The sequence below is a fragment of the Ischnura elegans genome, chromosome X (genome assembly GCF_921293095.1).
Source record: "Ischnura elegans chromosome X, ioIscEleg1.1, whole genome shotgun sequence".
Taxonomy (NCBI): domain Eukaryota; kingdom Metazoa; phylum Arthropoda; class Insecta; order Odonata; family Coenagrionidae; genus Ischnura; species Ischnura elegans.
In genome coordinates, this window is record NC_060259.1 from 113458166 (window position 1) to 113746523 (window position 288358).

Here is a 288358-nt window from a genome sequence, read left to right on the forward strand (position 1 = left end):
GTTAAGGGGCTCCGCCCCTTAAAACCCCGGTTCCGGCTTCGCCGTCTACATTTGTGGTCGTTCGAAGACTTTTGAAGTTCGAATAATCTCAACACGGCTAGGGGCCGGCTTCGCCGGCCAGGGGGTAGGGAGGTGCCCCACTCATTCCTCGGAACGGCTCCGCCGTTCCTCGCTGAAGGGCGGCTTCGCCGCCTGGGGGTTTAGTGTGCCAGAGGGCGAGGGCTTTTCGGAACTGTTTCACCGTTATTCGTTTAAGGGGCGGCTTCGCCGCCCAGAGGTGGGGGGAGTCCACAGCGGTTGCGCCGCTTGAACATCGGGGTGGCTACGCCGCCCGGGGGTTGCTGAAGCTCCCCCTCGCCTACGCCCGTTTCTCGTTGTGAGGCGGCTTCGCCGCCTTGGGGTTGAGGAGCCCCCCCGCGGCTGCTCCGCCTAGTCCTTATAAATGGTCTTCCCCATCGAGAGGGGTGCCCAGGGGGATTCGGGTATTTTAATGGGTTATGCTTGCGGTCACCAAAAGTCCACAGTGATCATGTAGCGATGATTGTAAAAGGTAGTGCAATGGGGATTAATAGTGGCGACAAATACCCTAAAAAGGAAGACTTAATGGCAAGTTTTTCATTTTTTTTTCGGGGGGTTCCTACGGAATACCGGGGGTTTTATACTTGTGTTAAACCAGTGGTCACTAATAGTTCTCATAAATTCCGAGCCGATAAGTCCTAGGGGACCGGAAGAGTGGTCTTACGATTCTTTTACCTGGAGAGGCTATTTATTAGAAATTTTTTGGGAGGTTTCACGGGGTTATCGGGGGTTTTAATAAGTGGTAGGGGCACCGGTTAAATTGTGTCGAAAACTATTCGGAAAGGCGAGTTTTAATTTGTTTTATTTTTTTTTCGGCGATGTTCCGGGAGGTAATCGGGGGTTTTCTGGTATTTTTTCCCGTATGGTTTACGGTGGCTCGCCCTCACCAAATATTCCGGATCTAGAGCTCAGAGGGGACGGGTAGTGCGGCGTAATGTTTGCGAGAAGTTCCCAAATAGGAGACTAAACGACACATTTTACATTTGGGGGGGATTTCACGGGGATATCGGGGGTTTAAATGTGTGTACTCCTGGCGGTCACCATCCATTCGCATAAATTTCGGGGGGATGAGTCGTTGGGGGCGGTGGAATAGTCACGAAAAGTACCGAAAAAGTAGACTTTTTTGAAAATTTTATTTTTGGGGGGGGGGGGGTTTATGTGGGTTTACCGGGGGTTTATAGGTTTTTACTGCCAGTGGTCATCAATCGTCCACATCAATTCCGTAGCGATGAGTGGTAAGGATTGGAAAAGCGGCGGAATTGTGACGAAAGGTACCCGACAAAGCTACTTATATGCTAATTTTAATTTTTTAGGGGGTTTCGGGGGGTTAAAAGATGACGGTAATATATGGTCACATTCATTTACTGTCATGTCTAAAAGAATTGTGCCCTATGACATCCATATTTCGAAAGTAATACAATAAAAAGCAAACCAGTCCCTGAAAAATGTTAGTAGTGCCCGCCATTTTTATTTTTTCGCGGTTAAATCCATTAAATAATTATTAAAATGTTTATGTTTTCTGAAAGACATTGCAAAGCTGTATGTAACTACAAAGTTTGAAAGAAATCGGTTGAGTTAAAATTGACAAAACCTTGTGTTAATCTTTTGAAAACCGTAATTTTCGGTGATTTTCGGAATATTTTAATTTTATTCTCAGTAACCAAGGACGATGAAAGAAAAACGTTACCTAAATTTCGTAGACTATGTTATGAGCATATATAATAATCATTTTCGTTTACCTATACCTTAAATTAAGTCGAAGGGAGCGGAAGTAATGAAATTTAAATAGAAAAACGAATTTTTGGACGCCATTTTGGCTGCAATATTCTTGAAAAAAAATTAACAACATTACGTAATTACGTGCCCACGTTTATCAGCTTTTGAAAACTGCATTAAACATCCATGTGGCACGAAAAATTCGCGCGCAGTAAAATAAAAACCGAAAGACGGTCCCCGGAAAAAGCCCGATTTCGGCCATTTTGTCGTCCTGGCGACGACACGTGGCGGAAACTTCCGGTTTTCGGATTTTTCCTCCGGATCATTTCGGGTTCCCCGCACGCGTGCCAAATTTCAGCTCTCCAGCACTTCTGGAAGTGGTCGGGAATTTGTATCCATGAGTGAGTCAGTTACCTCAAGGGCTGTATATAATAGAGACTCGCACGCTCCGCGCGCTCGTTAAGGGGCTCCGCCCCTTAAAACCCCGGTTCCGGCTTCGCCGTCTACATTTGTGGTCGTTCGAAGACTTTTGAAGTTCGAATAATCTCAACACGGCTAGGGGCCGGCTTCGCCGGCCAGGGGGTAGGGAGGTGCCCCACTCATTCCTCGGAACGGCTCCGCCGTTCCTCGCTGAAGGGCGGCTTCGCCGCCTGGGGGTTTAGTGTGCCAGAGGGCGAGGGCTTTTCGGAACTGTTTCACCGTTATTCGTTTAAGGGGCGGCTTCGCCGCCCAGAGGTGGGGGGAGTCCACAGCGGTTGCGCCGCTTGAACATCGGGGTGGCTACGCCGCCCGGGGGTTGCTGAAGCTCCCCCTCGCCTACGCCCGTTTCTCGTTGTGAGGCGGCTTCGCCGCCTTGGGGTTGAGGAGCCCCCCCGCGGCTGCTCCGCCTAGTCCTTATAAATGGTCTTCCCCATCGAGAGGGGTGCCCAGGGGGATTCGGGTATTTTAATGGGTTATGCTTGCGGTCACCAAAAGTCCACAGTGATCATGTAGCGATGATTGTAAAAGGTAGTGCAATGGGGATTAATAGTGGCGACAAATACCCTAAAAAGGAAGACTTAATGGCAAGTTTTTCATTTTTTTTTCGGGGGGTTCCTACGGAATACCGGGGGTTTTATACTTGTGTTAAACCAGTGGTCACTAATAGTTCTCATAAATTCCGAGCCGATAAGTCCTAGGGGACCGGAAGAGTGGTCTTACGATTCTTTTACCTGGAGAGGCTATTTATTAGAAATTTTTTGGGAGGTTTCACGGGGTTATCGGGGGTTTTAATAAGTGGTAGGGGCACCGGTTAAATTGTGTCGAAAACTATTCGGAAAGGCGAGTTTTAATTTGTTTTATTTTTTTTTCGGCGATGTTCCGGGAGGTAATCGGGGGTTTTCTGGTATTTTTTCCCGTATGGTTTACGGTGGCTCGCCCTCACCAAATATTCCGGATCTAGAGCTCAGAGGGGACGGGTAGTGCGGCGTAATGTTTGCGAGAAGTTCCCAAATAGGAGACTAAACGACACATTTTACATTTGGGGGGGATTTCACGGGGATATCGGGGGTTTAAATGTGTGTACTCCTGGCGGTCACCATCCATTCGCATAAATTTCGGGGGGATGAGTCGTTGGGGGCGGTGGAATAGTCACGAAAAGTACCGAAAAAGTAGACTTTTTTGAAAATTTTATTTTTGGGGGGGGGGGGGTTTATGTGGGTTTACCGGGGGTTTATAGGTTTTTACTGCCAGTGGTCATCAATCGTCCACATCAATTCCGTAGCGATGAGTGGTAAGGATTGGAAAAGCGGCGGAATTGTGACGAAAGGTACCCGACAAAGCTACTTATATGCTAATTTTAATTTTTTAGGGGGTTTCGGGGGGTTAAAAGATGACGGTAATATATGGTCACATTCATTTACTGTCATGTCTAAAAGAATTGTGCCCTATGACATCCATATTTCGAAAGTAATACAATAAAAAGCAAACCAGTCCCTGAAAAATGTTAGTAGTGCCCGCCATTTTTATTTTTTCGCGGTTAAATCCATTAAATAATTATTAAAATGTTTATGTTTTCTGAAAGACATTGCAAAGCTGTATGTAACTACAAAGTTTGAAAGAAATCGGTTGAGTTAAAATTGACAAAACCTTGTGTTAATCTTTTGAAAACCGTAATTTTCGGTGATTTTCGGAATATTTTAATTTTATTCTCAGTAACCAAGGACGATGAAAGAAAAACGTTACCTAAATTTCGTAGACTATGTTATGAGCATATATAATAATCATTTTCGTTTACCTATACCTTAAATTAAGTCGAAGGGAGCGGAAGTAATGAAATTTAAATAGAAAAACGAATTTTTGGACGCCATTTTGGCTGCAATATTCTTGAAAAAAAATTAACAACATTACGTAATTACGTGCCCACGTTTATCAGCTTTTGAAAACTGCATTAAACATCCATGTGGCACGAAAAATTCGCGCGCAGTAAAATAAAAACCGAAAGAGGGTCCCCGGAAAAAGCCCGATTTCGGCCATTTTGTCGTCCTGGCGACGACACGTGGCGGAAACTTCCGGTTTTCGGATTTTTCCTCCGGATCATTTCGGGTTCCCCGCACGCGTGCCAAATTTCAGCTCTCCAGCACTTCTGGAAGTGGTCGGGAATTTGTATCCATGAGTGAGTCAGTTACCTCAAGGGCTGTATATAATAGAGACTCGCCGCGCTGTGCGCGCTCGTTAGGGGGCTACGCCCCCTAAAACCCCCCGGCATCCGGCTTCGCCGGCTGCCCCCACCGGACGGCTTCGCCGTCCCATCCGCGGCGTCTCGGAACGGCTTCGCCGTTCCTCGTCAGGGGTCGGCTTCGTCGTCCAGATATCGAGGAAGCCCTGTGACGGAGACCCGCTAGTTCCTCGGAACGGCTTCGCCGTTCATCGTGCGAGGGCGGCTTCGCCACCCAAGGGTTACCCGAGTCCCCCCGAGGTGTCGACTCCTGGGAACGGCATCGCCCTTCTTCGTGGTGGGGCGGCTTCGCCGCCCAAGGTTTACCTGGGTCCCTCCGAGCCAACGACTTCTCGGAACGGCTTCGCCGTTCCTCGCCCGTGGTCGGCTTCGCCGCCCAAAGTTTACCTGTTTCCCCCCGAGCCGTAGCCACCTCGGAACGGCTTCGCCGTTCCTCGCCTGTGGGCGGCTTCGCCGCCCGAGGGTTATCGGCGACCCGCATCCGGCTTCGCCGGCTGCCCCCACCGGACGGCTTCGCCGTCCCACCCCCGGCGTCTCGGAACGGCTTCGCCGTTCCTCGTCAGGGGTCGGCTTCGCCGCCCAGATATCGAGGTAGCCCTGTGACGGAGTCCCGCTAATTCCTCGGAACGGCTTCGCCGTTCATCGTGGGAGGGCGGCTTCGCCGCACAAGTGTTGCCCGAGTCCCCCCGAGGCGTCGGCTCCTGGGAACGGCATCGCCCTTCCTCGTGATGGGGCGGCTTCGCCGCCCAAGGTTTACCTGGGTCCCCCCGCGCCATCGACTTCTCGGAACGGCTGCGCCGTTCCTCGCCTGTGGGTGGTATCACCGCCCAAGGGTTATCTCGTCGTAATGGGGTGGGTTCGCATCCCAAGGTTTACCTATTTCCCCGAGCCATCTCCTCCTCGGAACGGGGTCGCTGTTCCTCGCGTGAGGGCGGCTTAGCCGCCCAGGGGTTATCGGCGCCCCCCTCGTAAGCTTCCTCGTAATGGGGCGGGTTCGCCGCCCAGGGTTTACCCCTGTTCCCCCGAGGCGTCAAATCCTGGGAACGGCGTCGCCCTTCCGCGTGATAGGGCGGCTTCGCCGCCCAAGGTTTACTGTTTCCCCCGAGCCGTCGACTCCTCGGAACGGCATCGCCGTTCCTCGTCTGTGGGCGGCTTCACCGCCCAAGGGTTATCGGCGCCCTCCCCCCGTAACCTTCCTGGTGATGGGGCGCCTTCGCCGCCCAAGGTTTACCCGTGTCCACCCGAACCGTCGACTCCTCGGAACGGCTTCGCCGTTCCTAGTCTTTGGGCGGCTTCGCCGCCCAAGCGTTATCGGCGCCCTCCCCCCTCGTAAGACACGCTTTCGGCTGCTCCACGTGTTGGAGCGGATTTTCCGCCCCAGGGTTCTCGGAGGTTTTCCGCGCATCTGACTCCTTGGAATGTCTCCGTCGTTCCTGGGGCGGGGTCAGCTTTGCCGCCAGAGTTTTCACTCCTCACAGAGCAATGCGTACTACCAGCCTTCCCCTATCGTTTACAAAGGCTGCCGTGGGATAATGTGGCTGAATGTAGACGCATGCTAGCCGTGATTGTGGCATTTTAGCTTATGACGATGTTTTTAAGGGGGTCCGGGGGGTTTCCAGGGTTTTTTTTATGAATATACTGACAACGGTCGCAATCATCCAAATAAATTCCTTAGCGATGAGTCATAGGAGAAGGGAATTACTGCTAAAATATGCGAAAACACCGAAGAACATGCTATTCACAGAAAAAAAATAATTTTTTCCCTGGTCTTCTTGGAAGCCACGTGAAACATCGAGGGGTTTTCTTGCATAAAATGTCTTTGTCTACCTACAGTAAAAATTCCAGCGAACTTACTGTAGGGGAACAATGAATTCTCCCGTATTACTCACATTTAGATTACCAATTCTGTGTTCTCCACATAGCGGTGCATAGGCGCTGTAATAAGGCATAACTATTGTGAATTTCGTAGCCGTACCTTATGGGGAAGTGTTTAAAAAAAATCGGTTTTAGGTGTCCTTGTCCTGGAACCCCTTTTTTACTCTACTATTTTGTTAAGAAATGTACATTTAAAAATTTGAAGTTTTATTGCGGGTGTGTAATTGGGGCAGGATAATTGAACATGACGGGTGAATTTAGCCGACACAATTCCCATTCGGAATCAATAAAAACGATACAACTGGGATGAATGGTACACGAAATATACGACTTATTAAGTAATTTTTATTTTTTTGGGGGGGTCACAGGGGGTTTTCGGGGGACTTAAAGTGCTTGTTCTGTATAACGCGGCATCGTTTACCTTGGATAAAAATTTCGGCTCTGTAGCTGTAGTGTAAGCATGCTTTTTCGACGGTGTCACCCGTTAAAATTAATTATTCTGCGTTCTCCTGATAGCGGCGCGTAGGGGCACGAGAAAGACGTCAATCACCTGAATTTGGTGTCCGTACCACGTCGGGAAGTGGTAAAAAAAAATTCCGAAAAATTTAAAATCGTGTGTTGAGGGAATGCAAACTTCACGGCGGATGTGTTGTAAGTTACCAAACGTTGTAGGAGTCGCAAATTCAATGAAAATACATAATCGTTAATTACTCGAAGTTCGATTAACATGTGGATATCAAAGGATAGCCAAAAAATTAAGAAAAAAATCTAGTATCCTGCATGAAATTGAATTGGTCCTACGATTATTGCAAATAGGTCAAAAAAATTCCCAAAGTGAGCCCATAAGAAAAGCATTGGAAATTTTAAATTGTTAAAAAAAATACTTTTAAACAAAAAATTGCAAAGGCAACCACACCAAAAAATCAACCAAAAAATCTAGTATCTCATAAGTTAAGGACTTATTCCTACAACGATTAAAAGTTGGTTTTAAAAAAATCCAAAGATAGGCCCATAAGAAAAGCATTGGAAATTTAAAAAAATTATAAAAAATACTTATAAAGTAAATATGGCAAAATGTTTCACATCAAAAAATCGGCCAAAAAATCTAGTTTCCGTCAGTGACATTTCATGTTCCCGTGACATTTTTATGTAGGCAAAAAATGGAATATGTTTTAGTCCCATAAGGCTCCAATGTTAATTCGGATCGATATATCTCGAAAACCGATCGACTTTTTCGAGTTTTCGGACTTTTCCCCCCGATGAATATTTTTTCTCCACGACCCGTAAAACTTTCGTCTTCCCACCACGTCCGGAAGTGGTCGGGAATTTGTATACGTGAATGAGTGATAAGTGAGGTATCTGTCACACATCGGGTTGTATATAATATAGACTCGCCGCGCTGCGCGCGCTCGTTAGGGGGCTACGCCCCCTAAAACCCCCCACATCCGGCTTCGCCGGCTGCACACGCCGGACGGCTTCGCCGTCCACCCCGCGACTACTCGGAACGGCTTCGCCGTTCCTCGCCGAGGGGTCGTCTTCGCAGCCCATATATTTAGGCAGCCCTCCGACAGACAGCAGCTGGTTCCTCGGAACGGCTTCGCCGTTCATCGTGTGAGGGCGGCTTCGCCGCACAAGGGTTACCCGAGTCCCCCCTAGGCGTGGACTCCTGGGAACGGCATCGCCCTTCCTCGTGCCGGGGCGGCTTCACCGCCAAAGGTTTACCGGTGTTCCCCCGAGACTGCGACAACTCGGAACGGCTGCGCCGTTCCTCGCCGTCCCACCCGGGACTCCTCGCAACGGCTTCGCCGTTTCTCGTTGTGGGTCGGCTCCGCCGCCCATATTCTGAGGCAGCCCTCCAACAGACACCAGCAAGTACCTCGGAACGGCTTCGCCGTTCATCGTGTTAGGGCGGCTTCGCCGCCCAAGGGTTTCCCGAGTCCCCCCGAGGCGTGGACTCCTGGGAACGGCATCGCCCTTCCTCGTGGCGGGGCGGCTTCGCCGCCCAAGGTTTACCGGTGTTCCCCCGCGCCTTCGACAACTCGGAACGGCTGCGCCGTTCCTCACCTGTGGGCGGCTTCACCGCCCAAGGGTTATCTCGTCGTAATGGGGCGACTTTCATCCCAGGGTTTACCTATTTCCCCGAGCCATCGCCTCCTCGGAACGGCTGCGCCGTTCCTCGCGTGAGGGCGGCTTCGCCGCCCAAGGGTTATCGGCGCCCTCCCTCGTAAGCTTCCTCGTAATGGGGTGGGTTCGCCGCCCTAGGTTTACTGTGTCCCCTCGAGCCGTCGACTCCTCGGAACGGCTTCGCCGATCATCGTCTGTGGGCGGCTTCGCCGCCCAAGGGTTATCGGCGCCCTCCCCCCGTAAGCTTCCTGGTGATTGGGCGCCTTCGCCGCCCAAGGTTTACTCGTGTCCCCCCGAGGCGTCGACTCCTGGGAACGGCATCGCCCTTCCGCGTGATGGGGCGGCTTCGCCGCCCAAGGTTTACTGTGTCCCCCCGAACCGTCGACTCCTCGGAACGCATTCGCCGTTCCTCGTCTTTGGGCAGCTTCGCCACCCAAGGGTTATCGGCGCCCTCCCCCGTCGTAAGACACCCATTCGGCTGCACCACGTGTTGGGGCGGATTTGCCGCCCGAGGGTTCTCGGAGGTTTTCCGCGCCTCTGATTCCTCGGAATGGCTCCGTCGTTCCTGGGGCGGGGGCAGCTTCGCCGCCAGGGTTTTCACTCCTTACAGAGCAATGCGTACTACCAGCTTTCCCCATCGTTTACAAAGGCTGCCGGGGGATAATATGGCAGAATGTAGATGCATGCTAGCCGTGATTGTGGCATTTTAGCTTATGACGATGTTTTGAAGGCGGTCCGGGGGTCTCCAGGGTTTTTTATGAGTGTACTGGCAACGGTCACAATCATCCAAATAAATTCTTTAGCGATGAGTCATAGGAGAACGGAATTACTGCTAAAATATGCGAAAATAACAAAGAAACATGCTATTTACGGAGAAAAATAATTTTTTCGCTGCTCTTCTAGGGAGCCTCGTGAAATTTCGAGGGGTTTTCCTGCATAACATTTGTTTGCCTACCTACAATAAAAATTCCATTTCTCTAGCTTTATGGGAGCAATGAATTTTTCCCTATTACTCACATATAGATTACAAATTCTGTTTTCTCCACATAGCGGTGCATAGGCGCTGTAATAAGGCATTACTCGTGTGAATTTCGTAGCCGTACTTTATGGGGAAGTGGTTTAAAAAAATCGCTTTTAGGTGTCCTTGTCCTGGAAGCCCTTTTTTACCTCTACTATTTTGTTAAGAAATGTACATTTAAAAATTTGAAGTTTTATTGTGGGTGTGTAAATGGGGCAGGATAATTTAACATGACGCGTAAATATAGCCGACACAATTCCCAGTCCGAATAAATAAAAACGATACAACTGGGATGAATGGTACACGAAATATACGACTTATTAAGTAATTTTTATTTTTTTGGGGGGGTCACAGGGAGTTTTCGGGGGACTTAAAGTGCTTGTTCTGTATAACGCGGCATCGTTTACCTTGGATAAAAATTTCGGCTCTGTAGCTGTAGTGTAAGCATGCTTTTTCGACGGTGTCACCCGTTAAAATTAAATATTCTGCGTTCTGCTGATAGCGGCGCGTAGGGGCACGAGAAAGACGTCTATCACCTGAATTTGGTGTCCGTACCACGTCGGGAAGTGGTAAAAAAAAATTCCGAAAAATTTAAAATCGTGTGTTGAGGGAATGCAAACTTCACGGCGGATGTGTTGTAAGTTACCAAACGTTGTAGGAGTCGCAAATTCAATGAAATTACATAATCGTTAATTACTCGAAGTTTGATTAACATGTGGATATCAAAGGATAGCCAAAAAATTAAGAAAAAAATCTAGTGTCTTGCATTAAATTGAAATGGTCCTACGATTATTGCAAATTGGTCAAAAAAATTCCCAAAGTGAGCCCATAAGAAAAGCATTGGAAATTTTAAATTGTTAAAAAAAATACTTTTAAATAAAAAATTGCAAAGGCGACCACACCAAAAAATCAACCAAAAAATCTAGTATCTCTTACGTTAAGGACTAATTCCTACAACGATTATAAATTGGTTTTAAAAAAATCCAAAATAGGCCCATAAGAAAAGCATTGGAAATTTAAAAAAATTATGAAAAATACTTATAAACGAAATATGGCAAAATGTTTCGCATCAAGAAATCGGCCAAAAAATCTTGTTTCCGTCAGTGAAATTTCACGTTCCCGTGACATTTTAATGTAGGCAAATAATGGAATGTGTTTTAGTCCCATAAGGCTCCAATGTTAATTCGGATCGATATATCTCGAAAACCGATAGACTTTTTAGAGTTTTCGGACTTTTCCCCCCGATGAATATTTATTCTCCACGACCTGTAAAAATTTCGTCTTCCCAGCACGTCCGGAAGTGGTCGGGAATTTGTATACGTGAATGAGTGAGTGAGTGTGCTATCTGTCACACATCGGGTTGTATATATTATAGACTCGCCGCGCTGCGCGCGCTCGTTAGGGGGCTTCGCCCCCTAAAACCCCCCCGCATCCGGCTTCGCCGGCTGCCCCCGCGACTCCTCGGAACGGCTTCGCCGTTCTTCGTCCGGGGTCGGCTTCGCCGTTCCTCGTCCGGGGTCGGCTTCGCCGTTCCTCGTCCGGGGTCGGCTTCGCCGCCCAGATATTGAGGTAGCCCTGTGACGGAGACCCGCTAGTGCCTCGGAACGGCTTCGCCCTTCATCTTGGTAGGGCGGCTTCGCCGCCCAAGGGTTACCCGAGTCCCCCCGAGGCGTCGACTCCTGGGAACGGAATCGCCATTCCTCGTGATGGGGCGGCTTCGCCGCCCGAGGTTTACTGTGTCCCCCCGAGCCGTCGACTCCTCGGAACGGCTTCGCCGTTCCTCGCCGCCCGGGGTTTACTGGTTATCCGTGTCCCCCCAAGGCGTCGACTCCTGGGAACGGCATCGCCATTCCTCGTGATGGGGCAGCTTCGCCGCCCGAGGTTTACTGTGTCCCCCCGAGCCGTCGACTCCTCGGAACGGCTTCGCCGTTCCTCCTCTGTGGGCGGCTTCGCCGCCCAAGGGTTATCCGTGTCCCCCCAAGGCGTCGACTCCTGGGAACGGCATCGCCATTCCTCGTGATGGGGCGGCTTCGCCGCCCGAGGTTTACTGTGTCCCCTCGAGCCGTCGACTCCTCGGAACGGCTTCGCCGTTCCTCGTCTGTGGGCGGCTTCGCCGCCCAAGGGTTATCCGTGTCCCCCCAAGGCGTCGACTCCTGGGAACGGCATCGCCATTCCTCGTGATGGGGCGGCTTCGCCGCCCGAGGTTTACTGTGTCCCCCCGAGCCGTCGACTCCTCGGAACGGCTTCGCCGTTCCTCGTCTGTTGGCGGCTTCGCCGCCCAAGGGTTATCCGAGTCCCCCCGAGGCGTCGACTCCTGGGAACGGCATCGCCCTTCCTTGTGATGGGGCGGCTTCGCCGCCCGAGGTTCACTGTCTCCCCCCGAGCCGTCGACTCCTCGGGACGGCTTCGCCGTTCCTCGTCTATGGGCGGCTTCGCCTCCCAAGGGTTATCGGCGCCCTCCCCACGTAAGCCTCCTCGTGATGGGGCGGCTTCGCAGTCCAAGGTTTACATGTGTCCCCCCGGGAAGTCGACTCCTCTTTACTTTACTGTGTTTCCCCCCGAGCCATCGACTCCTCGGAACGGCTTCGCCGTTCTTCGCCTGTGGGCGGCTTCGCCGCCCAAGGGTTATCGGCGCTCTCCCCCCGTAAGCTTCCTCGTGATGGGGCGGCTTCACCGCCCAAGACTTACCAGTGTCTCCCCGAGACGTCGTCTCCGGCGGCTTCGCCGCCCAAGGGTTATCCGAGTCCCCCCGAAACGTCGACTCCTGGGAACGGCATCGCCCTTCCTTGTGATGGGGCGGCTTCGCCGCCCGAGGTTTACTGTGTCCCCCCGAGCCGTCGACTCCTCGGGACGGCTTCGCCGTTCCTCGTCTATGGGCGGCTTTGCCGCCCAAGGGTTATCGGCGCCCTCCCCACATAAGCCTCCTCGTGATGGGGTGGCTTCGCCGCCCAAGGTTTACATGTGTCCCCCCGGGAAGTCGACTCCTCTTTACTTTACTGTGTTTCCCCCCGAGCCATCGTCTCCTCGGAACGGCTTCGCCGTTCCTCGCCTGTGGGCGGCTTCGCCGCCCAAGGGTTATCGGCGCTCTCCCCCCGTAAGCTTCCTCGTGATGGGGCGGCTTCACCGCCCAAGACTTACCAGTGTCTCCCCGAGACGTCGTCTCCTCGGAACGGCTTCGCCGTTCCTCGACTGTTGGCGGCTTCGGTTATCGGCGCCCTCCCCCCTCGTAAGACACCCATTTGTCTGCTCCACGTGTTGGAGCGGATTTGCCGCCCGAGGGTTCTCGGAGGTTTTCCGCGCCTCTGACTCCTCGGAATGGCTCCGTCGTTCCTGGGGCGGGGGCAGCTTCGCCGCCAGGGTTTTCACTCCTCACAGAGCAATGCGTACTACCAGCTGTCCCCCATCGTTTACAAAGGCTACCGGGGGGTTAATGTGGCATAATGTAGACGCATGCTAGCCGTGATTGTGGCATTTTAGCTTATGACGATGTTTTGAAGGTGGTCCGGGGGGTTTCCAGGTTTTTTTATGAGTGTACTGACAACGGACACAATCATCCAAAAAAATTCCTTAGCGATGAGTCATAGGAGAAGGGAAATACTGGTAAAATATGCGAAAACACCGAAGAACATGCTATTAACAGAAAAAAAAAGAATTTTTTTCCCCGGTCTTATAGGAAGCCACTTGAAATTTTTAGGGGTTTTCTTGCATAAAAGTCTTTGTTTACCTACAATAAAAATTCCAGCGATCTAGCTTTAGGGGAACAATGAATTTTCCCGTATTACTCACATTTATATTACCAATTCTGTGTTCTCCACATAGCGGTGCATAGGCGCTGTAATAAGGCATAAGTCGTGTGAATTTCGTAGCCGTACTTTATGGGGAAGCGGTTTAAAAAAATCGCTTTTAGGTGTCCTTGTCCTGGAAGCCATTTTATATCTGTACTATTTTGTTAAGAAATGTACATTTAAAAATTTGAAGTTTTATTGCGGGTGTGTAAATGGGGCAGGATAATTTAACATGACGCGTAAATATAGCCGACACAATTCCAAGTCCGAATAAATAAAAACGATACAACTGGGATGAATGGTACACGAAATATACGACTTATTAAGTAATTTTTATTTTTTTGGGGGGGTCACAGGGGGTTTTCGGGGGACTTAAAGTGCTTGTTCTGTATAACGCGGCATCATTTACCTTGGATAAAAATATCGGCTCTGTAGCTGTAGTGTAAGCATGCTTTTTCGACGGTGTCACCCGTTAAAATTAAATATTCTGCGTTCTCCTGGTAGCGGCACGTAGGGGCACGAGAAAGACGTCAATCACCTGAATTTGGTGTCCGTACCACGTCGGGAAGTGGTAAAAAAAAAATTCCGAAAAATTTAAAATCGTGTGTTGAGGAAATGCAAACTTCACGGCGGATGTGTTGTAAGTTACCAAACGTTGTAGGAGTCGCAAATTCAATGAAAATACATAATCGTTAATTACTCGAAGTTTGATTAACATGTGGATATCAAAGGATAGCCAAAAAATTAAGAAAAAAATCTAGTGTCTTGCATTAAATTGAATTGGTCCTACGATTATTGCAAATCGGTCAAAAAAATTCCCAAAGTGAGCCCATAAGAAAAGCATTGGAAATTTTAAATTGTTAAAAAAAATACTTTTAAACAAAAAATTGCAAAGGCAACCACACCAAAAAATCAACCTAAAAATCTAGTATCTCATAAGTTAAGGACTTATTCCTACAACGATTATAAATTGGTTTTAAAAAAATCCAAAGATAGGCCCATAAGAAAAGCATTGGAAATTTAAAAAAATTATAAAAAATACTTATAAACAAAATATGGCAAAATGTTTCACATCAAAAACTCGGCCAAAAAATCTAGTTTCCGTCAGTGACATTTCATGTTCCCGTGACATTTTTAAGTAGGCAAAAAATGGAATATGTTTTAGTCCCATAAGGCTCCAATGTTAATTCGGATCGATATATCTCGAAAACCGATCGACTTTTTCGAGTTTTCGGACTTTTCCCCCCGATGTATATTTTTTCTCCACGACCCGTAAAAATTTCGTCTTCCCAGCACGTCCGGAAGTGGTCGGGAATTTGTATACGTGAATCAGTGAGTGGTACGTGAGGTATCTGTCACACATCGGGTTGTATATAATATAGATAGATTAGTTCATTACAACCACTGGCACTGTAGATTACGTAGTTGTCACGTTGAAAATAACACTATTTTGGCACAAAAGATGTTCGTAGATATGTCGGATATCTCCAACAGCGAGCAAGTTGTATTCACCTCACATACATGCACAGGCAGTCCGACGAATTTTCCGGTACCTATGAAGAAATGGAAGAAGTTTTTGTATATAAAAATGTAGCGGACATTAAAAAAATCAAAAATTGTTCTAATTAAATAAATGACGGAGGTGCCGTCGATAAAATCAACTTACAATCAACGTATCTCCAACGGCTGTGGCTCAGACTGCTACAACGATGTTATATAGGTATTATAAATTTTTTGTTCAACTGCTCCAGTCGGCTCCAGTTTTATATTCTATACGCTTACTCAGACATTAATATTATAAATAACACAAAATATGATAGCTTCCGAGTCTCTATCGTCGGATATTTTGTTTTAAAAACGCCAGCTCGACCCGAAAAATGTCCGCCATTAGGGGTCGGTATCTCACCTCCGGGGTAGCTGGCCGTGGTATCACACCGACCCCTAAGCCGTGGTGTGACACCGACCGGCGACCACTCGTAATCGCTCGGGGGCGGTGAACGCGTTCCGGACGGTATGACACCGCCGGCGGAGTCTTACCGCATGCGGTGAGCCGTTCGTAATAGCCCTCAAAAATACAGTACCTACGAATGAATACAAATAACACAAATAACTTCAGTTGCGATGGCTGTGGGCGCTGTAAGTCACATGTTATATAAGATGGCCGCCGGTCGTTTTGGCGCAAGGGCGCAAGTTTCGAAATACGATTTTTAATCCGTTATTTTTAGATAAGTACGTAATAAAACGGTTTCAACGAAAAGGTTAATAATTGTCTCTGTGGTGGAAATTTGTAAATGCTATAATCACCAATTCCAAACTGTAGGTGCTTGTATTCGACAGGAAACCCATATTAATAATGAGCGAAAACCAAAACTTGCAGGAAAAACTTCCAATGCCAATTCGAATAATTTTTGCATTCAGAGTTGCTATTTGTATTCAGTTAGTTTACATCAATGGATATGGTTTATCTGCATTGGTATTGTGCAAATCTGAATGCAACAATTATAACATACTCACATATTTCTTAGCTGATATTTTAATTTCCTAAAGCTTAAATTATTTCAAAGTAAGCATTGCCACCTTATAACACTTTAATTTATACCAAGCTTCCAGTTTCATTGTTATCAAGAAACTTATTGGTTTTTCATACAGCTTGGACTCCGGGAGGAAATTATAAACTATTCAACGAGACAAAATTTTGGACATTTTTACCGCTTCTACAGTTTCAGAACAACAATTGAACGCTATTTTGAAGTTTTATAAAACAATTGTCTCTAACAATTAATTAAGTTTAAAAAAGTTTGCAACAATGCTAATAAAATTTACGAGCATTAACGATTTCTACATACCTTACGGGTTAAACAACAACAAATTAACAACAACTCTCTAAATTGTTCATTTAAAAAATTTAAAGTTTAAACAAAGTTAGCTACTTTTAAAAAATTAACAATTTCCGCATGTTGTACGGTTGAGAAGAGTTGGCTGAACAATATACCCTTACTCTTTGTGGATTATAACAATTACTAAAATTTAAACAAATTTAGCAACTTTTACAAAAACTATTATTATGTAATGAAGAATTCCCACATTTTATACGGTTGAAAAACGTGGAATGAATGATATAATCTTACTCTATTATGTTTATATAACGATTACTAATGTTTAAACAAAGTTAGCAACAATTTTACAAACATTTTCAAAATCTTACAATTTCTTTCATTTATTAGGTTAACCAACAACAAAAGAATGGTTTAGTGGATCTCTATATTTTTTATAACAATTTCTTAAGTTAAAAAATAATTAGCAACAATTTTAACACCGTTTTAAAAAGTAACAATGTGTTACAGTGTAAAGAATAGAATCTGAGCGTAGTTGTGGTGCTTTAACTCCCAAACCCTGATATATACACATTGATGCACACATACCTTTACATTGTATAAAAATGTATAAAATGTACAAATTTTATACAGCCTACACAACTATGTATAAATTTTCATAAAATGTATAAAATTTATACAATGTACACATTTTATACAGCTTTATACAAATTCATACAAAATGTGCACATTGTACACATTCTGTATAAAATTGTATACATTGTATACAATTTACACATTTTATACATTCTATACAACTGTATACAATTGTATACAAAATGTGTACATTGTATACATCCTGTATAGAAATTGTATACAAAATTTTCGTTGGGGATGTGATTGTCTATACACATCATTATACTTAATGACATATTTGCAAAAATGTCACTTAAGTATGACTGAGATTTTTCTTTGGGTAAATGGCATAGCTAGTATAATAGATGTTGCTTGGAATTTGTCTTTCAGAAACTGTAGATTTGAATCATAGAATTCTAATGTAGTAATATAACTTCCCTTTTTATGAGTGTAATTTTACTCATGTGTGAATAATTCTAGTAATCTGATACAAATTAACATTAAGTATGAATATCTTAAATGATGTTATATTTTATATTTTGTAGAGACTTAAGGAAATGGTCTTTATGAAACTATTGATGAAATTAATGGATCAAGTTGTTCAGCATATCCACAGTAACTTAAATGATGAATGCATTTCCCAATTTCAAAAAAAAATTCATGCATGTCATGAAGTGTTAAGGTTCCCAGCTTCCTTGAACTCCAAAATATAGCCTTTTAAGGTTAAAAATTAGAGGAAAATATTCAAAAACCAAATTTAATCAGTGGGCAGCTTCATTTTCAGCCTTAAAATATATAATAAAGTGGACTATCACTCGTCAATTGATTTTGTGTATTGTTTTAGGAACAAGCTATATATATGCTATTGCCATGCTGAAATTATAGAATAGGGACATGGGGGTACCCATTGTGGGACAGGGGGGATGGGCGGCTCCCCCCCTAGAAGCAAAAATTGGAAAAGTCTTTAAGCAAAATCAGTAGGTACTGAATTAAAACGAAAGCATTCAACAAATTTTCTTTAAACCCACAAAAAATGATATTTGGTAGTATAAGATATGTAACTAAAATAAAAATATTTTTTCAAGGAAATAATCTCATAAACTAATGTCACAACTTGGTTTGCCCCCCCCCCTATACACACACAGCACATCGCTGCCAGAGGACGTCCGCTGCGCGTCCGTCGCGTCCTCTCAGTGTCCGCGGATTTTCAGGACAGCCAGAGGACATCCGCCGGCTGTCCTGGCCATCCGTCCACACACTGTCCTATCTCGGATGTCCAGCGGACGTCCAGCTAGTGTCCCATTATGCAGGGTTTGGGAGTTTTGGTTTCCTCTTAAAATACTCACCTCCTCAAGGAGGAACTCCGAGAGAAAGTCTCGAGATCCTCCTCCGAGTAGGGAGTATAGGAGAAGGGAGAAAGAAAAAAACTCTCTCTCGTTTCTGAAGCCAGAATACTTCCTCCCGATCGAGGAAGAGGAAATTTTTCGTGGAGGAAGAGATATTTTGAGGATTATTTTAGGTAACCAAATGTAATCCTCTTGTTGGAGTGTGGACTCTGGGAGGAAATTATAAACTATTTAACGAAAATTTTTTTTTGACATTTTTACCGCTTCTATAGTTTAAGAACAACAAATGAACGCTATTTTTAATTTTATATTGTTTATAACAATTAATTAAGTTTAAACAAAGTTAGCAACAATTTTAGTAACATTTACGTGCGTTAAAAATTTCTACATGCCTTACGGGTTAAACAACAGCAATTGAACGAAATTATGTCTCTCTTCATTATTTATAACAATTTTTTAAGTTAAAACAAATTTAGCAACAATTTTAGCAACTTTCAAAAAATTAAAAATTTCCGCATGTTGTACGGTTGAGAAGCGTTGGATGAACAATAAACCCGTACTCTTTCACGATTATAAAAATTACTTAATTTCAAACAAATAAAGCAACTTTTACAAAAATTAACAACAGGAATAATGGAATTTATCGATTTTTATTAAATTTTATATTATGTATCAATGTCCTGCGGACGTCGCGTAGCCGTCTCGGGGACATTCCATTCCTACAGGTTAAATGAACTCTTTCAACTTATTGATTATTTAATATTTACTCTCTAGGGATTAAAAAATCTCAGAGGCGATTGATTGGAAAGTATTTTAATGAAACATAACGCTTTAAATTTATTTTAATTTTTAATGGTGAGAATTCTCCTAAAATTATCACGGCATCGATGGCCTCATTCCCAGATTAGACATTGTAATTGTCCAATCTAAGGATAGGCAATAGAAGGTAAGTACTGCCGTACCTTTAATTTATATTGAAATTCTAGATTTTTTGGTGGCGAACGAATTTTGAATCTACCGCTACTCCGCGATACAGGGTGTTCTCCCATGGCCAACTTTAAACAGGCCGGAACATGGAATTTTGGCAACGCTGTGCCGGGGTCCTATCGTGTTTGTTTGAGAGCATGGCGACTTATGCGTGAAGAGTATCCGTGTAACCGAAGAAGCAATTAATCTCTTGTTAAAAAGGCAGAACTGGACTTCTTTTGTGGATATCATATTGATTAAAGGTACGTACAATAGTTTTAAGATAATTTTTGGGAGCTGAAGGAGGAAAATCACGTTTATTACTTCAAAAGTGTCGCGGTCACATGCCGGCCGGCCATAAATGGTGGGGAATTGAGAGTGCAACAATACTGGTTTAAAAGGGGGAACAAGAATTATTTTTCTGTACTTTGTTTTGCCTTACGGTAAGTAAAATAGTTTAAAGATATTCTCAGTAAGTTGTGAGTGGATATTCAACAGTATTTCATCCAAAGCATAGCGTCTGTTGGCGGCCGGCCACGAAGTAACCTTGAGAGTACACAAATGAAACGAGGCGTATTTGTCGGGATATAAATGCTGCGTTGTTTTTACAATTTTATTATTCTCGGGTTAACAGTGATTGCTATATTTGGTGTGCCTTATGAATAACTATGTGTAGTTGTGTTTATAATTACGTCGTATATTATTGAACGACGAATGGCTTCTCGTTTACTCTGTTAATATATGTCTCCAGGTACTGATGTTATTCATATTTTCCAAACTTATCATGAATGCACTGCTTTTTTTCTGTGATCAGCGAAACTATCTTTATTAATGCAACTTTCCATTGTTTTCATTAAAGGGGCCCAAGCGTTGTTGTGTGCATATTGCAGAAGCAACTACCTATCCAACAAAAACAAGGGGTATGTGATTGTGTTCCAGTTCACCAAAGATTAACGCAGTAGACAGAAGTGGCTGAAGAATATCCCTCGGAAGGATTGGAATCTTTCTTCAAGCGCAACAGTTTGTGTCAAGCATTTTGCTGAGCGGGATATCCTACACCGAGTAACTTACATGAATAAGAACGGTGGAGTGAAAAGTTACGAGTTAGATCGCCTAAAGTTGTCCCCTGGTGCTACTCCCACAGTGTTTCAGGCCCTCTCCTCTTCTTAAAACTTCTTATTGTGATCAGTGAACCATGAAAATCTGTGAACATAAGTAGATGAGTTGTACTTCTAAGAAATGAAATCAGGAAATATTGTATGAATCAGTGGAACATGAAAAGACTGCTGATGAAATGACAATATATATCTTTATTTCCGAAAGACATGCTAGTTTGACATCTGGCCTCCTTCTAATACTGAAGGTACATTGGAAAATCAATTGCTACTAAGTGATATGGAATATATAAGTGGTATTTTGAACTAATTCATCTTTCCCTTCCAGGTAAAACTTCTTGTTGTGATCAGTGATCTATGAAAACCTGTGAACATAAGTAGATAAGATCTTGGAAATGAGATCAACAAATATTTTATGAATCAGTGGAACATGAAAGAACATTGATGAAATGTCAATATTTGTTCTCGTATCGATAAGGGTACCTTAATTGATATTTATCTGCCGTACTATACTCTAGGTATGTTGAAAATCCAAGGGTACTGAGTGATATCATATATGCGTGGTATTTTTGAACTAATCCATCTTTGTATTGCAGGTAAAACTCCTTATTGTGATCAGTGAAGCATGAAATTCTGTGGAAATAATTAAATATGAATTATTTCTTGGAGATGAAATGAACGAATATTGTATGAATTAGTGAGAACATGAAAGAACTACTGAGGAAATGACGATACAAGTTCTCATATTGAAAAGACTTAGTAAATTGACGTCTAGCCGCCTTCCAATACAGTAGGTATATTGGAAAATCCATGAGTGCTGAGTGAAATTATGTATATATGTGGTATTTAGAACAACATAATAATTTTCTCTGCAGCTAAAACTTCCTTTAGAGTGAACTTTGAAAATTTGGTCTTATAATCAATTATTAAGAACCTGGTGTGGCTACCATTATCTAGATTAATTCAATAATTTCCTTTCGTTTGTAAAATTTGATTTGATTTTAATCAGTATTGAGTTATACGGTAGTATAATGTTATTTGTTGAGACATTTCTCCAATTCGGAAGTCATTATTATTTCATTATACTGGTCTTGGTGTTTAGAAATATTAGATTGACAATATATTTATCTTCCTTATGGCTTCATATTTTTTAAACATTTTTGTCTAATACATAGAATGTTAAGACTATTTTTTTGTTATATCACATAAAGTTTTCTAATTAGCCCTTACATTTGTACTAATCATGTTTTTTTCATCAAATTTTTCCATCAGATAATGTGGTGCCTGTGAAACTGATAGCTGTTGCTGGTGACGGTTCATCGGTGAACTTCAAATGGCACGATCTATGGAGGTTGTTTCCGGCTGAAATTGAAATTAAGAACCTGTGGCAGCTTTTATTTATTCCACTTTCTGGAGTAATATTTATGCTTTGATGGCCATGCCTTGTGACATTGTGAGGTTGTTTGATATGTTGTTTGACCTCTTCAATATGAAATGTTTACCGGAAAATGTATATATCTGATTTTTATTTTGAATAAATGTTGTTAAACGTCATACATTTTTTTCTCTCCTGAAATACCGTGGCGAAAGGTGCTATAAAATAACGCATTACTTTTTAACATGTTAATTTATTAGGTTATTCAGGGAGGTGAAATGATGTTTATTTTAAAGCCGCTCTTTATTTCTAAGTCAATAAATTTTAAGGGTGCTATTCTATATAAACAACCAATGGGTTAAGCGGTATTTCCTTCTTGGTCTGAATTTCTGGGTCGTCGATCGCGGTACTTAAATATATTTCCGTGCATAATCTCGTATCCCTTGCCTTGTTATTAGTTCTCACGATTACTTTTAATAAACAGCTGTTATAATACGAAATACAACCACTCAAATAACTCAACCCTACCGTAGTTTTTATCTTAACTTTAGGGAGGGTGAACGGATGTCCATCCGTATTTACATCACACAACGTCAACAGCTGAGAGGCGTGAGAGGCCGATCCACCGGACCCCAGGCAGTAGGACCCCTGACGTCACGTAAAGCGCTGTCGCCAAATTGCATGTTCCGGCCTGTATTAGAGTTGGCCATGGTTCTCCACATTCCTCCGTTCCTCCTTTCCAACCTTTCCAACAGAGGAACCGGAACGGAACATTGTAGACAGCATGGTTTCATGGTGGTTTGGCTGGTTACAAAGATGCAGCTGAATTCCAAGTAAGTTTGATGTGACATCTATATAATTTTTTCTAGGCGTTCACTGGCGGCAGTATAGTGTTTCCGCATGCTCCTTATATTTCTTATAACCCAGCCTGTAATATCTCGAGGAAAAATATGGCTCTGCTTGGAACAACGTGACCGTCTTGGTAAAACCGTTACTTGGCAACAAAAGGCAGCGTCTTTTTCCGTTGTTCATGGTGAAATTTTCGCTTTTGTTCCTTGTTTACGTGATATAATTTAAAGTGGAAGTTCTTGTACTATAACCTCTGTACGCGAGTAAGCGGAAATAATGTAAGTGCTAGCGTGTAAAATAGAACCTGTTGTTTTGATAACGTAGGCTACGGCTGAATTTCACACGTTCCGTTTGGTTCCGTTCCTAAATCAGTGCACTAAAGTAGGGTTCTTAGCAATAAATATAACTAGGAATTGTACGTGTGACCGGGGGATTTTGCAACACGCATGTATGTTTAATAGTTTTCCCGTAAATTATTAATTTTTTGAAATCGGACTACACCGTGTAATTTCTTTCGATATGTATATTCACACACGCATCAAAAAAGAACATTAATGTTATGATAACCACCAATGTTTAGCCTTTTTACAAAAAGTTTTTATACTCTTTATCTGTTTAATGGAACTAGGTTAATAATTAAAAATTTTAGGTCCTAAATAAATAAATGATCTATTATGTCAGTAAAGATAAGGCTTAGGGATTAAAAAATTACAATTCCGACGTAACTTTATAGCGTTCAATATATTTTTTCTGCCAAACTTTGCTAACCTACTAAACTATAAACTAATTTAACTACAAACTAAGTAGCTGTGCCATTAGTCATCCATGCATTTAATTTAGTGGAAACTATAGGACGACTGTAAGAAACTCGGGATGAATCTAAACAAGGTCTAATTGTAAGTGATATATTTTGTAAACAAACCTTACGGCTATGTTTCATGGTTCATTTATTTGCTCAAACTGCTGCATGAAATCTTATACCCAGAAAATAGAACTTGTGCATCTTTTCGTACAGCTAACGGTACACATTTTGGTGTAGAGTATCTTGAACCTGATATATTTACCTAGAGGCATCTACTGACTATAGCTTTCATTTAGTGGAGTTGAATAAAAATAGCTTATCTGTATTTTTATATAGCTCCTATCTCTATTTATAAGTTTGTATGTCTCTCTTCTTATAATTGTCTGTATACTTATTTGTCTTCATTCTTTACAGATGTTGCACTGAACCAGGACGCTACAGCCACCAATTCTAGTGTGGAAGTTACAGTGAAGAGTTGGCTGGAATATGCTAAAGCAAGGCATGAGGGAGAGGTGTAAGTATTCGTTTGATTATTATATGGGTGTGGGCAAGGAGGAATAATTTTGGTCTGGATACTTTTTTGGCAAGTTGCTCCTGTTTAGGGAGCTCATATAAAGTAAATTTAAATAATTATTAAACATCTTGTAATACAACCCAGATAACACGGCATTTGTATTACATCAATAATACACAAAAAAAACGTGACCAAATACATATGTTTAAGATGGAATACGATCGTATTACATCGGTATATTTCACGTAGAAGTGGTTCAAAAGTCCCTATGGATGTATGTATTCGTGCGTATTACAAATTGGAAATCTGAATACCCATACATGAATTATACATATGTATACAATGGAATACAATCGTATTACGTCTGTATATTTCACGTAAAAGTGGCTCAAAAGTCCCTCAGGATGTATGTATACATGCGTATTACAAATTGGAAATCTGAATATCCTTACATGTAATATACATATGTATCAGCAGGCCCTCGTACACGAATTATACATATTGATTTTCTGACCCACATCCACTTAATATCAATATGGATCAAACGGATGAATAAATATAAGGAAACCAGAACGTACAGATAATAAAACATTTATTCAAAGAGAAAAATAAAATAATACACACAAATAACAAGTGTGGCCATGAATATTGCTAACAAGCATTAAGGGCCAGCAAACAGTAGGTGAAACTTAGTTTAAAAAAATTGCACAAAGATAAATCAAGTACAAACAATGGTTTGAGTTGGAAAATAGAAAAAAATGTTAGCACGGAACAAGCGTTGTAACCCATTGCACAAGAAGAAACCTGAATTCAGGAAACCAACTCTGCACAATTAGCCACTTTCTGAAAGGAGAAAAGAAGAAGTCAAGTTTAAAAGTCATGCAAAAATATATCTTTTTGTAAGATCTGAATAGGAGCTCAAGGCCTTTCAATTTTATTTTTATCAATTCATATAGGCAGTCAGTATTCTGTGAAGTCTGTAATTTTAGTACTAATTCTGTATTCTGAATGCAAATGAAAGTTTGGCTTCTCTGATAGATTCCAGACATAAGTTTTAAATTTCTTCATTTACCAATTATGTCGAGGTCCCAACTAGAGCAGATTTGACCTTGTCCTTTGAGAAATCATATATTTTGGGGATATGCTTTCATTTTACAAAATTAATAGCCTTTCTCTTAAGAAGAATGAGAAATATGAGAAAAGATCATATGACTACTTTTAAATATAAATTAACTAGGAAAACGTGAATCCATTGGAATGCTTATTTATTACATGATACTAATATATTACTACCATGATTTAGTAGCGGATGACTCACACAGAAAAAATATAAACTTGTGATATCAAATTTTCAAACAAATAAATTTCATACAACCGATAATTTCAGGCTTAACTTTGAGAAACCTCTCCATTATGGTAAAAAAAAATTTCCCTCAAAGCTTACCTCGGTATTAACAATTCCACCTGGTCTTCTGGCTTTGCTTCGTCGTCTTTTCCGTAATCCATTCTCCTCTTGTCCAGGCCAAGCTATTTACATCGTCGCCTGCTGGGTATGCGCGAAAGAGCATGAAAAGAAAATTATAATTAATTAATTTGGCCCGTACGCACCTTTTTCTTACATATAATGACAAACTTTCGCATGAAAATTACGTATTTATCTTGTGTAAATAATAATGACGAAATGCACCTTGATTGACTGCATTTCAAGATGAAAGAAATATTACATTTTGCTTTAAGGGAACCGATATTACACGACCAATACTTCTTGTTCGTTAAATAATTAGAAGTAGAGGGCAAAACCTCTCGGAACCTCGAGGAATCTATTAGTGACAAGGCTACGCTGATAAGTCTACGGTCAAAGATGTTATGACTAAAGCATAGGATAACTAGGAATGCAAGAACTACAATACAGTAGGTTGTGGTAATAAACAGCGATAAAACAACTTACACGTGAACGAAAACATTCCTTAAACAATTTTTTCTGCTCTTAATTAAGAGAAGAAAAAATGTAACTTCAGCCGCGAAGCACGGAATTACTATGCGACGCATAATCTATTAATTTATGCGTACAAGATTGTTTACTATGTTTTACCATATAACTTCAATGGAGACCAGTCTCCTCGATACATAACTCAACAAAAAAGGAAAACAATAGCCAAACATAAACAAAATAATTACCTATATTGGCGCAATGTGGTCAACACATTGCGCCAATAGTTGTATCCAAATATACTCAAATAACATAATTAATGTAGTCTATGTAGGCGTACAATACAATAAAAGATAAATCATACCTTACCTTAATAATCCAGTGACAGGAAACTGCTGGAGCTGGCTTGCACGAATCGCAATAACGTGTGGGATTGAAGCACATTTCCAGCAAAACATAGCTTTGGGTTGAGCACACCATCCACACGCACCGGTTATCGAGGATTAAAACACTATGTCAATTCTTCCAATAAGTATAATAATACAAACAAATATAAAATTAACTATACATCAGTAGCTAGTTAATAACGGATTTACTTTTGTTTATTAGCGTAGATGCCGGAGTTCCTCCTACAGCACGTTCTCGTAGTCTCGAACGAAATGCCGAGGTCAAGGTTTACTGTCAACGAGATTATAACTGTATCACTCCCACTCACTTCCCTAGCGACAGTGAGCCGCGGAATTGAGAATTTAATTTTTTGTCTAAACAGTTACATTAAAATATTGTTTAAAAAATCAAACTTCGCTTTTACTTTTGATCTGTGCAAGTACTATGTTTTGTATTTTTCATGTATTGTGAACCATTTTTCCATGTGTATATTTCGCGGATAGAAACTGAATTTTACATATGTAATACGTCTGTATTTCGCGTGCATTTACAAATTAACATAAATAGCCGCCATATTTACTACCCTTGCTCACATCGACCAGTATATGATTTATTTTTAAGCTTTCTGGGTATAAATTCGAATGGATGAATGATCATTAAAATAGGGAAATCTGGCGTTTGCTGTGAACATATTATTTCTGGAAAAAATGTTTATGAACGTTTCGCAAGACGCCACGAAAATCTACCTCCCAAGTATTACAGGAAATATACATAATGTATATTTTGTGTATTTTTGACCACATTTACATATGTATTTCCTCTGTATTCATACATATGTAAAAGTGGTACGTGTTACACGATAAATACATTTGTATTTTTGTGTATTTTTGACCACATTTACATAAGTATCCAAATTTCAAAATTCACAAAAAATACAAATGTATTTATCGTGTAACAAGTGCCTCTTTTACATATTTATGAATACAAAGGAAATACATTCAATAATACATATGTACTACAGATGTAATACATAACAAAAATATATATGTATGTGACCCATGAAAATACAATATATATACATATGTATATCCAAATGTGTGTTGTTGGGGAAGGTTCACCCTTCCATGCTAAAGGTAGAGAAAATAGTATTGTTATGTATTATTTTCAGATGCAGATTCCACTACCAAGTAATTCAAACATTTGAAAACAATTTTTGTTCTGCACATGGGAGGTATAATTTCAAAAAACATGGTTGAAAAGGATCTCATGCTCTATAAAAGTTCGATGTATAACACCTGTAGAACTTAAGAATGGAATAACTTATTCAACAGGGTTGGTAGTTGCACATTACTACAGAAGCTACTATTTCTAGTAGCTAACTAAGATGTTTTGAAGTAGCTGTTATTGTAGGAGCTATAGAAATTTCAGTAGCTCACAGCAGGCCTTAGCTGCTATTCCCGTGTTATGTCCCTGTCGAAATGTGAATATTGCCAGTGAGCTAGGTTGTCACTTTTGCCTCGATACCAGACTACATTAGAAGATCTATTTTAATTATGAAGATTGGAATAATTCGGAGATCTAAATCATGGAATGGCCTAAACTACAGCATGTTTTTGCTAGTTTTTCAAAGTTTCTATTTTTTAAGTTGCATCTGGGCCAATGCAGCTAAGTGGTTTGTGTGCCAAATCAGTGTGGCTGTTTTCACACTAATCCCAAGATATCTAGTCCACTTATACTTCCTCCTTTAAATTTTCTAGTTTCTTTTACTCCTATACCATATTCAGCTCTTCTGCATTAGTCTCCCTTAGCTCCAGCTTATGTAACACTTTTCTTTACCTCCACAATTCACTCTAGTGTAGTCATAATCTTCAAGCAGAGACCAATTGTTCAGAAATATTATCCTCCATTTGAATGCTTTTTCCAATATCTTTTTCGAGACCTCTACTTAGCTGTCTGGCAAGGATGGATCAAAGATTTTTTCTAGATGGTGCACCAGGGTCTAACAGGCAAACAGTCTTCTCAATATATACATTACTAACATATTAATATTTTTACTCAAAATCTTTTCTTATTTAAGAACAAGAAAAAGCCAAAGAAAAGTTTGTAAAATGTATTCAGCCTATAATGGACAGGTTTCCTAATTTTGAAACCTTAAGAATGTTAAACACGTGACTAATAAGACTGTAGCGTCCTGTCTTATGTAATCTGCTTGTTACCTACAAGATACAATTCTTGCTACAATGAAATGTTTATATACTTCATTATTACAGGAGCAGTGCAGGAGACCATGACAGCCCCTGAAAAAGATATGGTGGTTACCATCCAAAACTGGCTAAGGCACGCCAAGGAGCGGTTGCAGGGGAAGAAGAAAATTAAATAATTTGTATGTAGTTTCTTGCATTGTTTCTATTTTAAGAAACCAAATAAAAATTGTGCATGACATTGATGCCTTATTTATTTAAATTCTTGTCTGGACCTATTATTTATTAGTATCGAACAAAATGCAATCCTAACCTAAACGTGTCCTGAAGGTGTCCGGAGCGGACACTTTCAGGACGTCCGTAGGCCGCCTTTTTTACTGACATGCGGACTTGCAGCGGACATCCTTTGGCATAAATTCGAACGTCCGTAGGACGTCCGTAGGCCACTTGGCGGACAGTCACCGGATGTCCGAAAGGTGTCCGTGTGCTGTGTGGGTTGTTGGTCATTTCACATGCACAGAATTTGGCTGCTAAATTTATTAAATAAAATGGGCAACAAATAAATGCTGAAGAGTTTATTTTTCTCATTAATTATGTACATGTTGAGGCAGCGGTGGACATACCGGAGATAGATATCTATAGTCATCGATAGTTAATCATTATTAATGAAGTGACCCACACAGCAGAGGAATATCCCATGAATATGCTTAGAATATTCTTGAAGGTATATTGAAATATTCTTAGAATATTCTCAATGCTCTCAGGATATCCCAAGAATATTCCTGGTATATACTATACGTCCGCCCTATCGCATATCCTAGGAATATCCTGCGGGAATATTCTTGGGATATTTTAAGAATATTCCCAGCATAGTTCAGGAAAATTCCCGGGATATTCTCATAGGAATATTCCTGGGATATTTCAGGATTATGCTCAGCATAGTCCAGGAATATTCCCAGCCTAGTCCACGAATATTCCCAGGATATTCCTTCAGGAATATTCCCAGGTTATTCCTTCAGGAACATTCCCAGGATATTCCTCAGGAATATTCCTTGGATATCATTATAAGAATATATTGATATTTCTATTGGAATATTGCCATGAATATCTCAATGATGTTCCGGAAACATGGTGTTTATTCCAAGAAATACAAAAATCCCATAATTATGCCAGCCTTCTGTATGGATATTTCAGCATTGCTGAGGGTTGAATGAGGAGAATGCATTATCTTTGGATTTATAAATTAAATAATATTTCATTACTTAGTTGGATTTAAATTGCCATTTATTATAACCAAATTACAAAAGTTATGAACAAATGGAAGACCTCAATGTGAGGTAATATACCCCAAAACGTACTGTTAATTAGTGGTTATTTCTTTACCTGGAGCTGAATTTTCGACTGTGAGGGGCCCTAAGTAACAATAGATGAACAACTTTTCCCCAATAAAACCTGTTGGAAATTAAAATTCAACTATAATGAGGGGAGACCATGTACCTTGCTCTGCCTTTTTCGATGACGTATTTTTTATGGCATTTGAAATGGCGGATACATCTCTGAACTGACAGTGGTTACATTGAATGAGCCTTAGCTTGGTTGCAATTAATTAAGTTTCGAGCTGTATTTTTAACGAGCGATATTCCCAAAATAACATTGCACTGTACAGATGGGTCAGTTGGTGAAGTGGTGAGCGTCTCCAACTCTCATCCTGGGAGCCAGGGTTCGAGGCTTGGTCACGGTATAGTAATATTTGTATTCTTCATTTTGATCATGCGGTGACAAGTATTTCACTAATTTGAAAATTTTTTTATCATCATAATGGGGATTAGGTATTTAAGCAGAGTCATTACGGACGCGGAGATATGACGGTAGCACACACTACACTAGAAGGGTTAACCCTTTGGTGTGCGCTAAAATGTTAATTTTTTGTATTACTTCCAAATTAAAAAGAAAAACTTTTCTAGCGAAAGCACATTCCATTAAGGCTCAGGGCGAGCAGCAATGCGGGTCAGATGTAATAAATAAGAACACAAAACAAATATAAATTGCCATATCTCTCTAACACTTGTAATTCACATTACTCCAAAGTTTTATCAAGTACCTGTTCATACTGAAAGAGCCATTCCAAAATATTAGTTCAATTAAAAATAGGATCCCAGACGGCACAGGAAGTTTTCGTACCTGAATACGAGGGTGGACCATCAAGATACAAAAATCGCGCTTAGGAAGTTACTAAAAAGGTTTTGTTTCTTTATTTCCTTTAATGACGAAAAAAGATGCAAGATGACTGGCAAATTCATATGCATCGATAAAATTGTATCTCATCGATAAAACTGTATTCGGTCTGGGACTATTTTCTTTCGCGGGTGGTGCCATCGTGCCATATCATCCTAGAAAGATCACATGCCTTCACAAGCTGGCACAAGCCAGCACAAGCCGTTGGAGATCGCATCGTTTACGTCACGTCTAACCACATTTCAGGGATTTTTGTGGTTAAGTTTGTGAAAAATAGAGTGTCTGGTAATGGTGAAGTTTCCCTTATTCTTTAATTTCATTCACTGGGCTTCAGAAACGTGTTAGTGAGATATTTTTGTCAAAAATGCCTTTCGTGTGTGTATTGCCGGGATGTAAAGAAAACTCCGGGACATGGCTCAAGTTTTTAGCTTTCCAAAAGATCCTGAGTGGAAGAAGAAGTGCATTTGGGCGATAAGAAGAAAACATTTCACCCCTACGAAAAACAGTAAGGTATGTACTCTTTCTTGCTGTAACTATTTGGATGTAATTTTAAGTTAGAAGTGGCTTCGGGATGTTGATGCATCACTTCAGTACTGAAATGGTGATTCAAAATATTGTAGCAGCAACTCATTTGAAAATTCTTGCATTTTAGTAGTCTTTTTTCTATAAATTCATTCGTTAAACGTGTGGTTAAAGGAGAAACTAGGAATAAGCAGCCAAGTTTATAGAATCGAATACCTATTGTTTCTTAGCTTGCCCTATGGTGTGTTATATGTCGTCTTTCATCATTTCAAATTATCGTATGCTACAATTTAAAATAAAAAATATTCAGGTGTACAATTATTTACTATATTTATGAGCCCAGTAATTTGATTTATCATGCAGAAATTCCAAAAATTGGAAATGATACCATGTCACTTACTATAGTAAGTGACATGGTATTTTATTATTTATTAATTTTAGGTGTATGAGCTTCACATCACACCATTGTGATATCAGAAAATAATCTGTGGCCTTGGACGAGAAGACGGGGAGAAAATTCTTGTTGAATTGAAGGTGCCCAGATTGGAGGAAGTTACCATTGCTTCACTGTTACCTGTCGTCAAGAAGACAGACATTGTGGCAGAAGTGACATACAGATCTGTAGTGGATGTGGATTTGTTTTGTGCAAGTGGATGATGTGATAGTGAAAGTTCATCGGAGAAAGTAATGAAGATGGTATGTATCGGCCAGTCCTCTTTTAAATAATTTTCTATTCGAAAGAGAATAAGAGTAATTCTGGTAATGTCTGGTAATGGTGAAGTTTCCCTTATTCTTTAATTTCATTCTCTGGGCTTCAGAAACGTGTTTGTGAGATATTTTTGTTAAAAATGCCTTCCGTGTGTGTAATGCCGGGATGTAATGGAAACTCCGGGACATGGCTCAAGTTTTTAGCTTTCCAAAAGATCCTGAGTTGAAAAAGAAGTGCAATCGGGCGATAAGAAGAAAACATTTCACCCCTACGAAAAACTGTGAGGTATGTACTCTTTCTCGCTGTAATTATTAGGATGTAATTTTAAGTTAGAAGTGGCTTCGGGATGTTGATGCATCAACATCCCGAACTATTCAGTACTGAAGTACTATAGTACTATTCAGTACTAAAAATGGTGATTCAAAATATTGTAGCAGCAATTCTTTTGAAAATTCTTGTCTTTGTCTTTTTTGTATTAATTCATTCGGTAAACGTGTGGTTAAAGGAGAAACTAGGAATAAGCTGCCAAGTTTATAGGATCGAATATTGCTTCTTAGCTTGCCCTATGGTGTATTACACGTCGGCTTTCATCATTTCAAATTATCTTATGCTATAGTTTAAAACAATAAAAATATCAGGCATACAAATATTTACTATATTTACGAGCCTATAGTAATTTGATTTCTCATGCAGAAATACCAAAAATTGGAAATGATTTGACCTAATAAGTTACATGGTATTTTATTATTTATTAATTTTAGGTGTGTGAGCTTCACATCGCACCTTGTGATATCAGAAAATAATCTTTGGCCTTGGACGAGAAGACGAGGAGAAAATTCTTGCTGAATTGAAGGTGCCCAGATTGGAGGAAGGTACCATCCCATACAGCACGAACGGTCGCAAACTGGCATATAGGCCGTGATTTACCCGTGTTTTATCTCGTGTAAAAACCGTTATTACCCGAGTAGAACTGGAATAAATCTCGTGTATTTATGGTCTTATGTCCGCCACAAACCGGATAATACACGTGTATGCGCAAGGAAAGCAATTGGGGGACCGTTGTAGTTACTCAATCCGCCACCAGGGGAAAGCCTTCTTGAAATAGTGTACTGAATGACCAGAAGATGGCAGTAACCGCGCAATCGGCGGCAAATTCAAATGCGGAATCGAGCGCGCCTGGGATCGCCGCCTACTGTGGAGACTTGATGTCATTTAATAATGAGGCACCCGATATTTGCAATTCCAATTGATAAGAAACCCATATACGGAACCCACAAAACAACATCGCCTACAAATTGGCCCTTGTACCGTAACATTCAGTCAATTCGTCTTCCAGCCAAAAATTACTAAGTGACAGACATTTTCCTGGTATTCAAAAACTATTGCTATCAATTTACCCATGACCTACATTGCAATCATTAGTACAGCTGCCAATGGTAGATGAAAAAGGAAAACGCCCTAAAAAAAACCACCTTACTGTATTGGTAAGAATAATATTAACAAAAATGAATCCATCTTGCATGATCAATTCAATCCTAGTCAGTTAGCAACCAAATGATATAATAATGCATAATAATAACATTAACTATCCCTAACTTAACTATACCAAATAAACAGGTAAATAACGAAGCTTGCTAAAAGATCAAAATTAACAAACAAACTTCCACACCATTAAACATACCATAAGACTACTTATACTAAAGAGGTAATAAGGAAAGGCAACACATTAGTTCAAACATTTTCGTTTATTGACACAGAAGGTTCCTCGGCATAAAATAATTCGTCAGGAAATACATCCATTCGTCTACGACCGGCTTGCTTGAGCCACTTCTGGATCCTGTCCTTCACCGTCTCCTCAGTTATGCTGGCAAAGCCCACATTGCGAATAGCTCCCCCTAAAAACAAACAAAAAAATATTTCAAACATTTTCTCAAAAAGATCAAATAATCATTAAACAACATGATAAATGCCGAGTAGGTTGAGAAATGGGATAAAAGAAATCATTTCACTGTTACACACGTAGCTTTAACTAACAATTTAAATTCAAGGTGATTCAATGACCTCCCAAAAGGCAATGCAAGTAAAAAGGAAGTGGAAAATAATAAGTAAAAAATTAAGACAGAGTAAATGAGCTATGCTACCAATCTTGGTTTCACGCATGTACATTCATTTATGGTGATATGCAATATTAATTCATTAAATATGAAACCTTAATGGAAGAAAACTGTTCACCCTAGGAAGTAACCCATCCACAATCAGATTCACCTTTAATCATGCAGGGTCAACAGACATAAGTTGGAATAATTACCACAGAAAATGCATAAATTCTTATGAAACTGCAAATAGCTCATGAAATGTTCAGCATGTCACGTTTATTTTGTGCATTTAGAAATTTCTAGTTAAAAATGACTTCTCCTAGATACCAACATGTAGGCAATGGTTATGAATAATGAGTCAAAGACTTTAGTTTGCATAGGACAGACAAATAAGGAATGTTGCTGCTTAAGGGTTTAGTATCAACTAGCAGATCTTACCATGCACTATCATTAGCAACGGAGAAGATTCCAACATGTACTTCCCGCTCCTTTGCCCTTTCCAATTACATTGGGCTGCAAAACTGTTAGTCATTAATTTTGATAGAATTGCATTTACTATGGCAGTCTCGTCCTTCCCACCAACCCTGCTCATATCTTGATGCTATGAAAGGGCAAAAATAACAATTAGTGCAAGGGTTACAATGAAGAAAACAGACAGAATACATAAATATTTGATTTTAACTCACCAGTTTCTCCATTATATCAGGCTGCCTCACCACTGCCATTCCCTCGCAAAACTCAGCGTAATTACCAAATGGTAAATTAAATGGGAGGTCCACAGCCTCCTTGGAGGGTTTTTCCGCTAAAACCTCTGTGAATCCACTCTTCATTTTCTCCATTATTTCCTTCTGGGAAACCTCCAAGCTCATGACCTTGGAACAAAGCCTGCCAAGGTGCTTGTCAACCTCCTGAGAACATATTTTCGTCATTTTCTTATCTAATGTTTGCATGATGCTAAGCATCTTGTCAAATTTATCACTGAGCTCCTTAAGCTCGTTAGAATCACACTTTTCCAATGCCATGGTCTGACCTAGAGCAAGAGAATACTTAAATTAGTTTTATGAACCAAAAGGCAATTAGAAAAAGTGATATTCCAAAATTATCATCATTGAATCATTCAAAATTTAAACCTTGACACACTCACACTGAGCATCGCGGTAAGAGGTTTCTCTTGCTGACGTGTGACATGATGTACTTCTGCCACCTATCGGAAAATCAGTTAATACAATATGAATGAAAAATATGTGAAAATAAGTATTTGGACTGGTGCAAAAAGTAAAAGCATGTCATAATGAATTCTCCATACCATTTCCACACCTGGAACCACCATCATTCTCCCAACTTACACGTTGGGATAATTGTACTGCCATGTCTGCAAAGGAAGCAAAATATGAGCAACAAAGTTTTAATTTTGACTCATCTCAAACTTGAAAGTTCAATTAAAATTACCGTCTTCACTTGAATCATCCGGTATTGCGGGAAGCAGTGGCCTCGCTTGAGTGACCACATCATCTTCAAAGTCCCGAACTTTCTTCTTCCTCATCCGCTCCCCCTTACCATACTTCATTTCCTTCCTCTTCCCGATGAATTCATCCACATCTGTCACTTCAGATATGCCCTGCAGTACGTCCCTGGCAAAATCGTAGTCATCTAAATGGTGAAAAAGAAACATCAAAGGTTTTCATCATAATTTTGTACAACACGATAATTTCACATAAGAAAAGGAGCATGGCACAAAAAGATATTAAAATGGATGTCACTTACAAAGAGTCTCTGCAGATGCATGAGTCACACGCCAAACTTCCCAGTCCTTTTGAGGCTGGGTCATTTTTTTGACCAGGGTGCTGACTTGCTGGCAGAACTTGGGAGGCCAGTAGCAAAAAAATTTACCCTCGTTGGTGAACAGCCACTTCTCGGGTACAACAGTCGTCGCCTTTGTTCTCGGGTGGTCATTGGACTTCCCCTTGCAAACGCCACTCCCAACCATGCTCCCGAAGTCCACTATCTTCCAGGCCATTCTGTAACAAGATAGTATGTATATTAGTTATCATTAAGATTCCCAATGTCAACAGTTAATTATTACTGTACGACATAATCAACTTACTACAATCCTACAGAATGGATTATTTCTGAAACATAGAACTCCTGTTCTCCATCTTTAGTCCTTAGAGGAAGGATGATTCCCTTGCCTCTAATGGCAGTCAATGGCCACATGTCCGGACGAGCTAAATCAGATGCAATGAATATGCCAACATTGCTTGATTTTGAGGGGGATTCATAGAAATTGCTAACATTTTTGAATTTCTTTCCATAGATATGGATCACATTTTCCCTGGTTGCGATGCAATTGACAATTACAATAGAGCCATCCTGAAGGATGGCACAATTATTTGGTGCCTTTGACCCAATACTAACTTCATGGATGACACACTTAGAGTATGCTGGCAAACTCATTCCCGCAGGCAACCTTTCAGCATTTCCTAATATTGCATTTTTGGGGCAAATAGTTGACTTGGGAGGAACAAGGGCCAATTCAGACTCCCGCCTAACTATTTGCTGCAGAGGCTTCTCACATTTCCTCACTAACTTCTTCAGCGACTGGAACCTGTTTTCAAATTTGAATGCATTGACCTTCTCCAGAAAACCAAATGCATCCACATCACTGTGCAAATGGATAAGGGCATGGACATTATGGGAGACACTTTTCTTTCCATACAGTTTGGAAAAATTTTCAACAAAATAAGCCATTAGGTTTCTAGCTCTCTTCCTTTGCTGGCAATATGTGTCACTCACATAACATCTCATTGCATAATGGAAGCAGAGAAAATGGACAAAAACATCTGTAGCGACAATTTTGTGAAAGACATAGGGCCCAGTATAAAGCATTATTTGCCTGAGCTCTGTAGCCTTCCATCTACTGAGTTCCCTCAGTGTTCTTGGCTTCCTCGGAAATTCAGAAGGAATGCTACTTGCCAATGATTCCAGCAATTGACACATTTTCTCTATGGAAGAGCTAGGTAATCTTACCAGGAGAGACCCCATCATGAAATAGGTCAGAATTTTTCTCATGATACCCAGGCAAGTGAGGTGCATGTAATCATAAGGAAAATGCTTTATCATGTCCGTCCCTGGAATCTCTTCAAGTGGAGAGCCGCCTTTATGATGCCCTGCTTGAGTCCTCGTACGGAAGCTCTCATTAGTCCTCAGTGCTGCATCAAAATCATTGAAAACTACATGAGAAGTTTCAAACTCTCCCTTAGTGGTACACCTTCGGCAACTGTAATACCCCGTATGGCTTGCAGTTTGGGTAGCAAAGGAAAATGCAGGAGTATCTAAAATATAGGCACTTATGTCTATTGAGAACCTTCTACCATTATAACTGACTCCTGAAGGTATGATTTTGGTGAGCTCTCCTTTGAATTCCCTGAAATATTCTGAGGCTGAATTAGGTTTACTAGTTCCATGAAATAGTCCAACCAGAAAAGGTGGTATATTTGGAAAGTCTTCGAAGGATAAAGCAATGGGCCACAACTGACTATTGGTACTCTTTGTTAGCGGCACTCCATCAATGCAACAATGGAGCTTCAATATCTCCAACTCCTTCAGTTGAGGGTACCTCTCAAGGTGAGTCAACAGCTTGGATTCTACTCCAAAGTGATAATATTCACCTCCAGCAACCCTTTGAGTAGGCGTGTCTCTAGGAGTGTTCAAAAGAGTCCTGGCATCTGAAGGCCATCCATTAAAGCAGCTGTGTTCCCCTAAGATTTTAAGTACCTCAGTTACTTTGGTTTGGGTCACTCCAGAAGCAGCCCATTGCCTCAGCTTGTCAAGAATATCTACTGGATCCCATTCTGTTTCGCTATCCGACTCTGGATCACTCTCTGACTCAGATGGCATTTCATCAGAGGCCAGAAAAACTGAAACATCACTATCAGGTAGTTCCCGAACATCAGCCACCTCATGCTGAGATTCACTGCCATCCAATGAACCTTCATTCACCTCATACCTCTCCTGATGTTCCTGCTCCCCTAAGCACAAATTATCTGAACCCAGAAATTCATTTGACATTTCGTTTGCCCTTCTACGTTTGTGACGATCACTACAGGACATGAATTCCTTGCGATTTGGCATTATTGAAGGAACCACAGTAAGAAGGGATGAAGTAGCACCTGGAAATTTATACAAAAAATCTTTTAAAACTAATAAGCGTTCAGTGGAAGATAAAAAGTGAAATTGTACCATTAGAATTCTTTTTTTAGAAAAGAAGTCTTTTAGAAGAATTTAAAGAACTAGAGTGCTACACGAACGCTGAATGAATGAATGGACTAGAATGCAAGATTGCAGAAATAACCACATCTAATTCTGTTCAAGCATTCATGCAATGCCAGATTAAGAAAAAATACTGTTCTCACCACAATGCACACTCACATTTGCAACTTCCAACAACAATGAAAAACTGCCTGCATGATAGCACATTAATATTTCGTTCTTGGTTACATGCAGTTGCAAGCTAAATTGAGAAACTGATGCAGTTCTAACTATTTTCCACACGAGCTTCACAATGACTTGACATACCTCACACATTACAAACTGAACAGAATTGGTTCACACAGTTAAGTCACCTTGCAACACTTTTTGTCATTCAATAGGACAACATACCACATGTAGCAGACAATACACTTGTGACAGAAACGGAATTATTTTCTCACTGAAGATACTCTTTGAGTTACTTTGAAAGTAATAACCTATACTTCCACGTTTGATATATAGATCGCAGCTCATGACAGAAAATTTCATGTCAAAGCTACATCCTAGAGAAAATATTGCTACGCTGCAGATTATATTACTATGAAGGAAACTATGTTATACTTTTCTATTGCTGCCTTTCTTGATGCGATCCTAAATCGACCGTGTAAACATTCAATTTCATATTCGAAAAACTTAACAGAAAAACGACTAGAATAATCGAAAACTGCATAACGCGAAATGGAAAGAGAAAATTGAGAAATCGAATGAAATACTCATATAATACAATGCAATGTATGTATAGAAAATAACATTAGTCATGCGAAACCGACATTAAAATCAAGTATTAGCTAATAGACCATTTACGCCGTAATGAACAATTTTGCTACCAATTTCAACATCTATAGGGATGTTCTAGAAAATCAACATATGAGCATTACCTGTATATAAGCATATCATTAAGTCGTATTCAAAATACGAATACATATATATGCCGCCAACCTTTTCAACCAATTACTGCGCTGTTATCACAATCATTAAATTTCCTAGATAGTACACAGACATATAGTTCAATTCAAATAGAATTTACGGAATGGGTCATCTCCATCAACACTGGCTTGGTATATTTTCAGGTAAAATAAACATACTTATAACAGTTCCAGTTTCAACCCCTCTGTCCTCATTAATATATCGCCATTAATTTCGCCGTAACCCAAAATATCTCAAATAGTGTAATTTCCAACAATTATAGCCATATCCGGGACGATTTAGACCATTCAAATCAGAGTTCAATTTCAAAAGCAAGTCTGTGCAGCTATATTTATTTATTCTTAAATCAGGTAATGTAGCACTAAAGTGAGCTCCGTGACGGCACTTTACGGCAAGACGACGCTTCTGCCATTTTTTCATCCTGAAGTGGCATCCATGAAGCTGAGATAGCAGACTTTATCCCACTTAAAGCACACTTTAGCTTAAGTTCCGTTTAGGAATTCGACCATTTACTTTTACACCAATTCAACATCATTATCTCCAAACCTTCGACTTCACATCGACCCTGAAAACTTTACGGGAAATCAGATTTATCACGAAATATATTTTCATCATTAAGTATCCTATAGAACATTATTGCTCCAACTACTATTCGTACCTTCCGGCCAAAAACTTACTGCCGGATTGGATTAGATCCGGAGAAAATATAAACATTCCATTTCGTTAACAAAGTATCGCAATTGGTAATTAAAAATGTGAGAAAGTATTACAAAAGCAGCAATTCGTGAGCAATTGAGTGTGATACTCAGGCAAGGCAGAAAACATCTCTCTCTTTCGCACAAACACTCGCGGACATGTTTACACGCACAAATGGACTTAGACAAATTGGAGTAACTTCCATAACACTTTAAAATAAATAAAACACATAAAACACGCATTACATGTAGTTAACGCGATGCTGAGGGAAACAAAACCACTCATAATTTAATACCTCAATGGACAAGAGGATAAATTCTCTGAGCCACGGAAATGTAAATTTACAATAATAAACATATTAAAGAAATACTCTTACCTCAGAGAAGCCCAGGAAAGATGGATCGCCTCGAAGAACAGAAAAAACTTCTTGTTTGCTTGACGCAAAGATGCGGCGTCCGCTCACCAACCACGTGGTCGCACCGCGGTTTCCCACAGATTTCACGGTGAATTAAACCGTGGATGAATTAAATGGATGAATAGTATGAATGAAAATACTAAATATGAAGGATGAATAAAAGGATGGAATGGATTTGTCGGTACAGGACAAAACACGAGGGGTGATGATGCGACAAAAATGAAGTGGTGATGATGTGAAAAATGAATGATATTGTAATGAACAGGATGATAGCGAATATGATATGATAGATGAAGCTCTTAAAAGAACTGATGGATAGTTTAAAAAAACCACAAAATCTTCGGAAAACCGCAAGACGTTTCACTGAGCGCAAGTACACAAGGCAACGAGGCAAAAGAGAATGACCGATTGGTTGGGGTTTCCACGTCGAATCGCACGAGTTATATCGTTACGTGATTGTTTTCCCAGCGTTCAATTTCTGTTGTGCGAGGCTATGGCGTAGATAATTCGGAATTACTCAGAATTTTAAATTGATCGACACCAGCATTCTAGTTGCAATTGATGATTTATTCGTTCATAAAACATTAGGAACATATATATGTCGTCCTAAGAAAATATACACCTGTATAATATATGCCGCATGATGATTCGTTTCATGATTATCACCAGATTAAGCTGGGAGAATTCTGCTAGCATTAAGGTAGACGACTCAATTGAATCATCAATTAAAGTTTGCATCATGCTTAGATTACTGCTGGCCACAGCATATACAGTACTAAATTTTGCATCATATTTTTTTGTACATGATAAGGGTCAAGGGAGTCGGCCCAAATTTACACAGAAAGTACACGTGTAAAAATGGGCGAATTCTCGACTTATTCCTTACACCGAATTTCGACGTAGCATACACGAGTAAAATTCTCCCCGTGCTGTATGGGCATTGCTTCACTGTTACCTGTCGCCAAGAAGACAGACATTGTGGCAGAAGTGACATATTTGTGGATGTGGATTTGATTTGTGCAAGTTGGTGCAGTGATAGTGGACGTTCATCGGAGAAAGTATTGACGATAGTTTGTATGTATCGACCAGTCCTCTTTGAAATAATTTTCTATTCGAAAGAGAATAAGAGTAATTGTTTCGCTAAATTAGATGTGGGATAGAAGAGAAAATTGGAAATATTATTGTGGTTGACAATAGAAAATACATAATATATGTATTGTATTTCTGTGGGTTTTTTCTTTCCTGCCTCTTTAAAATTTCTTGCGGTGGTGACTTCATGCAAAGTAAGTATAAAATCGGAGGTGTGATCTAAGAGATAACATGTTTTATTTTACAAGTGTTTATGCTGGTGATTTGGCAGGACTTTCATATTTTTAATAGGTTGATACATTTACTGCAGTGACCTAGGGACTTTTACTCATACCAAATAATTTTTCAAATACTTTAGCGCCTGATATGGGTAAGTTTTAGTAGCTGAGACTGAACTATACGTTAATTTTTGCTTGCATTTTGATGAATTCGATCATACTAATAGCAGATGTGTCAGCAATCCTGTTTCATCGGCAATTTTTATTTAAAAATTTTATTTTGTCAGGCTTTAGGGTAAGCTTTTTAATGCTCGTGGGCTATGTGATGTCTTATTTAGTGTCAAAATTAATAAGAATTTACTCTCATTAACATTTCAAGGTTTCCAAGTAAGTACGAGCCACTTAACAATGCTGGATGCTGGGGGTGCGTGAATTAGCCGTGAGAATCTCATTTTTCGCAGAGTTATTTAAGTGGCCGAGTAAGTTTTGTAAGTTCTCAATGGGTAAATAATACTATATCATGAATTCTAATTACCATGAAAAACTCACAACCGACAAAAACTTTGTCGGTCGTGAGTCTTTCATGGTAATTAGAATTCATGATATGGTGTTATTTACCTATTGAGAACTTACAATTCATAATGATTCGTATCAAGGTTCTCGCTACGGTCGGTAGCTATCGATTGTGTTGCGTTCGATACATTTTTCGATCGTGCGAGTTACGATATATCTAATTTCGACCTAATCAATTGAGATTAGCCTGAGTGCCGTGTTCCTGCGCGCTTCGTATCCAATCGTACGTGCTTAGTAGCGGACATTCACATGCTGCGTACGCGCTTCGTCGACAGGCCGCGAACGGAAAATATCCATTGACGAAAAGCGACGGAGCGGCATAGTATCCCCTTAGTCAATGGGTACTATGTACATACGAATTAGATACTGAGGGTTCTGTGCCGTCTGGGTACTCTTCCCAAATAATTTTTCAAATGCTTAAACGCCTGGTACGGGTACGTTTTAGTAGCTGAGACTGAACTATTCGTTAATTTTTGCTTGCATTTTGATGAATTCAATTATAATAATAGCAGATGTGTCAGCAATCCTGTTTCATCGGCAATTTTTATTGAAAAAAATCTTATTTCGTCAGGCTTTAGGGTAAGCTTTTCAATGCTCATATGGGCTATGTGATGTCTTATTTAGTGTCAAAATTAATAAGAATTTACTCTTATTAACATCTCAAGGTTTCCAAGTAAGTACCAGCCACTTAAGAATGCTGGGGATGCGTGAATTAGCCATGAGAATCTCATTTTTCGCAGAGTTATTTTAGTGGCCGAGTAAGTTTTGTAAGTTCTCAATAGGTAAATAATACTATATCATGAATTCTTATTACAATTATTTGACAATTTTTGTCGGTCGTGAGTTTTTCATGGTAATTAGAATTCATGATATAGTACCATTTACCTATTGAGAACTTACAATTCATAATGTTCTCGCTACGGTCGGTAGCTATCAATTGTGTTGCGTTCCATACATTTTTCGATCGTGCCAGTTACGATATATCTAATGTTCGACGTAATCGATTGAGATTAGCCTGAGTGCGGTGTTACTGCGCTCTTCATATCCTTTCGTACGTGCTTCGTAGCGGACATTCACATGCGTCGTACGCGCTTCGTCGACAGGCCGTGAACGGAAATTATCCATTGACGAAAAGCGACGGAGCGGCATAGTATCCCCGTAGTCAATGGGTACTATGCACATACGAATTAAATACGGAGGTTTCTGTGCCGTCTGGGTTATGCCCTTGAGTGCAACATGTCTGTTAAAAATGTACTGGCAGAAATGTACGATATATACATGGGCATTTGTAAAAAAATGTACTAAAGCAAAAATCAATTCCTAAATTATAATGATCGGAGAGAGTTCAACTGATGGCTATGTTTATAACAGCTTATTAATTGCTATTATTCTTCGACATATTCCCAATAGTTATTCATTTTCAAGAAAAAGCATTCATAAACGAGTTAATTGAGGTTGAGACTAATACTTTAATGTCATAAAGAACTGCTAACAAAGTGGATTCTACTGCGAGAACCCTGATATTTCAACTTAAACCGTCTGAATGGATTCTTTTCACTATGCCAGCAAAAGGAAAGATCATGCTAAATTGTAATTACCCTGAGAATAAAATAATGAATAATCTTAAATAATTATTGGATAGTAATTGGTGGTTCATTAATCATAGATAGTATCGAATAGAAAAAATGTTACATTTACTTACATTTACATGGTCAGCACAGCAGAGATGGGTTGATACTGACAAAGGAAACTTCTTAAATCTCTTCGTGACGCTAAAAGCCACTGTTTCCGGAATTCAGTATACAAAAACTTATTCAGGCGTTGATTTAATAGGGTAATTGCATACTTTTTATAAACAGTATGCTGATATACTACAGTAAACACTTAGTACCGCAATATACTTTTTTCCGCTTAAAATTCAGTTTATACACTAGAAAATGACTCCCAAAAGTCTCCCGAGTTTCGCGGGCTAAAAAATACCGCCCCACTAATCTTACGCCGTGACGTCATAGTTCAGTAGGAGTCCAAGATCGAAGCCCAGTAACTGCAGGTTTGGAAGAGCCACGTTGCGTTTAAAGGAGAACATGGGTGAAATAAGGAAAAGTTACAAGTGGTTCCTCTGTGCAATAACACCCCAGAAAAAATTTTCGTCTGCATTCCCACGGAAGAAATTAGAAGAAAAGCCTCGATGCATGCCGTCTGTCGGGATGAGCGTTATGGAAAAATAAGAGTATAATAAACGGAATGATAAACCCGTGTGCTATGTGAGGGAAGATAACTTTAATATAAATAATATTTCCATATTTCATCGACTGAATAACTTGAAACTGAGATTTTTCGATAATTCGGCCGCCGTAGAATAAAACCTCAACTTCTCAACAAAAATCGAGATAGGTGTTTCTCGATGGTTACGATGGACTCAAATTATTTATGGCACTTGTTCAATTTCAGTTACAGAAGGACAAAGAAAATTCCATGATGTTTAAAATCAAGGGAGGAAATATGAAAATAGAGAGCAACGTTCATCCTCATGCATTCGAGTGCCAGCCAAGAAGACAGCGTTTTTTTCTACTGTCGGCGTCAAAATGATGTGCCGCTGTGCTTTGCAAATTTATATCCTGGCTTCACTGCATGCTATAATAATGAACTATATCATTTTAAAGGAAATTTTATCATAAATTCTGATTTATTTTATTACAAAAAAATTGAAAAATATAGACACGGCCAGTACTGCACGTGCAATAAATGACTCCGCGCACCGAAAAATTAGCATTTTTGTCAACTTCATGAACTTTGCAACTCAACCTAAGGAAAACTACTACGTCTACAGCATTCATCTTCCACATTAATTTACACTCATCAGTGCGGATTAATAAAATGGCTTTTGGGTATTTTTAGGACTTATATTTTGTTATAAATTAATGAAAATATTTAAACATTATCTTGTCCCATAATTTACCCCGAAAGATAAAGGAAGTTGTAGATGGGAAAAGAATGGAATCCAGAGGTGGTCACAAAAAATGAATCGCAGCACTCTTTGATTTTATTCTACGCCGTTGCTTGCTTTTCAGAAAAAGTTGAGTCACAAGAGGAATGTTCCGCGGCCCTTGATTTGGAAACTGTGGAGATAAGAAGAAGACAGGTGTGGATCAGCAATTTCCATTTAGTTGGTTGTCAGGATAAACCAAGGATCCATTTAAAGGTTGTCAGGCCATCGTATAAATATAGGACTGATGTGCACCACAGGGGAAATGGGGTGTTTGAGGGAAAGTCAAACCCAAAGTTGCCCAAAGAATGTGCAGTTAACTGTGGATCGAATTTGCAGTTCTCTCATATCGAATGTGTGGATCGAATTTGCAGTTCTCTCATATGTTGCTCTTTCCCCAGTTAAAACCAAATTGAAATTGGATTGGGATGATGTTTTCACCACGGGTTCCAGTGATAGTGAGAGTGCAGGTGATCACGGTCATCGTCGAAGGTCATCCCTCTAGGATTTCCGATACGGAAATTTTAAGTGACAACCGATCGCAATGACGAGGAGATCGCCTTTAGAGTAGGTTTAAGATATATCGTGAGAAAAGCTCCCAAAATGTATTAAAGACTCTGTTTGGAAATATTCACATTTTAATGCTACTTCAGGAAGGATTTCATTACAAATAAGTAATTTATTAACACCTGAAGACGTGTTTATTATATTGATCGAAGTGCGATTGACCGATTCTTTCTGCAGAATAGGAAGTGGCTTCGGGGTTTTTGAGTCACAAGATGGTAGATTGTGTTGGAAGTTCGTCTATATTATCGCTACTAAATTGAAACATTAATAGTCTGGCGTCCTCAGAGCTTACTGTCGCCCTCCAGGCAAGGTATTTTTAAGTTGAAAGTATCATCGACAGCTTCGAGGTGGAAATAAGTTCACCATAAGACTCTCTACCGGACTGCCAAAAGAATACACATTTCACATGAGTATACGCTTTCGCCAATATTATACGCAAGTCTCACTTTGTTATGAACTATAAAACATTTCAGATGCACATCAGCTACCTTTTCATTTCTCGACATCGACTTTCGGCGCCGACGAAGTCTACATGTAGTACTGCAGTTTCACTAAAATACCCTGTTACCATGATGGAATCAGTAACAGGAAGCTTACTAGGATCAGCATAACAATAACCATATTCCTTCATCTTTACGCAATCTATCACTTTCAATGGAGGAGAAATAGATCAAATAATAGCCCTGAAGTCACAATGAACAACCCCGATACGTCTGCACTTCAATAAATGAATCATAACCACGCCGTTGCTTGTATTCAGGTATGCAACCTCTACTATGGCCGTGCCTCCTCGTACTGAATTATGACGTCACTTTTCTACCAGCCAATCATCGGGCGTTTTCGCTTCTCACTTGCATTTGAAAATTCTCGTGAACTTTGATGCATTAAATATCGCAAACCACGTCATAAAATAATTAAAAAACTTTCACCGAGGTATGCAAACATATATTTTTATGTAATTTTGGGGCTATTGATTATATCTGAAATATATGCAAGTTCCCTATTGTGCATGAAACAGTATTCTTCCAATCCCTTTTTGCCAGTATTCACTACGAAGCACGGATTATTTCCTTCTCCCATAGCATACTTCAACGTGAATTTGCTCGTAAAACAAGATTTTACAGCACAGCTAAATTCGCAATCACAAAATAACAACCCATACAAAAAAATCTGTGCTGTGGCTGTACTAAAGCTGCACTGTAACTGTGCTAAAAGGGCTGTACTGTGACTCTACTTAGACTGCACTTGAATTGAAACATCACAGTACAGTTATAGCACGGTCAGAGTGCAGTTGCCATAGCACAGTCACAGTGGAGTTGTCATAGCACAGTCACAGTACAGTTGCCTTAGCACAGTTATAGTGCAGTTGCCATAGCACAGCCACAGTGCAGCTGCCATAGCAGAGTCACAGTGCAGTTGCCATAGCACAGCTTTTACTGTAATACTCTTTCCATGAATCAATAATTGACAGTCTTGATGCGGCTATTGCATTCCCTGTACATATATCTTATTGAAAACAAGAAGCAGAATTAAATCAAGATAGGCCAATTAGCAGAGATATATAGTTCCCTTTTTAGGTGTTTGAAGATTGGTTGCGTGATCCAATCAGAAAACCGCAAAGAGATAACAGTGGCTAAAATGACTACACTCATTCAAATGTTGACTAGTGTAAGGAAAGATAAACCATATTCCTAGCAGACACTCACTGAATTTGTTACGTTTCATTTCCTTAATATGAACAAAGTTTATGGTACTAAAAATATTGCTATCGAAGCACTTAGGTTCAATAAGAAAAATTGACAAATCCTATTCTGCACATCAACGGGCACTCAACATAAAAACCACCAAAATTTACTTCAGTGCTATTTGTCTAGTTGCCACAAATATGCCCACCTCGATAGTTTTTGTTGATGAAGTTTCAGTACTAACGCCGTGGAGCACAATAAATGGCAATAAGATATGAAAATAAAAGAAATTTATTAAATACAAATATACTCATGATTATAAACATAAAAATGAAAGTCTTGTTAAGGCATGGCCGCTCAATTCATTTGCCTCTTTGGCTTCCTTCCTGAAATTAAAAGGAAAACACAATACATTCTTGTATCTAATAAAATGTTATGTCAAAATTTTACTGTTTAAGTTTGTCTGAATTTAATTTTAGAGAAGTTGAGTACTTACCCCCAGCAGCAGAGTATAAATAAATATGTCTTTTTTCAACTCTCTCGTGCTTCGCAAGGAGTAGATTGCGAGTCGTCGGAATAAATAGTGGAAAGTTGATTCATCGCGAACCACACGGATTTCAGCAAAATCGACGATATCACTCCACCCGCAAGAAAAATTCCCGGCTAAGTAGCTAATTTTGATGTAATTGAAGTAAAGGTCACTTCTTCATGTTCTTAGCGTCGATCCTACATCGACGCATCCATCGCACAGCGTAGAATTCAGAGGATGAGAGCACGTAAACAAGTAATCTTACAACCGGTTCAACACCAATGCTGTCTAACAAAGATGGCTGGGTATCGGCGGAAGTTGTTCTTTTGACCATACTTTACCAAAATAATAAGCAAGCTGGAGCTATGCATTGCCGCGGCAATGTCAAGATAATATTTTTATATAATTTACGCATTCATTTTCTCATGGAAATGATAGTTGATCGTAATATGAAATAATATAGGAAATACTTTCTCCCGTCAATGACTAGTTTAGGTCCAGCCCTGTCATAGTGCAGTTTGAGCCATAGTACAGTTCCAGTCATGTTACCCAGCCCAGTCATAGTCCACTTTTAGCCACAGTACACTTTCAGTCATGTTTTCTTGCCCTGTCAGTCCAGTTTGAGCTATAGTACAGTTCCAGTCCAGTTACCCAGCCCTTTCATAGTGCAGTTTGAGCCATAGTACAGCTCCAGTCATGTTACCCAGCCCAGTCACAGTGCAGTCTGAGCTCTAGCACAGTTCAAGCACAGTGATCCAGCACTGTTACAGTACAGTTCTTCTCAAATTCTAGCTGCCATAGTACAGTCTAGTACAGAAAAGTATACTGTGACTGTGCTAAACACAGAGTTTAGTCCAGTTACAGTGCAGATTTGGTGCAGTCACAGCACAGATTTTTTTGTATGGGAAAGCAACAAAGACCGCAAAAACCGTTACGTCACGTGTCACAAAAGATGGCCGCCGGGCGTTTTGGCGCGAGTTCAAAATACGATTTTTAATCCAAAATATTAAAATAAGTTCGTCATATAATGGGAAATTTTTTTACTTGAGTTTTTTATGAGTATGAAGATAATTATTTCAAATAACATTATATTGCTATATTACTATAATTCTCATTAAGTACATATTATTAAAACCTTACAACCAAGCTTCCAGTTGTATCGTTATAATGGAAGTAATTGATGGTAATTGTTTTTAGCATAGATTTTAAATGGACCCTTTCGCATACATTTTTGTATGTACACACTATTCACTTGTGTAAATTATATACCGTGTGTACACTATATTGTGACCAATCCGGTGTTCGCCCCGGTACTGCTAGCGCCAGCGGCCGGGATCGGAACTAAGAGCAGTTCAGAAAACCAAGAGAGGGCGGACGGAGAGAACGGGCAGTCAGACGGAGGAGGTGCACGCCGGCGGACGGGGAAGGTGCACGCGGACAGACGGAGAAGAGGCTTTTTTCACGGAAGAGTCGGCCTCACCTGGGGAACCACATCCCGGGATTTTGTTCTTGTCTTTCGTTTTTTCAGGCTTATAAGTCTGGTTGCTTGTATTCAGTGTTCAATTTAATATATCCAAATTGAAAAGGAGTCTCTTTCATTCCACAATTTTCTCACCAACGACCGGCAGGCAACCCACGAACCCAACCCGAGAGAGAGAGAGAGGAGTCTGGTTACATTTGGCGCCCAACTCGCGGCCGAAACCGGTACGTTTCTAAATCTTTATTTTGTGAAATCTTCTTTAATTTACTGTGAAAACGGCACGAAATTTTGGCTCATCGGTGGTGTAGGCACCAATTAGCATAGGATTTGAATGTCCCATCCAAATTCTACCTTTTTCCACGGCCCAAACCCATAACCTGTAGTGAAGTCTTCCTGACGGGCCTCTGGGAGTGAAGTAATTGTTTTACCTATCCTTTTTATTTTGGTGGGGTAAATTAGATTAGGCTGAGATTCGTGCGTAGTCGTGCCGTTCCGTTAGTGTTATTCAGTGCTGGCAATGGCCACGTATCGGGGAAGAAGGGAGGAATCATCGGACGATGATACTTTTAGTTCACCGCACCAAATCAGTACGGCGTTAAAAAATATGTCACTTGAAGACCACGTGTCTACCCCCGTGGTCACGGGCACGCGCGTCGAGGCCGGGCAACAGGCCATCCACGCACAAGGCGTAGACCGCGAACTAAAAGATTTACTCGTAAGTGTATTGAATAATCAGACCGCATTAATCCGGGATATCAGGGATGAAGTGAAAAGAAGTTCTGATAGAGTCACGTCCGAAATGGTCTCGCAAAGTGAGAGGTTGCACGGTATTAGCATGCGATTGAATGAGACGGACCGTGGGAATGTAGTAGAGGGAGAGAATAGGAACGAGATAGGACGGAATTTGAATCAGCCCTTATTTGTGCCTCCACCGAACTGTCTCTCTAGACCCACGTTTCGAGCCCGGCATTTTGAGCATCCCGTAAGTTTTATTCGCAAAGTTGAGGAATATATATGTTTTTATTCCATTCCTACGCGGCAAAGTGTGATTCTGGCAACAAATATGCTTGAGGGAGCCGCGAAAGATTGGGTAGATACGCTATATCCTCCGCTAGAAGATTTTCATGATTTCAAAACGAGGTTTTTGGAACGATTTTGGAATCGGGAAGCTCAATTTCAGCATAAATTAAAGCTGTTGACTGGATCATTCGACATACATCGACATGGCCGAATGTCTGATTATTTTATGGAACAGGTTAGAGCTGCTAAACTTTGTGAACCGCCGATGGAGGACGACGAAATCATTTATTCTGTCGCAAGGCATTTCCACCCCACAATTCAAAATTTGATATACACGGCAGGAGAGTTGACCATTAATAAAATGAGGGATCTCTTAAGCTATTATGATACCACAAGTGCAATGCAACGCGAGGGGCCACGTGGGTCGGACGGCCATCAGCCATATCGTGGATCACTTCAAACGAGCGAGGCTCATTCAAATCCATCCCGCAATTGGTATAATACGCGAATGGGCGAGGGTGCGAGGGGAAACAACCGTTTCACCGCTCGCGAGGACGACCCAAACCGCCCGCGCGGTGAAATTGGGTGTGTTCCTCGGCAGAATGACATTTCAACACGGGGTAGGGGCGTGAGGGACCCTGTAGATTTAAACTTAACCCGTTTGGATTGCCCAGATCCCCAATGCCAAACGATGACTTAAAGGCGGATCTACCAACCGTGCTATCTTTTCAGCTGGAGGGAGACCCCTACGATGATTTAATATGGGAGAGAGAACGCGAACCTGAAGTGCTTAAATGTCCTACGATGGAAGTTGAGTGCTATGGAACGAACGTAGAAGCTTTGTTAGACACGGGTAGTTCGATCTCCGCAATATCAGAGGAGTTATGGGTGGAACTCTCGTCAAAAAGAAACGACATTCCTCTCTTTCCCATGTGTAAGTCGCACATAATTTGCGCGAACGGTAAAAAATCGATGCCGATTCGAAAACAGGTGTTACTCCCATTGCGGATTGAAAACCGAGAAATCGAAGTTGTTTGTTTAGTAATCAATCACTTGATACGACCTTTAATTTTGGGAGTAGATTTTTTGTCCAAGTTTCGCGTTGGAATTGATTTCCAGGATAATGGGGTAGACATTAAAATCCCGTCTGACGAGTTCGCAGAAGCATGCGCCGTAAAAACTGTCGAATCATTTAAGGAAAAGCTCAACGTCATCCAAGACGAAGGGATGCCGTTGAATACCAAAAATCCGAAGCCTAGCGGGGACGGCCGTGTTGAAGGAACGCTCAATGAACTCCTCGAGGAGTTCGAAAATCTATTTTCAGAAAAACCGGGGTTGGTTCCCAATGGTGAACGTGGAAATAAATTTGCATTTGTGGTAGTTGATGTTTTTTCGAAATATGTTCAGGTGTATCCCATCAACAAGCCCAATACCAACTCTTGTTTAAGGTGCCTTAAAGATAAGTACTTTGCATTATGTGGTCGGCCTAAGTGTGTTCTTAGCGACCATGGGACGCAGTTCACAAGTGCCAAATGGAAGGACGAGTTGAAGGTCGTGGGAGTAGATGTTGCCTTTTCGTCTATACGCCACCCGCAATCGAACCCGTGTGAGCGGATAATGAGGGAGCTGTCGAGAGTTTTTAGAACGTATTGCAGTGATAATCATGTGAATTGGCAAGCAGTGGTCCCGTTCATAAACAAATGGTTTAATGAAGTAACTCATGAGAGCACGGGTACAACCCCGTTTGCCTTGCATTTTGGCAGGCAACCGCGGCGCGATTTCAGCGAACTGTTAGTCATTCCAGAAACAAATGTTTTTACCCACGAGGCATTAGTCGCGTGTGCTTTCCGAAAATTGAAGGCCGCCGGTTCGAAAAGGAGAAACGCTCAAAGAGGGAGGACACACCGTTTTTGTGAGGGTGATCGCGTTTTATTGCGATTCCCAAGAGCCTCTGACACGAAGTTGAAGCTATTTCACAAGTTATTTCACCTATACACTGGGCTATACAGAATTGCGCGCATTGTTGGTGGGAATGCAAGTGAACTTACAAATGAAGAAGGGGATAAAATAGGGATTTTTAATTTTTACAATTTGAAACCGTACATCGTCGAGGAAAAATAAAACGAGAAGTTTATTTTTTTGCTATTACCCTCATGTTAAAGCATTTTTCTTTAATTCCAGTGGTCAACAAAAGAGTAAATTTATTTTGGTCTAGAAATTTCCCTTTTGTTGAGGGAGCCATGTGACCAATCCGGTGTTCGCCCCGGTACTGCTAGCGCCAGCGGCCGGGATCGGAACTAAGAGCAGTTCAGAAAACCAAGAGAGGGCGGACGGAGAGAACGGGCAGTCAGACGGAGGAGGTGCACGCCGGCGGACGGGGAAGGTGCACGCGGACAGACGGAGAAGAGGCTTTTTTCACGGAAGAGTCGGCCTCACCTGGGGAACCACATCCCGGGATTTTGTTCTTGTCTTTCGTTTTTTCAGGCTTATAAGTCTGGTTGCTTGTATTCAGTGTTCAATTTAATATATCCAAATTGAAAAGGAGTCTCTTTCATTCCACAATTTTCTCACCAACGACCGGCAGGCAACCCACGAACCCAACCCGAGAGAGAGAGAGAGGAGTCTGGTTACATTTGGCGCCCAACTCGCGGCCGAAACCGGTACGTTTCTAAATCTTTATTTTGTGAAATCTTCTTTAATTTACTGTGAAAACGGCACGAAATTTTGGCTCATCGGTGGTGTAGGCACCAATTAGCATAGGATTTGAATGTCCCATCCAAATTCTACCTTTTTCCACGGCCCAAACCCATAACCTGTAGTGAAGTCTTCCTGACGGGCCTCTGGGAGTGAAGTAATTGTTTTACCTATCCTTTTTATTTTGGTGGGGTAAATTAGATTAGGCTGAGATTCGTGCGTAGTCGTGCCGTTCCGTTAGTGTTATTCAGTGCTGGCAATGGCCACGTATCGGGGAAGAAGGGAGGAATCATCGGACGATGATACTTTTAGTTCACCGCACCAAATCAGTACGGCGTTAAAAAATATGTCACTTGAAGACCACGTGTCTACCCCCGTGGTCACGGGCACGCGCGTCGAGGCCGGGCAACAGGCCATCCACGCACAAGGCGTAGACCGCGAACTAAAAGATTTACTCGTAAGTGTATTGAATAATCAGACCGCATTAATCCGGGATATCAGGGATGAAGTGAAAAGAAGTTCTGATAGAGTCACGTCCGAAATGGTCTCGCAAAGTGAGAGGTTGCACGGTATTAGCATGCGATTGAATGAGACGGACCGTGGGAATGTAGTAGAGGGAGAGAATAGGAACGAGATAGGACGGAATTTGAATCAGCCCTTATTTGTGCCTCCACCGAACTGTCTCTCTAGACCCACGTTTCGAGCCCGGCATTTTGAGCATCCCGTAAGTTTTATTCGCAAAGTTGAGGAATATATATGTTTTTATTCCATTCCTACGCGGCAAAGTGTGATTCTGGCAACAAATATGCTTGAGGGAGCCGCGAAAGATTGGGTAGATACGCTATATCCTCCGCTAGAAGATTTTCATGATTTCAAAACGAGGTTTTTGGAACGATTTTGGAATCGGGAAGCTCAATTTCAGCATAAATTAAAGCTGTTGACTGGATCATTCGACATACATCGACATGGCCGAATGTCTGATTATTTTATGGAACAGGTTAGAGCTGCTAAACTTTGTGAACCGCCGATGGAGGACGACGAAATCATTTATTCTGTCGCAAGGCATTTCCACCCCACAATTCAAAATTTGATATACACGGCAGGAGAGTTGACCATTAATAAAATGAGGGATCTCTTAAGCTATTATGATACCACAAGTGCAATGCAACGCGAGGGGCCACGTGGGTCGGACGGCCATCAGCCATATCGTGGATCACTTCAAACGAGCGAGGCTCATTCAAATCCATCCCGCAATTGGTATAATACGCGAATGGGCGAGGGTGCGAGGGGAAACAACCGTTTCACCGCTCGCGAGGACGACCCAAACCGCCCGCGCGGTGAAATTGGGTGTGTTCCTCGGCAGAATGACATTTCAACACGGGGTAGGGGCGTGAGGGACCCTGTAGATTTAAACTTAACCCGTTTGGATTGCCCAGATCCCCAATGCCAAACGATGACTTAAAGGCGGATCTACCAACCGTGCTATCTTTTCAGCTGGAGGGAGACCCCTACGATGATTTAATATGGGAGAGAGAACGCGAACCTGAAGTGCTTAAATGTCCTACGATGGAAGTTGAGTGCTATGGAACGAACGTAGAAGCTTTGTTAGACACGGGTAGTTCGATCTCCGCAATATCAGAGGAGTTATGGGTGGAACTCTCGTCAAAAAGAAACGACATTCCTCTCTTTCCCATGTGTAAGTCGCACATAATTTGCGCGAACGGTAAAAAATCGATGCCGATTCGAAAACAGGTGTTACTCCCATTGCGGATTGAAAACCGAGAAATCGAAGTTGTTTGTTTAGTAATCAATCACTTGATACGACCTTTAATTTTGGGAGTAGATTTTTTGTCCAAGTTTCGCGTTGGAATTGATTTCCAGGATAATGGGGTAGACATTAAAATCCCGTCTGACGAGTTCGCAGAAGCATGCGCCGTAAAAACTGTCGAATCATTTAAGGAAAAGCTCAACGTCATCCAAGACGAAGGGATGCCGTTGAATACCAAAAATCCGAAGCCTAGCGGGGACGGCCGTGTTGAAGGAACGCTCAATGAACTCCTCGAGGAGTTCGAAAATCTATTTTCAGAAAAACCGGGGTTGGTTCCCAATGGTGAACGTGGAAATAAATTTGCATTTGTGGTAGTTGATGTTTTTTCGAAATATGTTCAGGTGTATCCCATCAACAAGCCCAATACCAACTCTTGTTTAAGGTGCCTTAAAGATAAGTACTTTGCATTATGTGGTCGGCCTAAGTGTGTTCTTAGCGACCATGGGACGCAGTTCACAAGTGCCAAATGGAAGGACGAGTTGAAGGTCGTGGGAGTAGATGTTGCCTTTTCGTCTATACGCCACCCGCAATCGAACCCGTGTGAGCGGATAATGAGGGAGCTGTCGAGAGTTTTTAGAACGTATTGCAGTGATAATCATGTGAATTGGCAAGCAGTGGTCCCGTTCATAAACAAATGGTTTAATGAAGTAACTCATGAGAGCACGGGTACAACCCCGTTTGCCTTGCATTTTGGCAGGCAACCGCGGCGCGATTTCAGCGAACTGTTAGTCATTCCAGAAACAAATGTTTTTACCCACGAGGCATTAGTCGCGTGTGCTTTCCGAAAATTGAAGGCCGCCGGTTCGAAAAGGAGAAACGCTCAAAGAGGGAGGACACACCGTTTTTGTGAGGGTGATCGCGTTTTATTGCGATTCCCAAGAGCCTCTGACACGAAGTTGAAGCTATTTCACAAGTTATTTCACCTATACACTGGGCTATACAGAATTGCGCGCATTGTTGGTGGGAATGCAAGTGAACTTACAAATGAAGAAGGGGATAAAATAGGGATTTTTAATTTTTACAATTTGAAACCGTACATCGTCGAGGAAAAATAAAACGAGAAGTTTATTTTTTTGCTATTACCCTCATGTTAAAGCATTTTTCTTTAATTCCAGTGGTCAACAAAAGAGTAAATTTATTTTGGTCTAGAAATTTCCCTTTTGTTGAGGGAGCCATGTGACCAATCCGGTGTTCGCCCCGGTACTGCTAGCGCCAGCGGCCGGGATCGGAACTAAGAGCAGTTCAGAAAACCAAGAGAGGGCGGACGGAGAGAACGGGCAGTCAGACGGAGGAGGTGCACGCCGGCGGACGGGGAAGGTGCACGCGGACAGACGGAGAAGAGGCTTTTTTCACGGAAGAGTCGGCCTCACCTGGGGAACCACATCCCGGGATTTTGTTCTTGTCTTTCGTTTTTTCAGGCTTATAAGTCTGGTTGCTTGTATTCAGTGTTCAATTTAATATATCCAAATTGAAAAGGAGTCTCTTTCATTCCACAATTTTCTCACCAACGACCGGCAGGCAACCCACGAACCCAACCCGAGAGAGAGAGAGAGGAGTCTGGTTACAATATAAAGTACTATATAGGCTCTAAAAATATATATAAAATGTGTAGTGCATTGTTCACATCCCGTATTGAAGTTGTGTAAAAAAAATCTGCTATGGGTGTAATATGGCATGTATTCTGCAGGTGTCCACTCAGTTCTCCTCTCAGATAATCTTTTCACACCTACGTATTTCTTCTCTTTCACATCTCTCTTTACTTGTTCCATATATTTTGTTCGAGGTCTTCCTTTTCCATTCTTGCCTTCCACCTGTCCTTCGACGATTGTTTTCATCAGGCCATCATGTCTCAAGATGTGGCCTATAAGGTTGTTCCGTCTTCTTATTAAGGTTTTCATGAGGCTTCTCTTCTCTCCTACCCTTCTTAGGACTTCCTCGTTACTATCTCGGTCGATCCATTTGATTTTCATCATTCTTCTGTAGCACCACATTTCAAAGGCCTCTATCCTTGCTTTCTCCGCTGCGGTCATTGTCCATGCCTCACTTCCGTATAGGAGCATACTCCAGATGTAGGTTCTTATAAATTGTTTCTTTACGTATGTGAGGTCGAGGGGTTATTAGGAGAGGTAGCATGGATTTTCACAGCACACACGGAAACACTTTCACTTAGATGCAACTAGAACTTTAATATCGGCTAGATACAGCAACTCGTGTGGTTCTTCCCTAGATAATCCTTGCACCGTCTCTCTACACTCCCGTCACCCACACACATTCTGCGCGACTGGCTGCGCGTTACTATCCCAACTGGCTCGTCCGTCCGAGTTCCTCGGCGTCCCGCCGAGGGGCAGCACCTTTCGGACCGTCTCGTACAGCCGTATGATGACAGTCGGCCTTCCCTGATTTCAGGGCCGTCCTCGGCCCGATCTTGCGGTTGGCTGACCTCTTCTTCTACAGCATCGGATTCCTCTTGAATCTGCTCGTTGGCTCCCTGGTCTCCGAGGCTGCATGGGGGTGGGTTGTCATCTTCTTCTACAGCAACGGGGTCCTCTTGAATCTGCTCGTGGGCTCCCTGGTCTCCGAGGCTGCATGGGGGTGGGTTGTCATCTTCTTCTACAGCATCGGGGTCGTAGTATTGCGGGGGTTGGCACCATGGTTTCATTCGATCTGCACAAAAGACCGAATGAAACCTCCTCTGGGTTCTGGCTGCTCCTGGGATGTCTGTCAGCAAATATCTATCCCTGGGGAATACCTTCTCCACCCTGTATGGTCCCTTAAATTTGGGTGCTAGCTTTCGAGACGTTCCCGTCGCCTGGGCTTCTCGCTCGACTAACACTAACTCTCCCCGCACGTATTTTCTTGGCTCCTTGTGAGCGTCGTCAAACCTTTTCTTCTGCCTCTCCTGACATGTTACCATCCTGCCTAAAGCTTCCTTCCTAACCTCCTCTATCACTTCTTTGCTCACTTCATGTTCATCTTCCTGCAATGTCACTACAACTCGGTTCCTTAACGCATTCCGCGGGCGGTACGCGAACAACAGTTCATGTGGACTGGCTCCCACCGTCTTGTTCTTCATCGAGTTCATGGCAAATTGAATGTCTTTCAAGCGCCCATCCCAATCACTTCCATCCTCCGTTGAATTCATCGTAGTGATAGCTCGAGTAATTATGGCGTTTGATCTCTCTACTTGTCCATTTGCCCTAGGCGTCGCAGTGGCGTTCTTGATGTGTTTTATCTGATGCCCCTCGCAAAATTCCTCAAATTCTCTCGACGTATATGCCGTTCCTCTATCCGAGATGATACGGTCCGGACAACCAAACAAGCTAACTATCTCACTCAAGGCCTCACAGACTGGTTTTGACCTCGTGTTTTTCACAGCTCGTAGTACTATGAGCTTCGTAAAATTGTCTTGGTACGCGAGGACGTATTCACTGCCTCTTTTGCTACGAGGGAACGGTCCTAGGTGATCTATATTAACGGTATGAAAAGGCGTACCCTCGCGCTTAGTTGGGTACAGTATTCCTTCCCTTTTTCCGCCTGGTCTCTTGTGGTACGCGCATTCGATACAGGCTGCGATATATCTCTTTATCCTTTGTCTCATCCTCGGGAACCAGAAATATCTCAGGTGTTCCAGAGTCTTTTCTTCTCCGTAATGTCCCATCATCATGGCTCCCCTTTATGATTCTCCAAATCGCATCTCTTGGGACCACCCAACGACTTCCCCCCTCCACTCTTCGACATATTCGATGGTCTCTTACTACATAATCAGTGTGCACTTGTTTATCCTCGTTTGTCTGTGCTGGCTTTTTCAATGTCGCATGTATTTTCTGGAGACTCGGATCTTGCAGCTGCATGGTCAACAGCCAATCCTCCTGCTGAATTCTGGTGGTGAATATTTTTGAGTCAACCATCTCAGGTTCTACCACCTTCCCCACCGGGTTTCTGCTGAGGGCGTCTACGTGACTTATGCTCCTGCCTGGTCGGTATTCGATTTCGAAGTCGTACTCCTGTAGTCTCAACCACCACCTGGCGATTCTTGGCAACAGCTCCCTCTTAGTCATCGCCGTCTTTAATGCATTACAATCCGTTACTACCTTGAACATTCGATCCAACAAGTACATCCTGAATTTGTCAACTGACTCTACTACCGCTAAGGCTTCGAGTTCGTAGCTGTGATAGGATTTTTCTGCATCCGTTGTTTGTCGGCTGTAGTACGCCACAGGTCTCAATGGTCCCTCATTTTGCGATTGCATAAGAATGCCTACTAATCCATGTTTGCTGGCGTCTGTGTGAACCTCATGCTTTGCACTCACATCAAAAAGCGTCAGCATAGGTCTTTCGACCAGTCTTGCCTTGAGTTCTTGGAATGCCACCTCTTGTTCCTCATTCCACTTGAACTCCACTCCATTCTTCGTCAATTTTGTCAACGGTTGGCTAATCGCTGCAAATTTTGGCACAAACCTTCTAAAGAACCCGGCCAATCCAATGAATTGCCTGATTTCGTGGACATTTTCCGGTTGCTTGAACTCTCTCACGGCTCGAATCTTTCGTTCGCCTGGTTTTATTCCATCTGCGTTTATCTCGAACCCCAAATAGTCTACGCGCTCCTTGAAGAATTCGCATTTCGCCAACTGCAATGTTAGTCCTGTCTCTTTGAGTGCTTCTAGAAATCTTTCAAGCTTCTCAAGTCCTTCCTTCACGGTTCTGCTCAGTATCAGAACATCATCCATATATATCAACACATCCCCTGGTTTTGTGTTCCTGATAACTTGTCTCATCGCCCGATTAAACACGGCTGGTGCGTTTACCAGACCATAGGGCATACTGTTGAACTCGAACAACCCTCCCGGCGTCACAAACGCTGTAAGATGCCTTGACTGAGGCGCCACTGGTATCTGATAGTAACCCGACGCGAAGTCTAAAGTGGAAAAATAACGGTTTCCCGCGAGGCTGTCCAACTGCTCATCAATCGCCGGCATGGGAAACTTCTCCTTCCGGGTCTTCTGGTTCAGCCCTCTGTAGTCGATGCATAATCTGTCCTCTCCATTTGCCTTTTTCACCAACAGAGCCGGGCTAGCATATTCTGATGTAGAAGCTTGGACTATTCCAATCCTCATCAGCTCCTCCACCGCTTTTTGCATGCTCTCTCTTTTTGCGTAAGGCAGACGATACGGACGTGACGTCACGGGTTTGTCGTCATTCAAGTCAATGCTGAAGCTGGTGAAGTTCGCCTTGCCTAACTCGCTTAAGTTTTTAGCAAAACATCCCCTGAATTTATTTACGAGGTCGCATAGTGCCCCTTCGTCTTGCGTCGTCAGGTTTTCGTTCATGTCTATCTCGTCTTTCTGGATCCGTGACTCCTCTTCGACCTTCCGCACTTGAGAATTCTTTCTTTTACTAAGGTCAGCGTTTTCTCTGGAAATGGTGAGTCTCCCAAACTCCTTTTCGACCCGAATTCCTGGTTGGTCTAAGGCACTCCGCCCTACAATGATAGCATCCTCCTGAGAATTTTCTGGGACAATTAAAACCTCTACTTCCACATTAACATCGTCTACTTTCAAGATAATTCGTTTCGTGCCAATAGCTTCACAACTCCCTGATCCAAACCCAACTAAACGCTTTTGGCTCGCCTCATATTTGACTCCTAGTTCTTGTGCAACGTCTCTTCTCAGGGTGACAACATCGCTTCCTAAATCAACGAAGTCAACCACCCTGTCGTCGTTTATCTCTATCCACTTGTGGTACTCGTCCTTTATGACGCAATTGGGTCGTGTGATTTTCCTAACGTTCCACTTTTTCTCATTCTGGGTCGTTCTCGGGGTTGCCTGCAAACAATCTTTCTGCATATGTCCCGTCTGCTTGCACCGGTAACAAACTCTCTCACGGGCAGCTACTCGGCACTCCCTAGCGAGGTGCCCCTCTTTTCCACAATTGAAACAAACACCCTGGGTATGCGTCCTTTCGCCCCTCACTTCCTTGACTTCAGCCCTCTTGTCAATGGTCACAGGAGGTCGATTGTGAAAGTTTGCCCTATCTCCCAATTTGGCCCTATCAGTGACACTCTCGTATCGTCTTATCTTGCGTAATAGTCCTTCTACATCTTCAAAGTCACACATAGTCAGCAGCTTCACTAGTTCCTTATCCCACATGCCATTTAGAATGTACTTGATAAGGGAGGCTTCATTTACTTCACCACGACTAGCGATAGTCTTCATCGCGTAAACATATGACTCATGCGTCTCGCCACGCTGCATTCTTCTCTTTGTAAGACTCAAGTGCACGTCGGCTTGGTCCTCCACTGATGGGAAACAATATAATAGTCCTTTTTTGAACGCCTCCCAAGAGTGTACTTCCTCGGCTACGCTATTCAGCCATAGTTTCGCCGCTCCGCGTAACTTACTAACGGATTGGGCTAACAACATCGACTCGTCCCATCCGTAGGCTGATGCAATGCTCTCTACTCGCCTGACCCACTGTACCGCCGTGAACCCCAGGGTTAGCGAAGGTTCAAACTCCGGCAATAATTGCTCTGCTATTTCTCGATAACCCACCATACTTTTCTCAAGAACTAACGATTGCCCATTTAAAAGCTCTCGTTCACGTTCTAGAAGTTTCCTTTCTCTCTCTAACAATTCTCTCTCGTGTTGCAAGAGCGCTTGTTCCCTCTCCGTTGCGCTTCTAAGGACGCCACTTTCTCCGACAGGATTCCGCCAATTTCCCAACGACAGTTCTCTGCCCTTCGTAGGCCACGCGACAGTAGCCTCGCGCGGTTGCCCACCGGGTCCTCTTGCCTGTATATCCTCCTTAGCCTTGTCTCTCGCGGCATACGGCGTCGACGCAGGCAGAACCCACTTAGCGGTAGCCTCTCGGTGCATCTCACTACGCTCCCTGGCCACGCCGGCCTCGCTCTCCTGCTCTCGACATGTTCCCGCCAATTCGGTCGCGTCCCTTCCTTCCGCATAATGGACCCCGTTGAAGCTACCTACGCGACACTCGCCGTCCCACGACGCATTCGTCGGACTGGTCATTGCTACAACTAGAACCACACTCTCTCACCTTACTCGGTCCGCACTGGGGTTTTTGATGTTCTATCTATTGATGGCTGGATGTGCACGAACAACTCCACCTCAGCTCGCTGGTCAATCCCACTTCTGAACTGTGAGGTCGAGGGGTTATTAGGAGAGGTAGCATGGATTTTCACAGCACACACGGAAACACTTTCACTTAGATGCAACTAGAACTTTAATATCGGCTAGATACAGCAACTCGTGTGGTTCTTCCCTAGATAATCCTTGCACCGTCTCTCTACACTCCCGTCACCCACACACATTCTGCGCGACTGGCTGCGCGTTACTATCCCAACTGGCTCGTCCGTCCGAGTTCCTCGGCGTCCCGCCGAGGGGCAGCACCTTTCGGACCGTCTCGTACAGCCGTATGATGACACTTATATATTTAAGTTTCCCGCTGTAAGCAGGTCTCTCTTTTGGTGGAATGCTCTCTTCGCCTGGGCTATTCTGCTGATAATTTCTTTCTTGCTTCTCCCGTCTTTAGTTATCTTGATTCCCAAATAACAGAATTCATCCACCTCTATCAGTTTTTGCCTCCCAATTTTAATGTTGGTCTTGAGTTCTTCTGTTCTGCTGCATACTAAGATCTTGGTTTTCTTCGTGCTTATTTTCAGTTGATATCTACTCATAACCCTACCCATATTAACCAGAATATTTTTCAAATCCTTCTCTGTTTCTGCTATAACGGCTATGTCATCGGCAAATCTTAGCATGTAAATTTTTTCTCCATGGATATTCACTCCCAATTCCTTTTCTTTGATTTCATTAATGGCTTTTTCAATGTAAACGTTGAAAATTACGGGTGACAATGTACAGCCTTGTCGCACTCCTTTCTTAATTCTTGCTTCTTCACAGCTGGGCTCTGATTTTATCACGGCTACTTGGTTTTTGTTTAAACTGTGGATGATTCTTCTGTCATTATAAAGAACCCCAATTTCCTTTAGGATGCCAAGCATTGTGCTCCAATCCACGTTGTCAAATGCTTTCTCTAAGTCCACAAACGCAACGAATGTTGGCTTGTTCTTTCAAATTCTCTTTTCTATGAGCAGTCTTAGGGCCAATATTGTTTCCCATGTGCCTTTGTTTTTTCTGAATCCAAATTGGTCCTCATCCAAGTACTCTTCTGCTTTTCGTTCTATTCTTCTATAGATGATCCTTGTCAGTATCTTTGATGCATGTGTAGTAAGGCTTATGGTCCTAAAATCTTCGCACTTCTCCGCTCTTTTCTTCTTAGGAATAGGGATTATAATGTTCCTCTCTCCTTTGGTATCTCACTTGTCGTATACATTTCACTAATGATTTTGTATAGCTGGTTCAACGTCTTCTCTCCTGAATTTTTGATTAGTTCTGCAGGAATGTCATCAATGCCAGACGCTTTATTTATCCTGAGATCTCTTACAGCCGCATCAAATTCCGATCTTAAAATTGGGGCTCCCATGTCATCGGCATCCACTTCCCTCTCGTTTTCGATAGCATTCGTTCTGAGGCGACTTCCTTTGTACAAATCTTCCAGATATTCCTTCCATCTCTTCCCTTTTTCTTCGTTTTCAATCAATAGTTCTCCGTTTTTGTCCCAAAGGGTATTACATCTTACGCCCCTTTCCTTAAAGTAGTTCCTCACTATCCTATAAGCGGCCTCTACTTTTCCATGTTTAAGATTGTTTTGCACGTCTTCGCAAATGCTTTTCATCCACGTTTCTCTAGCCTTCCGCGCTTTACGACATATTTCGTTCCTTATCCTCTTGTAACGATTCTGTCCTTCCTCTGTTTTCGCAGCCTTGTATTTTCTTCTTTCTTCAATGAGATCTAATACTTCCTGCGTGATCCATGGTTTTTTCATAACGACTCTTCTTTTACCAAGAACTTCCTCAGCTGCCGCCTGCCGACCACTTCTAATGTTTTTCCAACTCTCTTCCATTGGTTTGTTGGTCGTATCCTCCCCTATTTTATTTTCTACAGCCTCTTTAAAAGCCAGTTGATGCTGAACCTCCCTCAATTTTTCAACCTGCCATATGTTTTTCACGGCTTTCTTCAACTTTTTAAATGTAAGGTGGCATTTCATCATAACTAGGTTATGGTCACTATCGATATCTCTCCCTGGATAGCTTTTGCAGTCCTTCACCTGGTTCCTGAATCTTTGTTTCACTAGAATGTAGTCGATTTGGAATCTTCTACGGTCTCCTGGCATCTTCCACGTGTATCTTCTTCGCAGGGGATTTTTGAATAAAGTGTTGGCAACCACTAGCCTGTGCCCCGTGCAGAATTCAAGTAGCCTATCTCCTCTTTCATTTCGGTTACCCAACCCATATTTCCCAGTTATTATTCCGTCTTGACCTTCGCCGACGACAGCGTCCCAGTCACCTAAAATAATAAGATTTTCTTCTCCTCTTACCTGCTTGATAACTTCCGCTATATCTTGGTAGACATCTTCTACTTCTTCGTCTTCATAATCTGACGTAGGCATGTAAACCTGTGCCACTACAGTACTTGTAAGCTTTATACAAGCTTGTACATAACTTTTTGAAAGCTATGTACATAGCTTTCACGCCAGAATAGGTTTGTCACAGCAAGTTTGCTGCAAACTTGCCACGACAAGGTTTGTCGTGACAAGCCAATGACAAGCCTATGACAAGTTTGCTGCAAGCTTGCATGCTATCTGGGCTATAATTAACCGTTCACACACACCCGGGGAAAAGGGGAGGGCAGAAAAAAATATGTATAAAAAATGCACGGGTATGTTTCACAGTTCTTCTTGTCTTGAATGGTGGGGGGAATGGGGCTCTTCGGGGATCTTCAGGATTCAGGGGGGGATATAGGGTGACAAGAGTACTTATCGCTCTCTATGAGTTGCGGATGGAGATGGCTTCCTTGGCTGGCTTCGGTCAACGTTGCTGCGTCTCCTCTCGCTGTGGGATTAAAGAATCTCTTCACTGGGCGTCGTGGAGTGACGTTTCTCTATTATGCGTGCTGGAAATCTCCCGTTCGTCTCCTCTTCCCGTGTTACCGCCGTAATTAATTTCAAAGTCAACTTCCACGCCTCGCTGCGTCTGTCTCGCTCTCGTCCACAGGTTTACGAGAATGCCTTAGATGACCGCCAGAGCCTCCGGCTGCATCTCCATGGCGAATAGTCTTTTCGCTTGCTGTACTCAGCTTTTATAGCCCCGTGGGTCACTTTCTGGGGGTTGGGGTAAGGAGGGGAGATTCGGGATGGCAGGTTTTCTCCGACTCTTCAATAGGGGAGGGGGGGTTTTTGTCAAAGTTTGTGGAGGGTGGGGGTAGTGGGTTACATCACCTTCTGTTTGCTATGTGCAGGTGTTCTTCTCTCGAGGGGGGGGTGGGGTAAACTTGCTGCTAGTCACGTACACATAGGAAAATTCCGTTCTTGAACTAGGCGGAAGAATCGTGGGAGGGGGGGATGGAAAAACACAGCACCTGGGTCATTCACGCTTCACTTCACATACACACGCACATATTCAGTCACACAAAATCACATAAGCCTTCCCTACCTCGTAAACGCCGGTTCAGACGCCCATGAGCCGCGCCAAGCGGCATCGGTTGCAGTGTAGTAGTGTGGAGTGTATAGAAATGTGATGACTACCTGGTTAAATGCATGTCAGTGGTTAATTATTTTTCTTTAAAATCCAACTTGAATACATGAATCTACTATATGCAATCATTCGGAAAAGACATGTTGACTCCTAGTTCGTCTTTCCACCCTCAAGCCCTTTCATTTCCCCAATGCAGTGGTGCAGTGAGGGGGGTTTAGGGGGATAAAACCCTCCCCTAGAGCTCAGAGAAAATTTTAAGTTTAATCCATTTTACCTAATTTTATTAATATAACTTATAGAATAGTGTAAGGATTTATACAATAGGTATCCTTCAGAAAGCCTTAAAACTCACTATTTTGAACTACTTATCTTAGAATTATTCTGGGAGAGGGCCCCTGCGCCTCCCACTTACCCTGGTGGATATTTCATACCTCCCAGACCCTTCAGTATTAGTTAAACCCCCCTAACCTTGTTTCTTAGCTGCGCCCCTGCAATGAAGACCTCTGAAGATACCCGAATCCCCTTTAGGAAATTTCTTGTCATATGTAAGTTAATGTATAGCGTACCCCAAAACCCTATCACTCTTCATCTGGAATCATGTCTGCCGAACTTTTATGCCTAATCATCCCCTTAGGGCTTACATAAGCTTTGGGAATATTTCGGGGCGGGGGGGAGGGATTCATTTGGAAGGAAGGAAGATTTTGTGAGTATCCATCTTCGGGGGTTTTCTTACCACTGTAGAGACCTCTCAGAATTCTCCAGGAGTTTTTTTAAACTCATATGGTTGACTTTTGTCATGCTTCTCTCCAGATAACGACTGGGGAATGACCCCTGGTCAAATAAATGAGAACTTAGGAGCAAACCACGACGTGTACTCTACCGCCACCACTCACAATGCTGCTGGAAGATAAGGTGTATTTTGGTCTTAATGTAGCTTATTGGAGTTTTTATGTGATTCTTTCTAGTCTGTCATAACTGACACATTCATCAGACTTAAAAGCGGCTGATCAGTAATAAAGCCTTTGTTGAAGCTGATTGGGTGAGAACACTAGACTTCAGTTGTTATTCAGTATATGGAGACAGACGACCCTTTTCCCTGATATTTTTTGCATGGGTTTCACTCTTGTTATCTACATCTACATCTACATAATACCCTGCGAGCCCCCTCTAGGGTGTTTGGCAGGGGATGATCAATCACCAGCATGCAGCATGCATTTGGACTCCCACATGCACACCACACCGTCCAAAAAATGTCCCGTATAATAACAAACTATACTACTATATGCTGTTAGAAATACAATATAGAATAGAAATTCAGAAACATGCTTTAAGTTTTACATAGGTTAGTAGGCTACACTACAAGTCATGCAATCTATTTACGAGGTCTATTGCTGCCGTTATAATCTCTTATTGATCGAGGAAAAAATGACATTCGGAATCTGTCTGTTCTGCAATCTATCTCTATTATTTTATTTATATGATCTGATCTTCCGTAGTACGTTGGCGTCCGCAAGATGTGGTTAACTTCGTCAGAAAAGACACTACTCTTGAATTTATCTAAAAGGTTTAGTCTATTTTTCAATCTACGGTCCGACAGAGATTCCCATCCGAGATTATCTAAGAGGTCAGTTACACTAACAAGACTATCGTAACGACCTTTCACATACCTGGCAGCTCTTCTTTGCACGCGTTCTAACTCTGTTATTAAGCCTTTTTCATGAGGGTCCCAAACACTGGCAGCGTATTCCAAATGTGGTCTAACGAGGGAAAAGTAGCTAATTTATCTCACATTGTCGTCGCACTTTCCCAATGTTCTTTTAACAAAACCCATTTTACGATTAGCTTGACCGGTTATTTCTCGAATATGTTTATTCCACGATAGATCATTATTGAGTCTAACCCCTAGATATTTCACGGATTCAACTGCCTTTAACTGGGTGCCCCGAATGATATAGTTACTCTGTAGGGAGTTATTCTTCTTCCAGAAATTCATTACGACGTATTTTTCCAATTTTAATTCTAACTGCCAAGCATCGCACCAAGCTTGGATAGCAGCAAGGTCATTCGTTAGTTCATCTATTTCTTTGCTGGAACGAATTTCTCTGTAAACTACAGCGTCGTCTGCAAATAATCGTAACTTACTCTGCACTACTTCGCCAATGTCGTTTATATAAAGAAGGAATAGGAGTGGGCCAATGACACTACCCTGAGGAACGCCAGAAGTGACTCTAACCTCATTGGAGACTGCACCGTCTAATACTACTCTTTGGACGCGGTTGCTCAAAAATTCTCTAATCCAGGAAATGACATCTTCGTCTAGACCATAAGATTTCAGTTTTATCATTAACTTTCCGTGGGATACTTTATCAAATGCCATTTTGAAATCAAGAAAAATCGCGTCTACTGGAATGTTGTCTTCCCCGGAGATTAAAATATCGTGGGCGAAAAGCGCTAACTGAGTTTCGCACGATCTGCTTTTCCTGAATCCATGTTGAGTTCCCATTAATAAGTTTTGCGCGTCTAGGTGTTTCATTACCGAGCTGACTACGATGTGTTCAAGGACTTTGCAAGAGATGGACGTTAAAGATATCGGCCTGTAATTAGATGGCTGTTCCTTGTCTCCACTTTTAAATATAGGCGTTACATTAGCGATTTTCCAGTCATTAGGTACTTCGTGTTGCTTGATGGATTTACTGAATATTAACTGCAAGTAATGGGCAATTTCTGAGGCTAGTTCTTTATATACGCGAGAAGGGATTTCGTCTGGCCCAGGTGATTTATTTGGACTAAGCGATTTCAATATATTTTCTATTCCGAGCGTACTAATGTCAATAGGTGGCATCTTATGTGTACAGGGATTGTCATCGGTCTCGGGTGAGTTTTCGGAGGGCTCCGTGAACACGCTCTTAAAGTAGGAATTTAATAAATTGGCTTTATCGTAACTGCTTGTCAACACATCTCCATTGTCGTTTCTCAGCGAACATACGGTAGATCGTTTACCTTGAACTTCCCTAACATATGACCAAAATGCTTTTGGGTTATCCTGTAACTGCTCTACTAGTATTTTTCTTTTAAAATTCGTGAACGCATTCCTGAACGCTTCCTTCGTGGCGGCTTTAGTCATCCTATATTTCTTAATTATTAGCTCGCGTTCATTAGCGGATAAATCCGTGCTGACTTTTTTCATTTTAGCATGACACGCTCTCTGTCGCCTAAATGATTTTCTCACTTCCGCGTCGTACCATCTCGGTTCGCTGCCTTCTTTTACTATTTTACTAGGGATGTAGCTTTTTATTCCCGAAGTTACGAGCGAAAGAAAAGCTTTCCAAGTATTCTCTACATTTAACTTTAATACTGATTCTTGAAATTCGGGGAAAGCATTTTTCAGATGACTCTTAAACCCATCAAAATCAGCTCTTTTAAATATGAAAACTTTACGCTCTTTTTTAAAGTTTACAGCGGTATTTAGAGAAAACTTTGCAGTTACTACATTATGGTCACTTATTCCTTCGAAAGTGGCAACGTTTATTACCTGATGTGGTATATTTGTCGCTAATAAATCAAGAATATTTTCTCCTCTGTTTGGTGCGGATGCTATTTGAAACAATGAATTAGATGTAAAAGTGTGTAATAAGGCCTCGCAGATCACTTTATCCCTCCCACCAGGAATGAAGCTATAAGTCTCCCAATCTATAGAAGGTATGTTGAAATCTCCACCCACAATCAAGTTTCTTTCAGGATACTTGGATGCTACGCTGTTTATTTGATTTTGAAAGTCCAACATCGACGTTATATCTGAGTTAGGTGGTCTGTAATACGAACATAATAAAATAGTTTTGAATTTTGGACATTTAATTGAACACCACACAGATTCAACGCTGGTCTCAGTTACCGTTATCGCTTGGCTGACGATTGAATTCTTTACAGCTTTAAAAGCTCCACCCCCAACTCGATTAATTCTATCTTTCCGATAAACAGTGAACGATTTTGGGAAGATCTCATTGTCTGAATCATCATCTGTTAGCCAACTTTCTGTTCCAAAAATGACGTACACTTCGTACTATGAATTAAATGGTGGAATTCGGGAATCTTATTTCTTAAACTACGGCAATTAACCACAGCCACGATTAAAACTTCGGAAGTAGTATTATTGCGATTCGGGAATAATTCTGATTTACTTTTGTCGAATAGACTATTCACAGGCTCTATACCGCTGATAAATGGAAATGCATGTCTTATTGTATCACTATCAAAATGACTTGAGCCTTGACTGCCTTAGAACGTATTGCTCGACTGACGCTTCTCATGCTTAAATGTAATACCTGAAACGCTGATTTTTCTTTCTACTTCTCTATTCTCATTTCTGGAAGAATTTTTGTCAGTGAAAAGTTTTGAACTTACCCCTTTATTTTTCAACCCACTAATATATCTACACTCTGCCCTACTCTCTACTCTAAAAAAGACCTACAGTGCTCAAATATGATACTCGCTACACGACTAGCCAACTCGGCCGTGTAGTGGACTCCCGAACGGTTCAGAGGGATCCGACACGATCGGATTGCCGGCCTAAGGTCCACGAAGGAGGCTCCGATGTCCGTGCAGAAACGACGCAGCCTCTGGTTTATGCCTTCCACTCGGCTCCAAACCAGAGAACCACGATCGATCATCGGGACAAGACTACAAATCGAAAGCTCTATGCCGACCCCAATGGTCCCACCCACCCGCTTCACTTCGGCATTCAGATCCCGGAGGGAATCTAGAATTTCCTCAGATCCACGGAAGGTGGCATCATTGACGCCGACATGAGCCACAACCCGCAGTCTGGAGCACTTCGTGCCCCGTACCGCCGCACCAACCGCCAGCGTCACCTGAGGAACACCGCCACCAGGGATGCACCATGATGTTACCCGGTCGCTTACACCCTCGCGGTCTGCCCTCTCCCGTAACGGGACCATCACACGACGGACATTGCTACTCCCTAACACTATGATCCCCCCCTTCCCACTCTGACGCCCCTTCCTAGGTGCCGGTTTCGGGGTAGGAGTAGGCACGTCAGGCACCTCGGAGTTTCCATCCGACAGCAACTGGTACCTGTTCGAGACGGGGACGGGATTTGCCTCAGCATCCCCCAAACCCCGTCTTAGAGTGACACTACCACCGTCCCTCCGAGACACGACCCTCCAAAACTCAGATTTACGGGGTGACGTGACCCCCTCATCGAGAGATGGACCTCGAGGAAGGCCCTCGATCGACCAGCCGCTATTTGCAATCGGGCGAACCCGTGCAGCCCCTGTGGCACGGCGACCTTTCGAAGAACCACCCCTCGGACCATTCCCCTCAGCGGTATCAGCCACCCTTTCAAACTGGGCCCGAAGTTCCCGCACCATCGTCTCCAACGCGGTAATGCGGTCTCCGAGAGCCTCGCATTCACCGGCGTTTTCAACTCCGGCAACGGGTGACCTATTCGAAGGCATCCTATCACTATCGCAACTTTGGATTTCAGAAAAGCTTACCTGACGGGAGATACGCTTAATAGATATTTGAGAGAGAAAAACAAACCGAGAAACTTACTAGCTTGTCTCTTTTTAATAGATATTTACGCTTAATAGATATTTGAGAGAGAGTAAAACAAACCAATAAACTTACTAACTTGTCTCTTTTTAAACGTAAATAAGGGAATGTAGTTACCTGGATATGGATTAAATCGATTAATGGGTTTAAAACTGGAAAACTATATAGTTCCAAAGAAGACTAATTAACGAAATTAAGATATAACTTAACGTGGGGCAAATAGATTACCGATAATAATCAACAAGAGAGCAAAGACGAAACTAACTAGCTAAAATATAAATTCCCCGCAATATGATCCCCACGAAAGAGCAAAGCTATAAAAAGGGTGATAGACTAACAACAATGTATAAATAAGTGTAAATAACTAATAAGTGTAACTAACAACAATATATAAATAAGCGTAAATAGACTTTAAATAAATAAGTAAGTAGTTATGTTAATGTGTGCAGCACTATCCGGTTGATGTCGGTCATGCGTGAAAAAAACTTTTATCTACACCACATTTTGCTATCACCCTATGTTCCATCGCATTCTCCTCACCTGCCTCAGACTGCACCATTGCACTGGACCGATAAAGAATCAAGTTGAACAATATATTGCAGAATATAAGGCATAGCTATCCTGTCGAAGTTGAGGGCCGCAGATGATCACGTATTGATTAGCTAGTCAGCTAAAGCTTTCCAGGCGCTGGAGGATTTCTTAATTTAGTATATGAAATATTTCAAACGAGGGCGTACCCAGGATCATAACTGAGGGGGGGGGGCAAACCCCGTTGTGACATTTTAGCATGGAATAGGTGAATGAAACCAACATTTGAAGAAAATTACAGCAGCGCTTTATTAGTTTATGAGATTATTTCCTTGAAAAAATAGTTTTATTTTAGTTACATATCTTATACTAATTCGTATACATTTTCGTGGGTTTAAAGAAAATTTTTGCATACTTTTGTTTCAATTCAGTACTGATTTTGCTTAAAGACTTTTGCAATTTTCTTTCTAAGGGGGGGAAAACTTCTCCCCCACCCCTCGCTGTGTATGCCCATGATTTCAAGAATTATGGCTTTGAGGTTAATCACAAGCAGAGCAAGGTCTTATGTTATGGAAAGCTTCGAAGTGAGGTGTAACTGAAAATTTGATGGTCACAAAATTGAAAGTGCTTGGAAGTATTAAGTTACACATATGAGAGGAAAAACTGTAAAACATTTGTGCATATATTGTGGCGAAAATGCTCGCCAGCATGTTTGTTTTTTTGTTATAAATTAATTTCATAGCAAGATTTGTTTATTTTAAAAGGACCATGAGTTTATTTTTTTCCTAATGTATGTTTCAATTGAATATTTAAATGTATTTGGTAATTTTTGATGTGTATGAGTGTGTTGTTTTTTTAAAAAGTGATTCAAAAAGTGCGCGATAAAGAAAAGAAAAGGAAGAAACGATGGTGAAGTATTTAGAAAAGTCATAGATCTTTCATCTGCATAAGAGATCGATGAGAAAAGCACACTATGGCACTGATGTAATACACCACTTGTAGTTTCCCCTTCCCCCCTCCCTTGTCCCGAGAACACAGGCAGGAGCGATAGAGAAGCGGTCGGAGGGAGTCAGGAGAAGGAGTCAGAAGAAGCAGGCGACATCAGGCGAAGTATAGACGCCGCATGAGTCGTCATCGTCGAGGCGAGGCGAGACCGGAGCCAAGGACGAGCCGTGGCGATCTGCTCGCCAGCCAATGGCCAGATTATCCTTTTTCCTCGAGAGCCTGATATCTGGGTTTACGCGAGAATTGCTGAAGGAAGGGCAGGCCAAGCCATCCACTGCCAGGCAGCCCATTTCCGGATCCTGGAAGTTGTCTGCGCCGCACCTTTCGACGAGGCCCACGAGCAACCCCCACGCCCTCGCTTACCTGCGTCATCATCAACTCCTAAAGTAAGATCGGAGACGACACTCCCACTCAACGACCCCCCCTTTGATTTTCCCCTTTGTTTCCCATCAGCGCACACCAGTTCTTTTTCAAGAAGAAAGACATTACTTTCGTAGCGCCATGTGATTTTGTGAAAATAATTCTGTCTCCTATATTTTAAAAAGATTACGCGGGAGAGACTAAAAATTGCCAAAAATGTTACTTGTGTTGTGTAATTGATTGAAAATTGAACTTTCATTATTTTTTCTTCGATAAGTTGTTTTTTGTTGCTTTCTTTATGATCACATATTTCATTGATGCAGATATTTTGTTAATAGATTTAAGTCCCCTCACTAACCATTTCATGAATAAATCTTGCTTGCTAAGTTATTAATGTGTTTTGGGATTTAAAATTCGAGAACGGGGGTTTCCTGGTTCCCTATCAACCGCTTCATTATTCGTATGTACCCGCTTATTCTTACGTACATCGCCCAGCCTTGAGGTATCGTGCTCTAGCTTCCGACTGTCGCGTATTCGGCTCGCAACGCACGGCCCGAAGCCGACTGTCACAATATGTAGGCCATTGTTGAGCTATGAATTTCATGACTTCGCAAAGTAATTGAATGGCTGCATCCCTGCGTTCTGAAAATTTTCCCCAGGTCCTATGTAGGACCATGTGCCACAATACTTACAGGTCATATTGACATGAGATAGGGGATATGTCTTTTTAGCCTATCACATGAAAATTTCACATCTTATGGATGGGCCCAGTGATGTAGCTAGGGATTTCGTTTGGGGGTCCAAAACCAGGGGGAAAAGTTTTGAAAAACAAGGTACTGAGGAGAGGGTTTAGAACTAATTTTAACTATTTTCATAATCGAAAAAACTTGATATTTCAAAGAAATATTTTATTAATTCATGATGTTTCAATCATTTCTCTTTTATGATGATCTAAGTAATTGTTTTTATATTTCTGGGGATCCGAACCCTCCCCCTCGCTACGCCACCCGATGAGCCTGTATTGGTCAGTCTGTCTTCCACAGTTTGCAGTTAAATAAAATATCAATCGGGTATTTTTCATCAGAGCTGTGGTCTTTGGAGAATTACCCTCCTTATCCTCAGGAAAAGTTATTGCTACACCCCTGTGATTGAATCGCTTTCCGATCCTCATATATCGCCTCTATAAAATCGATGGCACTTCTGCTGATAGCCTCATCGAGGGGTGCCTAATGAGGCGCCATCAAAGTTAATCCATGTTTTATTGGTATTGGTGTTAGAAAATTTCCACAGTCGTCATCTTACAGCCTTGTTTTCGCCTCCGGCGCATTTCTTATTCATATTCACTCACTTTGGTAGCATCTGACGTGCACCTAGCAAAGGACAATTTCGTTTACCGACAGACACTATCGGATGTTGAGGGTGCCGCGCGCTTGTTTCCGAAGAGACAGCTGTCTATGCTTAGACAGAGTTAATCGACCATCATCATGCGAATGCATCATGAGCTTCTCTTCAGTGAAATAACCGACGGATGAAGAATGAAGATGATTTCAGCATCCCAGCCTTGTCATCCATCAACGCCAGCAAGGTGTATGCGGCCCTGAGGACTCCGAAGAGATCATGATTTATTATGTGCAATAGGGTTAGCAAATATCAATGTTTGTAGACTCGCAAGTGGCCCTTCAGATGCTTCAGCCAGGGGCGGATACCTATGGGGGGCACAGGGGGCGCGCGCCCCCCCTTGCGGGGCCACCTGAATTGCCTAACATTGCAGAACCACAATTGTAACTTGTTATATCATAAGATAGCATTATCTTGCATATGTGTGAAAAGCTTAAATGGAACTTTATCAAACTTAGCATGCGGCTTATTTTTCATTACGATAAAAGTAAAGGTAGCTCAAGAAATATTTTTTTCTGTATCCGCTCCGAGACTAAGGTTTGGTTATTCACCTTAACCCTATGTTTATAGAAATGTTTTCATTAAAGAAGTGAAGTCACACGGCTTGACCTGGTCTTGGGTTCCTTCGTTCCTCAATCTGGCCGACCTGCCCTCGCGGGCTGTGCCTTACTGATACGGACGGGTCGGCCATCTTGGCCGGCTTTGCATATACAGCAGGTTTTGTATAGCAGGCGCGCGCCCAAGAGCGCTAGTCACTTCACGGATTGAGATATGGCCGGGGGACCCCAGGATCAGCAGCAGCATTCGAATAGCAAACCTTAGCTTCTAATCTTTTCGGTGAGGGAGGTGATTTCACTGTCGTCAACCTCGATTGGAAATTTTGTGGAACTAATTTTGTCACATGCTGCTTTACGATGAACCGCAGGCTAAATAATGAAATCAAACATTCTTAAAATGACCTTCACGCAATCACTGGAAGTAAATAGTTTTTCCTTCTACATTTTCCGGATTTGTTTTTCAATTCTTGATTCTGCCCGCGTCATACCCCCTTCATTATTATAACGTCGTTTTTTTGGAATGAAACTCTTGCCTATATTTTCCCACTTAAAGACAAAATTGACTGTCAGGTCTAAAATATAAAGTCATTGAAAGGCCTGTCAAGTAATGATAAGCACCAAGGAATCAAACATATGCTCTTCAGGCCCTGACATCATTTTATTCTGGGAATTGCCTTATCGTTTGCCCTCTTTCATTCTAATCGACGACGTATGCATCGCTATGTTTGTATCGGAAATAAAATGGCAGAGCAACATGATGCATTGGGATTTTAATATTCAGTCAAAATTATCTGTTATTGAAAACCTTTTCAATGCTGAGCCGGACTGTGTTCATATACTGATGGAAACCTCACAATACCATCTCTGAGATCTCTAAGCACCGTAAAAACGACTTCAATGTCACCCTGATGCCACCTCTCTCTTTTTCGTCTGTATTTCCTCTCCAGTTTGAGGGACGCTTTTTTCCTCTCGCAGCCATTAATTATCTCCTGATCAAATTATTCCACCAGAGGCAGGTAATTTGTTTTTGCTCTCAATCGTCCTCCGTACATCAAATTAGCAATTTCTTCCCACTAGATAGAAAGATATAATTTCCTATGTAGCATTTCCGGACATTATATTTATATATTATGATGCTTTTGGCTTGAAGATTATGTTCTTAAATTATATTCCCAGGAAATTCCCTTGAACGTAAACTAAACCAAGCTGTCTTTTCTAACCAACTGATCTAACACAAGTCGTCCATCTGAGAACTCACCATTTATACGAATCTACGCTACGATTGCGCTTTATTCCGATTTTATGAGAGATAAATGCAGTACGTAGGATTTTTATTTTTTAACTTTTGCCATTAACTCAATACAAGGAAACTTAAGTTAAAATAATAATAATTATATTTTCCAAACTCCATAAGGGTGACTGTTATCAACAAAATTTTTAAACTTATTCAGCGTATCCTTCATATTTTGCTGCAAATTAAAAATATGTATGTGGATTACCTTGACCTCTGTTCATTATGTTTCTGAGGGCATTAAAAAAATTCGCTAGCACATGCACAATTCATGAATCTGGGGGTAGGAAAAAATTGCTGTCTTTTGGTCTGGGACTCGGGAAGAGAACTTTCGCTAAAAAATATACGCGTGCATTTTTTAGCGAAATGTACATTATGACCTCGGGTTATCGTTGTCTCTTTCTTGCTGATAAATGAGACCAGTGGCGCGGCGAGGGGGGTTTTGGGGGTTAAAACCCCCCCAGAGCTCAGAGAAATTTTTAAGTTTAATCCATTTTACTTAATTTGATCAGTAGAATAGTGTTAGGATTAATCAAATATCACTCAGAGCCGTAAAACTCGCCATTTTGAACCATTAGTCCTAAAATTTTTCTGAAGGAGGGCCCACGCAACTCCTGCTTACCCTGACGGGTATGCAATACCCCCATACACCTAGGTATTGGTTGCGCCTAAAACCCCCTAACCTTAATTTTTAGCTGCGCCCATGATGCAAACGTACGGATAGAGACCCCGATCGGGAAACCAATGGATCAGATGCGGATGAAACCATCGGGTGTGGATGTAGACTTTTAACTTTCTCCTTTTCCGCTGGGCCCGTGCTCTTTGACCGCCAGCCCTGCGTTATACACGTCTGTCATCGTCGGCTCTTGACGACGGAAGTACACCTCTTGTATCTTGTGAGCCAACCGTCCTGAGTTTTCCATATTTTGGCCCGTTCATTTCTCTGGTGACTGGAGCGTGGGACAGGATATATACTCTTGGAAATGACTGTAAATAGCAAAGTTACCACTACATTCACGGAATTCCAAGCTTTTTTCCGAGAATTTCTATGTGCCTACCCTTTCTTTCCGTTTAAACTTAGGGTTTAAAATCCGAATCTGACTGTGCATGCGCTGTCGTATCATTCAACCATGGAGTCGATGAAAGCAAGGCTAAACCCGCTTAGCTCTGCTTAGACCTCTGAGCTGTTCGTTATAAAAATGGCCTAAGGAAGAATGCGAGGTAAAGGCGTACCCAGGATCATAACTAGGGGGGAGAAGCCATGGTCTAGGGGAGGCAAGCCATGGCCTAGGGGGGGGGGGGCAAGCCATGGGATTTATGAGATTATTTCCTTGAAAAATTAGTTTTATTTTAGTTACATATCTTAGACTAATATGTATCATTTTTCGTGGGTTTAAAGAAAAATTGTTGAATACTTTCGTTTCAATTCAGTTCTGATTTTGCTCAAAGACATTTGCGATTTTTGTTTCTAGGCGGGGGGCATCTGCCCCCCTGCCCCTTGCTCGGTACACCCATGATGCGAGGCATCAATGCCAAATTCTATGCACGGTGTGACTCTCAGCGCCGGAAACGTTGGGCCCACCCAAGAATTGAAGCGGCTACATAGCCAAAAGGTTTTCATTCAACATGGAAGTTTCAAATCAATGGCTTGTTGACATTAGATTTCTAATTTTTCCAATTCATTGTTTATACGTTTCGAATTAACACCAATGGAAATCTAATGAAGTTTTTACAAGATGTTGAAATAGGCTGGCAACTGCAGATCTATCATAAATTTTCTGTTATGTGATATTTGGGTTCTGAATTCACTTCTATCCATGAGCAAAATTCCCCTGTGCGATACTGCGTCGTCTGTTAATGCAAAAAGTGCTTTTTAAATCTAATTGAAATACTTTTTGACACTTTGAATCTAATCTTTACGATTTCATTTTATTGGTCGTAAATGTGTAGTAAATTGTGATGGGACGCGTAGCCCTCACGAGGACATGATATCCAATGCAGATTCAAATCACGATCAGATGACTTGGACAAATGTTGGAGCCGTAGGTGTGTAGACGTGTTGTCGAATGCCGGCAGCTCGAAGGAAATGGTTCTGTTTGGATTACGTAACGGGTTTTTAAGAGCATTAATTCCTATGACGGTTCTTCTTGCCATCATATTCCCAGCAGAAGTTATGGCCGCATTGTTTATTTACCCGTAGGTATGCAAAACAATTGTAAGAAATATTGACGCCTCCGTCTTAGAAGTTCCCTTTGGAATTCTGTAGAGATACAGAGTTGTAATCATATTTAGTATTTTGCCATTCTTATTATTGTTTTCTAACTATTTATTATACACTACTAGACAGGTACAGTTATACGCTTTGGTGTAGTAATTAATTTAAATAATTTATATGAAAGTGCATGCTGAAATGTTGATATGAAATTGATATAAAGTCTCTTCTATTCCAAGAAAACTCTAAAATATAGCGAAATATCACATGGATTAGATTTTTTTGTTAAGGAACATCACAAAATACTGGTTTAGGTGCTTAACTTTTTCAATGGATGTTATTACATCTTTGATCGATATAATTGCCATAGGTACATTCTTATTCTCTGACAGCAATTACGACGCGTCACATGCAGCCGCAGGCATCGACAGCCATGTTTGGTAGTGTCTTTGTGGTAATGGTTTGTTTGTTGTCCATGTATAGCAGTTGGATCGGCGAAAGACGCGTTGCTGTGCAGCAAGGTACTAGCTCCTGCTTCTTATTGCTTCCTTGGTGATTCAACAGCCTCTGTAATGAAAAGGGCATTATTACCATCAGATCACATCGGAAAGGGAGGGGGTGGGTGAAAGGAAGGTGACATGGTAACATGACTACCCATATGAAGGTAACGATGAGAATTTTGGACGCTGGAAAGGATTTTGTTGGCACATAAGCAATCGATTCGATTTTTATGTTAGTTAATACTACAGAAATTTTCGTATTTTTAGCCTGCTCTGCGGGCATATGGGCCTCGTGTGATAGTCACTCCCTACTCACTAATTCTAGCTGCTCGCAAATGCAACTTTTCTGTATGTTTATGATGGGAGTGACATCGGCTTAGTAATTTTCCGAACAACGTTGATTCGCCCAACCGATTTCAATACTTACCATGTCACTATCAAGAGTACCACTCAGCTGGGTGATTGGAAGTTGTGTGGAAAATTACTAAGTAGTTCATTAATCATGAGAAGGTAAGCTTTTCTGGAAAATTTCAATCTTATCAGGATAAGTGATTACAACAGACACCATTTTCTATATAGAATCCACAAAATGATCACGAACCTGATAAGTACTAGGTGGAAAGGTTGAATTATTTTGAATGTGACCAACCTCGTTATGAGTGACTTCCCACATAGCCTAGCTCAGGGCCGGATTTACCCAAAGTTTCAAAGAATATAGGCACCTCTCCATTGAGCGCCCCTCATCACTTTGAGCCCCCCCTCCCTCCCAGATTTTTATGATGAGGCATAGCCACTCGCATGAGGTAAGGTAGGAAAAAAAGAATAAACACATATTTGTTTAACAGCATAAGTTTATATTAATTATATTATAATTAATTATAATATAATTAATATGTAATCAATTACATTATAAGAAATTCATTAAGTTTCCAGACATGATTAAAGGTCCATCATACACGCTCCACAGATCTAAATAAATAATAATTCAGCAGCGAAAGTACATGACATAAAGGAAACCAGAGAAATTTTTTTCTTGATAATCATACAAAACTCAACTGAATAATCATCATGATGTTTTATGACAAAATACGAAGATAAAGACCGAGATAACACATGTTGTTAATTACTGATGCTAGAGATATGAAGCTATATCGCATTTGGAATGATATCACTTTCAGAAACTTCGGCAAATATCCGCTTCCGTCTCACACCTTTAGAATTTGTTTTCGAGAACATTTTGCATTTCAGCCAAAATTAGGTGCCACAGTTTCACAATGCTATTTCTACAACTGTGTGAATTTTGCCTACAAAAAATTTAAAAAGGTAGACCATACATTTTGTGGCGATACATTGAAAAAAAGCATTGGAAAAAATTTTCATGCGGTGTGAGATGTAAGCGGAGATATTACTTAACGCAAACCATAATTTCCTTATATCTATTACTTGCGCGTGTAGAGACAAATTTTCACCCCCAGGAACTTTTTTTCTCGAAGAGTATTTAAAAGTACACCCATATACAACGCAATGGGTCACCATTATTCTTTTAAAAAGCGCCAAAAGCAGTAAAAGTAGCCTCTCTAATACACGGGTGCTATTGGCACACGAGTAGCGGTCGGGGAAGGCAAGATGGCTATATGCGCAAAATTTTTCTGACGGCCGGCTTCAGCGCCACCATAGAGCATGCTCTATGAGCGCCACCGTGAGGAAAACATGGCACTGCCAATCTAGTGTATATATATCTGTGGTCGCACCAATGCGCATCGTTTCTGCGCAGAAAATTGGCAGAAATCATTCATCGTGAAAAGGGGTCAAGGGGATGAATTAGTAAAAAAAACTCCAAGAAATGTGCCCCGTCTCGCTGGCTTTCATACGCGATGGCGTTGGAAATATGCGGAGACTCATCAGAACTTTGCCGGAATGGCTGAAAGCAGTCATATATACGGTAATTTAAAGGAATAGATTTTTCGATCACCCTCCCAATGTACTGCTCGCTAAAATAGCTGATGAGCGGGAAGAAGTGAGACGGGATGGGTGGAAAAAATATTAAAGGCACGCAAGAACATGCGTATGGCGACCAATCTGAGATTTTTTTAATTGCCAGATGTTAATTTCGACGTCGAGAACAGGACCCGCTGTTGATAAATTGGGGAGGGACCACGGTATCTCCGGTTATATCTGACCTTACCGCTGCTGAAATTAAAAAAATCATTTGAGCAACGTTCAACTTTGAAGTTAAATATTCCTTGTATTTTCCATGCGGTGGAAAGATTCGTGAAAGAGGTCAGCCAAAATTTGCTGACAGCAGCGAATGGCTCTAGCATAAGAAAAAAAGAAAATATTGTAAATCAGAGCGAAAATGCCGACCTTCGAAATCAAGTCTCAGTTCATACTGTTATATTGTAGGGTGAGTATGTTTGAAATTAATGCGCATGAATTAAATAATAAATAAATTGGAAATTACTTTCATATGATAATAGAAATCGTTCGTGAAGACGAGCGTATTTTATTTTCAACCAATTGCTACTGCAACATTGGCATTTGATTTTTTTCAGAAAATATTTCAACCTGGTAAAGGCAATGCTTTCCTAAATTTTATTTACCAATGGACGGGTGAGTGGGGCAGCTCAAACTGAAGGTACATCCGCGTGGTGATCTCTGGTAGGTATTTATGCATTCTTTCGCTTATTATAGAGACAAAATTGTAAAAATAGGCGAAATACAGCACGATGAGGGTTTTTTTTCTCTTATTCGGTATTGATAACGGTACCTTTTTTAACATCCATCTCAAATATGTAATTCCTGAGTTATTGTTCCTTCACTGACGATGCTGAAACACCAAATATTAATTAGACTGACAACGAAAGACGAACTACGCGTGAATTTTGGTACGTTCATGCCGTGGAAGGGATTAGAGGCGAGCGGGGAGGGGACGCTCTTCCACCCGCCGCGCCGTGCTGCGTGCGCCTAGCAGTGTGTTTTCTTCTTCGTGTGCGCGCACTCAAAGTTGGCATCGTGTTGCTTAGCAGTGGCAGATACGTTCTAGCGCTCAAAATGTTTGATCTAAAGCGTGGTAACTCGGCAAAATATTTTGGGAATTACGTTAAAATATTAAATTATTCGATTTATGACCCTCCCCCCTTAAATGGCCGAAGAGCAAAGGTCAGGGGTTCACCTAGAGGTCTCAAAATGTTTAGGCCTTACGGAGAATCTGGGTAGGCAAGGAGAGAGGCAAGGCTGTCCACTATCGCCGTTGCTTTTTACATTACGTTTACGCTGAGGAAATAGTTCGAGAGGCGTGGTATGAATTGGAAGCTCGAGTAAAAGTGGGGGGAATGATGTTTGAATCAATGAGGTTCGCGGATAATCAGGCGTTAATTATCCAGTCAGAGAGCCAGGGGCTGCAGGCTCTTGTAGATACGTTAGAAAAGCGCTGCGAGGAGTATGGCATGAAGATAAATAATAAGAAGACATAGGTTATACGGTTATGCAAAGCATCGGGAGCTAGGAAACTCATGGTAAAAGTTGGTGGGGAGACCTTGAGCAGATAAGTCAATTCAAGTATTTGGGCAGCGCAATAGAGCAAAACGGATACAGCAGTAAGGACATCAGGAAGACAATTGCGTCAGCACAGGAAACGTTTATGAACAGGAAGGAGCTCATGAGAGGATCATTATGTAAGAGTTTAAAGAAAAGGCTAGCGAAGGGTTTGATTTGGACTGTAGCACTCAACGGTGCAGAAACTTGGATACCAAGGAAGGAGGACGAGAGAAGATTGGAGGCATTCAAGATGTGGGTATGGAGAAGAATGGAGGAGGTAAAATGGACGGAGAGGAGGAGAAACGACTAAGGGCTGGACATGGTGGGTTAGGAGAGGCAGCTTTTAGATGAAATACGGAGGGGACAGAAGGTATGGATAACAGGAGTATTAACTAGCTGGGAGGGGATGTTGAAAACGGTGTTTAAGGGTAGAATGTTAGGTAAACGAGGGAAGGGAAGGAAGAGAATAGGATTTTTAGATATAGATTGAAAGGGAGTGGGCCTTACAGTGAATTGAAGAAGGCAGTGTGTATAGTTGCTGTGACATCAGTATGTTTACAAGATGTAACGTATTCAATAGTTGAATGAAGGCTTTCTTGATAACTCTTTTCCTTTTTTACGTCAATATATCTGAACTTGGCGTGATTTTCTGTCGTCCGCGTATCGGAGGTGGATACCTTGAAGCAGTTGGTATTTGAAACAGAAAAAAATGAAAGAAAGTCTTTTAATGTCATTTTAAAAGTTATCGGAACACTATACTTTTAATTCGCCTCATGCTATTTAGAACTACTCCCCTAGATTGAGCTGAAGTGCGGCTCGCAAGTTGCCCCCATAACCTTAGCCATACAATGCTGACTCAGTTTCGCTGCGAATGCTTATTGCGTTTCTGCGGAAAGATAATAATATTTGTTGGAACTGGGAGCGAACGACGCGTGTCGCCCTTTGTGGTCACTCACTGCTAGCGAGAGGCGTCGCTGACCGTTGGTGCATGCGTGATCAAGTGGAATTTTTGAAAGCAGCACGGTAAGCGACATTGGTCCGCGAAGATGCGCCATTGCCTAGCCATCTACATTCTCAACTTTTGCCTTTGACTCTCCACGCAATAGTCATGCTTTCATGCTATGTTTACACGCAATTGAGTCATGTATGGTGAAATACTGATGCATCTGGAGTATTTTGATTTGAATTCATTGTATAATCTATTACTTTCCCAATGTGTGTCGATCCATTTGAAGTCCCCTTGCATTAGATGTGAATAAGAGCGGATCAATCCGGATGAATGGAATCGCAGTTGGGGAAATCTGCTGCTTGGATGCTAATGACTGCGCACTCTGCTCTGCTGTTTCTTTCTCGGCCTCGAAATATTTACCGTTATAAATGCTTGCTGTGAAACGATTCTCATTTTAAATTTTAATTCAAAACTATCCGAAATCCGTGGTATCTGAGTGCTGAAGGTCAGGCACGTGAGCTTTCTTACGGCACACAGTGGTCCGAAATAGGAAAAAGCCGGACAAAAGTCCAAAATGGCTTTTTTGAGATAGAGACTTACAACTTGGCGTAGGTAAATACTCATATATGATTGGAAATTGGAAATTTTTATTCCATTTTACATAAGCTTGATCCGTTTCTAAGATACAGCAGCTCAAATATGACCAATTTTGCAAAAACGCGCGCGATCTCGTTTTTCCCCGAAAATCTTTTATCTTAAGCTGGTGGTGTTGCGGTGATATGATTTTTATGGCATTAAAAAATACAAAATTCCTTCGACTAGATTTTGTGACTGTATTTCCATGATTTTTGAAGATTTTTGTTCACATTTCCATGGTTTTACAGCAAGAAATGGCGTACCCATTTTCCGCGTGGAATTTGAAATAAAGTATACATTATCTTTCGTTAACGAAATATGTAACTCGGGAAATTTACATCGCAGTATGAACTAGAGGTTTCCTAAGAATACTACGAAGAAATCTTGGAAAAAGGTTTGCGACCAAGGAAATGAGAGCGATTTTTCCATCGCGCGCCAAGTCTGAGGTACGCGACGCGGGAGCCTGAGGCTCGATCACTACGGTCGATTTATCAAGTTTTTTTGAGAATTAATTCTTAAAAATCGTAATTTTATGCATGGAAAATAGTCAGTATTGATCTTAAATACTACCATCAGGATAATCGATCGATCGACTTGACCATTAAATGCATTACTCTAGTGAATATGGTAAGGGTTAGATTTTTGTCCGAACCATTCTACGGGTAAGAAGTATACTTCGGATATTGAAATATTGTTAAGAAATTATGTCGACATGCGAAAGAGGAAGAGAGAGGAATAGACAGTTTCTTGGAATGTCAACAACCTTTGCTCTTTGTCCTTACCCTTCCTTTTCAATCCTCGTCGAGGAGGGTCGCGCGGAAAGGAACGTTTTATTACGTCGCACAGCCTTGGACGATATTTGGATTCTTTCACAAGGGTTTTCCTTTCCCCGGAAGAAATGCGCATCATCTTGCAATTTTATTTCAATATCGTTGAAAGAGTGCCTTATTGATTGTCCCATTATCGTGTCTTGCTGTGGTAAAATGTAAAATTTCGTGTTATTAAGTGATTTGCTCAGCGTTTCATTGAGTTACGATTATTTATTCCCGTTGTAGAGTAGCAAAGTAATTTTCTAGGTTGAACTTTTACAAAGCGAGTTTATTATGATTCCCATTTCATAGGTAAGCGTGTTTTTGGTAGCACTTCAATCACAGCCTTATATAAATGATTGATTTTTATTGTTTTATCGCCTCTCATAAATCATGAAAACTGATTTTTCCGTGAGTGAAGTCCTCTCGGGATTTCCACCGGTTGATTTGATTTATAGGCACCAACGTTTCAATGAACGCCTCGTTCATCGTCCTCAGGGTGAATAATAAATTTTTACTGATTAAAGAATGTTTATAAGTAACTATAAACAAATTGCAACAATTAAGTTACCCCTGATCGGCCGGAAAAATCTGAATTTTTATGAAACGGTGGGGTTCTATGATTTTTAATTTTCTTTAAAATGGGATTCCACGCATTGCTAATTTTGTATCCAGTGTCCCTATTGAAATTATTTTTATTAAGCCTAATTTCAATGGCCTCCTTAGCGAGCCTGTCCCAGAAGTTGTTGGAACGGCAGATTAATTTGGCGCTATCCCATTTAATTTGGTGATCCCTATTAATGCTATGTTCAGCCACAGCAGACTTATCAGGCTGTCCAAGTCTGAAATGCCTCCGATGCTCCTTAATCCTGGTGGCTATCGTTCTACCAGTCTCCCCCACGTAGATTTGGCCACATTCACAGGAAATCTGGTAGACGCCAGGTGTCATTAGGCCAACGGGGTCTTTTGCCTTCACTAATTGGTCCCTCAGTTTACTAATAGGTTTATGTATTGTCTCTATATTGTATCTTTTGAGAATGTTCGAGATCTTAGTAGATACTGTCGACATATATGGCAGAACAGCCCTGGCTACAGGCTTAGACTCTTCTTTCCCACCCGACAAATTTTCGTTAAAAGTTCTTTTCATGGCCAAAGTGATCTGTCGGTCACTGTATCCATTTTGCCGGAATGTTCTCTTCAAATATCTCATCTCATCTGGAAGACTTTCCGTGTCCGCGATGGCTTTGGCACGATGTACTAAGGTAGAAAGTACCGCCGCTCTGTGAGAAGGGTGGTGATGGCTGCGAGCATTCAGATACAGATCCGTGTGCGTCGGCTTGCGATACACACTATGTCCCAGGCAACCATTACTCTTCCGGTGGATCAAGATATCGAGGAAAGGAATCTTGCCGTTAATTTCTTTTTCCATAATAAACTGAATGTTTTTATGTTGGTTATTCATATGTTCTAAAAACTTCATTTAAGCCTCAGACCCATGAGGCCAAACTAGGAAGGTATCATCCACATATCGGAAAAAATACCTTGGGCGTAGCGGAGCTGTGGAGAGTGCCTTTTCTTCAAAATGTTCCATATAAAAATTTGCAATGGCTGGAGATAGAGGGGATCCCATAGGAACTCCGTCCGTCTGCTCGAAAAATTCCTGGTCATATTTGAAATAAGTTGACGTCAGTACGTGATGGAATAGTTTCACCGTGTTGTCATCAAAAATATTCTGCAGCAACTCAATGGTGTCAACGAGTGGCACTCGAGTAAAAAGGGACACAACATCCAAGCTGACCAAAATGTCCGTATCTTTCACTTTAATATCATCCAGGATATTCACAAACTCGGCCGAGTTTTTGACATGGTGTTCACCAAGCCCAACATACGGAGAAAGGAGCCATGTTAAATATTTAGCCAAGTTATAGGTGGGCGAAGCGATAGAACTCACTATCGGTCTTAACGGCACTCCTTTTTTATGGATTTTGGGCAGTCCATAAAGCCTAGGGGGAGCCGGAGCATCAGGTTGTAGATTCTTTGCTTCTTCAGGTGCTAAACCGGACTTCTTGATGAGGGAAATCGTCTTTCTTGTTACCGCTTCTGTGGGGTCTCTATGCAGTTTCCGGTAAGCCTGGTCTTCTAGAATATCACGTATTTTATTACGATAATCTTCGGTTTTTAAGATTACGGTGGCGTTCCCCTTGTCTGCTGGCAAGATAGTAACCTCCTCGTTCCCACGAAGGGCTCTGATGGCAGATCGTTCCTCTCTGGATATATTAGGTTTTGGTAGGACGGCCCGACTTAAAACATAGGAAACTTCGACCCTCACTTCTTCGGCCAAATCATCCGGAAGTTTACGAACAGCATTTTCTATTCCACCTACATAATCTAAATATGGGATGGTCTTGGGTGCTGGAGCAAAGTTAAGTCCCTTGGACAATGCCGTAAAAGTTGCCTCGTTAAAACTTTCATTTGTCAAATTAATAACAACACGTTTTGGGTCCAATGGAGGAGCGACAGGCTTAGACTTTGGAAGGCGATCGTACTTACTCTTCTGTCTTATTTTCTCCTTTTCCAATAAAATTTCTCCCATGGCAGTAGTGACTCGGTCAATAAATTCCCGGTCCAGAGGAGAGAGAACCGATACAATTCGAAGATGTAGTGCCATAAGTTTCTTTGCGTTGCAGTCCAAAAGTCTTCGCTTATCGTGGATTCGTTCACGGACCAAAGCCAAGCTGGTTCTTCTTAGAATGCGGCTTACTGCTGGTGACTTAGTGGACGCACGAACCATGGCGAATTTAGGTATAGTTTCTTCATCGCGACATCTCAAAAGGAAAGCAAGAGAACTAAGAAGTCTTGCCTTTTCCTTTCGCAGTTTCTCCAACAGGCGTATGTTGCGGTGTATTTCCTCCCCGTAGAGGAATGTAAAATATGATGAGATTCTTTCCCGGCGTATTAATTGAGTGAAGTCCTCTCGGGATTTCCACCGGTTGATTTGATTTATAGGCACAAACGTTTCAATGAACGCCTCGTTCATCGTCCTCAGGGTGAATAATAAATTTTTACTGATTAAAGAATGTTTATAAGTAACTATAAACAAATTGCAACAATTAAGTTACCCCTGATCGGCCGGAAAAATCTGAATTTTTATGAAACGGTGGGGTTCTATGATTTTTAATTTTCTTTAAAATGGGATTCCACGCATTGCTAATTTTGTATCCAGTGTCCCTATTGAAATTATTTTTACGCTTACCTATGAAATGGGAATCATAATAAACTCGCTTTGTAAAAGTTCAACCTAGAAAATTACTTTGCTACTCTACAACGGGAATAAATAATCGTAACTCAATGAAACGCTGAGCAAATCACTTAATAACACGAAATTTTACATTTTACCACAGCAAGACACGATAATGGGACAATCAATAAGGCACTCTTTCAACGATATTGAAATAAAATTGCAAGATGATGCGCATTTCTTCCGGGGAAAGGAAAACCCTTGTGAAAGAATCCAAATATCGTCCAAGGCTGTGCGACGTAATAAAACGTTCCTTTCCGCGCGACCCTCCTCGACGAGGATTGAAAAGGAAGGGTAAGGACAAAGAGCAAAGGTTGTTGACATTCCAAGAAACTGTCTATTCCTCTCTCTTCCTCTTTCGCATGTCGACATAATTTCTTAACAATATTTCAATATCCGAAGTATACTTCTTACCCGTAGAATGGTTCGGACAAAAATCTAACCCTTACCATATTCACTAGAGTAATGCATTTAATGGTCAAGTCGATCGATCGATTATCCTGATGGTAGTATTTAAGATCAATACTGACTATTTTCCATGCATAAAATTACGATTTTTAAGAATTAATTCTCAAAAAAACTTGATAAATCGACCGTAGTGATCGAGCCTCAGGCTCCCGCGTCGCGTACCTCAGACTTGGCGCGCGATGGAAAAATCGCTCTCATTTCCTTGGTCGCAAACCTTTTTCCAAGATTTCTTCGTAGTATTCTTAGGAAACCTCTAGTTCATACTGCGATGTAAATTTCCCGAGTTACATATTTCGTTAACGAAAGATAATGTATACTTTATTTCAAATTCCACGCGGAAAATGGGTACGCCATTTCTTGCTGTAAAACCATGGAAATGTGAACAAAAATCTTCAAAAATCATGGAAATACAGTCACAAAATCTAGTCGAAGGAATTTTGTATTTTTTAATGCCATAAAAATCATATCACCGCAACACCACCAGCTTAAGATAAAAGATTTTCGGGGAAAAACGAGATCGCGCGCGTTTTTGCAAAATTGGTCATATTTGAGCTGCTGTATCTTAGAAACGGATCAAGCTTATGTAAAATGGAATAAAAATTTCCAATTTCCAATCATATATGAGTATTTACCTACGCCAAGTTGTAAGTCTCTATCTCAAAAAAGCCATTTTGGACTTTTGTCCGGCTTTTTCCTATTTCGGACCACTGTGTGCCGTAAGAAAGCTCACGTGCCTGACCTTCAGCACTCAGATACCACGGATTTCGGATAGTTTTGAATTAAAATTTAAAATGAGAATCGTTTCACAGCAAGCATTTATAACGGTAAATATTTCGAGGCCGAGAAAGAAACAGCAGAGCAGAGTGCGCAGTCATTAGCATCCAAGCAGCAGATTTCCCCAACTGCGATTCCATTCATCCGGATTGATCCGCTCTTATTCACATCTAATGCAAGGGGACTTCAAATGGATCGACACACATTGGGAAAGTAATAGATTATACAATGAATTCAAATCAAAATACTCCAGATGCATCAGTATTTCACCATACATGACTCAATTGCGTGTAAACATAGCATGAAAGCATGACTATTGCGTGGAGAGTCAAAGGCAAAAGTTGAGAATGTAGATGGCTAGGCAATGGCGCTAGGCAAAATCATACATGAGTATTTACGCCAAGTTTTAAGTCTCTATCTAAAAAAAGCCACTTTGGACTTTTGTCCGGCTTTTTCTGATTTTTTGACCACTGTGCGACGTGATGAAGATCTCGTAAGACTAAACTTTATATATGGTGCCGTACCATCCGCAATATCAGTAGCATTTTGTATCTTGTGAAACCATTACGGTGGCTGTTTATTTTTAACTTTCCTCTCGTGGAATATAATATATGAAGCTTGGGCCAACTTCTATATTGTCATTCCTGTTGTGAGTGCTTTCTCCAAAAATGGTCGACCTGTTAATCATTGTTCGCGTTTGGCCAATACTCTCTGTGAGTGTGTCGCGCTGACCGGTCACTGCAAGAATACTGGTCTTATATACCTGGTGTATAAAGTCACAGCATGTTGACTGACCGGTGAGAAACCATGGACGGTTCAAAAGAAAAATTGCTCCGGTTTGTCTCTCTTAAACGCTTTGCATTAGGCCGTCAGTGTGGAGCGGGTGCAGTACCTGCATGATGGTGGTGTAGTGGGAGCCGCTGGCGGTGAGTGCCGCGGCGCTGGAACACGACCCTCTGCAGAAGTAAGCGTTGTAGCCGGGCGGCTGCAGGATCCACTCGCTCCAGCCGATGTCCGCGAACGAAACGTATAGGCTCTCGCGACAGCATTCCGTAAGTCCAGGCACACAGTCCACGTTCCTCTTGGGTCGTTGATACTACCGGAAATAGGACAGGTCCATTCATTGTAAAGACTTTGGGCTGTAGTACAGTGGTGAAAGAACTACTAATGCACTCAAAACAAGTTCCAAATTGAGAAAGAAATATTTTAAATATAGGTACTTAGCGCTTGGGATTAATCAGCGTGAAATTAACGCTGGAGAAATAGGGAATACAAAAGTGCACATCTTTAATCCATGCTTTAAACTGATATCCTCCGAAATTAATGATGTTCTCCAAAATCTTACCGCACTGTCAGAGTTGGTGCTCATTACGAGGAATGGCCTGTTCTCGGGCAGCAAAGAGATTGGTGTCTTCGAGGTCCCGCAGGTTTTGCAAGCTACGTGGATGGTGTGGGGAAGCTCCGAATATTCGAGCCATTGCTTGACTGCCCAAAGTAAATTTATCTTCACCCAGCCCTCTGGAAGATTAAAGTGGAAATCATGAAATTAATACTTATGAACATTGTTGCTCTTATATCCGTCCTCATTATACGTGCCTGCTCAACTTCCAACTGTGGCATCAGGACGGAAGTTGCGCTCGCTACGTTCTTGCCAGGAATTTTTAATATTTTTTTCACGCATAATTAGTCGTTAACACGGTTTCAGGCCCTAGATTCGCCTTCTGTGTTTTCTGAACGGAATGCGTTAAACGGGTTTACGAACGCTTACCTCGAATCCACGCCACGCCGGAAGTCACACGTTTAGAAAGTTTGTTTTTGCGTTTTTCATCATGACGTAAGACAGGGTTCTTCAACCTTTTTTAATACAAGGGCTAAATACCGATTTCACATCGCCACAATGCTCAACGTCACTTTGCCACCACAATAAAATAAAAAAACATAATTTCAAAGTGCAATAATCTTTATTATTTCTTAAGTTCAATCAATCAATGCAATTTTCGACATTTTTTATTTTAGACGAGTGAGTCGACAAATATTTTATGTTGTGTGGCGCGAAAAAATATTTTATTTAGACTTTAGGAGCCGCTAGGGACCGTTTTACATGTTTTGGCAACGCAATTTATTGTTAGATTGTTTGTAAGCGAAAATATATTATCCTCCCCGACATTAACGGAAAATTGCTGATCTGTAAGAAATTATTTTACCTTCTCAATTATTTGGCACTCATTAAAAATGGCAATGAACGAAATGAGACGGCTAGAGCTAGTCTAGTGTGATCTTCTGTGAGCGACTTTGGTATAGACACCGGACTCGAGTACCGTGAACGCTAATCATATTGAAAATTTATTTTCCATTGCAATCTATTTGTTGAAGCTGAACGTACTTACCCTTGATCGAAGTGTTGTGGGTGACGAGGAGCTTCGACTTGGCCACCTTCGCCTCCCATTGCGCCGACACGACCAACGTATGGTTCTGGCTGCGCCGATCGCCCTCCTTGTACACCCACAGCTGCGCGGACGTCACGTCCTCGGCGGTGAGCTCCGCGGGGAAGCGCAGCGTGAGGCAGAGAGCGTCAGGACGCGGCGCGGCACCATGGCACGGCCCGCTCCCTGCAACACCCATCAGATACCCCGTGAAGATGCCTCTCATCTGAAGCCATGCCAGCACATGCATCTATTGCTTATTTCACCACGCCTCTGCGTTTCGAGTAGTACCTATGCTAAGTCCGGCAATGTGATGTGCTACTTTGGATGAGTCTGAAGACGTCGACCAATCTCAATCACAATCACGATCCAGTAGTTTAATTTAAAATGATGAACTCCGGGGAATATATTCATTTAAGAGTGTTTACGCCGCAAAGTGAGCTGAAATCAAAACACGCTGCCGAAGTGTTTTTTTTGTCCACTATGCTGGCGATTTGTTTGTAGTCCACGAGCTGAATCCTTACCTGAAAATTCTCAAACACCACACGGAACATACCTGAAAAGTGTTGTTACATGATAGGTATTACTTTAGAACGTTAGCACTCATGTTTAAATTTAAAGTAAAAGTATCTCCTCGCAGTCAGGGCGGCAAATTCGGGCGAGAATTATGTTTGGCGGGGAGAGGGAGTACATGCAATGTGGCTTCTAAGGCGTAAATGGCGGGTTTGGGGCATGGAAAACCACACTGTGACGCACTTCCGCAAGATAAAAAATCTTTTATTGATAATATCTTATCATTATCAATAATATCTCACAAATTTAGTCTCCTTTTACTGACTTTAAATTTTTGCTCAGAAAGCAAAGCATCTTCCCTCTGTCAGCATAAAGCCTGTTGCATTTTACTTCACATATTTTTCCTGCAGAACTAAATGTCCTTCACTGAACACAGGGGATGGCAGTATGGCAAGAAACCTCTTCGCTAATACTTTCAGCCTCGGGTAGGAGATACAAGTCTTCCGGTATTTCCCAGGGAAGGAATTTGGTGGTGCATTCATCTCTGATAGATAAGCTTCCACTTCAGCTTCAACAGTGTTTGCTATGGTGACTTCGGGTACTTTTCCAAATGCATCACTGTATCTTAACCATATACCTGTCACAGGCTCCTTAGTCTGCATTTGCTCCTTCGCAATATAATAGGGATTTCCAAGTAGCACTTTTTGATCTCGATTCGAGTTGAAAATTACCTACGAGTATCGAGTCGAGTCGAGTATGATAATTTCTGAACCAGGCATTAATACAGCAATGCATACTACAATATATTCTACTCCAATTTTCTATGATGAATGTCTAGCGTAGTGTAAGAAGGAAAATATAATGAGGATCGTTGATGGTTATTGCCAGAAGTAGGAGATGAATGAAAACTAATATCTCTTCAACAGAACCATAGGGACAATTGAAATTAATTAACCCCAAGTAATATGTCGACCATATATATGTATCCAAACTAAAAGGGAGAGCCCTGAGTATAGTAATTTTCACAGCTATAATAAAGATTACATACTACGTCTATGAATCATGTAATATTTGGCCCTTTCAAATTCTCAAGCAGAAAAACCAATTATTCTATATGCTCAGCCAGCAGGATTTGACGTCTCCATGTTACAGTATTGCTGCTACCGAAAATTGCCTTTTGCTACACACTTGTGTGACTGAGCAAGTACTTTCCTACCAAAATTGCAAGATTTCGGAGACTGGAATTTTTATTGAAAATTATATCAACGATTTTTTTGTATCTTGAATCTTCATGGAATTCAAGAGGACGAAGCGAACGAACTATGGAACTAAACGTGACTACGTAGATTTCCGCGGTGTTCAGGTTCCAATTTCTCCATATTTCCGGTGCAACCGCGTCGGTTTGTTGGTGATGACAACAGTTTCGCTGGCACTGCTGCCAGCGTCTTCAGGTCGAAGATGATGCCGGTCCACGATTTTGGTCCTCCTTATATAGGGGGTCAGTCCCGCCAGTTGTGGCTGCCGCTCTCCTATTGGTCCGCCTAATGAGCCTCCTCCAATGAGCATCCAGATGGTAGCCGTCGTCTCTGTTAAAATTGTCCGTCCGGGCTATCTCAATGGATTCGCGGATGAGTCTGGGAAAATATCTGCCTTCTTTCACTATTATCTTGGCGTCGTCAAACTTAATGTCATGTCCCGGGGTCCAGGCGTGCTCCGATATGGCAGACAGTTGGAATTGCCTGTTTTTCGTAGCCCTTCGGTGCTCTTGCATCCGTATCTTGAGTGAACGGCAAGTCTCACCGATGTATTCTTTTCCACACGAGCAAGGGACCTTGTAAACACCTTCATGAAGGTCGTGCTGTAGTTTGTCTTTGGCTGTGGGCAGCAAGTCACCAATTTTTGTCGTACAGTTAAACCTGGTGGTGATGCCGTGCTTTTTCAGGGCCCTGGCAATCCTTTCGGTGGTCCCTGCGACGTAGGGAATGACGGCCCAAGCTCTTTCGTCTTCCGTTTTTTCACTTGAAAGTGGTTTTCTTTTAATGGTCCTTTTCAGGGCCGAATCCGGGTAGCCATTCTTTTTCAATGCTGCAATTAGATGTTTCTCTTCTTCTGCCAGCGACTCAGCATCCGAAACGCGGTGGGCCCGGTGAAAAAGTGTATTTATCAAGGATGCCTTTTGCACAGGATGGTGGTGCGAGGCATAGTCTAGATACCGGTCCGTTGGTTCCCCCACTTACCTCTTATCAAAGTATATCTCTCAATCATTGCAACAGTTTGTGGGAAAGACTGAGTCCCTTGTGAAGAATTCTGTCCATTTCATTGAAATCCTAAATAGCACCACCATTACTAAGAACGACCTCTTAGTCAGTTTTGACGTCGTTTCGCTGTTCACCCGTGTCCCCGTTAAAGACTCAGTAGATATTATCAAAGAACTCACAAAAGTTGGATTGCCTAAAGATTTCCCGTCATTAGTGCAATATTGTCTTGAGAATTCGTATTTTCTGTGGAACAATAATTACTACGAGCAGATAAAAGGCGCAGCAATGGGTTCGCCTTTGTCACCAGTGATAGCGAACCTGTATATGGAGCAATTTGAGAGAAAGGCACTGGCCTCTGCGAAGCACAAACCATCCCTTTGGATTCGATATGTGGATGATACCTTTATCATCTGGCCCCACGGCAAGGAAAATCTACAGGAATTCCTACTGCACCTGAATTCCCAACACAAGGATATACAATTCACCATGGAGTTAGAGAAAGACGGCCAGCTACCTTTTTTGGACGTATTGGTAAAGAGAAGGAGTGACGGTCACCTCGGGCACTCTGTATATCGGAAAGCCACGCATACGGACCGGTATCTAGACTATGCCTCGCACCACCATCCTGTGCAAAAGGCATCCTTGATAAATACACTTTTTCACCGGGCCCACCGCGTTTCGGATGCTGAGTCGCTGGCAGAAGAAGAGAAACATCTAATTGCAGCATTGAAAAAGAATGGCTACCCGGATTCGGCCCTGAAAAGGACCATTAAAAGAAAACCACTTTCAAGTGAAAAAACGGAAGACGAAAGAGCTTGGGCCGTCATTCCCTACGTCGCAGGGACCACCGAAAGGATTGCCAGGGCCCTGAAAAAGCACGGCATCACCACCAGGTTTAACTGTACGACAAAAATTGGTGACTTGCTGCCCACAGCCAAAGACAAACTACAGCACGACCTTCATGAAGGTGTTTACAAGGTCCCTTGCTCGTGTGGAAAAGAATACATCGGTGAGACTTGCCGTTCACTCAAGATACGGATGCAAGAGCACCGAAGGGCTACGAAAAACAGGCAATTCCAACTGTCTGCCATATCGGAGCACGCCTGGACCCCGGGACATGACATTAAGTTTGACGACGCCAAGATAATAGTGAAAGAAGGCAGATATTTTCCCAGACTCATCCGCGAATCCATTGAGATAGCCCGGACGGACAATTTTAACAGAGACGACGGCTACCATCTGGATGCTCATTGGAGGAGGCTCATTAGGCGGACCAATAGGAGAGCGGCAGCCACAACTGGCGGGACTGACCCCCTATATAAGGAGGACCAAAATCGTGGACCGGCATCATCTTCGACCTGAAGACGCTGGCAGCAGTGCCAGCGAAACTGTTGTCATCACCAACAAACCGACGCGGTTGCACCGGAAATATGGAACTAAACTTTAGTTTTTTAGAGCCAAAAAAATTCTATACTTCTCACGTCATTTAATCAACCTTAAATTCTCTTGCTTTTTTTAAGTTCAAGAAAGAAACTAAACGCTGAAAATGAATATCACATCGGACGGACGCAGTAATAAAAAAGGCTAAAAGAGCCTTGTGGTGTCAAAACTCCCCCTTCCGCGCGACTCACCTCGGCGAAGGTGGAAAGGGAAAAAGGGTATCGGTCGTTGCCTTTCACGAAAACAGTTCATTTTTCTCTCTCTTAAGCTTGCTGACTTAATCTCTTCACTTTACTTCAATACCCGAGCCATATTCCTTATGCGTAGGATGGTTCCGAAAAATATCCAATCCTTAGTATTTTCACTCGAGTAATGCGCTAAATGGTTCAGTCGATCTATACATAATCCTTTTTAACATCCTCAGTTAAGTGCTTTAAGTCAATGAAGACGATTATTCATGCTTTAAATGACGATTTTCAAGGCTAATGTTTTTAAGAACTTGAAAAATCGGCCTCAGTTACCAAGCCTCAGAGTTCCGCGGCGTGTAGCTCATCCTTGACGAGCGATTGAAAAATCGCTCTTATTTCCTTCGTCGCAAACTTTTTTTTCCAAGATATCTAATTAGTACTCTTTATAAATTTCTCTTTTATAATGTGATTCAAATTTTCCGAGTTATATTTTTCGTAAACGAAAGATAATGTCTACTTTATGTCAAATTTCACGTGAAAAACGGGTCGGCCATTTTGCGTTGTAAAAGCAGACAGATGAGAGCCAAATCCTCAAAAGTCATTGAAAGTATAGGCAAAGCACCAGGTCAAAGGAATATTGCGTTTTTTATTCTATAAAACTCATACTAACGCAAAACCACCTGGATAAATTCAAATATTTTTGAGGAAAAACGATATCTCGCGTGGCATTGAAAAATAGGTCATGTTTGGGTCACTGTATCTCACCAAAGGGTCGTATTCATGTAAAATGGCATAAAAATCAATATCTGGTAATGATTTTTGAGTATTTACGCTGATTTTCATATCTCTATCCCCAAATAGGTCATTTTGGACTTTATTCCAGCCTTTTCCGATTTCGGACCAGTGTGCGCCGGGTAGGAAGACGATCGGCCGCCGCGGCTGGCGTAAAGGTATTCGGCGCCCACGTCGAAAAATATAGTGTATTCGGCAAGCTGAAACTACCAGGCCAAGGCATTAAAAAGACTTATCGGCTTTAAAAACTGCATTATTACATGAGTTTCATTATAGCGCTTCCTGTCGGCAGATTGCTGGACCTACTAGCCTCGAAAGCTCTGTAACCTTAACTACTCGACTCGACATTCGTAATGCTACTCGAAACGCTCGAGTCGGGTACCAACTACTTGAAACGCTCGAGTACCAACTACTCGACTCGATTCGAATTTTCGAGTACTCGCACATCCCAAGATGTGTTTAGTTATTACGATTACGTGGCGCGAACATTCGAATGACTGTTCGAAACGCGGTCGTATATGAATTTGTGGTTTGAAGTACTACTGGAATCGGAATCGATTTTTCACTTACGCAAGTACTCGTTTTCGATTCCGGTTCTTGGTCAAGTATCGAGGAATCGAAGAATCGAGGAATCGAACCGACCCATCACTAATATATATATAAACTCGCTGCGCTCCGCGCGCTCGTTAAGGGGCTCCGCCCCTTAAAAACCCCGGGTCCGGCTTCGCCGTCTACATTTGTGGTTCTTCGAAAAATTTTATTTCGAATAATCTCACCTCAGCTAGTGGCCGGCTTCGCCGGCCAGGGGGTAGGGAAGCGCCCCACTCATTCCTCGGAACGGCTGCGCCGTTCCTCGTTGAGAGGCGGCTTCGCCGCCCAGGGGTTGAGTGTGCCATCCCGGGGCTACCCCGCTTAATACTCGGAATGGCTTCGCCGTTCCTCGTCAGGGGTCGGCTTAGCCGCCCAGTGGGCAAGGGCATTTTGGAACTGTTTCACCGTTATTCGTTTAAGGGGCGGCTTCGCCGCCCAGGGGCGTAGGGAGCCCACAGCGGCTGCGCCGCTTTAACGTCGGGGCGGCTTCGCCGCCCAAGGGTTACCGAAGCTCCACCTCGCCTACGCCAGTTACTCCTCGGAACGGCTTCACCGTTCCTCGTTGTGGGGCGGCTTCGCCGCCTTGGGGATGATGAGCCCCCCGCGGCTGCTCCGCTTACTCCTCATAAATGTTCCTCTCCACCGAGAGGGGTGCCAAGGGGGATTAGGGGGTTTTCATGTGTTATACATGCGGTCATCAATCGTCCACAGTTATCATGTGGCGATGATTTTAAAGGGTAGTGCAATGCGGCGTAATAGTGGCGACAAGTACGCATAAAAGAAGAGTTAATGGCAAGTTTTCATTTTTTGCGGGGGGTTCCAACGGAATACCGGGGTCTTATGCGTGTGAAAACCAGTGGTCACAAATCGTTCTCATCGATTCCGTGCCGATAAGTCCTAGGGGTCCGGAACAGTGGCGGAATTCTGACGATTCTTTTACCCGGAGAGGCGATTTATTACAAAAATTTTCTGGGAGGTTTCACGGGGATATCAGGGGTTTTAATAAGTAGTAGAGGCACCGGCTAAATTGTGACGAAAACTACTCGGAAAAGCGACTTTAAAATTTTTTTATTTTTTTTTCGGCGAGGTTCCAGGAGTTGATCGGGGGTTTTCTGGTATATTTTCCCATATGGTTTACGGTGGCCCGCCCTCCACAAATATTCCGGATCTAGAGCTCAGAGGGGACGGCTAGTGCGGCGTAATGTTTGCGAGAAGGTCCCAAACAGGAGACTTAATGGCACATTTTACATTTGGGGGGATTTCAGGGGGATACCGGGGGTTTATATGTGTGTACTGTTGGCGGTCACCATCCGTTCACTTAAATTCCGTAGGGATGAGTCGTTGGGGTAAGAACCAGCGGTGGAATAGTCACGAAAAGTACCGAAAAAGTAGACTTATTGGCAAATCTTTATTTTTTGGGGGGCGTATGTGGGTTTACCGGGGGTTTATAGGTTTTATGACTACCAGGGGTCATCAATTGTCCACATCAATTCCGTAGCGATGAGTGGTAAGGCTTGGAAAAGCGGCGGAATTGTGATGAAAAGTACCCAAAAAGGCTACTTATATGCAAATTTTAATTTTTTAGGGGGTTTCAGGGGGTTTAAGGATGACCTTATCATATGGTCACATGCATTAACTATCATATCTAAGAGAAGTTGCCCCTATGACATCCATATTTCGATAGTAGTACAATAAAAAGTAAACTTCTCCCCGGAAAAAAATGGTAGTGTCCGCCATTTTTATTTTGTCGCTGTTATATCGACTGCAACATTTATTAAATTCTTATATTTTCGGAAACCATATGCATAGATGTATGTAATTGTTGAGTTTAAAAGACATCGGTCGGGAAAACATTGAAGAAATCTTGTGTCAATCTTTTAAAAATCGTAATTTTCGGTGATTTTGGGAACGTTTTTATTTTTTTCTGGAAAACCATGGACGACGAAAGGAAATTGTTACCTACATATCGTAGGCGATGTTACAAGCATATATAATAATCATTTTCAGTATCCTACAACAGCTACTTCGACGAGGGGAGAGGGAGTTATGAAATTTGTTTCGAAAAAAACATTTTCGGACGCCATTTGTGCGGCAATTTATTTTAAAATTATCTAAGACCATTACATATTTCCGTGACTACATTCATCAGCTTTCAAAACGTACATAAACAATCCGCGTGGCACACACCGTTCACGCGCAGTAAGATAAAAACCGAAATACCGTCCCCGGGAAAGGCGCGATTTCGGCCATTTTGTCGTCCTAGCCACGACACGTGGCGTAAACTTCCGGTTTTCGGATTTTTCCTTCGGAGGTTTCCTGGTATATTTTCCCGTATGGTTTACGGTGGCCCGCCCTCATCAAATATTCCGAATCTAAATCTCAGAGGGTACGGGTAGTGCGGCGTATTGTTTGCGAGAAGTTACCAAATAGGAAACATAATGGTACATCTTACACTTAGGGGGGATTTCAGGGGGATACCGGGGATTTATATGCGTGTACTCCTGGCGGTTACCAACCGTTCACATAAATTCCGTGGGGATGAGTCGTTGGGGGCGGTTGTTTAGTCACGAAAAGTACCCAAAAAGTAGACTTTTATGAATTTTTTTATTTTTTTGGGGGGTGTATGTGGGTTTACCGGGGGTTATAGGTTTGCACTACCAGGGGTCATCAATTGTCCACATCAATTCCGTAGCGATGAGTGGTAAGGCTTGGAAAAGCGGCGGAATTGTGACGTGAAGTACCCGAAAAAGCTACTTATGTGCAAATTTTTATTTTTTAGGGGGTTTCGGGGGGTTTAAAGATGACGGAATTATATGGTCACATTCATTTACTGTCATATCTAACAGAAGTGTGCCCTATGACATCCATATTTCGAGAGTAATACAATACAAAGCAAACCAGCACCCGAAAAAAGTGAGTAGTGCCCACCATTTTTATTTTTTCGCGGTAAAATCCATTGAATCATTTATTAAAACTTCACGTTTTCTGAAAGACAATGCACAGCAGCATGTTACAACAAAGTTTGAAAGAAATCGGTCAGGTGAAAATAGACAAAATATTGTGTTAAACTTTTGGAAATCGTAATTTTCGGTGATTTTCGGAATATTTTAATTTTTTTCTCAGTACCCAAGTACGACGAAAGAAAATTGTTACCAATATTTCGTAGAGCATGTTATAAGCATATAAATTAATCATTTTCGTTATCCTAAACCTTAAATGAAGTCGAAGGGAGCGGAAGTTATGAAATTTTATTCGAAAAACGACTTTTTGGACGCCATTTTGGCTGCAATTGTCTTAAAATAAAAATGACAACATTACGTAGTAACGTGCCCACGTTTATCAGCTTTCAGGAAATGCATTAGTGATCCGTGTGACAATAACCATTCGCGCGCAGTAAAATAAAAACCGAAAGACGGTCACCGGAAAAAGCCCGATTTCGGCCATTTTGTCGTCCTAGCGACGACACGTGGCGGAAACGTCCGGTTTTCGGATTTTTCCTCCGGATCATTTCGGGTTCCCCGCACGCGTGCCAAATTTCAGCTCTCCAGCACTTCTGGAAGTGGTCGGGAATTTGTATCCATGAGTCAGTCAGTCACCACAAGGGCTGTATATAGATAGGACTCGCTGCGCTGCGCGCGCTCGTTAGGGGGCTACGCCCCCTAAAACCCCCCCGCATTTGGCTTCGCCGGCTGCCCCCGCCGGACGGCTTCGCCGTCCCACCCGCGGCTCCTCGGAACGGCTTAGCCGTTCCTCGCCCGGGGAGGCTTCGCCGCCCAGATATCGAGGTAGCCCTGTGACGGAGACCCGCTAGTGCCTCGGAATGGCTTCGCCGTTCATCGTGAAAGGGCGGCTTCGCCGCCCAAGGGTTGCCCGAGTCCCCCCGAGGCGTCGACTCCTGGGAACGGCATCGCCCTTAACGTGATGGGGCGGCTTCGCCGCCCGAGGTTTACTGTGTCCCCCCGAGCCGTCGACTCCTCCTAACGGCTTCGCCGTTCCTCGTCTGTGGGAGGCTTCGCCGCCCATGGGTTATCCGAGTCCCCGCGAGGCGTCGACTCCTGGGAACGGCATCGCCCTTCCTTGTGATGGGGCGGCTTCGCCGCCCGAGGTTTACTGTGTCCCCCCGTGCCGTCGAATCCTCGGAACGGCTTCGCCGTTCCTCGTGTATGGGCGGCTTCGCCGCCCAAGGGTTATCGGCGTCTTCCCCCCTTAAGCCTCCTCGTGATGGGGCTTAGCCGCCCAAGGTTTACATGTGTCCCCCCGGGAAGTCGACTCCTCTTTACTTTACTCTGTTTCCCCCCGAGCCATCGACTCCTCGGAGCGGCTTTGCCGTTCCTTGCCTGTGGGCGGCTTCGCCGCCCAAGGGTTATCGGCGCCCTCCCCCCGTAAGCTTCCTAGTGATGGGGCGGCTTCGCCGCCCAAGGCTTACCAGTGTCCCCCCGAGACGTCGACTCCTCGGAACGGCTTCGCCGTTCCTCGACTGTGGGCGGCTTTGCCGCCCAAGGGGTATCGGCGCCCTCCCCCCTCGTAAGACACCCATTCGGCTGCTCCACGTGTTGGAGCGGAATTGCCGCCCGAGGGTTCTCGGAGGTTTTCCGCGCCTCTGACTCCTCGGACTGGTTCCGTCGTTCCTGGGGCGGGGGCAGCATCGCCGCCAAGGTTTTCACTCCTCACAGAGCAATGCGTACTACCAGCTATCCCCCATCGTTTACAAAGGCTACCGGGGGATAATGTGGCAGAATGTAGACGCATGCTAGCCGTGATTGTGGCATTTTAGCTTATGACGATGTTTTGAAGGTGGTCCGGGGGGATTCCAGGGTTTTTTTATGAGTGTAGTGACAACGGTCACAATCATCCAAAAAATTTCCTTAGCGATGAGTCATAGGAGAAGGGAATTACTGGTAAAATATGCGAAAACACCGAAGAACATGCTATTAACAGAAAAAAATAATTTTTTTCGCCGGTCTTATAGGAAGCCACGTGAAATTTCGAGGTGTTTATTTGCATAAAAGGTCTTTGTTTACCTACAATAAAAATTCCAGCGATCTAGCTTTAGGGGAACAATGAATTTTCCCGTATTACTCACATTTATATTACCAATTCTGTGTTCTCCACATGGCGGTGCGTAGGCGCTGTAATAAGGCATAACTCGTGTGAATTTAGTAGCCGTACCTTATGGGGAAGTGGTTTAAAAAAATCGCTTTTAGGTGTCCTTGTCCTGGAAGCCATTTTATACCTCTACTATTTTGTTAAGAAATGTACATTTAAAAATTTAAGTTTTATTGCGGGTGTGTAAATGGGGCAGGATAATTGAACATGACGCGTAAATATAGCCGACACAATTCCCAATCCGAATAAATAAAAACGATACAACTCGGATGAATGGTGCAAGAAATATACCACTTATTAAATAATTTTTATTTTTTTGGGGGGGTCCCAGGGGGTTATCGGGGGACATTTTGTGCTTGTCCCGTATAACACGGCATCGTTTACCTTCGATAAAAATTTCGGCCCTTTAGCTGTAGTGTAAGCATGCTTTTTCGACGGTGTCACCCGTTTAAATTCAATATTCTGCGTTCTCCGGGTAGCGGCACGTAGGGGCACCAAAAACACGTCACTCACGTTAATTTGGTGTCCGTGCGACGTCTGGAAGTGGCGAAAAAAAAATCCGAAAAAGTTAAAATCGTGTGTTGAGGGAATGCAAACTTCACGGCGGATGTGTTGTAAGTTACCAAACGTTGTAGGAGTCGCAAATTCAATGAAAATACATAATCGTTAATTACTCGAAGTTAGATTAACATGTGGATATCAAAGGATAGCCAAAAAATTAAGAAAAAAATCTAGTATCTTGCATTAAATTGAATTGGTCCTACGATTATTGCAAATTGGTCAAAAAAATTCCCAAAGTGAGCCCATAAGAAAAGCATTGGAAATTTTAAATTGTTAAAAAAAATACTTTTAAACAAAAAATTGCAAAGGCGACCACACCAAAAAATCAACCAAAAAATCTTGTGTCTCATACGTTAGGGACTTATTCCTACAACGATTATAAGTTGGTTTTAAAAAAATCCAAAGATAGGCCCATAAGAAAAGCATTGAAAATTTGAAAAAGTTAAAAAAAATACTTTAAATCAAAATATTGCAAAGAAAACGACACTCAAAAATCAACCGAAAAATCTTGTATCTCATACGTTAAGGAATTTTTCCTACAACGATTATAAGTTGGTTTTAAAAAAATCCAAAGATAGGCCCATAAGAAAAGCATTGGAAATTTAAAAAAATTATAAAAAATACTTTCAATCAAAATATGGCAAAATGTTTCGCATCAAAAAATCGGCCGAAAAATCTAGTTTCCGTCAGTGAAATTTCATGTTCCCGTGACATTTTAAAGTAGGCAAATAATGGAATATGTTTTAGTCCCGTAAGGCTCCAATGTTAATTCGGATCGATATATCTCGAAAACCGATCGACTTTTTCGAGTTTTCGGACTTTTCCCCCCGATGAATATTTTTTCTCCACGACCTGTAAAAATTTCGTCTTCCCAGCACGTCCGGAAGTGGTCGGGAATTTGTATACGTGAATCAGTGAGTGGTACGTGAGGTATCTGTCACACATCGGGTTGTATATAATATAGACTCGCCGCGCTGCGCGCGCTCGTTAGGGTGCTACGCCCCCTAAAACCCCCCCGCATCCGGCTTCGCCGGCTGCCCCCGCCGGACGGCTTCGCCGTCCCGCCCGCGACTCCTCGGAAGGGCTTCGCCGTTCCTCGTCCGGTGTCGGCTTCGCCGCCCAGATATCGAGGTATAAACAAAATATGGCAAAATGTTTCACATCAAAAAATCGGCCAAAAAATCTAGTTTCCGTCAGTGACATTTCATGTTCCCGTGACATTTTTATGTAGGCAAAAAATGGAATATGTTTTAGTCCCATAAGGCTCCAATGTTAATTCGGATCGATATATCTCGAAAACCGATCGACTTTTTCGAGTTTTCGGACTTTTCCCCCCGATGAATATTTTTTCTTCTCGACCTGTAAAAATTTCGCCTTCCCAGCACGTCCGGAAGTGGTCGGGAATTTGTATACGTGAATCAGTGAGGCAGTGAGCTATCTGTCACACATCGGGTTGTATATATTATAGACTCGCCCTAGGATAGGCTACGCCCCCTAAAACCCCCCCGCATCCGGCTTCGCCGGCTGCCCCCACCGCGTCCCACCCGCGACTCCTCGGAACGGCTTCGCCGTTCCTCGTCCGGGGTCGGCTTCGCCGCCCAGATATTGAGGTAGCCCTGTGACGGAGACCCGCTAGTGCCTCGGAACGGCTTCGCCGTTCATCGTGGTAGGGCGGCTTCGCCGCCCAAGGGTTACCCGAGTCCCCCCAAACGTCGACTCCTGGGAACGGCATCGCCATTCCTCGTGATGGGGCGGCTTCGCCGCCCGAGGTTAACCGTGTCCCCCCGAGCCGTCGACTCCTCGGAACGGCTTCGCCGTTCCTCGTCTATGGGCGGCTTCGCCGCCCAAGTGTTATCCGAGTCCCCCCGAGCCGTCGACTCCTGGGAACGCCTTCGCCGTTCCTCGTCTATGGGCGGCTTCGCCGTGAAGTTTGCATTCCCTCAACACACGATTTTAAATTTTTCTGAATTTTTTTTACCACTTCCCGACGTGTTACGGACACCAAATTCAGCTGTTTGACGTCTTTCTCGTGCCCCTACACGCCGCTACCAGGAGAACGCACAATATTTAATTTTAACGGGTGACACCGTCGAAAAAGCATGCTTACACTACAGCTACAGAGCCGAAATTTTTATCCAAGGTAAACGATGCCGTGTTTTACAGAACAAGCACTTAAATTCCCCCGAAAACCCCCTGTGACCCCCCCAAAAAATAAAACTTACTTAATAAGTCGTATATTTGGTGTACCATTCATCCCAGTTGTATCGTTTATATTGATTCCGAATGGGAATTGTGTCGGCTATATTTACGCGTCATGTTCAATTATCCTGCCCCAATTACACACCCGCAATAAAACTTCAAAATTTTAAATGTACATTTCTTAACAAAATAGTAGAGGTATTAAAGGGCTTCCAGGACATGGACACCTAAAAGCGATTTTTTAAACCACTTCCCCATAAATTACGGCTACGAAATTCACACGAGTTATGCCTTATTACATCGCCTATGCACCGCTATTTGCAGAACACAGAATTGGTAATGTAAAAGTGAGTTATACGGGGAAATTCATTGTTGCCCTAAAGCTAGATCGCTGGAATTTTTATTGTAGGTAAACACACATCTTTTATGCAAGAAAACACCTCGAAATTTCACGTGGCTTCCTATAAGACCGGGGAAAAAATTCTTATTTTTCTGTTAATAGCATGTTCTTCGGTGTTTTCGCATATTTTAGCAGTATTTCCCTTCTCCAATGACTCATCGCTAAGGAATTCATTTGGATGATTGTGACCGTTGTCAGTACACTCATAAAAAACCCTGGCAACCCCACGCACCGCCTTCGAAACATCGTCATAAGCTAAAATGCCACGATCACGGCTAGCATGCGTCTACATTCTGCCTCATTTTCCCCCGGTACCCTTTGTAAACGATGGGGGATAGCTGGTACGCATTGCTCTGTGAGGAGTGAAAACCCTGGCGACGAAGCTGCCCCCGCCCCAGGAACGACGGAGCCATTCCGAGGAGTCAGAGGCGCGGAAAACCTACGGGAACCCTCGGGCGGCAAATCCGCTCCAACACGTGGAGCAGCCGAATGGGTGTCTTACGAGGGGAGAGGGCGCCGATAACCCTTGGGCGGCGAAGCCGCCCAAAGACGAGGAACGGCGAATGCGTTCCGAGGAGTCGACGGTTCGGGGGGACACAGTAAACCTTGGGCGGCGAAGCCGCCCCATCACGCGGAAGGGCGATGCCGTTCCCAGGAGTCGACGCCTCGGGGGGACACGGGAAAACCTTGGGCGGCGAAGGCGCCCAATCACCAGGAAGCTTACGGGGGGAGGGCGCCGATAACCTTTGGGCGGCGAAGCTGCCCACAGACGAGGATCGGCGAAGCCGTTCCGAGGAGTCGACGGCTCGGGGGGACACAGTAAACCTAGGGCGGCAAAGCCGCCCTATCACGTAGAAGGGCGACGCCGTTCCCAGGAGTCGACGCCTCGGAGCACGAGTAAACCCTGGGCGGCGAACCCACCCCATTACGAGGAAGCTTACGAGGGAGGGCGCCGATAACCCTTGGGCGGCGAAGCCGCCCTCACGCGAGGAACAGCGCAGCCGTTCCGAGGAGGCGATGGCTCGGGGAAAAAGGTAAACCCTGGGATGAAAGCCGCCCCATTACGACGAGATAACCCTTGGGCGGTGAAGCCGCCCACAGGCGAGGAACGGCGCAGCCGTACGAGTTCGAAGGCGCGGGGGAACACCGGTAAACCTTGGGCGGCGAAGCTGCCCCGCCACGAGGAAGGGCGATGCCGTTCCCAGGAGTCCACGCCTCGGGGGGACTCGGGGAACCCTTGGGCGGCGAAGCCGCCTTAACACGATGAACGGCGAAGCCGTTCCGAGGTACTAGCTGGTGTCTATTGAGGGCTGCCTCAATATATGGGCGGCGGAGCCGACCAACAACGAGAAACGGCGAAGCCGTTGCGAGGAGTCCCGGGTGGGACTGCGAGGAACGGCGCAGCCGTTCCGAGTTGTCGCAGTCCCGGGGGAACACCGGTAAACCTTTGGCGGTGAAGCCGCCCCGGCACGAGGAAGGGCGATGCCGTTCCCAGGAGTCCACGCCTAGGGGGGACTCGGATACCCTTGTGCGGCGAAGCCGCCCTCACACGATGAACGGCAAAGCCGTTCCGAGGAACCAGCTGCTGTCTGTCGGAGGGCTGCCTAAATATATGGACTGCGAAGACGACCCCTCGGCGAGGAACGGCGAAGCCGTTCCGAGTAGTCGCGGGGTGGACAGCGAAGCCGCCCGGCGGGGGCAGCCGGCGAAGCCGGATGCGGGGGTTTTAGGGGGCGTAGCCCCCTAACGAGCGCGAAAAATTCTGCGTTCTCCGGGTAGCGGTACGTAGGGTTACGAAAAAGACGTCTTTCACGTTAATTTGGTGTCCGTACATCGTCGGGTAGTGGCGAAAAAAAATTCCGAAAAATTTAAAATCGTGTGTTGAGGGAATGCAAACTTCACGGCGGATGTGTTGTAAGTTACCAAACGTTGTAGGAGTCGCAATTTCAATGGAAATACGTAATCGTTAATAACTCGAAATTCTTTCGTCCTTTGGATACATGAAGATAGGCGAAAAATTGAATAAAAAATCTAGTATCTTGCTTTTAAGTGAATTTGTCCTACGATTATGGCAAATTGGTGAAAAAAATTCCGAAATTCGGCCCTTAAGAAAAGCATTGAAAATTTGAAAAAGTTAAAAAAAATACTTTAAATCAAAATATTGCAAAGAAAACGACACTAAAAAATCAACCAAAAAATCTAGTATCTCATACGTTAAGGAATTATTCCTACAACGATTGAAAGTTGGTTTTAAAAAAATCCAAAGATAGGCCCATAAGAAAAGTTTTGAAAATTTTAAAAAATTATAAAAAATACTTTAAATCAAAACATGGCATTATGTTTCACATCAAAAAATCGGCCAAAAAATCTAGTTTCTGTCAATGGAATTTCATGTTCCCGTGACATTTGCAAGTAGGCGATGAAAGGAAAAAGTTTTAGTCCCATAAGGCTCCAATGTTAATTCGGATCGATATATCTCGAAAACCGATCGACTTTTTCGAGTTTTCGGACTTTTCACCCGATGAATATTTTTTCTCCACGACCTGTAAAAATATCGTCTTCCCAGCACGTCCGGAAGTGGTCGGGAATTTGTATACGTGAATCAGTGAGGCAGTGAGCTATCTGTCACACATCGGGTTGTATATAATATGGACTCGCCGCGCTGCGCGCGCTCGTTAGGGGGCAACGCCCCCTAAAACCCCCCGCATCCGGCTTCGCCGGCTGCCCCCACCGGCTGTCCCATCCGCAGCGTCTCGGAACGGCTTCGCCGTTCATCGTGCGAGGGCGGCTTCGCCACCCAAGGGTTACCCGAGTCCCCCCGAGGTGTCGACTCCTGGGAACGGCATCGCCCTTCTTCGTAATGGGGCGGCTTCGCCGCCCAAGGTTTACCTGGGTCCCCCCGAGCCAACGACTTCTCGGAACGGCTTCGCCGTTCCTCGCCCGTGGTCGGCTTCGCCGCCCAAAGTTTACCTGTGTCCCCCCGAGCCGTAGCCACCTCGGAACGGCTTCGCCGTTCCTCGCCTGTGGGCGGCTTTGCCGCCCAAGGGTTATCGGCGCCCTCCCCCCGTAAGCTTCCTGGTGATGGGGCGGCTTCGCCGCCCAAGGTTTACATGTGTCCCCCCGGGACGTCGACTCCTCGGAACGGCTTCGCCGTTCCTTGCCTCTGGGCGGCTTCGCCGCCCAAGGTTTACTGTGTCCCCCGAGCCGTCGACTCCTCGGAACGGCTTCGCCGTTCCTCGTCTGTGGGCGGCTTTGCCACCCAAGGGTTATCGGCGCCCTCCCCCCGTAAGCTTCCTGGTGATGGGGCGGCTTCGCCGCCCAAGGTTTACATGTGTCCCCCCGGGACGTCGACTCCTCGGAACGGCTTCGCCGTTCCTTGCCTCTGGGCGGCTTCGCCGCCCAAGGTTTACATGTGTCCCCCCGTGACGTGGGCGGCTTTGCCGCCCAAGGGTTATCGGCGCCCTCCTCCCTTGTAAGACACCCATTCGGCTGCACCACGTGTTGGAGCGGATTTGCCGCCCGAGGGTTCTCGGAGGTTTTCCGCGCCTCTGACTCCTCGGAATGGCTCCGTCGTTCCTGGGGCGGGGGCAGCTTCGCCGCCAGGGTTTTCACTCCTCACAGAGCAATGCGTACTACCAGCTATCCCCCATCGTTTACAAATGCTACCGGGGGATAATGATGCAGAATCTTGACGCATGCTAGCCGTGATTGTGGCATTTTAGCTTATGACTATGTTTTGAAGGCGGTCCGGGGGTTAACAGGTTTTTTTGAGTGTACTGGCAACGGTCACAATCATCGAAATAAATTCCTTAGCGATGAGTCATAGGAGAAGGGAATTACTGCTAAAATATGCGAAAACACCGAAGAACATGCTATTTACAGAAGAAAAAAGAATTTTTTCCCCGGTCATATAGGAAGCCACTTGAAATTTCGAGGAGTTTTCTTGCATATAAGGCTTTGTTTACCTACAGTAGAAATTCCAGCGATCTAGCTTTAGGGGAAGAATTAATTTTCCCGTAGTGATCACATTTATATTACCAATTCTGTGTTCTCCACATAGCGGTGCATAGGCGATATAATAAGGCATAACTCGTGTGAATTTCGTAGCCGTAATTTATGGGGAAGTGGTTTAAAAAATCGCTTTTAGGTGTCCATGTCCTGGAAGCCCTTAAATACCTCTACTTTTTTGTTAAGAAATGTACATTTAAAATTTTGAAGTTTTATTGCGGGTGTGTAATTGGGGCAGGATAATTGAACATGACGCGTAAATATAGCCGACACAATTCCCATTCGGAATCAATATAAACGATACAACTGGGATGAATGGTACACCAAATATACGACTTATTAAGTAATTTTTATTTTTTTGGGGGGGTCACAGGGGGTTTTCGGGGGACCTTAAGTGCTTGTTCTGTATAACGCGGCATCGTTTACCTTGGATAAAAATTTCGGCTCTGCAGCTGTAGTGTAAGCATGCTTTTTCGACGGTGTCACCCGTTAAAATTTAATATTCTGCGTTCTCCTGGTTGCGGCGCGTAGAAGCACGAGAAAGACGTCAAATACCTGAATTTGGTGTCCGTACCACGTCGTGAAGTGGTAAAAAAAAATTCGGAAAAATTTGAAATCGTGTGTTGAGGGAATGCAAACTTCACGGCGGATGTGTTGTAAGTTACCAAACGTTGTAGGAGTCGCAATTTCAATGGAAATACGTAATCGTTAATAAGTCGAAATTCTTTCGTCTTTTGGATACATGAAGATAGCCGAAAAATTGAATAAAAAATCTAGTATCTTGCATTGAAGTGAATTTGTCCTACGATCATTGCAAATTGGTGAAAAAAATTCCGAAATTCGGCCCATAAGAAAAGCATTGAAAATTTGAAAAAGTTAAAAAAAATACTTTAAATCAAAATATTGCAAATAATACGACACTAAAAAATCAACCGAAAAATCTAGTATGTCATACGTTAAGGACTTATTCCTACAACGGTTAAAAGTTGGTTTAAAAAAATCCAAAGATAGGCCCATAAGAAAAGCATTGGAAATTTTAAAAAATTATAAAAAATACTTATAATCAAAATATGGCAAAAACTTTCAAATAAAAAAATCGGCCAAAAAATCTAGTTTTTGTCAGTGAAATTTCATGTTCCTAAGACATTTGCAAGTAGGCGATGAAAGGAAAAAGTTTTAGTCCCATAAGGCTCCAATGTTAATTCCGAAATTCGGCCCATAAGAAAAGCATTGAAAATTTGAAAAAGTTAAAAAAAATACTTTAAATCAAAATATTGCAAATAAAACGACACTAAAAAATCAACAGAAAAATTTAGTATGTCATACGTTAAGGACTTATTCCTACAACGGTTTAAAGTTGGTTTAAAAAAATCCAAAGATAGGCCCATAAGAAAAGCATTGGAAATTTTAAAAAATTATAAAAAATACTTTTAATCAAAATATGGCAAAAACTTTCAAATAAAAAAATCGGCCAAAAAATCTAGTTTTTGTCAGTGAAATTTCATGTTCCTAAGACATTTGCAAGTAGGCGATGAAAGGAAAAAGTTTTAGTCCCATAAGGCTCCAATGTTAATTCGAATCGATATATCTCGAAAATTGATCGACTTTTTCGAGTTTTCGGACTTTTCCCCCCGATGAATATTTTTTCTCAACGACCTGTAAAAATTTCGTCTTCCCAGCACGTCCGGAAGTGGTCGGGAATTTGTATACGTGAATCAGTGAGTGGTACGTGAGGTATCTGTCACACATCGGGTTGTATATAATATAGAAGACTCGCCGCGCTGCTCGCGCTCGATAGGGGGCTACGCCCCCAAAAACCCCCCGCATCCGGCTTCGCCGTCCACCCCGCGACTACTCGGAAAGGCTTCGCCGTTCCTCGCCGAGGGGTCGTCTTTGCCGCCCATATATTTAGGCAGCACTCCGACAGTCAGCAGCTGGTTCCTCGGAACGGCTTCGCCGTTCATCGTGTGAGGGCGGCTCCGCCGCAGAAGGGTTACCCGAGTCCTCCCTAGGCGTGGACTCCTGGGAACGGCATCGCCCTTCCCCGTGCCGGGGCGGCTTCGCCGCCAGAGGTTTACCGGTGTTCCCCCAGGACTGCGACAACTCGGAACGGCTGCGCTGTTCCTCGTCACCCCCACCGGACGGCTTCGCCGTCCCACCCGGGACTCCTCGGAACGGCTTCGCCGTTTCTCGTTGTGGGTCGGCTTCGCCGCCCATATATTGAGGCAGCCCTCTAACAGACACCAGCTAGTACCTCGAAACAGCTTCGCCGTTCATCGTGTTAGGGTGGCTTTGCCGCCCAAAGCTTACCCGAGTCCCCCTGAGGCGTGGACTCCTGGGAACGGCATCGCCCTTCCTCGTGGCGGGGCGGCTTTGCCTCCCAAGGTTAACCGGTGTTCCCCCGCGCCTTCGACAACTCGGAACGGCTGCGCCGTTCCTCGCCTGTGGGCGGCTTCACCGCCCAAGGGTTATATCGTCGTAATGGGGCGGCCTCGCCTCCCAAGGTTTACCTATTTCCCCGAGCCATCACCTCCTCGGAACGGCTGCGCCATTCCTTGCGTGAGGGCGGCTTCGCCGCCCAAGGGTTATCGGCGCCCTCCCTCGTAAGATTCCTCGTAATGGGGTGGGTTCGCCGCCCAGGGTTTACCCGTGTTCCCCCGAGGCGTCGACTCCTGGGAACGGCGTCGCCCTTCCACCTGATAGGGCGGCTTCGCCGCCCAAGATTTACTGTGTCCCCCCGAGCCGTCGACACCTCGGACCGGCTTCGCCGTTCCTCGTCTGTGGGCGGCTTCGCCGCAAAAGGGTTATCGGCGCCCTCTCCCCTCGTAAGACACCCATTCGGCTGCTCCACGTTTTGGAGCGGATTTGCCGCCCGAGGGTTCTCGGAGGTTTTCCGCGCCTCTGACTCCTTGGAATGTCTCCGTCGTTCCTGGGGCGACGGCAGCTTCGCCGCCAGGGTTTGCACTCCTCACAGAGCAATGCGTCTTACCAGCTTTCCCCGATCGTTTACAAAGGCTGCCGGGGGATAATGTGGCTGAATGTAGACGCATGCTAGCTTTGATTGTGGCATTTCAGCTTATGACGATGTTTTGAAGGGGGTCCGGGGGGTTTCCAGGGGTTTTTATGAGTATACTGACAACGGTCGCAATCATCCAAATAAATTCCTTAGCGATGAGTCATAGGAGAAGGGAATTACTGCTATAATATGCGAAAACACCGAAGAACATGCTATTCACAGAAAAAAAAATAATTTTTTCCCTGGTCTTCTTGGAAGCCACGTGAAATATGGAGGGGTTTTCTTGCATAAAAGATCTTTGTCTACCTACAGTAAAAATTTCAGCGATCTAACTGTAGGGGAACAATGAATTTTCCCGTATTACTCACATTTAGATTACCAATTCTGTGTTCTCCGCATAGCGGTGCATAGGCGCTGTAATAAGGCATAACTAATGTGAATTTAGTAGCCGTACCTTATGTGGAAGTGGTTAAAAAAAATTGGTTTTAGGTGTCCTTGTCCTGGAACCCCTTTTATTACTCTACTATTTTGTTAAGAAATGTACATTTAAAAATTTGAAGTTTTATCGCGGGTGTGTAATTGGGGCAGGATAATTGAACATGACGCGTAAATATAGCCGACACAATTCCCATTCGGAATCAATAAAAACGATACAACTGGGATGAATGGTACACGAAATATGCGACTTATTAAGTAATTTTTATTTTTTTGGGTGGGTCACAGGGGGTTTTCGGGGGACCTAAAGTGCTTGTTCTGTATAACGCGGCATCGTTTACGTTGGATAAAAATTTCGGCTCTGTAGCGGTATTGTAAGCATGCTTTTTCGACGGTGTCACCCGTTAAAATTAAATATTCTGCGTTCTCCTGGTAGCGGCGCGTAGGGGCACGAGAAAGACGTCAAACAGCTGAATTTGGTGTCCGTTCCACGTCGGGAAATGTTAAAAATAAATCGGAAAAATTTAAAATCGTGTGTTGAGGGAATGCAAACCTCACGGCGGATGTGTTGTAAGTTACCAAACGTTGTAGGAGTCGCAATTCCAATGGAAATACGTAATCGTTAATAAGTCGAAATTCTTTCGTCTTTTGGATACATGAAGATAGCCGAAAAATTGAATAAAAAATCTAGTATCTTGCATTGAAGTGAATTTGTCCTACGATCATTGCAAATTGGTGAAAAAAATTCCGAAATTCGGCCCATAAGAAAAGCATTGAAAATTTGAAAAAGTTAAAAAAAATACTTAAAATCAAAATATTGCAAATAAAACGACACTAAAAAATCAACAGAAAAATTTAGTATGTCATATTTTAAGGACTTATTCCTACAACGGTTTAAAGTTGGTTTTAAAAAATCCAAAGATAGGCCCATAAGAAAAGCATTGGAAATTTTAAAAAATTATAAAAAATACTTATAATCAAAATATGGCAAAAACTTTCAAATAAAAAAATCGGCCAAAAAATCTAGTTTTTGTCAGTGAAATTTCATGTTCCTAAGACATTTGCAAGTAGGCGATGAAAGGAAAAAGTTTTAGTCCCGTAAGGCTCCAATGTTAATTCGAATCGATATATCTCGAAAATTGATCGACTTTTTCGAGTTTTCGGACTTTTCCCCCCGATGAATATTTTTTCTCAACGACCTGTAAAAATTTCGTCTTCCCAGCACGTCCGGAAGTGGTCGGGAATTTGTATACGTGAATCAGTGAGTGGTACGTGAGGTATCTGTCACACATCGGGTTGTATATAATATAGAAGACTCGCCGCGCTGCTCGCGCTCGATAGGGGGCTACGCCCCCAAAAACCCCCCGCATCCGGCTTCGCCGGCTACCCCCACCGGACGGCTTCGCCGTCCACCCCACGACTACTCGGAAAGGCTTCGCCGTTCCTCGCCGAGGGGTCGTCTTCGCCGCCCATATATTTAGGCAGCACTCCGACAGTCAGCAGCTGGTTCCTCGGAACGGCTTCGCCGTTCATCGTGTGAGGGCGGCTCCGCCGCAGAAGGGTTACCCGAGTCCTCCCTATTATTAGTCCTCCCGTAATTATAAAAAATACTTATAATCAAAATATGGCAAAAACTTTCAAATAAAAAAATCGGCCAAAAAATCTAGTTTTTGTCAGTGAAATTTCATGTTCCTAAGACATTTGCAAGTAGGCGATGAAAGGAAAAAGTTTTAGTCCCATAAGGCTCCAATGTTAATTCGGATCGATATATCTTGAAAACCGATCGACTTTTTCGAGTTTTCGGACTTTTCCCCCCGATGAATATTTTTTCTCCACGACCTGTAAAAATATCGTCTTCCCAGCACGTCCGGAAGTGGTCGGGAATTTGTATACGTGAATGAGTGAGTGAATGAATGAGTGAGCTATCTGTCACACATCGGGTTGTGTATAATATAGACTCGCCGCGCTGCGCGCGCTCGTTAGGGGGCTACGCCCCCTAAAACCCCCCGCATCCGGCTTCGCCGGCTGCACACGCCGGACGGCTTCGCCGTCCACCCCGCGACTACTCGGAACGGCTTCGCCGTTCCTCGCCGAGGGGTCGTCTTCGCAGCCCATATATTTAGGCAGCCCTCCGACAGACAGCAGCTGGTTCCTCGGAACGGCTTCGCCGTTCATCGTTTGAGGGCGGCTTCGCCGCACAAGGGTTACCCGAGTCCCCCCGAGGCGTGGACTCCTGGGAACGGCATCGCCCTTCCTCGTGGCGGGGCGGCTTCGCCGCCCAAGGTTTACCGGTGTTCCCCCGCGCCTTCGACAACTCGGAACGGCTGCGCCGTTCCTCGCCTGTGGGCGGCTTCACCGCCCAAGGGTTATCTCGTCGTAATGGGGCGGCTTTCATCCCAGGGTTTACCTATTTCCCCGAGCCATCGCCTCCTCGGAACGGCTATGCCGTTCCTCGCGTGAGGGCGGCTTCGCCGCCCAAGGGTTATCGGCGCCCTCCCTCGTAAGCTTCCTCGTAATGGGGTGGGTTCGCCGCCCAGGGTTTACTCGTGTTCCCCCGAGGCGTCGACTCCTGGGAACGGCGTCGCCCTTCCACGTGATAGGGCGGCTTCGCCGCCCTAGGTTTACTGTGTCCCCCCGAGCCGTCGACTCCTCGGAACGGCTTCGCCGATCATCGTCTGTGGGCGGCTTCGCCGCCCAAGGGTTATCGGCGCCCTCCCCCCGTAAGCTTCCTGGTGATTGGGCGCCTTCGCCGCCCAAGGTTTACCCGTGTCCCACCGAGGCGTCGACTCCTGGGAACGGCATCGCCCTTCCGCGTGATGGGGCGGCTTCGCCGCCCAAGGTTTACTGTGTCCCCCCGAACCGTCGACTCCTCGGAACGCATTCGCCGTTCCTCGTCTTTGGGCGGCTTCGCCGCCCAAGGGTTATCGGCGCCCTCTCCCCTCGTAAGACACCCATTCGGCTGTTCACGTGTTGGAGCGGATTTGCCGCCCGAGGGTTCTCGTAGGTTTTCCGCGCCTCTGACTCCTCGGAATGGCTCCGTCGTTCCTGGGGCGGGGGCAGCTTCGCCGCCAGGGTTTTCACTCCTCACAGAGCAATGCGTACTACCACCAATCTCCCATCGTTTACAAAGGCTACCGGGGGATAATGAGGCAGAATGTAGACGCATGCTAGCCGTGATCGTGGCATTTTAGCTTATGACGATGTTTCGAAGGCGGTGCGTGGGGTTGCCAGGGTTTTTTATGAGTGTACTGACAACGGTCACAATCATCCAAATGAATTCCTTAGCGATGAGTCATAGGAGAAGGGAAATACTGCTAAAATATGCGAAAACACCGAAGAACATGCTATTAACAGAAAAAGAAGAATTTTTTCCCCGGTCTTATAGGAAGCCACGTGAAATTTCGAGGTGTTTTGTTGCATAAAAGGTGTGTGTTTACCTACAATAAAAATTCCAGCGATCTAGCTTTGGGGCAACAATGAATTTTCCCGTATAACTCACTTTTACATTACCAATTCTGTGTTCTGCAAATAGCGGTGCATAGGCGATATAATAAGGCATAACTCGTGTGAATTTCGTAGCCGTAATTTATGGGGAAGTGGTTTAAAAAATCGCTTTTAGGTGTCCATGTCCTGGAAGCCCTTTAATACCTCTACTATTTTGTTAAGAAATGTACATTTAAAATTTTGAAGTTTTATTGCGGGTGTGTAATTGGGGCAGGATAATTGAACATGACGCGTAAATATAGCCGACACAATTCCCATTCGGAATCAATATAAACGATACAACTGGGATGAATGGTACACCAAATATACGACTTATTAAGTAATTTTTATTTTTTTTGGGGGGGTCACAGGGGGTTTTCGGGGGACCTTAAGTGCTTGTTCTGTATAACGCGGCATCGTTTACCTTGGATAAAAATTTCGGCTCTGCAGCTGTAGTGTAAGCATGCTTTTTCGACGGTGTCACCCGTTAAAATTTAATATTCTGCGTTCTCCTGGTTGCGGCGCGTAGGGGCACGAGAAAGACGTCAAATACCTGAATTTGGTGTCCGTACCACGTCGTGAAGTGGTAAAAAAAAATTCGGAAAAATTTGAAATCGTGTGTTGAGGGAATGCAAACTTCACGGCGGATGTGTTGTAAGTTACCAAACGTTGTAGGAGTCGCAATTTCAATGGAAATACGTAATCGTTAATAAGTCGAAATTCTTTCGTCTTTTGGATACATGAAGATAGCCGAAAAATTGAATAAAAAATCTAGTATCTTGCATTGAAGTGAATTTGTCCTACGATCATTGCAAATTGGTGAAAAAAATTCCGAAATTCGGCCCATAAGAAAAGCATTGAAAATTTGAAAAAGTTAAAAAAAATACTTTAAATCAAAATATTGCAAATAATACGACACTAAAAAATCAACCGAAAAATCTAGTATGTCATACGTTAAGGACTTATTCCTACAACGGTTAAAAGTTGGTTTAAAAAAATCCAAAGATAGGCCCATAAGAAAAGCATTGGAAATTTTAAAAAATTATAAAAAATACTTATAATCAAAATATGGCAAAAACTTTCAAATAAAAAAATCGTTCAAAAAATCTAGTTTTTGTCAGTGAAATTTCATGTTCCTAAGACATTTGCAAGTAGGCGATGAAAGGAAAAAGTTTTAGTCCCATAAGGCTCCAATGTTAATTCGAATCGATATATCTCGAAAACCGATCGACTTTTTCGAGTTTTCGGACTTTTCCCCCCGATGAATATTTTTCTCAACGACCTGTAAAAATTTCGTCTTCCCAGCACGTCCGGAAGTGGTCGGGAATTTGTATACGTGAATCAGTGAGTGGTACGTGAGGTATCTGTCACACATCGGGTTGTATATAATATAGACTCGCCGCGCTGCGCGCGCTCGTTAGGGGGCTGCGCCCCCTAAAACCCCCCGCATCCGGCTTCGCCGGCTGCCCCCGCCGGTCGGCTACGCCGTCCACCCCGCGACTACTCGGAACGGCTTCGCCGTTCCTCGCCGAAGGGTCGTGTTCGCCGCCCATATATTTAGGCAGCCCTCCTACAGACAGCAGCTGGTTCCTCGGAACGGCTTCGCCGTTCATCGTGTGAGGGCGGCTTCGCCGCACAAGGGTTACCCGAGTCCTCCCTAGGCGTTGACTCCTGGGAACGGCATCGCCCTTCCCCGTGCCGGGGCGGCTTCGTCGCCCAAGGTTTACCGATGTTCCCCCGAGACTGCGACAACTCGGAACGGCTGCGCCGTCCCACCCGGGACTCCTCGGTACGGCTTCGCCGTTCCTCGTTGGGGGTCGGCTTCGCCGCCCATATGTTGAGGCAGCCCTCCAACAGACACCTGCTGCAACCTCGGAACGGCTTCGCCGTTCGTGTTGTTAGGGCGGCTTCGCCGCCCAAGGGGACTCCTGGGAACGGCATCGCCCTTCCTCGTGGCGGGGCGGCTTCGCCGCCCAAGGTTTACCGGTGCTCCCCAGCGCCTTCGGCAACTCGGAACGGCTGCGCCGTTCCTCGTCTGTGGGCGGCTTCACCGCCCAAGGGTTATCTCGTCGTAATGGGGCGGCTTCGCCTCCCAAGGTTTATCTATTTCCCCGAGCCATCGCCCCCTCGGAACGGCTGCGCCGTTCCTCGCGTGTGGGCGGCCTCGCCGCCCAAGGGTTATCGGCGCCCTGCCCCCGTAAGCTTCCTGGTGATGGGGCGCCTTCGCCGCCCAAGGTTTACCCGTGTCCCCCCGAGGCGTCGACTCCTGGGCCGCCCAAGGGGACTCCTGGGAACGGCATCGCCCTTCCTCGTGGCGGGGCGGCTTCGCCGCCCAAGGTTTACCGGTGCTCCCCCGCGCCTTCGGCAACTCGGAACGGCTGCGCCGTTCCTCGCCTGTGGGCGGCTTCACCGCCCAAGGGTTATCTCGTCGTAATGGGGCGGCTTCGCCTCCCAAGGTTTATCCATTTCCCCGAGCCATCGCCTCCTCGGAACGGCTGCGCCGTTCCTCGCGTGTGGGCGGCCTCGCCGCCCAAGGGTTATCGGTGCCCTGCCCCCGTAAGCTTCCTGGTGATGGGGCGCCTTCGCCGCCCAAGGTTTACCCGTGTCCCCCCGAGGCGTCGACTCCTGGGAACGGCATCGCCCTTCCGCGTGATGGGGCGGCTTCGCCGCCCAAGGTTATTTGTGTCCCCCCGAACCGTCGACTCCTCGGAACGGCTTCGCCGTTCCTCGTCTTTGGGCGGCTTCGCCGCCCAAGGGTTATCGGCGCCCTCCCCCCTCGTAAGACACCCATTCGGCTGCTCCACGTGTTGGAGCGGATTTGCCGTCCGAGGGTTCTCGGAGGTTTTCCGCGCCTCTGACTCCTTGGAATGTCTCCGTCGTTCCTGGGGCGGGGGCAGCTTCGCCGCCAGGGTTTTCACTCCTCACAGAGCAATGCGTACTACCAGCTTTCCCCGATCGTTTACAAAGGCTGCCGGGGGATAATGTGGCTGAATGTAGACGCATGCTAGCCGTGATTGTGTCATTTTAGCATATGACGATGTTTTTAAGGGGGTCCGGGGGGTTTTTAGGTGTTTTTATGAGTATACTGACAACGGTCGCAAACATTCAAGTTAATTCCTTAGCGTGAGTCGTAGGAGAAGGGAATTACTGCTAAAATATGCGAAAACACCGAAGAACATGCTATTCACAGAAAAAAAAATAATTTTTTCCCTGGTCTTCTTGGAAGCCACGTAAAATATCGAGGGGTTTTCTTGCATAAAAGGTCTTTGTCTACCTACAGTAAAAATTCCAGCGATCTAACTGTAGGGGAACAATGAATTTTCCCGTATTATTAATATTTAGATTTCCAATTCTGTGTTCTCCACATAGCGGTGCATAGGCGTTTTAATAAGGCATAACTCCTGTGAATTTCGTAGCCGTACCTTATGGGGAAGTGGTTTAAAAAATTCGCCTTTAGGTGTCCATGTCCATGAGCCCCTTTTATTACTCTACAATTTTGTTAAGAAATGTACATTTAAAAATTTGAAGTTTTATTGCGGGTGAGTAATTGGGGCAGGATAATTGAACATGACGCGTAAATATAGCCGACACAATTCCCATTCGGAATCAATAAAAACGATACACCTGGGATGAATGGTACACGAAATATACGACTTATTAGGTAATTTTTATTTTTTTGGGGGGTTCACAGGGGGTTTTCGGGGGACCTAAAGTGCTTGTTCTGTATAACGCGGCATCGTTTACCTTGGATAAAAATTTCGGCTCTGTAGCTGTAGTGTAAGCATGCTTTTTCGACGGTGTCATCCGTTTAAATTAAGTATTCTGCGTTCACCGGGTAGCGGCACGTAGGGGCAACAAAAAGACGTCACTCACGTTAATTTCGTGGCCGTATATCGTCGGGAAGTGGCAGAAAAAAATTCCGAAAAATTGAAAATCGTGTGTTGAGGGAATGCAAACTTCACGGCGGATGTATTGTAAGTTACCAAACGTTGTAGGAGTCGCAATTTCAATGGAAATACATAATCGTTAATAACTCGAAATTCGTTTGTCTTACGGATACATGAAGATAGCCGAAAAATTGAATAAAAAATCTAGTATCTTGCATTTAAGTGAATTTGTCCTACGATTATTGCAAATTGGTGAAAAAAATTCCGAAATTCGGCCCATAAGAAAAGCATTGAAAATTTGAAAAAGTTAAAAAAAATACTTTATATCAAAATATTGCAAAGAAAACGACACTTAAAAATCAACCGAAAAATCTAGTATCTCATACGTTAAGGAATTATTCCTACAACGGTTTAAAGTTGGTTTAAAAAAAATCCAAAGATAGGCCCATAAGAAAAGCATTGGAAATTTAAAAAAATTATAAAAAATACTTTAAATCAAAATACGGCTAAATGGTTCACATCAAAAAATCGGCCAAAAATTCTAGTTTCCGTCAGTGAAATTTCACGTTCCCGTAACGTTTGCAAGTAGGCGAAGAATGAAAAAAGTTTTAGTCCCATAAGGCTCCAATGTTAATTCGGATCGATATATCTCGAAAACCGATCGACTTTTTCGAGTTTTCGGATTTTTTCCGCCGATGAATATTTTTTCTCCACGACCTGTAAAAATTTCGTCTTCCCAGCACGTCCGGAAGCGGTCGGGAATTTGTATACGTGAATGAGTCAGTGAGCTATCTGTCACACATCGGGTTATATATAATGTAGACTCGCTGCGCTCCGCGCGCTCGTTAAGGGGCTCCGCCCCTTAAAAACCCCGGTTCCGGCTTCGCCGTCTACATTTGTGGTCGTTCGAAGACTTATGAAGTTCGAATAATCTCACCTCAGGTAGGGGCCGGCTTCGCCGACCAGGGGGTAGGGACGCGCCCCACTCGTTCCTCGGAACGGCTACGCCGTTCCTCGCTAAAGGGCGGCTTCGCCGCCCAGGAGTTGAGTGTGCCCCCCCCGGGGCTACCCCGCTTAATACTCGGAACGGCTTCGCCGTTCCTCGTCTGGGGTCGGCATAGCCACCCAGAGGGCGAGGGCAGTTCGGAACTGCTTCACCGTTATTCGATTGAGGGGCGGCTTCGCCGCCTAGGGGTGGATGTAGCCCACAGCGGCTGCGCCGCTTGAACATCGGGGTGGCTTCGCTCCCCAGGGGTTACTGAAGCTCCCCCTCGCCTACGCCAGTTACTCCTCGGAACGTCTTTTCCGCCTTGGGGATGAAGAGCCTCCCGCAGCTACTCCGCTTAGTCCTCATAAATGATCTTCCCCACCGAGAGGGGAGCCCAGGGGGATTCAGGGTTTCAATGTGTTATACATGCGGTCACTAATCTTCCACAGTGATTATGTAGCGATGATCGTAAAGGGTAGTACAATGTGGCATAATAGTTGCGACAAGTACGCATAAAAGAAGACTTAATGGAAAGTATTTCATTTTTTGCAGGGGGTTCCAACGGAATACCGGGGTATTATACTTGTGTTAAACCAGTGGTCACAAAACTTTCTCATAAATTCCGTGCTGATAAGTCCTAGGGGTCCGAAATTGAGGCGGAATTCTGACGATTCTTTTACCCGGAGAGGCGATTTATTAGAAATTTTTTGGGAGGTTTCACAGGGTTATCGGGGGTTTAAATAAGTAGTAGTGGCACCGGCTAAATGTGACGAAATTTACTCGGAAAAGCGAATTTAAATATTTTTTCGGCGAGGCTCTAGGAGGTGATCGGGGGTTTTCTGGTATTTTTTCCCGAATGGTTTACGGTGGCTCGCCTTCACCAAACATTCTGGATCAAGAGCTCAGAGGGGACGGGTAGTACGGCGTTATGTTTGCGAGAAGTTCATAAATAGGAGGCTTAATGGCATATTTTACGTTTGGGGGAGATTTCAGGGGGATTACGGGGGTTTATATGTGTGTACTCCCGCGGTCAACATCCTTTAACATAATTGCCGTAGGGATGAGACGTTGGGGTAAGAACCAGCGGTGGATTAGTCACGAAAAGTACCCAAAAAGTAGACTTTAATACAAAATTTTATTTTTTGGGGGAGGTATGTGGATTTCCCGGGGGTTTACAGGTTTGTACTGCCAGGGGTCATCAATCGTCCACATCAAATCCGTAGCGGTGAGTGGTAAGGCTTGGAAAAGCAGCGGCATTGTGACGAAAAGTACCCGAAAAGGCTACTTATATGCAAATTTTAATTTGTAGGGGGTTTCAGGGGGTTTGAAGATGACGATGTTATAAGGTCACATCCATTTCCTATCATATCTAAGAGAAGTTGCCTCTATGACATCCATATTTCGAGAGTAATACAATACAAAGTAAATGTCTCCCCGGAAAAATTGGTAGTGCCCGACATTTTTATTTTTTCGCGGTAATATCGATAAAATCATTTATTAAATATTTATTTTTTCTGAAGAATTATACATAGCTGTATGTAACTTCAAAGTTTGAATGAAATCGGTGAGGTTTTAAATTGAGAAATGCCTGTGTTAATCTTTTGGAAGTCGTAATTTTCGGTGATTTTCGGAATATTTTAATATTTTTCAGAGTAACCAAGGACGACGAAAGATAATTGTTGCCTTCATTTCGTAGACAATGTTATGAACATATATAATAATCATTTTCGATGTCCAACTCACAAATTTAGGCCGACGGCAGTGGAAAGTACGAAATATTTTCCGAGAAATCAATTTTTGGACGCCATTTTGAAAGCGTTGAACTTATAAACTAACTTAAAAAATTACATAACTAGATGGCAACATTTATTGGCTTTCATAATATTCAAGAACGGTCCGTGTGATGGAAATGCATCGCCTGTATAACGACAAATAGTAAACGGACTCCCGGGAAAAAATGGGAAGTGTCCGCCATTTTTTCATTTTTTGCTGGTTGATAGATAGCAATATTGTTAAACTGTTTTAATATTCTAAAACAAAATGCATAGCTTTATGTGTATACTAAGTCTAAACGAAATCGGTCGTGTAAAACTGGACGAAATCTCGTGTTAATCATTTGGATATTGTACTTTTTGGTGATTTTTGGCATATTTTAATTTTTTTCTCGGCAACCAATGGTGACAAAACAAATTGTTGCCAAAGTTAAATGGAAAATTATGTAAGCAGATATAGTAATCATTTTGGTTGTGCAACACCCAAAATTAGGTCGATAACAGCGGAAAATATGAAAATGTTTCGGAAAAATCATTTTTTGGACGCTTTTTTTGGCGACGTTAAACTTAACGATTAACTTAAAACAATACATAAGTACGTGGCAGCATTTATTGGCTTTCTAAATGTACAACAACAATTCGTGTAGCACGTACGGTTTGCGCGCAGTAAAATAAAATCGGAAACACGGTCCCTGGAAAAAGGGCGATTTCGGCCATTTTGTCGTCCTAGCGACGACACGTGGCGGAAACTTCCGGTTTTCGGATTTTTCCTCCGAATCATTTCGGGTTCACCGCACGCCTGCCAAATTTCAGCTCTCCAACATGTCTAGAAGTGGTCTAGAGTTTGTATCCATGAGTGAGTGAGTGAGGCACACATCCGGCTGTATATAGGTAAGACTCGCCGCGCTGCGCGCGCTCGTTAGGGGGCTACGCCCCCTAAAAGCCCCCGCATCCGGCTTCGCCGGCTGCCCCCACCGGACGGCTTCGCCGTCAACCCCGCGACTACTCGGAACGGCTTCGCCGTTCCTCGTCGAGGGGTCGTCTTCGCCGCCCATATATTTAGGCAGCCCTCCAACAGACAGCAGCTGGTTCCTCGGAACGGCTTCGCCGTTCATCGTGTGAGGGCGGCTTCGCCGCACAAGGGTTACCCGAGTCCCCCCTAGGCGTGGACTCCTGGGAACGGCATCGCCCTTCCTCGTGCCGGGGCGGCTTCGCCGCCCAAGGTTTACCGGTGTTCCCTCGAGACTGCGACAGCTCGGAACGGCTGCGCCGTTCCTCGCCACCCCCACCGGACGGCTTCGCCGTCCCACCCGGGACTCCTCGGAACGGCTTCGACGTTTCTCGTTGTGGGTCGGCTTCGCCGCCCATATATTGAGGCAGCCCACCAACAGACACCAGCTAGTACCTCGGAACGGCTTCGCCGTTCATCGTGTCAGGGCGGCTTAGCCGCCCAAGGGTTACCCGGGTCCCCCCGAGGCGTGGACTCCTGGGAACGGCGTCGCCCTTCCTCGTGGCGGGGCGGTTTCGCCGCCCAAGGTTTACCAGTGTTCCCCCGCGCCTTCGTCAACTCGGAACGGCTGCGCCGTTCCTCGCCTGTGGGCGGCTACACCGCCCAAGGGTTATCTCGTCGTAATGGGGCGGCTTCGCCTCCCAAGATTTACCTGTTTCCCCATGCCATCGCCTCCTCAGAACGAATGCGCCGTTCCTCGCGTGAGGGCGGCTTCGCCGCCCAAGGGTTATCGGCGCCCTCCCTCGTAAGCTTCCTCGTAATGGGGCGGGTTCGCCGCCCAGGGTTTACCCGTGTTCCCCCGAGGCGTCGACTCCTGGGAACGGCGTCGCCCTGCCGCGTGATGGGGCGGCTTCGCCGCCCAAGGTTTACTGTGTCCCCCCGAACCGTCGACTCCTCGGACACAATTCCCATTCGGAATCAATAAAAACGATACAACTGGGATGAATGGTACACGAAATATGCGACTTATTAAGTAATTTTTATTTTTTTGGGTGGATCACAGGGGGTTTTCGGGGGACCTAAAGTGCTTGTTCTGTATAACGCGGCATCGTTTACGTTGGATAAAAATTTCGGCTCTGTAGCGGTATAGTAAGCATGCTTTTTCGACGGTGTCACCCGTTAAAATTAAATATTCTGCGTTCTCCTGGTAGCGGCGCGTAGGGGCACGAGAAAGACGTCAAACAGCTGAATTTGGTGTCCGTTCCACGTCGGGAAATGTTAAAAATAAATCGGAAAAATTTAAAATCGTGTGTTGAGGGAATGCAAACCTCACGGTGGATGTGTTGTAAGTTACCAAACGTTGTAGGAGTCGCAATTCCAATGGAAATACGTAATCGTTAATAAGTCGAAATTCTTTCGTCTTTTGGATACATGAAGATAGCCGAAAAATTGAATAAAAAATCTAGTATCTTGCATTGAAGTGAATTTGTCCTACGATCATTGCAAATTGGTGAAAAAAATTCCGAAATTCGGCCCATAAGAAAAGCATTGAAAATTTGAAAAAGTTAAAAAAAATACTTAAAATCAAAATATTGCAAATAAAACGACACTAAAAAATCAACAGAAAAATTTAGTATGTCATACGTTAAGGACTTATTCCTACAACGGTTTAAAGTTGGTTTTAAAAAATCCAAAGATAGGCCCATAAGAAAAGCATTGGAAATTTTAAAAAATTATAAAAAATACTTATAATCAAAATATGGCAAAAACTTTCAAAAAAAAAATCGGCCAAAAAATCTAGTTTTTGTCAGTGAAATTTCATGTTCCTAAGACATTTGCAAGTAGGCGATGAAAGGAAAAAGTTTTAGTCCCATAAGGCTCCAATGTTAATTCGAATCGATATATCTCGAAAATTGATCGACTTTTTCGAGTTTTCGGACTTTTCCCCCCGATGAATATTTTTTCTCAACGACCTGTAAAAATTTCGTCTTCCCAGCACGTCCGGAAGTGGTCGGGAATTTGTATACGTGAATCAGTGAGTGGTACGTGAGGTATCTGGTCCACATCGGGTTGTATATAATATAGAAGACTCGCCGCGCTGCTCGCGCTCGATAGGGGGCTACGCCCCCAAAAACCCCCCGCATCCGGCTTCGCCGGCTACCCCCACCGGACGGCTTCGCCGTCCACCCCGCGACTACTCGGAAAGGCTTCGCCGTTCCTCGCCGAGGGGTCGTCTTCGCCGCCCATATATTTAGGCAGCACTCCGACAGTCAGCAGCTGGTTCCTCGGAACGGCTTCGCCGTTCATCGTGTGAGGGCGGCTCCGCCGCAGAAGGGTTACCCGAGTCCTCCCTATTATTAGTCCTCCCGTAATTATAAAAAATTTTTATAATCAAAATATGGCAAAAACTTTCAAATAAAAAAATCGGCCAAAAAATCTAGTTTTTGTCAGTGAAATTTCATGTTCCTAAGACATTTGCAAGTAGGCGATGAAAGGAAAAAGTTTTAGTCCCATAAGGCTCCAATGTTAATTCGGATCGATATATCTCGAAAACCGATCGACTTTTTCGAGTTTTCGGACTTTTCCCCCCGATGAATATTTTTTCTCCACGACCTGTAAAAATATCGTCTTCCCAGCACGTCCGGAAGTGGTCGGGAATTTGTATACGTGAATGAGTGAGTGAATGAATGAGTGAGCTATCTGTCACACATCGGGTTGTGTATAATATAGACTCGCCGCTCGCGCTCGTTAGGGGGCTACGCCCCCTAAAACCCCCCGCATCCGGCTTCGCCGGCTGCACATGCCGGACGGCTTCGCCGTCCACCCCGCGACTACTCGGAACGGCTTCGCCGTTCCTCGCCGAGGGGTCGTCTTCGCAGCCCATATATTTAGGCAGCCCTCCGACAGACAGCAGCTGGTTCCTCGGAACGGCTTCGCCGTTCATCGTGTGAGGGCGGCTTCGCCGCACAAGGGTTACCCGAGTCCCCCCTATGCGTGGACTCCTGGGAACGGCATCGCCCTTCCTCGTGCCGGGGCGGCTTCACCGCCAAAGGTTTACCGGTGTTCCCCCGAGACTGCGACAACTCGGAACGGCTGCGCCGTTCCTCGCCGTCCCACCCGGGACTCCTCGCAAGGGCTTCGCCGTTTCTCGTTGTGGGTCGGTTCCGCCGCCCATATTCTGAGGCAGCCCTCCAACAGACACCAGCAAGTACCTCGGAACGGCTTCGCCGTTCATCGTGTTAGGGCGGCTTCGCCGCCCAAGGGTTTCCCGTGTCCCCCCGAGGCGTGGACTCCTGGGAACGGCATCGCCCTTCCTCGTGGCGGGGCGGCTTCGCCGCCCAAGGTTTACCGGTGTTCCCCCGCGCCTTCGACAACTCGGAACGGCTGCGCCGTTCCTCGCCTGTGGGCGGCTTCACCGCCCAAGGGTTATCTCGTCGTAATGGGGCGGCTTTCATCCCAGGGTTTACCTATTTCCCCGAGCCATCGCCTCCTCGGAACGGCTATGCCGTTCCTCGCGTGAGGGCGGCTTCGCCGCCCAAGGGTTATCGGCGCCCTCCCTCGTAAGCTTCCTCGTAATGGGGTGGGTTCGCCGCCCAGGGTTTACTCGTGTTCCCCCGAGGCGTCGACTCCTGGGAACGGCGTCGCCCTTCCACGTGATAGGGCGGCTTCGCCGCCCTAGGTTTACTGTGTCCCCCCGAGCCGTCGACTCCTCGGAACGGCTTCGCCGATCATCGTCTGTGGGCGGCTTCGCCGCCCAAGGGTTATCGGCGCCCTCCCCCCGTAAGCTTCCTGGTGATTGGGCGCCTTCGCCGCCCAAGGTTTACCCGTGTCCCACCGAGGCGTCGACTCCTGGGAACGGCATCGCCCTTCCGCGTGATGGGGCGGCTTCGCCGCCCAAGGTTTACTGTGTCCCCCGAACCGTCGACTCCTCGGAACGCATTCGCCGTTCCTCGTCTTTGGGCGGCTTCGCCGCCCAAGGGTTATCGGCGCCCTCTCCCCTCGTAAGACACCCATTCGGCTGTTCACGTGTTGGAGCGGATTTGCCGCCCGAGGGTTCTCGTAGGTTTTCCGCGCCTCTGACTCCTCGGAATGGCTCCGTCGTTCCTGGGGCGGGGGCAGCTTCGCCGCCAGGGTTTTCACTCCTCACAGAGCAATGCGTACTACCACCAATCTCCCATCGTTTACAAAGGCTACCGGGGGATAATGAGGCAGAATGTAGACGCATGCTAGCCGTGATCGTGGCATTTTAGCTTATGACGATGTTTCGAAGGCGGTGCGTGGGGTTGCCAGGGTTTTTTATGAGTGTACTGACAACGGTCACAATCATCCAAATGAATTCCTTAGCGATGAGTCATAGGAGAAGGGAAATACTGCTAAAATATGCGAAAACACCGAAGAACATGCTATTAACAGAAAAAGAAGAATTTTTTCCCCGGTCTTATAGGAAGCCACGTGAAATTTCGAGGTGTTTTGTTGCATAAAAGGTGTGTGTTTACCTACAATAAAAATTCCAGCGATCTAGCTTTGGGGCAACAATGAATTTTCCCGTATAACTCACTTTTACATTACCAATTCTGTGTTCTGCAAATAGCGGTGCATAGGCGATATAATAAGGCATAACTCGTGTGAATTTCTTAGCCGTAATTTATGGGGAAGTGGTTTAAAAAATCGCTTTTAGGTGTCCATGTCCTGGAAGCCCTTTAATACCTCTACTATTTTGTTAAGAAATGTACATTTAAAATTTTGAAGTTTTATTGCGGGTGTGTAATTGGGGCAGGATAATTGAACATGACGCGTAAATATAGCCGACACAATTCCCATTCGGAATCAATATAAACGATACAACTGGGATGAATGGTACACCAAATATACGACTTATTAAGTAATTTTTATTTTTTTTGGGGGGGTCACAGGGGGTTTTCGGGGGACCTTAAGTGCTTGTTCTGTATAACGCGGCATCGTTTACCTTGGATAAAAATTTCGGCTCTGCAGCTGTAGTGTAAGCATGCTTTTTCGACGGTGTCACCCGTTAAAATTTAATATTCTGCGTTCTCCTGGTTGCGGCGCGTAGGGGCACGAGAAAGACGTCAAATACCTGAATTTGGTGTCCGTACCACGTCGTGAAGTGGTAAAAAAAAATTCGGTAAAAATTTGAAATCGTGTGTTGAGGGAATGCAAACTTCACGGCGGATGTGTTGTAAGTTACCAAACGTTGTAGGAGTCGCAATTTCAATGGAAATACGTAATCGTTAATAAGTCGAAATTCTTTCGTCTTTTGGATACATGAAGATAGCCGAAAAATTGAATAAAAAATCTAGTATCTTGCATTGAAGTGAATTTGTCCTACGATCATTGCAAATTGGTGAAAAAAATTCCGAAATTCGGCCCATAAGAAAGGCATTGAAAATTTGAAAAAGTTAAAAAAAATACTTTAAATCAAAATATTGCAAATAATACGACACTAAAAAATCAACCGAAAAATCTAGTATGTCATACGTAAAGGACTTATTCCTACAACGGTTAAAAGTTGGTTTAAAAAAATCCAAAGATAGGCCCATAAGAAAAGCATTGGAAATTTTAAAAAATTATAAAAAATACTTATAATCAAAATATGGCAAAAACTTTCAAATAAAAAAATCGTTCAAAAAATCTAGTTTTTGTCAGTGAAATTTCATGTTCCTAAGACATTTGCAAGTAGGCGATGAAAGGAAAAAGTTTTAGTCCCATAAGGCTCCAATGTTAATTCGAATCGATATATCTCGAAAACCGATCGACTTTTTCGAGTTTTCGGACTTTTCCCCCCGATGAATATTTTTCTCAACGACCTGTAAAAATTTCGTCTTCCCAGCACGTCCGGAAGTGGTCGGGAATTTGTATACGTGAATCAGTGAGTGGTACGTGAGGTATCAATCACACATCGGGTTGTATATAATATAGACTCGCCGCGCTGCGCGCGCTCGTTAGGGGGCTGCGCCCCCTAAAACCCCCCGCATCCGGCTTCGCCGGCTGCCCCCGCCGGTCGGCTGCGCCGTCCACCCCGCGACTACTCGGAACGGCTTCGCCGTTCCTCGCCGAAGGGTCGTGTTCGCCGCCCATATATTTAGGCAGCCCTCCTACAGACAGCAGCTGGTTCCTCGGAACGGCTTCGCCGTTCATCGTGTGAGGGCGGCTTCGCCGCACAAGGGTTACCCGAGTCCTCCCTAGGCGTTGACTCCTGGGAACGGCATCGCCCTTCCCCGTGCCGGGGCGGCTTCGTCGCCCAAGGTTTACCGATGTTCCCCCGAGACAGCGACAACTCGGAACGGCTGCGCCGTCCCACCCGGGACTCCTCGGTACGGCTTCGCCGTTCCTCGTTGGGGGTCGGCTTCGCCGCCCATATGTTGAGGCAGCCCTCCAACAGACACCTGCTGCAACCTCGGAACGGCTTCGCCGTTCGTGTTGTTAGGGCGGCTTCGCCGCCCAAGGGGACTCCTGGGAACGGCATCGCCCTTCCTCGTGGCGGGGCGGCTTCGCCGCCCAAGGTTTACCGGTGCTCCCCAGCGCCTTCGGCAACTCGGAACGGCTGCGCCGTTCCTCGCCTGTGGGCGGCTTCACCGCCCAAGGGTTATCTCGTCGTAATGGGGCGGCTTCGCCTCCCAAGGTTTATCTATTTCCCCGAGCCATCGCCCCCTCGGAACGGCTGCGCCGTTCCTCGCGTGTGGGCGGCCTCGCCGCCCAAGGGTTATCGGCGCCCTGCCCCCGTAAGCTTCCTGGTGATGGGGCGCCTTCGCCGCCCAAGGTTTACCCGTGTCACCCCGAGGCGTCGACTCCTGGGCCGCCCAAGGGGACTCCTGGGAACGGCATCGCCCTTCCTCGTGGCGGGGCGGCTTCGCCGCCCAAGGTTTACCGGTGCTCCCCCGCGCCTTCGGCAACTCGGAACGGCTGCGCCGTTCCTCGCCTGTGGGCGGCTTCACCGCCCAAGGGTTATCTCGTCGTAATGGGGCGGCTTCGCCTCCCAAGGTTTATCCATTTCCCCGAGCCATCGCCTCCTCGGAACGGCTGCGCCGTTCCTCGCGTGTGGGCGGCCTCGCCGCCCAAGGGTTATCGGCGCCCTGCCCCCGTAAGCTTCCTGGTGATGGGGCGCCTTCGCCGCCCAAGGTTTACCCGTGTCCCCCCGAGGCGTCGACTCCTGGGAACGGCATCGCCCTTCCGCGTGATGGGGCGGCTTCGCCGCCCAAGGTTATTTGTGTCCCCCCGAACCGTCGACTCCTCGGAACGGCTTCGCCGTTCCTCGTCTTTGGGCGGCTTCGCCGCCCAAGGGTTATCGGCGCCCTCCCCCCTCGTAAGACACCCATTCGGCTGCTCCACGTGTTGGAGCGGATTTGCCGTCCGAGGGTTCTCGGAGGTTTTCCGCGCCTCTGACTCCTTGGAATGTCTCCGTCGTTCCTGGGGCGGGGGCAGCTTCGCCGCCAGGGTTTTCACTCCTCACAGAGCAATGCGTACTACCAGCTTTCCCCGATCGTTTACAAAGGCTGCCGGGGGATAATGTGGCTGAATGTAGACGCATGCTAGCCGTGATTGTGTCATTTTAGCATATGACGATGTTTTTAAGGGGGTCCGGGGGGTTTTTAGGTGTTTTTATGAGTATACTGACAACGGTCGCAAACATTCAAGTAAATTCCTTAGCGTGAGTCGTAGGAGAAGGGAATTACTGCTAAAATATGCGAAAACACCGAAGAACATGCTATTCACAGAAAAAAAAATAATTTTTTCCCTGGTCTTCTTGGAAGCCACGTAAAATATCGAGGGGTTTTCTTGCATAAAAGGTCTTTGTCTACCTACAGTAAAAATTCCAGCGATCTAACTGTAGGGGAACAATGAATTTTCCCGTATTATTAATATTTAGATTTCCAATTCTGTGTTCTCCACATAGCGGTGCATAGGCGTTTTAATAAGGCATAACTCCTGTGAATTTCGTAGCCGTACCTTATGGGGAAGTGGTTTAAAAAATTCGCCTTTAGGTGTCCATGTCCATGAGCCCCTTTTATTACTCTACAATTTTGTTAAGAAATGTACATTTAAAAATTTGAAGTTTTATTGCGGGTGAGTAATTGGGGCAGGATAATTGAACATGACGCGTAAATATAGCCGACACAATTCCCATTCGGAATCAATAAAAACGATACACCTGGGATGAATGGTACACGAAATATACGACTTATTAGGTAATTTTTATTTTTTTGGGGGGTTCACAGGGGGTTTTCGGGGGACCTAAAGTGCTTGTTCTGTATAACGCGGCATCGTTTACCTTGGATAAAAATTTCGGCTCTGTAGCTGTAGTGTAAGCATGCTTTTTCGACGGTGTCATCCGTTTAAATTAAGTATTCTGCGTTCACCGGGTAGCGGCACGTAGGGGCAACAAAAAGACGTCACTCACGTTAATTTCGTGGCCGTATATCGTCGGGAAGTGGCAGAAAAAAATTCCGAAAAATTGAAAATCGTGTGTTGAGGGAATGCAAACTTCACGGCGGATGTATTGTAAGTTACCAAACGTTGTAGGAGTCGCAATTTCAATGGAAATACATAATCGTTAATAACTCGAAATTCGTTTGTCTTACGGATACATGAAGATAGCCGAAAAATTGAATAAAAAATCTAGTATCTTGCATTTAAGTGAATTTGTCCTACGATTATTGCAAATTGGTGAAAAAAATTCCGAAATTCGGCCCATAAGAAAAGCATTGAAAATTTGAAAAAGTTAAAAAAAATACTTTATATCAAAATATTGCAAAGAAAACGACACTTAAAAATCAACCGAAAAATCTAGTATCTCATACGTTAAGGAATTATTCCTACAACGGTTTAAAGTTGGTTTAAAAAAAATCCAAAGATAGGCCCATAAGAAAAGCATTGGAAATTTAAAAAAATTATAAAAAATACTTTAAATCAAAATACGGCTAAATGGTTCACATCAAAAAATCGGCCAAAAATTCTAGTTTCCGTCAGTGAAATTTCACGTTCCCGTAACGTTTGCAAGTAGGCGAAGAATGAAAAAAGTTTTAGTCCCATAAGGCTCCAATGTTAATTCGGATCGATATATCTCGAAAACCGATCGACTTTTTCGAGTTTTCGGATTTTTTCCGCCGATGAATATTTTTTCTCCACGACCTGTAAAAATTTCGTCTTCCCAGCACGTCCGGAAGCGGTCGGGAATTTGTATACGTGAATGAGTCAGTGAGCTATCTGTCACACATCGGGTTATATATAATGTAGACTCGCTGCGCTCCGCGCGCTCGTTAAGGGGCTCCGCCCCTTAAAAACCCCGGTTCCGGCTTCGCCGTCTACATTTGTGGTCGTTCGAAGACTTATGAAGTTCGAATAATCTCACCTCAGGTAGGGGCCGGCTTCGCCGACCAGGGGGTAGGGACGCGCCCCACTCGTTCCTCGGAACGGCTACGCCGTTCCTCGCTAAAGGGCGGCTTCGCCGCCCAGGAGTTGAGTGTGCCCCCCCCGGGGCTACCCCGCTTAATACTCGGAACGGCTTCGCCGTTCCTCGTCTGGGGTCGGCATAGCCACCCAGAGGGCGAGGGCAGTTCGGAACTGCTTCACCGTTATTCGATTGAGGGGCGGCTTCGCCGCCTAGGGGTGGATGTAGCCCACAGCGGCTGCGCCGCTTGAACATCGGGGTGGCTTCGCTCCCCAGGGGTTACTGAAGCTCCCCCTCGCCTACGCCAGTTACTCCTCGGAACGTCTTTTCCGCCTTGGGGATGAAGAGCCTCCCGCAGCTACTCCGCTTAGTCCTCATAAATGATCTTCCCCACCGAGAGGGGAGCCCAGGGGGATTCAGGGTTTCAATGTGTTATACATGCGGTCACTAATCTTCCACAGTGATTATGTAGCGATGATCGTAAAGGGTAGTACAATGTGGCATAATAGTTGCGACAAGTACGCATAAAAGAAGACTTAATGGAAAGTATTTCATTTTTTGCAGGGGGTTCCAACGGAATACCGGGGTATTATACTTGTGTTAAACCAGTGGTCACAAAACTTTCTCATAAATTCCGTGCTGATAAGTCCTAGGGGTCCGAAATTGAGGCGGAATTCTGACGATTCTTTTACCCGGAGAGGCGATTTATTAGAAATTTTTTGGGAGGTTTCACAGGGTTATCGGGGGTTTAAATAAGTAGTAGTGGCACCGGCTAAATGTGACGAAATTTACTCGGAAAAGCGAATTTAAATATTTTTTCGGCGAGGCTCTAGGAGGTGATCGGGGGTTTTCTGGTATTTTTTCCCGAATGGTTTACGGTGGCTCGCCTTCACCAAACATTCTGGATCAAGAGCTCAGAGGGGACGGGTAGTACGGCGTTATGTTTGCGAGAAGTTCATAAATAGGAGGCTTAATGGCATATTTTACGTTTGGGGGAGATTTCAGGGGGATTACGGGGGTTTATATGTGTGTACTCCCGCGGTCAACATCCTTTAACATAATTGCCGTAGGGATGAGACGTTGGGGTAAGAACCAGCGGTGGATTAGTCACGAAAAGTACCCAAAAAGTAGACTTTAATACAAAATTTTATTTTTTGGGGGAGGTATGTGGATTTCCCGGGGGTTTACAGGTTTGTACTGCCAGGGGTCATCAATCGTCCACATCAAATCCGTAGCGGTGAGTGGTAAGGCTTGGAAAAGCAGCGGCATTGTGACGAAAAGTACCCGAAAAGGCTACTTATATGCAAATTTTAATTTGTAGGGGGTTTCAGGGGGTTTGAAGATGACGATGTTATAAGGTCACATCCATTTCCTATCATATCTAAGAGAAGTTGCCTCTATGACATCCATATTTCGAGAGTAATACAATACAAAGTAAATGTCTCCCCGGAAAAATTGGTAGTGCCCGACATTTTTATTTTTTCGCGGTAATATCGATAAAATCATTTATTAAATATTTATTTTTTCTGAAGAATTATACATAGCTGTATGTAACTTCAAAGTTTGAATGAAATCGGTGAGGTTTTAAATTGAGAAATGCCTGTGTTAATCTTTTGGAAGTCGTAATTTTCGGTGATTTTCGGAATATTTTAATATTTTTCAGAGTAACCAAGGACGACGAAAGATAATTGTTGCCTTCATTTCGTAGACAATGTTATGAACATATATAATAATCATTTTCGATGTCCAACTCACAAATTTAGGCCGACGGCAGTGGAAAGTACGAAATATTTTCCGAGAAATCAATTTTTGGACGCCATTTTGAAAGCGTTGAACTTATAAACTAACTTAAAAAATTACATAACTAGATGGCAACATTTATTGGCTTTCATAATATTCAAGAACGGTCCGTGTGATGGAAATGCATCGCCTGTATAACGACAAATAGTAAACGGACTCCCGGGAAAAAATGGGAAGTGTCCGCCATTTTTTCATTTTTTGCTGGTTGATAGATAGCAATATTGTTAAACTGTTTTAATATTCTAAAACAAAATGCATAGCTTTATGTGTATACTAAGTCTAAACGAAATCGGTCGTGTAAAACTGGACGAAATCTCGTGTTAATCATTTGGATATTGTACTTTTTGGTGATTTTTGGCATATTTTAATTTTTTTCTCGGCAACCAATGGTGACAAAACAAATTGTTGCCAAAGTTAAATGTAAAATTATGTAAGCAGATATAGTAATCATTTTGGTTGTGCAACACCCAAAATTAGGTCGATAACAGCGGAAAATATGAAAATGTTTCGGAAAAATCATTTTTTGGACGCCATTTTGGCGACGTTAAACTTAACGATTAACTTAAAACAATACATAAGTACGTGGCAGCATTTATTGGCTTTCTAAATGTACAACAACAATTCGTGTAGCACGTACGGTTTGCGCGCAGTAAAATAAAAACGGAAACACGGTCCCTGGAAAAAGGGCGATTTCGGCCATTTTGTCGTCCTAGCGACGACACGTGGCGGAAACTTCCGGTTTTCGGATTTTTCCTCCGAATCATTTCGGGTTCACCGCACGCCTGCCAAATTTCAGCTCTCCAACATGTCTAGAAGTGGTCTAGAGTTTGTATCCATGAGTGAGTGAGTGAGGCACACATCCGGCTGTATATAGGTAAGACTCGCCGCGCTGCGCGCGCTCGTTAGGGGGCTACGCCCCCTAAAAGCCCCCGCATCCGGCTTCGCCGGCTGCCCCCACCGGACGGCTTCGCCGTCAACCCCGCGACTACTCGGAACGGCTTCGCCGTTCCTCGTCGAGGGGTCGTCTTCGCCGCCCATATATTTAGGCAGCCCTCCGACAGACAGCAGCTGGTTCCTCGGAACGGCTTCGCCGTTCATCGTGTGAGGGCGGCTTCGCCGCACAAGGGTTACCCGAGTCCCCCCTAGGCGTGGACTCCTGGGAACGGCATCGCCCTTCCTCGTGCCGGGGCGGCTTCGCCGCCCAAGGTTTACCGGTGTTCCCTCGAGACTGCGACAGCTCGGAACGGCTGCGCCGTTCCTCGCCACCCCCACCGGACGGCTTCGCCGTCCCACCCGGGACTCCTCGGAACGGCTTCGACGTTTCTCGTTGTGGGTCGGCTTCGCCGCCCATATATTGAGGCAGCCCACCAACAGACACCAGCTAGTACCTCGGAACGGCTTCGCCGTTCATCGTGTCAGGGCGGCTTAGCCGCCCAAGGGTTACCCGGGTCCCCCCGAGGCGTGGACTCCTGGGAATGGCGTCGCCCTTCCTCGTGGCGGGCCGGTTTCGCCGCCCAAGGTTTACCAGTGTTCCCCCGCGCCTTCGTCAACTCGGAACGGCTGCGCCGTTCCTCGCCTGTGGGCGGCTTCACCGCCCAAGGGTTATCTCGTCGTAATGGGGCGGCTTCGCCTCCCAAGATTTACCTATTTCCCCATGCCATCGCCTCCTCAGAACGAATGCGCCGTTCCTCGCGTGAGGGCGGCTTCGCCGCCCAAGGGTTATCGGCGCCCTCCCTCGTAAGCTTCCTCGTAATGGGGCGGGTTCGCCGCCCAGGGTTTACCCGTGTTCCCCCGAGGCGTCGACTCCTGGGAACGGCGTCGCCCTTCCGCGTGATGGGGCGGCTTCGCCGCCCAAGGTTTACTGTGTCCCCCCGAACCGTCGACTCCTCGGAACGGCTTCACCGTTCCTCGTCTTTGGGCGGCTTCGCCGCCCAAGGGTTATCGGCGCCCTCCCCCCTCGTAAGACACCCATTCGGCTGCTCCACGTGTTGGAGCGGATTTGCCGCCCGAGGGTTGTCGGAGGTTTTCCGCGCCTCTGACTCCTTGGAATGTCTCCGTCGTTCCTGGGGCGGGGGCAGCTTCGCCGCCAGGGTTTTCACTCCTCACAGAGCAATGCGTACTACCAGCTTTCCCCGATCGTTTACAAAGGCTGCCGGGGGATAATGTGGCTGAATGTAGACGCATGCTAGCCGTGATTGTGGCATTTTAGCTTATGACGATGTTTTGAAGGAGGTCCGGGGGGTTTCCAGGGGTTTTTTTTATGAGTATACTGACAACGGTCGCAATCATCCAAATAAATTCCTTAGCGATGAGTCATAGGAGAAGGGAACTACTGCTAAAATATGCGAAAACACCGAAGAACATGCTATTCACAGAAAAAAAAATAATTTTTTCCCTGGTCTTCTTGGAAGCCACGTTAAATATCGATAGGTTTTCTTGCATAAAAGGTCTTTGTTTACCTACAGTAAAAATTCCAGCGATCTAACTGTAGGGGAACAATGAATTTTCCCGTATTACTCACATTTAGATTACCAATTCTGTGTTCTACACGTAGCGGTGCATAGGCGCTGTAATAAGGCATAACTTATGTGAATTTCGTAGCCGTACCTTATGGGGAAGTGGTTAAAAAAAATCGGTTTTAGGTGTCCTTGTCCTGGAACCCCTTTTATTACTCTACTATTTTGTTAAGAAATGTACATTTAAAAATTTGAAGTTTTTTGCGGGTGTGTAATTGGGGCAGGATAATTGAACATGACGGGTAAATATAGCCGACACAATTCCCATTCGGAATCAATAAAAACGATACAACTGGGATGAATGGTACACGAAATATACGACTTATTAAGTAATTTTTATTTTTTTGGGGGGGTCACAGGGGGTTTTCGGGGGACCTAAAGTGCTTAATCTGTATAACGCGGCATCGTTAACCTTGGATAAAATTTTCGGCTCTGTAGCTGTAGTGTAAGCATGCTTTTTCGACGGTGTCACCCCTTAAAATTAAATATTCTGCGTTCTCCTGGTAGCGGCGCGTAGGGGCACGAGAAAGACGTCAATCACCTGAATTTGGTGTCCGTACCACGTCGGGAAGTGGTAAAAAAAAATTCGGAAAAATTTAAAATCGTGTGTTGAGGGAATGCAAACTTCACGGCGGATGTGTTGTAAGTTACCAAACGTTGTAGGAGTCGCAATTTCAATGGAAATACATAATCGTAAATAACTCGAAAGTCTTTCGTCGTTTGGATACATGAAGATGGCCGAAAAATTGAATAAAAAATCTAGTATCTTGCATTTAAGTGAATTTGTCCTACGATTATTGCAAATTGGTGAAAGAAATTCCGAAATTCGGCCCATAAGAAAAGCATTGGAAATTTTAAATTGTTAAAAAAAATACTTTTAATCAAAATATTGCAAAGGCAACCACATCAAAAAATCAACCGAAAAATCTAGTATCTCATACGTTAAGGAAATATTCCTACAACGATTTAAAGTTGGTTTAAAAAAATCCAAAGATAGGCCCGTAAGAAAAGCATTGGAAATTTAAAAAAATTATAAAAAATACTTTCAATCAAAATACGGCTAAATGGTTCACATCAAAAAATCGGCCAAAAAATCTAGTTTCCGTCAGTGAAATTTCACGTTCCCGTGACGTTTGCAAGTAGGCGAAGAATGGAAAAAGTTTTAGTCCCATAAGGCTCCAATGTTAATTCGGATCGATATATCTCGAAAACCGATCGACTTTTTCGAGTTTTCGGATTTTTCCCGCCGATGAATATTTTTTCTCCACGACCTGTAAAAATTTCGTCTTCCCAGCACGTCCGGAAGCGGTCGGGAATTTGTATACGTGAATGAGTCAGTGAGCTATCTGTCACACATCGGGTTGTATATAATATAGACTCGCACGCTCCGCGCGCTCGTTAAGGGGCTCCGCCCCTTAAAAACCCCGGTTCCGGCTTCGCCGTCTACATTTGTGGTCGCTCGAAGACTTTTAAAGTTCGAATAATCTCCCCTCAGCTAGGGGCCGGCTTCGCCGGCCAAGGGGTAGGGAGGTGCCCCACTCATTACTCGAAACGGCTTCGCCGTTCCTCGCTGAAGGGCGGCTTCGCCGCCCAGGGGTTGAATGTGGGTTGAGATGGGGGAGTCTACAGCGGCTGCGCCGCTTGAACACCGGGGCGGCTTAGCCGCCCGAGGGTTACTGAAGCTCCTCCTCGCCTACGCCAGTTATTCCTCGGAACGGCTCCGCCGTTCCTCGCTGTGGGGCGGCTTCGCCGCCTTGGGGTTGAGGAGCCCCCTCGCGGCTGCTCCGCTTAGTCCTCATTAATGCTCTGCCTAGTCCTTGTAAATGGTCTTCTCCACCGAGAGGGGTGCCCAGGGGGATTCGGGGGTTTTAATGTGTTATGCATGCGGTCACTAATCGTCCACAGTGATCACGTAGCGATGATTGTAAAGGGTAGTGCAATGCGGAGTGATAGTAGCGACAAGTACCCATAGAAGAAGACTTAATGGCAAGTTTTTCATTTTTTGCGGGGGTTCCAACGGAATACCGGGGGTTTTATACTTGTATTAAACCAGTGGTCACAAATCATTCTCATAAATTCCGTGCCGATATGTCCTAGGGGTCCGGAACAGTGGTCTAACGAGTCTTTTTCCAGGAGAGGCGATTTATTTTGGGAGGCTTCACGGGGTTATCGGGGGTTTTAATAGGTGGTAGGGGCACCGGTTAAATTGTGACGAAAACTATTCGGAAAGGCGACTTTAAAATTTTTTTATTTTTTTTCGGCGATGTTCCAGGAGGTGATCGGGGGTTTTCTGGTATTTTTTCCTATATGGTTTACGGTGGCTTGCCCACACCAAATATTCCAGATCTAGAGTTCAGAGGGGACGGGTAGTGCGGCGTAATGTTTTAGAGAAGTTCCGCAATAGGAGGCTAAATGACACATTTTACATTTGGGGGGGATTTCAGGGGGATACCGGGGGTTTTAAAGTGTGTACTCCTGGCGGTCACCATCCGTTCACATAAGTTCCGTGGGGATGAGTCGTTGGGGGCGGTGAAATAGTCACGAAAAGTACCCAAAAAGTAGACTTATATGCAAAATTTTATTTTTTGGGGGTGGGGGGTGTATGTGGGTTTACCGGGGGTTTATAGGTTTTTACTGCCAGCGGTCATCAATCGTCCACAACAATTCCGTAGCGATGAGTGGTAAGGATTGGAAAAGCGGCGGAATTGGGACGAAGAGTACCCGAAAAGGCTACTTATATGGAAATTTTAATTTTTTAGGGGGTTTTAGGGGCTTTAAAGATGACGATAGTATATGGTGACATCCATTTACTGTCATGTCTAAAAGAAGTGTTCCCTATGACAACCATATTTCGAGAGTAATACAATAAAAAGCAAACCAGTCCCTGAAAAAAGTGAGTAGTGCCCGCCATTTTTATTTTTTAGAGGTTAAATGAATTAAATTATTTATCAAATGTTTATGTTTTCTGAAAGACAATGCATAGTTGTATGTAACTACAAAGTTTGAAAGAAATCGGTTTGGTTGAAATAGACAAAATATTGTGTTGATCGTTTAGAAATCGTAATTTTCGGTGATTTTCGGAATATTTTAATTTTTTTTTCAGTAAGCAAGGACGATGAAAACAAATTGTTACCATCTTTTCGTAAACAATGTTCTGAGCATATATAATAAACATTTTCGTTATCTTAAACCTGAAATTAAGTCGAGGGGAGCGGAAGTTATGAAAATATTTTCGAAAAAACACTTTTTGGACGCCATTTTGGCTAAATTTTTCTTAAAATGAAACTTAGAGCATTACACAATCACATGACCACGTTTATCAGCTTTTAAAAAATGCATTAATGATTCGTGTGGCACGCACGGTTCTTGCGCAGTAAAATAAAAACCTAAAGACGGTCCCCGGAAAAGGCGCGATTTCGGCCATTTTGTCGACCTAGCGACGACACGTGGCGGAAACTTCCGGTTTTCGGATTTTTCCTCCGGATCATTTCAGGATCCCCGCACGCCTGCCAAATTTCAGCTCTCCAGCACTTCTAGAAGTGGTCGGGAATTTGTATCCATCAGTGAGTCAGTCACCACAAGGGCTGTATATAGATAGGACTCGCACGCTCCGCGCGCTCGTTAAGGGGCTCCGCCCCTTAAAAACCCCGGTTCCGGCTTCGCCGTCTACATTTGTGGTCGCTCGAAGACTTTTAAAGTTAGAATAATCTCACCTCAGCTAGGGGCCGGCTTCGCCGGCCAGGGGGTAGGGAGGCGCCCCACTCATTCCTCGAAACGGCTTCGCCGTTCCTCGCTGGAGGGCGGCTTCGCCGCCCAGGGGTTGTGTGTGAGTTGAGGTGGGTGGAGTCTACAGCGGCTGCGCCGCTTGAACGTCGGGGCGGCTTCGCCGCCCGAGGGTTACTGAAGCTCCCCCTCGCCTACGCCAGTCACTCCTCGGAACGGCTTCGCCGTTCCTCGTTGTGGGGCGGCTTCGCCGCCTTGGGGTCGAGGAGCCCCCCCGCGGCTGCTCCGCTTAGTCCTCATTAATGATCTTCTCCACCGAGAGGGGTGCCCAGGGGGATTCGGGGGTTTTAATGTGTTATGCATGCGGTCACTAATCGTCCACAGTGATCACGTAGCGATGATTGTAAAGGGTAGTGCCATGCGGAGTAATAGTGGCGACAAGTACCCATAAAAGAAGACTTAATGGCAAGTTTTTCACTTTTTGCGGGGGTTCCAACGGAATAGCGGGGGTTTATACTTGTGTTAAACCAGTGGTCACAAATCGTTCTCATAAATTCCGTGCCGATAAGTGCTAGGGGTCCGTCTGACGATTCTTTTATCTGGAGAGGCGATTTATTAGGCATTTTTGGGAGGTTTCACGGAGTTATCGGGGTTTTAATAAGTGGTAGGGGCACCGGTTAAATTGTGACGAGTACTATTCGGAAAGGCGACTTTAAAATTTATTTTTTTTTCGGCGATGTTCCAGGAGGTGATCGGGGGTTTTCTGGTATTTTTCCCCGTATGGTTTACGGTGGCTCGCCCTCACCAAATATTCCGGATCTAGATCTCAGAGGGGACGGGTAGTGCGGCGTAATGTTTGCGAGAAGTTCCCAAATAGGAGACTAAATGACACATTTTACAATTGGGGGGTGGGGAATTCAGGGGGATACCGGGGGTTTAAATGTGTGTACTCCTGGTGGTCACCATCCGTTCACATAAATTCCGCGGGGATGAGTCGTTGGGGGCGGTGGAATAGTCACGAAAAGTACCCAAAAATTAGACGTATGTGCAAAATTTTATTTTTTGGGGGGGTGTATGTGGGTTTACCGGGGGTTAATAGATTTTTACTGCCAGCGGTCATCAATCGTCCACATCAATTCCTTAGCGTTGAGTGGTAAGGATTGGAAAAGCGGCGGAATTGTGACGAAAGCACCCGAAAAGGCTAATTATATGCATATTTTAATTTTTTAGGGGGTTTCAGGGGGGTTAAAGATGACGATACTATATGGTCATATTCATTTACTGTCATATCTAAAAGAAGCATGCCCTGTGACATCCATCTTTCGAGAGTAATACAATAAAAAGCAATCCAGTCCCTGAAAAAAGTGAGTAGTGCCCGCCATTTTTATTTTTTCGCGGTTTAATCCATTGAATCATTTATAAAATGTTTATGTTTTATGAAAGACAATGCATATTTGTATGTAACTACAAAGTTTGAAAGAAATCAGTCAGGTAAAAATTGACAAAATCTTGTTTTAATCTTTTGGAAATCGTAATTTTCGGTGATTTTCGGAATATTTTAATATTTTTTCGAGTAACCAAGGACGACGAAAGAAAATTGTTACCTACATTTCGTAAAGGATGTTATGAACATATATAATAATCATTTTCGTTGTCCTACTCACAAAATTAGGCCAACGGCAGTGGAAAATATGAAATATTTTCCAAGAAATCGATTTTTGGACGTCATTTTGAAAGCGTTTTACTTAGAAATTAACTTCAAAAATTACATAAGTAGGTCGCGGCATTTATTGGCTTTCAATATATATGACAACGTTTCGTGTGACGGAAATGTTTCGCCTGTGTAACGATAAATAGTAAACAATATCCCGGGAGAAATTGGAAGTGTCCGCAATTTTTAATTTTTTGCTGATTTATCGATAGCAATTTTGTAAAAATGTTCACATTTTCTGAAAGGACATGCATAGCTTTATGTATATACTAAGTCCTAACAAAATCGGTCGTGAAAAACCGGACGAAATCTTGTGATAAACTTATGGAAATTTTACTTTTTGGTGATTTTTGGCATATTTTAATTTTTTTCTCGACAACCAATGGTCACAAAGACAAATTGTTGCTTAGGTTAAATGGAGAATTATGTAAGCATATATAATAATCATTTTTGTTATCATTCACCTGAAAATAAGTCGACGGGAGCAGAAGGAATGAAATTATTTTCAAAAAACCAATTTTTGGACGCCATTTTGGCAGTCATTTTTTTAAAAGATACTAATAACATTGTATCATTACATGCTCACGTTTATTAGCTTTCAAAACCTGCATCAACCATTCACATAGCACGTACCATTCGCGTGCAGTAAAATAAAAACCGAGAGACGGTCCCCGGAAAAGGCGCGATTTCGGCCATTTTGTCGTCCTAGCGACGACACGTGGCGGAAACTTCCGGTTTTCGGATTTTTCCTCCGAATCATTTCGGATTCCCCGCACGCGTGCCAAATTTCAGCTCTCCAGCACTTCTAGAAGTGGTCGGGAATTTGTATCCATCAGTGAGTCAGTCACCACAAGGGCTGTATATAGATAGGACTCGCCGCGCTGCGCGCGCTCGTTAGGGGGCTACGCCCCCTAAAACCCCCCGCATCCGGCTTCGCAGGCTGCCCCCGCCGGGCGGTTTCGCCGTCCACCCCGCGACTACTCGGAACGGCTTCGCCGTTCCTCGCCGAGGGGTCGTGTTCGCCGCCCATATATTTAGGCAGCCCTCCGACAGACAGCAGCTGGTTCCTCGGAACGGCTTCGCCGTTCATCGTGTGAGGGCGGCTTCACCGCACAAGGGTTACCCGAGTCCTCCCTAGGCGTGGACTCCTGGGAACGGCATCGCCCTTGCCCGTGCCGGGGCGGCTTCGCCGCCCAAGGTTTACCGATGTTCCCCCGAGACTGCGACAACTCGGAACGGCTGCGCCGTTCCTCGCCGCCCCCACCGGACGGCTTCGCCGTCCCACCCGGGGCTCCTCGGAACGGCTTCGCCGTTCCTCGTTGGGGGTCGGCTTTGCCGCCCATATGTTGAGGCAGCCCTCCAACAGACACCAGCTAGAGCCTCGGAACGGCTTCGCAGTTCATCGTGTTAGGGCGGCTTCACCGCCCAATGGTTATCTCGTCGTAATGGGGCGGCTTCGCCTCCCAAGGTTTATCTATTTCCCCGAGCCATCGCCTCCTCGGAACGGCTGCGCCGTTCCTCGCGTGTGGGCGGCCTCGCCGCCCCAGGGTTATCGGCGCCCTCCCCCCGTAAGCTTCCTGGTGATGGGGCGCCTTCGCCGCCCAAGGTTTACCCGTGTCCCCCCGAGGCGTCGACTCCTGGGAACGACATCGCCCTTCCGCGTGATGGGGCGGCTTCGCCGCCCAAGGTTTTTTGTGTCCCCCCGAACCGCCGACTCCTCGGAACGGCTTCGCCGTTCCTCGTCTTTGGGCGGCTTCGCCGCCCAAGGGTTATCGGCGCCCTCCCCCCTCGTAAGACACCCATTCGGCTGCTCCACGTGTTGGAGCGGATTTGCCGCCCGAGGGTTGTCGGAGGTTTTCCGCGCCTCTGACTCCTTGGAATGTCTCCGTCGTTCCTGGGGCGGGGGCAGCTTCGCCGCCAGGGTTTTCACTCCTTACAGAGCAATGCGTACTACCAGCTTTCCCCGATCGTTTACAAAGGCTGCCGGGGGATAATGTGGCTGAATGTAGGCACATGCTAGCCGTGATTGTGTCAGTTTAGCTTATGACGATGTTTTGAAGGGGGTCCGGGGGGTTTTTAGGTGTTTTTATGAGTATACTGACAACGGTCGCAATCATCCAAATAAATTCCTTAGCGTGAGTCGTAGGAGAAGGGAATTACTGCTAAAATATGCGAAAACACCGAAGAACATGCTATTCACAGAAATAAAATAATTTTTTCCCTGGTCTTCTTGGAAGCCACGTAAAATATCGAGGGGTTTTCTTGCATAAAAGGTCTTTGTCTACCTACAGTAAAAATTCCAGCGATCTAACTGTAGGGGAACAATGAATTTTCCCGTATTACTCACATTTAGATTACCAATTCTGTGTTCTCCACATAGCGGTGCATAGGCGCTGTAATAAGGCATAACTAATGTGAATTTCGTAGCCGCACCTTATGGGGAAGTGGTTAAAAAAATCGGTTTTAGGTGTCCTTGTCCTGGAACCCCTTTTATTACTCTACTATTTTGTTAAGAAATGTACATTTAAAAATTTGAAGTTTTATTGCGGGTGTGTAATTGGGGCAGGATAATTGAACATGACGCGTAAATATAGCCGACACAATTCCCATTCGGAATCAATAAAAACGATACAACTGGGATCAATGGTACACGAAATATACGACTTATTAAGTAATTTTTATTTTTATGGGGGGGTCACAAGGAGTTTTCGGGGGACCTAAAGTGCTTGTTCTGTATAACGCGGCATCGTTTACCTTGGATAAAAATTTCGGTTCTGTAGCTGTAGTGTAAGCATACTTTTTCGACGGTGTCCCCCGTTAAAATTAAATATTCTGCGTTCTCCTGGTAGCGGCGCGTAGGGGCACGAGAAAGACGTCAATCACCTGAATTTGGTGTCCGTACCACGTCGGCAAGTGGTAAAAAAAAATTCGGAAAAATTTAAAATCGTGTGTTGAGGGAATGCAAACTTCACGGCGGATGTGTTGTAAGTTACCAAACGTTGTAGGAGTCGCAATTTCAATGGAAATACATAATCGTTAATAACTCGAAATTCTTTCGTCTTTTGGATACATGAAGATAGCCGAAAAATTGCATAAAAAATCTAGTATCTTGCATTTAAGTGAATTTGTCCTACGATTATTGCAAATTGGTGAAAAAAATTCCGAAAATCGGCCCATAAGAAAAGCATTGAAAATTTGAAAAAGTAAAAAAAATCCTTTAAATCAAAATATTGCAAAGAAAACGACAATAAAAAATCAACCAAAAAATCTTGTATCTCATACGTTAAGGACTTATTCCTACAACGATTTTAAGTTGGTTTTAAAAAAATCCAAAGATAGGCCCATGAGAAAAGCATTGGAAATTTTAAAAAATTATAAAAAATACTTTAAATCAAAATATGGCAAAATGTTTCACATCAAAAAATCGGCCAAAAAATCTAGTTTCCGTCAATGAAATTTCATGTTCCCGTGACATTTGAAAATAGGCGAAGAATGGAAAAAGTTTTAGTCCCGTAAGGCTCCAATGTTAATTCGGATCGATATATCTCGAAAACCGATCGACTTTTTCGAGTTTTCGGACTTTTCCCCCCGATGAATATTTTTTCTCCACCCACGGCGAAAATGTCGTCTTCCCAGCACGTCCGGAAGTGGTCGGGAATTTGTATACGTGAATGAGTGAGTGAATCAGTGAGTGTGCTATCTGTCACACATCGGGTTGTATATAATATAGACTCGCACGCTCCGCGCGCTCGTTAAGGGGCTACGCCCCTTAAAAACCCCGGTTCCGGCTTCGCCGTCTACATTTGTGGTCGCTCGAAGACTTTTAAAGTTCGAATAATCTCACCTCAGATAGGGGCCGGCTTCGCCGGCCAGGGGGTAGGGAGGCGCCGCACTCATTCCTCGAAACGGCTTCGCCGTTCCTCGCTAGAGGGCGGCTTCGCCGCCCAGGGGTTGAGTGTGAGTTGAGATGGGTGGAGTCTACAGCGGCTGCGCCGCTTGAACATCGGGGCGGCTTCGCCGCCCGAGGGTTACTGAAGCTCCCCCTCGCCTACGGCAGTCACACCTCGGAACGCCTTCGCCGTTCCTCGTTGTGGGGTGGCTTCGCCGCCTTGGGGTCGAGGAACCCCCCGCGGCTGCTCCGCTTAGTCCTCAGTAATGCTCTTCTCCACCGAGAGGGGTGCCCAGGGGGATTCGGGGGTTTTAATGTGTTATGCATGCGGTCACTAATCGTCCACAGTGATCACGTAGCGATGATTGTAAAGGGTAGTGCAATGCGGAGTAATAGTGGCGACAAGTACCCATAAAAGAAGGCTTAATGGCAAGTTTTTCATTTTTTGCGGGGGTTACAACGGAATACCGGGGGGTTTATACTTGTCTTAAACCAGTGGTCACAAATCGTTCTCATAAATTCCGTGCCTATAAGTCCTAGGGGTCCGGAACAGTGGTCTGACGATTCTTTTACCTGGAGAGGCGATTAATTAGAAATTTTTTGGGAGGTTTCACGGGGTTATCGGGGGTTTTAATAAGTGGTAGGGGCACCGGTTTAATTGTGACGAAAACTACTCTGAAAGGCGACTTTAAAATTCATTAATTTTTTTTCAGCGATGTTCCAGGAGGTGATCGGGGGTTTCTGGTATTTTTTCCCGTATGGTTTACGGTTGCTCGCCCTCACCAAATATTCCGGATCTAGAGCTCAGAGGGGACGGGTAGTGTGGCGTAATGTTTGCGAGAAGTACCCAAATAGGAGACTAAATGACACATTTTACATTTGGGAGGGATTTCAGGGGGATACCGGGGGTTTAAATGTGTGTACTCCTGGCGGTCACCATCCATTTACATAAATTCCGTGGGGAAGAGTCGTTGGGGGCGGTGGAATAGTCACGAAAAGTACCCAAAAAGTATACTTATATGCAACATTTTATTTTTTGGGGGGTGTATGAGGGTTTACCGGGGGTTTATAGGTTTTTACTGCCAGCGGTCATCAATCTTCCACATCAATTCCGTAGCGATGAGTGGTAAGGATTGGAAAAGCGGCGGAATTGTGACGAAAAGTACCCGAAAAGGCTACTTATGTGCAAATTTTAATTTTTTAGGGGGTTTCGGGGGGTTTAAAGATGAGGATACTATATGGTCTCATTCATTTACTGTCATATCTAACAGAAGTGTGCCCTATGACATCCATATTTCGAGAGTAATACAATAGAAAGCAAACCAGTCCCCGAAAAAAGTGAGTAGTGCCCGCCATTTTTATTTTTTCGCTGTTAAATACATTGAACCATTTATTAAAAGTTCATGTTTTCTGAAAGACAATAAATAAGTGTATGTAACTACAAAGTTTCAAAGAAATCGGTCAGGTTAAAATTGACATAATCTTATGTTAATCTTTTGGAAATCGTAATTTTCGGTGATTTTAGGAATATTTTAATTTTTTTCTGCGTAACCAAGGACGACGAAAGAAAATTGTTACCTACATTTCGTAGACGATGTTATAAGCATATATAATAATCGTTTTCGTTATCCTATACCTTAAATTAAGTCGAAGGGAGCGGAAGTTATGAAATTTTAATAGAAAAACGAATATTTGGACGCCATTTTGGCTGCAATGTTCTTAAAAAGAAATTAATAACATTACGTTATTACGTGCCCACGTTCATCAGCTTTCAGGAAATGCATTAGCGATCCGTGTGGCACACACCATTCGCGCGCAGTAAAATAAAAACCGAAAGACTGTCCCCGAAAAAAGCCCGATTTCGGCCATTTTGTCGTCCTAGCGACGACACGTGGCGGAAACTTCCGGTTTTCGGATTTTTCCTCCGAATCATTTCGGGTTCCCCGCACGCGTGCCAAATTTCAGCTCTCCAGCACGTCTGGAAGTGGTCGGGAATTTGTATCCATCAGTCAGTCAGTTACCCGAAGCGCTGTATATAATAGAGACTCGCACGCTCCGCGCGCTCGTTAAGGGGCTCCGCCCCTTAAAAACCCCGGTTCCGGCTTCGCCGTCTACATTTGTGGTCGCTCGAAGACTTTTAAAGTTAGAATAATCTCACCTCAGCTAGGGGTCGGCTTCGCCGGCCAGGGGGTAGGGAGGCGCCCCACTCATTCCTCGAAACGGCTTCGCCGTTCCTCGCTGGAGGGCGGCTTCGCCGCCCAGGGGTTGTGTGTGAGTTGAGGTGGGTGGAGTCTACAGCGGCTGCGCCGCTTGAACGTCGGGGCGGCTTCGCCGCCCGAGGGTTACTGAAGCTCCCCCTCGCCTACGCCAGTCACTCCTCGGAACGGCTTCGCCGTTCCTCGTTGTGGGGCGGCTTCGCCGCCTTGGGGTCGAGGAGCCCCCCCGCGGCTGCTCCGCTTAGTCCTCATTAATGATCTTCTCCACCGAGAGGGGTGCCTAGGGGGATTCGGGGGTTTTAATGTGTTATGCATGCGGTCACTAATCGTCCACAGTGATCACGTAGCGATGATTGTAAAGGGTAGTGCCATGCGGAGTAATAGTGGCGACAAGTACCCATAAAAGAAGACTTAATGGCAAGTTTTTCACTTTTTGCGGGGGTTCCAACGGAATAGCGGGGGTTTATACTTGTGTTAAACCAGTGGTCACAAATCGTTCTCATAAATTCCGTGCCGATAAGTGCTAGGGGTCCGTCTGACGATTCTTTTATCTGGAGAGGCGATTTATTAGGCATTTTTGGGAGGTTTCACGGAGTTATCGGGGTTTTAATAAGTGGTAGGGGCACCGGTTAAATTGTGACGAGTACTATTCGGAAAGGCGACTTTAAAATTTATTTTTTTTTCGGCGATGTTCCAGGAGGTGATCGGGGGTTTTCTGGTATTTTTCCCCGTATGGTTTACGGTGGCTCGCCCTCACCAAATATTCCGGATCTAGATCTCAGAGGGGACGGGTAGTGCGGCGTAATGTTTGCGAGAAGTTCCCAAATAGGAGACTAAATGACACATTTTACAATTGGGGGGGGGGGGAATTCAGGGGGATACCGGGGGTTTAAATGTGTGTACTCCTGGTGGTCACCATCCGTTCACATAAATTCCGCGGGGATGAGTCGTTGGGGGCGGTGGAATAGTCACGAAAAGTACCCAAAAAAATTAGACGTATGTGCAAATTTTTATTTTTTGGGGGGGTGTATGTGGGTTTACCGGGGGTTAATAGATTTTTACTGCCAGCGGTCATCAATCGTCCACATCAATTCCTTAGCGTTGAGTGGTAAGGATTGGAAAAGCGGCGGAATTGTGACGAAAGCACCCGAAAAGGCTAATTATATGCATATTTTAATTTTTTAGGGGGTTTCAGGGGGGTTAAAGATGACGATACTATATGGTCATATTCATTTACTGTCATATCTAAAAGAAGCATGCCCTGTGACATCCATCTTTCGAGAGTAATACAATAAAAAGCAATCCAGTCCCTGAAAAAAGTGAGTAGTGCCCGCCATTTTTATTTTTTCGCGGTTTAATCCATTGAATCATTTATAAAATGTTTATGTTTTATGAAAGACAATGCATATTTGTATGTAACTACAAAGTTTGAAAGAAATCAGTCAGGTAAAAATTGACAAAATCTTGTTTTAATCTTTTGGAAATCGTAATTTTCGGTGATTTTCGGAATATTTTAATATTTTTTCGAGTAACCAAGGACGACGAAAGAAAATTGTTACCTACATTTCGTAAAGGATGTTATGAACATATATAATAATCATTTTCGTTGTCCTACTCACAAAATTAGGCCAACGGCAGTGGAAAATATGAAATATTTTCCAAGAAATCGATTTTTGGACGTCATTTTGAAAGCGTTTTACTTAGAAATTAACTTCAAAAATTACATAAGTAGGTCGCGGCATTTATTGGCTTTCAATATATATGACAACGTTTCGTGTGACGGAAATGTTTCGCCTGTGTAACGATAAATAGTAAACAATATCCCGGGAGAAATTGGAAGTGTCCGCAATTTTTAATTTTTTGCTGATTTATCGATAGCAATTTTGTAAAAATGTTCACATTTTCTGAAAGGACATGCATAGCTTTATGTATATACTAAGTCCTAACAAAATCGGTCGTGAAAAACCGGACGAAATCTTGTGATAAACTTATGGAAATTTTACTTTTTGGTGATTTTTGGCATATTTTAATTTTTTTCTCGACAACCAATGGTCACAAAGACAAATTGTTGCTTAGGTTAAATGGAGAATTATGTAAGCATATATAATAATCATTTTTGTTATCATTCACCTGAAAATAAGTCGACGGGAGCAGAAGGAATGAAATTATTTTCAAAAAACCAATTTTTGGACGCCATTTTGGCAGTCATTTTTTTAAAAGATACTAATAACATTGTATCATTACATGCTCACGTTTATTAGCTTTCAAAACCTGCATCAACCATTCACATAGCACGTACCATTCGCGTGCAGTAAAATAAAAACCGAGAGACGGTCCCCGGAAAAGGCGCGATTTCGGCCATTTTGTCGTCCTAGCGACGACACGTGGCGGAAACTTCCGGTTTTCGGATTTTTCCTCCGAATCATTTCGGATTCCCCGCACGCGTGCCAAATTTCAGCTCTCCAGCACTTCTAGAAGTGGTCGGGAATTTGTATCCATCAGTGAGTCAGTCACCACAAGGGCTGTATATAGATAGGACTCGCCGCGCTGCGCGCGCTCGTTAGGGGGCTACGCCCCCTAAAACCCCCCGCATCCGGCTTCGCAGGCTGCCCCCGCCGGGCGGATTCGCCGTCCACCCCGCGACTACTCGGAACGGCTTCGCCGTTCCTCGCCGAGGGGTCGTGTTCGCCGCCCATATATTTAGGCAGCCCTCCGACAGACAGCAGCTGGTTCCTCGGAACGGCTTCGCCGTTCATCGTGTGAGGGCGGCTTCACCGCACAAGGGTTACCCGAGTCCTCCCTAGGCGTGGACTCCTGGGAACGGCATCGCCCTTCCCCGTGCCGGGGCGGCTTCGCCGCCCAAGGTTTACCGATGTTCCCCCGAGACTGCGACAACTCGGAACGGCTGCGCCGTTCCTCGCCGCCCCCACCGGACGGCTTCGTCGTCCCACCCGGGGCTCCTCGGAACGGCTTCGCCGTTCCTCGTTGGGGGTCGGCTTTGCCGCCCATATGTTGAGGCAGCCCTCCAACAGACACCAGCTAGAGCCTCGGAACGGCTTCGCAGTTCATCGTGTTAGGGCGGCTTCACCGCCCAATGGTTATCTCGTCGTAATGGGGCGGCTTCGCCTCCCAAGGTTTATCTATTTCCCCGAGCCATCGCCTCCTCGGAACGGCTGCGCCGTTCCTCGCGTGTGGGCGGCCTCGCCGCCCCAGGGTTATCGGCGCCCTCCCCCCGTAAGCTTCCTGGTGATGGGGCGCCTTCGCCGCCCAAGGTTTACCCGTGTCCCCCCGAGGCGTCGACTCCTGGGAACGACATCGCCCTTCCGCGTGATGGGGCGGCTTCGCCGCCCAAGGTTTTTTGTGTCCCCCCGAACCGCCGACTCCTCGGAACGGCTTCGCCGTTCCTCGTCTTTGGGCGGCTTCGCCGCCCAAGGGTTATCGGCGCCCTCCCCCCTCGTAAGACACCCATTCGGCTGCTCCACGTGTTGGAGCGGATTTGCCGCCCGAGGGTTGTCGGAGGTTTTCCGCGCCTCTGACTCCTTGGAATGTCTCCGTCGTTCCTGGGGCGGGGGCAGCTTCGCCGCCAGGGTTTTCACTCCTTACAGAGCAATGCGTACTACCAGCTTTCCCCGATCGTTTACAAAGGCTGCCGGGGGATAATGTGGCTGAATGTAGGCACATGCTAGCCGTGATTGTGTCAGTTTAGCTTATGACGATGTTTTGAAGGGGGTCCGGGGGGTTTTTAGGTGTTTTTATGAGTATACTGACAACGGTCGCAATCATCCAAATAAATTCCTTAGCGTGAGTCGTAGGAGAAGGGAATTACTGCTAAAATATGCGAAAACACCGAAGAACATGCTATTCACAGAAATAAAATAATTTTTTCCCTGGTCTACTTGGAAGCCACGTAAAATATCGAGGGGTTTTCTTGCATAAAAGGTCTTTGTCTACCTACAGTAAAAATTCCAGCGATCTAACTGTAGGGGAACAATGAATTTTCCCGTATTACTCACATTTAGATTACCAATTCTGTGTTCTCCACATAGCGGTGCATAGGCGCTGTAATAAGGCATAACTAATGTGAATTTCGTAGCCGCACCTTATGGGGAAGTGGTTAAAAAAATCGGTTTTAGGTGTCCTTGTCCTGGAACCCCTTTTATTACTCTACTATTTTGTTAAGAAATGTACATTTAAAAATTTGAAGTTTTATTGCGGGTGTGTAATTGGGGCAGGATAATTGAACATGACGCGTAAATATAGCCGACACAATTCCCATTCGGAATCAATAAAAACGATACAACTGGGATCAATGGTACACGAAATATACGACTTATTAAGTAATTTTTATTTTTATGGGGGGGTCACAAGGAGTTTTCGGGGGACCTAAAGTGCTTGTTCTGTATAACGCGGCATCGTTTACCTTGGATAAAAATTTCGGTTCTGTAGCTGTAGTGTAAGCATACTTTTTCGACGGTGTCCCCCGTTAAAATTAAATATTCTGCGTTCTCCTGGTAGCGGCGCGTAGGGGCACGAGAAAGACGTCAATCACCTGAATTTGGTGTCCGTACCACGTCGGCAAGTGGTAAAAAAAAATTCGGAAAAATTTAAAATCGTGTGTTGAGGGAATGCAAACTTCACGGCGGATGTGTTGTAAGTTACCAAACGTTGTAGGAGTCGCAATTTCAATGGAAATACATAATCGTTAATAACTCGAAATTCTTTCGTCTTTTGGATACATGAAGATAGCCGAAAAATTGCATAAAAAATCTAGTATCTTGCATTTAAGTGAATTTGTCCTACGATTATTGCAAATTGGTGAAAAAAATTCCGAAAATCGGCCCATAAGAAAAGCATTGAAAATTTGAAAAAGTTAAAAAAAATCCTTTAAATCAAAATATTGCAAAGAAAACGACAATAAAAAATCAACCAAAAAATCTTGTATCTCATACGTTAAGGACTTATTCCTACAACGATTTTAAGTTGGTTTTAAAAAAATCCAAAGATAGGCCCATGAGAAAAGCATTGGAAATTTTAAAAAATTATAAAAAATACTTTAAATCAAAATATGGCAAAATGTTTCACATCAAAAAATCGGCCAAAAAATCTAGTTTCCGTCAATGAAATTTCATGTTCCCGTGACATTTGAAAATAGGCGAAGAATGGAAAAAGTTTTAGTCCCGTAAGGCTCCAATGTTAATTCGGATCGATATATCTCGAAAACCGATCGACTTTTTCGAGTTTTCGGACTTTTCCCCCCGATGAATATTTTTTCTCCACCCACGGCGAAAATGTCGTCTTCCCAGCACGTCCGGAAGTGGTCGGGAATTTGTATACGTGAATGAGTGAGTGAATCAGTGAGTGTGCTATCTGTCACACATCGGGTTGTATATAATATAGACTCGCACGCTCCGCGCGCTCGTTAAGGGGCTCCGCCCCTTAAAAACCCCGGTTCCGGCTTCGCCGTCTACATTTGTGGTCGCTCGAAGACTTTTAAAGTTAGAATAATCTCACCTCAGCTAGGGGCCGGCTTCGCCGGCCAGGGGGTAGGGAGGCGCCCCACTCATTCCTCGAAACGGCTTCGCCGTTCCTCGCTGGAGGGCGGCTTCGCCGCCCAGGGGTTGTGTGTGAGTTGAGGTGGGTGGAGTCTACAGCGGCTGCGCCGCTTGAACGTCGGGGCGGCTTCGCCGCCCGAGGGTTACTGAAGCTCCCCCTCGCCTACGCCAGTCACTCCTCGGAACGGCTTCGCCGTTCCTCGTTGTGGGGCGGCTTCGCCGCCTTGGGGTCGAGGAGCCCCCCCGCGGCTGCTCCGCTTAGTCCTCATTAATGATCTTCTCCACCGAGAGGGGTGCCTAGGGGGATTCGGGGGTTTTAATGTGTTATGCATGCGGTCACTAATCGTCCACAGTGATCACGTAGCGATGATTGTAAAGGGTAGTGCCATGCGGAGTAATAGTGGCGACAAGTACCCATAAAAGAAGACTTAATGGCAAGTTTTTCACTTTTTGCGGGGGTTCCAACGGAATAGCGGGGGTTTATACTTGTGTTAAACCAGTGGTCACAAATCGTTCTCATAAATTCCGTGCCGATAAGTGCTAGGGGTCCGTCTGACGATTCTTTTATCTGGAGAGGCGATTTATTAGGCATTTTTGGGAGGTTTCACGGAGTTATCGGGGTTTTAATAAGTGGTAGGGGCACCGGTTAAATTGTGACGAGTACTATTCGGAAAGGCGACTTTAAAATTTATTTTTTTTTCGGCGATGTTCCAGGAGGTGATCGGGGGTTTTCTGGTATTTTTCCCCGTATGGTTTACGGTGGCTCGCCCTCACCAAATATTCCGGATCTAGATCTCAGAGGGGACGGGTAGTGCGGCGTAATGTTTGCGAGAAGTTCCCAAATAGGAGACTAAATGACACATTTTACAATTGGGGGGGGGGGGAATTCAGGGGGATACCGGGGGTTTAAATGTGTGTACTCCTGGTGGTCACCATCCGTTCACATAAATTCCGCGGGGATGAGTCGTTGGGGGCGGTGGAATAGTCACGAAAAGTACCCAAAAATTAGACGTATGTGCAAAATTTTATTTTTTGGGGGGGTGTATGTGGGTTTACCGGGGGTTAATAGATTTTTACTGCCAGCGGTCATCAATCGTCCACATCAATTCCTTAGCGTTGAGTGGTAAGGATTGGAAAAGCGGCGGAATTGTGACGAAAGCACCCGAAAAGGCTAATTATATGCATATTTTAATTTTTTAGGGGGTTTCAGGGGGGTTAAAGATGACGATACTATATGGTTATATTCATTTACTGTCATATCTAAAAGAAGCATGCCCTGTGACATCCATCTTTCGAGAGTAATACAATAAAAAGCAATCCAGTCCCTGAAAAAAGTGAGTAGTGCCCGCCATTTTTATTTTTTCGCGGTTTAATCCATTGAATCATTTATAAAATGTTTATGTTTTATGAAAGACAATGCATATTTGTATGTAACTACAAAGTTTGAAAGAAATCAGTCAGGTAAAAATTGACAAAATCTTGTTTTAATCTTTTGGAAATCGTAATTTTCGGTGATTTTCGGAATATTTTAATATTTTTTCGAGTAACCAAGGACGACGAAAGAAAATTGTTACCTACATTTCGTAAAGGATGTTATGAACATATATAATAATCATTTTCGTTGTCCTACTCACAAAATTAGGCCAACGGCAGTGGAAAATATGAAATATTTTCCAAGAAATCGATTTTTGGACGCCATTTTGAAAGCGTTTTACTTAGAAATTAACTTCAAAAATTACATAAGTAGGTCGCGGCATTTATTGGCTTTCAATATATATGACAACGTTTCGTGTGACGGAAATGTTTCGCCTGTGTAACGATAAATAGTAAACAATATCCCGGGAGAAATTGGAAGTGTCCGCAATTTTTAATTTTTTGCTGATTTATCGATAGCAATTTTGTAAAAATGTTCACATTTTCTGAAAGGACATGCATAGCTTTATGTATATACTAAGTCCTAACAAAATCGGTCGTGAAAAACCGGACGAAATCTTGTGATAAACTTATGGAAATTTTACTTTTTGGTGATTTTTGGCATATTTTAATTTTTTTCTCGACAACCAATGGTCACAAAGACAAATTGTTGCTTAGGTTAAATGGAGAATTATGTAAGCATATATAATAATCATTTTTGTTATCATTCACCTGAAAATAAGTCGACGGGAGCAGAAGGAATGAAATTATTTTCAAAAAACCAATTTTTGGACGCCATTTTGGCAGTCATTTTTTTAAAAGATACTAATAACATTGTATCATTACATGCTCACGTTTATTAGCTTTCAAAACCTGCATCAACCATTCACATAGCACGTACCATTCGCGTGCAGTAAAATAAAAACCGAGAGACGGTCCCCGGAAAAGGCGCGATTTCGGCCATTTTGTCGTCCTAGCGACGACACGTGGCGGAAACTTCCGGTTTTCGGATTTTTCCTCCGAATCATTTCGGATTCCCCGCACGCGTGCCAAATTTCAGCTCTCCAGCACTTCTAGAAGTGGTCGGGAATTTGTATCCATCAGTCAGTCAGTTACCCGAAGCGCTGTATATAATAGCGACTCGCCGCGCTGCGCGCGCTCGTTAGGGGGCTACGCCCCCTAAAACCCCCCGCATCCGGCTTCGCAGGCTGCCCCCGCCGGGCGGATTCGCCGTCCACCCCGCGACTACTCGGAACGGCTTCGCCGTTCCTCGCCGAGGGGTCGTGTTCGCCGCCCATATATTTAGGCAGCCCTCCGACAGACAGCAGCTGGTTCCTCGGAACGGCTTCGCCGTTCATCGTGTGAGGGCGGCTTCACCGCACAAGGGTTACCCGAGTCCTCCCTAGGCGTGGACTCCTGGGAACGGCATCGCCCTTCCCCGTGCCGGGGCGGCTTCGCCGCCCAAGGTTTACCGATGTTCCCCCGAGACTGCGACAACTCGGAACGGCTGCGCCGTTCCTCGCCGCCCCCACCGGACGGCTTCGCCGTCCCACCCGGGGCTCCTCGGAACGGCTTCGCCGTTCCTCGTTGGGGGTCGGCTTTGCCGCCCATATGTTGAGGCAGCCCTCCAACAGACACCAGCTAGAGCCTCGGAACGGCTTCGCAGTTCATCGTGTTAGGGCGGCTTCACCGCCCAATGGTTATCTCGTCGTAATGGGGCGGCTTCGCCTCCCAAGGTTTATCTATTTCCCCGAGCCATCGCCTCCTCGGAACGGCTGCGCCGTTCCTCGCGTGTGGGCGGCCTCGCCGCCCCAGGGTTATCGGCGCCCTCCCCCCGTAAGCTTCCTGGTGATGGGGCGCCTTCGCCGCCCAAGGTTTACCCGTGTCCCCCCGAGGCGTCGACTCCTGGGAACGACATCGCCCTTCCGCGTGATGGGGCGGCTTCGCCGCCCAAGGTTTTTTGTGTCCCCCCGAACCGCCGACTCCTCGGAACGGCTTCGCCGTTCCTCGTCTTTGGGCGGCTTCGCCGCCCAAGGGTTATCGGCGCCCTCCCCCCTCGTAAGACACCCATTCGGCTGCTCCACGTGTTGGAGCGGATTTGCCGCCCGAGGGTTGTCGGAGGTTTTCCGCGCCTCTGACTCCTTGGAATGTCTCCGTCGTTCCTGGGGCGGGGGCAGCTTCGCCGCCAGGGTTTTCACTCCTTACAGAGCAATGCGTACTACCAGCTTTCCCCGATCGTTTACAAAGGCTGCCGGGGGATAATGTGGCTGAATGTAGGCACATGCTAGCCGTGATTGTGTCATTTTAGCTTATGACGATGTTTTGAAGGGGGTCCGGGGGGTTTTTAGGTGTTTTTATGAGTATACTGACAACGGTCGCAATCATCCAAATAAATTCCTTAGCGTGAGTCGTAGGAGAAGGGAATTACTGCTAAAATATGCGAAAACACCGAAGAACATGCTATTCACAGAAATAAAATAATTTTTTCCCTGGTCTTCTTGGAAGCCACGTAAAATATCGAGGGGTTTTCTTGCATAAAACGTTTTTGTCTACCTACAGTAAAAATTCCAGCGATCTAACTGTAGGGAAACAATGAATTTTCCCGTATTACTCACATTTAGATTACCAATTCTGTGTTCTCCACATAGCGGTGCATAGGCGCTGTAATAAGGCATAACTAATGTGAATTTCGTAGCCGCACCTTATGGGGAAGTGGTTAAAAAAATCGGTTTTAGGTGTCCTTGTCCTGGAACCCCTTTTATTACTCTACTATTTTGTTAAGAAATGTACATTTAAAAATTTGAAGTTTTATTGCGGGTGTGTAATTGGGGCAGGATAATTGAACATGACGCGTAAATATAGCCGACACAATTCCCATTCGGAATCAATAAAAACGATACAACTGGGATCAATGGTACACGAAATATACGACTTATTAAGTAATTTTTATTTTTATGGGGGGGTCACAAGGAGTTTTCGGGGGACCTAAAGTGCTTGTTCTGTATAACGCGGCATCGTTTACCTTGGATAAAAATTTCGGTTCTGTAGCTGTAGTGTAAGCATACTTTTTCGACGGTGTCCCCCGTTAAAATTAAATATTCTGCGTTCTCCTGGTAGCGGCGCGTAGGGGCACGAGAAAGACGTCAATCACCTGAATTTGGTGTCCGTACCACGTCGGCAAGTGGTAAAAAAAAATTCGGAAAAATTTAAAATCGTGTGTTGAGGGAATGCAAACTTCACGGCGGATGTGTTGTAAGTTACCAAACGTTGTAGGAGTCGCAATTTCAATGGAAATACATAATCGTTAATAACTCGAAATTCTTTCGTCTTTTGGATACATGAAGATAGCCGAAAAATTGCATAAAAAATCTAGTATCTTGCATTTAAGTGAATTTGTCCTACGATTATTGCAAATTGGTGAAAAAAATTCCGAAAATCGGCCCATAAGAAAAGCATTGAAAATTTGAAAAAGTTAAAAAAAATCCTTTAAATCAAAATATTGCAAAGAAAACGACAATAAAAAATCAACCAAAAAATCTTGTATCTCATACGTTAAGGACTTATTCCTACAACGATTTTAAGTTGGTTTTAAAAAAATCCAAAGATAGGCCCATGAGAAAAGCATTGGAAATTTTAAAAAATTATAAAAAATACTTTAAATCAAAATATGGCAAAATGTTTCACATCAAAAAATCGGCCAAAAAATCTAGTTTCCGTCAATGAAATTTCATGTTCCCGTGACATTTGAAAATAGGCGAAGAATGGAAAAAGTTTTAGTCCCGTAAGGCTCCAATGTTAATTCGGATCGATATATCTCGAAAACCGATCGACTTTTTCGAGTTTTCGGACTTTTCCCCCCGATGAATATTTTTTCTCCACCCACGGCGAAAATGTCGTCTTCCCAGCACGTCCGGAAGTGGTCGGGAATTTGTATACGTGAATGAGTGAGTGAATCAGTGAGTGTGCTATCTGTCACACATCGGGTTGTATATAATATAGACTCGCACGCTCCGCGCGCTCGTTAAGGGGCTCCGCCCCTTAAAAACCCCGGTTCCGGCTTCGCCGTCTACATTTGTGGTCGCTCGAAGACTTTTAAAGTTAGAATAATCTCACCTCAGCTAGGGGCCGGCTTCGCCGGCCAGGGGGTAGGGAGGCGCCCCACTCATTCCTCGAAACGGCTTCGCCGTTCCTCGCTGGAGGGCGGCTTCGCCGCCCAGGGGTTGTGTGTGAGTTGAGGTGGGTGGAGTCTACAGCGGCTGCGCCGCTTGAACGTCGGGGCGGCTTCGCCGCCCGAGGGTTACTGAAGCTCCCCCTCGCCTACGCCAGTCACTCCTCGGAACGGCTTCGCCGTTCCTCGTTGTGGGGCGGCTTCGCCGCCTTGGGGTCGAGGAGCCCCCCCGCGGCTGCTCCGCTTAGTCCTCATTAATGATCTTCTCCACCGAGAGGGGTGCCTAGGGGGATTCGGGGGTTTTAATGTGTTATGCATGCGGTCACTAATCGTCCACAGTGATCACGTAGCGATGATTGTAAAGGGTAGTGCCATGCGGAGTAATAGTGGCGACAAGTACCCATAAAAGAAGACTTAATGGCAAGTTTTTCACTTTTTGCGGGGGTTCCAACGGAATAGCGGGGGTTTATACTTGTGTTAAACCAGTGGTCACAAATCGTTCTCATAAATTCCGTGCCGATAAGTGCTAGGGGTCCGTCTGACGATTCTTTTATCTGGAGAGGCGATTTATTAGGCATTTTTGGGAGGTTTCACGGAGTTATCGGGGTTTTAATAAGTGGTAGGGGCACCGGTTAAATTGTGACGAGTACTATTCGGAAAGGCGACTTTAAAATTTATTTTTTTTTCGGCGATGTTCCAGGAGGTGATCGGGGGTTTTCTGGTATTTTTCCCCGTATGGTTTACGGTGGCTCGCCCTCACCAAATATTCCGGATCTAGATCTCAGAGGGGACGGGTAGTGCGGCGTAATGTTTGCGAGAAGTTCCCAAATAGGAGACTAAATGACACATTTTACAATTGGGGGGGGGGGAATTCAGGGGGATACCGGGGGTTTAAATGTGTGTACTCCTGGTGGTCACCATCCGTTCACATAAATTCCGCGGGGATGAGTCGTTGGGGGCGGTGGAATAGTCACGAAAAGTACCCAAAAATTAGACGTATGTGCAAAATTTTATTTTTTGGGGGGGTGTATGTGGGTTTACCGGGGGTTAATAGATTTTTACTGCCAGCGGTCATCAATCGTCCACATCAATTCCTTAGCGTTGAGTGGTAAGGATTGGAAAAGCGGCGGAATTGTGACGAAAGCACCCGAAAAGGCTAATTATATGCATATTTTAATTTTTTAGGGGGTTTCAGGGGGGTTAAAGATGACGATACTATATGGTCATATTCATTTACTGTCATATCTAAAAGAAGCATGCCCTGTGACATCCATCTTTCGAGAGTAATACAATAAAAAGCAATCCAGTCCCTGAAAAAAGTGAGTAGTGCCCGCCATTTTTATTTTTTCGCGGTTTAATCCATTGAATCATTTATAAAATGTTTATGTTTTATGAAAGACAATGCATATTTGTATGTAACTACAAAGTTTGAAAGAAATCAGTCAGGTAAAAATTGACAAAATCTTGTTTTAATCTTTTGGAAATCGTAATTTTCGGTGATTTTCGGAATATTTTAATATTTTTTCGAGTAACCAAGGACGACGAAAGAAAATTGTTACCTACATTTCGTAAAGGATGTTATGAACATATATAATAATCATTTTCGTTGTCCTACTCACAAAATTAGGCCAACGGCAGTGGAAAATATGAAATATTTTCCAAGAAATCGATTTTTGGACGCCATTTTGAAAGCGTTTTACTTAGAAATTAACTTCAAAAATTACATAAGTAGGTCGCGGCATTTATTGGCTTTCAATATATATGACAACGTTTCGTGTGACGGAAATGTTTCGCCTGTGTAACGATAAATAGTAAACAATATCCCGGGAGAAATTGGAAGTGTCCGCAATTTTTAATTTTTTGCTGATTTATCGATAGCAATTTTGTAAAAATGTTCACATTTTCTGAAAGGACATGCATAGCTTTATGTATATACTAAGTCCTAACAAAATCGGTCGTGAAAAACCGGACGAAATCTTGTGATAAACTTATGGAAATTTTACTTTTTGGTGATTTTTGGCATATTTTAATTTTTTTCTCGACAACCAATGGTCACAAAGACAAATTGTTGCTTAGGTTAAATGGAGAATTATGTAAGCATATATAATAATCATTTTTGTTATCATTCACCTGAAAATAAGTCGACGGGAGCAGAAGGAATGAAATTATTTTCAAAAAACCAATTTTTGGACGCCATTTTGGCAGTCATTTTTTTAAAAGATACTAATAACATTGTATCATTACATGCTCACGTTTATTAGCTTTCAAAACCTGCATCAACCATTCACATAGCACGTACCATTCGCGTGCAGTAAAATAAAAACCGAGAGACGGTCCCCGGAAAAGGCGCGATTTCGGCCATTTTGTCGTCCTAGCGACGACACGTGGCGGAAACTTCCGGTTTTCGGATTTTTCCTCCGGATCATTTCGGATTCCCCGCACGCGTGCCAAATTTCAGCTCTCCAGCACTTCTAGAAGTGGTCGGGAATTTGTATCCATCAGTCAGTCAGTTACCCGAAGCGCTGTATATAATGGAGACTCGCACGCTCCGCGCGCTCGTTAAGGGGCTCCGCCCCTTAAAAACCCCGGTTCCGGCTTCGCCGTCTACATTTGTGGTCGCTCGAAGACTTTTAAAGTTAGAATAATCTCACCTCAGCTAGGGGTCGGCTTCGCCGGCCAGGGGGTAGGGAGGCGCCCCACTCATTCCTCGAAACGGCTTCGCCGTTCCTCGCTGGAGGGCGGCTTCGCCGCCCAGGGGTTGTGTGTGAGTTGAGGTGGGTGGAGTCTACAGCGGCTGCGCCGCTTGAACGTCGGGGCGGCTTCGCCGCCCGAGGGTTACTGAAGCTCCCCCTCGCCTACGCCAGTCACTCCTCGGAACGGCTTCGCCGTTCCTCGTTGTGGGGCGGCTTCGCCGCCTTGGGGTCGAGGAGCCCCCCCGCGGCTGCTCCGCTTAGTCCTCATTAATGATCTTCTCCACCGAGAGGGGTGCCTAGGGGGATTCGGGGGTTTTAATGTGTTATGCATGCGGTCACTAATCGTCCACAGTGATCACGTAGCGATGATTGTAAAGGGTAGTGCCATGCGGAGTAATAGTGGCGACAAGTACCCATAAAAGAAGACTTAATGGCAAGTTTTTCACTTTTTGCGGGGGTTCCAACGGAATAGCGGGGGTTTATACTTGTGTTAAACCAGTGGTCACAAATCGTTCTCATAAATTCCGTGCCGATAAGTGCTAGGGGTCCGTCTGACGATTCTTTTATCTGGAGAGGCGATTTATTAGGCATTTTTGGGAGGTTTCACGGAGTTATCGGGGTTTTAATAAGTGGTAGGGGCACCGGTTAAATTGTGACGAGTACTATTCGGAAAGGCGACTTTAAAATTTATTTTTTTTTCGGCGATGTTCCAGGAGGTGATCGGGGGTTTTCTGGTATTTTTCCCCGTATGGTTTACGGTGGCTCGCCCTCACCAAATATTCCGGATCTAGATCTCAGAGGGGACGGGTAGTGCGGCGTAATGTTTGCGAGAAGTTCCCAAATAGGAGACTAAATGACACATTTTACAATTGGGGGGGGGGGGAATTCAGGGGGATACCGGGGGTTTAAATGTGTGTACTCCTGGTGGTCACCATCCGTTCACATAAATTCCGCGGGGATGAGTCGTTGGGGGCGGTGGAATAGTCACGAAAAGTACCCAAAAATTAGACGTATGTGCAAAATTTTATTTTTTGGGGGGGTGTATGTGGGTTTACCGGGGGTTAATAGATTTTTACTGCCAGCGGTCATCAATCGTCCACATCAATTCCTTAGCGTTGAGTGGTAAGGATTGGAAAAGCGGCGGAATTGTGACGAAAGCACCCGAAAAGGCTAATTATATGCATATTTTAATTTTTTAGGGGGTTTCAGGGGGGTTAAAGATGACGATACTATATGGTCATATTCATTTACTGTCATATCTAAAAGAAGCATGCCCTGTGACATCCATCTTTCGAGAGTAATACAATAAAAAGCAATCCAGTCCCTGAAAAAAGTGAGTAGTGCCCGCCATTTTTATTTTTTCGCGGTTTAATCCATTGAATCATTTATAAAATGTTTATGTTTTATGAAAGACAATGCATATTTGTATGTAACTACAAAGTTTGAAAGAAATCAGTCAGGTAAAAATTGACAAAATCTTGTTTTAATCTTTTGGAAATCGTAATTTTCGGTGATTTTCGGAATATTTTAATATTTTTTCGAGTAACCAAGGACGACGAAAGAAAATTGTTACCTACATTTCGTAAAGGATGTTATGAACATATATAATAATCATTTTCGTTGTCCTACTCACAAAATTAGGCCAACGGCAGTGGAAAATATGAAATATTTTCCAAGAAATCGATTTTTGGACGTCATTTTGAAAGCGTTTTACTTAGAAATTAACTTCAAAAATTACATAAGTAGGTCGCGGCATTTATTGGCTTTCAATATATATGACAACGTTTCGTGTGACGGAAATGTTTCGCCTGTGTAACGATAAATAGTAAACAATATCCCGGGAGAAATTGGAAGTGTCCGCAATTTTTAATTTTTTGCTGATTTATCGATAGCAATTTTGTAAAAATGTTCACATTTTCTGAAAGGACATGCATAGCTTTATGTATATACTAAGTCCTAACAAAATCGGTCGTGAAAAACCGGACGAAATCTTGTGATAAACTTATGGAAATTTTACTTTTTGGTGATTTTTGGCATATTTTAATTTTTTTCTCGACAACCAATGGTCACAAAGACAAATTGTTGCTTAGGTTAAATGGAGAATTATGTAAGCATATATAATAATCATTTTTGTTATCATTCACCTGAAAATAAGTCGACGGGAGCAGAAGGAATGAAATTATTTTCAAAAAACCAATTTTTGGACGCCATTTTGGCAGTCATTTTTTTAAAAGATACTAATAACATTGTATCATTACATGCTCACGTTTATTAGCTTTCAAAACCTGCATCAACCATTCACATAGCACGTACCATTCGCGTGCAGTAAAATAAAAACCGAGAGACGGTCCCCGGAAAAGGCGCGATTTCGGCCATTTTGTCGTCCTAGCGACGACACGTGGCGGAAACTTCCGGTTTTCGGATTTTTCCTCCGAATCATTTCGGATTCCCCGCACGCGTGCCAAATTTCAGCTCTCCAGCACTTCTAGAAGTGGTCGGGAATTTGTATCCATCAGTGAGTCAGTCACCACAAGGGCTGTATATAGATAGGACTCGCACGCTCCGCGCGCTCGTTAAGGGGCTCCGCCCCTTAAAAACCCCGGTTCCGGCTTCGCCGTCTACATTTGTGGTCGCTCGAAGACTTTTAAAGTTAGAATAATCTCACCTCAGCTAGGGGCCGGCTTCGCCGGCCAGGGGGTAGGGAGGCGCCCCACTCATTCCTCGAAACGGCTTCGCCGTTCCTCGCTGGAGGGCGGCTTCGCCGCCCAGGGGTTGTGTGTGAGTTGAGGTGGGTGGAGTCTACAGCGGCTGCGCCGCTTGAACGTCGGGGCGGCTTCGCCGCCCGAGGGTTACTGAAGCTCCCCCTCGCCTACGCCAGTCACTCCTCGGAACGGCTTCGCCGTTCCTCGTTGTGGGGCGGCTTCGCCGCCTTGGGGTCGAGGAGCCCCCCCGCGGCTGCTCCGCTTAGTCCTCATTAATGATCTTCTCCACCGAGAGGGGTGCCTAGGGGGATTCGGGGGTTTTAATGTGTTATGCATGCGGTCACTAATCGTCCACAGTGATCACGTAGCGATGATTGTAAAGGGTAGTGCCATGCGGAGTAATAGTGGCGACAAGTACCCATAAAAGAAGACTTAATGGCAAGTTTTTCACTTTTTGCGGGGGTTCCAACGGAATAGCGGGGGTTTATACTTGTGTTAAACCAGTGGTCACAAATCGTTCTCATAAATTCCGTGCCGATAAGTGCTAGGGGTCCGTCTGACGATTCTTTTATCTGGAGAGGCGATTTATTAGGCATTTTTGGGAGGTTTCACGGAGTTATCGGGGTTTTAATAAGTGGTAGGGGCACCGGTTAAATTGTGACGAGTACTATTCGGAAAGGCGACTTTAAAATTTATTTTTTTTTCGGCGATGTTCCAGGAGGTGATCGGGGGTTTTCTGGTATTTTTCCCCGTATGGTTTACGGTGGCTCGCCCTCACCAAATATTCCGGATCTAGATCTCAGAGGGGACGGGTAGTGCGGCGTAATGTTTGCGAGAAGTTCCCAAATAGGAGACTAAATGACACATTTTACAATTGGGGGGGGGGGAATTCAGGGGGATACCGGGGGTTTAAATGTGTGTACTCCTGGTGGTCACCATCCGTTCACATAAATTCCGCGGGGATGAGTCGTTGGGGGCGGTGGAATAGTCACGAAAAGTACCCAAAAATTAGACGTATGTGCAAAATTTTATTTTTTGGGGGGGTGTATGTGGGTTTACCGGGGGTTAATAGATTTTTACTGCCAGCGGTCATCAATCGTCCACATCAATTCCTTAGCGTTGAGTGGTAAGGATTGGAAAAGCGGCGGAATTGTGACGAAAGCACCCGAAAAGGCTAATTATATGCATATTTTAATTTTTTAGGGGGTTTCAGGGGGGTTAAAGATGACGATACTATATGGTCATATTCATTTACTGTCATATCTAAAAGAAGCATGCCCTGTGACATCCATCTTTCGAGAGTAATACAATAAAAAGCAATCCAGTCCCTGAAAAAAGTGAGTAGTGCCCGCCATTTTTATTTTTTCGCGGTTTAATCCATTGAATCATTTATAAAATGTTTATGTTTTATGAAAGACAATGCATATTTGTATGTAACTACAAAGTTTGAAAGAAATCAGTCAGGTAAAAATTGACAAAATCTTGTTTTAATCTTTTGGAAATCGTAATTTTCGGTGATTTTCGGAATATTTTAATATTTTTTCGAGTAACCAAGGACGACGAAAGAAAATTGTTACCTACATTTCGTAAAGGATGTTATGAACATATATAATAATCATTTTCGTTGTCCTACTCACAAAATTAGGCCAACGGCAGTGGAAAATATGAAATATTTTCCAAGAAATCGATTTTTGGACGCCATTTTGAAAGCGTTTTACTTAGAAATTAACTTCAAAAATTACATAAGTAGGTCGCGGCATTTATTGGCTTTCAATATATATGACAACGTTTCGTGTGACGGAAATGTTTCGCCTGTGTAACGATAAATAGTAAACAATATCCCGGGAGAAATTGGAAGTGTCCGCAATTTTTAATTTTTTGCTGATTTATCGATAGCAATTTTGTAAAAATGTTCACATTTTCTGAAAGGACATGCATAGCTTTATGTATATACTAAGTCCTAACAAAATCGGTCGTGAAAAACCGGACGAAATCTTGTGATAAACTTATGGAAATTTTACTTTTTGGTGATTTTTGGCATATTTTAATTTTTTTCTCGACAACCAATGGTCACAAAGACAAATTGTTGCTTAGGTTAAATGGAGAATTATGTAAGCATATATAATAATCATTTTTGTTATCATTCACCTGAAAATAAGTCGACGGGAGCAGAAGGAATGAAATTATTTTCAAAAAACCAATTTTTGGACGCCATTTTGGCAGTCATTTTTTTAAAAGATACTAATAACATTGTATCATTACATGCTCACGTTTATTAGCTTTCAAAACCTGCATCAACCATTCACATAGCACGTACCATTCGCGTGCAGTAAAATAAAAACCGAGAGACGGTCCCCGGAAAAGGCGCGATTTCGGCCATTTTGTCGTCCTAGCGACGACACGTGGCGGAAACTTCCGGTTTTCGGATTTTTCCTCCGGATCATTTCGGATTCCCCGCACGCGTGCCAAATTTCAGCTCTCCAGCACTTCTAGAAGTGGTCGGGAATTTGTATCCATCAGTCAGTCAGTTACCCGAAGCGCTGTATATAATGGAGACTCGCCGCGCTGCGCGCGCTCATTAGGGGGCTACGCCCCCTAAAACCCCCCCGCATCCGGCTTCGCCGGCTGCCCCCGCCGGACGGCTTCGCCGTCCCGCCCGCGACTCCTCGGAAGGGCTTCGCCGTTCCTCGTCCGGTGTCGGCTTCGCCGCCCAGATATCGAGGTAGCCCTCTGACGGAGACCCGCTAGTTCCTCGGAACGGCTTCGCCGTTCATCGTGGGAGGGCGGCTTCGCCGCCCAAGGGTCACCCGAGTCCCCCCGAGGGGTCGACTCCTGGGAACGGCATCGCCCTTCCTCGTGTTGGGGCGGCTTCGCCGCCCAAGGTTTACCTGGGTCCCCCCGAGCCGTCGACTCCTCGGAACGGCTTCGCCGTTCCTCGTCTGTGGGCGGCTACGCCGCCCAAGGGTTATCGGCGCCCCCCCGTAAGCTCTCTGGTGATGGGGCGGCTTCGCCGCCCAAATTAACATATGTCCCCCCGGGACGTCGACTCCTCGGAACGGCTTCGCCGTTCCTTACCTCTGGGCGGCTTTGCCGCCCAAGGTTTACTGTGTCCCCCCGAGCCGTCGACTCCTCGGAACGGCTTCGCCGTTCCTCGTCTGTGGTCGGCTTCGCCGCCAAAGGGTTATCGGCGCCCTCCCCCCGTAATCTCTCTGGTGATGGGGCGGCTTCGCCGCCCAAATTATCATATGTCCCCCCGGGACGTCGACTCCTCGGAACGGCTTATCCGTTCCTCGCCTGTGGGCGGCTTTGCCGCCCAAGGGTTATCGGCGCCCTCCCCCCTCGTAAGACACCCATTCGGCTGCACCACGTGTTGGAGCGGATTTGCCGCCCGAGGGTTCTCGGAGGTTTGCCGCGCCTCTCACTCCTCGGAATGGCTCCGTCGTTCCTGGGGCGGGGGCAGCCTCGCCGCCAGGGTTTTCACTCCTCACAGAGCAATGCGTACTACCAGCTATCCCCCATCGTTTACAAATGCTACCGGGGGATAATGAGGCAGAATCTTGACGCATGCTAGCCGTGATTGTGGCATTTTAGCTTATGACGATGTTTTGAAGGCGGTCCGGGGGTTAACAGGTTTTTTTTTGAGTGTACTGGCAACGGTCACAATCATCGAAATAAATTCCTTAGCGATGAGTCATAGGAGAAGGGAATTACTGCTAAAATATGCGAAAACACCGAATAACATGCTATTTACAGAAAAAAAAGAATTTTTACCCCGGTGTTATAGGAAGCCACTTGAAATTTCGAGGGGTTTTCTTGCATAAAAGGTCTTTATTTACCTACAGTAGAAATTCCAGCGATCTAGCTTTAGGGGAACAATTAATTTTCCCGTAGTGCTCACATTTATATTACCAATTCTGTGTTCTCCACATAGCGGTGCATAGGCGCTGTAATAAGGCATTACTCGTGTGAAATTCGTAGCCGTACTTTATGGGGAAGTGGTTTAAAATAATCGCTTTTAGGTGTCCTTGTCCTGGAAACCCTTTTTTACATCTACTATTTTGTTAAGAAATGTACATTTAAAAATTTGAAGTTTTATTGCGGGTGTGTAAATGGGGCAGGATAATTTAACATGACGCGTAAATATAGCCGACACAATTCCCAGTCCGAATAAAGAAAAACGATACAACTGGGATGAATGGTACACGAAATATACGACTTATTAAGTATTTTTTATTTTTTTGGGGGGTCACAGGGGGTTTTCGGGGGACATGAAGTGCTTGTTCTGTATAACGCGGCATCGTTTACCTTGGATAAAAATTTCGGCTCTGTAGCTGTAGTGTAAGCATGCTTTTTCGACGGTGTCACCCGTTAAAATTAAATATTCTACGTTCTCCTGGTAGCGGCGCGTAGAAGCACGAGAAAGACGTCGATCACCTGAATTTGGTGTCCGTACCACGTCGGGAAGTGGTAAAAAAAAATTCCGAAAAATTTAAAATCGTGTGTTGAGGGAATGCAAACTTCAGGGCGGATGTGTTGTAAGTTACCAAACGTTGTAGGAGTCGCAAATTCAATGAAAATACATAATCGTTAATTACTCGAAGTTCGATTAACATGTGGATATCAAAGGATAGCCAAAAAATTAAGAAAAAAATCTAGTATCTTGCATTAAATTGAATTGGTCCTACGATTATTGCAAATTGGTCAAAAAAATTCCCAAAGTGAGCCCATAAGAAAAGCATTGGAAATTTTAAATTGTTAAAAAAAATACTTTTAAACAAAAAATTGCAAAGGCAACCACAGCAAAAATTAAACCAAAAAATCCTAGTGTCTCATACGTTAGGGACCTTTTCCTACAACGATTATAAGTTGGTTTTAAAAAATCCAAAGATAGGCCCATAAGAAAAGCATTGGAAATTTAAAAAAATTATAAAAAATACTTATAAACAAAATATGGCAAAATGTTTCACATCAAAAAATCGGCCAAAAAATCTAGTTTCCGTCAGTGACATTTCATGTTCCCGTGACATTTTTATGTAGGCAAAAAATGGAATATGTTTTAGTCCCATAAGGCTCCAATGTTAATTCGGATCGATATATCTCGAAAACCGATCGACTTTTTCGAGTTTTCGGACTTTTCCCCCCGATGAATATTTTTTCTTCTCGACCTGTAAAAATTTCGCCTTCCCAGCACGTCCGGAAGTGGTCGGGAATTTGTATACGTGAATCAGTGAGGCAGTGAGCTATCTGTCACACATCGGGTTGTATATATTATAGATACACTCGCTGCGCTCCGCGCGCTCGTTAAGGGGCTCCGCCGCTTAAAAACCCCGGGTCTGGCCTCGCCGTCTACATCTGTGGTTTTTCGGAGAATTTTAGTTCGAATAATCTCTGCTCAGCTTGGGGCCGGCTTCGCCGCCCAGGTGGTAGGGAAGCGCCCAATCATTCCTCGGAACAGCTCCGCCGTTCATCGTTGAGAGGCGGCTTCGCCGCCTAGGGGTTGAATGTGCCCCCCCGGGGCTACCCCAATTAATACTCGGACCGGCTTCGCCATTTCTCGTCTGGGGTTGGCCAAAGCCGCCCAGTGGGCAAGAGCATTTCGGAACTGTTTCACCGTTATTCGTTTAAGGTGCGGCTTCGCCGCCCAGGGGGGAGGGAGCTCACAGCGGCTTTACAGCTTGAACATCGGGGCGGCTTCGCCGCCCGAGGGTTACTGAAGCATCCCCTCGCCTGCGCCAGTTACTCCTCCGAACGGCTTCACCGTTCCTCGTTGTGGGGCGGCTTCGCCGCCTTGGGAATGAGGAGCCATCCCGTGACTGCTCCGCTTAGTTCTCATGAATGATCTTCTCCACCGAGATGTGTGCCCAGGGGGATTCGGGGGTTTGAATGTGTTATGCATGTGGTCACCAATCGTGCACAGTGATCATGTAGCGAAGATTGTAAAGGGTAGTGCAATGCGGAGTAAAAGTGGCGACAAGTACCCATAAAAGAAGACTTAATGGTAAGATTTTCATTTTTTGCGGGGGGTTCCAACGGAAATACCGGGGGTTTTATACAGTGGTCACTAATCGTTCTCATAAATTCCGTGCCGATAAGTCCTAGGGGTCTGGAACAGTGGTCTTACGATTATTTTACCTGGGGAGGCGATTTATTGAACATTTTTGGGAGGTTTCACGGGTTTGTCGGGGGTTTTAATAAGTGGGAGGGGACACCGGTTTAATTGTGACGAAAACTACTCGGAAAGGCGACTTTAAAATTTTTTATTCTTTTCCAGCGACGTTCCAGGAGGCAATCGCGGGTTTTCTGGTATTGTTTCCCTTATGGTTCACGGTGGCTCGCCCTCACCAAATATTCCGGATCTAGAGCTCAGAGGGGACGGGTAGTGCGGCGTAATGTTTGCGAGAAGTTCATAAATAGGAGGCTTAATGGCAAATTATAAGTTCGGGGGGGATTTCAGGGGGATTACGGGGGTTTATATGTGTGTACTCCTGGCGGTCAACATCCGTTCACATAATTGCCGTAGGGATGAGACGTTGGGGTAAGAACCAGCGGTGGATTAGTCACGAAAAGTACCCAAAAAGTAGACTTAAATGCAAAATTTAATTTTTTGGGGGAGGTATGTGGGTTAACCGGGGGTTTACAGGCTTGTACTGCCAGGGGTCATAAATCGTCCGCATCAATTCCGTAGCGATGAGTGGTAAGGCTTGGAAAAGCAACGGCATTGTGACGAAAAGTCCCCGAAAAGGCTACTTATATGCAAATTTCAATTTTTAGGGGGTTTCAGGGGGTTTAAAGATGACGATGTTATATGGTCACATCCGTTTACTATCATGTCTAAGAGAAGTTGCCTCTATAACATCCATATTTCGAGAGTAATACAATAAAAAGTAAATCGCTCCCCGGAAAAAAAAATTAGTAGTGCCCGCCATTTTTATTTTTTCGCTGTAATATCGATAAAATCATTTATTAAATATTTATGTTTTATGAAAGATATTGCATAGCTGTATGTAACTACAAAGTTTGAAAGAAATCGGTGAGGTTTAAATTGACAAATTCCTGTGTTAATCTTTTGGAAGTCGTAACTTTCGGTGACTTTCGGAATATTTTAATATTTTTCAGAGTAACCAAGGACGACGAAAGATAATTGTTACCTACATTTCGTAGACAATGTTATGAACATATATAATAATCATTTTCGATGTCCAACTCACATATTTAGGCCGACGGCAGTGGAAAGTATGAAATATTTTCCGAGAAATTAATTTTTGGACGCCATTTTGAAAGCGTCGAACTTAGAAACTAACTTAAAAAATTACATAAGTAAGTGGCGACATTTATTGGCTTTCATAATAAACAACAATGGTCCGTGTGATTGGAAATGCGTCGCCTGTATAACGACAAATAGTAAACGGGCTCCCGGGAAAAAATGGGAACTGGCCGCCATTTTAAATTTTTTGCTGGTTTATCGATGACAATATTGTAAAACTGTTTAAATTTTCTAAAACAAAATGCATAGTTTTATGTATATACTAAGTCTAAACGAAATCGGTCGCGGAACACTGGACGAAATCTACTGTTAATGTTTTGGAAATTGTACTTTTTGGTGATTTTCGGCATATTTTAATTTTTTTCTCGGCAACCAATGGTGACAAAAAAAATTGTTGCCAAGGTTAAATGGAAATTCATGTAATCATATATAATAATCATTTTCATTGTGCAACACCCAAAATTAGGTCGATGGCAGCGGAAAGTATGAAAATGTTTCCGAAAAATCATTTTTTGGACACCATTTTTGCGACGTTAAATTTAACAATTAACTTAAAACTATACGTAGATACGTGGCTGCATTTATTAGCTTTCTAAATGTACAACAACGATCCGTGTAGCACGCACGATATGCGCGCAGTAAAATAAAAACCGAAAAACGGTCCCCGGAAAAGGGACGACTTCGGCCATTTTGTCGTCCTAGCGACGACACGTGGCGGAAACTTCCGGTTTTCGGATTTTTCCTCCGAATCATTTTGGGTTCCCGGCCCGTGTGCCAATCAGCTCTCCAACATGTCTAGAAGTGGTCTAGAGTTTGTATCCATGAGTGAGTGAGGCACACATCCGGCTGTATATATAAGAGAAATCTATGAATTTTCATTCAAATCGGCATTGCATCCGGAGTTAGTAGAATCAAAGGAATGATTTTTCGGGGAAAAATTGTTTGGGGACCACAAAACGCAGCTATCAGCTATCCGTCTTCTTTTCGGAGTGGATCTCTCCTCTTCGTTTGATGAAGATTCTGAAGAAGGCTCCGGAAAACGTGATTCGGTCGTGGCCCTCGGCGTAGACGGCAGCAGCTCACGCTCCATATCCCCCGATGACGCCGTTTCAGACACATCGCTATCCGAGCCACCATCCTCGTCTTCACTGTCTGTTTGCGTGAGTGTTTCCAGGATCGATTGATCCGTTACTAGCCGGGACATTTTCCCAGTGCAAGTTAAGTCCAGGAAATTTGCCTAACGCTCCTCTCGGCCAAGCAACTCCGAACAGGTCGAGAACATAAGCGAAACGAAAGGCACTTCAAGAAAAAAATCCTGGCAGTATAATTCCAAGAAAAAGTGTAATTCCACCGAAACATCATTTGAAAAGAAATCCTTGCAGGAGGAGGAAGGGGAATGCATACAGAACATTTACGGTTAAATTGGAATACACGCCAAGAAACTTTTGAACAGAAAATGAGCTTTTCCGAGAAGAGTGAGGTTATCATCTTCCACGTACATATTTCCGTAGAAGAATACTTACACCAATATACTCTTGGGTCTTCCAGTTGGAGGATGATAAGTTTTTCCTAGAAAACATTAATGCGCTAATGTGTTCCGAAATAAGCCCGTGAGGGGCACAAAGCAGACCACCTGGATCCTGACCAGAGAAGCAAGATATGAGAGTAATTACCTGGGTGGTGCAGTTCTCTTTCATTCATGGTATGGGCTGCATCGTACAGCAGGGTTCCACAGAAACCATCCCTGATATAGGTAGCGGAATGCGTACAGATAGTTAACGGCTAAATTTGAATACACGCCAAGAAAATTTTGAAAATAAAATGAGCTATTCCGAGAAGAGTGAGGTTATCACCTTCCACGTACATATTTCAGTAGGAGAATACTTACACCAATATACTCTTGGGTCTTCCAGTTGGAGGATAATAAGTTTTTCCAAGAAAACATTAATGCGCTAATGTATCCCGAACTAACTCTGTGAGGTGCAACCTGACCAGAGATCCAAGATATGAGAGTAACTACCTGGGTAGAGCAGTTGTCTTTCCTGCAATGGTATGGAATGCTTCCCACAACATGTGTCTACGTAAAACATTCCTTATCATACATTATCGTACATAAATTTACGAATTTTTAGGATATGCATTAATCAGTATTTATAGCGAAATTCGTTTATAACACCTTTGTATTCAAAGGTTGGTAAGAGGTTATTTTTTTAATATAATATAGTTTATTAATAACAATATATACATATTCCATCATGTCTTTTAACATATAACAATCTAGGCCCCGCTAAGCCTCAATGACTTGTCAGCGGGTTCCAATACATACATATATGACAGCATTTGTATAATACAGATACATTTTCCCAACTAATGCAAGCATACATACACATGCGAACTAGCCTTCAATTGATATTCATATACATTAGTATACCAGTATCTAATACATTTATATACATTTTTTATATTTATATATTGCTTTCAAGGATAATAACATACATTAGAAAAACGGTCACTCTATTTCATTTACCTTCTTTATCATTTTCCAACAACCAGTTAACAGATATTTCAACAACATATTAGCAATAATTTTTAACCATTGATCATCAAACTTACACTTATTCCTTATTACATACATAAAATACACACATGACTTTTTTTTCAATTGTATACCTATGTAAGCATACTGGTACATATATTCAATTATGATATGTAATTTAGAACTTTTTTAAACATTTAATGCAATACATCACATAAATATTTTACCTATCGTTCTTCCAACAACCATTTTTTTATTTTTGTCTTGACTTCATGTCTAGTAGTTAATGTAGTTAAACTGTTTGGTATTTTGTTGAATTCTTTTGGTACAATCACTTGAAATGTATTATTACCATAACCTGTATATTTCAAAGGAACACAAAATTTTCTTATTGAACGCAATTTTTCACTATTTTGAAAGGAATAGTAAAAAATAGTCGCTGTAATTTTGGCTCACGACAAAGAACTGGGAGAATCATATTTTATTACATTACGAGGGCTTTTTTCATAGAAGTTAAATCGAATATTCTATCGAATTTCACCGCAAATGTACATCTAGAATTTAGCTAAAAATAGCGTATACTTTTAGATGTAAATCATTACAATATCGCTCCTACAAACTTGCTAGTGAGTTATAAAAATAACAATTAAACATCTAACCTTAGCGTCTCCAAAAATTGTTCTAGGTGATGATAAACTCCGTTAATATGAACGCTAGAATTCCGTTTAAAATTTGGAACCAATCAGCAGAACATACAGAATGTAATTCCTCGCATTGATTTTCAATAAATGCAACATGAACGTTTTTAGTTATTTTAACTTATAAACAAATAAGTGACCATGAGCACCTTCCTTGAGTGGGTCACTAAGTTCCGGGATGGGCCGAGATAATCCCCACGCGGACAATAGGAAAGGGTCGGACCTCTCACGCCGAGAGACCCTAATGGCGGTTGGGACCCACTTGGCATGCTTGACCGCGAAATCGTGAAAACACGGCCTTTGGCCTTTTGCTCCGAAAACGTCAAGCCGTGATAATCCGGCCTTCCTTCTTTAGCATCAGAAAATTCAGGCCGTGAAATCACGCCCTGCGTAGGGAAGAGGTTAATCCTCCACCTTACCCCATCTCACAACAACACTGTTCACCAACACTAAATAACATGAGTGATCTAGGCATTAAGAATAAGCATGTACAATACAATGTTTCAGAATAGATTTGAAATTACAAACATAGAAATAGGCTTATTATTCATTATTAATCAATCAAGCAATATTATTAGGAATCATATATACGTAGCACAACACCGAATCAAGCATCAAGAAGTATTCGAGAAATCAAACATTAAAATTCATTGAGAAAAAAATAATAAAAAAATTAATGATATTACTCTCCTTTTAATTACTGGAATTAGCAATGTCACCATGATGTGCCTTTAAATGAGAAACATGGCAGATTTTCTCTTTCCCAAGAAACATTTCCAGGATAACAGTTACAGGAGAGACATACTTTTTAAGGCCATAAGGTCCATGCCAAAGAGGTTCCAGTTTTGCCATTCTCTGTTCACCTTTAGAACTGACAGGGTGGTTTTTGCAAAGAACAAGATCTCCCACACAGAAAGTGATTTGGGAGTGAGATTTATCATAGGTTTCTTTATGCCTATTTCTAGCCTTTTTCAAGTTAGCAATAACATGTTTCAGGCAGGCTTGTCTGTCATCATCGTTGAGATCATTCTCAAATAAAGACTTTGGAATGTCCCACTGATTAACTAAAGGATGCTTAAGTTCTCTGCCAAAAATTATTTTGGCAGGAGCCAATGCTCTCATGTGAGGCAATGTGCAGGGCAAAATTTAAATCAGCCAGCATAGTGCCCCACGTATGGTGAACATTATTACACAAAATAGCAAGTGCAGATTTTAGATATCGATGCAATCTCTCTACCTGATTAGAACAGGGATAGTATGGAGAAACAAAAATTTGCTTAACCCCCATTTGCAAACACATCTCCTTTACAGCATGAGATTTGAAAACTTGTGCATTATCTGAGACCAAATATTTTGGGAAACCAAATTTAGGAAACACTCTTTGAGTGAGTATTGAAACAACAGAACCAGCGGTAGCCTTTCGAACTGGCTCAAGAAAACGGAATTTAGAAAAACCATCAATTACAGAAAGTACATATTGGTGTCCACCTTTTGTCAAAGGTAAGGTCCCACAAAGTCAATATAAAGTCTTTCCCAAACTTCAGAAGGATTGTGTGAGGATAGCATGCCAGGAGGTGAGACATTTCTGGGTTTGCAAGTTTGACACAGATGGCATTTTCTGACCATGTCATAAACCTCTCTTTTCATGTCCTTCCACCAAAAGTGTCTGCTAATCTTATCATAAGTTTTTGCCATGCTCAGGTGAGCAGATAGACTAGAGCAGTGAAAATATTGAAAAATCATATGCCTCAAGACCGTAGGCAAAACAGCTCTTCCTCGCTTAATTTTAGAATTCCCATAGCATAATAGCTGTCCCCTCAGAAAATATTTTTTTTCGTTCAAGGAATTATTATTAATGTGATTGAAAATATCTTTTAGAACGAGATCAGTTTGTTGGTGTTTTCGTATGTCGACAAACGACAAAGGCAATTTATGTAACACACAAGAATATGGAACAGCTGATTGTTTATGAGCGTTTGAATCCACATCTGATTGACAATTTGTAGATGAGGATGGTTCAATGCGAGAAAGACAATCTGCCACAGTATTGGATGATCCTCGAACATGATGAACAGTGAATTTATAAGAGGATAATTTAAGCACCATTCTGCCTAATTTGTCCAATTGCTTAGGATGAGAGAACAGCCATGTCAAGGCACCATTATCCGTGTACAAGTGAAATGGTTTTACTTGTAAAGCCCGTATGACACTTTCCAATTTATTGGCCAATATATCGGCGCGAAATATTGGTTAAAATATTGGGCTTAACGCATCGTATGACACGTACCAATATTTACACCAATATTGGCCGTTATAGTGTTCTAATATCCTGCTAGAGAACGCCACATAACACAAAATGACAAAAGAACATCTCAAGACGCAGATTGATGGTCAATGAGCTACAGAATGGGAGGTGGCAAAATAATTGCAAATTTAATAACTATTTAGAGGGGCTGCAAATATATTCTCGAATTGCTTGAAATTTCATTCGGCTGAGTTCCTTGAATGATGAGAGATAGGCAATATTGTGATCTCATAGGTGAGCCAAGATAACGTAGCCGCTCGTTTTGGCTGAAATATGTTCATCGAATAAACAGAGATTGTGTCATCAATTTGGACTTTTACCTGAAACTTTAGCGTTCAAATCATGAAAAATAGTTTAATTATTGTAAAATAAACAAAATATAGACGCGATCAAGGAGAAACACGACGTTTTTATTCATTAAATATCCGAAATGTTATTTCCGAATTATCCACTTTAGACAGTTTATGTTTGTGAATTTATATTCTCTCAAAGTACATATTAATTATTTGAGCTATTTCATGGGTTGCTATGCTTCTAAAGTTTTTATATATGATATTAAAATTCCGAGGTGAAATGTTTTGCTAATAGCTTCTAGTTTTGGTCACTAGGAGTCCACAAGACTGAGTTTTGATTGGAGATTGGCCTCGAGAAAATAGAACCCGTTCTAAAGTCTAGATTGGCCAAGAAATTGTGCCCAATATTGTGAAACGGAGATTGGGCTGGAAATTGGTGTGTGTCAGTGGGTCCACAATCCAATATCCAATGGATTGGCCAATAAATTGGGAAGTGTCAAACGGGCTTAAGCAAACACTGAATTTTTGAATTCCAAAGTGAATTGCATGACACTCCAATTCATACGAAGAAAATTTACGTTCCAAGAGTGCCTTACTAGCAAAAGCCACAGGGACAAAATCACCATTTACTTTGTGATTCAAAACGGCACCAACAGCTAGATTACTGGCATCGACAAATAAATGAAATTCCTCGTCAGATCGAGGGAAAGATAATACAGGTGAATTAGTGAGAGCCTTCTTCAACTGACAGAAAGCCTCATTTTCAACAGCTGTCCATTGAAAAGGAACATTTTTACGTTTCAAGCGATTCAGTGGCATAGAAATTTCAGAATACCTTGGAATGAACTTGCAGTAATACCCACAAAGTCCAATGAATCTGGCCACTTCCTTCACGTTTCTGGGTACTGGGAACTGTTCAATCGGTCTCACTCTCTCAGGATCAACTTGCAAGGTTCCAGCAGGTGTATTAGTGAGAGCCTTCTTCAACTGACAGAAAGCCTCATTTTCAACAGCTGTCCATTGAAAAGGAACATTTTTACGTTTCAAGCGATTCAGTGGCATAGAAATTTCAGAATACCTTGGAATGAACTTGCAGTAATACCCACAAAGTCCAATGAATCTGGCCATTTCCTTCACGTTTCTGGGTACTGGGAACTGTTCAATCGGTCTCACTCTCTCAGGATCAACTTGCAAGGTTCCATTTGTGATGAGATGGCCCAGAAAAGTGAGTGATTCCACACCAAGTTTAACCTTGTCCTCACACACCGTCAAACCGGCACTGCGTAGTTTGTTGAGAACAGCCTTAACCTGAGATACATGGTCTTCAGCAGACTTGGAATAGATACACAAGTCATCAATATATGGATAGACACAGGAATATTTCAAATCGCCCAATACCTCATTGATGAGACGAGTGAATATTTGAGGAGAACTAACAAAACCAAATGGCAATCTATTATACTGATACACTCCGAACGGCGTCACAAAGGCAGTTAATTTCTTAGAACTCTCAGATAATGGTATTTGATGAAAGGCGGAATTAAGATCAAGAACAGTGAAATATTTTGCATCAGCAAGATATTGGAATGCATGTTCAACAGAAGGCGTTGGAAAACCATCTGATTTAACAACCTTGTTTAACTTACGGTAATCAACCACTATTCTTTCAGATCCATCCTTTTTAGGCACTAGAAAAGCTGGAACACCAGCTTGAATTGGAAACCCCAATCACTTTCTTATAAAGTAAAGACTGGATGTGACAAGAGTCTCCGAGCCTTTGAGTCGAAGGGCCTTTGCGCGAAAATCCTTTGCGCGAAAAACCTTAGTGTGAAAAGTCCTTAGCGGGAGAAGTTTTGCGGATAAGTTCGGAGGAAGTTCGGAGGAAGTTCGGAGGAATTCGGAGGAATTTCTGGGGGAGGGGGTATCAGAAATTTGGGGTGAGGGAACACTAAAAAATTCCACAGGTCAGTGGAATAGAGTGGTGGGCCTTGATTCACCGCTCCTACACGATAAGCAACCAAAAAAACTTTCCCGAGGAAAGGCGGAAACTAGAGTCCATTTTGCGGGGAAATGGATTAGATGACGGAACTATTTCAAAAACGTTTAATAAGGGCATGAGAAAGAAGAACGAAGACAAAAACAACACATCAGAAGCCGCGAAATCCTCAACAAATAACCTCAGCGACCAGAAAAAAGCCTTTTTGCCGAACATAAAGGGGATGACTGACAGAGTAGGAAATATCCTACGAAAATTTTAGAGATGGACAATCTTCTCTCCTCACGTGCATATAAAACATCTCTTAAAAACGTCAAGGATAGAACTCCACTACAAGTCGAAGGGGTCTACCGAATTCCTTGTCAGACTTCTGGGAGGAACTGCATTGGCGAAACAGGCAGATCGCTGAAAAAACGCCTAGGGGAGCACGAGAGCGCCATTCGACTGGGGCAGTCAACGAAGTCCGCGGTAGCCGAATACGCAGCGCTGGGCTACGCAATCGACTTTAAGGCAGGGGCGGCTCCAGCCAGGGGGCGCGGGGGGCGCGCGCCCCCCCCCCCTGGGCGGTGACTGACGGAATTTTTTTGCTGCTTGCAATCTCCTCTTACCTATGCCAGGAAAGGCGAAAATGAAATGATGGCTCGTCACCCATTGTGCTACCAAGTATCAATTTGTGAAGCGAAGCGCGTGTGGCCGAAGTCACCCCATTCTACGGTACATACATCCTACAGCCAGAAAGAGTTTTTCTCGAAGTTGAGATGTTCCGAATAATTTGTTTCACTACCGGCAGGCGAGTTTATTTTCTTTGTAGAAAATTTCTGCAACTATATATTCCTTAGATGAGCTTGCCAGATCTATGATTCGAATTTGAAAGTCTGCAACTCCGACAACAGATTCATCGGTCGTTTCCACTCGTGCGCACGGCCAAGCAGCACAAAGGTGGAGCACAGGTATCTGTTTTTCTGGCCTGCTGTTTGAAGTTGGAGCTCTGTACAATAACGAGCAAAAATTGTTGAAGATTTCCTCTGACGACACATTCTAAAGTTGAAGACTTTCTCTCTGAAACGGTTGGAGTAATTCATCAATCACACGTGAGCTTGAACAGTTGCATTCGTTTTGGGGTTGTATTCTTTTTTATGTTATCAAACTGATTTCTCTTTCTTTGAGTACGTGTAGATCTAAATTTATTTGCATAGATATGCAAAATGGTTAGGTGGCTAATAAGGAAGAAGCCTCGGCTAGAAAATGATTCAAAGGAACAAAATTCGACATCTCTTCCCGCGAATTTTTAAAGCATCAAGTAAACGTAATAAAACCATTGTTGATATCTTAGGCCATCAAATGACAGGCAACTGTGAGACTAGATGGGTAGAAAGGCATAAAGCTATTGTAACTTTTATAGACGACTTACATGATATTGCCAAAGCTTTCGAAAAAGTGTCAAAGTGGGATGATTATAAAACGGCAACTAAAGGAAGATGTTTATTGTTATCAATTTGTAATTGTGAATTTATTTTAACTGTATATAGTATGAGTGATGTTTTGAGTGCAATTTATATTTTAAGCAGATATTTGCAAAATGAGAGTGTAGATGTTTTTCAAGCTAAAAAAAAGTTAACTAAACTTTTGAAGTGCTAAAGGATAAGGGGATGAACTCTTATAAAATTTTCACTGGAATTTTTGCGAAGGCTAAGAAAATTATGGAGGAAATGGACATTCAAATCCGCATTCCACGTGCAGCCAATCGACAAAAGAATCGAGCAAATTACCCGGCTACCAATGATGAAGACGATATAGTCGCGAATTGGGAAAAAATAATCTATATTCCCATCTTAGATTACGTAAATACGGATATCAAGGACAAATTTGCCGTAGAGTCAATATAGTGCTTCAAGTTGAACACACTAATCCCAGCTGTTTTCATGGAAATAAAAAATTCGGACGCGTTAGAAAGCATGCTTGAAAAAATATGTGATGAATATGCACCGTTATTGAAAAAAAATAAAAGTACAATGTTAACGGGATTAGATGATGAGATAACTTTTTTGAAAACAAAATTCCGGAATTTAATGACATGAAACCAATGCATTTGTATTTATAAATACTTGATAATAATCTCTATAATAACTTCTCAAAAATATTTTCCAAGATATTAAAATGAAATGCGGTAAATTATTTTACTGTTGACTTCAGTTGTATATTCTTGATCAATCATACAGTAGTTCCTGAAATCCAAAAGTTAAATACTTATGGGTAAAATTGGAATTTAATATATTGAAGAGAAACTTCATTTCGCCCGCTAAGCACTTTTGTCAAGGGATATAAAATGCGAACTCACATCACGTACCGTAGACTACCCTCTATTTATAAATTTTACGCTTATGTCTGTTTTTTCTCTCTCAATTTTTGATCTACAGGGATGGGGTTTGCTGCATTTGGTGTGGATTCTCTGTTTTCATGATTTGATCATAATTGAAAGTGCATAAATAATACATGAGTCGTACATTATATTCACAATTTTCCCATAAGATTGCACGGTGTTTTTTTTATTTTCTCGCCCGATTTCCCTCAACTCTCCATCGAAATCTACGATTCGAACGTCCATTCAAAGCTTGTGTCTCCCGCTTGGAACGAAAAATATACAGATCGTTTGAAATTCCACTCGTAAATCGGAAATTACTTTTACAACTTTTTCCATAAAATAACACGGGCTGTTGCAATTTTCTCGGTGTATTCGTTGCAATTCGCTCGTTAAAACCAAACAATTTGTACCAATTTCTTCATTCTTTCTCAACTATAATGCCGAAACTCTCATCTTATTTTGACGCTAGTATGCCACATAATGAGAGAGAGAGGGAGAGAAGGGGGAGGGGTAAGCAGCCCGTCGCCCCCCTCAAGGAAATCCTGGAGCCGCCCCTGCTTTAAGGAAGCAAAAATTGTTGTCAAAGTGAAAGATTTCAGACAAAGACTTTTCAGAGAAGCCACCAAAATAACAGAAGAGGAGAAGAACAACTTTAACAGGGACTCCGGCCTTAAAATAAGTCGCACTTGGCAACCCGTATTACGGAAAAAATACTAAACAACGTACTCCTCCAATCTCCCGCTCCCCTTCTCCCATCCCCTGACACGAATACCTAAATGTGTGAATTTTAAAAAATCCTCCTTCATCAGATTCCGTTGAAAAAGTGAGCAGAATAGGTCGGGAAACGTTGGGACCACCTATAGAATAATTGACGCGGCGACATAGCCCAAAAATTTACTTAACATGACGAGTACCCGCGAAAGTTCTAACGAAAAATTAGGATTAATTTTATTTCTAGAATTTGTTCTCTGTTTTTATCTAAATATAACTAATATTTTATTTTGATAGAACTCATAGCTAGATATATTTTTCCTATAAATCCATTATCTATTTATTCTTGGATCCTCACACACCAGCGGAATTTTATCTTCATTAAATACTATCTTTGATGCTTATTTTCTTATTGAACCTGGCGAAAATCCTTTACCATATTGACACATGTCTGTTTCTCCTTTCTTGTGTCCGAATGATTTTCTACTAAGCCTTTATTATCGACAATTCAACTCTTTTAATTTTATTTTCTCTTTACGTTGTCTCCTCCACCAGTGAATCTTCCATATACATTTCAATTAGATATAGGTAAATTTCCCTGAAAGGAATTGAAGGAGAAATATTCTGCTATGCATGATGCAAATGTATTATTATACATTCGGTGGCTCACTGAATAGATTTATTGCAAAGGCAATGACAAGATTCGACCAATCACTATTCGCTAGAAACTAGGCTAGCCAAAAAACTCTGTCGTGCATCTTCCTTAGATAGAGAACATTGGAAATGCATCTTTAAAAAAAAACAGAGAAATAATCACAAAGAAAGGTCATTCAAATGATCATCGAATTGCCAGAATAAATTCACTACGCTAGTAAGTGAAAATAATGTGTTACCGATTTTTATTTGCAATATTTTGGTTCGTAATTTAATATATAGTACTTACAACGACCAAAATCTACGTGAAATGAAAAGGTTTGATAAATTGGTATGCAAAGTTGTATAAATGTGTTATTACCGCATATTTGAAGCGGAAATTCCCACGCATTAATGAGTCGAATTTAAAAAAAATTATTTTAATCAGAAAGTAGGACCTAAATAAACAGCAGAAAACATCAACGGTAAACTATTTCTTAGACTTGAAAATAACGCTAGTCCCTTGATAATAAGAGAACATTTAAACTACTACTTACGAGTAGTACGCTCCTGTCAGAAAATTTTAGCGCAGGCCCAAAATTATATTCTCTCAATATTAGCAATGATCACACTTCGTGATTATAATGTGATCATTGCTAATATGGAGGCCCTCCACCACGTTGAAGCTTCTAGTTTAATTTGATAGATTTAATCTGTTTTCACAACTCAATGCTTCGGATAAAATACTTATACGAACTCCCGGAAATGCAAGATTGAAAACTTTGGGTTTAGATGGCTCGATTTAAGTTAAGTGTAGCAGTTTCTTTCCATATCCAAAATGTCTGATGCGTTTATATAGGTCCTTACGAGAGAAACTCCATTTTGCTTAGACTAAGGCGAAACATGCTACGGAAAAATTCTAAGTTGGGTCTTTTACGCGTTGTCTTACTGCAAAGCATATGATTGAGTTTCTACGTTATACTAGGGCGAATGTATTTAGAAAATTCTCAGTTGTATCAGAACATGACGATGACAAAATCTTGGAGGAAGGATATCTTCAAATAGTTCCTGGACTGGCTGCAATCAGACGCCAATGATCTTTGCGTTTTTTCCGTCACTGTACGATTCGCCTTTCCACAAAAGTGTTTATCTTGATGGCTGTGGTAACTGGATGATTTAACTTGATCGCCCAGCCATCTGCGACCCATTTGTCGTTCGACCCCGGTGTTCCTGGAAGTGGAAGGAGGGTAGCGAGCGAGCTCTTCATCGATTAGCGAGATAGACGCTCAGAAAGGCGATGTCTGAAAGAGCCTTCTCCCGTCCACTTCTGCCGAAACAAAGAATCTGCTCTCTGCGGAATGCGCGAGCACCACTTGCCTATTCGCAGCCGTAATACTTCGCAGCTTTTCTGCCCGATTTTTCCACCCCTTTTCTTTGACGGCCGCTCATGGACCTTCGTTCTCTCGCTTTACATGTCCAATCATGTTCATAGCCGCGACGCTGCACAGTGGGCTAGAATCGAAAAAAGAAGGCCAAAACCTCAAAAACGATTTTTTGAGCTAGGAAGTTGAAACTTCGCATACATATTCTCAAATAAATTGTGCATAACTTTCCAGATGATTTCTTCACTGTGTTTTCACGTTAACATTATATGTGAGATCAAAGTTGAACAAATTTAGCGAAAAACGGCCACCCTCGAGTTTTTCTGAAAGTTGCCAACTTTATCCTCGTGCAGTGGTTTCATATATATATATATATATATATATATCCCCTTTCTCCTGACCTGCTCTCTCTCCTCCACAAAGGGCTTTCTTTCTGCCCCACGCCGAAAGTAAACCCCATTCACATTCTAAAAGACACACTCCAGTTCTGCCGTAAACTTAAGTGGAAATTCTTCTGGGAGACCCATCCTAACCCCACCCAACACTCTTCTACCGTCCATAGTGCACTGACGAGATTTAAGCCTCCTTCTTCGCACGAACCCAAACCTCTTCCCTCCAATCATCCAATTGAAATTTTCAGTAATCTCCTCCTCTCTAAATTTTCGGAGAGATCTTTCATTAAATCAATTAAACCCAGGGACAATCTTTCGCGAACAGAAAAGTTGGCATTAATTTCCCTTATCCGTAACCCGGACATCGTCATCACTCCGTCAGACAAAGGGTCTACGGTGGTCGTGATGAATGAGGCTGACTACAACAACGAGGCGCTTAGGCAATTGTCCTACGCTTCGGCGTACCAACCCATCCCTGCTGATCCCAACCCCCAATACCGAGAGAAGATTCTTTCATTCCTCGAGGAAAATGGACCACATGAAGGACTAACAGCCCAAGACATCGAATTACTATCACCTTCCAACCCCCGAAGCCCTCATTTTTACATACTACCTAAAATACACAAAGCTAATAACCCCGGCCGTCCGATAGTTTCTTCCAGTCAATCTCCCACAGAACGAATTTCCGCTTTTGTTGACCATTACCTCCAACCCATAGTGCACTCTATTCCCTCATACATTAAAGACACGTATCACTTCCTCCAGCGCCTTCACTCGACCACCCTTCCTGGAGAAAAAGACGTCATAATGGCGACCATCGACGTCACATCTCTTTACACCTCCATACCGCACACAGAAGGCCTCTCCGCTCTCGAACACTTCCTTGAGCAGCGCTCCACTACACAGATTCCAAGCACAAAGTTTCTCGTCGATCTCTCCGAGATAATCTTGAAACACAATTCATTCTCGTTCAATAACGATCACTACACACAGTCTAGGGGGTGTGCTATGGGGAGCCGGTTCAGTCCGTCCTATGCCAACCTTTTCCTTGGCCGCCTAGAACAACCTTTTCTGTCCCAATACCCACTCACACCCACCCTTTGGGTCCGATACATAGATGACATCTTTCTCCTGTGGCCACAGGGCATGGAATCCCTAATCACTTTCATCTCCTGTCTCAACTCATTTTCATCCGTAAATTTTACATCCTATTCCTCCTCCACTCGTGTCACATTCCTTGATGTGGACATTTCTCTTACCAACAATAAATTTCACACCTCTGTACACATTAAAAACACTAACAAACAGCAATACCTACATTACAATAGCTGTCATCCGACACATACGAAACGCTCCCTCCCTTTTTCTCTTTCCATCTGTGGTTACAGAATATGTAATAATCCAGACTCCCTAAATAGATTTCTTTCAAATTTACACCATGCTCTCAGGAGAAGGGGTTACCCGGAAACCCTCCTCCGTAATAAGATCCGAAAAAAATCATATGTCCCGAAAAAACTACGCGGGGACAATTCGTCGCAGTTCCTTTCCCTCTGTACGACCTTTTTTCCGGGCGTGGACGTACTGCGTAGGACCCTAAAAGACCTTTTCCCCATCCTCTCAGACAACACGACCACTTCCAGATTTCTTCCGCGATGCCCTTCACTCGTTTTTAAAAGACCACCAAATCTGGCCAGCATCTTAAAAACAACCAAGCCACTGCCCAAACAAAGTATCTATATTAAACCACAGCCCTCGCCCTGCAACCGTGCAAGATGCAAAACTTGTCACATCCTCATCACCGAACCCCTTCCCGATCAATTCCTTGCCTTCCCTCTCCCCTCAGTGTCGGACATTTCCTGCACAACAAAAAACATTGTGTATATAATGTTGTGCCAGAAATGCCCCGCTTTTTATATCGGCTTATCTACCACTCCCCTTTGTATCCGAATGAACGGGCATCGCTCTTCATGCAATAGCGTTTCTTCTCTTTCTGCTTCCCTTCCAGTCGCCGTTCATGCTTCCTCCCACAAAGTTCTGTTTGACCAATGCTATAGAGTGGGAATATTGGCCTCCCTCCCCCCGTCTACCACCCCCCTAGAGCTGAAGGACTTGGAGCAGGCATGCATATGGGCTTTCCGTGCGTTTTATGGTCCAGGAATCAACCGAGCCCATTAGAAAGATCACAACCAATCCCCGTCCACCGTTTTTCCTCCCTCCATCTTTGCCCTCTGCTTTGCACCCTTCCTTATGCCCTTTCCCCACTTTCCCTCCTCTTCTCACTTGAGAAAGATGGGGGCCCATCGAATATATATATATACTACTTCATTCATTCACCCGGCGCCTTAAGCGCAAACATACATTTAAATAGCGCAACTGGTAGAGCACCTGGCCGGCAACCAGGAGGTTCTGGGTTCGAGTCCCAGTCAGGCCGCATTTTTACCCTCTGATTTCTGGCTTTTTTCCACCTACCACAGCACCGTTGTCCTCGTCCTTTTTCTATTCCATGTTCCTATCCCTTTCTTTCCTTACCTTTGAATTTATATGTATGTTTGCGCTTAAGGCGCCGTGTGAATGAATGAAGTAGTGTATCGGCCATATTGGCTTATTTCACTTGGGCTCTGCGTGCCCCGAAACGCGTGTTCCTGTCTCTTTCCCACTATCGTGTGAGTGTGTACCTTTCCTTTCATCCTTGTGTCCTCGTCCATTCCTTCCCCTGGTGAGTGGTGAGCTGCCCCAGGGCCATCTATTGGTTACTCTCGTGGGCCACAGCAAAGGGAGTTTTCTGTGTATAAACCCCCGCCGAAATCATGGTAAATCTAAGCGTCCTGGTAGCGCAACTGGTAGAGCACCTGGCCGGCAACCAGGAGGTACTGGGTTCGAGTCCCAGTCAGGCCGCATTTTTACCCTCTGATTTCTGGCTTTTTTCCACCTACCACAGCACCGTTGTCCTCGTCCTTTTTCTATTCCATGTTCCTATCCCTTTCTTTCCTTACCTTTGAATTTATATATATATATATGCCATAATGATAGCGGGATTATATATATATATATATATATATATATATATATATATATATATATGAAAGTTTAAAAACACAGTCACCAAAAATAGACACAAAATAAAAAAGAAAACACTCACACGAAAATTAAACTGAGAGACTTTCGCGGTTGTAGCCGCTTCATCAGTCAAATCTCCTTGACTGATGAAGCGGCTACAACCGCGAAAGTCTCTCAGTTTAATTTTCGTGTGAGTGTTTTCTTTTTTATTTTGTGTCTATTTTTGGTGACTGTGTTTTTAAACTTTCATATTATGTGCTACGTTGCATCGCATTTCTGCAAAACATTGAATATATATATATATATATACTCAATGTTTTGCAGAAATGCGATGCAATGTAGCACATAATACGAATGTTTAAAAACACAGTCACTAAAAATAGACACAAAATAAAAAAAGGAAACACTCACACGAAAAATAAAACTGAGAGACTTTCGCGGTTGTAGCCGCTTCATCAGTCAAGGCTTGACTGATGAAGCGGCTACAACCGCGAAAGTCTCTCAGTTGTATTTTTCGTGTGAGTGTTTCCTTTTTTTATTTTGTGTCTATTTTTAGTGACTGTGTTTTTAAACATTCGTATATATATATATATATATGTTACTTATGAAAGACACCACAGGTGATATGAATATAAATAAATGCCATGATAGGCCACAAAAACACAGACACAAATAAAAGAGGACTCACACGTTAGTTTCTTTCAAATTTTCGACCTCTTAGGGTCTTCGTCGGGAGGGAGGCAAGAAGAGACTGAGGAGAAGGACAGAGGATGCCTAAAGGCTGAGGAGATTAGGATAAGATAGGGGAAGGGAGAGGATGGGGGATGGGAAAGAGGAGAAGGCTATGGAGATCAGTGGGCCCTGTTAAGGCCAGGCGGGTTGAATGCTTGGTGTAGCCAAATGGAAGACAATTCAAGAGTTTTTAATTCTAGCGGTGAGGCGGAGGGTGGGAGAGAGGCAAGTATTCCTATGTGAAAGCAGTCATCAAATTCTAAATTATGGGAAAAGGCGTGGGTAGGGACAGGAAGCGAAGCAGATTGGGAAGTGGGTTTGCAAGAAGCTCGATGGTTGTTAATCCGTAGGTTGAGTGAGATGGTGGTTAAACCAATGTAGAAGGCGGGGAAGGAATTGCATAAAAGGATATAAATTACATTACTGGTTGTACAGGTGGGGGATGGAGTGGAAGGAAGCGGAAAAGTGAGAAATTTGTTAGGAAGTGACTGGGTAATGAGGATAGCACACGTTTTGCACCGGGGTCGTTGGCAAGGGATAGGTAAAGAGCTAGTACGGGTGGTGAACCTTGAGAGTGGTTTAGTCGTTTTGAGAATGGAAGATAGATTTGGCGGCCGACGGAAGGATAAGGATGGACAGCTAGAGAAGATTTTTCCAGTAGTGACATTGTTAGAAAGAATCGGAAAAAGGCTTTTGATGATTCTGTTCAAAGCCTGCACGCCCGGGAAGTAAGTGGTGGAAAGGGAGAGATGTGTGGTTTGTTTCTTGGTATGAATTTTGGGTTTGTAAGTATTGTGTAGGATTTTCTTACGCAGACGGTTCTCAGGATATCCTCTACGAAGAAGGGAGTGGTGAAGATTATTAAGAAAAATGTCCAAGGATTCGGGATTATTGCAAATTCTGTGGCCTCTTACTGAGAGAGAGTAAGGAAGGGATTGTTTAGTGTGTGAGGGGTGACAGCTGTTGAAGTGAAGATATTGTTGTTTGTTAGTAGGTTTAATGTGGACTGAAGTGATGAAACTTTTATTTTCTAGGGAAATGGTAACATCGAGAAATGTTATTCGGGAGGGGGAATGGTTAGAGGTAAAAGATAGTTCGGAGAATTCATTGAGTGCTGAAATGAAAGAGCTCAGTGAGTCTTCTCCATGAGGCCAGAGAAGGAAGATATCATCTATATAGCGAAGCCAAAGTGACGGTTGAAGTGGGTAGGATGATAGGAAGGATTCTTCAAGGAGACCAAGAAATAAATTTGCGTATGAAGGGCTGAATCTGCTTCCCATGGCGCAACCTTTGATCTGCAAATAATGTTTATCGTTGAAGGAGAAGGCGTTTTTAGTGAGGATTAGGTGAGAGAGATCGACTAAAAAGTCAGTGCTGGGTATCTGAGGTGTAGGTCGATTATCAAGAAAGTGTCGAAGGGAGGCAAGGCCTTCTACATGAGGTATAGAGGTGTATAGTGAGCTCACCTCCATTAGTTAAACTTCTAAGTCATGAGGTCCCAGATGTTTACCGCAATGCCTGTGGAGCTTTAAGGAATTTGTCATATGGAAGGCAGAATGATGAGAACAAGAGAGCAATCAAAAATGCTGGGGGTATCCCTGCACTAATAAATCTGTTAAGGAAGTCTCCTGATGCAGAGGTTAAGGAACTTGTTACTGGTGTCTTATGGAATTTATCATCATGTGAGGACCTCAAGAAGTCTATAATTGATGATGGCCTCACTATGATTGTAAACCATATAATTATTCCTCATTCTGGTTGGGATCATACAAGTCCCGGAGAAACCTGTTGGTCTACTGTTTTTAGAAATGCTTCTGGAGTTTTAAGGAATGTGAGTTCTGCTGGTGAATATGCTCGGAAAAAACTGAGGGAGTGTGAGGGTTTGGTTGACTCGTTGCTCTATGTTGTACGATCAGCGATTGATAAGTCCAACATAGGGAATAAAAGTGTTGAGAACTGTGTGTGCATCTTGAGGAATCTTTCATACAGATGCCAGGAGGTTGAGGATCCCAACTATGACAAGCATCCGCTTCCTACACAAAGCAGAGCCGGGGCACAACCAAAAGCATACAGTCTATGCCAAGGGGATAACTTGGGATGTTTTGGTGCAAATAAAAAGAAGAAAGAAGCACAACCAACTCAGCAAAAGGAGTCTGCCAGCACTAGTCGAGGCATTAGCCAGAGAACTGAGCCTGTGAAAGGAATGGAGTTACTATGGCAGCCTGAGGTTGTCCAGTCATATCTCCAACTCCTCCAAAGTTGTTCAAACCCAGAAACACTGGAAGCAGCAGCTGGAGCCCTTCAAAATCTGGCAGCGTGTTACTGGCAGCCTAGTATTGAGATCAGAGCAGCTGTGCGAAAGGAGAAAGGTCTGCCCATTCTTGTGGAGTTGCTAAGAATGGAAGTTGACCGTGTGGTTTGTGCTGTCGCCACTGCGTTACGGAACCTTGCCATCGATCAGAGGAACAAAGAGCTTATTGGGAAGTATGCTATGCGAGATCTTGTGCAAAAACTTCCATCTGGGAATCCTCAACATGATCAGGGGACGTCAGATGATACAATAGCAGCAGTTTTGGCAACATTAAATGAAGTCATTAAGAAGAATGCTGAGTTTTCGAGATCACTTCTTGAAGCTGGTGGAGTGGAAAGGCTAATGAACATTACTCGCCAAAGGCAGAAGTACACACCCCGTGTGATAAAGTTTGCTGGTCAAGTTTTGTATACTATGTGGCAACACCAAGAACTGAGAGAAGTATACAAGAAGCATGGTTGGAAGGAACAGGATTTTGTTACAAAGACTGTGGCAGCTAGGAATGCTAGTCCAAATTCCCCTAATAATGCTAATAGCACATTAAATCGACCTATGGCTAGCCAAGGAGGCACCAGATATGAGGACAGGACTATGCAGCGACCTTCAAATGTGAACAGTGCATCGAGAAGCCCTGGTCCTTCTAACTTCCAGCGGGGTGAAGAGATACCCATGGCTGATATGTCATACCCTGAAGGAGGCTCTCATGCCCCACCTCCTGGAGGGGTCCGAATCTATCCCCCCCCTCCACCAGCCAAACCAGGTGAACCACTGTATGCTCAAGTGAATAGGGAGAAGAAGAAGAACCGACAGTATGAGGGTGCGTCGCACCCATCCTACGAAGGACCCACCCAGCCTGGCCCTGGTGATGTCTGGGGCTACGAAGACCAAGCGAAAGGCGTTCTCATGGATTGCCATGCGTCTGGGCCCCCGGCGGGAGGTGATTCTTGGGTATGAGACGCAGCATGTGCTCACTAGGATGAATTTTGTGCATGTCTCGCAAGAGTTATGAATCCTGCAGCTGAGAAATGTAAGAACAGTTAGGATGAAGGTTTTAGTCAGACACGGACTGATATTGGAGTTGACATTGTCTCACACGGCTGCTGTTCCCCAAAGAAGCATGAGTTGAATGTTTATTGGGTGATCGATGAGGCATTTTCGTTAGTTCATGAGGAAAGTTGTTTTCATACATTAATGTACATTTTACAGTTGTTACCAACAATGACATATTTGTATATATAAATGTAATATGAACAGAGCATTGCATTAAATGCTGTGAACCTTGATATAGTGCAAGATGTTTCTTACTTGTTTTCTTGAAAACCAGGGGTTTGAAAAGTCGATACCTCAAGTTTTCAGGTTGATGCAAGTGCCATCCAAGAACCCATTTGAGTCCAATCTCAGGTTAAGGGTTGAAAAGAAGGAAGCATGGATGTAGCTAGGGTTTGTGTGTTGGTGTTAGGAAACCATTCCATTTATGTAAATGATTGTTCTTGTATTGGTAAGATGTTTGAGCCAAATTTTAATAGTAAAGCCATTGTGTTATATTCACTTTGTGGATTATATTTAAATTTTACATTGTGACACATTTGAGCTTCCCTGAATTAGTTTCTCTGAAATCATCATCTTTCATAACAAGGCAGAGATGAAGACACTTTTGAAGCCTATTTTCCTATTGATGGCCGTTTGCCTCATTCAATTACGGTGTGGTGATTTGTTTTCAACCTACACTACTTTCTTTTTGAATGAATGTGAAAATTGATTTGTTAGTATGTTGTGAAAAGTATTTAAAAATTTCTTTGTGCTTTTCTACAAGTGCTGGACTATATTATCTTTCAATACTATAGAAAAAAAAATTAACACTCAGTAATGGTAAATCATGTCCCCAAAATAAAAAAAAACATAGCATTCAAGGAATAATGTTCACAAAAAAATTAATTCTGAGAGATAATAAAAAATAAACATTATCAAAACCATCGTGGAATAATAATTACACTTCTACCATTACACAAATCAACAAACTCAGTACATCAACAATAAAAGCACAAACCAAACTATGAAAGTACAATTCAAACGCCCCCGTGAAAGAAAGAATAGGAAAGAAAACAAATTATTCAAAGCTTTCACGCGTCTTTCTCCTTCTCACTTCACCCCGCATACATATATATATATAAAAATAGTTCAAGTTAATATCGATAAACACAGAGACACAAAAAAGAAACACTCACATTGAATAAATAAACTCGTCGAAGCTATCGAAGCACTTCAGGCTTCTTCGTCAGCTGAAGTATGAATGGTGAGGAAAGGAGAGGGTTGGAAGAGGGAGACGAGGGGTAAGGGGAGAGGTGTATGGGGAGGGGGAGTTAGGAATAGGGGTTAGGATGCGACGTTCAGACCTGGAAAGCTATTGGCTTGAAAGTGCCAAATGCAAGCCAATTCGAGGGTGTGGAGGTTGAGGGCGGAGTCGGTGGGAGGGAGGGAGGCAATAATGGATACTTTGTAGCATTGATTGAAAATGGAATCATGTGAAAGACAATGTGTAGGAACTGGTAGAGAGGAGTGGGGGGAAGATGGACAACAGGAGGCGCGATGATTGTTAATTCTGAGATTGAGAGGGGTAGTGCATTGGCCAATATAGAAAGCAGGGCAGAAATTACAGTGAAGAAGGTAAATGATGTTGGTGGAAGTACAAGTAGTGGAGGGGAAAATCGGTAGGAATTTAAGCTTGGGGAGAAAAGAGGCAGGGGGTGGAGAGAATATCTTGCAGGTTTTACACCTGGGACGATTGCAAGGTGAGGGTGTGGAGATAGTGACTGACTGCGACTTTTGGAGAGGGCGGGTGGCTTTAAATATGGTGTTTAAATTCGGCGGTCTCTTAAATGTTATCCGAGGAGTGGAAGGGAAAATCTGAGAGGTGGACTTGTGTTTGGAAAGGATGGGGTACAGGTCCTTCAATATATTTTGTAGCAAATGAGCACCAGGAAAGTAGGTTGTGAGCAGAGAAGGAGAGCAATGTTTGTCTGCGCGGGGTTTATTGTGAGTAGCCGGTTTTTTTCTTATTTTGTTCAACAAGAGTTTTTCGGGGTAGCCGCGGTGAAGAAGAGATGTGTGGAGTTTGGAGAGGAATTTTTGAAGGTCTTCGGGGTTATTACAGATTCTGTGTCCCCGGACAGAGAGGGAATAAGGGATGGAACGTTTGGTGTGTGGTGGATGGCAACTGCTGTAGTGAAGGTATTGTTGTTTGTTGGTAGCTTTGATGTGAACCGATGTTTTGAATTAGTTATTATCTGAAAGGTGTATGTCCACATCTAAGAAGGTGATATTGGTTTTGGAGATGGAAGAGGTGAAAGAGACTGAGGCAGAAGCGTTAAGTGAAGAAACAAAGGTATTGAAAGAGTCGATGTCATGAGGCCAGAGAATGAAAATGTCATCTATGTATCTGAGCCGAAGAAGAGGTTATAGAGGGTAATCAGTGAGGAAATTTTCTTCAAACAGGCCAAGGAAAAGATTTGCATAAGAAGGGCTAAACCTACTTCCCATGGCGCAGCCAGATATTTGCAGATAGTAGTTATTGTTAAAAGAGAAGGCATTGTGGGTGAGAATGAAATGGGAAAGATCAAGAAGGAAGTCAGTGCTAGGGTTTTGAGGAGTGGGTCGTAATGAAAGATAGTGGCGGAGAGCAGCGAGTCCCTCAGAATGAGGGATTGAAGTGTAAAGTGAGGTTACATCAATAGTGGCCATGATAATGGGCTGATTGGGGGGGAGGGAAATGGAGTTGAGTTTAGAAAGGAAGTCATGAGAATCTTTGATGTATGATGGAAGGGACTGAACGAAGGGTTGGAGATAGAAATCAACGAAAGCCGAGATTCGCTCCGTAGGAGAGTTTCGAAAGGAAACTATGGGGCGGCCTGGGTTATTAGTTTTATGAATTTTTGGAAGGATGTAGAAAGATGGCGAAGTGGGGTGAGCTGGTAAGAGAAGAGAAATGTCTGACTGGCTTAGGCCCTCAGAGGGAGCATTTGTTTTTAGTAGGGCATTCAATTCTGTGTGAAAATCAGAGGTAGGATCTGATGCGAGAGGGGAGTAGGAGGAAGGGTCTCCTAGTAGTCGGTTGCACTCTGATATATAGTCGATGGTGTCAAGTACAACGACCGTGGAACCTTTGTCGGCCGAGGTAATCACTATGTTAGGGTTTTTTTGGAGTTTCCTGATGGCGGCGGACTCCGAGGGGGAGAGGTTTGGCGGCGGGTGGAGAGAGCGTAGGAAAGATTCACTCGAAGCCCTAGAGAGGAGAGTGTTGATAAAAATTTCAAGCGGGTGGTGGGGAGGAAGAGGTTTGGGCTGGTGAGAGGACGGGGAGCGGAATTTGAAGAGGGCATTGTGAACACCCTCCGGCGCCTGTTGTCTCATGTGGGAATTCCAGAAAACCTTCCACTGAAGGTTTCGGCAAAAATGCAAAATGTCCGTGAGAAGAGTAGTGGGGTTAATCCTAGGCGTTGGGGAGAAAGAGAGTCCGCGGTTGAGGACAGAAACCTCGGCGGGGCTGAGCTTAGCGGAAGAAAGGTTTACCACTTGCTGGTCGGTGGGTTCCACTGGGTCCCGGTCGTTAGGGTCAATTGGCATAGGATCGCGCCGAGGAGGCCGGGTTGAGCGCTCCGGGGCTGCTGTGGGTCGCGGCGGAGGTGGGGGTGGAGGGGGAAGTTTAAAAAGTGTGGCCAGGTCTGGTTTGACACCTATGAGTGGAGGGGGGGCCTGTGGGTGGGGTGAGAGACGCAGGGGGAGGGAAAGGCCATCTCGGAAATGTGAAATGATTAGGGAAGAGAGTTTGTGCAGTGAATTCTCGCGTTTCTTCTCGAGGATGAGGTGCGCCGAAACTAGAATCATGTTAACTTCCTTAAGAAGGTGAGGTGAACAGAGTGAAATTAATATTATGAGAGAGTTATAATATTGATCAACTAACCCTTGGTATTGCGTGAGAGTGAATTGGCATAGGGAAAGCGAGTATTGAAAAGAAAGAATGTGGAAGGAGGGACGCAGAATAGGTGGAATGCCCGAGAGAGCGAATTTTACTCGAAGGCCATTCGGAAAAGTACCTAGTGAAATGCAGGATGAGAGAAAAAAAAAAAAAAATTATATATATATATATATATATATATATATATATATATATATATATATATATATATATATAAATAGTTCAAGTTAATATCGATAAACACAGAGACATAAAAAAGAAACACTCACATTGAATAAATAAACTCGTCGAAGCTATCGAAGCACTTCAGGCTTCTTCGTCAGCTGAAGTATGAATGGTGAGGAAAGGAGAGGGTTGGAAGAGGGAGGTTGGAGAGGGTTGGAGAGCAGCGAATCCCTCATTCTGAGGGACTCGCTGCTCTCCGCCACTATCTTTCATTACGACCCACTCCTCAAAACCATAGCACTGACTTCCTTCTTGATCTTTCCCATTTCATTCTCACCCACAATGCCTTCTCTTTTAACAATAACTACTATCTGCAAATATCTGGCTGCGCCATGGGAAGTAGGTTTAGCCCTTCTTATGCAAATCTTTTCCTTGGCCTGTTTGAAGAAAATTTCCTCACTGATTACCCTCTAAAACCTCTTCTTTGGCTCAGATACATAGATGACATTTTCATTCTCTGGCCTCATGACATCGACTCTCTCAATACCTTTGTTTCTTCACTTAACGCTTCTGCCTCAGTCTCTTTCACCTCTTCCATCTCCAAAACCAATATCACCTACTTAGATGTGGACATACACCTTTCAGATAATAACAAATTCAAAACATCGGTTCACATCAAAGCTACGAACAAACAACAATACCTTCACTACAGCAGTTGCCATCCACCACACACCAAACGTTCCATCCCTTATTCCCTCTCTGTCCGGGGACACAGAATCTGTAATAACCCCGAAGACCTTCAAAAATTCCTCTCCAAACTCCACACCTCTCTTCTTCACCGCGGCTACCCCGAAAAACTCTTGTTGAACAAAATAAGAAAAAAACCGGCTACTCACAATAAACCCCGCGCAGACAAATATTGCTCTCCTTCTCTGCTCACAACCTACTTTCCTGGTGCTCATTTGCTACAAAATATATTGAAGGACCTGTACCCCATCCTTTCCAAACACAAGTCCACCTCTCAGATTTTCCCTTCCACTCCTCGGATAACATTTAAGAGACCGCCGAATTTAAACACCATATTTAAAGCCACCCGCCCTCTCCAAAAGTCGCAGTCAGTCACTATCTCCACACCCTCACCTTGCAATCGTCCCAGGTGTAAAACCTGCAAGATATTCTCTCCACCCCCTGCCTCTTTTCTCCCCAAGCTTAAATTCCTACCGATTTTCCCCTCCACTACTTGTACTTCCACCAACATCATTTACCTTCTTCACTGTAATTTCTGCCCTGCTTTCTATATTGGCCAATGCACTACCCCTCTCAATCTCAGAATTAACAATCATCGCGCCTCCTGTTGTCCATCTTCCCCCCACTCCTCTCTACCAGTTCCTACACATTGTCTTTCACATGATTCCATTTTCAATCAATGCTACAAAGTATCCATTATTGCCTCCCTCCCTCCCACCGACTCCGCCCTCAACCTCCACACCCTCGAATTGGCTTGCATTTGGCACTTTCAAGCCAATAGCTTTCCAGGTCTGAACGTCGCATCCTAACCCCTATTCCTAACTCCCCCTCCCCATACACCTCTCCCCTTACCCCGCGTCTCCCTCTTCCAACCCTCTCCTTTCCTCACCATTCATACTTCAGCTGACGAAGAAGCCTGAAGTGCTTCGATAGCTTCGACGAGTTTATTTATTCAATGTGAGTGTTTCTTTTTTGTGTCTCTGTGTTTATCGATATTAACTTGAACTATTTATATTACGTGCCACGTGCATATCATATTTTCCAAAACATTGTGTATATATATTGTGTAATAATATATATATATATATATATATATATATATATATATATATATATATATATATATATATATATATACAATGTATTGGAAAATCCGAAATGCACGTGGCACGTAATATAAATAGTTTAAGTTAATGTCGATACACACAGAGACACAAAAAAGAAACACTCACATTGAATAAATAAACTTGAAGCTATCGAAGCACTTCAGGCTTCTTCGTCAGCTGAAGAATGAATGGTGAGGAAAGGAGAGGGTTGGAAAAGGGAAAAGAGGGGTAAGGGGAGAGGTGTATGGGGAGGGGGAGTTAGGAATAGGGGTTAGGATGCAACGTTCAGACCCGGAAAGCTATTGGCTTGAAAGTGCCAAATGCACGCCAATTCGAGGGTGTGGAGGTTGAGGGCGGAGTCGGTGGGAGGGAGGGAGGCAATAATGGATACTTTGTAGCAATGATTGAAAATGGAATCATGTGAAAGACAATGTGTAGGAACTGGTAGAGAGGAGTGGGGGGAAGATGGACAACAGGAGGCGCGATGATTGTTAATTCTGAGATTGAGAGGGGTAGTGCATAGGCCAATATAGAAAGCAGGGCAGAAATTACAATGAAGAAGGTAGATGATGTTGGTGGAAGTACAAGTAGTGGAGGGGAAAATCGGTAGGCATATATATATATGTGTGTGTAAGTATATTCTAGAGGGCTCACGGCATAGGAGGAAATCGTATCGACTGTTTTAATTCTCAAACAGCCGATAGATGGCCCCTGGTGTGACGAGCTAGGGGCGAGAGAGTCAGGTTTCAAGTTTCCCAGCTTCTCCCCTTTCCTTCCCGCCCTCCCCTCTTCCTCTCTCCCGAACTCTGCCTCACAGTCTCCCTCGCATCGAAGAAAGGGAAGACGCTGGCTGAGAGAAGGTTGGGCAATAGGCTGGGTCCTATAGGGGATTTTTTTCTCGCCTGGTGAGCTGCGTCTGCCACGAATCTTCCCTATGCTTGGCTTTCCTCATTCCAACTGAAAACAGTTTTACAACATGCAGCTGTAAATAAGTGTTTAAACTGTCTCATGCACCTCAAAGATTGCTCTCCGAAAGTCAAGCAGGAGAGAAAGGGAATTTTCGGTGGGTCCCGGGCCCTATAAATATATATGCGGAGAAACATTTATGATAATAGGAATTGTTGGTTTGGAGATTCTTATTTCAGAAATAAAGGATATATAAAACGTAAAAGTAATCGAACAACAACATGCGAATAAATATACAAAAGATTCCACATTTATTTAAATACAAGCTGGTAGCAATTTTCCACAACATTTTAATGCGTACGATGCGTTTCGGCTCACAGACCCATCATCTGGTACAATTCATTTATTTATTTCATCCAAGTTTATTTCTGTGTCCATAATATATATTTTTATTAATTAAAATGCTCATTTGCAAACTATGTTGTAATCCACACAGTATGTATTAAAAACCCAACCGGTTTCCATCTTTTAAGGGCTTTAGCGTTATCGTAAACCTCTAGATAAAGACCTGAAAATTTCGTAACCGGTTGAGTTTTTTCATTAGTACTTTATTGCATACTAAATGGTTTAGTTTTGAATTTATAATGTCACCATACCGCAAAGTGAATTCACAAAACATTATTTCAAATATATTTATACGTTCGTGATCGTCTATTTCATCGCCTGGTGTGGTCTTAACAGTAAAAATGAGCAAAAATTGGTCTCGATAGGCGATGGAAACTCTCAACTAGGAAATACGTAATAATGAGTTGATCTTTAATAAGAATGAAGCGATATTTAGAATCGCAATACAAGGAGGGATGTTTTGGAAATAATAAAAGATTTACTTAAGGTATCGAGACCGAATTCTACAGGTTATCTTTGTGTCGGGCATGCAATCCGAGCGAGCGAGCAGCTGGAGAAATGACAAATATGAAATGACGATTATTCCTGTGAAACACTACAGCTGCCCGTTTCTATCACTATTATTATAGGATAAGGACCTTATTTTAGCAACTGCTAGATTAGGAGAGGAAAAATGTGATTTAAATGCACGTTTACAGCACTATTCATAACATCTTCTCAACCACAATATCCATCTAATTATTAATAATATTTTCACCGCGGGAATAAACTGCCTTACGTTTGTATCCTGCCGTTTTATTCTGCCCTCAACCTTGCTGTTAAGGGACATGCAAATATCCTCACTCATCGTAAATTATTATCGATAATATACGGGAACATCGGCGACCAACTCCTTCTCCATCATGTTTAGCATGCTTATTCCAACGCTTTCATACCCCCTTTCCAGCCAAGGCCAAGTTCAGCATTCCTTCTGTTTTCTTTTTTTCGCCTCTTTAATGTTCAAGAGGCCTGTTCAGACAATTTCGCCTGCTAAAAAAGAAAGAATCCTTCACTTCCATAAGCTTCCAAATTTGTTTACATAAATATCGTCTTTTTCCTTTTCGTCCAAATTATATGCATCGTGGGACACCCCTGTCCAGTTGCATCAAAATATTTGCAATTTGCATCAAACCTTTTTGGACAAAAATTTTGATGCAAATTTGACCGTGGGACACCGGCTTAACCTATGTGGCCTCTGTGTCAGCGCTTGGCGATGCTTTTTTGTCAAGGGCCCTGTGAATGGTAGGTTTCATCCTATTGGATGAAAATTTAGAACCTGCCCTATACATTTTGACACAACGGAGTTTTGTACAAATGATAGTTCGAAAAGCCAGTTGGATGAAATTTTGACCGTGGAACAGGGAGCGCGTTAGTTGCATCAAATTTTGATGCAAATTTGACCGTGGGATATCGCACAGTGGGCGGAATTCGGAAAAATCCGGACAAAATTACAAAATGACTTTTTTTTAGTTATAAACTTGAAACTTCGAAGGTATACTCAAAACTGATTGAAATTTAAGGATATGCACTTAATTTTACAAAGATCCTACCCGATTCTGATATACACAGGCTTATACGTGAGCAACGTTCCATAAAAACGCCCGTCTTCAATTTTCTCTGAAAATCTTCCAAAGTAAGTAGAAGGTGAAGGAAGTTGTAGGTGGATTCATGCAGAATAAAAAACCACATAATCTGTTGGCATGGTTTTCTTACTTTAATTTTCCGTAATCTTTAAGAATATCATCGATAAATTCTTACCGTGCAGTTACAAAATGGCGGATACTGTTTTGCGACAAAGTTCTACATTGCGGTAGAGTTTCAAATGATTTTTCGGCAAAGTCACGCGAAGTAACTTATATGAGATCATTCTTTGAAGATTTTTTGAGGTATTTATGCAGTTATCTTGGGAATAAGTTTGCGACGCCGAAAATTACATTGATTTATCGATCGCGCGGCAGGGTTCGTATGCGCGCGTCGGCAGTTGGATTAGCCGCGACGCGGTTAGGTTATTGAAATTGTATGGGTTTTAACGCACAGCATTCACCGTTTTTATGTTTTTCTTCAAGACACCGGTTCTCAAATGGTCTATGGTGAAAACAGTCCAGGTATTTTAGCCGAGGTGAGTGCACGTTTCATTGAATTTCATTTCGTTTTCTTTGGATACGATCGAAGACCATGCTTCTATTAAAAGCGTTCAACCTTCGAAAAAGTGACATGTTTTACCGGGAATCATACAAAAAGACCTACCAGACAGATACTAGCTGAGACTCATACCTTTTTAACTCTCCGATCCCACACCCCCAGGATTCTACTGCGAAAACAGTCGTTTTATGACGCCGCGGAGCGGAGCCTTTGACCGTCTTAACGGGGTATGTCCACGGGAACATCTAATATCTAATAAGAATATTTGTATAAATTTGTACTATTTCAAATTGCTTTAAATCATCAAGCCTTGTGACCTTACTGAAAGGGTGGAGAAAATTCTGGTTGACAATGACAAGAATGAAAAGTCTGTACCAAATGTTTGGCGAGAGTGACGTTTCATCCCAATTTCCCATGTTCTTTCATTCTGATAATAAAACTTCTGCCTGTTTGACCAATGAAACACAAGTTGAATGATTCACAATTAACTTTGTAAATGCCGGATTGATAGATCAATCTATGTAACATAGAATGAAAGGAGGATAACTTTTGGGAGGTTGGATGGCATCAGTAACTCGGAATGATTGTATCACTATAGCAAGGGTTTCTGTATACACCAAATTCATGTTTGTCACCAACTATGGATATGGAGAGATTGAGAAAGTTTAGTTGCTTTTTGGATTCTATTTCTACTACGAAGTTAATATTAGGATGTCGAGGATTTAAAAGATTCAGAAAATTATCTAATTGTCTGACACTTCCGGTCCAGCGGCAAATGATGTAGTCAACATAACGGTATTAGAAGATGTTGGATAAGATAGAATTCCCGAATCAAATAATTGGCGTTCTGAATTGTCCGTAAATATTTCGCCTATTACAGGTGAAAGGGGGGACCATATTGCAAGGCCGTCTGTTTGGTGATAAATATTCTTACTGTACAAAAAATTATTTTGGCTGGCATGCTGTTCCATTAGACAATGAAGTTCACAAGACACACTGTTTTTAATGTTGTGGTCTCTCAGTAAGTCTCTCATAAGTAACAAAGTTGTTTGTACAGGTACAGAAGTAAATAGATTTTTTACGTCAAAAGAAACTAGCTTGGAGTTGGATGGTAACGTATGAGGTGTTGAAGTTTCTGTGGCAAAATGATGGGGCTGTTAATATTATATTTTGGTGAAAAACCAGGCAATTGCCTAAAGATGATATTTAATTTAGTGGCTAATTTATAAATTAAAGCAGGAAGATAAAGCTTTTTTAACACTTTTTTGGAATCTATCCGTTGGATCACGGGGGGAATCACGAATGAGGTATCATCCAACACATCATCACATTTGGCGATGCATTATACCTTATTACGGATTAGCACACTGTTCCTTTTTTCTGCTTTGGAAATAATCAAATCTTCTTCGTTTACCTTCTAATTGATTGATCAAAATCAACTTGGTTGTGATTAACTTTCATACGGTGAGATGTACTTGGATTAGCAAAGGTAATATAATTATATATATCGCACAATTTTGTTTTCCTACATTCTCGCGCCGGAGGGCTACTTGTACGTCGACTCCGTCGAAATGTTTTTACATCAGATGGAAGTTTTTTAACCTTCTATAAACACATCACTGAAGAGAATGCAGAGATAATCTGATCAACGCCGCGAAAATCTTCGAACCAACCTTGTGTTGCATGATTATAACAAATCCTGTATTAGTGTTGGAAATCTGTATTTAAATGAATAACTTGTTATCAAAGACAAAAAAATAGGTTTTGGATTGTTAAATTGTGTACGAAAAGCAATCAATATCTAATATACCTAGAATCAAATGTTTTATAACAATTAATGAATGGATAACTCAAGATTCTAACGCGATAACATATTTTAGCCTACGGATTAGGATTCCCCATGAGGCCTACGAAGCAAATTTTGCTTGCAGTTTCGATTCACAAAACTGCATAATAGGAGGTGCAATTCCGAAAAAGGGGAGGGCGGATAGTTTTGAATCGCCATATTTTTCTAGTGCCGCAACAACTTACAATCGGAATATGCCAAAAATACTCCATTCAATATTGCTAAATGATTCATTGATAAATGCTCACCGCGTAAAATGTATTTTTACATATTTAGTTTTTCGGCCCCTGGGAGAAGGGATTCATTCATATAATGAGGCAAGAATTTAAGCAATGAGTGAACCTGGGCCCAATTGCAGCCGCTATTTGTTTTACTTTTAAGAACCTCAACTAAATGCTAACGCTTAAAACAAAACTTTCCTCAAACGACAATGCGTCTTGTTATTGACGAGACGACGATTATCACTGCTATGATCAGAATAAGGCCTCAAGGAAAGACAAAAACATGCATTAGATGATCCCCGGCCTCATACGTAAGACCCGAAGTAGAAATTTGGTAGAGCCGAAAGAAACCTTTCCATTTTCGACGTGGTAACAGAATGGGGCATTACTCATCTCGCTAGCGAGCAAACAAATCAAGGTCACCGACCACCCCTATTCCCAAAAATGCTTCTGCTGATCCATGCCTCTTTGTGTTCGTTTGCAGCTGCGCGCTTAAGAATTCATTACCAAATACTTTTAAGCTTTAGTTACTAACTGTGGTGAAGATGCTATGACCGTTAGCGAAATGCAATCAGGGCATTGTTGTTCAGTGTAGAGATCCAATCTCGCATTCCCTTTTTATTGTAATATTCTGGCACTTGGTGTTGTAAATAGCATTTACACGTCACCAAAATGAGGTATTTCCTAACTGAAGTTCTGAAGCACACTACGCGAAATGTATTTCATTCGTTATGTTGATCGTTCAACGATGCGATGACCATCAATAAGATTTATATTGTCTATTGAAGCGAAAAGATCTTCCCTCACGGAAAATCTCTTCCTCGTCAAAACAAAACCCTCACCTCGCCAACCTATCTGATGGCAAAACGAACTCCTTAGGAGGCGGGCGCTTTCTGCGTAGACCCAGGCCAGTACGGAAAGCCTGACGAGGTGCGGCCATTAAAAATGCATAACTCCCCTTGTAATAGAGATAAAGTTACAATTCTTTCACCAAAAATAAGTTTATAGTTTTGTCCAAATTTCATACGCAGCATATATGGACCTATATCGTAAGATACGAAAGTTAGCAGGCGATTGATTTTTACCCTGCAAAATTCCAGATTTTTCGTCCGAAAGATATATAAACACACATAACAACGTTGAAACTGAGTTATGAACAAATTAAAGTTTACTAGTATGGAAAGAAATGTGCTATGAACATTTCCTGCAAGTTTCAACTTTATACTAAGAACAGTCTGCCGGAAAATGGATTAGGAATATAAACTCGGAAAAGTGAAGTAACTAGCCGAAATTCGAGAAAATATTTTTTATAACAATTGTTATAAACAAAATTGAATAATTAATGTCTCCACTAAACGTAGCAACCCTTTTTGATTCAGAATATATTTTTAGACTTGTGGAACGAGCAAATTTAAAAAATTGCCAAAATTCTTCTAGTGACATCTGGTTAACTGCTCTAGAACTACACCAAAAACGTATACAATTTTTGTACGTGTGGTGAGCTCTCTATATATACTTACTCTATGGTTTAAGGTAGGTTTACTTGCAGCATTTTATTAATGTCCGCGGCGCGTCCCCTGTCCGTGTTCAATGCCTGTACGCTTTCAGTTGCAGTGAGGACCACACCTATCATTCCATCCACAAATCCTCATCTCCTTCCCCTTTTACCCCTCCCTCACTGCCTCCCATCCACTTCAATATTTGTCAACGTATATAATGAGGATATTTATAGTCCTCGATACCGGAAAAATTCTAACGGATGCAATTTTAAAACAAGAGTTAAATTTTTAAGACGATGACCGAATAGCATGACTGATAAATTTGAAGTCCGCATGACAAGCATTGCAGAAAGTACCCATCAACTCTCTTAGAAACACAGATACTTCCAATTACTGACGACTGGTGGGCATCATGATCGTTGAGAAACAGTCTCCTATATGCAATGTATGTCTCATGATTATGGGAACCAATACTTTATTCGTTGTAAGTGGCTTGACTCTGAAAACCTGAGAGTACGGAGCGACGAATGAGGAGAAAGATTCTACCAAAGATTGACGAAAAACAATGGAAGCTATCTAAGGAGATGGAATGAGAAACTACAGAACATGTTGAGAATGGTGATGAGAGAGAATGACAGGGGTTGGCCACAGAAGAGTAATGCAAAACAGTTGCTCTCCGCTGGAAAAAAACAGTGCAAATAATGTTCTTATAAATGTTGTCCAAGGAAAAGAAAATAAAAAATTGGAATAATTATTAATGTGATATTGCAAGTAAAATGATGCCATCGACATGCATTGACTTAAATCAATATTCAAGACGCCCAATATGCGAAATATCATGTGTATTTGACCATGCATATTTGGGTATAACCGTGCGAATTCATCCTCGTGATGGAGAATAGACCTGACTGTCTATAGATCTGGATTTCACATGCATGACATATTATAATTAATTCTTGAACTTCATGTAATAATAAAAAAATTAAAATTCACAGTTTATTATCATTGGCAAGAACTATAAATATTTCAAAGAAAAGAATGGAATGACCAATTCTTGACGATAGCCACTATATTTTTAAATAATGCGATATGCGAGTAAGTCAATGTCATGGCCAGAACATGAAATTGAAGAGCTTGCGAACAAGCAGAAGTTTTGGTGACGCAAGAGTTGTTAAGAGAAGGGGTCGCTCTCCCCATGATGGACGCGGCTCATTTATTTATGTATCACTATACCAACGAAAACAGCGCTTTGTTGGCCTCAATTTGCATTGGGGTTAATAACATGTTCACAATTTAACGTTGACGTTGATGTCCTTGACAGGGGCGACCTTCGCAGGGGGTACTCGAGCCCGCGACCTTCTGGTTGGCTGGCGGGGACTGTAGCCCGTCGCCGCCGACTCAGGCAAATACTGTGTTTGAATGGCGCCGCCCCGAATGGAGGTGACAAACATTCGGAAGTAAACACCATCACACGGTATTAATATTTCTGCCCTGCACGTGATGCAATCCATAAAAATAATCGAATCATTGTCAAGGGTTACTTCTCTCATATTTTTATTAGTTGTCAATTTACTTTCCAAAAAGTAATTTTGTCGGGGCTTTTTGCTTTTGGGTTCTCGCCAAGCGAGTTTGCGTGGCTCCGGGAATGTAAGTCCGGGGGTCACTTTGCCGAGCTCGCTGCTTTATTTACGATTGCATGGCCATCTGGCGCGTGCTATTTAATTTTATTAAATCTTAGATCGAAAAGCAAATAGAATTTTACAGCAAATTGGTCAGTTAACACTTAGGTTTAAAAAAATATAAATTATTAACATATTACAGATTTTTTATTTTTCGTATGTTATTATTTTTATAATATCGCTATAAAAATTGGCGCCAGCTGGAATAATATCAGAGTGGGATTTATTTATTTTGGCCTCCGTGTCATTGAGCCACATTTCATCCAGAGAGCGGACACGGAGAGACGTTTGGTTCAGAAACCATTTCAGCGAGGTTACCTCCAGTAAGACGTAACGGTTGAAGTCACCCGAACCAAGAGATGAGATGATTAATAATGAAAGAGACTTTTTTCCACAGGCTTACAAAAAGTTCTATTATAAAATTTATAAAATAGAAATTTTTGTAAAGTTGTGCAAGAAACAAAGTGTCTTTCATTATTAATATAGAGCCCTTCCACCACGTACAGGCTTCAAGTCGCGATTTAAGATGAGATGAGTCGAATAACGGCAAGTGGGCTAAGTTTACTGCTTTAATAGCGATTTGTAGCACCAGCAGAGACATCCAAAACAACCATTTTGGGCGACGAATACAGGTTATCGTTCTCATGTAGGGAGAGGGTGAACTAATTGGTTTATTATTTGCATTGTGTTTCAAAACTAACTCAAGCACACCCTTGTGTTATGCTGTAGGTCTCATGCCAATTGACTTAAAGTGCAGCATGGCTCGGTACGTAGAACTGGTCATAGCACGATCATGAACAGTAAAGGAACACTTTAAGCTGCGAATGTGGAATATTATCGTCCATAAGGAGCAGAGGTCGGTGGATAGTGTTAGTGCAAGTGGTGATGCTTCATATTCTGCCCAAGTAGATGCTTGCGTAGGCTTCTATAGATTCAATATCAACGGACCCGTAGCGTAATCTAACTCTGTGTCAGGAGAGGGGCAGAGGCATTGGAAAAAATAAAATATGAGGCACATTTCCGAATGCATCGATGCAGAAATTCGATTTTCCTTCGGAGCACTCTTTTTATTTTTTAAATATATAAATATATATTGCACGGCATGCGTGTCATATGATCCCACATAACTCGTCTATTTGAGGTGGCTTGCGGCATGAATTGTAGATGAAATAATCATAACTGCTATCTGTTTGGTATATGATTCCCAGGAGAGGTGTACTCGGCACTACTAGGAATTATTCCGAATGTTTTCATTGCAAGTCGCTGAAGCCTTGTGGTTTGCAACCGGATCAGAATTTGATTTCTTTTGAAATTTCAATCCCAACGACCCACCAGGAGGGCCCATCTTGTCGTCGAAATACAAACTTTTGAAATCAAATCATTTCGACCGCGTTGTCAACCCCTTGGAATCAACCACCAGCAATGAAAATTGAGCGGAATAGTTGCGAGCAGTGGCCCACACAATCTCCGAGAATCAGCCTTTAGCGACCCGCTTTCGCGCACGCCAGCAGTTTGCGCTGACTTTTTCCATCGCACAGCCACTAACACGAGGGGCCTCACTCACCGCTCTCGGGGAACAGGATCACCTGCTCCGTGCGGCCGTAGTAGTGGTCGTCGGCGGGCGCGGCGGCGGGCGCGGCTGGCGCTGGCATCAGCACGCCCCTGGACAACGGCTCGGGCAGCACGCCCCGCGACACGCTAGGAGCCTCCTTGAGCCGCAGTCTCTTCAGGATCTGCTGCTTGATGAGCTCGAGGCGCAGGGCGGCAAGGTGAGCGTCAGCGCCCGCGGGCCGCGGACAGCGTCCCGCGCTACCGCCGCACGGCCCGGCATCCGGCGGCGGCGCCTCGAACAGCGAAGACCACGTCTCGGCGAGGTGGCGGTGGTGGGCCCTGGGTGCGCGGCACGGGTGCAAGAGGAGCAGCACCACGAAAGGCAGCAGCGCGGCCGTCATCGCGATAGGACTGGCGGACCTTGCCTCTTGCACCCGGAGCGGCCGGCCGCGAGATAAGAGTGGTGAGTCAGCGAGTGCGGAGGTGCCGATAAGAGGCGCGGGAGGGCAGAAGGGGTGTTCCGCGGGGAGGGGGTAGCGGCGAAAGGACACCATCGGTGTTTGACATCGATGGACCATCGAAGCTTAGCTATGGATGCAGGGAATCCATTGTCCGTGAACGATGTTCGACGGTTATGCTACAAACGGTGTTCGACGATTATTGTTTCATAGTACATGGAACTACTGAGGGCACGTTTTGAATTCCATGGCTTAGTGGATAAAAAAATAAGTTGAAAAATATGTTTTAATAAATGTGAAGCATCGTACACACAAGCTGTGATGAAAGAAATGTGAGTGACGTCCGTGAATTTGAGATAAATTTAAGGGATTGACTCGGGGGATCAATTTCTCTTCAGACTTCTTCCTTGTCTTGCTTACTACATGGCCTGATTTCAAGTAAAACGCTCAAAAGGCTTTAACGAAGCAATCTAAATAGTGCAAAAGATATATCATTGCACTAAAATCTCCTCCATGAATTAATAGGGTGGTCCTTAGTTTTACGGTTTTCGAATTTCTTAAATTTATTTCGAATTTCGTGTTAATTATTTTGCAAATTGCAATCGGATACCGGGAAAACGTGCCGCATCGCACTTGAAATTTTTGTATTTTTGGGTATTCTTCGGATTTAACTGAAGATGTTTCTATCTCGGATTATTCTATCACTTTTCTGTTGTTTTTTTTACAGCGACTCGTTATACTGGTGTATCACCTCAAATCTATTTCACTTCTGCCCTTTGGTTCCCAGGATATCGCACCAAGTGTGAGCGCGCGCCAGCCCAGGCAGACACATTTAGGGCGGCGCTCGGGTTGCATACGCTCAATGTTTATTGATCTTTCTCACCAATCGTAAGATCATAAAATTCTTTAGATAAACTTTTCACTCCGTCCGTATAACCTTGAATGCAACATTTATCAGTGTTTATTCCCAAAACGAGCTTACAACTAATAGCAGGCCTTCTCCACCGGTGCTTCCATCTAAATTCAGCCCGAATGCTCGCAAAATCTTGAACTTTTTGGCGGCGGATGGAGAGCTGCGTCAAACCAATCTTAGGATTCTTGACTAATGATGATGATGATGAGAGATTTCGGATCGGAGCCCCTGACTAGTTGACAACTTTCCCGCATAGAGCATATTTGATCCTGAAAACAGTTATTTCACCCTGGGCTTTAAGGGTCAGCGAAGGGCGGGTATTATTTTACCTATGGACGAATTGCTTGATGGTCATGCGGCTGGTCACATTATTTGGTGGGCATTCAGTCAATGAAGCAGTGGTAACGAGACTCCAGGGCGGCCTTGCGGGGTTACACTCCCGGGGAAGGGTCTGTAAGCTCTCGCTTTTCACCTCTGCACCACAGAAGGGGGAGGACAAGGTAGGAAAAAGGAAGGAGGCGCCGCCGCCATATGAGCCCGACGACACCTCCAAGGAGTGGACAGGAGAGTGAGGGAAGAGATGAGGAATCCCGCCGCGCGTCACGGAGGCGAGCGGCTCCCACTACTAGCGAAACCATGGCTTACTCTATCTACAGAAAAGTAAAAAATTCCCTATGAGGAAGGAAATTTCTACGATTTTTCGTAGATAGTCAATGAAGCAGTCGTGAACCTTCGGAAATATTCGTATTTGGGATATGGCCTCTCTCTCACGATCTCACCGAGGCAGTCACTTCGTTTTCGCGGTTTGAAGTTGATTAGAGTCGGTTTCAGGTCAGTGTGAGTACCTGATGAATACCTGAAGTTTTTCTTTGGATTCGGCGAACACTCTCAGATCATCGATCAACATGAAGTGATTGATTTTGGTATCATTTCTACGATTTAACCTATACCCGATTTTATATTTCTTAAGCAGGGTTGACAGTGGGTTTATTGCTAAACAGAACCAAAGTGGGGACAGAGATTCACCCTGAAATATCCCTTTTCGGATGTTTAAGGAAAAATTTTTGAGATGTCTTGAGCAACTGAGAATGGATATCTTTAAGGCGAAAGGGGATTATACCCCGTTAAACGATTTTCCTAATTTGAGTGATGAATGCGGAAATATCAAAATGAAACCTTCGCTGATATTTAAAGTCACTGCATTTTTTTGTCTATTTTATCTAAATTGTCATAAATTGGAAATTTTAAGTTTTACATGTTGTAATTAATTGAATACTTTATTTTTGGTAAAGATGACACAACAAAAGAAATATAGCTAAGTTACCAGTCTAATGCGACTTTTAAAGCCACGATATATGCAGGTGTAAAGTCATAAATTAAATAATAATAATGATGATAATAAGAAGGACAAAAATTCGACCCGTCAGAGGGCGTCCCTAGGGGCGAGTTCAGGTAACTAGAACGACTCATCCGCTCAGCGAGAGGAAGGGTGGCGGGGGGGGGGGGGGGTTGCGGGTGAATTAGGGGGCTGCGAGAGCATGGGGGGAGGGCGAGGTGGGGTTCTCTGGCTGCCTGTGCCTTCCTAGCAGCGAGGCACTGGAGAGAATTCGGACAGGAGCAAGGGACGAGCGCGTAAGATAATGGCATTTTGTGAAGTATTTTTTTTCAAGGCAGAAACGTGTGAGCGAAGTGATTTGTGCAGTTTGAGTTTCCAGTCTGTCTCGTCTTGTTTGGGTCTAATGCTAATAACTCAGGCTTGCATTTTTACGATTCTATCATGTTTTTTTGAGTTCTGTTGATAGAGTACCATATATTTCGGTGCGCTAAATCCAAAAACAGGCTTATTTTTACTAGGTTGAGTCAAAACTTTTTCTGCCTGTGCTATTTCAGCTTCTCTGAAAACAAAATAATCTGGTTTAATTTCCTAATTTAGCGAAAAATTAACCATTTTGATTTATTTCTTTTACCTGGCCCAGATATAAATTAAAGATGACAAATATTATATGTAAAACGAGAGGAAAAAGGGAAACTTCTACAATGAATGCGACTTCAGAGCGAGCAATACCAGAATAGATATAAAGACACAAAAAACGGAATAAGGAAAGATTCTTAATGGAATGGGATAAGTAATAGGTACTGACTCCATATATACCTGGAGAAAATACGGACGGATATGAAGGAAAAAGAAATTGTGACAATTAATTTTTTTTTAATTCAAAAATCTAATTTTTTATTCGAACTAGAAAGAAGAAAATCCCTTAGCCCAAGCTTAAATTTTACTGTTAAAAGACTTCATGTTCAAAACCAAAAATGTTATGCGCATTTGCTTTATATTTGACACTGGAGTAATGTGCATTCATCATCATACGTTAGTTTTTATGGTTTTGAGCATGAAGTCTTTTATTTGTAAAGTTTAAAAGTGGGACTTTGCGCAATTGAAGGCTGGTTTATTTTCTTCTTTTTAGTTCGAATAAAAACGTGGATGTTTAAAGTAATTTTTAATTTGTTGAGATATTTTCTTATTTTTAGGTAAAATAAAAACGTGTTTGAGATTAATTTTTCAATTAATTGTAATATTATAACTAATTCCAGTTGTTTACATTCACGGATTCAAAAAGACGGAAAAAGTTTTAAATTATCGCAAATTGTTAAAATTTATGCTGAAGCACAGCGATAAATAGGAATAACAATTGTCAAAAATGGAGGCTCTAACTGCCTCTGTATAAATACAAGTAGCATTGCTATCTGGTTCAAATCTGTACTGAAAATTATATTAATAATATATCTGTACTGCAAAATATTGGTTACAAGGTTTTTCCCGTATGGAAAAACACACAAGGAGGTGACTTAGTAATAACGTGGTAGTATAAGTCTTTCTGCAGACTTCTAAACCTATTCAAATCTCCATGAAAATTCTATATTAAAAATATCTACCTATCAATTAACTATTGAAAACTCTCCCACCAAGCTAGGGACAACAGAAAAACTCACCGAGGTACTTCTGCAGCATCCTCTTGCATCACAAGTTGCGTGCAAGTGTGCACATCGCATCGCGAAGATTAGTTATTTTGATCTGAGTACCCGGAACATGTTGGCGGTGTAATTTCCAGTTCCTCGATTTCTTATAATCAGATTACAATACGTGATCATCATTCAGGGTTGCCTTTTTCCCTTACGCTATAAATATGCACATAACTTCTTCTAGTACCTTATACTTCAAACCACATTCCTTATGGCTTAGCGCACAACATGTTTAACAAAATATGTGAATCTTTTTGCAATGCATAAACTTTGGCAGCAGACAAAATTGAACTATAACTGTCGGCATATTTTGTTTTCTAATAGCCAACACATCGAGCAGTTAGTCGTTATAAACAGCCACCTCGAAGAAAAATATTCTTGCCATCCGTTGTCCAGAATTATGACCTCTTTGATTCGACTACCTACACAGATACATGTGTTTTCTTCTCTATGAATTCGTACCAGTTGACGACGTGTTGAGTACATAATATAATTCTAGGTACAAACCGCAGTAAATAAATAGGAGATCTCAGTGGAATGACCACTCGTTGGGCATCTGAAGTTGATGCCATCAGTTTTATTATTTATGATTTTCTACCGGATTAAGTAGGTTTGCATGGAACACCATACTTATTACCCCTGACTGATCCCATCACTATCTTCTGCATTGCGACATGAGGATTGTCGAATTTCACTCCACGCACGGCGCTGCCTTGCCTTCCTCGCCCTCCCCTGCGTTCCATGCCACTCCTCACCCACCATTCTCAGCGCTTCTTCTTCATCTCTATCATACAGTCGCCCGCATCGGAAACCCCTCCACTCGCTTCTCATCGTAAAAACTTCGTCATCCATCGTTATGTTTTCGCTGAAAACTTCACTAATGTGTCCCTTGTAAGGCGATCTTGTAAGGCAAAACGTCAAAACAGTCTTTCTCACACAATAGGTAATTTACAATTGGCAAGACGGCGGGCACTCCAGAAGTATATCCATTAACTGCGGTGAGTTGACAGAACCAATCAGTTTGACTCTGCGTGGTCCAATTGACGAGAAATCACAGCGACCGCCAATGCCCCAGTCTCCCCTAGTGCATACTCACTGCAGTGAGTGACATACAGCGCATTTTCTCTTGTATATATCACTTTTTACTGGGATTAGAATATTAAACTGCGATTACCATATTAAACTGCGAATAGTACATCAAACTGCGATTATTTTGTTACGCTGCGATTGGTACCTACCTATGATGCTAAAATTAACCGAAAATAATATTGAAATAATTTAGAAAAATTCGTGAAAATCGCAAAAAAATCATGTCTAATCAAACAAAGCCTGTGACTAAGGTCGTGGATTCGAGACCATCATATATTTTTGGAAATGGCTGTCCATACCGAACCTAGAACCACCATGTTACATTGAATGATGTTCTGTAAATTGACGCGATAGTGAGGCGTCTCACCAGCCTAAACCCCTTCCACTCCACCACCTCTTGAAACTTGCATTAACTGTCTCCTTTCCAGGGTCTCGAGTGGTCTGGAGCGCGGGTGCATATTTGAATGCACCAAGTAAGATATTCGACATGAAAAAATTATTTGGCTTAGCCGGGATTGGAACCCGGGTAACCCCGATGGCCGCTCAGATAAGCTACCAATAGGGTGGTTTCCTATTATTTTTTTATTGCCTTAATCGAAAGATTATTACTCCTGGAGTACGTATTTCACGCTTTTAGATTTTTAAATGATAATATCTATTTTTCGCGATTAAATGAAAAGTGAAAATTTTCAAGCGCGCGAAAACGCGACGCTTAAGTATGAATGCCGGGAAATATCTCCGTACGTCGTATTTCTGGTTCCCCCTCCCGCCCGGTGAGGTGACCTTGAGGCGAGGCTTAGCGCTGATACGTTGCAGGCTGCTAGCGGGTAGCTGAGTACCTTGCTGGATGGTAGCGCTTGGCTTAAAAAAGATTTATTAATACCTTATCAAACGAAGAAAACTTTCCGACCTTAGGCAGTTTTAATTGGTGATTATTAAGACATGTTTCCCTGAGCTCTGTGCCTCATGCATGCATTGGTAACCTCAGACGATGCATAACTCCTATCCTCTCGTGTGGAAACTAGGTCCCTGTGACGTCACGTGGAGTGGAATCGCATGGGCGCCAATCTGGCCTTTTTCAAATGAGGATAAAATTTGACCCTTGCCATTCGTCTAAACCGGTATTTCAAAAACCAAATAATTTGTGTATTATGAATACACTAATGGTGGGTAACGAATCGCAATCAATGCCTTTCGTTTTCTTTGATGAAGGAAACTACCCTATTATACCCCCAAGAATTACTTTGTACTTGAATATAAGATCCTCTCTTTCCTTGTGTCTGAGATGAGAAAAAATATTTGGTAGTGTAACTGGTATCATAGCTGACCGTCAATCTGGGAGTTCCGGGTTCGAATCCCGGCTGAGCTAAATGATTTTTTCGCTGCGAATATCAACCTTGGTTTATATCTATTCTCATTTATGCTAAATAACCGTGTAATATAAGAGCTAAAATTCCCTTCAAAATTGAAAAATGGGAAACGTATCTAGTACAAGACCTGACTTAAGTGAAGGCTATCATCCCGGAAGGGTCATGCACTGTACTGAGGGTTAGAGAGAATTTGATCGGGTAATGCTCCTGAGAAGTTTTACCTTCTTCCCAATTGTCGCCATCGCTGTATTAAATCGGGCTGCGGAGAGGATTATGTAGTTATAAATTGAAGAATTTTAAAAGAAACTATATTGAATTGTTAAAAAAAATTTGGTAGTATTATCATGCCGAAGTGAAATTTAATGAGTGCACCTGATCCTGCACACTAGTATGGTACATGAAGTCTCGCATAGTTATATCGCAATGTGCTCGTTTACTCTGACACGAGATCGTAATTTTAGTTAATAATTCAATGGATGGATGGGTAAAACATGTGATGCCAAAAAAAACTAACGACCTCGTTCAGCCATTCTCACAAAAATTGGAATTGAAAAATCGCGGAAATTGCCGCCCACTCCTGAGAAAAGTTGCATTCGTCATCAGAGTTCCGGTTCATTACAACCTGTAGTGAGAACCATTCATTGAGAGAATAAATCGCTTAGATGAGTGTAAACAGCACATGAATCAGGTTGTTGGTAAGAGATATAACGCTACGTTTGTTCGCATAACTTTACTCCAGCTAAATAAATATCCCATGCAGCACCGTTCGAGTTTTATCCGTGTTTATTGGTTGTTTTCTCGTCACTCCTGCTATACAAGTAAATTTCTTGTCTTATACTTGAAAAATTGGTTCGCAGGTTTATTGGATCTCGTGTGTCTATATTTTGCATACAACAATCATATTTATACAAATAAGAGATTTATATACATAAGAGATATTCATACAAATAACGATTAAATTTGGTTATCTAGACGCCATCGCTGTATTAAATCGGCCAAACATCAATCCCTGCTTAGTGATACGGTGGTTCAAGTTCAAATTATTTATTTTTGGTGACTCGCGTATAGGAATTTCAGATTTATTATCGTCAATCTTAGAACAGTATTTTTTCATGATAAAATAAGTTCTCGAAGTTTACTCCGTCGGTTGCAAGTCATTGAGAAACATAAGTTGCAAGTTATTGTTGGGAATGCGAGACAAGTAAACTAACGTGATACTTTTCATATCGCATTTTGACGACATTGCGGTTACTTTTGAAAGTATTTAGACACGAAAAGAAGATATGCGCATTATGTAATCTACTCGGTTAAATATTTATTCTTGGTTAGTATTATCAAGGACTTAAAATGCGATGGTGCAATCTAGAACCTAACTGATAATGTGCAGTATATTCTCTATATTCATCTTATTTCCAATGTTTTGTTTAAAAAATCAATATATTATAATTATACCCAATAAATTATCGATAGGCATGTACCTACTTTAAAGCAGTTTCTCCTTCTACATTACAAATAACATCTCTTGTTGCAGGCTTGGATTGACTAAAATGGTTAAAATAATTTAATAGTCTGTTTCTTTGGTGCATCACGTTTTTACAGATTTTACGCGGATGAAAATACGTTTCTAAAGATATCCAAATCGCTAATAATGTAACACATTTAGAAAGGATTTATCTACTCACCATTCTTCTGAGGACTTCCTTCCTATCTTCCCACAAAATATATGTTCTTCTCTCCTCAATTGGTCTTTGTATTCTTCTTCCTCTTTCATTTCCTTTCACTTCCCATGCGTAAGTGCAGAAAACTCGTGCTAGTCCCGATTCAAACACTCCGCTTGCAACACAAGAGCACACGGCTTAGGATGAGAAAGAAAAAAACTGCCTGCCTGTTGGGGTCAGACTTCCTTCGTTGGGCGGCGAAAGCATAGGGGGGAAACAACACAGATGGAGGGGAAGTAGTGAGAGAGACTGCTGTGGGGTGGGAAGCTCGAGAGTGGGGGATCACACAGCAGCGCCATGTAAGAAATGATCGCACTCGCTTGACGCTGAGAAAACACGTCAGGAAATTGAGCTACAGCGTGGTTAATGCAAAGATGACATTCATGAAACGTATCTTATTTCCAAGAAGAAGAACGTATATTCTCCTCTCCTGAAAAAAATCAAATCACATTTTCTACGTCTTAGAATTACATTGAGATCAGGCATTTTATTGTGTTTTTGAACGCCAATAACTAATTAATAATTGCCTTTTTTCACTGACCGATTACAATAATTGTAGCTAAAAGCATAACCAAAATAAGTTTTCTCTAGAGTGTATACTAAGCGAGCAACTGCCGACGAAACTGAAGTCTGCATAGGCGTTTTTCGCGGAGGTATGGAACAGCCATTAGATATTGACATTCTTTAGATAAACTTTAAACTTCGTAAATACAATCTTTAATGTTATATTTATCACTGTTTATTACCAAAACGGGCTTAGTAGCAGTTGTTTATTCTCAATATCTAAATCTTATATCTCAGTGCTTCTATCTAAATTCAGCCTGAATATTCACAAAATCTTTAACTTTGGGGCCCGAGCGGCGGTGATTCCAATTTTGAGAAATTTCTAAACTGAGCCCTTAATGTAAGTTGACAACTATCCCGCATTGAGATTTTTTTATATCTTTCATTCCTGCCTATTGGTTGCAGGGATATCTGTTTATGTTTTGTACAAACTAGAAAACTACATTTTTTGATGAGGCATTAGCATTTAGCTTCCGTATGTAATGAAATAAAAAGGGTGAAAGAATGTATGCATATTTTAATTAGGAAAATGAACATGTATTTTTCTTTTTTCGTTTAACAACTCTTATCCTACATTGGAAGTTTTTATTAGCAAATCATTTTCCATAATTACCCAATATAATAGGATAAATCGTTTCCTATCACAATCACCGAGATATTACTATCGCTTACATGTGAAAGTTAAACTTCATGTAGTGCCCCTTTTGCTGCACACAAAGGTTCTCAAAATTCTTTTGATAAAGTTGCTCTTTGGCAGTCTGGAAATTTTCGCCTGTACATATGAGTCACAACCTTCAGAAAAAATTATTTCTGTCTTTTATTTTTGTTAGAATTTTATAAATCTCTCTTTCAGTAGTATCATTCACTACTCACAAGTGTTTTACTAGCTTTAATCCTTGCTTATATGCGTCGTCACCTTTCCAATAAACCGGATCCTTTGATAGAAATGTCACAGGAATATTGAATCTTTTAAAAATATTTTCGAGTGTCCAGAAATAAAATCCTCGAGTCCATTGCCAATGAAGTGGACGATATCATTTGGAGAAACAGAAATTTGTTTCGGTAACTCGTCTCCAATATCCGTTACATTTGACTCTTAGGCCTCTACCATTCGCTTTTTCGTCTCCACTGGTGCATTTTCATCGAAAAATCAAAGCTTCTGGGGAAAGGTACCAAATATGGTTCGGAAATTTACGCAGTGCCGTGCCACTAACTTCACAATCGGACTTTCTGTATTAAGAAAGATAATAAATCTTTTTGAAAAATAATAAATCTCGCTTAGGAGGCTCATCTGCATTCGGCGCAGTGATCCTGGCCTCCACATAAAGACGCACAACAAACAGGCACACGTCATCAGTTATTTTCTCCTCTAATGCCGATAAAGGGAACTTGCGGAAAAGAAATATATTGTCAGAAAATACAATGCTTTGGACATTTATCTAACATGGTGCAAAGCCCCGGGAGCGCGAAATGACATCACTCGCAAAGGAACACCGCCCAAAAATGTTACAGTTAATTCGAGGAGTTATCAGTAGTCCTTTCTCGGATGATTATTTTCTTATTGCTGCAACGCAAATTTCATAATATCTGCGACTGCGTCCTGATATCTTCTCGAGAACCCCTGCCCTGCATGCCTGATTTGTATTTTTCCATATGGGGTTGCAAAAGAGGAGGGATTCATTTCCGGAAATTCATTATCCTATACCCGAATCGTCAACGCCTGGACCAATATATGTACCATTTACTATTGTGCCCTGTGCCCTCGTCAAACCGTCCTTTCTCCTCCTGCAATCCTATCCTCATTAGCCCCTCGGTTCCTCACCTACTTCTCCCTCTGTTGGTGGAAGATCCATCAAAACTGGAAAAAATCTACCAAACCCATGGCCTCTCCTCTGCCACTTATCAATTTACTTTCAACTAACCCCACCTTTCTCTGGTGCAAAGAAATAAAATCTCATAAGTTGAAACCCAGAGCTTGGACAATGGCAAAGAATACATGCAAGGAAAAGCACCTTCACTGACTATTCAGGGGGTTAGCTCTCAGAAATGATACTCTGAATTTTGACAGAAGCACTTAGATATAAAATTTAGATATCGAGAATAAACAACTGTTACTAAGCCCGTTTTGGTAATAAACAGTGATAAATATAACATTAAAGATTGTATTTACGAAGTTTAAAGTATATCTAAAGAATGTCATGCTTTTACGACGAGTGAGAATGATCAACTAATGTTGAGGGTATGCAACCCGCGTGCCACCCAAAGTGTCTGACTGCCCCAGTCGAAACGGAAGCGTTCGGGGAAGTGTCCAGGAAGTGTTGCGGGAGTGTTCAGGAAGCGTTTAACGGTATGTGGACGCTTCCCGGCAGCTTCCCGAACACTTCCTCAACACTACATGACTGTCGACCCTTCGCTTGCCGAACGCTTCCTCGCCACTTCGTGTTGAAACACTTCCCGGACGCTTCCTCAACACTTCCCGTCTCCCGAAACTTCGGCTTCGTGGACGCTTCCTAGCCACTCCCGGTTGAAACGCTTCCCGGACACTTCCTCAACACTTCCCGTCTCCCGAAACTTCGGCTTCGTGGACGCTTCCTCGCCACTCCCGGGTTGAAACGCTTCCCGGGCACTTCCTCAACACTCCCCGTTTCTCGACACTTCGGCTTTGCGGACGCTTCATCGCCATTCCCGGGTTGAAACGTTTCCCGAACACTTCCTCAACACTTCCCGTCTCTCGACACTTCGGCTTCGCTATTTTGGTCATAAGACTTCCTCAAAGGATTATTAATTTGTAATTAATAAAGTATGATGGAAAGGGTAAATAACAGTTGAAGTTGCATTTGAGAGAATTCACAAACAACCCACGTGAAACGGAGCGTCGATGAAGTATTGCGGGAATGGAAGTAGCGGCTGAGTGTTGTGGGAGCATTTTAAATGTTATCACGGTAGTACACTAGAAACAGCTACGGCTTTATACAGAGCAATTTATGGTAGTGAAGACGATGGACGTGCCGACGTAGATTTCCTGAGTCCCATCGCCGCCAACGAGGGTTGCAGCAGGTATAATACCTAAGAATTACCATTTTACCACCTAAGAGTGGTAGACAGGTGGTTACTGAATCCGACTCGCACCCGGATCCAGGGTCTAAGGTTCGATTCTTGGACGCGGATTTTTTTTTCACAAATTGTTTCTACCTTTCATTTTACAAAAAACTTCTCTTCATTATTATTTCCATGATTTACAATTAAAATTTTATTTTCTACATGGAAATCTTTTTTTGCAATGTGGCAGCGTCAGGTGTCGGATGGACACTTCCTGAACACTTCCGAAACGCTTCCGGAAGCGTTCCAGGTGGGCCATAATCTGCTTCCCGGACACTTCCTCAACGCTACCTCAACACTCGCCCGCCACTTCCCGAACACTTCGTCCGACGCTTCCGCAACACTTCCTCAACGCTTCCGTTTCGCCTGGGTGGGGTGGCGCGCGCTCACTCTCGTTACGATATCCCGGGAACCAAAGGGCAGAAATGAAAGAAATTTGAAATGATGCTCTGTAATTGTCTAACAAGTCATTGTAAAAGACAAAAAGTGATAGAATAATCCGAGAGTGACATCACCTTCACTTATGTCCGCAAAACACCCGAAAATACCAAAATTTCAAAACTTTAAGTGCGATGCGGCACGTTTTCCCGGCATCCGATTGCAAAAATAATTTTTATGGTTTATTTTCTCACCAAATGGAACAAAACTGGGGGGTGTCCCAAAAGAAATTCGAAAACTTTAAAAATAAGGACCACCCTAATGGAACACCCTTAAGCCTTGTTTCCGCTGATGATGGCAGTGATGAATGCTTATATTGTTTTTCTGCAAAGCTGAGCTATAAAGGTGGAAAGAAGCTGTTCGAATGCACTTCATTTGGCCGTTGGGTGCATTATTTGTGCGCCAGAATTGAAGAGAAAGAACGGTAAATGTATCTGTACGACTTTGGTGAAAAAATAAACTTTCATGTATCTGATTAATAAATGATAAAACCATGGTTCTTTTGTATAATTTCATGTTTCTTGAAATTAAAAAATGTTACAACTAAAGCATTCATTTAGACTAATTGTTCTCTTCAATTACTCTTCAGTTTATTATACTTGGTCCGAGGTACACGAACATCGTGTTCCATAGACCACTTTATATATCAATGTTTTTAATTTCTCCTGACTAAAGTTATATAAATATATAAATTAAAAATATCTCATGCTGTTCGGAAAGGTTTTAGGTATAGCTGGATTTAGTTTTAGTATTATATTTTCAAAAACTTTTGGCGTAAAAAAATAAAATGTAAAAAGTGGTCCTAGGTACAGTAGTCTCCCCGACTATCTGCCAGTGTCCGGCTGTGCAATGGGAAGTAGCTTTAGCCCTTTATATGCCAATATTTTCCTTGGTTTGTTCGAAGAAAACTTACTGAAAATTACACTCTAAAACCTCCTCTTTGGCTAACAAGAGGAGAACACATACCTTGCTCCGCCTTTTTCAATGCCTTTTTTTTATGGCATTCGGAATGGCGAACACGCCTCGAAACTGGTAGTGGTTCCATATAATGGGCCTTAGTTGCGTGTATTTTATTATATTTCATGCGGTACTTTTAACAAGCCTTATATAACTCCAATATAAAGCCCGACTTTACTAATTGATTATATAATGTAGTGGTTGGCGTCGTCGACTCTCACCACGGGGATCAGGGTCGGGGCTCTAGCACACTATTATATTTTGTAGTCTTCATTTTGATCATGCGGCGACAAGTCAATAATTTATTTCAATAAATTATTGACTTGTCGGCCCTCCTGTTATTATGCTGGAAGTGCTACAGATGATTTTGGGAAGCGGGGAGAACAAGATACATTTGGCGTAGGTTATTGTTGATTTTAAATAATCAACTTTAATTCATCCTATTTTGTAATTGAAATAATATTTCTAAATGGTTCTTTTCTGATATTGCTACTTTGTAAGCGAACTCCCTTTGGGTTAATGTGAATTACAAGTGTTCGAGAGATATGGCAAGTAGAGTAGGTACCCAATTACAAAATGTAGAATTCGTAAAAATATCTGGGAGTTACATTCAGTAATGATGTATCGTGGAATAAACATATTCGGGAAATAAAAGGCCAAGCTAATCGTAAATTGGGTTTAGTTAAAAAAAACTAGGAAATTCCGACAGCAAAGTGAGAGAAATTAGCAACTTCTCCCTTTTGGAATACGCTGCCAGTGTTTGGGATCCTCATGACACATACTTAAAACAGAGTTAGAACGCGTGCAGAAAAGAGCTGCTAGGTACACGGAAAGGCGTTACGATAGTCTTGTTAGTGTAACTGACCTCTTAAATCAACTCGGAAGGGAATGAATATCCGTGTAAAGGACCGTGGACTGGAAACTAGACTGAAATTATTAATTCAAGACGGCTTATTTTTGGACGAAGCCATTTCTTACGAACGCCAACATACTACGGTAGATCAGATCATAAAAAATACGAGAGATACACGGGAGAACAGACAGATTCAGAATGTCATTTTATCCACAATCGATAAGAGACAATAACGGCAGCTTTAGGACTGTCGGCAAGTTTTTCCTTTCATTTATTAGTAAGAATAACATTTCTTTGACCGTGAGGCATGGATGGAGGAGTCTTCTTGCATGCTGGTGATTGATCACTCCTTGCCAAACGCCCTAGAGTTGGCTGGCATGGTATTATATAGGTTTACATAGTGCCCTGCAGAGTCCCTCAAGAGTGTTTACTGGTAAGTTGACTGTTAGTGCGTGTTACTAACTTATGTATTCCTTAATGCATGTCATAACTAAGACTATCGCAATAGCTGCCAAATCCCAGGTCAGAATAGGATTTGTCATGCTTGAGCGTAGGGCTCTGTGGGCCCGATAGAGATTTCCTATCCCACTCCACTGTTGATGGCTACAGCGTTGCCAAGCTAGAAGAGGATTTTTATCGCATATTGGACAAAGATCTTAAAAATCATCGTAGAAAGGCGATCAAAAACGCACGAATCTGTCGTGTGATCAGGAAGATGATGAAGGCAATAGATTTTTGACAACAACAGAAGAATTTTAAAATGGAAATTGCAATACACGTGGCCCTGATGGGTGGGGGCCCTCCCAGTGTTTTGGGTCCGTCCCTCGCGAGCTCGGACCCACGGAAAAGGGTCGGATTAGGCTCGGAGTCGAGGTTGAACCCTCATTAGCAGGACTGACCATCGGTGGTCCTCACGAGAGTACCTTTAAGCCAATTTAAATTCCTTTTGTGTTCTTCTCGATTATAACAGGATGCTTTATTGCTGCTCGTCGCGAGCCGTAATTCCATGTGTTCTCGAAAGAAGTGGTTTTCATTTTTAATTTCGAAGTTGATCAGTGTCAGAAATACAAAAAATTGACATTTTAACGCTCACCAACCCTTGTTAGTGTAGTCTTCATATCTCCGCGTCCATTCTCTCGTGCCTCAGCTTGCTGAAATCTAAATAAATCATTAACTTTTTGCCGTATGATCAAAATGAAGACTACAAAATATACCACCGTGCCAGAGCTCCTAACCCTGGCATCCGGGGTGGGAGTCGACGACGCCGATAACCATACCATATATAAATTCGGGCACTATATTGGAGTCATATTAGGCTTTTTGAAAGTACCGCATGAAAATTAAGCAATTGCAGGCCATGAAGGCCCGTTCCATGGAACCACTACCAGTTCCGAGATGTGTTCACCATTCCGAATGCCATGAAAATACGGCATTGAAAAAGGCGGAGCAAGGTACGTGGTCTACCCTAGTTAGATACATAGACGACATTTATCTTCTCTGGTCTCATGACATCAACTCTCTTAAAACCTCTGTCTCTTCACTTAACTCATATTCCTCGGTTTCTTCCACTTCTCCTATCTCAAACACTAATATCACTTTCTTAAATGTGGACTTTTTATTTAAAATACCCTCCTATCAATAACTAATTCACGACATCGGTTCACATCAAATCTATTAAAAAGCAGCAATACTTCCAGTACAACTGTTGCCATCCACCACACACTAAGGGTTCCATCCCTTATTCTCTCTCCATCCGAGGACATAATATTTGCAATAACCACGACGATCTGCAGAAGTTCCTCTCCAAACTACACACCTCTCTTCTTCGCCGCGGGTTCATGCCCCACGGGATATCCTGAAGGACTTGTACCCCATCTAATCTCAAATCCACCTCCCAGATTTTCCCTTCTACTCCACGGATCACCTATAAAAGACCACTAAATCTAAGCACCATTTTCAAAGCCACCCGCCCTCTTAAAAATCGCAGTCAGTCACCACCACCCAATACTCACCGTGCAACCATACCAGATGTAAAACCTGTAAGGTATTTTCTCCACCTCCATCCTCTTTCCTCCCCAAACTTAAATGCCTTCCGATATTTCCCTACACCACCTGAAACTCCACCAATATCATTTACCTTCTTCATTGCAACTTCTGACCCGCTTTCTATCTAGGCCAATGCACCCCCCACCTCAACCTCAGAATTAATAATCACCGCGTCTCCTGCTGTCCCTCATCCCGCCACGCATCTCCTACAATACTCACTCATTCTTTGTCCCACGACTCGCTCTTTAACCTTTTCCCTACCGTACACGTATATATACGTGTTGACGTTTCCTGACCCGGGAGACCACGGACGTATATATACGTGTGAGAGCTTCCCGGTCAAGAAAACTAAACCCGTATATATACGTTTTCTAGCTCTCCCCCTTTCAGGACGGTCGTGGGTTTGGGTCGCCTTTGTCTCGGGACCCAACGCTTCGGGGTTTAGGATTAACCCTCCGAATCCGGGAGCAGGTACCCGGACCCTTCGTCTTTTATAACCCCTCTCAGCGGTAAGGGACAGCGGTCATACAATTGTTTATAGAGTCAATTTTCGAAATAAATATTTGTTCATTTCTCAAGAAATATAAACTAAGAATTGACTTGTTTGTCTTTTGAGCCACGTTTAGAATTTTTAAACGAAATTCTACGAAAAATATTAACTTATATCTCGAGTTATGTATAAACATCAACATGGAAATTGTTGCTGCGTTAAATGCTTTGATAATATCCTTAGAACTTCGTTTAAAATTTGACAATGCTCAGATAAAAATGAGGAATTATATTCTATGTCTGTAATTTACGTGCAAGCAACAATTATTCATTTGCTAAATACATATAAGCAATACATAAGTTGACCGCGAACCAATGCCGCAGGTATGGTCGTAAACCCGGAAAGGAGGGAGCACAACTACTCTCGGAGTCCGAGATAATGCGGAGTCCCACCGTGGAGGGGTCGAAAAAGGTTCAGCGAGACCCTTCTTAACGAATGCCCTCCAAAAATGCTCCGTACCACGAGAAAGAAGAGTCTCTTGGGGCTCGGTACAGCAGTCAAGCTAAGACGAAAACTCCGCGGTCTCGAAAGGGTTAATGATTGTTTCAAAGTTTCAGTCATTGCCTCCCCCCCTCCCACTGACTCCGCCCTCGACCTCCACACCCTCGAATTGGCGTGCATTTGCCATCTACAAGCGAATAGCTTCCCTGCGTTGAACGTGTCCTGCTAACACCCTTCCCCTCTCTGCCCTTCCCTCATCCAACATTTTCCTTGCTCCTACTTCCCACACGCCTGACCGGTACTTTCTTAGATGTTGAGAAAGAGGCTACTGCTTCGACAGCTCCAAAATATTTTTTCCGTACGAGTTTTTCTTTATGTGTGCTTGTCTTGCGCTAAACAAAATACTTTGTTCCTAGGAGATATGCAACTGGATGATGCGTGTGAGTTTTGCAGTGCAGTATGTATAAGTACTGAATCCCTGGGACAAGGTTCTTGCCGTACGCATATCGCTTCTGCGGTCGTGACACATCTGTAACTTAACCGCTGCAATTCGGCTCTTAAACCTATGGACGAAAGCAATGCTAGCTTTCTCTGGGGTTTCGGTCGCAGGAGACGTATCGTAGCCTCCATCTCGTTGCTGGGTTGATAGTACTGGGAGCGATTAATTTATCATAACTTTTTTTTGACTTTCATGATAGCCATGAAAATACGTCAAGTGAAAGTAGGCTTTACACTCAAAAGCACAACCTAAAAAGTATTTGTTCTGATGTTTTTGAAGCGTGCATGGAGAAATAGTGCACATCTCGCGAGACTTCTCTATGATTAAAAGAGCGCTTAGCACCAAGTTATCACGGTCATCGCCATTTGGATTGAAATGATAAAATTTTAACAAAACTCCTAAAGCAGGGAGTTTTCTCAGTAGATTTAGACTACAACGATAATTTAACGGCTGATTTGCGAATAAAGGAGACCATTATATTTAGACCATTACATATGTATTAGTATTGATTTTCGTCCTCTAAAAAACCTCAAATTAATATCATTTTTGCCAGAATCAGAAATATTTGTGAAGTATACAACACAACGGAAAATATAACAGCACCCGCTAAAATAAATTATAATTATATGGAAATTGCAGAGAAATATATGAAAGTTGGAGAGACATTCGCCGTTATCGTCTTCAAGGAGCGAGAATCATCAGTAAAATAAGCGGTTAATGGTAGTTTCGTGGAGCCAAGAAATAGCCAGGTATACTGGACCGAAGGGCGACCCTTTTTCGAACCCTTTCTCGGGCTCTGAGAGATAATCCGTGTCCTCGGGAGGCGGGCGTCACAGCATGAGGTAACCGCTGCCGATATGACCTGTCGTAGTACATTTTTTACTTTAATTATGCCAATACGTAGAGGTACATAAATACCCCTATCATACTCATTGCCGTTGAGCGATTAAATACGTCTTTTGATCGAGGTTCTACGATGAGATATAAGGAATTTACAAAAAGTGATCAAATTTACGCTGATTGCCTGCACTGAATTTGCAACGCCGGAATTTTGTGAGGGAAGGGGAAACGCGAAATCTACTTTTTCTCCCCCACTCCGCTTTTTAGCTTGGCCACGTGTATGGGTGTATCCGGAATTCTGGTGACGAGGTTTCGCAAAGGTGTTTGGCAGGGTGTGAGTTTTCACTGATCTTCACTACTTCATTTATTCTTCTACATCTGCATAACTCCATGCGAGCCACGGGTGTCTGGCAAGGGGTGACCAAAAACCAGGATCACCAGGGGCGCATGGAAGAATAAAAGCATGCAATCTACATCTACATAATACCCTGCGAGCCACCTCCAGGCTGCTTAGCACGGGGTCATCAATCGCCAACATGCAGCATCTAAGAGAACTGCAACATGTACACCACATGGTCATAAAATATTACGTATAATAACAAAATATACATATACATCTACAAAATACCCTGCGAGCCATCTCTAGGGTAGGGCAGGGGGTGATCAATCATCAGCATGCAGCATCTAAGAGAACTGCAACATGTACAACACACGGTAATAACATATTACGCATAATAACAAAATAAAAATGCATATTAATTCGTAGTAAAAGTAGATTTATATCATTGACGCTATTATAGAGGCTCTTCTATGGCCTAGGGAGACAACAGAATTAAGCCAATATCTACCACTACATATTACTCTCCAGGCCTCCTACAGAGGAGTTTGGCAGGGGGTGATCAATCACCACCATCCGGTGTGCAAGAGAGGTATGGCTACCTTCTTCGGAAAATAAACTGCTCTTGGATTAACATTTTAGGTTTAATCTAGTTTCCAGCCTACGGTATGACAGAGATTCCTTTCGAGTTGTTCTAAGACGTCAATTACACTAAGAGGACTATCGTAACGACTTTTCATGTATGTATATGGCAGGTCTTCTCTCTGCGCGTTCTAACGTCTATGTTTTAAGCATATTTCATGAGAATCGCATTGGTAGTGATTGATAGCCCCCTGCCAAACAGCCAAGTGGTGGCTCCCAGGGTATCAAATAGATGAAGATGTATTCCGAATGGGGTCTAACGAGGGAGAAGTAGATAATTTCTCTCGCTTAGCCGTCACACTTATCCTTTTAAAAAACCTAATTTACGATTATCTTAACCTGTTATTTCCCGAATATGGCTATTCCACTATAGATCATTATTGAGTCTAACTCCTAAATCTTTTGGAGTCTACAATCTCACATTTGGTACCTTGAATTAAATATCTCCGTTACGGTAGGTTATCTTCAAAATTTCACAACTGCGCATTTTTTTCAAATTTAACTCTAACTGCCACGCATCGCAACATGCTTGGACTGTGGTCAGTTTGTTCGTTAATTCACCCGCATCTTTACTGCTACGAATTTCCATGACTTTTACTCGACAGATTTATTTTTAACTTTGCAATTATATGAATAACTAAATTAAAATTCATAAAAAGTAAATGTTTTAAAACTGTTGCCATCTATTCTCCCGCGAAAAAATAAAATTGGCGGAAACTTCCCGTTTTTTTCCGGATAGACCTTTAATATTTACTGCACTCCTCCTAAATTATGGATGTCATATGAGTCATTTCTCTTACCTATGAAAGATATTTAATGCAAACAGTTATTTAAGGCATTTCTGTGGTGTATTTTTACTTATTACGTTACGAAAAACCCGTCCAAAAATAGATTTTATGGAAAAAATTCATACTCTCCCCTGCCCTCGACGTAGTTTCGTGAGATGGACAATGAAAATGATTATTATATATGCTCACATGGCCTCGCACTCTATATAGGCAAGTTTGTTTTCGTCTCCCGTGTGTTCTCAGGAAAAAATTAAACAACTCTAAAAATCACCAATCAATACCATTTCCAAAATATTAAAAAAATTCCAGTCGCTAATTTTCATTCCGACTGCTTGTTACAACTGTCAAAATTAATTCGTCATGTCATGTACCGATCAAATATCTTCTTCACTTTTTAAGTTTCTTATTGATAGCTGCACTGACTCCTTATTCCACAGCTGAACCTTCAACCACTTTTTAGTACCAACAATCATTATTTCGCAGATTACATTAGCATTCAAAAGGGTCCAATAAGCCTGAAAAAATACTTTTAAAAATCTTATATAGTAAAAAATCTCTTTTCCTTTGCTGTGGAGGTAAATCTTTGCCTATGATATTTTATGTCATATTTCAACTTTATAACGATGGGAAAATCACATCACATTTTCCAATTCACAATACATTATTTTAATGGACGTAATGAACTATTTTACACATTTTGTACCGCGCACTCATATACAGAACGATTCTGATCTGATTACATACTGTTCTATCCTGTAATAACTTTTGAAATCTTATGGCCAAGGAAGGGTGTCATTTCCTGGATAAGAGAACTTTTGAGCAACCGCGTCCAAAAAGTAGTATTAGACGGTGCAGTTTCGAACGAGTTTAGAGTCACTTCTGGCGTCCCTCACGGCAGTGTCATTGGCCCACTCCTATTTCTTCTTTATATAAACGACATTGTCGAAGTAGTACACATTATGCTACGATTATTTGCAGAAAACGCTGTAGTTTACAGGGAAATCCGCTCCAGCAAAGATAGGGATAAACTTACGAACGACCTTACTGCTATGCAAGCATGGCGAGATGCATGGCAGTTAGAATTAAATTTGAAAAAAAAGGGTCGTAATGAATTTCTGAAGGAAGAATAACTCCCCATAACATAGCTTTATAATTCGAGGCTCCTAATTAAAGACAGTTGAATCCGTGAAATATCTAGGAGTTAGACTCAATGATCTATCGCGGAATAAACATATTCGGGAAATAACCGGTCAAGCTAATCGTAAAATGGGTTTTGTTAAAAGAATATTAGGAAAGTGCGACGACAAAGTGAGAGAAATTAGCTACTTTTCCCTCGTTAGAACCCATTTAGAATACGCTGCCAGTGTTTGGGACCCTCATGAAAAAGGCTTAATAACAGAGTTAGAACGCGTACAAAGAAGAGCTGTCAGGTATGTGAAAGGTCGTTACGATAGTCTTGTTAGTGTAACCGACCTCTTAGATAAACTCGGATGGGAGTCTCTGTCGGACCGTAGACTGAAAAGTAGACTAAACCTTTAAGATAAATTCAAGATCAGTGCATTTTCTAACGGACGCCAACGTACTACGGAAGATCAGATCATATAAATAAAATAAGAGAGATAGACTGTAGGACAGACAGATTCAGAATGTCTTTTTTTCCACGATCGATAAGAGATCATAATGGCAGCGTTTGAACTCATAAATAGATAAGATGACTTGTGGAGTAGCCTACTAACTTAGTTAAAACTTAATGCATGCTTCTTAATTTTATTATCATTTCTAACAGCACTTGGTATTATATTTTTTTAGCATGCGTGACGTTTTTTGGACTGAATGGTGGGCATGCGGGAATCCAATTGCATACTGCATGCCGGTGATTGAATACCCCCTGATAAATACCCTAGATGTGGTTCGCTGGGTATTATGCATTTATAGATTTACATATTGACCTACGAAATTCGACGTAAAAGGCTTTCGGCATTGCTTGACGAGCTCTAGGAAAAGAAGGATGGGTGATTTGAAATAGATTGACCCATGCTGCGTGCTGATGATTGATCACCCCCTGCCAAATACCCTAGAGATGGCTCGCAGGGTATTTTGTAGATGTAGATGTATCACACAGACGCTGGAGCTCCTCAAATTCGGGTGCCTAGCCTCTTTTTACGGACAGTCTCTCGCTCTCGTGGTACGCTAGAACACGCCCGTCCCGCGAAACAAAATACTATTTCTCTTCGACTACCATACCGAAGCCCGAAGAAGCAGAGCGGTTTGAGGGGAAGGTCTTCAGGCAAGAGAGTGGTAGTGGGAGAGAGAGGGGAGAAGGAAAGACCCCGACGAAGGGAGGGGAAGTGTAGGTGGGGGGATCCTTCTCTGGAAGACAGCAGCGCCTGTTCCCCGCCAGCGCTGTGATAGACGTCTAGCCGTAGAAAGGCCAAAACATCCACCACGCTTTACAACATTACGCGAATCTGGTTGCATGCACGCTCTACTGGTATATATATTTGAAATTATTAAAGACAGCTTTTGTGCAGATGTTTGATCAGTTCCTAGTCTCTATTTGGAGCGGAGTTATTCTCGCGAGAAAAAGGCAATTTTTTTGAGAAGTTTGCAATTTTTTTCCTTCCAACTGGTCCCACATGAGTGACTGTAAAAACACTTAAACTAAGGCTACATGTACCTCAAGAATTTTAATAAAAATGGTTCCTCGTTACATGTAAAAATGCCCCCCTAGCGATGTTAATGGTAGCATCCTGCAAATGGCACTTTCTGGTGAGGTATCCAGTCCCCTTAAAAATGTCGACTTTTCCCTCAAACTGGTAGAGAGGAAATGAGTGTCTCAGAGCCTGTAAGGGCTTTCACTAACTCGTTAACGAAATGTTGTTGACGGGGTGTTAAATGGCACCCTAGATGTGGACGCAGTTGTAGTCCCGGGCTCAAAGTAACTTTTGTGTTATGGTTTGACTTGCTTGTCATTTGTTTACTGCTAACTCCAGTAGGTGGACGAGTTTCTTATTTTTTCATAACGCTCTGTTTATGTTGATGGTCCACTGTGCTACATTTTTGAATAACTCTTTAGGAGAGGAAATGAATTGCCGATTAAAAAAATAGGGTGCCCTTTAAAAAAGACATAATAATAGAATAGAATAAATAATAAAAAGACAAAAAATTTGCCGAAATAAAATATATGCTAACCAATCTACAAACAAAGCTACAAGGAAGGCAATCATGCTGATTAATATCCCCCTGACTGATAATGAACATTTGCTTGACACATTTTTGAATCTGCATCTGGACAAATATTTATTTCGGGTGGTCAAGATAAATGGGACACCCTGTATAATACCATACCAGATGTGACTTTGAAAAAATGTATAGTACACATTCATCAATACTGTCTTTGATGCAATAGGCTTTAGTTTTCCGAGAAGATACAGCACTCAACTGATTTTATTACATATTTTATCGATATGGGTATCCCATGACAGCCTCTGGTCTAGGTGAAAACCCAGGACATTTACTGAATCGTTAAATGTTTCTTTTAGTGCGAAAGTAAATTTTAATGTCTAACTCTCATTTAAGAGTAATTCATTATCTGTAGCATAGTCACCCATGAGACGTAAAGTAAGTCAGGCAGTGCACCAGCTGTTGTATCCACTTGAAATAAAGGGAAGACCGGAATTCAACCGCACGCGCAAATCCTAGTGATTACTCATGAAGCTTCACACGTTGCAAGGTGCCCGACCATAACTAACTTCCTCTTGACCTGGGGTGGGCACACAAAAGAAATTGGCTAGATAGTAAAAAACGAAACAAGAAATGGAAATATGGAGCTTACGGGGTAGAGTTTGCTCTAATTGTTATGAGACGGGACGTGGCCCACCTTTCTCGAGAGAGGAGAGGAGCCGCTAGAGAAATTTTTCCTCTAGCAGCTACACGTTTACTGAGATGACCACTAGCCCAGAGGCAGCCATCCTCTGACCATCCATTTTTCTACATAAAGATACATTTCATGATATCGGCCATTAGCCAACGATGAATTTCACTTCAGGTATTATTCAAGTGAAACATACAGCCGATTAAATGAAATTTTTTCTTTCCCAAAGGGCGCGAATTGACAACAAAATAACAGTATATACCACGCACATACGCATAGGCGGATTCAGGGGGGGGGGGGCACGGGGGCACGTGCCCCCCCCAGACCCTCAAAAATATGCAAGATTTTTAATACGGTCCCATTATCATTGCGTTCGTTTTGTATTAGGAGGTATCCTTGTGCCCCACCCAGAACAAAATCCTGGATACGGCCTTGCTTGTGCCCCTCCCAGAAAAAAATCCTGGATCCGCCCCTGCATATACGACACCGGCATCCCAAAGCATATTTTTGGAAAAATTAAACCGCGTTCTAGTTTAATTTGAACTTTGAGCTGATTATACGCCAACACAGTATTTTAGATAATTGCGCAATGGTCCATGGTTTTATTGATTACACATTATGAATAATAGAGATCAAGAAGAGGCCTCTATTTTACTGTTATCACATTTCTCCGTGCGTTATCAGAGACAAATACATATTCTGTGATATGATTTTCTCTCTACTTTTCTCTTTCTACTCCCCTTCGTATATTGCTATCGAATTATATCATCTAATTATATGTAAATATGAATAGATTTTTTTTATCATTGGTAATCTACGGAGGAAACACGTAAAAGATAAAATTTTGAAGCCTATAACAGAGGTTCACATCAGAGGCGGATCCGGGATTTTTTTCTGGGAAGGAAAAAGGGTCTGACAGGTCTTCTCATATTTGAGATTTTAAAAAATACAACAATTACTGTAGATGATTTTCTATTAATTTTAATATAAATGTTATTAATATTAAATTAAATGATTGAGTCTCCGCAATACACGAGAAAACGAACGTAATGATAACAGTGTTAAAAATCTTGTCTCGTTTTTAAGCGTCTGGGGAGAGGGGGCATGATCCCCTCCTCGATCCGCCTATGGCCCATAATCTCTCATCGTTAAGGAGCAGATCACGCATCATAACCGAGTATCTCTAGCAATGGGGAGAGGAACCAGTCTTTAGCTATAGCTACACGTTATTAAGCGGAAACTTCCTTCAAATACTTGAAAAATATGTGTTTCCAAGAATGTGACTCGATCCTAGGTAAAGTAAAGCATAATGCACCGTCTCTGCCAAGATTTGAACTGTTCTGCTATCATCCTAGAGACCAATTTGACATTATGTCACCTGCGGTACTCGACACTTCGTAGAGATGAGTGCATGTCTAAAATATCAACACAATAAGCCATCCCTCTTAAGATTGAGGATGTCAACAGATCTTATCTAATTGTGATATATTTAGAAAACTGGCTTTATTTTAAGTTTTTCCTCCATAACTCCACAGTCCATATCCTTACTTGCCTGTAACTTCTTTGCCTCTTTTATATATGACTCACACAATGCCCTGCATTGCTAGCATTCTTTTGTCCATGAAACTCACAATTAAGGCTATTTGATGTCTGGTAAATCTCTTAAATTCCTTAAAAATTTAGTCACCGATTGATTATTTATAAAAAAAAGACTACTGAATAACTTCTCCGGCGCCTAAGACGAATTTATGAGACTCATCATATAAATATACAGAGGTAATTTTGAATTAATCTTCCTCTTTCAGGATCAAACTTTTTGCGCTGAAATGTAATAAAAATTCCCTTTGTTAAAATCCTTGTATATCAGCTTAAGGTGCTGTCGCTGCTTGAGTCCCGTTAGACTAGCCCGAAAAGACTGCCAACGAATTTCATACGACGGCAATATGCACAGAAGTCAGTCTTTCCAGGAAGAAATTATTGCGTTGCTCCGATTTTAGCAAAATTAATTCAAAACTCCTGCGATAGTTTAGCTCTACGATAACTTGACTCGGACTATTTAAAAAAGGCTTTGCATAGACTTTCTGTAATTGTCAATACTAGCTATTTGCATGCATTTCTTGGCGTGATATAATTCATGCATGGAAAAGATACTATGCTAACTTTTCCTTTTTCTATTACTAACTAATAATTTTATTTGTATGGTAGCGTGTTCTTATCCTGAGCACACTCTAAGTTTCTGGTCTGACCGCATGTCGCAGTGTTTAGCCTGTGTCTGGCAAGCGAGAGCGTTTCTGATTAATGGTGGGATGAGTGCAGCATGCCTACTGAGGAATCACCCCGTGCCACTCACCCTGGTGGTAGCTTGAACGGTATTTCGTAAATGTAGGAGGCATATACAATGGCATTGTGGCAGAAATAGTGTTTTTTACATACTTTAGGTGTGTTTTAAGATAAGGCAGCCAACTATTTTAAATAAATGGGCGTAGTTAGGGTAATTAGAATCCTCCAGGTGCAAAACAAATTGTTTTACTCCGTGGATGAATTTATGCTGTGATCTCAATTTACTATATCCTTATATGTACTGACTTGTTCTCATCATCATCATCATCACTGGTCAACAATCCTAGGATTGGTTTGACGCAGCTCTCCACTCAGTTCTCCTATCAGCTAATATTTTCACACCTACGTATTTCTTCTCTTTCACATCCTTCTTCACTTGTTCCATATATTTTGCTAGAGGTCTTCCTTTTCCGTTCTTGCCTTCCACTTGTCCTTCGACGATTGTCTTCATCAGGCCATCATGTCTCAAGATGTGGCCTATAAGGTTGTTCCGTCTTCTTGTTAAGGTTTTCATGAGGCTTCTCTTCTCTACCACTCTTCTTAGAACTTCCTCGTTATTAACTCGGTCGATCCATTTGATTTTCATCATTCTTCTGTAGCACCACATCTCAAAGGCCTCTATCCTTGCTTTCTCCGCTGCGGTCATTGTTCATACCTCACTTTCGTATAGGAGAATACTCCAAATGTAGGTTCTTATAAATTGTTTCTTTACTTCCATATTTAAGTTTCCCGGTGTAAGCAGGTCTCTCTTTTGGTGGAATGCTCTCTTCGCCTGGGCTATTCTGCTGATAATTTCTTTCTTACTTCTCCCGTCACTAGTTATCTTGCTTCCCAAATAACCGAATTCATTCAACCAAACTTCCTGGGGAAACTTCATTTCGCTGATGCCTAATAAGTCAAGGTTCATTCTTCGCATCTCCACCTTCAAGTTCTCGAGCTTACCGCTGGTACGAAGTGATCTAACGTTCCATGTTCCTATCCTTAACATTTTATCACCTTTGACCGACGTACCGTCTCGAGTAGTCCCCACCCGTAGATCCGAATGGGGGACTAGTATACCTCCGGAATATTTTACCCGAGAGAATTCCATCGAGTCATTATATAAATTGAGTGGAGTAGCTGCGACTCCTCGGGATGATAATGTGGTGGTTTCCCCTTGCCTTCCACATCGCAGTACTACAGCCGTTAAAGTAAATTTTACCACGCCCGTAGTGAAATGTGTGTCGCTGTACCGACCAGTATGGTCTCCACCTTCGCACATGTGAAGAAGAGCTGCTGCCCTCTCCCCCGGGTGATGAGAGGCATTATTGTTGGCGGCCCCCAGTCGCCAAGTCACGGTATCTTCACAGGTTTCGGTATCATTTAAATGGTCTACCTTACCCAAGGGCAGCCCAATACCCCCTTAGAACACCACCGCTTTTTGTCCACGACTGCTTATTCGACGAGATAACTCGCTTATCTCGCAGCTAACCTCTCTATCTAAAGGTCGACCCACCATCCGCAACCCGGTGGACGCACTCGATGGCTTTAAGCTCAGCCGCGAGCTGACTTGTCCTATGCCTTTTAAAGTTCTGTTGGATTAAAGAAAATAAATAAATAAATAACTATAAATCATATTTTATTTCTCTCGTAAGTTTAACATAAGAACACGCGGAAATTACCGCCCCCTTTTCATGAGTTGTTGACGTCATAAGAGTTTTAGTCCATTTACTCGTTCAGATAGAACTTTTAACTAGGTTCAAAGAATCACTTGCAAGAGTACAAAAAACAAATATTAGTACGCGGGCCATTCCCACGGCTTAGGAGTGATATAGTATTCAATACTATGCAGATAAGTGGCATATGACGGAATTTATTAATATCCATTGAGATATGAGGTCATATTGATTAAGAACTGTCGATATAATGAGTATGACTTTATCTCAACGGAGATTTGACAGTAATTAGTAGCAAGAACACTAAGATACAACCTCTGCCAATTCCCTAATTATTTCCTCTCATTTTCAGTGAAAGAACCTGCTTATAAATAAATGTGTTACGTAGATAAAGTCACCAGTGTAATAAATTTTGTCGTTTAAAATAAGGCTCCATTAACATTTTCTTGAGTCATATGTATCGATTGTCTTGATATTAAGAATCCATTTTTTTGCAGGATGAAAAAAGAACAATTATTTCGAATTCGAAACCCTCTTCTTCAAAGCAAACATCGCGCATGGAATAAACCTACTCATCTACAGAGCCACGTCTTCGTACTTACGTAACGGTGAGTCCAAATATGAATCTACAAAGAGTAACAACCACGCCTCGCCCCCCGAAAGGAAACACTCTGACCACCCTACGTACGCGAGGACGTGAGTTACAGTCACTTTCAATCGTTTTAGGACAAAGTTTGTGGCAACACTTCTACTTCTCGAGGAAATTTAGTATCCCTTACTACTTTTGTTGTCATTTTCTACGCATTACAAATATTTTCATTTCCGCGTGAAGATGTATGCACTTAGAGGGAGAAATCACTTTCAAATGTATCATTCTGTTTCGATTTATGCTGGATATAATGGTTATTTCGCGTGCATTAACTGCGTACTGGATCCGGTTTTCACGATAAGGTGGTTTCCTTTTATTTTTTTATTGCTTAAATCGAAAGATTATTACTCCTGGAGTACGTATTTCACGCTTTTAGATTTTTTAAAGACGATATCTATTTTTCGCGATTAAATGAAAAGTGAAAATTTTCAAGCGCGCGAAAAGGCGACGGGTAAGTATGAATGCCGGGAACACTCCCGTGTGACGTCGTTCTGGTTCCCGCTGCCGCAAGTGAGGTGACCTTGGGGCGAGGCTCTGAGCGCTGATACGACGCAGGATGCTAGCAGGTATAGCAGAGTACCATTCTAGCTGGTAGCGCTTGGCGTAAATAAGGATTATTAATACCTTATCAAACGAGGAAAACTATCCGACCTTAGCCAGTTTTAATAGGTGATTATTAAGACATGTTACCCTGAGCTCTGTGCCTCATGCATGCATTGGTAACCTCGGACGATTTAAAACTCCTATCTACTCGTATAGAAACTAGGTTCCTGTGACGTCACGTGGAGTGGCATTGCATGGGCGCCAATCTGGCCTTTTTCAAATGAGGATTAAATTGACCCTTGACATTCGTCTAAACCGGTTTTTCTATAACCAAATAATCTGTATATTATGAATACCTACACTAATGGCGAGTAACGAATCGCAGTCAATGCCTTTCGTTTTCTTTGATGAAGGAAACTACCCTATTGGTTTGTATTTTACGTCATATTAATGGATCTACATAAGTAGTTGCGGTGGCCTCGTGGAGCGAACGTGCTGCTGAGTGGAAAATGGATAGAGTCCCTGTCGCGTAAAACTTACTTCGATACTATTTTTTTCGGCTCGTTCACTCGTTATGTATTACTTGAAGGTTTCAAATCATTTAAAATTCGGTGCAGCAATTTCGCATACCTTTTAACGGTAATGAGTCATATAAAATATAGTAATAGGGTAAGGGATATCTTATCCTTCTAGAAAATCAAATATCCGCATTTACTCTGAGAGACAGTAAGAGTGTAATAATTATTGGGGGAGATTTTAATCTTCCATCTATAAAATGGGATACTTAGGTACACAGTAAAACCGAATTCAAGGAATAGAGAAATCAGCGAGATCTTTCTCAAAGTATTTGTGAACCACTCTCTCGCCCAAGTAGTTTAGAAGCCTACAAGAGGAAATAAGAACTTTTAGCATTGAATAAATTGAACTTTTTAGCAGTAGGCCTTCCAAAGTTGACGAAAAAAATCGATATTATTGACGGTATAAGCGATCACAGAGTAATTTTTGCAACGTTAAAAATTTATATAGTGTCATCTGTAAAACCAAAACGCCATTACTTATTTGATTAATGCAACTTCATTAAATTTGGCAAGATGATTCGTACACAAAATTCGTAGGTAAAAGAGAGGATAAAAGCATAGATGTAACATGGAAACACTACTAAGGAATACCCAAGGAATCAACGAATGTATTCCTCAAAAACTTAAAAGTGATAATAAAGAACCACGCTGGTACAACAACGATGTCAGAAGGGACCTTGGGAAACAGAGAAAACTATTCAATATGTACAAAAAGTCTGTAACTTTAGGTAATAAATCAAAGGAACTTGAAGCAACAGAAAGTTACGCTGCACACCGCTCAATAACCAAGATATCAATGCAAACTGTAATGCGAAAGTTCAAGAAAAAGGTGTTCGGTGAATTACTCGCAAAAAATCCGAAAACCTTTTGGTCGTATATGAGAGAGCTTCCGGGAAAATCATCAACCGTAGAATCCTTATTTGATAAAGATGGTAAACTTGTCGCCAGAATATGGAAAAAGCTAACAAGTTAAATTCCCACTTCGAAAGTGTATACACTACAGACGATACTAAATTTAATTTAAGCGTCCCATGTACTGAGGAATCTCTATGCAAGTAATGGAAGAAATTTCTATGCAACGTGATGGGATAACTAAACAACTACAATCGATTATGAATAGTAAATCTCCGGGTCCGCAAATACCCTTGCGTATCCTCAAGGAGTTAGCTCCACAGATCGCACCTTGCTTATAGAGATAATATTCAAGAAGTCACTATCTTAAGGGAAGTTACCGCTAGACTGGAAAATTGCAAGCGTTGCACCGATATTCAAAAAGGGTAAAAGACATGACCCAGGTAAATATCGTCCAATATCATTAACATCGATTATAAGCAAGATACTTGAGGATATCGTCGTTAGCAATATCATGACTTTCTTGGACAGTTGTAACTTCCTCCATGGCTGACGGCACGGATTCCCAAAAGGTAGATCATGCGAAACACTGCTCGCGCTCTTTCTTCACGATGTTCTAAAATCTGGTGAATCGAAATGACAAGTTGACGCGTTATCCCTAGACTTTAAGAAAGCTTTCGAAACGGTACCTCACAACAAACTTTCATGCAAACTTCAGTCATGCGGATTAAATGAAACAGTTGTTAATTGGATACGCGACTTTCTCAGAGATCGTAAACAAAAAGTAGTTCTTGACGGAATTAGCTCTGACGCAGTTTAAGTGACATCAGGTGTTCCACAAGGAAGCGTGATCTGCCCCTTTTGTACATCATATACATTAGTGACCTCTGATCCCGAATTAGCAATAAAATTTGTTTATTTGCGGAGGACGCTGTCATCTATCGCGAAATTAGTGATCACTCTATGAAATACGACTATGAAACTCTATCATAGGATTTGAACAATGTTCATTTGTGGAGCCAAGAGTGGGGACTCGAACTTTATCGGAGCAAATGCATGTCGGTACAATTTTTGCAGAGTTCGTCCAACAATAATCATGTCTATGCTGTGGATAGTACTAATATAAAGGCAACAGAGGAAGTGAACTACCTGGGAGTTACGATAACCTAGAACCTCTCGTGGGGAACACGTACTTAAAGGAATATTTGCAGCATAGCCGTGAATAAATTAGGAATCATCAAGCGTATTTTTGGAAGATTTTCGGATGAGAAAGTACAAGAAAGGTGTTATTTCGCACTCGTCCGACCGCACCTTGAATATGCAGCGAGTGTATGGGCTCCGGTGCGAATCCGAGAACTGAATAAAATACAAAGGAAGGCTGCTCGGTTCGTCAAAAACGGCCACGGACGTACAGACAACGTTACCCAGATGTTAAGCAAATTATGCTGGGAGCCGCTGGAGACTCGGATGCCGCGCGCTAGGCTTATTGTTAGATTACCCGAACAATTAAGGATAAATATCTTACCCTTAAAGAACCGACCTTTTTCCGGATACTCCGTGGACCAAGGGAGGGTCAAAAATTGTCCACTTATATTTTTTCGTTTGAACTAATCATCAAACAGAATATATCTTCATCAATTGTGTTTTTAGATTGTTAAAACATCTTAAAAGCTATTTATCCAGCTGAAAGTCATAAAATCGCGATAAAAAATGGAAATTTTCAAATATTTATAAACTGATCAAAAACGAAATTGTGATAAAACTGCTTCTCAGAGGTTCCGGGTTTCATGCTCTAATTTGAAAATTATCTCCATGAGAATAAAATAAAATGGTAAACTTCCACACAATTTTATTTACAAAGTACCGACCCGGTTTCGATAATGACACTACGTGTCGGTACATTGTAAATAAAATTTTGTGGAAGTTTACCATTTTATTCTCATGGATATAAAACATTTCCACCAGATATCGCCGGGCACTGTGAATTATTTTGAAAATTAAGTTTATAAATCACTGATAACTGTACATTTAAAATAAAAATAAAGCATAGTATTTCAAATTTAAGTCAATATTCAGAAACCGTACTCCAGGACAACAATAATAATTGATAATTTATAAACCTATAAATTTCCACTCCGTTTTCAGTTACATATTTTACAAGTACATGATAAATCATAATACGTCTCCTAATTAAAAATATAATATTCTACCTTGTTCGTAGTATTTATTTATCAATAATCATATCATTCTAATAAAGCTATAAAATCATTCTAATCAATCATTCTAACAAAGCTATAAAATTATCAACATTAGCAAGCACTCATGAATTATCAACTTGAATCTTCTAATAAGGCAGCATTATTGCCAGTATGGTATGCGTAAGTTTTTATGCTATGTTTACCGCAAATATACCTCTTACATATAGTACACACAATCATAGTTTTTTTATGATTTGTTTAGTTTTTCTCTTTTTGATGTGACTGCGTTGCTGTACGCGTGGCTCCTGCCTTTGTCAATTACTTTGACAGCAACATATGAAGGCTGTATTTTTCTATCCGAGACCCCTTTCATCATCAATAAAAAGTGGTCCTGTAAACCTACTGTGTTTTCCAACCAATGCTGTATTGTGGCCGCACAAGTTCAAGGCCCAGTAAATATGCCTAAACGATGCCTCCTTTTGCTTTTTTTGATGATCCACTGAGGAAAATGTTGGGCAAAAAGAGAGAATCCATTTAGGGCAGCGATGTCGATTAGTGCAAAGATGACAGACATCGGTCACCTTCTTGCAGATCTTTAGGTGGAATGCTTACATAGCATCTGATCAATAACATCAACTCCTCCTTTGGTGTTGTAGTAGAAAACATTTACGTCACATTTATTTTTGAAACAATTACTGATATTTATATCGGATATGAATAGACTTCTATATGCTATGTGGATAGAGAAGCGATATTTTTCGTAGGTTTCTTTATGATGAAGAATGATAACAGTCACCGGTGGACTTCCACATCTCGGGTCTGTAAATTCAAATAAACTTGAAAACTCTCCTGACCAGCTGTTCCTTTCAATTATTCAGGAATATTTTTTCTGTTACTCTGCATAGTTCCTACCATAGTCAATCCAAAATATTCATAAAGTCCTTCTGCTGGCTCCACAGACTTAAAGTATCTACCCATTGACACATTTCGCCCGGAATTCTTTATAGGGAGAGCTAGTGTTGCCGCGAGACTCGAGACTTTCTCGTCTCGCGAGACCGTTGGGTAGAATTCGAGGCGAGACTCGAGACGAGACCACCTTTTGACGAGACGAGACGATACCACTTCCACGAGACTCGAAATTTAGATATACGTCCTTAATTGATATTTGGTATAGTTTTATGCCTAAAACTATATCCTTCAGTTAAGACGAAATACATTTTAGGTTTATTTTAAGCATTATATTTTAATTACAGCTGAATAATAACTTTTCGATAGATGATCAAACTGTAAACAAGAATATTTGCTGAAAAACCAATTTCTGAATGCATGAGCGACACATATGGAGCCAAGTAAGGGAGTGTTAATGGCTGACTACTTTTCCTTGTTTCCTGGGATAATTAACTTGGAAAATTGGAGCCTTATTTTAATGCAAAAAAGTTCTGGCTAAAGTTTCGAGAGCCACAGCCTTGTGTTACAAAAATGTGTTACGTTGGGTGGTCAGCCCCTCGCACGGTATCTTTTGCTTTGGGTATTTCCTGCATTGATGTCCTCTTGATTTCTTCAGGGTTCCAAGGACTTTCTCCATTCTTCACTTGTGAAAGCATCGGTGTATCGTAAACAAAAGACTGCATTATACAAATATTAAATTAGGACGCATGACGAGACTTATTCCGCGTCGGTAAGCAATACTGCACAACATAATGGATAGTAAAGAGAAGGCCAGAAATCGTGTATGACTTTCGTAAATTCCAGTTTCCTTTTTCTTTCTACCGTTTTTTTGTAGCAATCCATCACAAAATTCACGTTTATATTACTTCAATAATACATATTTCTGCGCACTTCATTTCTAAATTTTTCCTAAGATGGCAACGACAGTATCATTTTTATTGCAGCTGAGAGGAATTCTAAATTTTATTTCGATCGCATCAACTCCAATGGTGAAAGGTTTTCACACGCTTTGCAAACTCCAAGTTGTACTAATAAGTAGGAAAAATATATTGAAATCCTAAAATGTTTACAATCAGTGAATTTCATGAGAGACATAAGCGTGTTTATAATTATGTTCATTAAAATTCTTATATAGTTATTCAAGCTGAACTCCCCTGAGATCCTGCCAATTTCATTTTTTTCTTAACAATGATGTATGTGGTGCTTTCATCGGTACTAAAATCTCAGTAAGCTGAAGAGTCATGGTATCCTCAATTTTTATCTCACTCATTTGGAGATACTCGGAGAAAATGAAGCTCCTGCTTCAGCATCTTATCTTTTCTGGGAGAAAAAATTCGAATCGGTTCATAATTGGTAGAGGGTATTTCGAGGTGGTATTGGTACCTTCGTGTATTGCGATCTCATTACCCTATTGGAGTCCCATCTCTAAGGCCATGTCCGGAAACATTTGACCCGCAAGTAATTGCAAATCAATGTGGCTCGCGCGGCTGTTAGCTAATAATTATTTCTATGTATTGCATATTGTAAGAACTTATGGAGATAAAGTCGTACTTAAATTTGTTACAACTTTAACTAATTTTTAAAATTGGTGGTGAAAACATGTGTCCTACACAATTATGCCACACTTGCGATAATCCGGGAAAAGCCAGTGGCGGGGGCAGGAGGCTGCTGTCAGAGGCACCGCGATATACAGGGATAAATATGTCACAATATTTTGTCTCCAGAAGGCGTGTGGGCATGTAGAAAATTAAGGATAAATATCTGAGAGGAAAGTGTAGGTTCAAATGAAAAAACATCAACTCCGGCACAATCATTTATTATAGCCTACTGCCTTCTGAAATAGTTTGCGCATCATAAAGTTCACGTAAAACTCCTTTAATTTTACCATAATTTCTTTGGTCCAAAAATGATTTTCCCTTGGTATTCAAGTATAATATACCATAAGGATACCACCAAATGAAATCACAATATTTTTATTAGATATTTATAGTTGTCTGCACTTGGTTGAAATATCTGCTTCTTCTGCGTAGCTTATAATTTCCTTCTTTTATTTCCATGAAGGTAACTTTTATTTTCAACTTCTTCCTCAGGAGTAATATTTGTACCACCAAGACCTCGCCATCAGATATTGTCCTATCAGGACCTGAAGCCAAAAAAGTACATTTTAACCAACAAAGACACCTCCGGGCAAAATTTTATTTTTGCTTGATCTCTCATATTCCCTGATTGCAGATTTTTCATTGGCATTTCCCCAATCGGTTGCCTAGAGGGCTATTACGAACGGCTCACCGCATGCGGTGAGATACCGCCTGCGGTATCATACCGCCCCCAAGCGCGTTTACCGCCCCCGAGCGATTACGAGTGGCCACCGGTCGGTATCATACCACGGCTTAGGGGTCGGTATGATACCACGGCCAGCTACCCCGGTGGTGAGATACCGACCCCCTAATGGCGGACGTCTGTTTACATTTTTCGGGTCGAGCTGGTGTTTTTAAAACAAAATATCCGACGATAGAAACTCGGAAGCTATCATATTTTGTGTTATTCATAATATTAATGTCTGAGTAAGCGTATAAAATATAAAACTGGAACCGACTGGAGCAGTTGAACAAAAAATTTATAATACCCATATAACAACGTTGTAGCCGTCTGAGCCACGGCCGTAGGAGATGGATACGTTGATTGTAAGTTGACCCTCATTCATTTATTAAATTAGAACAATTTGGATGTTTTTTAATGTCCGCTATGTTTTTATATGCAAAAACATCTTCCATTTCGTCATAGGTGCCGGAAAATTCGTCGTTAAGGACTGCCTGTGCTTGTATTGTATGGTGAATACAGATGTTGCTCGCCGCTTGGAGATTTCTACGAACATCTTTTGTGGCAAAATATTATTTTTTCAACGTGACAACTTCTTGTATTGCAAGGTGAATACTACTTTTGCTCGCTGCTTGGAGATTTCTACGAACATCTTCTGTGCCAAAGTAGTGTTATTTTCAACGTTATAACTGCTTGAATTGTGAGGTGAATGTAACTTTTGCTCGCTGCTTGGAGATTTCTACGAACATCTTTTGTTTCAAAATAGTGTTATTTTCAATGTGACAACTACCGTTAATCACAGTACCAGTGGTTGTAATGCACAAAGTTTGACGAGGTTGACAAACATCTGCAAAGAGCTGTAGTTATCACTGTTCCATTGTGGTTGGTTTTTAAACAGTGGTTTACGCTATCGAGAAGTGTGTGATAGTAATGTAAAGATTGTCAGTGGCGTTTATACCTTCGTTATTCACCGCAGAGATAACATTTCACGATCAAGCTATCAAGTTCAAAGCCATGTGTGAAATTTGTTTATACTAGTATATCAATTTCGTACCAAGGAGTTGTAGTGAGAAAAGTCACCTGTGCCACTTGCGTAGGATAATGTGAGGCTTAAAATCAGTGATTAAATAGTTGTTTTCATCATAGCGAGCTCTTGATTGTAATTTTTACGTGATGAATATAAGAATGGTAGTGACTTCCAGTTTTTGATGATCGTATTTGCCTATTTACCATTATTTATAATGGTGTGAGTTTGTATCGATTGTGGATTTTACCTGAAATATTGAAATAAGTTGTAGCCTGTGTGTGTGATTGCCGCGGAACCGATTCGCGATCTCACATGTTTATTGTGGGCAGACTGTTTTGCTGTGGTTGTGTACCCGTGATTAAACCAAAGAAATGGTGAAACTCTGTCACATTATATTGAAATAAAACTGTATTTTAACCAGGAGTGGTGGTGGAGAATATCTTGTGTTTTTTAATTCCCCATTGCTTTTCATAGATAACAGCCAAAAAGTTATTTTTCATTATTTTTAAAAGTGCCTTTCTTGTTCTCTGAATTTGCATTAGGTTTCCAAACCCCGTTACTAACACGAAAGGAATGCAGAGCAACAGATATTTTGTCATTTCACAGATGTTGAGTGTCATATTGTCTGTGATTAAGGCTCTCCAGCTAAGTATTCGTGGTGGATTTTCATATATTTTTTAAGAATGGACATTTCGGTCAAAGCTCTAATGGAATTGGTGGTTCACCTTGCCCGTTGGCCCTAAAAGTACTTCTATCGTAATTTTTCGATGGTCTGCCACAGGCCCGGACTGGCCCGCCGGCCCATCGGCCCGTGGGCCGGTGCGCCCTTAGACCAACGTGGTCTAATGGTGCGCCCTTAGAAAAATGCGTTCCTGCGCCCGCAAGGCGCAAGTACGTCTTTTCTAAAAGGTGCTCTAGTCAATTAAAAACCCAACACTTGTATACAAAAACAACTTATACTGATAATACAGTAACTAAGACGACAGCGACATGCTATGATTGCAATGACACGCTGCGCCATTGCTAAGGTTTGCGCGTTACGAGACAACGTTGACTGCTGTGGCGGCGCTGAATGCAGACCTATGATGCAGACGACATGGCGCCAAACGAGAGGCGATTGTTCTTCGAGTTTTCCAGCGGCTATTAGGGATTGCTCGGTAGGGTGTTGCCTATTTTTTTATATTTTCTCTGATTTTTAATTTCTACCTCTTAAAATATGCTCTGGGGTGCAGAATGGATATCCTAAAAATTTCAGCTCAATTGTTTAACATTTAGAGGTCGCTCAAAGAGCATAAATGCAATAACATTAAATTTTCCCGATTTTTTAAGTAACATCATTTTCATGGTAGACACATCACAAGTTTTGACGGCTTCGATTTCGTTTTTTGGTTTACTGCAGCAAACTCAAGTGTTTGTAAGGGAATCTCACAAGAGACTAGATATTTATTTGGAGCAAACTCTAAGTTATAGGTTGGGTGCTATTGGTGCAACTAGATGGAGATCAAAGAGTGACGCCACTTCCAAGATCTTTGGCTATTTCCATAACTGGATGAAATTGGCGGAAGATGAAGGAAAACAACCTAAAACTGTGTACATAGAGTTGATCATTTCTCTTTCTATCGTGGCAAATACCCAATAATTCAGTTCCAAAACAAGAAATGAAGCAAACAGTCTTCTTCAAAAGTTTTTGTCGTTTGAAACAATCCTAACTGCTATGATGTTCTTGATTATTTTCAAATCAACAACGCCTTTGTCGGACTATCTTCAAACAAAAAATTTAGATTATGCACAGGCTTGGAATTTGATTTCATCAGCTCAAGACAGTCTTAAGAGAATAAGAGAAGAGTTTTCAGGCATTGTCCATGCTGCAAAAAACTTTGTCAAGTTTATGTCAAAAAGTCTGATTAATAAAATCGAAGAAAATCCAATTTTGGATCAATATTCCAACAACATCAGCATAGAGAGTGAATTGCCAGCCAGAAGACAGAAAAAACGGAAAAAAATGCCAGATGAAACAAGTGATGAGGTCGTAGAAACTCCATTCAGCAGTGAAGAGAGTTTTAAAGTTAATGTGTTTTATGTGGTTGTTGACCAAATTAACGCCAGTATGGAAGCAAGGTTTTTCGGGTTTATCAAGATTTTTCATGCTTTGATCCTGTAAGATTCTCTGAGTTAAGAACAAATGGAATACCAGAACATGCATAGGAAAAAATATGCTCTGTGATCCCCAACATTGACAAAGGCAAGCTCCAGGAAGAACTGGAATCATTTATTGAGCAATGGCCAATCTTTAATATGAATTTACAAGATCACTTTCAGAAGGACTTCAGTGACATTGACGTGAATTTAAGTTCTAAATCAGAAGACGAAGAAATAATTTGGTCTAAAAGCAACAACAAATGCCACTCCTGTATTAAATGTGCATACAAGATACTTTATCAGTACAATATGTACTCATTTATGTATCCGCAACTCCATAAGGCTTACAAGTTCCTTTTAACAATACCGATGACCCAAGTGAGCTGCGAACGTGCATTTTCAAAGCTGAAGCTCATAAAATCGAGAATTCGTTCATCCATGAGCAATGAGAATTTGGAAGCTCTCTTGATGCAGTCGGAACGAGAATTAGTCACAAAGATAAGCAATGAAAAAATTATAGATGAACTCTGTTTCCGAAGCAAGGAAATGAAGCGCCTACTTTCCTTCTGATAATTAAAGTGGGCTCCAAAAAGTGGCCTTCACAATAATTAGTTATAACTTCAGTTTTCAGAGGCTGTTTTGTATTTATACAAAGATATGTTTCATTTTGTATTAGTTTTATTTCATAAAACAGTTGAATACGTCTCTTGTTTCATGTACGATTTGGATTGCATAAATGTATACATAAATAAAACCCATTTACAGCCTTAATCTTACTTACAAGTTTTATCTTTTCCATTATTCTAACATTGTAAATAGTGGCTGTAGTGTAATTTGTAATATTAATAATGAATATCTTTGAAAATATAAAATATTTAGAATATATCCATGTTAAGTAGAAGCCAATTACACATGATCATTTGGAGTATTCGCTTGTTAAATTAGCGTACCTTCTATCGCATACGCGTTGTAATAGTTAAATAACTTTTTTGAAACCATTGCAAAAAAATACCCTATTTTTTCAAAATTTACTTTTTAAATTTCAAAGCAATATCCCACAGCCCTACCCTCGGACTGCGCCCTTTCTTAAGTTGAAGGCAGCGCCCTTTTAGAGGTCCCAGTCTGGCCCTGAACTATACACCAATTCATATTATTATTTTACGATGAACTAAATGGATACTTTTAGTAATGGACTTGGATGGCTAATGATTTATGGTCTTTGTAAGGTGAAACCTGTGGAAGCCATGATCTGGGATGTCTGAGGCTTTTTGGCTGGTTTCGGAGAAGAGGAAAGTATCAGAGGGGTGTGGGGTTTGAAGGCTTGTGAGAGTTTTGCCTAAGGATGGATGCAGGAAAATTATACATGACAACGATCTTCAAACAATCAATGCGGGAACAATAGATTGAGGTTCAACTGTTTTCGTCTCTGAAAGTTTGTAAATAGAATGTTCATAAGAAGACACCTATTCCTAGCTGTCTCTATAACTCAAATTCAATAATCTCGTGCAGAAAAGTGTCATTTAGTATTTATTTTCACAAGAGAATACCTTACTAGGAGACATTGCAAGAGTAATATTCGGGATCTGAATGCCGATGTTATTTTCTGAAAATATACAGGAAATGTAGAAAAAGTGTCACGGCTTTCTTCTCCATTGCTGTGGGTTTGAAAGATAAATGCATGCTAAAATAAATTTGCACACCATCAACTTCACAAGATAAATGCAGGCAAAGATTTGGTGCAGCTTCACTCGTTTGTGTTAACTCATAAGACAGGGAGGGGTCTTTGTTGGTTGTTCATGAGACTTGGTCTTGCCACTGTGGAAGCATTTGTGACTGAACGATTACTTTTTGCTGTTCAGCCATTTCTTATGTTCATACACTGGATTATGAGGTATGTAGTTAGAAGTTTTTCATGTATAAACTTTGGTTAAACCCTGTCATCCTAAATGTTACTGTTTTTAATTGAATAAGAATGACTCGTGTTGAATAGATTTCTTGGGAAGATGTCTACCTGTAAACCAGGATGAATTGGCTTTAAAAGAGAATCAAGTTAGTCTCTGAGTATCAGACTACAAAAGTGAAACTGTGGTAAATGAGGTCAGACTTTTTTTGAGTCAATATAAAAATGAGACAGCGGATATATAGAGTGGCTTGGGTTTGGAATTTGTGAATTAATAGGGACAATATTGAGGTCAAAATACTGGATGGTGATGGAATAGATGAAATTGCCATCTATTCTATCACGAAAACAGTTATGTATTCAATGTGACCATCAGGCTTGTATATGTTGAAATAATTATCATAAGCTGTGGCAGGCAAAGTTTTTATGGCTGAATGTGTTCAAGAAGCATCCTTCCATAAATTTTATTTCATATCTCCTCAGATGCATATAGTTTCATCAGTATTTTGCTTTTCTAAAAGTATTAATGCCAAAGATGAAAGAAGTTTGAGGTCACTTTCAGTCTTGGGCTCACTTTCAATTGCCATTCTGTTTCTTTCCTGTCTGATGCAACTTTGAAGGTGGAGGAGTGAAGGGGTGAATTTGAAGCTCTTACTCTTGAGTAACCTTGCCTTATTCTTCTTATTTACAGATCATTTCCCTCTCCTGGTTGAACTGGAGATGACAGCTTCAGTGTCACCAAACATGAATGGGCTTATAGTCCGCAGATAGCAGTCTCTGTGATGAAGGCCATTATTTCCTGTCAGTTTTTCTGAGTGCTGTCATCCTGCATGACTTCATTCTGCCCTTTGCTGCTGACCAAAGGCTGCAATCACATTGTGATCTGCCTTGGTTGTGTTTCAGATGAGCTCATACCTCTTTGACTACATCGGCAGTTGTGGTAAGAAGACTGTAGTGAGGCTATATGCACTGTTTTGATTGACTTGTTAGAAACACTTAAAATATTTGTGTTAAAATATCTGTTCTATGATAGTCAGTGGTCTGATTGTGAGGTCGAGGCAGAGTATATGTTGTGGAATGCGGCGTTACGTCGTAAAATCTTGGAGATTGTCCACGTAAGCCCAGACATAGGGAACTCCAATCGTCGGTCACAAGTTGGTGCAGGGAAAGACTCCACAAACAAGAAATCAGCACTCAAGAAACAATTGTCAAAATATTTACGAGTTATTTTCAATCAATATCTATTTGAAGTAGAAGTATTCAAAATCAGAATTATTACAGAAAAAAACGATGATAACTAATGATCCCATAGGAAACATTACCAAACTAAGTACCAGCTGTATAATTTTTCTAAAATCACCCATGTCAGTCAAGCCATCCGTCCACCACGGGCACCCGAGCAAAAAAGAGCTTGCATTCTCCACGACGTGTCAGGGGTGGAGGGGAGGGATTTTGCCAAGGAGTGGAGGGGTAAAAAGGGCGATGTTCAGTCAGTTGTGTATCCGTCCTTGTTGACAGGCTGCTCCGCCAAGCATCAGTAATCCCACCCGAAGTAGGAGGGAACAGCGTGCAGGCCGGAATTTTCCCCTCAATCTTCTGGGTTGGAGACACCAATCGAATCAGAGGGAAATTCATTGGAAAACATGGAGGGGAGAGAGATAGTGGGGTGAGGTGTTGGAGGGAGGGAGAGTAGTGATAGGACTATGGCAATACTTCTCACTCCGAACTTCATATTGGTGCCTCAGCACCCATTTCCCCTTAATTGCCAAGGAGTTGGTATTCCTCCGCAGTAGTCCTATATAAGTCTTGCTATCCAGGTATGGCTGGGTTCGGGGCTGGGTTCCGGGTGCTGGGTTTCCGGATGCAGGGTTTCCGGAGGCAGGATTTTCCGTAGACAAGAGTCTCCGAGCCTTTGAGTCGCAGGGCCTTTGCGCGAAAATCCTTTGCGCGAAAAACCTTGACATCATGACAATGAGTTCATCGAAAGTCTTAGTCCCAGGACGGTCAGGAGTGCACAATTTCTTTGCATTCGCGTAGGTGTGAGGACCAGTAAACGATAAAAGCACAGCCCTTTGTTGGCTAGGTAAAACCACATTTTGTGCCTCAAAATAAAACATTAATTGCTCTTTAAAGTCCTCAAATTCTTCTGCCTTCCCACTAAAATTTTGGATCATACCGATGTTCATTAACGGAGCACATGCCGTACCCACGCCACCAAGTTCGTCGGTAGCCATTTTGAATTATAACGGTTTAGAGTTCACAAAAAAAACACAAATCACAGAAAATAGACAACTCGAAAACGGAAGTACTTTCATCCCATAAAATGATCACTTTAGACCCTCTTGTCCACAGTATTAGTTCAACAACCAGAACCCCTTAACGTGCAAAAAAAATGACAAATCCATATCCGTGACGAAAATTTAAGCAAGAGCGATCACACATTATATGAAGCCAATAATTTAAGCGATAATAGCAGCAAATACAAATGCCAATCAGGAAAAAGCAGCAATCAAAAACCCTTTAAACACGTGCACACAAAGTTTCCACCAAACAGGCAAAAATTTAAACGCAAACAATAAAAAACCTGTGCAAAAAGCGTTTACGCAAAACTGGCAATTAAATAACACCAAAAAGGCAAAAATAATGAGGCACTAAAAATGACCACGTGGTGAGCACATTTAAAGTTCAAGATCAGTTAAATTCCGAGTTATAATGATTAACATATATTTCAACAGTAGATGTCTAGCCCGTAACCTCATTCCCAAATATGTGAATCTCCGGAGCAACTCAACTTCACCAGCCGCTTTCTACGCCTTGGAAGCAGCCAAGAAGACCTGGATCAAGAAGGAACTTCAATATTGGTACGCGAAACGAAACAATGTAGCCGTATATAGATATCTTCTGTACACAGAGCTGACGAAGTCCTTTCATTGGGCTGAGTGGACGGTGTTTGACGACCGAGTGAGGGGTTTGGCAAGTAAAATTGCCTACAAGAAGTTGCAGACGGTAAAGAAGAAACTACGAAACTTGGAGAGACAACTGGAGAAGCAACAACACCGACGACAACAACCTGGAGAAACAGCAACACCGTCAAGGAAAGAAACTGCAGAATCAACAAGGATTGCAACTGTAAGTCCCATGCCCCAAACGTTCCACCAAAGAGTAATTAACTTATCACAGCATCATTTCCAACCTGCAGAGATAAAACTACTTGAAAAAGGCCTTAAATACTGTCCGAACCTTAAAAACAAAACCGAGGATTTTGAAGACCTAGTAGTGGATTGTGAAGTCGCTTTAAAACGAGAAGATCACATGATCAAGAGTGTTTTTGCCAATAGCTTAAATTCATTGTTTAAAAAAGAGTGGCGGCATGATAACGAGAAACGATCTGCCCGGGACCGAGAAAGAGCCATAATAAACTCAATCAAGAAATCATTTAAAGCAGCGAACGTGGTAGCCATTAAAGCTGATAAAGGGAACGCAACAGTGATCATGGACCAGCAGATTTACATTGACAAATGTTTAGAATTTATTGCAAAAAATCATGTGCAACTGTTAGAAAAAGATCCCACCAAGAAATGCCAAGCAGAGTGTAAAAGTGCTATTTCCAAAATAAAAATGGTCCTCACCCCAAGTGAAAAGTGGAATGTAACAGAGATGAATCCCACTGCCTCCAGATTTTATGGCATGCCCAAAGTGCACAAACCTTCCATTCCCATCCGCCCGGTGGTCTCAGGCATAGGCTCCCCAGTGCATTCCCTATCCAAAGTTGTGAAGTGCAAATTCATGGAACATTCAAATTTCCTTGCAAAACACAGTATTAAGAATTCCATAGAATTGACAACATTCTTATCAAAAATAACACCGCCTAAAAATTCTATGCTAGTTTCCTTTGACGTGGTGAACTTATTCACGAGTGTTCCAAGAGATGAAGCAGTGCTCCTGGCCAAGGAAGTGCTACACGAAGCTAAAACGCCACAACTCATTTGCGACGAACTAATATCTTTATTGAAAGTGTGTACAAATCAAAATTATTTCATGTTTAACGGAAACTTCTACCTACAAAGAGACGGTTTAGCTATGGGCTCCCCATTGTCACCTCTGCTATCCGAAATATTTTTGAACAATTTAGAAAAGAAACTTTTCAATAGTGACCACCCCCTCCTAAAGAATGTTCATTATTGGTTCCGCTATGTAGATGACATACTTTGTTTATGGACGGGAACGAAGAGGCAACTAAGAAATTTTTTACACCTTATCAATGCTTTAAATTCAAATATCAAGTTCACTATGGAGTTACAAGAGGGCAGCACTCTAAATTATTTAGATCTAAATATTTCCATTAAAGACGGCGAGCATAAGTTCTCCATTTACCGAAAGTCAACTTATACAGACCGAGTCATCCACGCAACTTCCAAGCATGCCATAACCCAAAAATTGTCAGCCTTTCATTGCATACTGCATAGAGCTTTGTCGATCCCTTTAGAGCCCTCAGATCTCCTTTCAGAAATTACCACCATCAAAAAAATCGCGATAGCCAATGGTTACACCGAAAAATTGATCAACGATTTGTTTGAAAGCAAAAAGAGAAAATTCTTACTCAGAGGTATCTACTCTACCACCCCCACGGATCAACAGTCATGGCGACGCATAAAATATTTAGGCCAACCTTCTATTAAATTGGAAAAATTACTCAAAGTAATCAACATAAAACCGGCCTTTTACAATAATTCTAACCTGAAGAGCATGCTACCTTCAGTCAAGGACCCCACTGACTCAGCCCTCAAGAGCGGGGTCTACCAATTAAGGTGTGGTGATTGTGACTCCAAATACATAGGACAAACAGGAAGAAGTCTGACCGCACGAGCGGAGGAACACCGGCGCGATTACTACAACAACACTGGGATGTCCCAATTCGCTACCCATCTTCGGGAGGAAGGCCACCAAGCGGATTTTACCCCGGAATTGCTGCACCGAGTCAAAAAAGGAACACAGCTGGACATCAGAGAACAGTTGGAAATTTTAAAAATTGTAAAGAGTAAAGAACCCATTGCTAATGATCACCTTTTCCCTTTCCACTCCCCCCTCCTAGACATTCCACTATTACACCCCAAAAAATCCTTGTGACGCCAACCCACGCTCTTCTTTGTAACTACCTCTGGTTTTTTCCCCTATCCCTTCCCTCCTTCACCATTCCCGTCACTTACCTCTCCCCTCTCCCCTTCCCCTCCAATCACCCGACCACAGAGTATATATACCGGTAAATTCTGATGTGTATCACTAGTCTTGAAAATGGTACAGTGTAACCGAAACTAGTCGGCAATAAAGTGTGTGTTTTTGTAGAAAAGCTAAGAAATTTCCTTCCAAACATTTTCAAGATCAGATTCACGTTAACATTTCACAATAAAAAATACTTATTCCGGCCACCAATCTTGCATTTCCGCCGCTTCCGATGCATCCCATCCTCGTCGCCATTTGTTGGATCCGTAGGTGGAATAAAAAAGTCTACATCTTAATAAGCCGTTTAATACCACACCATGGCCGCTCTCAGTGCACACGTCCGTTCCATTCCGAGCCCAACCATAGAGAGCGAGAGTCATCCCCATGCGCAGCCCCCTCCAACTCCCGGCCGCTATACCATTTTCCCGAACTGAAGGCGGCTGGGTGGAAAATAGAAAGTAGCCAATGGGAAGCGCTGCCCCTTCCACCTCTCCGTTCCCCTCCATCCCCTTCCCTTTTCCACTCCGCTCCCCTCCATCCGGCCGACCGGCGTTGCCAGCCTTGGGAGTACCTAACGGTACTTTCGGGGGCGGCAGAACGAGCGCCAAAGCGATCTCCAAAGATTCGGCTTGGCAACACTGCCAGCTAGAGAGCGATGTTCACTGCTCGGAGTTCGGAGAGAGACTGCGGGATCTTCCACACTTTCACCTGTCGCTCTTCTGTGATTGGCTAGAAGAGTGGGTGGGTTGCGAGCACGCTCAAGGTCAGCCACCTTCAGTTCGGGAATATGGTATAGGTGGCCCCAAAAGCTTCCGCGCGAGGGAATCGCCGATAGATGGTGCTAGTGGGTGTCCGCGCGTCCAGCATTACGAAATTGCATTGAACCAAATACGATTCTTGATCGCTGGAACAACGAATTTAAAATGCCTTTAACTGAATTGAACACTAAGACGCAATTTAATAGCCTTTTAATTTCATTGACAGCCAGTTAGAAAGTCCATGTACAAAAAACATTGCCTTAAGAAGGAATTGAATATGAGATGTTATCGTCTGCTAGCAGTCGTATTTTATTAGCTCTACTACATAAAACAGAAGTTATTACGTCCCAGTCGCCAAAAATTCACGGTTTAACACGGTTCACCATATATCGACATCAACATGATAATCAAGATAACCGTCACTGAAAAGCAAAGTCGATGCACACCACCTAGTTGCCCACCTTAAACAGGCAATCCTTAGCAGGTAACTACAAGGATACGGTAATACCCGATTCAGAAATTACTAGATCCGCAATGAAAAAAAAACTGGCCCAAAATTAATTACCTACTAAAAGCTTCCCATAATGACACATTTAAGATTAGATTAAGACCTAATGGCTATTCTGAAATGTTACATGTACGTTTGGGAACCCTAATTAAGACTTGGCTGAAAAACACCTGGCTAAATTCTTAACCCAAGAAAGTAACAGAAATACACATCACAAGATCAACCGAAACAGTAACCAATATAAAGGAAAAGGGGACGGCCGGGAATGGTAATTGAAAGAAGTGATTGTTGTTACATTTTCAATGCATTTACTCATGAAAGCACAAGCACTATCATTAACACTGTACAGACGAGCTGAAAGGATAAGGACAAAAGTTGGAAGTGAGAAAAATGTAAATAAATCTCAAAGTTCATGAATATTTGTGGGTTTTCCAAGGTTGTGGCAGTACCACTTCCACCAAAGAATCTGGAGATGAATGACCACCTAGAAATAGAAATTTTTAAAAATTAGGCAAAATTTAAAAAATATATAAAAAATAAGTTGAAATCCCAGATCGTATCAGTTATAAATGTGGAATGACAGTACTTTTACCACGAAAGATCCCCACAGTTTTCTAATAATGGCTTTACATGAGGTTACGTCACACCAAAAATTGAGGCTTTGAGGCACGAGAAAATTATCGTCATGAAAGGGTGGGGCCAAATTTTCGATAGCAAATATCAAGAGCTAAATTCATCCTTTCAATTCTCAATGTTACCACCATTTACTCTAATATCATGACTTCCTTTTTGAGTAGAACAAGTAACCCCTGCCCCCTTTCAGCAAAAATATCCTGACCACATTATTGTTGTTGCACTTTGGTTACAACTACAACAGTTTCTTAACTGCAATGGCAGCAAATCCACAAAAGTAAAAAAAGAATATGAAATAATGCCATGGTCCCTGTAAAAATTTCAACATCCGTAGGCGGATCACCGTTAGTTCATGTAAATTATTGTACGCTACACAACATTGTTATTTCTGAGTGTAATCGAGATTGAATATATTTTTGAATTTTGGCGCACTTGCTAACAGTGTACCGTTATGCTGTAATAAATGAGCGTCGTCTTCCGGTGATGGTTTCCTAAGTTGGTGTGTTCTATTTTTCCTCCACGATAAGTCCAAATTAATCCACTGCCGATTTAATAATCTCAACAGGTTATGGCCCAAGAAGTCGCGTGAATTAATTCATTTTGTGATGGGATTGTTACTAACGAAGTTAAATAGCAGGTCGATTGTTATCTTCGTGGAAAAGTGACTTGTATGTATATCGCTACGGACCGCATGGTGCCATTCTCGAATTTTACTTTTAGTTCGTGGCCTTTTTTTGTTTGTTGTAGTTACTAAAAAAAAGGGTGATATGGCTGATGACGGCAGCAGAAGTGCAGGTGGGAGTGCATTTTCAGGAGTGATAAATAAATTGACCGGCATGAGTGACTACCAGGATTGGAAGTTCCAAGTCAGCAGTTATCTGGAGCACCAAGACTTGTGGGAGTGCATTGAGCCTGAAGATGGCGATGTATCTACAGTAAATCCTAAGAAGGATCGGAAGGCAAAGGCAGCGATTTGTCTTTTAGTGGAGCCGAGCTGTTATGCCCACGTCAGGAGCGCGAAAACGGCGAAAGAAGCTTGGGATAACTTATGCAAAGCGTACGAGGACAAGGGATGGGGCAGAAGGATCAGTCCTCAAAGGTTCCTGTGGCAGTGTCGGCTAGAGAACTTTAAGAATATGGAGCAGTATATAGCCAATGTAATGTCCTTGTCACAGCAACTGGCGGACATAGACGCCAAAGTGACTGACGATTGGCTGGCTTCTATTCTTTTGAGTGGACTGACTGCCGACTACTGCCCCATGATTATGGCTCTTGATAACTCAGGAATGGAGATAACCACTGAGCTCGTTAAGAGAAAATTGCTTCAGGAGTGGAGCAGGAAAGGGTCGACAAGTGCGGAGTCGGAGGAGGCGGCCATGTACTCTGTCTGCAAAGAAAAGAAAAAGAAACCCTTCGTGCTCAAGTGTTACCGGTGTCACCAACCGGGGCACAAATTGACAAACTGTCCTAAGAAACCATCCCAGTCGGACCAAACACGTGAGAAAAAGGGTGGATGTCTTCTGACAGCTCTATGTGTAAGCGTAAATCCTGGCGATTGGTATGTGGACAGTGGCGCGACGGCGCACATGTCTCCAAGGAAGGATTGGTTTTGTGGTTTTTCCGAAGACTCGAGTGGGTTGGAGGTCAAAGTGGCGAATAATCAAGTGGTACGCAGTGGTGGTAGTGGCAAAATCAAAGTGGAACTTTGCTCTGAGTCCGATATAAAGGAAATAGCCGATGTTATATTTGTGCCGGGATTGACGACTAACTTGTTGTCAGTTAGCAAAATGGTTGCAAATGGGTTTTCTGTAGTTTTTACGGAAGGCAAGTGCTTAATCCTTCGAAAAACTGCTCAAATCAAAGGTGATATAGTGGCTTCAGCAACAGATACCGGGGGCCTGTACAGACTCGATGTCAAGCCAGTTGGAAAGGGAGAGCCTCCTAGTAAATGTGCGAAGGCAAAGGAGTTGGGAGAGAAGGCTAACCTCACGAGCAGTGTGGATTCACAGCAATTGTGGCATAAGAGGCTTGGTCACGTCAATAGTAAAAGTATGAATCTCTTACGGAACGGTCTGGCAGATGGTGTGTGTGGCGGGTTCGTCTAGGAGGCCCCATTCAATGACAACCCCGGATTAGACAGAGGGCGCCGAGGTCGCGGAGCTGCGGGAGCGACGGATATAAAAGGCCGTGTCTTGCGGCAGAGGGGGGTTATTTTGCTGTAAAACCAGACAGTGTAAAGTTGCTTATTGGCTACTGAATAAAGAGGCCGAAACCCGGAACGGAGTTTACTTATTTTTACGGCAACAACACATGGTGTCAGGTGTGTTATTATGTCGAATAAGCAAGTCGAAGGGATAGGAGGTCCTACCTGGTCCATACCCCAGCAGTTTTCCTTCGTGGCGGAAGATTGGCCAAGATGGAGTCGACGGTTCGAGAGGTACAGACGAGCTTCTGGACTCGCCAAAAAGCCGGAAGATGAGCAAGTCGACGCATTGATTTATGCAATGGGTGACGACGCGGACGATATACTATCATCCTTCAACCTATCGGCGGAAGAAGAAAAGAAGTACAGTATCGTGTTTGGAAAGTTTGAAGAGCATTTTGTCCCGAAGGTTAATATAATTTACGAACGTGCCCGTTTCAACAAGCGACTGCAAGGAGAGACCGAAACGGTGGAAGAATTCGTTCGTAATCTGCATATTCTCGCTAAAAACTGTAAATTTGGCACCCTGCGTGAAGAATTGGTGAGGGACCGTCTGGTAGTTGGTTTACGGAACGCCAAGTTGTCCGAAGCCCTACAATTGGATCCGGAGCTTACGCTGGAGAGAGCCGTTACAAAGGCGAGGCAAGCAGAAGACGTGCACAGGCAACAGACGCTGATAAGGAGTAACTCAGGGGAAGATAAAACAGTCCACTCGCAGGCACGAGGATCTGAGGTGGACGTGGTGCGGAAGAAGGCTCCACGGCACCAGAAGGCATCGACGTCAACAGCCGCCCTACCCGACCAAATGAAGGTGAGTGGTCGCAAATGTCCACGGTGCGGGAAAACGCCGCAGCACGCTTTCGCACGATGTCCGGCGCGTCAATCTGCGTGCGCCCTTTGTAAAAAGAAAGGACATTGGGCAGCAGTTTGCAGAACGAAGGCGGTTGCTGAAATTGACAAGCGGCTACCGGGTGAAGACGACCATTTCTTTTTGGGAAGCATTTCGACGGGAGAAGAACCATGGAGGGTCTCACTCGTCATCGGTAACCAAGAAATCCCCTTCAAAGTCGACACAGGCGCGGATGTCACTGTCATCGGCGCCGAATTATTTAAAACGTTGAAGGGAATACAACTCGAAAACACCACAACATTCCTCCGCGGCCCAAATCGAAGCAGATTGCAGGCCAAAGGAAAATTCCGGTCACTTCTACGTTGGAAGGATCGCGTGTACGAGGACGAGATTTTCGTGGTGAATGGAGTTGAAGATGCGCTCTTGGGACGTCCAGCTATATCATCCCTGGGAATTTTGACTTGGCTGCGAGAAATAACAACTGGCCGTCCGGAAGAAAATTACCAGGAACTTTTTCGTGGGCTAGGAAGAATGCCGAAACCTTACGTCATTCGCATCAAGGATGAAGCCGTGCCCTATGCGGTATCTACGCCGAGAAGAGTGCCCTTGCCATTGAGAGATAAGGTTGAGAAAGAAATCAAGAAAATGGTGGGGGAAGGAATAATAACGGCGGTAGAAGAGCCGACGGAGTGGTGCGCGCCCATGGTAGTAGTGCCTAAAGCAGACGGAGGAGTTCGAATATGTGTAGATTTCACTAAATTAAATAAATGCATTCGGAAAGAACAGCACGAACTGCCAACCGTGGATGAATGTCTAACACTGATGAAGGCTTCAGAAGCGAAAATTTTCACAAAATTGGATGCTTGCAGAAGATACTACCAAATACCACTAGAGAGGGAATGCCGTCCGCTGACTACTTTCATTACGCCTTTTGGAAGGTATTGTTTTAACCGGATGCCGATGGGATTATCTTCAGCTGGAGAGCATTTTCAAAGACGAATGTCTGAAGCATTGACGGGGTTAAAGGGAGTAGTCAACGTTATGGATGACATACTCGTATTTGCAGCGACGCAGCCGGAGCACGACGTGAGATTGAACGCCGTCCTCCAGCGTCTTAGAGAAAATGGGATCACGTTGAATCGCGAGAAATGCCGATTTCGGGTCGCAGAGACAAAATTCTTAGGTCATGTCATATCGGCCGAGGATGGAATCAAGCCAGATCCTGAAAAAATTACGGCAATAGAGAAATTGCCGCAGCCCGAAACGGTAGCAGAGATACGTCGATTTCTTGGAATTGTGCATTATCATCTGAAATTTCTCCCTCACTTGGCGGATGTTACCCAACCGTTGAGAGAGCTGATGAGGGAAAAAGAGCCTTTGCCATGGGCTGCTACGCACACCAAAGCTTTCCAAGAAATCAAGCAAAGATTAACTAGTGCCCCATCATTAGCCATGTACGAGACAAATCGACCGACAAGAGTATTACCCGACTCATCGTCATATGGATTGGGAGCTACACTAGAGCAGCGGCAGTCAGATGGTGATTGGAGAGCGGTATGTTTTGCGTCACGGACGTTGACAGATACCGAAAGACGCTACGCCCAATTGGAAAAGGAGGTATTAGCGCTTACCTGGGCGTGTGAAAAATTAGCAAATTATTTAGTAGGCAAGAAATTTCTTCTATGTACGGATCATAAACCACTCGTGGCACTATTGAGAATAAAACCCCTCAGCGAATTGTCCGCCAGAGCGCAGCGTTTCCGTATGCGCCTCATGCGTTTCGACTATGAGGTAATTTATGTTCCCGGAAAGAAATTGTATACGCCAGATGCTCTCTCACGATCATCAATCTCCAAAACCCCAAAAGAAGGCGATATTCTCACCGATGAAGACGTGGAATTGTACGTCGAAGCTGTGAAAGCGGATTTACCAATGAGCGACAAACTCATGAAGGAAGTGTTGAAAGCGCAACGAGAAGATGAAAGAACTCGACGAATAACTAAGTATGTGAAAGAAGGCTGGCCACGTAAAGAGAAACTGCTGTTGGAGGATACCAGCTTCTACCACGAACGAGCAAATCTTTCCCTCCTTGACGGGCTACTAGTCAAGGGGACCAGGGTTTACATCCCGGAATCATGGAGGAAAGAGATATTGAGCCGTATCCACGAAGGTCATCTAGGTATTTCAAAGTGCCGGAGGCGGATGCAGCAGTCGGTGTGGTGGCCAGGAGCATCCCATCAAATACTGGAAATGATAAGCAAGTGCCCGGAATGTCTCGAACGTCGTCCATCGCGAGTAGAGCCGTTGAGACCTACGGAGACACCGGCACGGCCCTGGTAGATGGTGGGAATGGATATTTTTCGTAGCAGAGGGCGTGAGTACTTAGTCATCGTAGACTACTTTTCAAAATACCCTGAAGTCGCGTATTTGGAAAATACGCGGGCCACGAACGTGATAGCGAAAATAAAATCAATATTCGCACGTCACGGAATCCCACAAGTTGTCCGAACGGACAATGGGCCACCGTTTGGAGGAAGAGAGTTCCAGGAATTCGCGAACAAATACGGAATGGATGTCGTAACTAGCAGTCCATACTACCCAAAGAGTAATGGACTAGCGGAGGCAGCGGTGAAAACGGTAAAAAACATACTGGCGAAAGAAAGAGACCCGTGGTTGGGGTTTCTTGCATACCGTGCATCACCCATGGAGTCGGGGTATTCCCCAGCGGAACTACTAATGGGACGTAAGCTGAGAACGACTTTGCCATTTCATCCTACGAAGTTGAATCCCAAATGGCCCAGCCTCACGGTCCTGCGGGATAAGAATAAGGTCATCGCGGAGAGACAGAAGAGGAACTACGACCGACGACACCGGACGAAAGAACTACCCCTATTGCCTGCGGGAGCCACCGTTTGGGTGAGAGATCGTCGGGAGTATGGAACGGTTGTCGGAGAGTCGGGCCATCCCCGGTCCTATCTCATTGAGACGGGTAGTGGAGTCATCAGGAGGAATCGGGTGGCGCTGACATTAGCTGAACGGCAGCCGAGTATGTCGAGTGATTATGAATCATTCTTTCCCGACCTCGAGTCTGCAGCGAAGAGCCACAGCCCACCAGAGACGGGAGTAGTCAGGACGAGATACGGACGACTTGTGCGTCCCCCTCAACGATACACTCCTTAGACCCATTTCCCTGTTCCTTTCCCTGTTTTATTCAGTGTTTTTTCAGAAGGAGAGATGTGGCGGGTTCGTCGCGGAGGCCCCATTCAATGACAACCCCGGATTAGACAGCGGGCGCCGAGGTCGCGGAGCTGCGGGAGCGACGGATATAAAAGGCCGTGTCTTGCGGCAGAGGGGGGTTATTTTGCTGTAAAACCAGACAGTGTAAAGTTGCTTATTGGCTACTGAATAAAGAGGCCGAAACCCGGAACGGAGTTTACTTATTTTTACGGCAACAACACAGTGTGAATTACGTTGATAGTGAGACTGACCACCCTTGTATTTAATGTATTAAGGGTAAAATGTTTAAAGCTCCTTTTAAAAGAAAGGGACCCAGAGGAATGAAAAAACTGGACCTTGTGCACTCTGATTTATGCGGGCCAATGCAAGTTGATTCATATGAAGGGGCAAGGTACTTCATGACAATGATAGATGATTTCACCAGAAAGTGCTTTGTATATTTTTTGAAGAGGAAAAGTGAAGCATTCCTCAAATTCTGTGAATTTAAGGCTGCAGTGGAGAATAAGACCGGAGAGAGCATAGTTCATCTACGCACTGATAATGGAAGTGAACACTGTAATGAAGAATTTAAGAGGTATTTGCTGAAGTGTGCAATAAAACACCAAAGGACTGTGCCGTATACACCCCAACAGAATGGTGTTGCTGAGAGGGCGAATCGATCTATCATGGAAATGGCTCGTACTCTCCTCCAAGATGCTGGATTGAGTAGGTGTCTTTGGGCGGAGGCTTTAGGTACAGCTGTTTACTGGAAAAATCGGCTTCGAACCATGGCTGTTCCTGAGAAGACCCCGGAGGAAGTGTGGACAGGGATGAAAGTGTCTCTAAGTCATTTAAGGGTGTTTGGATGTGCAGCTTTTGTACACATACCACAAGAAAGCCGTAAGAAACTTGATCCAAAGGCCAAGGAAATGATTTTTGTTGGGTGCAGTGTGCATGAAAATGGCTATCGTCTAGTAGATGCTGAGAACCCACATAAGCTGACTCGCGCTCGTGATGTGATTTTCATCGAGAATCGTTTCCCAGGTAGCAGTATTGTGAGAGACACTGAGCACCAGCAGTGGATACCATCTGCGATAGATTCGTCTCTTGACACAGGAAGCTGTGGGGAAGGCGTACGAGAAGGCGATGACACCGTGATCCAAATGGAGGGATCACAAGCTGCAGAATCAACCACCAATGAGTCAGATGGTGTAGACATTAGCACGTCCAGTGAGGGTCAAGGTGAGTGTGAAACAACAGATGTAGGCATTGGGTCTAGTGAGGGTAATTCGGGGTTTGAAGGAGTCAGAGATGGAGGTGTACCTCGTAGGTCTCAGAGAGTTATCAAACCCACACAGTACGGTGACTTCATTCTATATCTGACAACAATGGGTGGAGAATCGTGTGACCCTGTCAATAGCTGCATGGATCCCCAAACTGTTGGAGAGGCACTCTCTAGGAATAGGGATAAGTGGTTGGAGGCTATGGAAGATGAATGGAATGCTTTGGTTCAAAAGTGAGTTTTTGAATTAGTTGACCTTCCCAAGGGGAAATCCACTGTTAACTGTAAGTGGGTATTCAGGGAGAAGAAGAATGAAAACGGGGAAATTGTGCGATACAGGGCTAGGCTAGTAGCCAAGGGTTGTAGCCAGAAGTATGGGGAAGACTACAAAGAGACATTTTCTCCTGTAGTAAGTTATGCCACTATTAGAGTTTTGATTGCCTTAGCAGTAGAACTTAATTTAGAGATACGCCATTTTGATGTCACGGCTGCCTTCCTAAATGGTGAGCTGAAGGAAACAATTTACATGAAACAGCCTGAGGGTTTTGTCAAACCAGGGGCTGAGAACAAAGTGTGTCTCCTAAAAAGAGCTATCTATGGGCTTAAACAGGCTTCAAAATCATGGTATGATAAGTGTAAAAGGGTATTAACTGATATGGGATTTAAAAATTTTTTTGACTGAACCTTGTGTATATGTAAAGGGTAATGATGATTCTCTGTGTATTCTTGCTGTATATGTTGATGATTTTTTGGTTTTTGGTCAAAGTAATGTTGCAACAAATTTGCTGAATGCACTCAAAAATCACTTTGAATTAAGAGATCTTGGTGAAGCCAAAAATGTTCTTGGCATGAGAATCAAAAGAAATGGTGATGAAATTTCTATTGATCAGAAGGAGTATGCAAAGAGGGTCTTGCGTTACCTGAAGGCAACAATTGACTATGGTATTGTGTACAAAAGGAGTGGAAAGTCAATTGAAGGGTTTGTGGATGCTGACTGGGCTAGTGAAAAAGAAGACAGAGTTTCTTGTTCTGGTTATGTGATAAAGTTTGCTAATGGTGCAGTGGCCTGGGCTAGCAGAAAACAAGACTGTGTTGCCACATCAACTGCTGAAGCAGAGTATGTTAGCCTTGAGTTGTGTGCAAAAAAGGCTATTGTACTCCACAATATTGTAGAACATGTGTGCAAGGTGTTTAAAAGGGCTGTTCTGAATAGCAGCGAGCTTAGTGCTATCAATGAGTTGTTTGGAAAGTTTGTATTATTTAATGATAATCAATCTGCTGTGAAAAATGCCAAATCTCCTGATATCAAAGAGCGATCCAAACACATAGACATTAAGTACCACTTTATTAAAAAATTAGTTGAGGATGGCAAAGTGATCATGAGATATTGTCCAACCAATGAGATGGTGGCTGATGTATTGACCAAAGGACTGGTGAAGGTCAAACATCAGAAGTGTATTGAGGGTATGAATATGGTAAATGTATATCTCGATTAAGTGACGGTGTTATTTCTGAGTGTAATCGAGATTGAATAAGTTTTTTGAATTTTGGCGCACTTGCTAACATTGTACCGTTATGCTGTAATAAATGAGCGTCGTCTTCCGGTGATGGTTTCCTAAGTTGGTGTGTTCTATTTTTCCTCCACGATAAGTCCAAATTAATCCACTGCCGATTTAATAATCTCAACAAACATCAATTCTTGCATAAAATGAGCATGGATTCAAGCATAACTATCGTCAGGGCGCCATAAACCTTATCCCACCAGATAACAGAAGCTACCATTATAATTTCACTGTCAATAAGTCCTAAAACTGGAGTAGGATCCCAGATAACACGGCATTTGTATTACATCTGTATAACATCAATAATACACAAAAAATCCGTGACCAAATACATATGTATAAGATGGAATACGATCGTATTACATCGGTATATTTCACGTAAAAGTGGTTCAAAAGTCCCTATGGATGTATGTATACGTGCGTATTACAAATTGGAAATCTGAATACCCATACATGAATTATACATATGTATACGATGGAATACAATCGTATTACGTCTGTATATTTCACGGAAAAGTGGCTCAAAAGTCCCTCAGGATGTATGTATACATGCGTATTACAAATTGGAAATCTGAATATCCTTACATGTAATATACATATGTATCTGCAGGCCCTCGTACACGAATTATACATATTGATTTTCTGACCCACATCCACTTAATATCAATATGGATCGAACAGATTAATAAATATAAGGAAAGAAGAACATACAGATAATAAAACATTTATTCAAAGAGAAAAATAAAATAATACACACAAAGAACAAGTGTAGCCATGAATATTGCTAACAAGCATTAAGGGCCAGCAAACAGTAGGTGAAACTTAGTTTTCAAAAATGGAACAAAGATAAATCAAGTACAAACAATGATTTGAGTTGGAAAGTAAAAAAAAATATTAGCACGGAACAAGGGTTGTAACCCATTGCACAAGAAGAAACCTGAATTCAGGAAACCAACTCTGCACCATTAGCCACTTCCTGAAAGGAGAAAAGAAGAAGTCAAGTTTAAAAGTCATGCAAAAATATATCTTTTTGTAAGATCTGAATAGGAGTTCAAGGCCTTTCAATTTTATTTCTTTTCAATTCATATAGGCAGTCAGTATTCTGTGAAGTCTGTAATTTTAGTACTAATTCTGTATTCTGAATGCAAATGAAAGTTTGGCTTCTCTGCTAGATTCCAGACATAAGTTTTAAATTTTTCATTTACCAATAATGCCGAAGTCCCAGCTAGCGCAGATTTGACCTTGTCCTTTGAGAAATCATATATTTTGGGGATATGCTTTCATATTACAAAATTAATAGCCTTTCTCTTAAGAAGAATGAGAAATATGAGAAAAGATCATATGACTACTTTTAAATATAAATTAACTAGGAAAAAGTGTATCCACTGGTATGCTTATTTAGTACATGATACTAATATATTAGTACATGATATTAATATATTTAGTAGCGGATGATTCACACAGAAAAAATATAAACTTGTGATATCAAATTTTCAAACAAATAAATTTCATACAACCGACAATTTCAGGCTTAACTTTAAGAAACCTCTCCATTATGAAGAAAGATTTCGTGCTTTCTCCATTATGGATTTAAAAAAATTTTCCCTCAAACCTTACCTCGGTATCAACAATTCCACATGGTCTTCTGGCTTTGCTTCGTCGTTTTTTCCGTAATCCATTCTCCTCTTGTCCAGGCCAAGCTATTTACATCGTCGCCTCCTGGGTATGCGCGAAAGAGCATGAAAATAAAATTATAATTAATTAATTTGGTCCATACGCTCTTTCTTACATATAATGACAAACTTTTGCATGAAAATTACATATTTATCTTGTGTTAATAATAATGACGAAATGCACCTTGATTGACTGCATTTCAAGATGAAAGAATTCTTTACTTTATTCTTTATTTAAATATTACACTTTGCTTTAAGGGAACCGATATTACACGAACAATACTTCTTGTTCGTTAAATAATTAGAAGTAGTGGGCAAAACGGCTCGGAACCTCGAGGAATCTATTAGTGACAAGGCTACGCTGATAAGTCTACGGTCAAAGATGTTATGACTAAAGCATAGGATAACTAGGAATGCAAGAACTACAATACAGTAGGTTGTGGTAATAAACAGCGATAAAACAACTTACACGTGAACGAAAACATTCCTTTAAACAATTTTTTCTGCTCTTAATTAAGAGAAGAAAAAAATGTAACTTCAGCCGCGAAGCACGGAATTACTATAAAACGCATAATCTATTAATTTATACGTACAAGATTGACATTACTATGTGTTACCCGTTTCACCATATAACTTCAATGGAGACCAGTCTCCTCGATACATAGGTAACTCAACAAAAAAGGAAAACAATAGCCAAACATAAACAAAATAATTACCTCTATTGGCGCAATGTGGTCAACACATTGCGCCAATTTAGTTGTATCCAAATATACTCAAATAACATAATTAATGTAGTCTATGTATGCGTACAATATAATAAAAGATAAATCATACCTTACCTTGATTATCCAGTGACAGGAAACTGTTGGAGCTGGCTTGCAGGAATCGCAATAACGTGCGGGATTTAAACATTGAAGCACATTTCCAGCAAAACATAGCTTCGGGTTGAGCACACCAATCACACGCACCGGTTATCGAGGATTAAAACACTATGTCAATTCTTCCAATATACGTATAATAATACAAACAAATATAAAATTAACTATACATCAGTAACCGGAGTTCCTCCTACAGCACGTTCTCGACGTTCTCGTAGTCTCGAACGAAATGCCGAGCTTAACTGTTAACGAGATTATCACTCCCACTCACTTCCCTAGCTTATTGCGACAGAATTGAGAATTTTTTTTTTGTTTAAACAGTTAATTTAAAATATTGCTTAAAAAATTAAACCTCGCTTTTCACTTCAGCTCTGTGCAAGACCTATTTTTTGTATTTTTCATGTATTGTGAACCATTTTCCATGTGTATATTTCCCGGATGGAAACTGAATTTTACATATGTAATACGTCTGTATTTCGCGTGCATTTACAAATTAACATAAATATGGTCGCCATACTGCCCTTGCTCACATCGATCAGTATATGATTTATTTTTAAGCTTTCTGGGTATAAATTCGAATGGGTGAATGATCATTGAAATGAGGAAATCTGGCGTTTGCAGTGAACATATTATTTCTGGAAAAAATGTTTATGAACATTTCACAAGACGCCACGAAAATCCACCTCTCAAAAATTACAGAAAATATACATAATATATATTTTGTGTATTTTTGACCACATTTACATATGTATTTCCTCTGTATTCATACATATGTAAAAGTAGCAAGTGTTACACGATATTTACATTTGTATTTTTGACCACATTTACATAAGTATTCAAATTTCAAAAATACATATGTATTTATCGTGTAACACGTACCACTTTTACATATGTATGAATACAAAGGAAATACATTCAATAATACGTATGTATTACACATTTAATACATAACAAAAATACATATGTATGTGACCATGAAAATACAATATAAATACATAATGTATATCCAAATGTGTGCTGTTGGGGATACACATTTACACTTTCACCACGATCATAAAAACGCTAATTCACTGCACAACTGTATCTAATAGGAATGAAATAATACAAGTTTTCCCTATCATCGTAAGTAAATATTCGTGTGGTGCGATATTTTTCCTCCACTTTTCTGTACTCACACTAAATTCTTCACTAAATATCGAAAGCCAATCATTAATTGGAAAGCGAGCTAAGAAATAACCCAGGTTATACTGTAGTAATTAAGTACAATAGCAAATTAGTAAAAACTGATGGAACCATGCCTCCACGGCAACGTGGCATGATATTATTTCGGTATTATGTGAAAAACATGAACCCTTGAATTCCCGCGAAGATAACAATAAAAAGTTCTCTAAATAAATGAGGAAGGCAAGAGATAAATATCGCATGCTTTGCCGAATCGACCTCTTTAGAAACAAGAGTAAGGGCATGCATGGAAAGGTAAACAAAGCCGCCATTGCAGATGCTGCAGTATTTCCGCTTTCTATTTGCACCGCTAATTAATTCGTAGCGAATAACACATATTTTCAATTAAAAAACGAGGTCACTGAGACTCTAAAACCACGAAAAAATTACCAAATTAACGATAACAGAACCATAAAACTAGCATAGGTAATCCACCGCATTTTGAGTACTTACCACTACTTTGAAAAAGCTTTTATTTTCAGCTTAGCCTTCCTTCCTGGTTTTCCTGTATCTTGTAGAATTATTAGGCACATAACAAAAGCGCGATGCACGGACCATCTTCAAATTTAATAGCTTTTTAGCAATATAAGACATCTTCAAAGTGAAGAGCTTCACTGATTCATCGTTGAAATGAATGAAACAGCAACGCGATACTGGATGCGCGACGAGCTCGCAGCGCCACACTGTAACGAACTAAAAAAATTGAATAACGTGGGAGGATTTTGGGGCCAGCCAACCAGCGGCGTAGCAGCCGAGTTAGAGGGGGCTGCCCATTGCCGGGTCTACACTAGTAACTTAAGTGACTACTTAAGTTGGCTCTGTACTTAAGTTGGTAGTGTAGGTGTCACCAGCTTCATTTAAGTACACCTCGACTTAAGTCATCTTAGAACTCAACTTAAATTGCGTTGGCAACTGTTTCCGCACGGTTGAAGCTCTTCAAGTGTTGTAAATGGCACATAATACCCATCTCACTTCTAAATCATTCCGTTGATTATGTTCTAAGCTGTGCTGTATTCTATGATGTGGTTATTGAGCGTTCTATTTCGTTAGTTAATTTCTAGTGTTGGGGTTATTAATTCGACGAATTTATTTTGTGGTGTTTCTCATCTTATTGTTGGTTTTATATCCGTGAAAACTAATTGCTATGCCTGTTGCTCACGGTGAAACTCGATTTATAAAACTTAGAAACGTTTTAAGGAATTTTAAGACTGACAATGAGACGACGGCAGAGGATCCGGTAAAACAGTTTATTTTCCATGATGTCATAATCGAAAATAACTTAAACGAAGGCACTCAGTAACTTCCCACACACCGTTATTGAAACTATTGCATAGGGCTTTAATTTTAGTCCTTGGGATGCCGAGGGAGATAAGATGTGGCGATTTCATCGAACGTGGGAGGAATTAATGGTTGAAATTTAACATCAATGGTTTTAATAAAGCAGTGGAATTTGACTAGCAATAAGTGTTTTTGTTTACGTTATGAATATGTCATTCCACGAAGTCACGCTTAGTAATTCTAAATTCCTCTGGCTCCATCACCTCTCGCCATATAGCGTTCCCTCAGGAACTGAAATCGGTCTTTCCTTTTAACCTTCTAATTCCAAAATGGTTAATTCACGGAGTTTGGAAGTTTATTTCAAATAATAGTCGCTTTGGATCAAAGAATCACTAATTGCTCTCCTAGACCTTCATCTGTCAACATAACTGTTTCCCGATATAGACAATCACGGTGCTGAAGTCGACTTAAAGCTCAAGTGTAGCTACCGCACCACATTTAAGATTATATTTAAGTGAAGTCACTTAAGTTAAGTGTGTAGTGTAGACAAGGCACATGCGTTACAAATAAAAACAAAACAATCCCAATATTCCCCAATATGGCGGACAGCGCATCGCCAAGGCGGCAATGCAAATACAACCGAAACAAACAAATACATAAAAAAGGTACTATTCGTATTCTAAACTATATGATCTATGATATAGGCTAGTACTATGACTAATTTGTGGCTCATTGCAGTTTGTATAACTGGACAAACATGAGTCCTCCGGGATGAAAACGCCTGACGCGTAAAATCACTCATTTTTAGAGAAGTTCATCTTCATAAAAAAAGGTTTCACATACTTTATGAACTTTAAAAAAACACAGATCATAAATTGGTACCTTCTCGTACAAATACCCAGCTACTGCAATGGCGTCCATTGAACATCCATAGGATGACAGGGCTGACATCCATGGACATCCAGTTGATGTCCACTGGACTTCCTATGGATGCCCAAATGTCCCACTTGTGGACAACCATTGGATGTCTTACTGTGATTTCCATATGGATGCCCAAACATCCACTTGTGGACATCCACTGGATGTATTACTCTGGACTCCATATGGATACCCAAACATCCAACTTGTGGACATCCATTGGATGTCTTTTCCAGGATTTGAAAAGAAAGGGTATCAACCACTGAACTTCTTTTACTTGTTTCATCAGCACCTAGATGGGTAGATTATTAAAATTCTTATTAGCCAGATTTTATTTTCAATTTATTGAAGACAATTTTAACTAAGGGGATTTCTTGAATGTGTGTGGTCCACCCCTATTAAAAATTCCCCATTGAAAATACCCATTAAAATTCCTTATAGGGAATTGGCAATGGGGACTACCATTCCCTATAGGGACACCCGTTCCCTATAGGGACACCCATTCCCTATAGGGACACCCATTCCCTATAGGGATAGCTATTCCCTATAGGGACTATTTCCTATAGAGGCAACTATTCCCTATAGGGACTGTAATTCCCCAATAAAACAGAATGAATAAAAAAAATTGTTCCATTGATATGAATTTAAGGCTAAATTAAACATTTTTACATTATATAATATAAATTTGTTGACAGGCTTGCTACTCTTTAACAATACATAAGGTTAAAGAGGGCAAGATTTGGGGTAAAACTGTACAAATTATGCAATTCCAGCTATGGTTATACACATAACTTTAAAATGTATGTTGGAAAAGATAAAGTAAACAATATTCCTGTTAATACGAAGGTAGTATTGGATTTGATGGCCGCGTATAATCTTCTAAACAAAGGATATTAATTGTATGTTGATAATTAGTATAATTCGCCAGATTTGTATCACAAGTTACACACCTTAGGAACTCATGTACTATACTTTGTGAGCTAAATACAAAAATATGCCTAAAGATAGAGACGCATTAACACTCCAAAAAGGTGAAGCCATATCATATTGCAGTAATAATATTACTGCAATTGGAAGGACAAGAAGGATGTTACAATAATGAACACCAGGCATTCCTTGGAGTGTACAGATACCAAAAAAGTAAAGGTAAAAGGACGGCAAAACGTGTAGTGTGCTTGGAGAAAAAGATAAGAAGAGAATCCACATGGTAGTATGATGTGTGCAAAGTGCCACTATGTTTGGAACATTTCAAGCCCTAAAGAATTATCTCCAATTATGTATGGTATTTAATTTAATTTTGAATGCTTTTATTTTTGCACACAGTAAACCATAGTTGGTAGTGTATACTTCAAGCAAATGAAAGAGCAAGTAACTATTAACAAAATATCAAAATTTGGATCGAATTGGTTAACAAATACCACTTTAAATGTCTCATTCAAACCAAGATTACAATTGTTCAAATTCTTTCAAAGTTCGTGGTGTTTGGGGTCGATCAGGGGATTGATGTGAATGGTATGCGAGTATTACATAGGCTGACAGGGAATGAACAATCAATATCTTAGCTGGTAGCATTTGCATCCATCATCAGTCTGGATAGACATGTAAAGTATTATTTTCAACTTTTCAGTAGCTTCTTCCTTTGGTATTTAACCATGTCACAACTTTTGGTGGCAAATGCCTTTGTGATAACTTGCTTTAGTCTTGTTGGTATCTCCCTTTTCTGGTTGTCATCCTGACTCCAGGCTCTCTCCATTGTCCCTGCAAATAAATGTACAATATTAGTAATAAATGTGGCGGGTTCGTCGCGGAGGCCCCATTTAATGACAACCCCGGATAGACAGCGGGCGCCGAGGTCGCGGAGCTGCGGGAGCGACGGATATAAAAGGCCGTGTCTTGCGGCAGACGGGGGTTATTTTGCTGTAAAACCAGACAGTGTAAAGTTGCTTGGTGGCTACTGAATAAAAAGGCCGAAACCCGGATCGGAGTTTTACTTATTTTTACGGCAACAACACATGGTGTCAGGTGTGTTATTATGTCGAATAAGCAAGTCGAAGGGATAGGAGGTCCTACCTGGTCCATACCCCAGCAGTTTTCCTTCGTGGCGGAAGATTGGCCAAGATGGAGTCGACGGTTCGAGAGGTACAGACGAGCTTCTGGACTCGCCAAAAAGCCGGAAGATGAGCAAGTCGACGCATTGATTTATGCAATGGGTGACGACGCGGACGATATACTATCATCCTTCAACCTATCGGCGGAAGAAGAAAAGAAGTACAGTATCGTGTTTGGAAAGTTTGAAGAGCATTTTGTCCCGAAGGTTAATATAATTTACGAACGTGCCCGTTTCAACAAGCGACTGCAAGGAGAGACCGAAACGGTGGAAGAATTCGTTCGTAATCTGCATATTCTCGCTAAAAACTGTAAATTTGGCACCCTGCGTGAAGAATTGGTGAGGGACCGTCTGGTAGTTGGTTTACGGAACGCCAAGTTGTCCGAAGCCCTACAATTGGATCCGGAGCTTACGCTGGAGAGAGCCGTTACAAAGGCGAGGCAAGCAGAAGACGTGCACAGGCAACAGACGCTGATAAGGAGTAACTCAGGGGAAGATAAAACAGTCCACTCGCAGGCACGAGGATCTGAGGTGGACGTGGTGCGGAAGAAGGCTCCACGGCACCAGAAGGCATCGACGTCAACAGCCGCCCTACCCGACCAAATGAAGGTGAGTGGTCGCAAATGTCCACGGTGCGGGAAAACGCCGCAGCACGCTTTCGCACGATGTCCGGCGCGTCAATCTGCGTGCGCCCTTTGTAAAAAGAAAGGACATTGGGCAGCAGTTTGCAGAACGAAGGCGGTTGCTGAAATTGACAAGCGGCTACCGGGTGAAGACGACCATTTCTTTTTGGGAAGCATTTCGACGGGAGAAGAACCATGGAGGGTCTCACTCGTCATCGGTAACCAAGAAATCCCCTTCAAAGTCGACACAGGCGCGGATGTCACTGTCATCGGCGCCGAATTATTTAAAACGTTGAAGGGAATACAACTCGAAAACACCACAACATTCCTCCGCGGCCCAAATCGAAGCAGATTGCAGGCCAAAGGAAAATTCCGGTCACTTCTACGTTGGAAGGATCGCGTGTACGAGGACGAGATTTTCGTGGTGAATGGAGTTGAAGATGCGCTCTTGGGACGTCCAGCTATATCATCCCTGGGAATTTTGACTTGGCTGCGAGAAATAACAACTGGCCGTCCGGAAGAAAATTACCAGGAACTTTTTCGTGGGCTAGGAAGAATGCCGAAACCTTACGTCATTCGCATCAAGGATGAAGCCGTGCCCTATGCGGTATCTACGCCGAGAAGAGTGCCCTTGCCATTGAGAGATAAGGTTGAGAAAGAAATCAAGAAAATGGTGGGGGAAGGAATAATAACGGCGGTAGAAGAGCCGACGGAGTGGTGCGCGCCCATGGTAGTAGTGCCTAAAGCAGACGGAGGAGTTCGAATATGTGTAGATTTCACTAAATTAAATAAATGCATTCGGAAAGAACAGCACGAACTGCCAACCGTGGATGAATGTCTAACACTGATGAAGGCTTCAGAAGCGAAAATTTTCACAAAATTGGATGCTTGCAGAAGATACTACCAAATACCACTAGAGAGGGAATGCCGTCCGCTGACTACTTTCATTACGCCTTTTGGAAGGTATTGTTTTAACCGGATGCCGATGGGATTATCTTCAGCTGGAGAGCATTTTCAAAGACGAATGTCTGAAGCATTGACGGGGTTAAAGGGAGTAGTCAACGTTATGGATGACATACTCGTATTTGCAGCGACGCAGCCGGAGCACGACGTGAGATTGAACGCCGTCCTCCAGCGTCTTAGAGAAAATGGGATCACGTTGAATCGCGAGAAATGCCGATTTCGGGTCGCAGAGACAAAATTCTTAGGTCATGTCATATCGGCCGAGGATGGAATCAAGCCAGATCCTGAAAAAATTACGGCAATAGAGAAATTGCCGCAGCCCGAAACGGTAGCAGAGATACGTCGATTTCTTGGAATTGTGCATTATCATCTGAAATTTCTCCTTCACTTGGCGGATGTTACCCAACCGTTGAGAGAGCTGATGAGGGAAAAAGAGCCTTTGCCATGGGCTGCTACGCACACCAAAGCTTTCCAAGAAATCAAGCAAAGATTAACTAGTGCCCCATCATTAGCCATGTACGAGACAAATCGACCGACAAGAGTATTACCCGACTCATCGTCATATGGATTGGGAGCTACACTAGAGCAGCGGCAGTCAGATGGTGATTGGAGAGCGGTATGTTTTGCGTCACGGACGTTGACAGATACCGAAAGACGCTACGCCCAATTGGAAAAGGAGGTATTAGCGCTTACCTGGGCGTGTGAAAAATTAGCAAATTATTTAGTAGGCAAGAAATTTCTTCTATGTACGGATCATAAACCACTCGTGGCACTATTGAGAATAAAACCCCTCAGCGAATTGTCCGCCAGAGCGCAGCGTTTCCGTATGCGCCTCATGCGTTTCGACTATGAGGTAATTTATGTTCCCGGAAAGAAATTGTATACGCCAGATGCTCTCTCACGATCATCAATCTCCAAAACCCCAAAAGAAGGCGATATTCTCACCGATGAAGACGTGGAATTGTACGTCGAAGCTGTGAAAGCGGATTTACCAATGAGCGACAAACTCATGAAGGAAGTGTTGAAAGCGCAACGAGAAGATGAAAGAACTCGACGAATAACTAAGTATGTGAAAGAAGGCTGGCCACGTAAAGAGAAACTGCTGTTGGAGGATACCAGCTTCTACCACGAACGAGCAAATCTTTCCCTCCTTGACGGGCTACTAGTCAAGGGGACCAGGGTTTACATCCCGGAATCATGGAGGAAAGAGATATTGAGCCGTATCCACGAAGGTCATCTAGGTATTTCAAAGTGCCGGAGGCGGATGCAGCAGTCGGTGTGGTGGCCAGGAGCATCCCATCAAATACTGGAAATGATAAGCAAGTGCCCGGAATGTCTCGAACGTCGTCCATCGCGAGTAGAGCCGTTGAGACCTACGGAGACACCGGCACGGCCCTGGCAGATGGTGGGAATGGATATTTTTCATAGCAGAGGGCGTGAGTACTTAGTCATCGTAGACTACTTTTCAAAATACACTGAAGTCGCGTATTTGGAAAATACGCGGGCCACGAACGTGATAGCGAAAATAAAATCAATATTCGCACGTCACGGAATCCCACAAGTTGTCCGAACGGACAATGGGCCACCGTTTGGAGGAAGAGAGTTCCAGGAATTCGCGAACAAATACGGAATGGATGTCGTAACTAGCAGTCCATACTACCCAAAGAGTAATGGACTAGCGGAGGCAGCGGTGAAAACGGTAAAAAACATACTGGCGAAAGAAAGAGACCCGTGGTTGGGGTTTCTTGCATACCGTGCATCACCCATGGAGTCGGGGTATTCCCCAGCGGAACTACTAATGGGACGTAAGCTGAGAACGACTTTGCCATTTCATCCTACGAAGTTGAATCCCAAATGGCCCAGCCTCACGGTCCTACGGGATAAGAATAAGGTCATCGCGGAGAGACAGAAGAGGAACTACGACCGACGACACCGGACGAAAGAACTACCCCTATTGCCTGCGGGAGCCACCGTTTGGGTGAGAGATCGTCGGGAGTATGGAACGGTTGTCGGAGAGTCGGGCCATCCCCGGTCCTATCTCATTGAGACGGGTAGTGGAGTCATCAGGAGGAATCGGGTGGCGCTGACATTAGCTGAACGGCAGCCGAGTATTTCGAGTGATTATGAAGCATTTTTTCCAGACCTCGAGTCTACAGCGAAGAGCCACAGCCCACCAGAGACGGGAGTATTCAGGACGAGATACGGACGACTTGTGCGTCCCCCTCAACGATACACTCCTTAGACCCGTTTCCCTGTTCCTTTCCCTGTTTTATTCAGTGTTTTTTCAGAAGGAGAGATGTGGCGGGTTCGTCGCGGAGGCCCCATTTAATGACAACCCCGGATAGACAGCGGGCGCCGAGGTCGCGGAGCTGCGGGAGCGACGGATATAAAAGGCCGTGTCTTGCGGCAGACGGGGGTTATTTTGCTGTAAAACCAGACAGTGTAAAGTTGCTTGGTGGCTACTGAATAAAAAGGCCGAAACCCGGATCGGAGTTTTACTTATTTTTACGGCAACAACACAATAAAAACAAGGTTATATCATTTGCTATGCACCTATCCTGCAGGAAATCTACCTGTTTGTTACATTTACACATGGCATCATGCATGCATATTTATGCAATCCCACTCTTACGCATTCATATTTATGTGCATGCATCAACGTGGCGAACAAAATGCTAGGCTCAACTTCCTAACAAGTATCTATTCTGTGCTCAGCAAACAGGTTATTTTTTATAAATATTTATATATACCCATTAACTGCGTAAGGAAAACCGGGGTAAGTGGAACCCCTAACATAAATAGTTGACATTTCAATAGCATTGAATTGACATTCAATTTTAGTAACATTCTATAGCAATTGATAAAAATATAACTCTTTAAGACTTTCATTGCAATTTAGGCATTTGTGAAAAATGTATTGAAGTATAAATCAATACCTAAATGATAAAGATCGGAGAGATTTAAATTGCGATGGCAATGTTTTGAACAGCTTATTAATTACTATAATTCTTCGACATAATATCTTCCCGATGGTTATTCATTTTCAAGAAAATACCCTTCGTAAACGTGTTAATTGAGATTGAGACTGATACTTTAATGCCATAACGAACTGGATGCCATAATGGACTGCTAGCCAAGTGGATTCTTCTGCGAGAACCCTGATATTTCAACTTAATCGGTCTTAATGGATTGTATTTTGACTATGGCCGAGAAAGGAAAGATCATGCTAAATTGTAATTACACTGTGAACATAGTAATTAATAATCTTAAATACTTATTGGAATGAAATTAGCGGTCCATTAATCGTATCAATACATCCAAATGTTTGGTGATTTACTAACGAATAGAAAAAATGTTCCATTTACTTACATTTACATGGTCAGCTCAGCGGAGCTGTGTTGATGCTGCCAGTCTTCACTGCGAAACACGGATTATTTTCCTCTTCCATTGCATACTTCAACGTAAATTTGCTTGTAAAATAGGATTCTACAGCACAAATGAATTCGCAAAGTCACAAAACGGTCACAAAATACAGTAACTACGAATGTAAACAATTCATTTGCGATGGCTCTTGGGTCACTGGTATGCAAGATGGCCGCCGATCGTTGTGGCGCAAGTTTCAAAATACGATATTTAATCCGTTATATTAAAAAATAATTTCGTAATATAATGGGCAAAATATGTAACTTAGGTATTTTAAACGCCAAATATATATTTCCCATAGTTAATAAAAGTTGTGAAAATACTTGGCATTCCCCATTGAAAACACATGAGAGATTTTCATTCCCCATTGAGAACCCATAAGAGATATTCATTCCCCATTGAAAACCCATAAGAGATATTCATTCCCCATTGAGAACCCATAAGATATATTCATTCCCCATTGAGAACCCATAAGAGATATTCATTCCCCATTGAGAACCCATAGGGACAATATATTCCCCATTGAAATTTAATGGGGAATATAATTCCCTATAGGTTTTTTCAATGGGGACTAATGGGTAATTTTTAACAGGGACGACAAACTAAACTGAACATACTGTACACAAACTGAAATAATTGTGAGACTGTTCATTGCACTTTCACGCTATGTATATCATCGTTTAGATCACTTTCTCTGCAGACTAATTTTTTAATGAAATTTTTGTACGTTTTTGACGTTAAGAATAACGTCAAAGCGAAGAGTTTGACAAAAATGAAACTTTAATACAATGTAACCCAGATATTATTCTTTGGTCTGACAGTTTCAATATTTTACTGCGCATTCTTATAGGCTTTCGTCACATTCATTGATTGTAGCGAAGTACATAACTTGTAATCCTACTTACAATCGACAATTAGGAGTCATGGCCCCATGAGAAGAAAACTGTTTTCTTCAGATTCAAATTTCTTGCACGAACCAGATATTGTCATTTCGCTAATAGCAAAATCCTTATTTTTTCCCTTTTATGTTTGCTGCGAACGCGCGCTGTCTCAATCCTGGAATTTATAAAATTGGCTATTTCTGTTGTAGATTCCGGCCTTGACGAATTGCGCTTTCAAAATAAACATACAATTTGATAAACAGTACGCTTTTGATTTTAGTGCAGCGATATCATATGAATAGTTATTAACGTTTAACTCGAGTCAACCGGATATCTACGTCGGCAATACATTCAATAAATCCACTTGGTAAAAAATTGTTCGGAATAAAATGAATAAACTCTGCCTAATATGAATAGTAATACTAAAACATCTACTCACACGTTTAGCGGTTGATACCCATCCGAGGAATCTGGAAGAATTTCACAAAAGGCAAACAAAACACCGCACAGTCGGATGATCATTTATTCGCAACTCAATGCAGATGCAGCAACTGTATTCGGGTGGCAGTAATACACATAACACCGGTCACATCGGCAATTGAATATCATTCTATGGCCTCCAGATGGATGTTCAGTTGTGATCTTAATTGGATGTCATTCGAATGACATCCAGTGGATGCCCCAATAGTGACCTTCACAGGATGTCCTTTAAATGGCATCCAATAGGCATCGAAAGGATGTCCATAAGAGACTTCTGGATGTCTTGATGTCAAATGGACGTCCATTGGACACCTTGCAGTGGCTGGGTACTGGTGATTTTTTTTCCGTAGTTTAATAGTTGGAAAGAAAAATGTTTAAACTTTATGCCATTTTTTTATGAATTTTCAAATATGAATAGCAATATTGTTTTCGGCACCTCCGAGCCCCCCGGCGATTTTGACGCGAATTGAAAGCATAGAGTCTATTGAGTGAATAGCAAAAGAAAAATCTTGCTATTATTTGCAAATTTGGCCTCAAATGGGTTTTATGTTGAACAGTGCAATGCGCTGCCGCGACCGCGATACCTCGCGCTCTATATTCTAAAGGGATCTATTTATAATAGATTTTTCTTTCCTTTAGTGCATTTAGGGCTTCCAGTAGCCCTAGCTTATGATATTTAGTGAGGATCGATAGTCATCAGAAATAATCTTTAGAACAGCAACAGTGACGAATATAATCGGACTTATGGCCCGTGAAACATATGTTTCAAGAATTTCTGGATTTTTATCTTTCACAATATCCAGAATACCCTTTCGTCGTCACCCGTTGGGAAAGCGGACTCTTCAAATGTATTTCATAGCACGCTAACTCACTGGAAGCCGCCGCACGGTCGAAAAGGATTATTGCCGCCAAAAAAGGTAGCCCCCGGCCGCAGTTTTATTGCTCTTCAACGAGGATTACCCGATCTCATCCTTGCCCTTTAAGTTTGCTAAAGTGGAAGCTAAAGTGTTTAAATTGTGCTAAGAATATTTTCTCTCTGACTACCCTCAATGTCGCCGCATACCATCTACCAATATGGAATAGTCAGCTAAGGACGGATTCAGATACGGAATGGACCCGAGGCCGAAAAAAATTAAATCAGCAAAGGGACGTAAGCGTATTAAAAACCCAACCCTAAGAGTCAAACGTCGTAAATAAGATAACAGATCCTGGCAGGTCTTCGAGGTTCCGAGAACCAATGAGTGACAATGCCTGGACGGTCCATGCCTTCACTATCATTGCCACGATGAAAGAAAAAGGAAACGATGAGCCAGAAAAGCAGATGATAATGATACACAGAGAAAAGCATCGATCGTCCCCTGCACAAAACGCACAATCGCTAAGAAAGTACATAAATCGGAGAGTGAGTGGAAGAATATCTTCCATGAGCATCCGCCAGACGCTGCTCTCAGAGGAAGCATCCTGACATGAGCTGGAAAAATATTCGAAAAAAAAGGCAATTAAGAAGTACAGAAAGAAAGCAGGCAGATATGTCTCGTACGCGCACGCTCCAGGCATAACATTCAGAGGACCAGACGGTGCATCGCACTCGCTGAGAGAAGGACCATCATCATCATCATCATCACTGGTCAACAATCCTAGGATTGGTTTGATGCAGGTCTCCACTCAGTTCTCCTATCAGCTAATCTTTTCACTCCTACGTATTTCTTCTCTTTCACATCTCTCTTTACTTGTTCCATATATTTTGTTCGAGGTCTTCCTTTTCCATTCTTGCCTTCCACCTGTCCTTCGACGATTGTTTTCATCAGGCCATCATGTCTCAAGATGTGGCCTATAAGGTTGTTCCGTCTTCTTATTAAGGTTTTCATGAGGCTTCTCTTCTCTCCTACCCTTCTTAGGACTTCCTCGTTACTAACTCGGTCGATCCATTTGATTTTCATCATTCTTCTGTAGCACCACATTTCAAAGGCCTCTATCCTTGCTTTCTCCGCTGCGGTCATTGTCCATGCGTCACTTCCGTATAGGAGCATACTCCAGATGTAGGTTCTTATAAATTGTTTCTTTACTTCTATATTTAAGTTTCCCGATGTAAGCAGGTCTCTCTTTTGGTGGAATGCTCTCTTCGCCTGGGCTATTCTGTTGATAATTTCTTTCTTGCTTCTCCCGTCACTAGTTATCTTGCTTTCCAAATAACAGAATTCATCCACCTCTATCAGTTTTTGCCTCCCTATTTTAATGTTGGTCTTGACTTCTTCTCTTCCGCTGCATACTAAGATCTTGGTTTTCTTCGTGCTTATTTTCAGTTGATATCTACTCATTACCCTACCCATATTAACCAGAATATTTTTCAAATCCTTCTCTGTTTCTGCTATAACGGCTATGTCATCGGCAAATCTTAGCATGCAAATTTTTTCTCCATGGATATTCACTCCCAATTCCTTTTATTTGATTTCATTAATGGCTTTTTCAATGTAAACGTTAAAAATTACGGGTGACAGCCAGACAGGATGTACAGCCTTGTCGCACTCATTTCTTAATTCTTGCTTCTTTACAGCTGGGCCCTGATTTTATCACCGCTACTTGGTTTTTGTATAAACTGTGGATGATTCTTCTGTCATTTATAAAGAACCCCAGTTTCCTTTAGGATTCCAAGCATTGTGCTCCAATCCACGTTGTCAAATGCTTTCTCTAAGTCCACAAACGTAACAAAGGTTGGCTTGTTCTTTTCCATTCTCTTCTCTATGAGCAGTCTTAGGGCCAATATTGCTTCCCTTGTGCCTTTGTTTTTCTGAATCCAAATTGGTCCTCATCCAAGTACTCTTCTGCTTTTCGTTGTATTCTTCTATAAATGATCCTTGTCAGTATCTTTGATGCATTTGTAGTAAGGCTTATGGTCCTAAAATCTTCGCAGTTCTCCGCTCTTTTCTTCTTAGGAATAGGGATTATAATGTTCCTCTCGAAATCCTTTGGTATCTCACTTGTCGTATACATTTCACTAATGAATTTGTATAGCTGGTTCAACGTCTTCTCTCCTGAATTTTTGATTAGTTCTGCAGGAATGTCATCAATGCCAGACGCTTTACTTATCCTGAGGTCTCTTACAGCCGCATCAAATTCCGATCTTAAAATTGGTGCTCCCATGTCATCGACATCCACTTCCCTCTCGTTTTCGATAGCATTCGTTCTGAGGCGACTTCCTTTGTACAGATCTTCCAGATATTCCTTCCATCTCTTCCCTTTTTCTTCGTTTTCAATCAATAGTTCTCCGATTTTGTCCCTAAGGGTATTACATCTTACGCCCCTTTCCTTAAAGTGGTTCCTCATTATCCTACAAGCGGCCTCTACTTTTCAATGTTTAAGATTGTTTTGCACGTCTTCGCAAATGCTTTTCATCCACGTTTCTCTAGCCTTCCGCGCTTTACGACATATTTCGTTCCTTATCCTCTTTTAACAATTCTGTCCTTCCTCTGTTTTCGCAGCATTGTATTTTCTTCTTTCTTCAATGAGATCTAATACTTCCTGCGTGATCCATGGTTTTTTCATAACGACTCTTCTTTTATCAAGAACTTCCTCAGCTGCCGCCTGCCGACCACTTCTAATGGTTTTCCAACTCTCTTCAATTGGTTTGTTCGTCGTATCCTCCCCTATTTTATTTTCTACAGCCTCTTTAAAAGCCAGTTGATGCTGAACCTTTTTCAATTTTTCGACCTGCCATATGTTTTTCACGGCTTTCTTCAACTTTTTAAATTTAAGGTGGCATTTCATCACAACTAGGTTATGGTCACTATCGATATCTGCCCCTGGATAGCTTTTGCAGTCCTTCACCTGGTTCCTGAATCTTTGTTTCACTAGAATGTAGTCGATTTGGAATCTTCTTAGGTCTCCTGGCATCTTCCACGTGTATCTTCTTCGCAGGGGATTTTTGAATAAAGTGTTGGCAACCACTAGCCTGTGCTCCGTGCAGAATTCAAGTAGCCTTTCTCCTCTTTCATTTCGGTTACCCAACCCATATTTCCCAGTTATTATTCCGTCTTGACCTTCGCCGACGACGGCGTTCCAGTCACCTAAAATAATAAGATTTTCTTCCCCTCTTACCTGCTTGATAACTTCCGCTATATCTTGGTAGACATCTTCTACTTCTTCGTCTTCATAATCTGACGTAGGCATGTAAACCTGTACCACTACAGTAGCTACGGGTTTAGTATCTGTCTTCACCATTACTATCCTTTCATTAAACTGCAGGTAGCTTTTAACACGCATCCCGGCGCTCTTTCTAAGCATTATGGCTACTCCAGCATTACCATTTAGCGATCCCGTGTGTATCAGTCTGTAGCTTCCACTCCAAAAGTCTCCTTCCTGGGGCCACTTCATTTCGCTGATGCCTAATACATCGAGGTTTCGCTGATGCCTAATACATCGAGGTTCATTCTTCGCATCTCCCACCTTCAAGTTCTCTTGCTTACCGCAGGTACGAAGTGATCTGACGTTCCATGTTCCTATCCGTAACATTCTATCTCGTTTGACCGATGTACCCTCTCGAGTAGTCCCCGCCCGGAGATCCGAATGGGGGACTAGTTTACCTCCGGAATATTTTACCCGAGAGAATTCCATCCTGTCATTATATAAATTGAGTGGAGTAGCTGTGACTCCTCGGGATGACAATGTGGTGGTTTCCCCTTGCCTTCCACATCGCAGTACTACAGCCGTTAAAGTAAATGTTACCACGCCCGTAGTGGAATGTGTGTCGCTGTACCGACCAGTATGGTCTCCACCTTCGCACATGTGGAGAAGAGCTGCTGCCCTCTCCCCCGGGTGATGAGAGGCATAATTATTGGCGGCCCCCAGTCGCCAAGTCACGATATCTTCACAGGTTTTGGTATCTTTTAAATGGTCTACCTTGCCCAAGGGTAGCCCAATACCCCCTCAGAATACCGCCGCTTTTTGTCCACGACTGCTTATTCGACGAGAGAACTCGCTTATCTCGCAGATAACCTCTATATCTAAAGGTCGACCCACCATCCGCAACCCGGTGGACGCACTCGGTGGCTGTAAGCTCAGAAGGACCACGGGCATTTAAAGTCACGCTTGGGGCGTTAACAACGCATTTGCTATAGTCACAGATTCAAGAGTGGACAACGTTTGCGCGTGTGCGAATTATTTTCAGATATCCTTCGTGGATTTTTCGCTTTGAGTGATGTTGAGATCAGTCGAAAATGAGTCGTGATCGATGGAAGGGATGAAAAGGGACGAACCTTACTCTGCACGAAAAGTTTATTTTTAAAATTAATTTGATAAATTAATCACCGGTAAGAATTTCATTATGACAATGCCGAAGTTTCCTTTCTTTTGTCTGTCACTTTCATTAAGGGGTGAAGTTTCATGAGTAACGCTAAAAACTCCACGATATGTAGCAATGTATTTCGTGATATATTAACGATAGGATGAAACCTAACTGATATTTATATACTTCTATTTAGGAATCAATCATAATCTTATTCATCGGTTTTCTGTGATTTTGAAGGCATTGGCCAGTGGTTTCCAAATCAATGAGGCGGCAATTAGAGAATACTGCTTATCTACAGCAAGTTTGTGCGTGAGACTTTACGCATGGTATTACATGCCACCCGTGGTTCACAAACTACTGATTCTCGGGGCCGCCATTGCCAAGAAAGCCATCCTTCCTATTGGTATTCTCTCGGAAGAGGCGATGGAAGCCAGGAACAAAGATATTCGACGTTTTCGGGAGCATCACACAAGAAAATCGTCGAGAAAGGCAACTAATGAGGACCTTTTCAGAAGGCTGCTGCTAACGTCCGATCCCCTTTTTTCAGATATTTTAGGCATACAGAGAAAAAAATGACGCCCTTGTCAGCAGAGGTACGAAGTATTCTCAATGTGGATGATTTACCGAGTGATACAGATACTGATGAACTCCAAGACGATGCTTTGAGTGCCTCTTA

The 288358-nt window shown here is 42.7% G+C and overlaps 4 protein-coding genes across 6 annotated transcripts; 2 read left to right on the plus strand and 2 right to left on the minus strand.

Annotated features, from left to right (window-relative positions):
• Window positions 1-33438: 33438 nt before the first annotated feature.
• LOC124171705 lies at window positions 33439-41058 on the minus strand. Of its 3 annotated transcripts, none has more exons than XM_046550967.1 (8): window positions 40116-41058; window positions 35573-35826; window positions 35258-35458; window positions 35115-35180; window positions 34953-35012; window positions 34495-34838; window positions 34247-34409; window positions 33439-33607 (listed from the first exon to the last, which is right to left on the minus strand). In XM_046550967.1, exons 2-8 carry the CDS (start codon window positions 35823-35825, stop codon window positions 33444-33446), a joined length of 1251 nt encoding a protein of 416 aa, XP_046406923.1. In that variant the 5' UTR covers window position 35826; window positions 40116-41058; the 3' UTR covers window positions 33439-33443. The 3 variants fall into 3 exon arrangements, with proteins under 3 accessions (XP_046406923.1, XP_046406922.1, XP_046406921.1); XM_046550966.1 differs by lacking the exon at window positions 40116-41058 and adding an exon at window positions 35913-36004; XM_046550965.1 differs by lacking the exons at window positions 33439-33607; window positions 34247-34409; window positions 34495-34838; ... (2 more) ...; window positions 35258-35458; window positions 40116-41058 and adding an exon at window positions 35913-40105 and having other exon boundaries at window positions 35653-35826.
• Window positions 41059-78666: 37608 nt separating this feature from the next.
• Window positions 78667-210515, minus strand: LOC124170757 (inhibin beta C chain). The gene is made up of 5 exons (XM_046549696.1): window positions 210090-210515; window positions 91716-91937; window positions 90674-90846; window positions 90221-90424; window positions 78667-78924 (listed from the first exon to the last, which is right to left on the minus strand). Exons 1-5 carry the CDS (start codon window positions 210475-210477, stop codon window positions 78763-78765), a joined length of 1149 nt encoding a protein of 382 aa, XP_046405652.1. The 5' UTR covers window positions 210478-210515; the 3' UTR covers window positions 78667-78762.
• LOC124171660 (catenin delta-2-like) lies at window positions 174182-194081 on the plus strand. The gene is made up of 3 exons (XM_046550885.1): window positions 174182-174215; window positions 174408-174550; window positions 191935-194081. The coding sequence occupies exons 1-3, from the start codon at window positions 174182-174184 to the stop codon at window positions 193750-193752; spliced, it is 1995 nt and encodes a 664-aa protein (XP_046406841.1). The 3' UTR covers window positions 193753-194081.
• Window positions 210516-264461: 53946 nt separating the features above from the next.
• On the plus strand, window positions 264462-265073 carry LOC124171274. Its single transcript, XM_046550417.1, has one exon. It carries the CDS (start codon window positions 264462-264464, stop codon window positions 265071-265073), a length of 612 nt encoding a protein of 203 aa, XP_046406373.1.
• The last annotated feature ends 23285 nt before the right edge of the window (window positions 265074-288358 follow it).

Bases quoted from the DNA above. Each gene is read 5' to 3' on its own strand.
- LOC124171660 (XM_046550885.1), top strand. From the start codon at position 174,182: ATGTCTAGAAGTGGTCTAGAGTTTGTATCCATGA. The intron at 174,216-174,407 runs GTGAGTGAGGCA...CGTTTGATGAAG, and splicing joins TCTAGAGTTTGTATCCATGA to ATTCTGAAGAAGGCTCCGGA. The intron at 174,551-191,934 runs GTGAGTGTTTCC...CATGAGGTATAG, and splicing joins CGTCTTCACTGTCTGTTTGC to AGGTGTATAGTGAGCTCACC.
- LOC124171274 (XM_046550417.1), top strand. From the start codon at position 264,462: ATGGATGTCGTAACTAGCAGTCCATACTACCCAAAGAGTAATGGACTA.
- LOC124170757 (XM_046549696.1), bottom strand. From the start codon at position 210,477: ATGACGGCCGCGCTGCTGCCTTTCGTGGTGCTGCTCCTCTTGCACCCG. The intron at 90,847-91,715 runs GTAAGTACGTTC...TTAATCTTCCAG, and splicing joins CCACAACACTTCGATCAAGG to AGGGCTGGGTGAAGATAAAT. The intron at 90,425-90,673 runs GTAAGATTTTGG...TATTTCCGGTAG, and splicing joins GCACCAACTCTGACAGTGCG to TATCAACGACCCAAGAGGAA.
- LOC124171705 (XM_046550965.1), bottom strand. From the start codon at position 38,050: ATGGTACAATTTCACTTTTTATCTTCCACTGAACGCTTATTAGTTTTA.